At 43.5% G+C, this 262,307-nt stretch overlaps 5 protein-coding genes across 9 annotated transcripts; 2 read left to right on the top strand and 3 right to left on the bottom strand.

Annotated features, from left to right (window-relative positions):
* Positions 1-31,395: 31,395 nt before the first annotated feature.
* SIX1 (SIX homeobox 1) lies at positions 31,396-34,674 on the bottom strand. Its single transcript, XM_056492699.1, has 2 exons — positions 33,775-34,674; positions 31,396-32,752 (listed from the first exon to the last, which is right to left on the bottom strand). Exons 1-2 carry the CDS (start codon positions 34,332-34,334, stop codon positions 32,464-32,466), a joined length of 849 nt encoding a protein of 282 aa, XP_056348674.1. The 5' UTR covers positions 34,335-34,674; the 3' UTR covers positions 31,396-32,463.
* A 21,216-nt stretch (positions 34,675-55,890) lies between these two features.
* SIX4 (SIX homeobox 4) lies at positions 55,891-67,138 on the bottom strand. Of its 3 annotated transcripts, none has more exons than XR_008840552.1 (4): positions 66,072-67,128; positions 64,041-64,729; positions 60,541-61,675; positions 55,891-60,446 (listed from the first exon to the last, which is right to left on the bottom strand). XR_008840552.1 is itself a non-coding variant. In XM_056491874.1 (4 exons), the coding sequence occupies exons 1-4, from the start codon at positions 66,905-66,907 to the stop codon at positions 60,879-60,881; spliced, it is 2,226 nt and encodes a 741-aa protein (XP_056347849.1). In that variant the 5' UTR covers positions 66,908-67,138; the 3' UTR covers positions 55,891-60,878. The 3 variants fall into 3 exon arrangements, 2 of the variants coding, with proteins under 2 accessions (XP_056347849.1, XP_056347847.1); XM_056491874.1 differs by having other exon boundaries at positions 55,891-61,675; positions 66,072-66,625; positions 66,722-67,138; XM_056491872.1 differs by having other exon boundaries at positions 55,891-61,675; positions 66,072-67,130.
* Positions 67,139-68,055: 917 nt separating this feature from the next.
* MNAT1 (MNAT1 component of CDK activating kinase) lies at positions 68,056-184,082 on the top strand. The gene is made up of 8 exons (XM_056491879.1): positions 68,056-68,205; positions 102,047-102,199; positions 103,772-103,845; positions 112,120-112,223; positions 116,109-116,249; positions 121,651-121,776; positions 150,105-150,226; positions 182,916-184,082. Exons 1-8 carry the CDS (start codon positions 68,117-68,119, stop codon positions 183,034-183,036), a joined length of 930 nt encoding a protein of 309 aa, XP_056347854.1. The 5' UTR covers positions 68,056-68,116; the 3' UTR covers positions 183,037-184,082.
* Positions 184,083-184,228: 146 nt separating this feature from the next.
* TRMT5 (tRNA methyltransferase 5) lies at positions 184,229-192,632 on the bottom strand. Of its 2 annotated transcripts, none has more exons than XM_056491875.1 (5): positions 191,906-192,002; positions 189,838-190,487; positions 189,417-189,541; positions 187,321-187,975; positions 184,229-186,287 (listed from the first exon to the last, which is right to left on the bottom strand). In XM_056491875.1, the coding sequence occupies exons 1-5, from the start codon at positions 191,908-191,910 to the stop codon at positions 186,205-186,207; spliced, it is 1,518 nt and encodes a 505-aa protein (XP_056347850.1). In that variant the 5' UTR covers positions 191,911-192,002; the 3' UTR covers positions 184,229-186,204. The 2 variants fall into 2 exon arrangements, with proteins under 2 accessions (XP_056347850.1, XP_056347851.1); XM_056491876.1 differs by lacking the exon at positions 191,906-192,002 and adding an exon at positions 192,450-192,632 and having other exon boundaries at positions 185,970-186,287.
* On the top strand, positions 192,098-230,064 carry SLC38A6 (solute carrier family 38 member 6). Of its 2 annotated transcripts, XR_008840553.1 has the most exons (17): positions 192,098-192,307; positions 192,822-192,943; positions 193,647-193,720; positions 197,802-197,854; positions 200,659-200,698; positions 209,647-209,725; positions 214,154-214,236; positions 214,705-214,763; positions 219,123-219,188; positions 219,382-219,435; positions 220,980-221,059; positions 221,663-221,763; positions 223,752-223,876; positions 224,760-224,904; positions 225,025-225,119; positions 226,263-226,464; positions 227,921-230,064. XR_008840553.1 is itself a non-coding variant. In XM_056491877.1 (16 exons), exons 1-16 carry the CDS (start codon positions 192,140-192,142, stop codon positions 226,341-226,343), a joined length of 1,425 nt encoding a protein of 474 aa, XP_056347852.1. In that variant the 5' UTR covers positions 192,098-192,139; the 3' UTR covers positions 226,344-230,064. The 2 variants fall into 2 exon arrangements, 1 of the variants encoding a protein (XP_056347852.1); XM_056491877.1 differs by having other exon boundaries at positions 226,263-230,064.
* The last annotated feature ends 32,243 nt before the right edge of the window (positions 230,065-262,307 follow it).

Here is a 262,307-nt window from a genome sequence, read left to right as displayed (position 1 = left end):
TATGCTTTAATGTACAGATACAGCCAGACTAAATCACTTGAGACATCCCAAACAGCCTAAAGGATTTAGACACATCTCTTTATTTCCATTTAAAGCTGTTCCTCTTGATACCCCCTTTTTTTTCCTCCTTTTTTTTTTAGCAGTCTAATATAAAGCAAAGATGTGAGAAGCTAGGTTATAATAATCTAGAGTTAGGGGCAGAATGGAAGCATCTATTTGTCCTGAGCACCCACATCTGATTTGCACTAGTCTCAGAAGTTCAACCCTTTTGAAAACTCCACAGAAGCTGGAGTAGGTTTCAGAGTGGAGCCTCTAAGAGACAAACAGCCACTGCTGAGATCTGCATGCACACACAGGTATTGATCAGCAGAACCAGCTTCTCAGCCTTTATTCAATAACTCCATAGTAACCCCAATGGCACACTATCTGGGGCTTCTCTAGGACAAGCAGGAAGTTTTAACCCAGCATTACAGCCTCTTTTCCAAGACCTGTAGAATTCAACACAGAGCTCTACAACACGAAAGCAAGACTTGTTTTTTGGGGGTTTTTTTGGGGTTTTTTTGACCTGGAAGCCTTTTGCTGGTCTGAATCTTCTTTCAATGTCATTAATGGTTCCATTCAGGACAGAGTCATCCCATTCCTCCCCATCTCACTGACTGAAATTGCATGTGCCTCTTCAGAAGCAATTCTTGAAATGCTATCATAACATGTAGTTGTAACAGCAAGGTAACTGAGAGCTCTTCTTTGAAACTCTGTATGGGAGGGTAATTCCCCATTAAATAAATGCACAGTGAACCAGCCACACACAGGGACACACAGCTCCAGGGTCTTCCAGGCACCTCAAAGAAACACAAGAGCACACAACCATTCCTCAGGGAGCAAATCACTGTGTCTGCAGGCTGGGGGAAAAAAAGCCTTCTCATAAACATTATATTGGAAACCACTCTTCATTTCTTAAGGCAATTTGAAGGCTTTATGTGCTGTTCTTCAAAATTTCCTTGGCTTGCAACCACTTTCTCTACCACACCTTCCACTGGAGCAGGTCAGCAGCCACCTTGGGGACAGATGTCCCCAAAACTGACACGGAGGGGGTTGATCTCCAGGGTCAGTGGGAGAAGCAGTGCTCAGGTAGTGCCTCGGGGCTCCTAATCCCGCTCTGGTTACGCTGCTGCAGTAATCCAGCCCCGTCAATCAGGCTCTGCTGCCTGGAGAGCCAGCCCCACCCTCCTCCCCCTCTGTCCTCAGCAGCAAGGAGATCTAGGCAGTTTTAACCAAGATCATCTCTCTAATCAAGTTCACTGTCTGCCAAGGCGCGTCCCTGCCTATTGACCGCAGAGTGAGAGGAGACTCCTGAGGCCAGAGTTGATTTCTGTGAGTATTGTTCCCACTCAGTCCGTGATCCTTTTTATCCCCTGAGAGCCCCAAGTGCTGGAGGAGGGATGCAAACCAATTTGGTTGTTAAGCTTCACCTGCTGGAGTGTTTCCTGGCAGACTCAGGTGGCAGGTCACCTGTGGGTCAGAAGGACTTCAGGGCTCCAGTGGTGGGATGTCTTCTGCAAGGAATGCTTCTTGAAGCAGCACTAGAGCCACATTAAGAGCACAAAGCTCATGGTTTCTTGGTGGCTCCCACTATTTTTCAACTTTTTAAAGCTATTTCCCCCAGTAATATTTCAATTTATTCCTAGGTAATGCTAATAAACGTTCCTATTACAGGATTTTAGCTGTTCTTGCCATTTTCTTCAGGCTTTGCTTCTGATGGAAAATCATTGTCTCTTTGCTAAAGAGGTGAGTCACAGGAACTCTGCTAAAAATCTTCCCCACAGCAACATCCTTGGTGTGCACTGGACTTGATGGATATGGTTGTTTACAGGCATCAGGTCTTGCCTTTCACCCTTCCTTCTTCACACATTGGCTTTCAAGGGTCTCATCTCAACATTAAGTGTTTGTAGGACTGGGGCTTTAAGCAGATGAAGTATTAAAAATTAACATTTTTAGCGCAGTCACAGAGTAAAGTGAACGAGCTGCTCTGCCTGCAGCTTGTTTTTTTAGGGACAAAGTATTTGTTCTATTACTTATTGATGTTGCTAATTGCCATCTGAGGGTTTGGAGGCTGCATTACTGGATGTGGAGCCCTTCTGAGATAAATGAGCTCTGAGAAGCAAAGAATTTATAGTAGCAGCCCTGGAATTTGTGCTGCATTTTGCAGTATGTGCTGCATTTTTGCAAGGGCACCCAGTGCTCTCCAGCTCCTTGCAGAGAGAGACCTGCTGGTGCTCAGCTCTTTTATTTAGGAAGCCACAAAATGCAGTTGCCTCATTTTAAAAAGCCTGAATTTAAAAATGCTGACACAAGAACTTAGGTTTGGGTCCTGCTTGAATGCTTAAATGCTCACTTTCCTGGATAAAAAACAGCTTCTTCCCCCTCCTTCATGCCCACACATTACACACACAAAGAGAGGAGAGGGAGGAGGCTGCAATGGAGGGAGCTCTTAGTGTTCTGTCTGAAATAAATGTCCATTACGGAAATAAACATGCTCAAGGAAGAAAGAAACCATTGCATCTACATTAGCCATTGAATAGGTTATTACTTTACATGTACAGTATACAACTTTTCAAATAGCTGATATCTCTTGTATTGGAGCATGAACATTAACCTTCTACAGTTCACCTTGGTTTGCCAAGTGCAAGAATCAATTCTCCTAAGATGGATGTTCACATCTAGTTAGCTTTCTGCATTATCTCAGCTGGAGAGGTCACTAAAAATAGTTGTATGGCACTTTAAATTTTTAACAGGGAGACTTTATTATCGTTTAGATCCATCATCCCTGCTTTACCTACCACGGCTCTTCCAGCTGAAATAATGCACAGAGCTGGTAGTGGCTAAGTGTTTTCAGAGTTCATGCACTGATGAGCAGGACAGCTTGGACAATATCTGAATTGCTAGCAACAGCAAACTGAGCAAGCTGCATGGACAGTGTAACACTGGTTCAGTGAATCCACACTGCTTCAACTATTTCATCAAAAATGCCTTTTTTTTTTCTGCTCTCCTGCACTGCAGAAGCAGGACTGATCTGCCACCGTGTGCTGCCCTGGTCCTGCACAGTCACCTTCATGATCAGTGTTCCCCAGCCTCCCTGCAGTCCTGCTGCAGTCAGTGGGGTGGTTGTGGTGGTGCCAGGATGCAAAAGGGGCTGCAGGATCATTGTGTGGGACAGGGTGAGAGGAGAAAGGCTGTTCTTAGCAGTGCTGCAGCATGATTTTCATTTGATATCTCTATTGCTTTTAACAATTTCCTGTGCTTTGTTTTGAATAAGTCACCTTGCCAAGGCACTCACAGCCTTCCAGGCATTACAGCTGGCTGTTCACATGTCACCTCTGTGTGTCACTGCACACATGGGCTTGTAGGGATGCATTTTGTCTGTTCAGGTTTGTTTGTGTTGCAGGACTGACCCAGTCACTGTGAGGTTTCTGAGTTTCACCTTCCAAGTGCACACATGTGAGAGCACAGTGCCTTGGCCCAGCTGCTCACACTGGCATTGGTGATCTCATTTGCACTTACAGAATATTTAATTATACCATGAGGGAAAGGCTCAGAGAGGACACGAAATGTCTGCAAGAACAAAGCATCAGAAGACACCAAGAGTGATGGAGCAGATGATTTCTTTGTTACATTGCAAAGTAGGCATAATTAATGAATTGCTTTCATTTCTTTAATAGAATGATATAAATTATTTGTTGCATAACTATATAAACAATATTAACTTCAGTATTAATTGCTGAGATGTTCATTGTGTCATGCTGATAACTCAAGACAGAATCAAACACATCTTAAGACCAGAAGACAGGTTCTTGTTAACTTTCATGCCATTAGATCAAATCCTTCTACAATAGCATGAGAATACAACTCTCAGGGCTTTTATTACCTGGACATTAAAAACTTTGTAACAAGCTGCACAACAGGACCTAAGAGAAGACTTCTTCCACCCTAGCAATTCTGCATTGTATCCCAGAAGAGGCTGGGCTGTTGGGCATTAAGAAAATCCAGAGAGTTCCTTTCACTGCCTTGGACCTTGGGGAGATGGACTGCAGATTCCCTTCTGGAGCTAGAAGGAAACTCTCTGGTGGGTATCAAAGTGGATAAAATCATAGAATCATAGAATGGTTTGGTTTGGAAGGGGCTTAAAGCCCATCCAGTTCCAACTCCGCTGTCATGGGCAGGGACATCTTCCACTATCCCAGGTTGCTCCAAGCCCCATTCCAACCTGGCCTGAAACACTGCCAGGGATGGAACATCCACAGCCCCAGTCAAATTAAAATTATCCATTATGCAGAAGTCTAGGATTATTTTAAACTTCCAGCCTTTTCATCTTTGTGAGGGATGGAAGAAGTACACAGCTCTGGATGGTGTTATTCCTGTCTCTCATTTCTACCTCAGAGAAGTTTCAGAAACCGGTCTTAGAAAAAAGAGCTGCCTGTGTTTTCAATCTTGCAAATTTTTATTCTCAAGGAGAGTCCTTCAGTGAGTACTGTCCTTAACAAGTCATATCCAGCTGGCATCTCCTACCAAGACAGGATGAAAGCTCCAGGTTCCAAGGAAGCTGATAGACCTTAAAGTCAGGGATACACCAAATTAACAAAGCCTTTAGTGCAAGCCAGCAAATGCAGAAATCTGTGAGCTGAGGGCTATGCTGAAGTGGTGGGTCAGTCATGGCTCTGCTGTCCCACGAGGACAGAGCACACAGACATCCTGACATTGCCCAGGCTCAGGGGACAAATGTGGCCCTGCCCCAGCCCCAGCTCACACCCTAGAGTGCCCCCACCCCAGGGCACTGGGATCCCAGCAGCACTGAGCCATCAGAGCTGCCAGACCCCAACACCAACAGCATTTGGGTCAAGTCTGAAGACCTTGGAGGAGGTACTTGGATGTTCCCATGGTGGATCCTCTGCCCTGCAGTGTCTGTTCACTCATCACAAACCCTCCCTTCTCCATCTGCTCTTTGCTTCAGCATCTTTTCAACCCCTGTGGTCCCCTCCTTTCTGCTCCTTCTCCTTCCCAGCCCTCTCCCATCACCCTTGGACAGGGAGAGGTCCCCATATCTCTCTGGGGTTTGTCTAATCCCCTCTGAGTCTCACAGAAAGACCTGGCATCAACGTTGACCCCTCTGCTAACAACACACACCTTTCCACAACCCCCACCTGCCCCTGTCACACCAAACCCAGAGGTGAGCATGGCCTGGCAGCAGGAGGAGGTGCCAGAAAAGAGCAGAACACCGTGATCCTGGGAGGATCCCCAGGGTGAGGGACTTTTTGAGACAAGGATTTCCCACCCACCAATGTCCCTTTGAATTGTGGAAGCTTTTACCACTTAGACATCTCATGTCTCAGCACACCTAAACGTGGTGCCAATTGTCACAGCATTACCTGTCTGGAATCTCTGCTGTGAGCACCTTTTCTTGCATCACATCTAAGAAAAAAAGCTAGCAAAGAAAAAAGAGCATTGTTTCTCTCCTTCTGTAACACTCACCCATCTCTTAGAAGCATGTAAACCCCCTGAGATCCTGAATATTAATTCAAAGATTTTCCCATTCAATTATTAACAATGAAAGCATTGACTGTTTTCCTGATGGATGTCTTCTGGATGTAAAATTTACAAACAGATGCAAAGGTCACCACACATGAGAGGGATACAATGTTGATTAAGACATGTTATTCAGAGTTTATGGGTGTACTGGGACACTCCATGGATAGTGCATTTTTATCTTAGATGTTTAGGGCTGCAGGTGAAAGGTTTAACCAGCTGGAGAAGCACTGAAAGAAAGAGAGGATTTCAAAGGAAAGGAGACATTTTCCTGATGGGTTTGCAGTCTCTACCCTCACTCTACTGAAAGACTCCAGTTTCTGTGTCTTATCTCAGAAGAACATTTCCACTCTGAATTGCAGCAAAGCGAGCATGGGACTGCAGCTGCCATCCTCTTTCCCTGGGCACACCCAGGGTGGGTCCCAGAGGACTGTGGATGGGCACGATGGTGAGCAAGGTGTGGAGGAGCCTCTGCCTGGTGCCCAGACCCTGACAGGCACATTCAGATGTGTTTTCACCCCCCTGTCCATCCAAGTCCCCTGGGAGCCCCTCTGGGTGTGCCCAGGGAAAGAGGTTGGCACTGCCCCCCACGTCTGTGCAGCTGATTTCAGAGCCCAAAGCCAAGTGTTCATTTCCCCACTGACATGAGCAGGTCCCCTGGTGCTACTGCTCTGTAAAAATGGGTAAATTCAGGCTGAGGAGAGGAGGTGGTGCTGGGGCACACAAAAACCCGCCCCCAAGGACCATCCCTTTGCCTTTTGGGAAGGGGCAGCAGCCTGGATTAGGGCTAAACGGATTTGTGCTTGCAGGACCCTGGGTCTCTAATTGGGTTTTTTTTTTTAATTCCTGTAATCCTGGATGATTTGGAGCAGATGCTTTGAGATTACTGCCAGGGCCCAAAGGTGACTGCAGGAAAAAAACACAGTCAAGCCTGGCTGGGCAGAGCAGTGGGCTGGGGGTGCTGCTGTCATTGGGGGGCTTCTCCCCTGCTCAGAGGGGCTACAGCACCAGCAGGGTGCTGGGTTTTGGCCCTGCACCAGGATTTGGGGTTAATGCAAGTTGCTTTTGCTCTCCCAGCAGCGTGCAGGCAGAGGAGGATGGAGCTCATTTCATCAGATGGCTGATGGGAAAGACAAAACCATACGGAGTTGCCAGAGTGAGTTCATTTTTCTTGCCTGCTCCTGAGCACGTGTGAAAATCCCCTGGGTGTTGGCAGCAGCCCTCACACCTGGAAGCCCAATGTAAGGCTGTGAAGGTGTTCCAGCCAGCCATGGCTTCAGCTGATCCCAGATCCTCCTGTGCAGCCCACCAAAGGATGAGGATTCAGCTGCTGTTGAATTTATTTAACACATCAAATACTGGTGGACACAGAGTTTTTAAAAGGCAGTAAGACAAAGGGTAAATGATTTTAAACTAATGGGGAGTATGTATGAGGAAGAAATTTTTTACTAGGGTGGTGAGGTGCTGGCACAGGCTGCCCAGACCTAGTAAATGCCCCATTCCTGGAAGCATTTAAAGCCAGGTTGGAGAGGTCTCTGAGCAACCTGGTCTAGTTGAAGGTACCCCTGATCTCTGCAGAGGGATGGCTAGATGGCCTTTAAATGTCACTTCCAGCCCAAACTATTCTGTGATTCTATGAAAACCTGCCAAACACAGGCTTGGTCTTGGCTTGGCACCATCCTGCAGCTCTTCTCCAAGGCTCTGGTGGAGCTGAGTGGCTCCTGTGTGGCTTTCACTGGAGACACCAAGGGACTGCACTGACCAGAGAGCCAGCAAGAGGCAGGGACAGGACAGCAAGGAGTTTGGCTCAAGAGGTAAGTAAGGAGATGTTCAGCCTGCAGAAAAGGAGGCTCAGGCGGGACCTTCTCGTTCTCCACTGCTCCCTGACAGGAGGGGACAGCCAGGTGGGGTTGGGCTCTTCTCGTGGGTGACAAGTGACAGGACAAGAGGGATTGCCCTCCAGTTGCACTAGAGTAGGTTTAGATTTAATATTAGAAAAAATTTCTTCACTGAAAGGGTGGTCAGGCATTGGAACAGGCAGCCCAGGGCAGTGGTGGAGTCACCACCCCTGACATGTTCAAAAGGCATTGTGGATGTGGAACTTTTGAACAGAGTTTATTGAACATGCCAGTGCTGGGTTGGACTTGATGGTCTTAAGGGTCTTTCCCAACCTTAACAACTCTATGATCCTGTGAAAATGAACTTTCCTCTATACCAGCTCAGGGAATTCTGAGGATATTTTAAAAATAATAATAATAAAAAAAGTCTATAACCACCTTCTGCACAATGTAAAAATTCATTGAGGATGATGCCCAAGAACATTTGGATTTTCTTAACCCAACAGAGCTCTGCTGTTCATTCATTATATCTCCCTTCCTTTGTCTCTTCACAACTCCAGGATGAGCTGTAACCTGAATTTGATCTTTGGGAAACAGCTGCCTGACCTATACAAAATGTTGAGAGACTTGATCCAAAAGCAAACCTGTGTTTATGGGTTCCAGCAATAATTTTGCAAGTCTCTATAATGTTGCAATTTCAAGCAGCCATTCAGGCTAAAATCTTTTCCTCCATCTTAATTATTTAACAAATACCATACAAAGACATGTAATATCTGCAATATTAATAGCCTTGGCAGCAGGCTGAAAACACTTGGATTTGCACGGGGTTATTCAAGGTTTTCTATTGAAGACCAGTAGATTTCTGTTGCTCTTCTGTCACTGAACATTGCCATGCAACATTAATAGCACATAACTGATTATTCATAGGCCATTTGTGAGAAAATGATGGCTCAGAGGTGGTTGCAGTAAACAAAAGAACATCTTATAAAGCTTAAACAAAATGTGTGTGCAGGCTGCCTTGTATGAAGCAGAGATTAAGTATGATTATTAGTAAATACAAGTCTCAAGCCAGGGAAGCACTTAAACACAATCTTCTGCCCCACTGGCTTCTCAGAAAAGCCTCTCAAAAAATGCCTGGGATACTTCAGGATGCTCCCAGGCTCAGTGCTGGCCCATGGTGTGCAGGATGTGGGACTGTGATGCCAGGGCTGTCATGACCCTCTCACAAGAAGCTGCTGGATGTGCAGGTGGATGTGTCTTCTTCATGGGACAGGTATTGTCCTCCTCCATTGCCTGGAAAGGAAGGGAAGAGTTTATCTGGTAATGTTAACATTAAATGTTTGGATAGAAAAGCTTATAGCCAGGCAGTGTTATCACTGCTTGGCAGAGCCAGCTGCTTAGAGAGGCTTTGGGTCAGGCTATTTCAAGGTGCCATTGATCCCCAGCCTGCTCCCTGCAGCTATGAATCTGTGGCTGGAAAGGAGTGAGAGCTCAGAGCTGCTGAGGGTGGCAGGGAGAAAAGGGCTCCAGAGCACCCCTGCAGCAGGAAAACGTGCAGGAGTGGATGAGGATGGAAGATGTGTGTGCTGAAGGACACAGAGCTGTGCCTGTGTCCCCAGGTGCAGTGTCAGGCTCTGCTGTCCCAGTGTCAGGGCAGGGCTCCCCAGCTGGCACCAACCATCCCTGCACAGATCAGCCACACAGACACTCCCCAGCCCATCCTGAGCTGCCAAGGCCTGGAGGAGGGCTGGAGGAGCAGCTGGAACTGTTGGGATTTTTTTTATTATTTTCTTTTTCTCTAGATAGTAATATTTTTTTTTCCTAGGTAGTAATAGAATTATCATATAATGGTGATTGTTTGGGTTGAAAGGAATACAAAAGATTATTTTGTTCCAACCCCCCTGCCAGGGACACCTTCCACCAGGATGCTCCAAGCCCCCTCCAACCTGGCCTTGAACATTTCCAGGGATGGGGCAGCCACAGCTTCTGTGGGCACCCTGTGCCAGGGCCTCACCACCCTCACTGGGAAGAATTTCTTCCTAATATCCAGTCTAAGCATCTTTTAGTCCTAATTGTCTTTTAATTTAAAATTGCTCCCCCTTTTCCTGCCACTTCCTGATTGTGTAAAAAGTCATTTTCCCACTTTATTATAAGCTTACTTTAGAAGGCTCCAAGGAGGTCTCCCCTTCTCTTCTCCAGGCTGAACATTCCCAGCTCTCAGCCTATGAACAGGAGAGCTGCTCCAGCCCTCTGAGCATCTCTGTGGCCTCTCTGGACTGACCCCAACAGGTCCAAGCGTACCTGAGGCAAAGTTCTGGGTAAGATCTGAACTCCAATTCCCTCTACCTGATTAAAGCCTCTCCCTCTGACTCAGCCGCTGGCCCCAAAAAACCCACCCTTAAATTTGGGCGGTGGTTTGGACACACCCGTGCTTGCTGTGCTGTTCCACAGCCAAATTCCGGCTTTCTGAGAGCAGAGGGAGCCCTTGGCTGTCGGGACGGGGGTCCGGGGCTGCTGCGGAGCAAGAGCTCCACCGTGTGAGAGCCGGGAGCCGCCGGGGCACCGACCCTGGCTTCCACAGCCTCCCCTCACCCTTTCATTATCGTTATCAGCCTTTTGTGTTAAGTTTGAAAATGTTTTAAAAGCAAACCAACCCACCACCAGCACCACTACCCCCGCAGAGATTCTTCTGGGCTCTCACAGGAGGACACGCTGGTTGTGGCAGGAGTGGACAATATTAAATGTTAAATATTATCAGAATTGCAGCCTGCTGCACTGCACCTCCCCGGAGCCCTGTTGGCTTTGCCCCGTGTCTGTGGGACACAGCCTCCCGCTGCTTCCCCTTTCCTGATTCTGCCCAAAGGACGAGGTCATCCCTTTGTCATTTTTTTGGTTTGGCTTGTAATCTCTCCAAGGGCTGCAATGCTTTAATAATCCCACTGGAGCCTGCCTCTCGCCAAAACAGTCTGAGCACAACAAACCACAGAGCTGTGTTTTGTGCAAATACTCTTCCTCAGGGTCCCATCCCATCCTCCTGATGCACTGCTCATCTCAGTGCCCAGCCCAGACAGGGCTTGTTGGATCCCAGAAACCTGGGACTTTGAGCTTTCTGTGCTTTCTGGCACTGACCCCCTGGAGAACACTGCTTTTGACCTGAAACCTTGGAGAAGGCTTCCAAATTTGAGTGATGGAGTTAAAATCATGGGTGTGTAGTTAAATAGAAGTGTGTGATTTCATACTGTGAAGGTTTTTAAATTTGAGGGTTTTACAATGTAGTAATAGATATAGGACAAGGTGGAGGATTTCAGAGTTGTTTCTTTCAGTGTTCTTCCTTCTTCATGATTTCAGGCAGTAGTTTCTGGTTGGACTGTTAGTGCTGCACTGCAGGTCACAGGAGTTTGGCTCTTGGGTCAAAAGTATAAATAATATAGGTGTTAATTCTCTATTGGAATGTTTAAGGGACCTTGTAACTAGCTAGATTCACCTCCATTTTGCCTACTTCTAGCTGGAAGTGTTGCAGAACTGTCTGTACTTTAGATTAAACAACCAAGCCTGAACACAAGAAAATTAATTTCCTTTGTGTTTTTAATCCTGACTCTGGATGAAGACAGAAGAAACTGCAGACAAGCCACCAAGTAAGTGGTGCAGATACCACCCAGGTATCTCACCCAGGGCTGCCCCAGAGTGGTGAAGAGCTGAGTGTCACTTCCAAAAAAGCTTAGCAGGAGCTCGAGCACACCGGGGATGATATCTGTGGGATAAGGGCTGGCAAACCTCACCTTCCAGCCTGATGAATAAACCCATGGGGTTGTTCTAGAGCTGTGCAAAAAGGACCTCTGGGTTCACTCACAGGTTGTGTTTGGTGTTCCCCCCTCCCTGGGGATTCTCTCTGACTTTGCTGCCCTGTACAAAACAAACCTGCCACATCTGGATACATCAGTTCTGGATCAAAATAGGATGTCAGTCTTTCCTAGGGTTTTGGTACCTGCTGCCATTCCCATTGCTCACCACTCCTTTTCCCTCCCCACCCATCCCCTTGCTGCAGATTTTTTGCACGGAGGGAGCACACAGTGATTTCGTCAGTGATCCCCCAAGTGTTTGCTGCCCGTGCCTGCCCTTCCCTGATGAGATTTGATGCACAAAGGCAGCGGTGTGTGTCAGGGTCGGCTGACCCTTAAAGGACAAATCCCACAGCCTCCCTTCTTCCCTCTCCCCGGGGAGGGCTCTGACTGCAGCAGTTCCAGGGAAACCCTAAACCCTGTGGGATCTGAGCTCTGCGAGAGGAAGCCCAGGTCTTTTAATGCCACCTTGTGGAAACCTCGCTATCCTGCCAGCACCGCGCCCGTGTCACCTCAGGGACAGGCTGTGGGCAGCAGATTGGAGTGCAGGTGGCTGGGGAACATTTTGGGGTGAGGCTGGGTGCAGCTGATCCCATTGGGGCTCAGGTATTTCCAGAAAATCCCCTCTGGAGGGAGCAGGACCCTCCACTGCGAGGGCGGTCTCCTGGCAGTCGGTGTCACTTGTGTTGTCACCACAGCAGTGGCAAGAGGTGACAGGAGGATCCTGAGCCTTGTGTCACACCAAATGATGCACTCGGCTGTTGGGCATGTGAGTGCCTGCTCCTCCTTGTGCTCCTCCACCCTCCTGTGGCAGGAGCAGCTGCTGTCAAAGGGATGGAGAGAGCTGGAGCGAGCCTTGGACCAGCTTTAGGTGTGTAACCCCAGAACTGCAGGGCAAACTCATATCAGCTCAGCAGGAAGGTGAAAATTCCTGCCCATGCTGCCTGGAACAGAAAATCCGCCATGCTTGCACTGCTGGCCAAGCCTGAACTGGACAAGTCCTCTCCCATGAAAAAGGGTAGCCAGGTAATTCTTGTGTCTCCAGGTGTGCCCTTGGCATTTTAATACCTAGTCAGGATCAAGGTCCCTATTAAATGGACTTACAGGTGTTTTGTGTCCATTAAAAATCACCCAAAAAAGAGGATCTGTGCATGCCTCATCCACTGCAGGTGTAAGAACTCCAAATTCAACTCTCCTGGGAGAGCATCCTTGCCAGCAGGCTGCAGATTATGGATTTATTGGAGGATGCCAGAGGGAGCTCCTTCCTCATGTTGAATTCAGATAACAGCAAAGTCAAGAATTTTGCTCTACTCTTGGTTCACCAGGCTCCTGCTTCAGTGCTTCCAGCAGAAAAAGCTTTTTGGCTAATCTGACAGATAAATTAGTGCCTGAGTGACACTTCTCTGACAGACAGGCAGAGCCATTCTTGAACATCACACAGCATCAGACATCCCACAGAATACAAAACTTGCACAATCTGTGTCCTAAATATTTCTGAATATTTTCCTTTAAGCCTATATACCCTGATTTCAGCCTCTATCTGTATCTTCTGATACCAAATCCAAGCATCCTTTTGTTATTTTAATTTGGGAAGTGTGGGCAATGAACAAGTACTTTTAAAATCTGAAAATAAATAGAAAGATTATGTATCTTGGTGTGGTATTCTGTATTTAAATTTGTCTTAGCCTTATGTTGGTTCTAAACTGGCTTACAGTTTAGAAATCACAATAACTTTTAAAACAGCAAAAGATGCAAATTAAATGACTCTAAATCAGGTACCCACATCAAATACAGTCAGTGGGATTCATATCCAATTTATATTTCAGGATATTGGCATTTTCAAGGTGTTCTTGTAAACTTATATTACCACCTGGGGTATTTGAAGGAGTAAAACTGGCATGGGAGGTTGCAACAAAGTAGTGTTTGTTTTCCAGATGCACCACCACTGCTTTGGGTGGGATTCCAGGGATGCTGCTCTGCCATTTGCATGGCTGGAAAAGGGATTTATTGAGAGAATGAGGAAATATTTGTTAAATTGTGCCCTCTACCATAAAAATTCTGTTTGGATACCAGCAAGTGTGAAACCCCAGGGAAGGAGTCATAACCACTGCCAAGACAAAAACTGTGAAAACATGACCCTCTGAAAAGTCAGGTTAGAAATTCTTTCCTTGCAGCACTTTTCAGCTTGATATAAATGTTATCACTTGAACATTCCTTGGTTTGTACCATTGGGATTGCCTTTGAAAAGGCATGGCATGATCTCATGTTTCCCTTTCCTTTAAAAACCTTTAGGATTGAACCACAAGTGGTATTTTCCTGTGAAATCCAGCTCCTCTGCCCAAGAGGCCACATAGATGGGCAGCAATACAACATTCCTTCCCAGGTCTGAGGGAAATACGTCTGCATTCATAAATTTAAACATCTGGCTCCACTGCAAAGTAGGTCAGAGCTCATCTGTCAGAGGCTTTGTCAGAGATACAGGGAATTTTGTCATTCCTATGTCAGCAAAATCAGAGCAGCTGTTCCCTCCATAGGTGCCAGGAGGTGGTGGCTGTGTCCCCAGGGTGTAAAGTTCCCCTGCAGGGGAATTAAAGTGTGACTGATCCCTGCCCTGTGTGTCCTGTACAGGGGCAGATTGGTCTGTGATGCCACTTTGGTCTGCACCAGTCTGTCCCTGAGCCTTGGCAGGCCCATGGGAACAACAAAACCTGGGAGAAGGTCTGTGTTTCACCCAGTGCTGTGGCTGCTGCTGGATGTTTGCAAAATTGTCACCCCAAGGTTTAGGTGGCATCAAGTATGACCAACTCTGTGCTGACTGTCTCAGTGCTCAACCTGAGCACCATTCTGGCCTGTCCACCTTGGACAAACCTGGTAAATTGGTCCAAATCAGGTTGTAATTGACTCATTATGAAATAATAAGTCCTGTCCCTACTCACTATCATCTACCTAACTGGCTTGTGGCTGGCCTACATCCCTAGCTACCATCTTATTTATTAAAATATAATAATCATTAAAGCATATGAAAGCTACAAAAAATACAGAAATGAAAAAATTCTACAAAAAGAGCAACAAAAAGCAATAAAAAGTTACAAAAATCAACTGCTTTGGATTGCATAATTTTCTGGCCCTACTGAGAGGCCAAGAGTTCCTAAAAGTTCAAAATTTCTCTGGTGCCATTTTCCCTGCTCTCCAAGGGGAAAGCCCATAACAACAACATCCTTTGTGTTGGTGAGGTTTTGTACCTCAGTCTCTCTTGTTCACTTTCCCTGCAGCTGTGTCCTCCAGTGATGTTTTGGCTGCTCTGTATCACACTGTCACATCCACCACAAGTGCACGGGCGTTTTTCACAAATATCAGCTCAGGTTTGTACAGTTCCTTGGTGTATCCCTTATGTGTGGTTCCTGGAAAATCCTTTGCCTGCAGCCAGCAAAGGTTCTGAGTGCTGGCAGTGGGAGCTGAGAGCTCTGGGCTGAGCCCCCCAGGACTGCTGCTCACAAAACACCAGGGAAACAACCCTCACACCCCTAAAGGTGACCCCACTGCCTGGCAGCCACTTCCCTCTGGAAATAGCCAGCCAAGGAAGGGCTGAGCTCCATCCCCTTCTGCCAAAATGTCACATCCCCACCAGGTATGGCTCATCCAGATGTGCATCCCTGAGCTCGGGCAGGGCAGCAGGGTTAGCACAGGTTTGGATCCAGAGCAGAGCATGAGCCCGTGGTTTGGCCCAGGTTTGCTGCAGAGCTACAGAAAATTGGCAGGAAACAACACCCAGTCCCACCTTTCCAGAAATGGTTGTCCAGGTAAAACCAGAGCAGCAGGGTGTGAAGGATCCCAGGATCTCAACAAAGAGTTTGTGATGGAAGAAAAAATGGGGGAATGCTTAAAGGGGCAGGGAAAGCCATAGGGTGGAAGAGGCTGATAAGGACTGATTTTATTTCTCTTTATCATTATCAGAGGTCAAAAGTAAAGTGTGGAGCTGAGTCTGGGTGTAACACCATCCATCTCACCCATACCACAAACAGGACAGGCTGCCAGACCATTTCCAACACCATCACTCCTCCTTGAGACTTCATTTGAATATTTTTCCAAGGATTTTGGCACTGCCTCCATGCTCCTCCCCAGACCAGAGCCAGGCTGTGACTGCAAGAAGAGACAGAGCCTTTGGTGTTGCTTTCCCAGCCTCCACAAACATGGCTGGCATAGGGCTCCTGGAATTCCTTGGGTTTATTTCCATTTAGTGAAACACCCTGGGAGGAGAACAGCTGGCTCTGCCCTCAGCCCTGCCCTGGCTCTCTCTCTCTCTCTCTCTTTCTCTCTCCTGTGCAGGACAAAGCAGGCAGGACATGAAAAGTTAAGGATGCTTAGGGATGGAAAGCAGCTGTGGAGGAGCCTGTTTGGATCAAAGTGTCCATGGAGCCTGCATGCAGGGATGCCCTTTTAGGGGATAAACCCCACAATGATGGGCTGGAAAAGATCAGAACAAAAATCTTAGGACTTCCAGAGATGCTCCTCTGCAGGTGTGGCTGTATCTTTGCAGCCCTCAGCTGCAATGAGTGATGGAAGTTGATGCTTTCCCACCCAGGGATAAGGGAAAATTCAGCTCCCTGGAATGGACATCTGCATGAGCACATGTGTCCATGTGTCATGGAGTCAAAAGGAATGGCAGAGAAACCAGGGAATCAGACAAATGAGCCTTTTTTATCCTGAGGAAGGGTAGGGAGGGATGTCTGTGAGCACCCTGCACTGTGTGTGATTTCCTGGAAGAGGCTTTACCTGAATGCAGGATACCCAAATTTCCCCAGGTTAAAACATGAATTAAATGTTTCCCATTATCTTCTAACACTTACTTTCACCCCAAGCAGCAATCAAGCTACGTAGAATCAGCTCTGCCTATAGAATCAAAAATCCAGGAAAAAAACTCATGCATGCAGAAAGCTCAGATTTATTGCCAGGTTTTGATGCAGGAAGGACAGGACTCAGTGCCTGTGTAGTGAAAGGTTTATATTTCTTCTGCTGAATCAAATTCAGACTGGATGTGACCCTCAGGAGCCTCAGCCCTTGGGGACAGTCCCACTGGGGAGCACCCTGCCCCTGCCAGCCCTGGGATGGGGCTCCCTACCCTGTGCATGGTCCAAGGGCAGCTGCTCAAATGCAGAGCTGGCACTTGGAGTTGGTGCCCACAGCACCCAGACTCCACCTCTCACAAAGCCCTGCAGGCTTTGGCCTCAAGCTGATCAAAAATTGCCATGTTTTGGTTCCTTTCAGCCAACTGAGTGTTTTTCATTTTGATTTCCCCCCATCACCCCCCCTCACCAAAGCTAAAAGATCCTGACAGCTTGGGCCATTGTGTCAGCTGACTTTTCCTTCCAAAAATAATACTATTTTTGATGCAAGCTCCTCAGCCTGCTCTGTTTTAACTCTCTCCAGAGCCCTGTAACTCTGTGTGTGCAGGGATGCCTGTGTGTCCTCTGGCACGTTCTGCACATGCAAAGAAAGAACTTTTCCCTACCTGAACTCTCGTTCCAGTTATTGAACCTCTTTGAAGTCAAGCAATAAAAAGTCCCTGTGCCCATGTGCAGAGTTCCAGACCAGCTCTTTAATGTCTCAGATGCAAATTTCACTGTAACTGTACCAAAATGGTGGAAGGCTGCTCCAGATTATTGCATTGGTCTCATGACTGAGTTGTTCTACAAATAAAAACCTACAAATCAGAGAATGTTCTCATCCCATCCACAAGCTGGGAGCATCCTTGCCCCATGGCCATGTGGGTCTGGGCACCTCACTGTCAGAAAGGCTGTAGGATGGGAAGCCAAACACAGAGCATCATAAAAAGATAAAATACATAAAAATCTTGTGCCCTTGCACTGGAATAAATAATTTAACAAGGGAACTCAGGACGCTTCTGGCAGCAAATGCAGTGTGTGCTGTGTTTATCTGCAATTCAGCAATAAAATACCCAGAGCCACCATGGCTCTTTGATGTCAGATGTTGCAGTGCCTTTTTCACACTGCACCACTTTGCCTCCCAGTGAGACAGAAAATAAAGCAAAAGCCAGAGATCATTGTAACCCTGATGGCAGTACTGAGGGTAAAACCTCATTCCCACAAGGAATGTGCACTTAGCACCCATCTCTTTGCCCAAAAGAACCCTCCAGTCCATGCCCCAAATGGGGGGTAGTGATAGACCTCAGTCATTGATGTGTTCAGAGCCTGTAGAAGAAACATCTCCTTCCACCTGCCTAATGGGGATGTGTCTTAGTTGGAGCCCCAAAAAAGCTCCAAAATCACTTCTAGGTGAGCAGAGAGAAGATGCACAGAAACATCCATGTATGGGAGACTGGTGAGCATGAAAGAAACAGAGCCAAATTTGGGTGCATTTATCCTCAAAAGCAAAACTTTTTGGGTTTTTATAGGCAGAGGCACTGACTGGTCCAGCCTGGCTTTCAAGACACCCCAAGGCACAACCACTCTGGCAATGAGGTGATGTGGACACGTGGGTGAGGCAGCTCCCAGATCTCTGTGTGACCTTGGGTACATCACTATGGTCCCCTGGAGTTCCTTAGAGATGGGATAACTCCTTTTTCCCCCACTTCCTTCACCCTGCTGCCAGCTCTTCTGTTACAGGAGCTGCCACATTCCTGCACCAGCCACGTTCTAGACTGGAGCAAACACAGTGTCCAAGGTTCTCCCCTCCTGGACCAGGCTGTGTCTCCAGATGATGGGCTGCTCCCAGCCCAGCTACATGAGAGCCCTTGCCCAGTCCAAACACAGATCTCTGCCCAGCTACAAGCAGGAGGCACCTCGGGAAAGCAGAAAAACAAGCAGTGAGAATAAACATCCGGATGAGGGCTGAGGAGGGAAAGCAAAACACTGAGAGAAGCCAGGAATAATAAGAACCAAAAACAAATAGAAAAGAGCTAACAGGAGCAATGGATCTAAAAATAAAATGAAAGAACAGCAGCAGGGTGGAGGGTTTGGGATATTTTGGGGTCTAGCAAAGCATGTAGGGTTTGTGGGGCTCAGTTTTGCTCTGCTGGGACAGAGCCAGGCTCTCCTCTCACTGCCTTTTCTCCCAGAAGTGGGGGAGGATGGAGGGTGCAGGCTGGGACTCCCAGGAGCTGTTTGGGTGGCAGTGATGACAGCAGGCTGCTCTTCAACCCAGCCACCTTCTCCCTTGGGGGCAGAAGTGTTTGCTGCAGATGCTATCCTAGGAGCAGATGTCCCACCCAAAACCCTTCTCAGCTCCCAGCAGAAGTTCTTCATCCCTCCAACCTGCCTCTGTGCTGGCCCATGGTCTCTGTGAGGCAGGGGCCACATCTGCTCAAGGACTGGGGGGAGAAGATGTGTCTCCTGACACCCCAAATCAAGGATGTCCTTCCAGGAAGTGAATTCTGGTTATCCCAACATGGCTTTGCAAATCCTGTCAAGCCAGAGCCATACCCTTGCTCCAACATTTATAGCCAGAGGTAAAACCACTGAAAATCAAACCACTGAAAACCTATTTGTTGGTTCCCATTCCCTGAAACCCCCAGGCCCAAGTCATAAAAAATCAGTCGGGGAAAATATTTGTTGTTGTTGTTGTTGTTGTTGTTGTTTTTCCCCAAGGAATTAGCTCACAGAGGGAAGGTTGTGCAGGACAGATTCTGTGCCTGACTTTCCTAGGGGAACACAGAGCATGGGGTGCACAAACCCTCAGCAGTTTGGAGATAGGTGTGGGGCCATCAGAGGTGGCTCTAAATCTCCCCTGGGAAGCCACAGCCAGGCAGGGACTGACCTCTGCTTTCTCCAAGCTGACCACGGGGCTCCTCTGCACAAGCAACTTCTTTCACATTTCAGACATTTGTTTTTCCTTTCTGGTTGCCCCCATTATTCCAGTTCTTAGGGCTGGGAACTTGCCCCCATCTTCTTTCTCTGCTGCCAATGCTCTCCTCACCCTGGCACCTCCTTGAGGAGGCATTTCCATGGTGGGACTCAGGAGCTGCAGGGACTCTGTGAGCGTGCTGGAATAAAAGAAAACACTTTGGCCACCTCCTGGCCCCTGACTCAGAACAATTCCCCTCTCTCAAAAGCAAGATAAGCTGGGTTGAGGCACTGCTGCCACCAGACCCACCACATCTGACCTCCCCTTTCCTGTTCCTGGAAACCCAAGGGCTGCGAGTCCACCGCCACTTAATCAAAACCAATGGTGAATTTTAAAGATGAGGAAAAGTAAAACCATAAAATTAGAAGAAATCAGTCTGGATGGAAAGCCAATGAGGCCACGTGCCAGGAAAGTGAGCTGCCTGCCAGTTTGGCACAGAGTGAATGCCTGGCCTGTTGAGATGAAATGCTGGAGCTGGGCATGCTGAAGAGGCACTTAGAATCTTCAGGGGGAAAGGAGAGGCAGGGAGGAGGACAGGGATGAGGACCAGACAGAGCCTGAATGACAGAGGAGTCCCAAACACACACTTGAGCATGAGGATGGGTGTGGGGGAGGATTGAGACATGTCCCCACCAACTTGGCTGGTGTTTGTCAGCACAGCCTCATAAATGACAATGGTGCAGCTGCTGTGGACAGGCTCCTGCTGAAACCAGAGCAAGGGACAGTCCCCAACAGGAGTGTTGAGGGCACTGGGCTGTGGAGCAGCAGGAAAAGGCTCCCAGCAATCCAGGGACCACTGCATCTGGACAATGAAGAGAGGGATGCAGCCAAGAGCAGCATGTGATGCACCAGCCCTAAGAGCCAGATGTTTGAAGGGCAATGAAGGCCCCAAACCTCTTTCCCTGTGCAGGAACAAGACACCCAAATCATCACTGAGTGCTGAAATGAGGGTACAGGTTGTACCAGCAGGGCAGTAACACTCAGCCAGCCCTCTCCAGCAGCACAGGAGTGGGGAGCCCACGCATGACTCCCCTGCTCCCCACCTCTGGCAGCGTGTGCTGGCACAGGGCAGGGCTGTTTTCCAGCCTCCAGCCTCTCCCTGGCTGCTCTCCCGGCTCCCCAGGCTCAGCAAAGACCAAACCAGCCCCTCTCCCTCTCTGGGCTCCCTGAGACCCAGCACAAGCAGCCTGTGAAAGGAGCAGCCCCGGCCAACTTTCCCCGCTTTTCCTTTCCCCGTGCCATTTGTCGGGGTCCGAGGGTGGTTTCCAACGCAGCCTCTCCCATCGCGGCTCTGCTCCCGGCGGTGCCGTAAGGAAACGCCCGAGGCAGATTCCTGGCTGGATGCTGCCATGGGATGGCAGGGACTGGAGGAAATGTGCTGCTACTTTGCGTCTTTGCTGAGACAAAAAAAAATTGGATCATTTGAGTGCGACTCCAATCTTTCAAAGACGAGTCTCTTCCTCCCAGAAGTCTCATGGTTTTTGTTCTGGACAGCAAGGCTGGACCTGGTGAGCTTTTCCAGCAGGTTTCTCCTAAAATCCCCAGCACTGGCCCCTGCACATCCCAGTCTCTGGCTATACCCTGCTGCAGCTGCTCCCTGCTCAGGGATCAGGCCCTTGCAGCCCTCCTGCCCAAAACTGGGTTGCCTGTGAGGAATTAATGCATTTCGTGCACTAACCCACACAGGTAGAAGATTAAAAAGGCAAACACGGGCTCGGTGCACTGTCCCAGATCTGCTGGGTCCTCTGGGCATTGCCTGCCCAGCTGCACAGCATCCCAGCTCAGGAGCTGACAGCACGAGTGAAGGGTAAACAGAGCTTTTCCATGGAAACATTTGTTCAACAAAGAATTGCAAATTTTCATGGTGAGTATCTGGTTTCCTCCAAACTTAATTGTTGTTGTTTCTGAAAGCTACCCAGCCGGTCTGGATCTGGCTTTCGTGAGCATTTTTTTCCCCCTAATTCTTAATTTTCAGCAACTCGGATATCCCTGCTCTTTTTAATATTTGTTTTTTCTTTTATTTTGATTTTTTCTTTAGGTTTCTATCATTTTTTTTCAACATGAATGGAGACAATGGCAGCTCTTTTGAGCTTTCTGCAGGGCACAAACTCTCCCACTGAGAGGTTAATGGTAATGGTTATAGAATCACAGAAGGGTTTGGGTTGGGAGGGGGCTTAAAGGTCATCCACTTCCAAACCCTGCCATGGGCAGGGACACCTTCCACTATCCCAGGTTGCTCCAAGCCCTGTCCAACCTGGCCTTGAACATTTCCAGGAATGGGACAATCCACAGCTTCTGTGGGCAACCTGTGCCAGGGCCTCACTACCCTCACAGGAAAGAATTGCTTTCTAATATCCAATCTAAATCTCCTTTCTTTTGATGATGGGTGACCCAGGAAGGGACACTTAGGCTTTTAGGTTAAGTGCTTGAATTGGAGAGGTGGGACTGAGCAGCTGCTCTGAGCCACCTCAGCACATGGACACGGGGGAAATTCCAGGCTTTCCACAGAGCCAGCAAGAAGTGGTGAAAATTCGGGGGTAGAGCTCCTGAAGGACACATTTAAGCACAGAAGGAAGGGAAAATCCCATCCAGCTATCCAGATGGAGATAAGAGATAATTCCTGCAGGGTGCTTTGGTCCACCTGGGGTGCTGGCACAGCGGGATGTCGCTCATCTCACTCCATCCCTGTGACCCAGAGCTGCTTTTTCCGTGCTTCACTTCATTTCTGCAAGCAGCGGGGAGGCAGAGGCGCGGCGTGTCCCCGGCGTGCGGCAGCAGGGACGCGCCCGGGGAGCGGGCGGTGACAGCAGGTGGCACTGCAGCCCCAGGAACGAGCAGCGCCCGCTCCCCGTCCTGCTCCCGCATCCCTGTCCCGCTGCCCTTCCGACAGCCGCACTCTGCACACTGCCACTGCCACACTCACTGCCACACTCTGCACACTCCCACTGCCGCACTCACTGCCACACTCACTGCCACACTCACTGCCACACTCCCACTGCCACACTCCCACTGCCACACTCTGCACACTCCCACTGCCACACTCTGCACACTGCCACTGCCACACTCACTGCCACACTCCCACTGCAGCACTCCCACTGCCACACTCACTGCCACACTCTGCACACTCCCACTGCCACACTCACTGCCACACTCCCACTGCCACACTCCCACTGCCACACTCCCACTGCCACACTCCCACTGCCACACTCCCACTCCTACATCCCCATTCCCACTCCTACATCCCCACTCCTACATCCCTACTCCTACACCCCCATTCCCACTCCTACATCCCCACTCCCACTCTTACATCCCCACTCCCACTCCTTCATCCCCACTCCCACTCCTATATCCCCATTCCCACTCCTACATCCCTACTCCCACTCCTATATCCCCATTCCCACTCCTACATCCCCACTCCCACTCTTACATCCCCACTCCCACTCCTACACCCCCACTCCCACTCCTACATCCCCACTCCTGCACTCCCAGATCAGCACTCGGGCACAGAAATCTCCCTGGCATTCCACAGCTCATCCTCCAGCTGGGACCCTCCCAAACCTCATGGTTTCACCCACCACCAAGCAGTAGAATTTGGGATATTATTTCTAACCCATGCCACAGCAGGGTGCCCAAGGAAATCCTGTGCACAGGATTGGTACAGGGGTAAGAGCTGGAGCAGAGAAGCCTCATCCTCACTCTGGCAGCACTGGATTTTGGGGATGCAGGAGGCTGAACATGCCTGTTGCTTGTGCACAGGAAAAGCAGGAGGAGGGAAGCAGTCTGTGAAATCAATAAATGGATAAAGTGCAATCACAAGCCACTGCAAACCTGGGGGGTTTAGGCAAAGAACCTGATTTGCTGTAAAACCCTGAATGTGAACAGAGCATTTAAAGAAAACACAACATCCTTCCATGAACTGTACTGATTTATGCCAGTAAATTTATACCCATCTCTCCAGTTGTGCCTGCTAAGAATAAAACCAGGGATGCACCACAGCCTCTGTTCCCATCCTATAACTCCTCTGTGAGTTCAAGCTTTATTTTTAGCCTGGCTTCCTCAGGGCTCTGTCTGATCTAATTTCTCCAGGGAAATTTTTTTATGCTTGATGCCACCCTCCTGCTGGAAACCCCCATTCTCCCCAGCACTGCTGAAGGGCTTGACCTTTTCAAGCAAATTGGAAAGATAAATGGGACAAAATTGGGGGGGAAAAATTGGAAGCCAAATAGAGCAAGACCTAAAGGAGCACGATGGGGTGAGATAGACAAGTGGGATGCAGACATTGGAGCAGCCAATGCTCACTGGAGCAGCAGTGGTTCTAAGAAAGGCAGGATTACTAGGGGAGGAAGGAAAATGGGATATTTTCCTTCTTGCTGGCTTTGATTTGGCTGGTGTGTGGTTGCCAAGCTCTTGGTGACAGACTCAGGCAGTTTTCTGCGAGGGCTCAGTGCTGCTTGCTGGTGTTTGGTCCTGTGATGTTGTTTCTGGCCAGCAGTGGGTTGAGCTCATGTCTTGTAATTAGTGGGTGGGCTCGAGGAGACCACTGCGGCTTCCGATCTCTCGGGGAAAGAGAGAAAATAAGCAGGATTAAGGAATTTCAGAAAATTACAGGCATTTTCATTTCACATAAGCTTTGCCAGGAACTCCAAGCCCTGGAGAAGGACAACCACTGCAGGACATGCTACCCGTGGGCAGGACTAAAGGACTTTGTTTCTCATCAGTTCCCCAAAAACCTGTGAGTGTCGGAGAGTTTTTTTTGTGTGTGTGTGTGTACATATGCAGCCTTTCCTGGGCTGGCAATGGCCCTGGGAACACAGCAAGATTAAAGGCATAAATTCCATCTGCAAGCACAGTTTTTACACAGATTTCTCTTTTATAGCAGGATTGCTGTAACTGGAGGGACCTGAGGGATGAGGAGAGATGTCAGAGCAGGGAGAGCACTGGCTCTTATTCATTTTTAGCCAAGTCTGTCTGTCGAGGTGATAATGCCACATGTGCAGCCCAGCCCACCCTGGCTGTTGAGCTAATCCTCTCCTAGCTCACATAGTTTTTCCTGCAGCAGGGAGAAACACAAAGCCACAAATTCCCCGGGAAAATGCCAATTGTGAAGCTGCAGCAGCTGAGCAACACTGAGCTGCTTTTTACCAGGGTCTTTGCCCTTGGAGTAGGAACTTGACAAGGGGTTGTGAGCCCAACCCCCCAGCCTGTCTTATCCAACCCCCAATGGATATTTCTGCTGTACATATTCACTTAGCAGCATTTAAAACTTGTGAACAGTCAGTGTGTTATGCTAAATGCATAAAGTAAACACAAATGCTGTTTCTGGTCATCATGTAATTGTCCTGCTTCTGCTTCAGAGTGCAGGATCTGAGCATCCCACTCCCATGTGAGTGAAAGGAAGTTCCATGTCCAGCATCACCAAGCAACACCTTGCTGCCATTTTTCCCAAATAACAATTTTTTTCTTGAGAGAAAAACTGACATCCAGAGTAGGTGGGATCTAATCAATTGAGTGTCAAGGCACATGCCCCAAAACACGGCTTTTAGAACTACAATAGAGACAAAACTCCCCACTATCTACCTTATAACTGCAAACAAGGATCTAATCCTGCACATCTTGCTCCTGGGAGTGGCTTATCAGGTGAGTTGTTCTACACAGTGGCTCTATCAGGTGCATTTATCTCTCTATGTACATGTATATGTATAGGAAGTGTTTATGTGTTCTGTCTCCCACTCAGTGTAGACATTAATCATGTGTAGCTCCACCTGAAAAAACCTTAAAAGTGGCAATGGCTGCTTCCACTGTCACTCATGTGACTTTTATTTGAGGGTTTATTGCACCAGAGCTGCCAATTGCAAATCCCCGGACCCTAAAAGAACCCAAGCTGTTCTCACTAAAAACCAGCGAGGTTTGGAGAAGAGCCCATTGCTTTTTCTACCATTGCTTCAGGCAACAATTGTCATGCCGTGGGGACATCTCGTCCCTGGGATGGTGGCCTTTGCTGGCATCCCCTCCCTGCTGCACACAGGCAGCACCCACCTCCAAACCCACCAAAGCCTCTCTCTCCCTCCTCTCCTTATTCCAGCTAAATAACTGTGCGATTATTTTTCCACATGAAAGTGCCCCGGTGTTCAGGTGGACAATCTGACTCCGGCTGAGCCGCCTGGAATCCCTGTGGTTTTGATTTTCAGCAGAGAACAATCTTATCAGCGCAGATTGTACACAGAGATAGGGAGCCCTCGGGTAGGGTTGCATAAGCACAGATTGCCTCAGCCGGGATGGGGAAGGCTCTGCTCGCTGTATTTATTTGTTTTCCCCACCGCGGGTTTCAGGTTCTCCTGGTGACCATCATTTCAGCTTTCCTTCCCTGCTCATTGTTTGAGAGCCCGAGCCTTCCTCATGGATCACTGGGCAGGAGGTTCAACTTAAATCATGTTGCCTTGAGAGATTTCTTGCAAAAAAGGTTTTTTTTCCCCATTTCATTATGGTCCTTCTCTGTGCAAGGATGGGATGGGTCCCCGTTTGGGATGGATGTGATCCCCCCTCGCTCAGCACACCCGTTTTGGCCTCCTCCCCTCCTGCCAGCTCCTCTTTCAAATCTGGCAGCTGCGTGGGCACCTGGTCTCCGATTGCAGAGCAGGATATACGGTTTCCTGGAGGCCACCAGCAAATAGCTGTGGCTATGTAACCCTGGCAGGGGCGAGGGCTGAGGGCAGAGAGGCATCCTGAGCAAAGCCAAGCCCCCAAAACGTCACCTGGAGGAGCACAGGGGGTGCAGACCCAGATACTGGGGCATCCAAGGACAGCACATCCTGCAGTGCCATCCATGCTCTGCTGCCAGGACAGTCCCTCGTGTGCTGCCCAAGGGAGTGGCAGGGGCTGAATGCACCCATGAGACATCCATGCTGGGTTTCTGGGAGGTTGCTGGGGCATGGCACAAAAAAATCAACCATGCAAGTTAGGGTTTGTCCTTCAGAAAATGTTTTAGGTCTGAAGTTAACCCTGCTGCTGCTGTGGAGCCATTGTGGTGTGCACCTTGAACTCCCCTTTGCTGAGGGAACCTGTTATGTCTCAGACCTATTCACAGCTTTGGCTCCTTTTGCCTCTTTTCCTTCTGGTTTAGAGGATTTTAACAAATCCCCCTTGTACTGGTGCCTTCAGATCATGCAGCATCTCCTCTTTTTCTTATCTAGGGTAGATTAGCAAATTTGACACATCCATAAACTAGAAGGGACCCCTGTGAGGGATTCCTCCAGGCTCAAGCTTCAGCCTCTCCCCCTCCCACAGGACAGCAGTGGTGAGTGTCCCAGCCTGAGCTGTCCCAGCAGTTAAAACCATGAGATTCCCCACTCTTCACCCAACAGACCCCAAACACAGGGGATGGTTGGAATAGGGCAGAGCATCCCCATCCCAGATCCACTGAGAAGGGCACGTGGTGTAAACTAAACCCCTCTGTTTGCCCACAGGGCTGGAAGCCACCACAACTGGCAGAACTGTCCCCTGCAATGAGCATTGCTGAGCCTGGGGTTCACAGCATTCCCAGCTCCTGCTCACTTTGGTGCTGCCCCCAGCAAAGCCCTGCTGGGTGGGCAGAGGGCAGCTGCTGGCTCTGGAGACCCAAGCAGCCCCTGGCAGCATTTCTGGGTGAGTTCTGCTGTTCCTTTGTGCCAGTGCCTCTGCCCAGCCTCAGAGGGCTCCCAGGAAGGGAAGAACAGTTTATAAACTGGAGTTCTTTCTCTCTTGAGCTCTTTATCTTCATGTTTCCCTTCCAGCTCCAGGACATTAGGTGTAGGAAAATCTTAATTCCCTAAATATGTTTCTGATTTGCTCTAGGATGATGCTGCCCTTCTGTTGAATGAAGCATGCCCCAAGGCAAGCCTTGCATCCCTGTGTCAGCCAGCATCCCTAGCACTGCCACAAAATCCCTTCTGTGCCTTTATGGACAGAGATGCAGGTCCTGGGACACCCACCACCCCACACAGGGCAGTGGGAGCAGGGCTGGGAGGACACAGGCTCCCTTTGGGGCTCAGGAGAAGCACCCTGATAGTTTGCAGATGTGATTTCATTTTTCAATTGTTTCTAATTTGTGTGGGGTTTTTTGTTTGTTTTTGTTGTTGGGTTTTTTTTTTTGTTTTCAGTTCTAGAAAAGAGACAATTTCTTCAGGGAGTGTTAGCCACAAGCCTCATTTGGCATTGTTTTTTAGTCAATTGGTTTTGTCTCATATTATTAGGAATATTGTGTTACATAATGATAAGCTGTGCTGACTTATTGTGGGGACTATAAAGAGAGGCAGTGTGGGAGTGCAGAGCACCCACTGCCCTCCCCACCCCATCACCTGCCCTTGCTCTGACCTTCAGCAGGTCTGTCATCTCCCCAGGTCTCAGTTTCCCCTCCTATAGAACAGGCTGATCCATGCTCCAGCTATTATCTTAAAAGCTTTTTCATCCTGAAGTCAGAAAAAGAAGAGTCTTCCCTCTTTCTTCCATCCTGAGATGCAGGCATGAGTATTTCCCAGGACTTTTCTACCACAGCTGAAATTCATCTAAGTCTGAGCAGATACCAGAGCATCTCTATCCCTACAGAACTAAGCTGTGGGTGAGAAGCTAAGACAGGGATGAGGAGTCACTCTGCCCACAGAGGTATTTTCCAAAAGCACTGGACAAATGAAAACAGGAAACCGTAATTGAACTAAATCTGCCTCTTTAACCTCATTATTAGGATTGGGATTATATGCTTGGGAGAAAGTTCAACCTCTGTTTAAAACTTGAGGAGATGTGGATGAGCACTATAAACCACAGGGAGAGAGGGAATGCTCCTGCACTTGGTGGAAAGTCCAGCTGGAAGGAAGGGCAGGGTGGCACAGGAGGGGGGTTCAGCCTGGTGCCCTCCTTCCAGGCAGCTGCTGCTGGGTGAGCATTAAACATCTCTGGGGAGCCTGGTAATTTGCTCTCTCTGCCTGAAGATTAGAGCAAATTTTCCTTCATTTCCATATTTAAAACTGCATCCACATCCAGCTGGGAAAGATGACAATGTCTCAGGTTACTTTGTACACTGCACCAGAGCTCCTGTAGATCCGGCCTCTGCCACCTCTGCTCTCCCCACACAGCACCTGGTGCCCTGAGAAAACCTGATGGCTTCAGTGCCAACAGGAGCTGCAAAATCCATCCTTGGGCACGGACTGTGGATGTGCAATTTGTGTTCTGCTGCTGCTCATGGCATGGGCAGGTTGCAGCACCTGCCCTGAAGGCTGCCTGTACAATCCCAGCAGTGTCATCCTGCAGCAAGCTCTTGCTTGGGTGCAAAATTGCTGACAGCAAAGCACATTGGGCGGGCAGACAGAGAGATTTTCCACCTGTGCAGCATTCATGAGCTGCAGTCCAGTGAAAAGCAGCAGCAAGGGAGAAGCTCAGAGGTGAAGAGTTATCTCAGGGCATGTGCTGTTTCTTTTACAGAGTCTGCAGATCCTGAAGCACTTCAGGAATAGTTAAACAATTGTTAAATAGTACTTTATCTTCAGGCTGGATAGCAGCACAAGCAGCCACTGGCTGCCTAGTGACAGGCAGCTCCAGAAAACCACCTGCCCAGGAGAGAGAGAGTCAGAATGCCTTGGCCTCATCCTGACAGTACCACACACCTGGACTCATTCCAGCTGCTGACACTCCCAAACCCGTGTGCATAAAAAATGAAACTCCGAATTTCTGGCTGTTCAGGCCTGGTTTGTGAAGACACAGAGAACAAATGTGCCACATATTGGCTCTGGGGTCCTGGAATTGCAGCTGGGGATGTGCAAGCCTTAGGGAGCCCAGCCTGGAAATGCTGGACTTAAATCCATGGGCTGAGCGAGCATCCACTCCTCACCAGCAGCTTCTGTGGAGGATTTGCCAGCACGTGGCCCAGGACTGTGGGGGCAGGGTCTGGGGCTCTACCTGGCTCAGCCTAACCCAGGAAATTAAATGAGGAGAGAGAAGTGTTTCTCCTTGGGTGTTTGCTTTTATACACTGAATTTCCTGCTTGGGGAATCTTGGTGCACCCCACAGCCCTCCCCAGGCTGTTCCAAAGGTGGGGATGGATTGGGGAGCAGCAGGCTCCGTCTGACTCCGATGGAGGAAGAAGCGCTTACGGTAGAGGTGACCTTTCTAAATCCCTGCTTTGGACAGACATTTCCAATAAGTGCTGAAGAAAAGCCTGCCAGTTCCAGCTTTCTCAGCCTGCTCTCCATTTTCCTTCCATCCTCCCCAGGCTGAATTTAATCCGAGAAGGTTCCTTTGAGCTTTTGTGTGTTGCTGGGGGAGATGTGGGCGCACAAGGGATCGCGTTACAACTTTCATTTCCTGAAATGTTTGAGGGAACATCCAGGGTTTTATCCACACATCAGGCAAAGTTGAGGGCTCGGATTTCAGGTCTTGTCACTCAGCTGTCACCAAACAAATGAGCCTCTCAGAGCTGGAGACGGAGAGAGCTACCTGCTATTCATGACCCCGAAAGCAGGTGATCACTCATGGGAAAAGCAGGTAGAATTAATCATTCTGCTGTTCTCCGTTTCCTCCCCTTTTTTGGCTGACCTGGACACAGTGTGAAATCTGTCCTGGGGGGGTGAACGGGCATGGGGGGGTGAATTAACTCCTTCCTGCCAGTGGAAATACAAAGCAGAGCTAGGTGAGAAAGAGCCTCAGGCTGCCTCCCCAGGCTGGCTCTGCTGTGAAAAGCTTGCTGCGAGGTCAAGCTTAATCGAGGAGAGCTCAGCAACCTGCGCCTGGCTCAGCTCCAGGGCCTCCCTGCTCCTACCTGACTGCTGGCCAGGGAGTTATTTCCAGGGGGATGCCCTCAGCAGCCTCCATCCTTCCTTTCCACCTCCCGCCTGTTGTCAACTTCGTCCTTCTCCTTTTGGGGAAATGGAGAGTCGGAGGGTGGGTAGGGCTCTGAGACCGGGGGCCCTGAGACTATCCCCGGTCTGCAGGTCTGTGCTGGAAAAGGGGATTCGGCAAGGGAAGCAGCCCATGGCATCTTCCCCAACCCTTCAACAATCAACTCTGTCCCTGCCTCCACGCAGGAAGCGCCTCTGAGCTGTTTGCTTTGAAAATAACTCCTGGTTTGCCAGTCCTTGCTTGGCTTTCCCGCCGCGCAGGGCTGGAGCCCCGGGCAATATTTATCCTTCCTCTTCACCGAGCCCGTGGTTTGGGAAATAAACGGAGCTGGAGCTTATCCATCCTCGAGGCGTGGAGCGCTCAGCTGCTGACCCTAAAAACACCCTTCATTTCCCGGGGGTTCCCCTTTTCTGCCCGAGGAGACGGGAGCGCTGCTTTGTGACGGATCACGGTGGAACTGGATGAAACCCTCGGGAAGGGTGGTGGAGCTCCCTGAAAGGGGACAAGAGGGAGAGCCTGGGCCGGGGGACACGGACTGTCCCGTCCTGTCCCCTAAAGTCCCGGCGGGTCACGGAGCAGGACCCGCCTCCGGTGCCCTTCCCCAGCCGGACAGCGAGGTGGGGGTCTCTGCACACCAGCAGAGGGGGATCCCCCACCCCGCCGGGTCTTGTCCCGGCTCCTTGCGCGGCCGCAGAGGAGCGCAGGGAGCTGCCGAGCCCCCTGTGGTTTGCGCGTCCCTGCGCGGGATTTGCGCCCTCCGCCCTCGCTCCCACGGAGCCACGCGGGGCCCGGCCGGACAGGAGATCCCCACACAGCCCCGGCCATCCCCCCCGAAGGGTCGTGGGCGCAGGAATCCCGGCGGGATCTGGGCTGGCTCCCCCGAGGGGGCGGCCGGGGTATGTCCGGAGGAGGAGGGAAACCATTCCCGAATCCCGGGCCCGGCTGCCCCGCAGCCGGAGCCCAGGAGGGCGAGGGCCGGGCACGGATCCGCTGCCCCGTTGGGGCTCCGCCAGGGGCTCCGGAGCGGGGCGAGGGAGAGGAGCGCCGGCCCGCAGGGACACACGGCGCTTCGGCCGGGCAAGACCCTCCTGCAGAGGGTGACATTTCTCCATGGCCCAAGACCCCGAGCACAAACACGGCAGCGACTTAAATAAACACGCACTTAATGATGCAAAACGCTAACAGGGAAGAGCGGCACCAGCGAGGTCCCGACGGGACGGGCGGCGGAGCCGGCGCTCCCTCCGGCCAGTGCTCCGCTCCCTCGGGGCCACCGCGGGCTAAGCGGGAACTCTGTCCCCGTCCTTGTTCCCTTACTAAGTCACCGACTTCTCCCGAACCTCCTCTGCAGCCCGTGGGGAGAGGGGGGAGGTAGGCAGAGGGGCACGGGCTCGTCCCTGCAAAGAAAAGCGCAGCCTGGGTGTTCTGCCATCAGCGTTGTTTAATTTAGACTGCTTAGGTACAATAGAAAATAAACCCGAAAGCACATGCGATTTTTGGTAACAAATACTCGAGACAGGCAGCGTCATCCGCGGGCTCTCTGCAAGCCGGGGGAGGGAGGCGGCGAGCGGGCACAGACGAGAGAAGGCAACGAGGAACTGGCGGAGCAGTTTAGGAGGAAATGGCCGTCGACTTTTATTATTACTATTATTATTCTAATTTTTAGCCACATGGATGCATTTCACCACCGAAGAGGAGAAAGGTGGGGGATGCGGGTCCACGGGAGCCCACTCAGTATCTGCCTCGCACGGCCGCGGTCAGACACAGGCACTTGGTAAAACTCTAATACTGCAGCTTTTGATATTTTTTCACTCTTTTTTCCTTTTTTTTTTTTTTTTTTTTTTCCTTTTTTTTTTTTTTCTTTTTTTTTTTTTTTTTTTTTAATTTAAATTACATCGAAATCTTTTTGGTAAGGCTAAATATGAAAAATGTAAACGTAACTTTCCCTCCCTCCTCCCACTCCGGCACAGGGCTCAGTACAGCGGTTCTCTCCCTCTGTCCCCGCTCCTCGGGGACCGGGCCAGGCAGCAGCAGGGATGCTCCGGCCGACCCTGCCCCACCGCGCCCGCGGCGCTGCGATTTGTTTGGGTGGAATCGGATCCAGCAGGAGTTGGGTTTGTTTTTTGTTTCTTTTTCCCCTTTCCCCCAACCCCCCTTTTTTTTCCTTTTTTTTTTTTTTTTTTTTTTTTTGTAATTCCCGTTGGGACCAACTCGTTTGAACTCGAAGGGCTGATGAGGGTTATTGCCGCTCTCTGCGTTTGGCTACGTGGAAAAAAAAAATAATAATTAAAAATCGTGGTGATAGTGGGAGCCGCTGAGGTGTTACCGGCGCAAAAGCCGATGTGGGGTTGTGTGAAAAGAGCCGAGAGTCCCGTTAAGAATCAGCGGGTGAGCTGTAAAACCGGGTGCTGTCCTCTATGTACAACCCAGAGCCTCTGTCCCCGAGCAGAACCTCCTCTCCCGATCCTCCGGCGGCCCGCCGAGGGCCTTTAGGATCCCAGATCCACCAGGCTGGACGTGAGGGGTCCCAGCAGCGAGTCCTGGAGCTGGTGGCCTTGGAGGCTGTGAGGGGTCTGGGACGGGGTTAAGCCGCTCAGGGAATAGCCGGAGCTCCTGGCGTGGCTGAGGTTCCCCTGCAAGAGCAGGACCGAGTTCTGATCCGGGCTTTGGGGAGGAGAAAACTCTTCCTCGGAGCTGGACATGAGGGGTTTGCTTCCATCCAGAGGCGAGAGTTGGTTCGGTTTGTTGGTGGCCGCGTTGTTGTTTTCCGTGTTCTCTCTGCGGAAAGGCAAAAAAAATAAAAAATAAAAAATATAATCCCACAACGGGGATGTTAGGGCGGGCATGAGGCGGCTGGGATGGGCGTTGTGCTAATGCCCACAGTAAACCCTTCGTGTTTAATTCCAGCGTGGGAGCAGACGCTTCTCAAGGGGAAAAAAATAATCCTAATAATTTCATAACGATCGTCCCTATTTCTTTTATCCCCTCCTATAAATAAGCACACTGAACAGCTCTGTAATTTAGGTGAGGAGGGAAAATTGGAGAACGGGATTTTTTGAAGGGTGGTTTTTCTTTCTTTTTAACTAAAAATGAAAGTGCGGCCCGGGGACGAGCTGGGTGCGGGGTTTTCTCCAGCAGGCTCGGTGGGGAGGTGGCTGAAGGAGATGCCCTCCGTGGCTCTGTGTCTCCCCGGGCCGAGCGGCCGCCTCGCACCGAGGCCACCGTGTCGCCTGCCGGGGTGGCCTCGGTGCGGGGCGGCGGCGCGGCCCGGCCAGCGCTTCCCATCCCGCTCCCTCTGCTTCCCCCCGCCCCTCCATCCCGGAGCTGCATCTCTCTCCTCCGAGCTGCAGAGCGACCCTGCCCGACCCCCGGCAGCACACGACCCTGCATCCCGACCGCTTCCCGGAGTCCGGCTCCGCATCGCTCCCGGTTTGCTCGGGAAGGCAGGCAGCAAACAAAGGCGGCGGAGCGGCCTGGAAGAGGACGGTGGGGGCTCGCTGTTCCCCCAGGGCAGGTGAGAGAGAGCGGATCTTGGGTGAAAAATCCATTCCACGGAAGGGGAAAACGCAACGCGGTTCACGGGGGAAATTAAAAAAAAAAAAAAAAAAAAAAAAAAAAAAAAAAAAAGAAAGAAAGGAAAAAAAAAAAAAAGGATTTGAAGGGAGCCGTGTGTTTTCGTCGCTCCTATCCCATCTGGCTCCGGGTACTCGCCGCGCTCCCGGAGCAGCTCCCGGGGTTCCCAAAAACCCCCCGCACGGTGGAGCAGGGAGAAAAGCGGGCACCGGAGGGGTGGCACGTACCTTTCCTTCGCCTCCGCCGCTCGGTCCCGTTGCCTCCTGTTCTTGAACCAGTTGCTGACCTGGGTGGTGGTGAGACCGGTGGCTTCCGCCAACTCCCGCTTCTCCCGGGGGGACGGGTAGGGGTTGTGGGCGTACCATTCCCGCAGCACGCCCCGGGATTTCTCCTTGAAGCAGTAGCTGGTTTCCTCGCCGTCCCAGATGGTGCGGGGCAAAGGGAATTTTCGCCGGACGCGGTATTTGCCGACGGCGCCCAAGGGTCTGCCCCGCAGCTTCTCGGCTTCCACGTAGTGCGCCTTCAGCCAGAGCTGCTGCAGCTTGGGGTGGTTGTGGGGGGAGAACTGGTGGCTCTCCAGGATCTTGTAGAGCTCGCGGAAGTTGCCGCGGTGGAAGGCCACCACCGCCTTGGCCTTGAGGACGCTCTCGTTCTTGTGCAGGTGGTCGCAGGCCGGCAGCGACCAGAGGAACCGGCCCAGCCTCTCCAGGTTCCCCCCTTGCTGCAGCACCTCGCAGACGCAGGCGACCTGCTCCTGCGTGAAGCCAAACGACGGCAGCATCGACATGGCCGAGCGCGGCGGCGGCCGCAGGAGGACGAGGGGAAGGAGGAGGAGGACGAGGAGGAGGAAGAGGAGGAGGAGGTGACGGGCACCCCGCAGGAGCGCGGCGGCGGAGGGGCGCGGGGTAGGCGCCCGCCGGGCCCGGGCCCGGTGCTGATCCCGATCCCGGTGCCGGTCCCGCTGCCGGCCCCAGAGCGGGGAGGCGCTGCGGCAGCCGAGGGCGGTGTGTCGGGCGAGCGGGGATGCTCGTCGCGGTGCCGGGGGGACTTTGTCCCCGCTCCGCCGCCGCCGCGCTTAAAGCGCCCGAGCCCCCGCGCCGCGCTGATTGGGCACCCCCGGCCCGGCCCGGCCCAGCCCGGACAGCCCAGCCCAGCCCAGCCCAGCCCGGCCCGGCGGGCAGAGCCTCGGCACGGGCGGGCGGGGCCTGGCGGCGGGGACACGGCCCCGGACACGGCCCCGGCCGCGGCTGCGCGTCCCGCCGCCGCCTCTGCGCGGGTGCGGCCGCGCCGCCCGCGCCCCCGGGCGCATCTCCGCCAAAGCCGCTGCCGCCGGGCTCTTCTCTTTCTTTCTTCCATCTTTTTTTCCGCCCCAAAACTCCTGCCCCACGCCCGCCCTCTCGCCGTCCCTCTGGCGAGGCAGCTCGTATTTAATTACCTTAGAGCTGGGGATGAATAAATAATGCTTTAGAGAGGAACTGAATAAGGCGCGGGGCCCGTGCGCCCCTTGCTGCCCCTCGTTCTGCCCCGTTCGCCGCTGGAGGGGCCCGGCGGGTCGGGGCAGCCCCGTGCAGACCGCGGGCAGCAGCGCTGCACCCACCGGCGGCGCTTTAATTAGCCTAATCCTCATTTGCACACCCCCGCTCAAAAGCAATTATTTAAAAAATTAGAAAACAATTAGGCTCCCTAAGCAAAGATAATCTATTGTCAGCAGGGAGGTGAGGACAATGCGGTGAGATAAGGGCAGGGCGCGGGGGGCTGGGGGTATCTTTATGGCTCTATTTATCTTTGATTAGATAAGTTGAAGCCCTTATTTTAAGCACACTCCAGAACGCTTTGGATTCAGGAATGAGTTCGTTCCGCGGGTGCTAAGAGCCATCGCGGGGCTCTTTAAAACCTGTTTGTCCTCACTAAGACAGTCGGATTTATTTGACGTACCAAGTCGGATTTATTGGAGTTCAGTGCTCCGAGTGAAGAGGAGCCCGCTCCCGGAGCCGCGGCGCTCGGAGCCCGCAGCCTCTGCCCGCGCCACGACGTGGGAAAGGCCGATATTTTCCTAAATCCGGATTGTTGTTTTTCCCACGTACTTCGCGTCTCGGGGCTGTTTAAATTAAGCCCCTGCCACCCAGTCTGTACAGCGACTGTACTATGTCCGCTGGAGTCAGGGCGCTTCCATATCCCATGACCATGTGTCTGGTAATTTTCCCTTGCCATTTTATTTTAGTACTTATGATGCTGCAGATGAAGTCTTAAAGAGCTGCAATGTCCTCCCAGAAGGAATGTCTACTTGGAACAGATCCTTATTGACAAGGCAGCTGTGTGGGGACCGGAACGAAGCCTTAAACCCGGCTCTAAAATCAACTAATACCCTAAAGTCTGGAGCAAGTGCGCAGAATTATAAGGCATGGGCTCGCCCGCGGCCGCGTCCTGGAAGAGCAGTGCCCTGTCCAGCCTGGGGGTGGGTTCCCCCATCCCTCATTTCTATTATTAATTTTAAATTTTATTTTCTTCTTTATAATGAGGGACTCAGCTCGGGATGAACAGGGACCTGGAGGTTTTTAACTTCTGGATGAGGAGAAGAGAAACCCAACGCGGGACTGGGAAGCCCCTGGGCATTGTAACGAGAGCGGATTTTTCTTGCCCTCACAATTCTTTTTTTTTTTTTTTTTCTTCTCTCTCTCTCTCTTTTTCTTTTTTTTTTTTTTTTTTTCCTCCTGTAAAAGGCCGAGCAAAAGAAACGCCGCTCTTGCTGGGAATAAGCAAATTATCCCAATGCTGCCGGCGGAAGAGCTGACAGACACGGACGAGGGCTGAGCGGCGCTTCCTCGCGATTCTTGAGCGGGACTTTACTCTTCCGTCTCATCAAAATTCACATAAGGAGGGGACAGACCCGCCAGGGTATACCTGGGAGTTGCTGCAGGCAAGGATCGCTGAGCATCAATGTTCGTTAAGGCTCCGGGGCTGGTTTTCCTAAAAAATTGGGAACCTTTCATTTTGAATCACGGAAAGAGGCAAACACATTTCCAGAACATCCCATCCCATTTAGCCCTTGAAAAATCATAAAAGCCACAACAACAAAAAGAGAGTTTTGAGCAGCTCAAAAAATAAGAACATAAACAAGGCAGATGCAAATAAGCAAAATGCCACCGAACAACACAACGGCGCGGAGCTGCCGCCGGCTCCTCTCGGTCCTTGCGTTGCCGGAGGAGCAGGAGCAGCCCGGCAGCATCACCCTGGCAGCATCAGCCCGGCAGCATCAGCCCGATCCCCGCCCTGCCGGAGCTCCCGGGGCTGCCCCGCCGCCCGGGCCTGGCCCCTCCGCGCCCGCGGAGAACTGGCGGCCGAACGAGGGGCCCTCCGCTGCTCGCCCCCATTGCCCGGACACCCATCGGCTCTGTTTGTGCTGCAAACTAATTTATTCCCTTATTTATTCGATGTATTTATACAACGCAGGGCGGGGATGAAGATGGAGCCCACGTAACGCGCTGCGGGTTTTTCCTCGATTTCGCCAGAAAATCAAAACAAAGCAGAAAATAAAGAGTAAACCAAATACATCCCCCATCTCTTCCCGAGCTTAGAAAGAAAGCTCTTCCCCATTCAAAAGTAAAATTTAATATTTTTTTCTTTAAGTGTGAGGGTCTGGAGGAAACAAATAGCGCAACAAAATAAAACCAGCAGCGGGTTTTTGGGAGCCGCTTCTCGTCGGGATGAGAACCGGGGCTGGAGGTTGGGAGCCGGCGGGGCAGAAACACAACGCTGCCGCTCGCCGAACATTTCGAAGGCGAAATCCAAAACCGACCCATTAAGTCAATGAGGTTTGTGTTGTAGAGGCTCCTTTCCCATCCACTTGCTGTTCTGAAAAATAGATCGCATTTCGTTATCTCGAGTGAGGATCTGCAACGTGATACCGGATCCGCGCCGCCTTCCTCGCCGAATGCGAGGCGCAGGGAGACAGCCAGCTTCCCGGCTTATGCCCCAACAATAAAGGATTTGTATTTTCTTTCTCCCCCTCTCTCTCTCCCCCACCCCCCTTTTATTATTCTATTTTTTAATGAGGAAGAACAAACCCCTCTCCATATGCACCGCTCTTCTCTTGCAGCAGCCTCTGGCCCGGCTCGCCTGCAAACCGGTGCGACCTTTAATTACTTGTTAGTAAATTGCCCTGCCGACACCTGTAAAAACAAAGCCGGTGTCCGCGGGGCGGGGGCCGTGTCCCCGTGTCCCTGCCCGGGCCCCGCGGCCCGGGGGTGCCCGGCGAGGGGGTCCCCCCGCTCCCCGCGGGGTCAGGCCGGGCCGGAGGAGGGCCGGGCCGGGATGCTGGGGCAGGATAAGGATGAGGATAAGGCCTTCCCGATGTGGCCGATCCCCAGGGCACAAAGGGCTCTTTCTTCGCGCACTTACCGGGACATTTTTCAAAGGATTAGAGGTGATCACGCGTTTTTTTTTTTCTCTCCGAGGGCCGATACGTCTTTCTGTCCCTGTCCCCCCACCTCCACCCTTGTTCCCTTCTGCTTTTGCCATAGGACCCCCAGATCCCGTCCCCCCCTTCCCTCTTTGCTAATGTACCTCCTGGATGCTGATTCTTTTAAGCTATGAAGAATTTCCTTTTGGGAGGTGAAACCCTCCAGCTCCTCCTGTTCAGAGGAAAGTGCTAGTGATGGTAATACGGGGTGACACTAAATAAACAGTTAAAGCAGAGCTGGAAAGATGGAGTTAATTATCCAGTGAGCTACATTTAAACCGAGACCAGGAGGGGCTGATTTGTTTTGGCGCAGGGAACTGAGAAGGAGACGAGCCACCGAGGTCTCCTTGCTCCTCTTTGGTGGCTCTTTAACTTGTCCTTACTGTCGCCAGCCCGGGGACCGGCGTCTTTTGGCCCGGGTGGGGAACCCCCCGGCTGGGACCCCCGAACCGTGGCACGCCCGGGCTCGTGGCCGCAGCTCTGGGAATCTCTGTGCGAACCGTGCATGGGAACTGGCGATTTCAGGGCGTCCAGAGATGATTTTTTTCCATGTTTGTTTGCTTTTTTTTCCCAGAAGCTAGATAAATTCTCGTCCATGCAGCTCGCCGATGCCTGTGTTCTCAGGTAAGTCTGTATCCGAGCAGCAGCCCCGCGATGTGCCGATGTGCTTTTGTTTTTTTAAATTTTCCCTCCTGCTTCTTCTCTCTTTTCCTCCGTTTTTTTCTCTCCCCTTTTTTTTTTCCTCTCCTTTTTTTTTTTTTTTTTTTTTTTTTTTTTTTTTTTTTTTTTTTTTTTTCCCTTTGAGAAGTCTGATATTAATAATCCCCGTATGCCCCGCTTTCCGGGTCATTACGGTACTGCTGGTCTCTAATCAATCCTAATGCGATGGCAATTGGAGTCTCTGATGAATGCATCTCAGGTTTCTTGTAATGGCTCTACCACATTTTCCTGGACCTCCTTCTTTAACCTGAGATGCCAGGGGGACGTCTCCGTTCTCAGCTGCTGATTACTTCAAGATGTTTGGGCTGGTGTGGGGAGAGAGGGAGCGAGCGAGGCAGCCTGCCCCTGAATAATCTGGAACTGAATTGGATGAGCCATTTCCTAAATCAAAGGACAACGGCGGGGTTTAACTCCTTTTCTGCACGGAAGCCTGCGGGCTCGCCTTGCAGCCGGCACGGGCTCTGCTGCCTCTGCCCCGCGTGTTGGTGACCGTGACACGGCCCTCGGGTACCCGCGGTGCGCAGCTCCCCCCATCAGCTGCAGTCCCACAAGACCCCCCACACCTCCATCTCCAGCTGCTCACACCGCCCCAAAACCCCCCAGTCCTCCTGGCGGGTCTGCAGCCCCACCGCGGGGTGGTGGGATCTCCACGCCGAGGTGGAAGGAGTGATGGGATTTCCCTCCGGAAAAAGGAGGATGGGGTGGTGGGATCCCTCTCCGGAAAAGGGGAAGGGGTGATGGGATCCCCCTCCGGAAAAAGGGGGAAGGGATGGTGGGATCCCTCTGCAGAGGGGAAAAGGGATGGTGAGATCCCCCTCCGCAAAAGGGGAAGGGATGGTGAGATCCTCCTCCGGAAAAGGGGAACGGGGTGATGGGATCCCTCTGCAGAGGGGGAAAGGGATGGTGGGATCCCCCGCAGAGAGGTAAAGGCGTGGCGGGATCCCCCGCGGGCGCGCAGGGACGCGCGATATTAGCGCTGTGATTCGCTTTTTCGCGACATTGTTTTTCTTCCTTTTCCCAGCGTTAACAGCATTTGCCGTAACACGAGGCAATGTTAGCTGCAACTTCTGCCTCTTTCTTAATTTTTTTTTTTAATGAGATACTACAGCAGGAATTAGGCAGCGGCCAAACCAGGCGCGGGGCTGCCGCGGGTTCCAGCGCTGCTTCCCCGCAGCCGGCAGGATGTTCTCTCGGGATGTGGCTCCTCCGTGGGAGAAAAACACGCCCCAGCTGCCCCTCTGCAGCCACTCCTCGGCCGGCAGCGGCATATACCCCGGCACCACCCAACACGCGTGGGCTTCGTCTCTGCCCCAGTAAGATGAGGATGTGCTGAGGGCGAGGGGCAGAATAATATTTGAAACGAATAATTTAATCTCTCAGCGCTGGATCCGATGTAAAAATGAATCCCCGGCAGAAGAGCAGCGAGGGGTAAATCCAGCCCATTCCCCGAGGGGTCTGGCCCTGCGTGGGGAGGCGGCAGCACGGTCGCGGGTGGGGTGCTTGTACTGAGGGCGTGGGTGGGTCCCCGCTGCACCTCCCGGTGCCACATCTGCCAGGAATGAGTCACCCGCAGAACCGAAACAAACCGCGGGCGCCTTCTCCGTGCCGTGCGCTCCGGGAGCGGCTCCAGCCCTGCCGATCCCCACGGGGTGCCGGGGCTGGACTGGGGGTGCGGGCACCGCTGTGACACCCACCCGTGTGTCACCCCACACACGCCGCGCACACCCTCACCTGTGCCCCTCAGTGTGCCCACACCCCAAAATCCTCCCGTGGGCACTCCCCACCCGTGTGTGGGACACTCCCCCTGCCCCCAGTGCACGCTCCTCAGGTGGCACCGACACCCTGCGCGCTCCCGTGGGCACGCAGCGCTCACCTGCGGGCGGATCCCCGTGCGCGCTCACACCGAGCCCCGGGAGCGCTCCCGCAGCCCCGTGTGCGCGGACCCACCCGGGTTCCGCACCCCCCACCCGCATCTGTGACACCCACCACACTCACACGGGCCATTCCCACGCATGTCTGGGGCAGGGAGCTCAGGGGTGGCATGTGGGTGGGTCCCGTCTGTCCCTGCCTCAGGTGACGGCCAGGACGGGGGCGCTGGACACCGGGAAAACTGCAAAAAAAAACCACCAAATCCCCTTATTTAAAAAAGGAACAACAACAAAAAAGGCAGCGAGGGTGATGGTTGATTTGAATTTTTTTTTTCCTGCAATATATTATTGTAATGATTTCGTGCAAAATGCTTGGAAAAAATATATTTTGGGTCCTCTTCAGATCAAGGCAGGCACTTTGAGGTTCTCCTTCCTCTGTGCCATCCCCCAGCACAAATTCTTCTCCCCACCTGGCCAATGCATGATCCATACCGGGAGCAAGGCACTGCCCGGGGCTGCGAGGGTGGCAGCTGGACTGGGGCCAGGATTTACATCCCAGGCTCTGTTTGCCTGTGTGCTTTGCATTCAGGTCCTGAATCAAATATTTCTGCTGCTGGGGGACTGTGCCAGTTTCAGCTGGGCCAAGGGAAGAGACACCATCACCCTTCTGGATGGGTGTGTGTCCCTGTTGTGGGCCAGGGGGCACTCATGAGTGGGAACACGGGGTTGTGGGGCAGCGGGGTCCTGCTTCAGCCATCCAGAGCTGGGGGGCCCATCCTGCACCCACCATCCCGCTGGGTTTCCAAGCTGGCTGAGAGGAGGGGACCTTTCACCTCTCATTAGTGATGCCATCAGTGGCTTGGCAGAGCTGAGCTGAGGTCATGTTACATATGGCACACAGTCTGTTCAGCGCCGGCAACGCCAGCTTTGAAATTTTAGAGAGGGGAAAGGTCACCTTGCGTAAGCCGAGGTCTGGGGTCCTCGGCTCTGTCTGCGCCCTGGGTGGGTCTCCATATGCCTCTGTCGTCGCCAGCCTCACTCTGTCTGGCCCTGAGAGATGCTCAGCCCCTCTTCTCTTCCATCTCCTGAATTTGCAGGGAATATTTTCACACTGCCTTTCCTTTTCCCTGACAGAAAGCCTCTCCCAGCCCTGTTTTTTTCTCCTTTCTCTTCCCAGCACAAACCTGCCTCTAACAACTGATTATTTTTTCAAACATATAACGCAGCCTTCCAGGAGAAAATGAGTTGTCTCTGTTTATCAGCAGATCTGCCCAGACGGATAAGTTTACTCTTCTCAGACCTGGGTGTATAATTTCATAGACCTTCAAACGTGTCGCGCTTCCATGGTGATTAAAACTCGCTCTTGAATCTTGCTGGGGCATTTCAGGTTTCATGCCACTGGATCTTAGAAAAGCACATCTGTACAGCAGTATATCTTTCATCTGAAGGGCCAAAAAACAAAAAAATGAAAAGCAAACCAAATATATTTTGTAGTTGGAAAAATATGACACATTACAATAAATCAATTCCTGGTGTTATTCACTACATTGACTTTCAGTAGGATCCTGTTGGAGATTCATCTGGAATGATTCTGGAGGTGCTGACTGCAGGGAAGAAGTTACCAGGTTCCCACATATCACAACTGACAGGTGAGTTCATGCCCCTTCTCAGCCCTGCTGCAGAATCTTATTTTGCACTTTATTTTTTTAAATACATGGGGCCTGATCCTTAAACTCTTCAACTAACTTGGCTGAGAGTCTCTGGCATGCAGCTGTTGCAGGGAGATCTTCAAAAGGACATTTGCTTCTTCACAGGTCATAACTAAAAAGGCTCTAAATGAAATAGATGCTTATCTTGAGGATCCGGGAGAGGCTGGAGCTGAACCAACATGCACTGGATTCAGGATACACCTTTCTGTCTGCTCCAGTGAGGCATCCAAACAGCCAAATTAAAGGGAGCTCGGTCTGATTCCCTACAAATAGGGCTACTTGCGTGGATTTTAATTTTTACATAGGAATATTCTGCCTTTCAGAGAGGGAGTTTGGGAGCAGAGGTATGAGAAGGCTTATTTTCAGAAATGGAGATGCTGCAATCTATTTATGGCTTTTGTCATAAACTATGTTTTCCTATCATGGAGCTAAACTGTTCCCTTGGTTATTGAATGCAAATTTCCTGATTTAAATTGAGCTCATTGCAAGTGGGAACAGGACTTAGCCATCATTTTCCTCTGCTGTCTAATCACTGTAGTCTGAAGAAAAGAAACATATGTATAATGGTAGCTGAGATGCAGGAGGGGTGGAAGCTTTCTACCAATTCCCAATTGCCTTTCTACATTAGTGCTTTTGGCTATAAAAGCTGGTCAGCTTTGTAAGGCCCCAGGCAATGAAACATTTGGTGCATTGTCAGTCCACAAGTGGAGGTAATAGATACCCAGCATGGCTGGAAAAGTGCTACTCTCCATCCTGCCATTTACATACTCCAGCTGCACAGCCTCATTCCTCATCCCTTCCTTTGCCTTGCTGAAGTTTGACAGGACAGCATCTCTTCTGAGGTGGCTGCTGAAGAAGCCAAAAGTGTATTTATTTTATTAAAAAAAAAAAAGTCTGAGTCTAAAAATGGATTGTGCAAAGTTGGTCTCTCTTATCAGCAGACAAATCTGACAGGTTAATAAGGAAAAGACTGAATTTCCCCCTCCTCCCCCATTTGCCCCCCTTGCCCCATCTGCTGGTCCCCCAAGCCCAGCCTGTCACCTCAGGTCACGATGGGATCTTTGGGGCTCTATGTCGCTCACAAGAAAGGTCTTGCCATGAGAAATTACTTCACAAAGCCTTTTGATGTGCAAGTCATCAGAGGCTGCTCACCTTCTGAGATAAAGGTACCTGTGCGTGTGTGTATGAAGCTGAAGAAGAAAAGGAAGTGCTGGAATAAATTGCCTTGGGGAGGTGGGAGATTCTCTGTTTAAAAACAGGTCTAGACAAACATCTGTCAGAAAATACCGACATCTATTTGATCTTGTCTTGGAGCTGGGGGAAAGACTGACTGTACTGTCAAGTCCTATTCAGCCCTGAGAGAACACAGTCACACACATTCATTTATATATGCTCAGGTGTGTGTATAAATATATATATTTCCACATTTTCAGGGACAAATTCTTGGCCTCTGTGTTAATTTGTGCCTCTGAATATTGCAGGTTGACTACATCCAGCTTTGCTCTCTCTTTTGGCTTCATCAAATTTGGGTTTCAGTTCTATTTTAATGTCTTTTGTGCCCCAAGTGGATCAGATCACAGTATCTAATCTACTGACTGTGTTTTTCTCCCCTCCCCTTTTTCTCATGTTCAAGTGAAGTTCCTTCAATTCTGGGAGATTTCCCAAAGCACATTTGTGAATGCACATGGGATTGCTCTTCCTGAGGTAAGGTGGTGGTAGTAGAAACTTATCTTTATCATCAATTGCAATAGATGGGTGCTTGGAGAAGTTGTTAGGCTGGGCATGAGGACAGCATGAAAAATGTGGGGGTTTTTATGATTATTTTTGTACACAATCACTTTCCAAAGCATTTCTCAGCTTTAAAGGCCATGGCTGCTGCTGGCACCCCTATAATTTTTTGCCAAGCATGCAGACCTCAACAGGATCACTGAGCTGCAGGATGCAGCTTTGAGGAGTGTGTTGGCAGCTCATTTGAGTTTGTGCATGGAGGACTGGGAGATGCCAAGGGCCAGGACTTGTGATCCTTTACACAGCTTCCAATATTAATTATGGATTCTTCAATTAAAATTCGTTTTAAAGGGACTTTTATCACTGTGATGCTTCCCTAAAGATGGGGTCCTGTGCAATTCAGCATTGGAGATAGAGGAGAGTGATAGAAAACATTCCAGGGAGGTGAAAAAGGATTTTGCAGGGCTGATGTGGAGGAAACTGTGCAGAAATTCTTCTGTTGCTGCCCCCAGAGCACAATTACACCAGGCAATGCCAGTATTCCCTTGACATCCTTGTGTGTGGAAGCAGGAGGTGTTGCAGCAAGTTGAAGAAATCAAACACCACAATTTTGTAGCAGAAATTGAACTCTGAATTTCTGAAGCCAAAAGCTGGGATGAGCCAGGCTGCAAAGGCTGATCCAGGATTTTAGCCTTCATGAGGTTTCAGAGGTGACTTCTCTTGCTTATCCACCTTATCCATCCAAAAGATCTTTGTTCCTCCTGTAGCAGAATTCTTTATAACCACAATTGTGATCAATGTGTGACCAATGTGTGATCAATCACACACGTGATGTCCTGGCTGAAATCACCTGGCTGAAGTCAGTGCATTGGTGCAGCAGGTTGAACTCTGCAATGACCCATCACTACTACTGCCAAGACCACAGACAGGCAGAAACTTTTGTCCTGGGAACAGGCAGGGATAGAAAGCCCTGATAGTGCCTGAGAACAAGCAATCAGAGCTCATGAGTGTGTCCTTGGACAGGGTTTGAAGAGCAGCTGTGAGTTAAATTCACATTTTGGATGTACCTTCCTGGCAGAGCTGAGCCCTCCTGCAGGTTTGCTCAAGGACTGTGAGCAGCAGGGAGGAGAAGGTGAATTCTGAGCTCCTCGGGGGCAGAAAACCAGAGGGGCTGTTGCAGGGTGTGCTTTGACATCAGGACAAGGAGATCTTTTCAGTCCAGCCTCTGGCAGAGCTTGGCCAGGCTATGCAGCCAAGGCAGGGTGAGGGAGGGACAGTGACTGTCCCCTAAAGTCACATCCAAGAGGAAAGAGCTGTTTCAGGGGGACACATGAGCACAGGCTGGCTGTGTGCACACACGAGCTTGATGTTGGGAAAAGTCTCCAGCACACGATGCTCTGCAGCAAGGGTGATAGAAATCACACTCATTTTACAAAGAGCCCTGTGAAGTACAAAGGGCTGAGATGGGCTCTTCCCCTTCTCTTATCTCACCCTTCAGTATTTTAAACACCACTTTTCCTAAGGTCTGCCTGCAGAGGGTGGGGCAGGCAGGACACCAAAGGCAAAATTCCTGTCCAGCCAGTTGCCATTCCCAAGTGGCACATCTGCATGCACAGGAGGTATGGCTGTGTCAGATGCTCTTTTGGGGGGGAGGCAGAGGAGGAAGGGGGAGGAATCTTCCTCCAATTTTTTTGGTACATTCCTTTTGCTGGTGAACCATTATAACCATGGCTGGGGTGGTTTTTCTGATGCCTCTTGGGTTTGTTTTGCAGCCAGCACTTCTGATTCTGTCTGGCCACATATTGTATTTGGCTGGTTGTCTCTCTCACTCTGAAAATTCCTATGGGTTTTTTTGTTTAATTTTTTTTCTCTGTGGCATGTTAATATCTCACAACTGGCATCTTTATCAAGAGATTAAAGGTCTGTAAACAAGCAGCTGTTTTATGGGCAAGCTTTAACACAGGTAACAAGTATGAACCCCTTGTAAAAGAGAATTTGGGTAAAATTTCTTCTGAGTAGGTAATGCTTTTAAAATATTTTTTCCATAAAACTAAGATGTTGAAACAATTCCTGAGCTAACACTCAAGTAAACCACCATGAATTATTCAGGTAATTAAAACTTTAAAACAATTTTTGGGAAAACTAGGAGAGAGTGAAGCATTATTGACCTTGAAAAGTTTCTACAGTGATGGGAGAAAATCCATATGCTTTTGGATGGGTGGTAAAGGCAGTTCAGCTGTAGGGAAGGAAAAGAGGAGAGCCACAAATCTTTTATGCTAATAATTCGTTTCACACTCTGGTAGAAAAACTACTGGAAATGTATCCAGGGTTGTGCTGGAACTGTCTTGGCACTGTAGGATTGAGCTTTTTATTGAGGTTAGTGAAAGTATTTCAGAGCTTGGCCCTGGGAATTGGGAAGAGCTGGATGGTGGGGATCATGCAGCCAACAGACTCATGCAAGGAGCAGGGATACCTTGGCAGGGAGACCAGGACTATGTTTGTCCTACTGTGAACTTGTCTGAAAGCAGTTTTACCTTCCTTTTCATGATCTAGAGTAGATCTTTTCCCCTTCACCACCTGAGAGTTGTCATTTTCTGTTCTCCATTAAAACCTTTAGTATGATGAGTTCTGGGGAGCTTCTTTCCTGGCATGTTCCCATCCTGCATCCACCCTCTCCTGCCTGACACACAGCATGGAATGCATTGGCAGGTGCTGGGAGAGTGAAAGGGCACAAGTCAGGAGTGACAGCAGCTCTGAGGGCTGGTTTTGGCAAATTCCAGCCTGCCCAAGGGCAAGGACTCCTCAGCTCAAGGGAACAGCGTGGCCCTGGCTCTGCATGGACAGGCTGAGGCTGTGGAAGGTGCTGGGTTACAAGGACTCCTGGACAGTGAGGAAATGAAGCACAAGGAAGAGCAGTGTGGAGATGGATTAGCTAATTAATGCAAAGCTTGATTAGGAAGTTGGAGCCAGGCATGCAAGCCCTGCTCTCCTCTCCTAGTTCTAACCCCTCTCACTGTGACTGTGACACTGCAGCCCACTATAGGAAAAGGAAATATTGTTGTTTCAAACAGAGAATGGTTTATTCTACAGCAGAACAGACTCTCTCCTTGAGAGTCCACACTGAGCTCAGGGGGCTGTAGCCCACCCAGCTGGCAGCAAGGCTGCTCCTTCTGGCAGGCACAAGCCCAGGTGACTGGTGTGCCACCCTAAACCCACAGGTGACAAGGGGATGTGTGTAGAGCTGCTGTGAACACATCCAGCGGATCCAGAGATGGTCCATCACCTGCAAGCAGGTCCTTTGCTGGTGTTTGGGCCAGCTTTGGCCAGGATGGAGTCACTGGGGTGCCAGTGGGGCTGTGAGGGGCAGGATGGAGTCACTGGGGTGCCAGTGGGGCTGTGAGGGGCAGGATGGAGTCACTGGGGTGCCAGTGGGGCTGTGAGGGGCAGGATGGAGTCACTGGGGTGCCAGTGGGGCTGTGAGGGGCAGGATGGAGTCACTGGGGTGCCAGTGGGGCTGTGAGGGGCAGGATGGAGTCACTGGGGTGCCAGTGGGGCTGTGAGGGGCAGGATGGAGTCACTGGGGTACCAATGGGGCTGTGAGGGGCAGGATGGAGTCACTGGGGTGCCAGTGGGGCTGTGAGGGGCAGGATGGAGTCACTGGGGTGCCAGTGGGGCTGTGAGGGGCAGGATGGAGTCACTGGGGTGCCAGTGGGGCTGTGAGGGGCAGGATGCAGCTGGAGCAGAAGAAGAGGTGCAGAAGCCAGCGATGCTGGGGGAGAGGGGGGTACAAGCTCTGCCCTTCCCCACTGGAGCTGTGATCCTTTGTATAATCCCTTTAGCTTCGATGGCACCATGGTGATTTACAGCACTAATGCTTTGATCCAGAACATGATGGACCATGGGGCACAAATTAAAATATGAGAGATGACTGCAAAGCACAAGTTTCCATTTGTGGCCAGCTATTTTGTGAAGACGTGACTGCAGCCAGGTGTGAAGATCTTGCAGGAGATGAGGGGAAACCAAGCCAGTCCAAGGAGATTTGTTAGAATGTGAACGGGAGCACAGCAGCGTAAGTGCTATTAATAGGATTTACACAGATTAGTAAACTAATCTGTGCATTTCAGATTGGATTTCATATTATGGAAAAGAAAATTAAGCCACATACCACACAGACTTTCCAGGCAGCGATTTGTGAGTGTGATCTATTTGCTGGTGGAAGTGGCAGCTCGGAAAAGTTGTGACAGCTCTGTTGGGTGGGTCAGTGGCACCCACTGGGAGCCCAGGAGGGGGAACAGTGCTATGGGATGCAGAGCTATGGGAGACAGACAATGAAATGAGCAGTTTGTTTAAGGGATAGCTTTTAAAATGCATTGCAAGGAGGAAAAGCAGTGTCCAGCCTTGGAGTTGTCCTCCTGACTCAACTAAAATGAGAAGCTGTGGCTGCTCATCTGTGGAAATGTTCAAGGCCAGGCTGGATGGGGCTTGGAGCCACCTGGTCTGGGCTTTAATGTCCCTTACAACACAAACCATTCTGTGTTTCTGACTTTCCCTTCTCTGTACGTGGGCTGAAGAGGAGCAGAATTGGTCAAATGTTCCTGAAGTGGGGAGGCAAAGGGCCCCTCAAAGGGAAGGGCAGAGTTTTATTGCTGTGCCCTGCTCCTGGTACCAGCATGCAGAAGGTGGGCAGGACAGGGAGGTGGGAGGCATTGGCACACCTTAGAGAGAGATTGAGCAACCAGGACAATTCTGAGCAGTCATCTGTGTAAACTGAAAGTTTCATAGCATCCAACAATCCATTATATGTATTTTGTATAGATAATACCAAATAATATATTTAGATTATATAATATAAATACAATATATGTTACATATGAAAACATAATATATATGTAGATATTATACATTTAAATGTATATTTTATATAAATAAATAAATATGTTTGATCAATAGGGTCTGGCTTCAGTATTTTGACTGTGCCATTCCAGATGGGTGAACCTCAGCCTGGCTGTACCTCTTGCCACAGAGGAGGGAATTGATGTTACTGTTGTTGTACTGATGGGGAAATGTAAATCCAGATATTTAAGAACTGGACTTTTGGTTCCGAGTAGTTAAGATCAGCTAATCTTGGGATAGTTACAGTTCAAGCTGCCTCTGTGTAGGGCTTGAAAAATAAAGTATAACCCATCTTTCTTTTTGTGCTTCCTGTTTTGCAAAAATACAAGTATTTGGAACATTTAAACACTCATTATAGTCAGGACTCAAGAAAGACCACCATTAGCCTTTCAAATCTCTGTTTTAGGACTGTTTTAAGCTTTAGGAGGCAGAACAAGCTGAGCAGCCCAGTGATTTATCTTCTTGCAACACATTGCTAGGTTGCCACAAATAAAAATCCCAAAATTGATTTGGTTTGTCTGGGAGAACAAACATTTCAGATTTTTCCTGGGCCAGGGATGAGGGTGGCAGCTAATAAAAGGCACATCAAGAAGGTTTCTCTCCCTTTTCTGCCTCTTTTCCCACAGCCCTTGAAGGTTCCTCTTGTCCTTACTATGGGTGATAACTGAGCTGAAAACCATTTGTTACAGCTGGGAGCCATTTGCTTTGTGAATATTATGGATACACCAAAATGCAGTTTGTGTGCAGACTTGTATTGAGGTGTGGTGTGGAGCTGGGGTCTCCAGTAACCTGCTATGGGATGGTTTGTGCTGCCAGGAGCAGGATGCTCTGGAAATCCTGCCTGTACTACACAGGGATGTAGAATGAATTTGCTTGAATTTCTTAAAAACAGAACTGCATTTACAGTGCTGATCTTACAAAATGCATTTGTATGCTGTTTTGGGTGTTGTTTTTAGGTGAGTGAAATGTGTCTCTAACTTGAGAGTTATACTGAATTATTTTTTTAAAAATCAGCTATTAACTTTACTGATTATACTGCAACAGTCTAGAAAAATCATTCAGAAGCTTAATCTTAAATTTATAGAAATTTGGGCCCAGAGGCAGCTTTGACAAATATTCTCTTGAATTTGTAGGCTATATAATAATTTTATCTCTAAAACAGCACCTATTTTATGCCCTTGTTTATTTTCCTGATGCATCTTGCTGCACACATTGCTATCAGACCCACAGGCTTGGAGAGCATGAGGCAACAGCAGATTTGAGATAAAATGCAGATAGATAGATAGATGTGATACACCCAAATTTTTATGTATTCTGGCTTGGAGACCTTCAGTATCTCCAAATGTATTTCTGTATTTTAAAACCAGGAACTTAAGGATGAAGTTGAGCAGGAAGTTGTGGCCTTAACCCCTTTTCCTACTTCCCCTCTCTCACCATCTACTAAATATTGCAAAGCCCATAAATTGTGAAAGTTGACAAATCAGAGCATTGCTTAAGTATAAGACTTAGACTTGGGGCCAGGAGATTTCAATCCTGCATTACCTGGCGTATATCATTACTGACAGACTTGCTGGGATTCGATTTCTACCAGCTATAAAGTGGGATTCTCAAATCATGTCGTGCCAGCCTCGTTGCCTTTGATGACATGATACTCTGCTTGGAAAGGGAAGAGCCATCAGTGACACAGCTTGGCATCTGCCAGCCTTTGGTGCTGTTCCATGCCCTGATGAACTGGGGAAACACGATCTGGGCAAATCTCTGGAGGGTGGGTGGGAAATTGTTCTGAAACTGTGATTGTCTTGTGGTTCCACGTCAAAATACCATCATCTCTTGAGCAAGGGTTTCTATTCAGCACAGCTTTAGACCTGGTTTGCAGGGATATCTTGGATGTTGGAAGAGGGTGTGCTTATTAAATACAGATAAACTGATGGTTCTGCACAAGTTTCACAGTGTGGAGATGTGGATCCTGAAGCATCTTGTGCTGGAAATAGAGCTCAGGACAGGAGGCACTTCCTTCACTGGGTGTGGCTCTGGTGAAACCTAAGCAGGAGTGTTCTCTAGTTTTGGGCTCAGATACAGCTCTCCTACTGCTTTCCAGTGTTATGAGTATGTCCAAAACAGCTGCTTATTTCACATTCATTTATTATGGTTTCTGAAAAGACCCTAATAATTGAGAATAGTTAAGAGATGAACAGAAATAGGCTCTACCCTGTACTTTAATCTGAGGGTCTGGTCCTCCAGGCCACCAGCAAATGACTATTCCTGGTTTGTAACGAGCATCATTCACCTGAAACAAGACTTGCTTTTGTAACCCAAACTGATTCAAAATGTAAGTGAGAAAGATTCAGCTCTTGGTGAAGAAATCTGGGAGGAACAGGAGCACTTCTCACCATGTACTGGTGAGCAATGCTTGCTGCCATCATTGGGTAACAAATACAAACCCGCTGGTCAAGTGGTGTCATTTGCTGGAGCTGACTTTTCCAAAGGAAAAACTCTCCTGGCCTGATGCTCAGGTTAACTCTGCCTTTGATCTGCACAAGAAAAAACCCCACAATAGTTACAAGAACCTGAGGCCAGAAGGTGTTTACTGAAACCTGCTGAGTGTAGCAGGAGGTGCCAAACGTCCTCCTGGCACCTTTGGGCCAGTGAACTGTCCTGGAGCCGTGGAGGGCTGGCTGGTGCTGTGTGATCTCTGCCCTGGGACCAGGCATTCTGCAGCACTGCTGGTCAGTGCAAGGCGACCCTGCCTGGAATGTGCAGCATGTCCTGTGCTCCTGGGAGCACTTCCAGACCCTCCCTGATAAAGCCAGACCTCGAAATAGGCTGCTATCAACAGCCTGCTGCCAGGTACTGCTGTTTTTGGTAGTTCTGGGTCCCACCTCGTATCCAGAGGTCTGAGGGGAAGATGGCAAACGAGAGCAGCCCCTAAACACCTCCCTTGGAATTTATCTGGTGGGTCTTGGGGAGGTCACAAGCAAAAAAAAAAAACATGGGGAAGATGCCATAGAGGCTCAGCTGAAGCCCCTCAGTGCTCACTGACCTGGTTATTGGGCTTGCTGTGGTCTTGTACTCAGTTCTTGTCCTCGTGGGTAGATGTATAAAAGTGAGTCTTACTTTTCTGGTGTGGATTTCACTGTTTTCCTGGCAAATCTGGGGGACACCAAACCCTGTGGGTGATGTCAGAAGTAAAAACACCTCAATGTTTTGGAGCTCTGTGGAGAGCACCACTACATTAGTAGGGAGGAGAAGTGCTATAGCAGCCCTCAGAAGCTGATGTGACTCCCCACACAGGGCTGTGATGACCCAAAATCCTTCCACATGCAGGTGGTATCACTTCCCCAGGGTTTGCAGCTCTCTCACTGATACTGTTTGAGTCTGCCTCTCCTCCCAGGACAGCACTGACAGGGAGGTCAGCCCCTGCTGCCTCTGCTGCTCTTCTGCACAGGCTCTGAGCAAGGGGACAACACATTTATCAGCAGCAAGTCAGAAATCTGAACCTGTCTGTGGTGGAGTTTTGGGACTGAGCTCTAATATATGTTGCCTGCAAGAGGGAGAAGAGGCTGCACCTCTTGCACAACTTCATAGTGGACCTCAAAATAAAAATTATTTATTTTTTTAGTCTTAATCTGGTCAATGCCCACTTCCACTTGCATGCATATAACACAACAGATATATTTTTTTAATACAGACAACTCCTATTGTTGCCAAAGGCTGCTAAAACCAAGTCTGACACTATGTGAAAAGTTTTAAAGATTGTAAATGTGCTTGGGATGGTATTGAGTGTTGCCTTTTAGAACTGCCTTCTGATCCCCTGACCTGCCTTGGTTTGATTAAGCAGCAGTAAATAGCAAAATCCCCAGCATTTCCCTAGGACATGAGTAGCATCTAAACTGTCATTTATTCTCAATGTGTTCTTTTAAAAAACCACTGACTTAGGACATGCAAGAGCATGCACAGCTCAGGCTCTGGACTAACCCTTCCTCATTCCCCCGAGCATTTCTCCCCTTCAGCTCCTTGGACTTGGTGGGAGATGAGTCAAACCTTTCTCAGGTTGCCTTGATCTGGAAGTGGGTGGCTTTGGAGTCCTCCAGGGCCTGCTTGTGCATCACCCTGAGCTAATGATCCAGGCAGGAACAGTTTTTTGGAGGCTGAGTGCTTGGAGGCTCAGGGATGCTGGTCCAGGGCCAGTCTAGTTATCAACAGGGCTATTGGTCAGCACAAGAAGATGGCTGTAAACACAATAAATAAATTAAAGAAGCAAGCTCAGCTTTGTCAAGGGATGTTGCATCCATGCTGGACTGGGCTCCTGAGGAGGTGGCAAAGCAACAGGGGGAGTCAGAGACCTGGCTTTGCAACCTGCGTGTGCCACCCACCGCCTGCACAGCCCTGGGCAATTCACATCACCTCCCCTCCTCTCTCCTCCCAGCCTGCTTTTATTTCTGTGCACTGTAAGGCCCCAGGGGAGGGGCTGATTCACAGCTGCAGGCAGTGTAAGGGATACCACACCACCGAACTCTGCCTGTCAGCGTGCAGACTGGGAAGGAGAATGATGTGGTGTAATATTCTGGGAGTCCTTTCATAACCTAAGGTCTATCACAGAGCACTTTGGCTGCCACAACAAAGCTTATTGATCAGCCTCAAGTATTCCAAATTGTGTCTTTCTGCCCGAGAAGTAGCAGGATGAAGAATTAAAGCACTTATGCAGGAGAATATGGTACATGAGTTATTGAGTAACCATCAGCACTGCTGCAGGGCTGCTCTGTTCCTCTGGACTGCATGCAACTCCTGAACATTTTATCTCTTTCCTTCAGCTATTGCAGGCGTGTGCCAGCTTCTGTAGCATATAAACTAGGTGCTATTTTTATTGAATCTGGCTTTAATGCTGTAGATTTTTCACACGTGTGCTGGTTTTTTATTGTTGGTCTCATTCCTGAACTTTCTGGCACCTCTAAGTGTGAAATCGGTTATGTGCACGTTGCTTGGCAGATGAATTCCTATTTCTGGGAATAGTTTTCCTTCTAAAATGTATTTTTATATTAAAAATGTGATCTGTATCCATACACCGGCCTAAGATTCTAGCCCAGAGATTTCTGCAGCCAGAGATCACCACAACAGGGGATGCAGCCTGGAAGGAGACCTCTGCTTTCCAAGCTGTGAGTACTCATATTAAAATCTTGTTTTACTGACCCAACTTCTGTCTCCTGAAGCAGCAAAACCCCCTTCTGATCTGGCACCAGGGACAAATCAAGATGAATATAGAGGATAATAATTGCTGTCTTCCAGCATTGCCTCCCTTCCCTGCTTGTCTCCCTGCTAGATCAGGAGAAACCACCCATCTCCTATCAGCTCCATCCCAGCTACTGCCTTGGCAGCCCCCCTTCCTTGCTCCAGGGGCTCAGGGACCCTTCCAAAGGTGCTGTCCCCCTTTCTCCATCTGTGCACAGGCTGCCAGGGAAGAAGGAGCCGCGGCTGTGTGTGGTTTTCTCGCCCGGCGTGACCTGGAACACATCTGCTGAAGCCCTCCAAAGCAGCAGGAATGCGCTCCGTTAGGACATGATTCATCCTGCATACCGCATGGGTGGCTGCTCAGGGAGAATTTGGACATTTGCATACGCTGCCGAGACCTTCCGCTTCTCTCTTGCTCTCCAGCCTCTGCATTTCATCCAGAGCTGGGGGCTGCACAGCCAGAAATCCCTTCCCGGGGGATTGGCTGCAGCCGGCGCTGGTCCTGCAGCTCCTTCCCCTGTCTGCACCGGGGGGCAGGAACCAGAGAACTGCTCCCAGCCAGGGTGGAGGATGGATCCAGATCCTCAGCTCCTGCTGCAAGCAAAGCTGGGACAGAGCAATCGGAATTCGGTATCTGCAGGGCAGGAAAAGGCAGAACCAGGGCACAGGGAAGCGCCACAACAGGACTGAGTCAAGTTCCTGGGAAGGAAACAGGAATTGGGCAACGAGGCAATTGGCTCTACCTTAGGGCTGCTCCCGGGTAACTGGATTTACTTTGGCAGCTGCAGAGGGGAGATGCTCCCCGGGCTGGGAGGTGACTCCTGTGCTGTGAGGAGAGCGGGATGTGGCTGTGATGAGTGGGAAAGGTGGAGGAATGGTGAAAAACACCAAGGTAATGTCTCAGTGAGTAAGAAAATCAAGAATTTCATGTTTTTAACTGTATCTATTAAAAAAAAAAACAAACCTAATTCAAACCTCACCTTGCTTCCTATAGCCTAAACACAGTTTAAGGGGATGGAAGAGTGTTTTCCTGCTGGTGTGTGCAGGCTGTTAATTATCTTTAAGGTATAAAGAGCTGCAGTGGGGGAAAGTTTCACCTGCACAGATTAGTCTATTTGGATTTACTGTCGTTCATTTTGGCATCAAAATCATAACCAGGCAACCCTGGTGCTTGGAACACAGATCTGAAGTAATATGGTAATGTGTTTAAATCCTTTAATATCAGGGGAACATACATTTCAAGCTGTTCTCAAAAGGTTGCCAAAACCAAGTCTGACACTATGTAAAACATTTTAAAGAAAAATTTAAACAAACAGGAATTTAGCAAATAGGAGTACACCTACCCAAAAAAAAGTCCCTGACACAGAAAGCATGCCAATGTCATGGGAACCACAAGTAAATATTGGCCAGCCCTAACTAGCAGGTGGAAATAGATTTTAATAGTATCTAGCTAATTATGGTATAAATTCAGTTTGAGACACAAATAGGTTCAATATGAGGCATAAGATTTATGGTTTTTAATTCAGTATTTTAGAATTCTGACTAAACCCCCTCAAGTCAACAGAAAGTCTCATTCTTGCTCAGAGGGCTTAGATCAAATCCCTGGCAAGCACAGGCGTTCCAAGTTGCCATCACCTTTCATGATGAGTCATTAGAAGCCAAGTTTCTACTTCAGATTGCTTTTCCAACTCAAAATTCAAAGCCACCACATGACATCCAAACAGAAATATTTACACAAGATGTGTATAAATATAAAGTTTATTCAGTATAGTGTTTAGAAAAATAAGTTCACATCATCTCAGAATACAAATAAAACACTTAATTGTCCAGGCACAAACCCCTATTACAGTACAACAAACATACATACTTTAGATCTCTTTGGTTGGGTAATTAAGCACAGATATGTTTGATGATACACTCTGGGGCAGCATCACCTAACAGTGCAGTAAAGTCTTCTTGATTATTCCCTCCTCTAACGCGTACATTCCGCTTAAATTTAATATTTGTTGTAAGGCACAATAAAACCCATATTGGAGAAATAACTGGTTAGTTCTGGACAAACAGTTCATGCAGCAAAAGAACAAACATCCTCTGAATGTGAATCCTGAAAGCCAGAAGATTCACCCCCTCCTTGAGTTCAGAAATTTAAGAAGCAAGTTTTAAATTATATGAAACATACAACTAAGGTATAAAATATCCTTCAAGATAATAACTGCTAGGAGATACAGGAAGACTTCAGGCATCCTTGCTTTTAAAAATACCATTATTTTTGTTTCCAGAATTATAAAATTACTATTCCTTTTCATTATTTGACATTCTTCTCGACTGCAAGCACTGGGCAGTTCATGTCCCCAGAGCCCTGCACACATATTTCACATGATACTGGAGGGATGCACCCTCTTGTTCATCTGCCCTTGTTAAGAAAAGTGCACAGACACTGGAAATCTATGTGCATGAAAAGCTCCTGTGCACACAGGGCCAAATTCCACCCTGATTTATTTAACTGAAAATTGTTACTGAGGTGATTCTGCAGGATTTGAAGCCAGAACCTGTCCATTACTGTCATCAGTCTCAGATTGAGAGTAGTAACTACAGTTCCAGCCTCACTTCTGGGTGAAGTCACTTTCTGAATGAGTCTTCCTGAATCCACAGGTAGGGGAAAGCAGTAAATGGGAAGAGGTATATGCTTGGATAGACTGTGACTGTTTGGTTCTAGCCAAGTGTCAGCCTTGTGCTCTGGTTTGTGCTGCCACTGTGTACTGGGCCAAATCCATCCCTGACCTAACACGAGTGAAATGAAAGGACCATATTCCCAGCTGGCATCAAAGGACATTAAAGCCAATGGAAATGTGTTAATTTAGCCCAGCTGAGGATCTGGCCAATAGATATGTGTGATTTACATTGCTGAAATGTCCTTGCAGGTAAGACCACAGGGATAATGCTGCTAATAGTCCACACAGAACGTTCAATTCAATGTGTTTCTGGTTTTCTGCAAAACTCTGGGTGAAACAGAGGCAGCTTTAATCTATAGTAGTAAAGAAGAGAGGGGTTTTCAACATCATGCTTTGTAAGAATTTGCTTGAACTTTAAGCATATTTTTCAAAGCTGAGTCTGGGACTAGTAAAGCAGTAGAATTTGGCAATGTTTTCTGTAAGATTTCCAGTGGACTTAAAAGTTACAAACATATGTGAAGTCGAAAAGATCCTTTATTCTAATCCATAACAGAGAGGGAGAAAAGAGAAGGAATGTGTATGCTAGGTAGACATACCTTCCATTTAAACAACAGAATGTGATAATAAGGGCTGTCTGTGGGACTTGGACACTCAATGCCTTCTCATGTGTGGGAGACCAGCATCCAAATCCCCTAAACACCACGTAAAAATCCTTGGTTTGGAATCAGTGGAGCAATGCCTTATTTACAGCAGCCAAAGATCTGGCCCTGGACACTTTTTGGGGCTTTGAGTACTGTCTATTGAGAGCAGTGAGCATGCCTGCCTGAGGGCCACAAAATAAAGTCTTACCCTTGTAATAAAACTACTTATTCAAATTTCTATTTAAAACACACTGTACCGTGCAATGAGTCTTTACATTGTGCATATGTACCTGCAGAAAACATGAGGTTATAACTGCATTATCTGGAGGGAATGACACTTATTTTCAATGGGAGGGAGAAAGAAAGGAAGAAAGAAAGAAAGAGTAAAAGATAATAAGAAGTTACTTGATATCTGGAAGACTAGATTAGATTCATCTTACTTTGTCCCAAAACACTGCTTTTATGTACATCCTCCACTCCCACTGAAGAGTGAGAAGTCTCATATTAGAAGTACCAGACACTCCAAGAAACGTGCCACTGTAACAACATACACAGTTTTTCACATCAACTGTGCCACAAAGCCATGGAATTCAGAGCCTCAGTAACACAGTGAATGCAAAGAAGGAAAAATTAAAAATAAAGTAACAGGTACTGTTGTAACACCACAGTCTCTTCAGTTATGAGAGATGATCACACCAACAACTGCTGTGAAATATTCCCTAGCTTGCCTCCAAATATAGTCTGAGCCTCACATACCAAATGTTAATTCACCTTCAACTCCTTCGGAGCCAAGTACACATTCTCCATTAAAATGACAGCGATACAGGGTATTTCTAGTTTTCCCAATGGCTGAATGATTCCATGCAAAGCATCTACAGCTACTGCTACTGTCATCACCATCTTAGCTACATGGGTGAAGAAGAGGTGGGAAGCAGATTGCTCACGCTGGGGCCCAGCAAACAGATAAACAAGCAGAGCAGCGAGGAGAACTCTGCACTATCCAATTCCCTGCTCACGCGGAGCTCCCGGGAACGTCAGGGAAAGTCGTGCCAGGGGAACATACAGCTCCATGTCCTGCTTGTGATAATCTCTGCTTTAAAGAGCTTGCCTCAAACACCCTGTTTGCCTGGGAGCACGTGGGGACAGCCAACTGCTGATGGGCTCCTGCCTGCGGAGCGTGACCGCTCCGTACAGCCGCCAGTGCTCCCCTCCTTCTTCCCTCTCCCTGCTCTTTTCCCTGGAGACCCTGGCTCACAGTGTGGACTCCAGTGCTCACCAACAGAGCTCAGCCTCAAGGTTCCACAGAAAAGCTGGCAAAATACACAATATAGTGCAAAACTACAACGAGAATGCCGATGCCGTGCTCACGGAAAAACCTTCATTCCCCAAACGCTTTCCATGGAACCAGTTAAAACCAAGACAAACACACTGGGATATGCCACCTCAACTACTTTTCCATTTTTTTGTCCTTTACAAGTGATATTGTTTTGTCCTGAGGCGGATTCAGAGCCCACAGAAGCTTATGAAAACATTTCCCATTGCCTTCCTAAGGCTTTGGACCAGGCCCCTGATGAGGATGAACACATGCTTTAGTTACTGTATATATTCACATTATGATAAAATATAACAAAACCAAACCCACCAGGATTAACAGCATGTCATTTTTGTACATCTGAATTCTTATTATTACTTTAAAGCTTAAAGGATGTGCTTTTCCATGCTACAAAAACTCCTCAGGAGGAAAGTTTAAGATCTGTTCCACCTGCTTCTGCTGTCCTCAGGGAGAAAGGTGTGGGTACCCATCACCAGCCAGGCATGGACCACAGCTGCTGCAGCTCCCACCATCATCCCCCAGGCTGCTTTTCCTGGGGGGATATATAAAAATACACACTCAGCTGCACTCCTGGATGGGGGCCTTGCTCAACCACACAGGCTCTTTGGCCAATGGGCCTGTGTAAATGTGGGGTTCCCTTCCTCAGCCTGCACATCCAACCTTTCCTGCTCATCTGCCTGAGGCTGGAGCCAAGAGCTTCCCCTGCGGTCCCTCTGCACACCCCTCCTGTCCTGCTGACACACTGCAGAAGGACCAGGACCCACCCTTGGCTCTCTGCACTGCCAGGAAATGTCACCCACCAAGCCCTAAACACTCTTAAAACCTCTTCTTACTCGTGCAAGCAGGGGCACCCAAGTCAGTGGGTCTACTTGCAGAAGTAAGGCATCAGGATTTGGCCCTGAGGACGGATATTTGCAAATCAGTGTTTTTAGTCCTCCTGCCACTGTGCTTTAGTAACAAAGATAAGGCCACAAGGAAGAAAGGCACGTGGAATTCTGTAAAAAATACACAAAAGTGTTCAACTAATTCGCAAATTACTAACAAAACAAACAAAAAAAAAACCCTGAACACAAAGACAGAGGGGGTAGAAACAGTGACCTCCTGGGTTTGTGAGACTGGGAATTAATTTTCTAGTTTCAGTGTGGTTAACATTTTACTTTTACAGTCTATTGCTTGAAAAAAACTACAAAAAAGTAAAACCTTGTCAGAAATAACTACGCTTACTTCCTGCTCAAACAATAAAATAAATTAAACAGCCAGAAAACGTTTTCCTTTTCAATGCATTGTGTCTAAAGTGAAAGGGAACATAAACCATAAATAAAATCCATTGTACTAATTAAAAAAAAAGTCTCCTTTATAAGAACTGAAACAATATTTACATTCATACTGGATAGAAAGCTTCTGAATTGCATAATTAGAGTTTCAAACGATGCCTTTTCTGGTGCACTGACGAAATGCTAGCTGTAGCATTTAGAAACCTGTACATGATTGATGTGAGATTTTTGGTTTGAATGCAAGTCTGCTGGAAAAAAAAGCAAACATACCAGTAACAGTATTATGATTTTGTTTTGTTTCTTAACCTCAAACAACATAAAAGTAGCCGGAGAGGTATCGTCTGGAGCTCCTTAGAAATCTCTCAATGCCCATGGACTGGAAGTAAACAGAAAAAAAAATGACTGCACTTTTTCTACCATTTTGGAGTGAGATTTTTGTTTTCCATCTGAAGCTAGGAGTGTATACTTACTGTTAAGAGTATGTTGTACTATGGAGAGTCTAGTTAAATTTTCAGGGTAGTATCTGGTAGCCAAACCTGTACCCATTCCTCAGTACTTGCCCTGGCCACTTCCTTTCTCCTTTAATCTGCTTAAAAGAGAATATTGCATGCAAACCAAGCGTGGCAACCTCATTCCATTGCTGGAGATTCCTCTGTACATTGATTCAGACCACTTAAATGTTCTTCTGGTTTCTTTAAATGAAAAAAAACCCACCAAACAAAAAACCCCACAAACACCCCACTCGGTGTTTGTTAGGGACTCAACAGGAGACTTATCTATTAAAACAGAAAGCAAGAGAAAAAAGAAGTTACAAGTCTTGCATAACTTCATCCATCTGAACTGTCTGCAGTTTGGCAAGTTCTTTTTTGTCCGTTTCCAGTTCTTCACATACTGTGTCAACCATGTTACTCATAACATACTTAGATTTGGAATCCAGCATCATTAAATTGCCAGTTGACTTACTCTCAGAATTAGGTAAGAAATTCTCTTTGACATCAGGTACAGCTTGCAGAACCAACCTGTGCTCTCTGCCAAAATCCTGGTGCACTTGTGCAGGGGGCTGGCTGACACGGTCTCCACTTGTTGAAACTATTTCTCCAAGCACGGGCTGTGCTGTGGAAATGGACAACAGATCCTGACTGGTGATGAGGGGACAGTTCTGAAGGGTTGCATAGTTACTGTTGCTGATAGATATCACTGTAGAGGTACTGGTCACAGGTGAGGACATGGACTGGCTCTCTGAGATACCAGAGCTCAGTTCTGCAGCATTTAAAAGAGTTGGTGGTGTGAGGGAGAAATTATGTGAGGGTGTTACATTCACTAACGAGGAGGCCAGGGACTGGAGTCCTGCACTGGATATATTTTCAGAAGACATGTTGACGTTCAGTTGTGTGTTCTGACTGACTGGCATCAACTGAGAAAACACCAGGCTTCTTTCCAGTCCTTCTTGCTTGACAGATCCTACTGCCTGGCCCGAGTTGGGAACTGTATAAACCACTGCACTTGGAGCAAGGGGGCTGAAGAAAACCTTTCCTTGCTGCAATGTTGAAGATTCAGTCGTAAAAGTTGCTCCATCAGATGTGCTGGGGTTTACTGAAACATTACCTAGGGAAAGGGAAGCAGAAGAAAAGAAAACAGAGATTACAGCTGGCAGAGTTATGCAGTCCTGGTTTTTTTCTTTACCTTTGCAGTATACATACACACTAATATTTCACGCAACACTGAAAAGCAATTTTTGTAGCAGGTGAGAGAAAACTTGGTGCAAAGAAATCAATGCTGTTAATAGAAGTTGCTTCCAGAAAGTTTAAATAAAAAGTTTCTGCTCTATTAGATTAGGTATCTTTCAGACTCTCATTAAGGGGCAAACAGTCCCCAGCCATGTGACTAAAATGAATGTGCTTTGGCCTTCACTAGTTGCCACCACTCAATTTCCATCTAAGAATAGAAGCATGAAAAGCTATTAAAGATAGTTCAGTGACAGACTACAGCTTGTGTGTGGGAACTGGAGACACGTCACATGAAATCCACTACTGCTGGGCAGAACCTGCACAGAAAACACGAAAAACCAGTAATTTCTATTGGCCTAACTAGGTAATCCTCAAGCACTCAGCTCTATTCCCTCTCACCTTGCCTTATCATGTTTTTCTAAAATTCTAATCCTATCACATCCACCATGCTGTGAAAAGTCACCCAGCACTGCCTGCCCTTGCTAAAAGCCATGGCACTGCTCGTGTGATGTTGTAGTGAGCCAAAGCAAGAAGAGGTGGCCAGAGATGACCTGAAGTTGTTTTCACTAGATGTGCCATGTCAGCTGTCATTATGGTAATTCCTAAAATAAGAAACACTGGCTCTTGGGATGGAGTCCCACTTGGAACACCTCTCTTTCTCAAAAGCAGTTTAATTATGAGAGACTACAGTTAGACACAGCTGAATATTTTAGAACAGCACCAAAGATGAATTTCTCACATGGGGAATATCTTCGTTCCCTATTAATTTCAGTTAATCAGTGATGATTTTTGCGAAGATGTTATGCACATGGGTAAACTAGAATAATAAAGCCAAGTAACTTGAAGTTACCTGTCAGTATTATTTACTGGTTTATTTGAAATAGCCTGCAGCATGCTTCACTTGGAATAGGCAGCCAGCTATCTATCCAAGAAAACCAGAACTTTTTTCTGTATCAAAGATATGGTGGATCACTCTCCAGTGGGCAGTGTTTTTAACAATGGGGAAAATGGTCAGAGAACAGCTTATTATGAATTTTAGGACTTTCAAACACAATAGTCCTACAATACTTAAAAGGACAGAACTTCCTCTCACCTTTGCTGGGTTAGTTTATGCCTTGGAGCATGTGGATTAAGTGGCTTTAGTAATTACAGGTGGCATTCAGACTAAAGGTCCTCTCTCTTTAATCTTGGTTAAACTATGTGCCAGTAACTTTCAGTGCCTGTGAGCGTCACATTTTAGGACCTTAAAACTGTGCACCCATTTGAAATGCGGTTGCACAGCTTCAGTGTTCCTGCCTGTGCTTCAGCAAGAACAATTCACACCCTATGCACATTACATTCAAAGAAGCACACGAGCACAATTTGACTTTCATAATAGTATCCACAGCTCCTGAAACTAGAAAGAATCATTCCAGCTTAATCATTTTCATTATCAAAGACAAAGTGGCCAATGAGTACCAAAGATGTTCAACTGTGCTTTTTAACTGACCTGCTCCAAAAAAGGAATCCAGAACTAGGTTTGTGCTCCCTGGGATTCTTCCTGGCCAGCTGCAAGATTCAGACTATGGTACATTAAGACCAACTCTAAAGCAAACTTGGGGAGGAGCCTGCACACTTGGCACATGAACCTGTGATGACATATTTCCCTTGGACTGAGGGAAGTTTTATCCAAAGAACCTCACATTTTATATCTACGAGCTAGTGCTTACTTCTATTGTTTCCCTCAAGTTTAATCTTTCTTAATTATGGAACAGAAAATGTACAAGCAACTGCTTGGTCTTGTTATGTCTACAGTAATTCAAAATGTATTTTTGTGAAATGTCTTAGTTAAAAAAACAAAAAACCAAAACAACCACCACAAGAACAACAACTGTAACAATTTCCAGCTGCCATAATTTTCATTCTTATGAACCTTCTCATTAAAAGAATTCGGTGGCAAATGGGGAATATTTTGAATTACTGAAACATGTAAAATTTACAGATATTAGTGAAGACTCATATCACAGACTTCTGTGAACAGCATGAGATGAAAGGGGTGTAAATTACCAGACCTCCTTCCATGCTCTTAACAGAGGAGCTCAGCCTCATCTAACAGTCAGCCCACAAGCATAACCCACTATAAAGGGAGGCAAACAGTAATATTTGATGTTCTGTGTGTGGCCATAGCTGAGCTTCTAAAATGCTAAGTGTGCCTGATTCCAACTTTTTCCAATACCTCTTACTGCAAGAGGCAAAGCTTTTACCTTGTGAAGCTGCCACAGAAACTGGAGGCAGCTGCAGAGAAGAAAAACCAATGCTTCCGTTCAGCAGCTGGCCATTTGTTCCTGAATTGGGGATCTGGACAATGCCATACTGGTTTATTTGGACAGGAGCAGTAAAAGTAACTACGGAGCCTCCATCCTGAGAAGCAGCAGTTTCTACGCCTTCCCTTTTCACCTCTGAGCTCGGTATCAATCCTGGGAAAGTGACTGGGATGTTGCTAGGGCTGAAGGCTGCTGTGGCATTGGGGACTGAAGCCTGAAGGAGTTTGAAGTCTTTAACATCTTCTGATGATGACGATGACAGTATGTCAGTGATGGACACCCCGTTGCTCACCACGCTGGACGCGGCTTTGGGCGAGTTTAAGGTAACAGTCTGCGAAGTGCCCACGCTGAGTCCATTGAGTATGACACTGTTGGGTCCCTGAAGAAACGAGCTACCATTGAGGAAGACAGGAGAGGTACTGGCAGGCATGAGGTTCCCATTCAACAAGACACCGGACGAGCTCAAGGCTATTTTAGTGTTTCCAAGCTGCTGCATGTAGACAGGTTCCATGTGGCCGGGAAGGGTGAGGCTGGTAACGCTGTCGGAGGAGCTGGAGAGTGGATGGGGAGATAAATCCTCCCGCCCCTTACTGGATTCATCTTCTGTGCTAGGGTTGCCATCTGACTCGCTATGGGAAAAGATGGAGAGATGACATTGCATTACTACAGTGCACCAGGATCTTTGCACCAAGGGGAACTTCTTGCTTTACCATAACTATGTGAGAGTTTCCAAGAAGTTTTTTTTTTTTTTGTTTTACCTTTACAAGTCACTTTAAAAGAATATTAAAGCCAAGGGAAGAAGTTTCTTAGAATAGAACACATCAAACACTCGCCAAAGGAGAAACTTTACAGACTGGGTTATGGAGCTGTAAATAAATTCCTCCACCCCGGCGACCGAAGAGGGCTGCGTGGGCCCCTCTGCGCCGGCCCGGGGTGTCCACACGTGTGAGACCGGCCGCGGCCATTTGGCAACGAAGCGCTGGGATGTGCGGCAAGGCCGGGAAGCGCCGCCGGACCCTCCGGGCTCAGCCTGCCGGCCCGGCCCGGGGGAAGGGGGGGACCCCGGCCCGCGCCGCCCCCGGAGGCACCTCCGGCCGTGCCCGGCGGCCGGGGGGAGGGACGGAGGGATGGGGGGCGGCCTTTGTGCCTCCGCCCGGGGCTGCGCCGGGTTTTTTCGCTGACTGGTCCGCCCTCGGCTGCATTTTTCGGTCGCTCTCCCCTCCCTCCCCCCTCGCCCTTTGATGTGTCCCGCGGAGAGGGGCCGCGGCGGCACAATCGCGCCCTTGGTTGAGAAATGCCTTGGGGCCCCCTCCGCCGGCCGCTTTCCCTCCTTCTCTCCCCGCTCCCTTCCTCCCCCCTCCTCCCCGCGCTTTCTCCCCCCGTTCCCGTCCCTTCCCGGAGGAAGGCGGGGGGCGGGAGCGGGGAGGTCACCTCCACCTGCCCGGGGCGGGGGGAGCCGAGCCCGGGCCGCGGGCGGAGCGGGGCCGGGGCCGCTCTCCTCTCCCGCCCCGCGGCGCGGCCGGGAGCCCCGGGAACCGGCCCCGCTCCCCCGCTGAAACCCGAGCCCGGCCCGCTCCCGAGTCAGGTTTCAAAACAGAAGGAGCGCCGGGACCCCGCGCGTCCTCCGGCCGTCAATGATTAACTCTGTCAGGCGCGACAATTGAATAAAAACAAGGAGCTGGTGGGGGGGAAACAAACACCCCCGTGCCGTCCCCTCCCGGGAGTCCGCCCCGCGGCTCCTCCGCGCCGGGAGCTCCCCCGGGAGCGCGGGCCGGCGGGGCTGGGAAGTTTCCCCGCGCCGCCTCGCACACCCGGGCCGGGTGGGTGTGTTGGGAACGAGGGAGCGGGGAGGAGGAAGGAGGGGAGGACGAGGCGCACCGAAGGTAAGCGCCATGTTTGCAAGGGAAGAAAGAGCCGGGAGAGGGAAAGGCAGGCGGGAGAGGGGGCGGGGAGGAAAAAGTTTTCCCTCACCTTTTGGACTGGGTCTCGGAAGGGTTGCGGTCCCGCTGCCTGCGGTTCTTGAACCAGTTGCTGACCTGGGTGAGGGACAGCCCGGTGATCTTGGCCAGGTTGCGCTTCTCGGCGGGCGAGGGGTATCGATTCTGCTTGTAGAGCTCCTTCAGCGCGTTGCGGGACTTCTCCTTGAAGCAGTAGACCGTCTCCTCGCCGTCCCAGATGGTCCTGGGCAGGGGGTATTTCCTCCGCAACCTGTACTTGTCCACCGCCCCCAAGGGTCTGCCCCGAGCTCGCTCCGCCTCGGTGTAGCGAGCCTTGTACCAGAGCTCCTGCAGCAGCGGGTGGTTGGAGGAGTCGAAGTTGTGGCTCTCCAGGATGCTGTAGAGCTCGGCGTAGATGCCCTGGTGAAAAGCCACCAGCGCCCGGGCTTTCATCAGGCTCTCGTTGCCACGTAGCAGATCGCTCGGGGGCAAAGACCACAGGAACCTGGCCAGGCGGTCCAGGTTCCCACCTTGCTGCAGCGCCTCGCACACGCAGGCGACGTGGTCCGGGGAGAAAGCCAGGGGGGTCTGCGAGGAGGAGGATGAGGAGGAAGAAGAAGATGAGGAGGAGGGAGAGGAGGCAGCGTGGTGATTCCTGGCCAGGAGTTCCGTGTGGAGCAGTACCTGTTCCGCGGCTCCCTCCTCGCCGGCGGCGGCGGAGCCTGCATGCTCCATGGGGAACGGGGCAGCGGCGGGAGGGGGCGGCGGCGCGGGCCCGTCGGGGGCTTCGGAGAGCATTTCCATCACATTTTCCTCCTTGATCTCTACCGCGATCACGATGTCGTCCGTGGCGGGGGAGGCAGAAGACATGTTTCGGTTTGTTTTCCTTTTTTTTTTTTTTTTTTTCTCCTTTTCTTTTTTTTCTTATGGATTTTTTTTTTCCTTCCTCCCTCCCCCCCCCCCGCGTTCCCTTCTCCTCCTCTCCCCCCTTCCTATCTCTCTTCTCCTCCTCCTGCTCTAGCCGATCAGGTTTCCCCCGGCCCCGCAGTGACCATCCGGGATCGCTGCTGTATCCCGGCCGCGCTCCGCCGCTCCCCCCGCCGCGACTCCCGCACCCGCCGCAAGACTATGTGGCCCCGCCCACCGCTGCCCCGGCCGCGCCCGCCCATTGGCTGCGCCGTGCCGGGAGGGCGGGGCTACGGCGTCTCCATGGCAACCGTCAATCAAGCGGCCGCGCTCCTCTCTCCGTTCCCCCCCCATCTCCACCTGGAGCCCCCGGGAAGCGGCGGCCCCGTCACCTGCGGCTTTCCCTGGAAGGGGAAGGGTTAAAACGCTCCCGGTGCTGTTGTTACTGAGGCTGAGGGAGTTTTGTTGTGTCCGCTTCTGGGCCCCTCACTTCAAGAAAGTCATTGAAGTGCTGGAGCGAGTCCAGAGAAGGGTAGCGGAGCTGGGAAAGGGTCTGGAGCACAAGTCCCGTGGGGAGCGGCTGAGGGAGCTGGCGGTGTTTCTCCTGGAGAAAAGGAGACTCAGGGGTGGCTTTATCACTGTCTGCAACTCCCTGAAAGGAGGCTGTAGCCAGGTGGGGGTCGGGCTCTGCTCCCGGGCTACCAGCGACAGGGTGAGGGGACAGAGCCTTAAGCTGCGACAGTGGAGCTTTAGACTGGCAATTAAGAAAGAATTTCCCGCAGAAAGCGTGATTAAACATTGGAATGGGCTGTGCGGGGAGGCCGTGGAGTTACCATCCCTGGAGGCGTTTAAGGGTAGACTGGACGTGGCATTTAGTGCCATGGTCCGGTTGCCGCGGGGGTCGTTCCCGAAGTAATGGGTTCTGTGGTTCCTGTTGGTTATCCATGGGCAAGTGTCCGCTGTGTCCCCCTGTTGCAGCCGGAGCTCCGGGCCCCACACAGCCCAGCCCCGCTGCCGCCCGGGCTCGTTCCCGCTCGGGCGGGCGGTGTCGGTGTCGGGGCCGGGACGCGTGCGGAACGCGCGGGGCGGCGCCGGGCGGCGGCGGGGCCGTTTGGCGGCGGCACCGGAAGGCGGAAGGCGCGGCGGGAGGAGGGAGGGGAGCGGGAGGCGGCCATGGACGACCTGGGCTGCCCGCGGTGCAAGACCACCAAGTACCGCAACCCCTCCCTGAAGCTGATGGTGAACGTCTGCGGGCACACGCTGTGAGTGGCGCCGGGCCCCGGGGGCAGCGGGCGCGGTGCGGAGCCCCGGCCGCTCTGCGGGGCCTGGGGCAGGGGTCGCTCCCCCCGCCGGTCCGGGGTGCGGGCGGCACCGGCTCCGCCAGAGCCGAGCGGTGCTTGCGGGGCGGCTCCGGCCGCTGTGCCGCCCTTTCCTCCCCCGGAGGGTCCGTGTCAGCCCGGGTGGCTCCGGTCTGGGTTTGACCTGCTGCCCCCGGTGCCTTCTCCTTTCTCCGCAGGGAAGTTCCCGGGGGAAGCGGGAGGAACCCCCGGGACACGGCGTGAGTTCGGGACACGCTCCTGTCCCGCGGCGCTTCGGGGCGCGAAGCGGAAACGCAGGGAAAAACACATTTCCTATGGAGTAAACATTTCTGGTTTAAAACTGTGCTCGAGTAGTAAAGAAAAAAGGCGTTTTGATGTATTCTTTTAATGTTAATTCTGTTGAATGAAGAGTGCTTTGCTAAAGGTTTGGTGTTGGTTTAAATGTTGGAAAATCCTCTTGCGAACCTGTGCTGATGGTGGTCTTAACTCATTCGTGTTTTTTTCTTTTTCTGTTTTATTTTTTTTTCCCCAAGAACAGTGATTGTTTTTTTTCCTTTTTCTCCCAAAACTCAACCCTTAGATAGTATCCAGAGCTGGTTCTTGCTGATTTAAGTCACAAATAGCCTGAACTCATTCACTTTCAGATCTGGACACCATCCTTAGTTAATGTGGAAAGGTTGCAATGTGAATTCTTTCCAGAATTCTTTCTGGATGTGCACCACAAAAATCCAGTACTGCAGCAGCAGCCCTTTCTATATTTTTTATTCTTGTCTTGTCATTTTTCCTGTGATGTGTATATGTTTGAACTAACTGTGAATTGCATTGAAAAGGTACAGCCTAAGAGCTTTTGCTTGCCTTGGTACATTGTTTTTAGTGAACAGGATGAAGGAAGTCAACTACAAGAAAGGATTTATCTTATTGTTTTAGGAAAAAAAGTGTTAATTTTCATTCTGTTCCCTGCTCCTGTTCTCTGTGCTCCTGCAAGCACTTCTGTTGCCAGGAAGGTGTGGTGGTGTAGGAGAGGTGGCCTCAGGACTGTTCCTTTGGTGACAGCAGTGCTGGAGTCCCAAAGGCAGCAGCCCCATTTAGGCAAAGCTGTGCGGGTGTAAAGTGATGCCTCGATCTTGCATTCACCAAAGATCAAAGTGGTCCTGATGTGCTTTCAGGCTCTTCCAGAGCCGCTTCCAGCAGAGGACAGCATGTCTCAGTTTGCTCTCCTGCACTGGTTCTTAGTTGTTTTGGGCTTTTTTTTATTTTTTTTATTTTTTTATTTTTTTTTCCAGCTAAGTTTTGCTTGAGAAAATTAATGGTGTTTTCTCCTTTATTGGGTGCAGTTGCTGACACCGTGTTTGGGGTAGATGTTCTGGTCTTGCTTCTTGTTTCTGCACAAGGGCTGCCTCTGCTTCCCTCAGCTCTTGTTTGCATCTCTGTTGCAGAGTAATATCTCTGGGTTTGTTTTTGTTGTAATTAAGGACCCTCCATCTCGATGTGGTTCAAGTGTGCCACTTCTCCATTATTGTTTCCATAGAGTGTTACAAAGCCTTCCTGCTGGAAGCTGTTTCTTAGTAATGGTTAATAAATTTCCATAGTAACTCGTCTAGAAACTGGAAGCTCAGATGACCCACCTGTGAATGAAAGGAGGTAATTTACACTTGTTCTCATAAATTCACCATAATTCAGTCACAAGGAAGGAATGTTTAATTAGCTCCCAAAGTAAATGAGCTAACATAAGTTTCTGATGGAGATTTATCCTTAGGCGATCTATTTTGATATTTTGCAGTTCTTACCATTGAAAATGCTACTCCTAATTTCCAATCTAGATTTATTTGCTATAATTGAAGCATTTAAGAACTCCACTGTGAGTTTTATACACTTGTGAACTCTTTATTACTTCTCTTTTGTAGAAATGTCTGGAATATTTTGAGGGCGTTCTCTTTGGTGTTTTTCACTCTGAAGAAATCCCATTGTTTCAGTCTCCTCTTTTCAGTGATTTTTAATATTTTTTTTTTGTTATTGCTACACTTGGGGGCTATTCTTACTGGATTTTATTAGGCTTTTTCCACTTGATTTGCATTTTATTGGAAATGGACATGGTGTTCCATCTCAGTCATTAGTACAACAGCCAGAGTTAAAATTATTTTGTTTTTTTTACATATCTGCATTTTATCCAGGCAGGATGATGGATCTTGGTTTTTTTGTTTTGTTTTGTTTTGTTTTTTTTTTTTGTTTGTTTGTTTTTTTGGTGATACATTTGATTTATGTTGACCATTAGCCCTGTATTCTTTAGCACTTTAGGACCCAGCATAATCTGTGGGCAGAACAGAATTCAAGCTTGCTTTCCATGTTATGTTGTGCAGATGATTATTATTATCTTTTTGATCTGTTAAAGAACTTGTTACTTCAGGTGACTTTTGCACTTGCTTCAAGTGACTTTGGATTCTGAGACCTTCCATCCAAGCTTTTAAACTGTCTGAGATTATTCTCTGTTAACATTCTGATATTTTCCAATGTGTAGTTTGTGGACAAAATGTCTGGGAGATATTGGAAATTGTTGCTTGTGGCCATAAGAAATCCAAGTGAAGCAGAGCAAAATGTGAAGTTGCCTGCAGTAAGTTCATTGCTAAATAACTCTTCCCCTGGTTAGTTTCTGTAACAGTGGAGAATGTGAAAAGATTAGAGCCATGTGAATGGGCTTGCTACCAATTTTCTCTGACTGAAACAGTGATAGCTTATCTCTGGGTGTGGGTTTCTAATCACCTCGAGTACTTCAGTATGTTCCGCTTTTGTTTAGATTATATGACTGTCAGTTTCAGAGTGTCAAAAGTCTAGTTAAACCAAAACTATATTGCCTGTAGTTGCTGTTTTACTGCTTATATTGTTACTGTGTCATTGGAGGGAATGATGTTCCTTTGGTACCATTTGTTCCTAAGAAATTGTGTGTTGAATCTCATCTGTTCTGTTATCTGAAATGTGCAGAAGATTAAGGTTTTTTTCTCAGATTATTTTGGCATCTTCCCAGTATCTGTGGTAAACCTGACTCTGGTCTGTGTTTTCCTGTGTACTTGTTTCCTGTTCTTTGGAGGCAGGTGCTTTAGTCCTTCTTTAGGTTGTTGGAACTTAATGCAGAGAGCAGAGATGATCCAAAACTACTTTTGTCAGTTTTCAAAGGGTAAAGATTACACCTAGCAGATCTGAAAACCTGAAGTACTCCTAATGCTGTAACCCCTGGATGTAGTCCACAGGTTTATGGACTACACGTCCGTGGGTTTATGGAAGCTCATTAAGCTGTCTGCAGAAGCACATTGCCTTTATGGCGCTTTTCGTTTGAAGTGTGCCGATAAATCTGCATGGAAAATTCAGAGCCGTGGCTTTGCTGGCTCGGGAGCTTTGGAGCAGTTGCTGTAATGCATTTCCCAGTTCTAGCCTGGGCTCCTGCTCCTTCTGCTGTGCTATGAGTTACATTAGCCAGCTAATCCATCTTACTGAGATTGATGCAGAAAATGCCCCAAGTGCTTTGGCATCATCTGTTAGAGATTTTCCCTCTCATTGAATAGTGGGTTAATGCGCTCCTGCTTCAGCTGTGCTTTCTTGCATTGCAGGCATTCTGAAGGAACATTTTCATTTTACCTTCAGTGCTGCCTCCTGGTAGTTTCTTTCCTAAAGCCCTGATCTTTCCTGTTCTGTCAACTGTGCTGTTCACATAATGAAGTGACTTCCAGTGATGTGATTTGTGCTTGTGCAAAATAGCTTGAATTTTAAAATATCTCAGTCTTTACTTAGATGAGATGATTTGTCAGTAAGCTTCAGATCTTTATTTCATCTGGGTTTCAGAAACTTGTGGTTTTACCATGAGTTCATTTTATACATTTTGTGACTCTGTTTTCTCTTCTGAGAAACTATGAGAGTTGTCTTCTTATGCTGTCTGTCAGCCATCTTGTTTCCACTTTCATGTTCTTAGGTTGTTCTTGCCCTCTGATTAGAATGAAATTAGAAGAGCCATTCCTTTTATCATGGTTTATTTTCCCCCTTTTTTTTTTTTTTTTTTTTTCTTCTTAACCTTTTATATAAAAAACACACCTCAAACTATAAGAGAACTTGTTGGGCAACAGATGTCCTGTTTTTTTCTTTCTTTTTTGGCAGATGGCTGCAGTGAAGGTTCTTGCTATGAAATCCTCTGCTTTGGAGGTTTGGCTGTTCACTCTTCTCCTCTTCCTCACTTCATTAATTTAAATCTTATCTGAAGTAGATGCTATGTGTGAAGGTCCCTGTGCTGGCCTCCCATCTCTTTGCTTACTGTGACCTTGACTCTGCTAGCAGATTGGTTCTGGATTTTGGCATCAGGTAGCATTTGTCCCTCATCCTTTGCATCTCTGCCCATGTCAGTGGCTTGACCCTATGTTAGAACACTCGCAGTGGCTTTCTCCTAATGCTGCAGGTTTGGCATGGTCAGTTCTCCCATGGGCAGTGGGGCTCTGGAGTGTGCTCATGGCAGAGTGGGATCAGAGTGCTGATAAGCACAGCAGTGCTGCAGTGCAGATAAGGGATAGGCAGGTGGCTGCAAGAGGATGAAATCAGACATTTGGCTTTTTATAAACAGCTTTCAGCTTGGGATTCCACTGCTGTTTATTCCAATAGAATCTTGCCAAGCCTTACAATGGTGGGAATGGATGTTTTGGGGTTTATTTCTTAGTAGTTGGTTTTCCTTGGTTATTGCTTCTTGACCAATATCACCAAAAGTGTAACACCATATGTTTTTGGCATCAGAGTAATGTTAAATAAGCCTTTCCACTATAAATCTTCCCTGTCACTGGGAGGGAGGATGATAAATTAGCAGTTAAAAGTTGTTCTAGGATGGGACTTAGTAAGGAAATGCTTAGTTCAAGAATAATGAATGTCTTTTAAAGTTTATTTTCTTAAGTATAGCAGAGGTTCAAGGCATCAGATACTTGGCTTTAAAAAGACTTGTGCAGGGAAAAGTGTGTCTAATTATGGAACAATGCTTGATTAAAGTTCTCTAATGCATTAGTTTCTAAGGTGCACTGATGGCTTTGCTTTCTTTTAGAAGTTCACTCAGGAGTTATATTCAAAATCCGTCATGCATGCATGACAGTTTTTGGTTATTTAGACAATTTCTGAAGTCTTTTCTAAGCATGCAGATGCTGGGTGCATGCTTGCCAATGGAGTTGTAATCCACCTGGCTTCACTTGAGACCATGAATTATCTTTTACTCTGCCTGCTTGGATTTCATGGCCTGTGTTGAGTTTTAGGAGGCAGGTTAAGCATATCCCACTGATTTACTTACATAAAGAGGAGAGGAAATGCATCCACCCAAACCTGCATTAAAAGAACGTTAAGGTTGTTACTGCAAACAGGAGTAGGTAAAGAGATTTATTCTTGGCTGTAAACTTGGACCATATGGTCTTCAAGAGGAGAGACAAAAATGTTAGGTAAAAGGTAAGAGGTAGTTTAAAAGAGGTAGTTAAGTGGGACTGCTGCTTTGCCTTTGTTATCCCACTGCCTTTTATAGGGAGGAGGAAGGAAACTGGTATGTAAAGCTCTTGTTAGAAGTCAGTCCTGATGCTCCAGCTACCTGTGAGCCATCCTGGTTTATAGAGAGAGGAAATGTGAGTGTCTGCAGACCAGCAAAAGCAAAGACTCCTTTTCTTCCCCAGTGTCATGCCAGCTGTTGTGCTGTCTTGGCAAAGTGTCTTTTCCAAGACTGACATCTCTGGGAGACAAAGGCTCAGGGACCAGAGCAGCCTCCACAGAAAACTGAGGAGCTCAATTTCAGCTGCTGCCAGTTGGGTGGTTTGGGGTTTGTTTGTGTACTGCCACAGTCTTTGATGGTAGTTGATGAACTTGCTTTATTGTAAGCTTTTCTGGTCTCTTTCCTGTCTTCAGGAGACTTATGGAAAGGTGTCTGGGCTCCTTACTAAAATGTAGGGATTTTTTTCTTGTGTTCCCTGAGGGAGGTGTATTTATTTCTCATTTAATTTGTTAATAAGGCTTCAAAATGAAGGCAGTGTAAAAAAGGTTACTGTCTCTAGGCCCAGCTTTGTGTTGCTCAGGGGAGACATCAATTCACCAAGTTTTGTTGTGGGGATTCTCTAATCTGCCCTGCACCCTGTTAGGGTGTTTCCAGGGATTCATTAGGGGGGAAGTGCATCCTTGGAGAGCTCTAATTGCAGTGTTAACGGCTGCTGAGATGAAGAAATAGAGGTTTCATTCTTTGTGTGTTTATTTTAATGTCAGAAGCTTTTGGAGTTTTGTGGCTGTCAAATTCCCTGGGAGGTAGAAGTAGGAACATCCCTGGTGAATTCAGGGGAATTGGGGTCTTATGCCAGTGTGTGGGGCTGGACTTGTTGGAAAACAGTTTGGAATCTTCTTGTTTAAAGCCTTCCAAGTGAAAGGATGGCTTGGCTTCCTGCTGCATTCTTCTCTGCAGTGTGGTTCAAGAAAATGCCTTTCTTCTAGGATGGGGGGAAGCCCTGGAGACTGTGGAAAATAACATAAAACTGTATTTCAGCCAAGTGACTTTGAGTGAGGAAGCCTAAACTAGAGGTAGGCAGTGAAGATCTGTCAGACCTGTAACTTTTAATTTGAGTATATGGGAATTAGGGGGCCTTAAATATGCATCTGAATTTTATTTGGCAAGCTTTTTTTCTAAAGAAAATACCTTGAATGCAAGATATACAAGGACAATGATTCAGGGCTGTCATTTGTAAACATAAAGGTTGGCTGTGATATATATGATTTTTAGGCCAAAAAAAGTGGTGTGTGGGCTTTGGAGCACAAACAAGTATGAGTGTGCTGGTTTAGCCATGGAAGTGTGGATTCAAGATTTGTGAGCAGGCAGCAGGCACAAAGAAAAGAGCCTCCAGGCTTTGGTACTTACCAGACCCTTGCAGAAGCTGATCTAGTTTGCTAACCTGGCAGAAAATGAGCTTTTTTTGTTCAGTTAATGGTGTTTGTGCAGAACTAGCATGTTGAAGTGGCTTGTGAATGGTTAGTCAGATGTCAGAGGTGGTGCAAGGTCATCTGTAGGAGTCTGTGTCTACAAATGAGGTAGGAATAGGGTGGAAGGAAGGACCTTCCTATGACACAATATTAAATTGGCTTTTTAAACCATTTTGTGAAGCTGCATGCTTTAAAAGTTGGCTTGTCTGGGAGAGCAAGTGTTCTGTTTTGTCTCTAAGGCTTGTTTTTTTGCTGTTATTACCATATCACACCTCAGCTTAGATTCCTGGATGATAAATCCTTGCTTGTATGAAAAGTATGAATAATCTTGGTGGATTAAAGCAGATTGGGACTACATGCAGTTGAAAATCTCAACCTGAACAGGAACTTGGTGGGGTCTTGAAAATGCCTACTTTGCTTTGGGGAGATAAGTAATGAAAGCTATGTAAGTGTATTTCATTCCCAGTAATTTCTACCTGGAGAGAATTCTCCTAATTTCTTCTGTGTGACTTGGGAGATACATCAGGGAGGTTTTTACTGATTTTTGTCATATCTACTGTGAGACTAACTGATGCTTGATTGAAGTAATTGCACAATCAAAGCCTGTCTGCTTCCTCAGAAGAAGAAGCAATTTTTTTAAATGTTAAGTGGGATGTATTCCCTCTGAAAGAGAGCTTTTCCCTGACTTCCTAGGGAATAAAAATCTAGGTCATCTTTCTTCTTTGTCTTTTTGGAGTTATTCCTGGTTTTATTAATTTGGATTAGATGCTCTTTGGATCCAGTTCCATCCCATTAGTCTTTCAAAGTCTCTACAAGTTAGTCATGGGAGGTGATTAAATCATTGCTGAAATACCCAAGAGGTTATTTCCTTCTGCCATCCAGTTTTGACAGTGAATATTTGCTTTTACATTTGGCTCTGAGTCATGGTCTTGATACTTCTGATGAAGTGGTATTAATGCCTCAGTTTAATTCTTTTGTTTTAAAACTGACATATCTAGAAAATCTTCTCTTTTCTCTGTTGAGCTTTCAATTGCCATGCCTGCTTGATAATACTTCTTGTCTGCTTAGCAAAGCTCACAGAGCTCTACTCTTCATTCCCTTTAAGTACTTTTTGGAAATTTAAATTATGGTTCTTCTCCCTGTGACCTTGGCAAAAGGAAAGCTGTTGTTTATATCCTGTCTTTCCAGTCAGTAAATGGAAACATAAATTCTTTTTCCTTGGTTCTGAAAATTCAGTCTGCTTAAATCTGCAGCCTGGATTGGAGACTTTACAAGAGCATGCAGTGACAGGTCAGGGGGAATGGCTTCACACTGAAAGAGAGCAGGATTAGATTAGTTATTTGAAAAAAATTCTTCACTGTGGGGGTGGTGAGGCTCTGGCACAGGTTGCCCAGAGGAGCTGTGGCTTCTCCATCCCTGGGGAATGTTCAAGAACAGACTGGATGGAGCTCTGAGCAATCTGTTCCAGTGGAAGGTGTCTCTGCCCATGGCAGGGGATTGGAATGAGATGATCTTTAAGATTCCTTATAACCCAAACCATTCTGTGGCCCTGGAAATGGGTTTGGGTGCCCATCCTGAGGAGATTTCCAATATGCTTGGCCTCTTCTGGGTTGGGTAAATGCTCACCTTGTTAGGGGTGAATATGGTAGCACATACCTGACACAGGAGTGGTAAATCTGTGGTGGAAACAAGTGCTTCTCAAAGAGAAGGCAAACACAAGAGCTGTTTAAACAATTTTGTATTAGGCAGGTTTTTCTTTTTCTTTTAATTGCATCTACTACATTGTAATTGAAGCCAATAATTCTGTGGGTTTGTGAGGAAAAAGGACAATGGGCATGCTTCTGTGTGGTTGCGTTAGCTGTCAGATGTTAATAAGCCATATGCATAAGTTTAATATTTATGAAATTAAGCAAATAGATTCCTGAGTCATTTTAGAAAGCATGTGTGTCTTGGTAACTGTAAATTCACAGCAGAGCAGATCCAGAAGTGCCCTGTTGTACTCAGAAGTTGCATTTGTGTGCGTGCTCTTTGTGTGGGGCTTTGGTTGGTTGTTCCTCCCCCCTGGACAACTGAAGGTGAAGTTTGAAGAAAAGCCTGGTCAACATTTTGGAAGTTGAATTGAGTACTCCACTGTTCCTATCTGGTGAGGAAATAAGGAAAAGAATTCTCTGAAAATAACAGACTGTGGGACAGGCACTGTGCTGAGCTTGCATTGGGGATACTTCAGTTTCATGTTGCTGATTCCCTCTTTTAGTTTGATAATATTCAGGAAACAGTGGATGTTTCCTCACAGACCACTCTGGCTGCAATAGGACAAGTTAGGACAAGTAGTCCTAACAGTGATCTGAATTTTGTAATGACATTTACCTGGTTTCTCTTTATAAAAAAAATATTTTGCAATAATTAATTTTGATGAGACCTTAGCAGGAACTGCTGCTATATATGACAAAATAAAACTTTGTCATAGCTAAAACATTTTTGGATGCTCCGAAAATAGTAATAAATTGTTTTGAATATAATGTGTGAGGGGAAAGAATGTATAAGGAAATTCTTGCAGGTTTTTTTTGTGTGGAATGTGGGTAAGTTCAGATCAGTGAGAACAAGATGGCTCTGTCACAAAGGAACAATGAGGAAGTCATCTATCTGATAAATATTTTGGCTTTGAATTGAGAAACATGAGGTAAGGATTTTTGCTGTGCCCACACAGTCCTGCCTCAGTGGCTGGCACTGAGGTTAGATTATGTCTAAGCATTTGCAGAATCATGGGCTTAACATGAGCATGACAACTTCTTTAACATTTTAAGAAGAGGCTCTACTGAGAGTTAGGAAACAGTGGGATGGGGCAGAGTGAGAAGAAATGTATTTTGTTGGTTTCCTCTTAAGAAGGAAGAGGTGAAAGTTCCCAAGAGTGTTTTTTATTAGTTCCAAGACGTGTGGCCAGACTGCCAGTCTCTGCCAGGGTGGCAGAGGAGGATGATGTTCCTAGACAGCAAAAGCTAAGGGAGTGGTTTGGCCAATGTTGACACCTTCAGACTGCTGAGGCAGAATGGGAAGTGTTGGGTCTAACTGGGCAGGAAAGTCTGGCACTGGGATTAGATGTATGGCAAGAGCTGCCCTCTGAACCAGGGTGAATAAGGCAGATCTCTGGGCCCAGACAAGTACAGGCAGACAAATGTTTAACTTCTTTGTCTTACTTGAGGGTGTCATATGTTTATCTGTAAAAAGAAAAAAGATATCTTTCTGGGGATTAGGAGCTGAACAATCTGTAGGTGTAACTAGTGACTAGGTAATCTTTACTGTGAGTGTATGAATAGCCTTGTGTAAACAGAAGAGCCCAGATTGTTCTAGAAGTAGTGTCTGTAGGCTTTAAAAGACTGAAAAAATAGTCCTTACACACCCTGGATGGCAGCAGGGAAGACTGTCGGTGGCAATTGTATACTTTGATAAGCTTGTGACTGATGTCCTGTGAGCTAGAAATGGGAAGCTGCCTTTAAATCCCCAAGATCCCTTGTTCTAGGAAAAAAATGAAAAGTTATCTTTAGTTTTAGGGTATGGTTGTGTTCTGTAGAGGGTAAGAGGGATGTTATCAGGACTGAGGGCAATGCCCAGGGTGATGGGATGTTGCTGAAGATTGTCAGCTGAGCAGGCTTGGAAGAATTCAGGAGCAGGAGATACTTGTCTGTTGAGCTTAGTCTAGAATTGCTGATTTCTTCAAACTTTTTATTTTCTACTCTTGCAACAAAACTTTGCGAAACAAACCCTTTATTTCTATTCTGTCTGCCTGGTTTTAGGGAAAGGTAATACAGGAGGTGTGTGCAGAATTAGCTGCCTTCACATGGGCAGGATCTCAGTGACGTGTGAGTGAAACATCCCCTTGGAGATTTGTTTCTTGGGATGAAGTTAGGGAGCTCAGATTGCATGGGGGCTGTGGGGGAACCTTTGCTGCCAGATTTTGGGAGCCTTCTCTTCTGCAGGGAAGGTGTGACTGGGAAACACCTTGTGGCTCTGGGGAAGCTGAAATGCTGTAGTGGTTGAAGAGGAGTCTGACTCCCAGTCTCACTGTATGGCAGTAAAAGAAACTGCAAAGATCACAAGGGAGACTTGCTTGGGGAAAGCGACATGACTGCAGGAGAAGTTGAGAGAAGGAGTGATGAGCGTAGGAAGATGTGAAGTTCTTGGAGGATGAAGGTGTGGGAATGTCAGAGGTGAGGATAGTGAGTGTGTGTACTTGAACATTGTGGTGAGGGGCTGTAGGTGTCTAAGTGGAAATTAGCCAAGCCTGGATACAAAAGTCTTGGCCAGGAGAAGAAGGAAGGTTGCAGAAAGGCACTTGGATCCTGTGTTCCCTCACTGGGCTGGAGCAGCACCTGGGTGCTGGAGTTTTTATGGAGCCCTGGGGTGGAGCTGGCCAAGTTCCTGGTGTGCAGCATTTTACAGGGGCTCTGCCCATGGGATGCCCCTGTGGAAGTGCAGGCTCTGTGCAACTGCTCCCACCCTCCCCTGGGAGCTGGGCTTTGAGCAGAGGAAATCCCATAGAGCACTAATGCTAATCACTCTCAAATCAGGAATGTGAAATTTGGGCATGCTTCAAGCATTAATTATAGTGGCTTAATTTCCTTATCTGGTAATATGGGGATAATGCTACCTCATGGTGGTTTTGAGAAGGTCAGTTATTTAACGCTGACTGTGAATGCCAAAGAAAACTGGAGAGGGGAAGGAAAACAGTAAACGTGTCGAAGCAGGATTTGAGCAGGGCAGAATAAACAAGGTCTGAGGATAAACTGGCATTGCCTGTGTGTGTTAACTGAGTGTTGCCTATCCAAAAGGCTGAAAGAGGTGGGATCCTAACAAACTGGAAACAGCAACCCCCTCATCCTGGTGCCTGGCAGGCCATGCACATTAACTGTAAGGAAAACATGTAATGCCCAGGCCATATATTGTGCAGGTTGTTAGAGGAATAACATGACATTGAGGCCTCTACCCTGCTTAGTTGACATAAGGTAATGGATATTGAGGGGAGGAGCTGAGTAGCAGCCTGATTGCATAAGCCTTTTTCCAAAGGAAACTGGCTAGCACAATGTAGAGATATAATAAATTTATATTGTGGTGCATGACCACAAGAGGGATCAGACCGCTTGAATTTTCACTTTTGCATTTTTGATTCTGCCTTCTTTCATGTAGCCTGTGTTACATATGGACATTGTAATTGTCTGACTTGCCAATGATAATATGAGAAATTTGGTTGAGTAGTGGGCTTGGCTATAGTTTGCTTTCTGTCACAGGTCTGTTTCTTGGCTTCAGTTTCTGCAGTAAAAACAAAGCTGCATTATTGCATGACTTTGATAAATAGATTTACATTTCTGCTTGCACAAGAAGTTATCTCTTACTGTTTGCTAGGTAAAGCTTCATTTCCAATACTTTGTTTTTTTTAAAGTGAACATTCTAAAAAGTGACTGTGCCATTGAGTTCAGATAAAGTACAGAGCCTGTGTTTTATATGAGCTTGATCATTCAAACCTGATTTCTCTCTCCTGGTTCTTCTGGAGTATCAGTTGTAAAATTGGCAAACATATACAAGACAAATGCTGAGCTGAAAGTGACCATTCCTTGAATATAATTGACCACAGTCACTTCCTCTTACACCTAATTAGTCCAAGGTTTTGTTTTAAAATCCATTTGTTTCCTAGGGAGAGTAGAAAGATGCAAAGTTGCTTGAAGGAGAATTGTGCAAGCTTCTTTCTACTGTGTCCTTCCTCCACAAATATAGAAGCAGCTCTATCATTGAAAATTTAATGAAGCTTTCATCAATATAATGCTGTGCCTCTGCATTCTCTGAAATGTATTCATTTTTAATGAGCTTCTAATTCTAATTTCAGGTAACAGGAACAACTGAACATAACCATAAATCTGATTTGTTTGTGAACAGCATGTCCCATGTAATTTACAATTTCTTAAGTTGTCACTGATGACTTTTGGCTCTTTTGGTAGTTTGGTAAAAATGTTTTGTTTCAGACTTTTTCTGTTAAAATAAAAATCAGCCTCAGCAAACCAGAAGCAATGACCTTAAAACAGCAAGGTGGTTGTCTCTGTGTCATATTGGAGTATTTCCATTTTTAAAAAAAATTGTTTTATTTATTAATATTTTTATTTCTTAGCAAGCCTGGGGTTAGTTCCTTAGTTAAAAAGTACAATAATGGGAAAATATTTTGGGTATGTGGGAGAGTAGTAGCTGGTAGTACTGAACAAAATACTGTATTGGGATAATTATTACAGAAAATGGAAGTATTGTAAACCCTACTGCACTCTGGACAGTCTCAAATTGGAGATGGCTATGAAACATCCAATAATGTCACACTGCTGGAAGAAGCAACTGGGCTTGCTTGGCTTTTTCTTACTGGGAGTGAATCATAATACTGAAAAAATGGTATTTTATGCAATAACAACACCTATGAGTACATAATTACATTTTCAATTAGAATAAGAAAGCATTAACACGGAAACATTGTTTTGGTCATGTGGAAATACTTTATTGTTCTATCTGCATTATTTAATTTATGGTCCTTTTATTGTTTCTCATAATCATAATTGACATTATCCATAAATATTTAATTTGTGTTTTGGATGTTAATTGCAGAAAAGGCCACATATAATGTGATGCCACTGAGTAGAGAAACATAAAATTTAATAACCAGAACCATTCTCTACTACACATAGTATTGCCTTTGTAATGATACAAAGAGTGATGTAGAAGGAGGGGCTGGGATGATACCATTCTTGGCAACATGAAGTTTTTTGTTTCATCTATTAAGTTCCTTGAAAAGAAATCTTAGTTTAGTACCAGAGGAAGCTGCACTTGCATGGCACATGTTTGTAGCCTGGTTTCCTTTGACAGTTCTTATTTTCTTGCATTGATTTACTTGGGGCATTACACCAGCAGGATGTTTTTCTGTATATATTTTAAATCCAACTTCTAAAGCACTTTTTAGCAGCTTTGCAAATGAAAACAGTATGCTGAGCATATTATATGGATATCCTGAACTGTTTCAGGTATGTGAAGCTGCCCTACAATTTTATTCAGCCTTTAGTAAGACTTAGAGCTTGTTGACCTTGGTGTCTCTCCTCGGTGCAGACCCAGAGTGTTGGGCTGGTGTCTCCTGGGAGGTGCAGCTCTGGAGCAGTGTCCCTGGCACTGCCTGCATTGGCACAGGCTTGGGGCAGTCCCAGAGAGCACAGGCAGCCAGAATGGGGCAGGGATGGTGCCATTCCTGCCCTTGGTCAGCTCTGCCCTGCTGCCATGGGAGCCTTAGCCAGGGGAAGGAGGCTGTGGGAAATGCAGGCTGTGGTGTGCCCTGGGTTGTAATCCCTGCTCTGGAGTGTTCCCTAGTGCATGGCCCTGCAAGAACACTGCTTTTTTTACCTCTTGAATGCTTTTCTAAGTGATATTCGAGGCTTTCAGAGATCCTTCCTTACAAGATCAGATCTGGTGTGGGCAATTACATCTGTCATGTCCTGAGGTGTTTGCTGTGAATGTTTGCTGTGCTGGTCTGTTCTAGAGAATTCACTGTGGGCAGTGCCAGCTGTGTGTCAGTGATAAACACTTCCACTGTGGATGATATCCATATTTACTGAATTTATCATGGCTAATTACAAAAAAATCAATTTTCTACTTAGAATTCCCATTTCCTAGTCATTTGGAATGCAGAGCAGTACAACAGAGGAGTGAATGAAGGAACTTTAGCAATGCTGTTGTTTCAGAAGACTGGCTCACCTTATCAAGTGCTTGAGTGCCAGCATAGCCTCATTCTTGCAGGTAGTCCATAGAAATAGTGAAACTCTGCATGTGATGATTACTTTTAGGATCAAACCCCTACTATTTATTTTCACTTCTAAAAAATGTATGTTACTTTTTCTGACAGTTGTTTTTGTGTTAAATAGTTTACTTAACACAGACAAAAAGTTTATTTAAGATATGTTGATAGCACCAGACTTGGAGTTTGTCTTAATGCAGTCACTTCTCATATTTGGCTTGGACTATTTACAGGAGAAGCTGCAGGTGAATGAGATGAGGGAGAGGCGTAGGTTTGTGTCATTTCCCCCTTTAAATATGATCAGTTCAAAGGTCTTAAATAGCTGTCTCTCTTCTTCTGAGTGATACCAGACCTTTTACTTGCCAGTCTTTGGTTTGACTAGGTCAGCTTTTAACTAGGAATTGTAATAAATACACCAGTTCAACATCATTTCATGATGAGAGAGCATTTTTTGGTGCAAGTTTGGAGCAACTACATTAATAAAACTCTGTTCATTTTTCTTTCCCAATATCTGCAGAATTTTTTTAATAGATTCTTCAAGGACAATTTGAGTATTGTTACCTGGTGTCTGTTGAGGAATGTATAGATAGTGCATAAAAGCTACATTCCAAGCTTTGTTTTAGAGTTTAGCACCCAAATGTTAGAAAATTGCAAAATAAGGACTCAGGCTTGGTGTGGTTCCTCTGTATATATTATAGTGTACTATTACTGACATAGAATGGTATTTTTCATCTTGCAGGATGTGTTTTGTGCTCTAATCACAATATTTTAATCTATTACTTTTTCGACTTTTTTGGGCATCAAGCATATACAGTGAATAAGAGTATCAATAATTTCTTCCTTTTCTTTAGCATTCTTGATATAAAATTTTTTATGCCTGTGTGTTTCTCCTGTGATATTAAAGCAGTGCTGTCTCATCTTACTGATGAGAAAAATCATAATGATATTATGGGGTCTCTACATTTTTATATGTGCTAAAAGGGGAATGTAGAACTTCTTTTCCATCAACGCTTCAAATACACAGTCTGCTTCCCCAGCAAAGCCTCCTAATGTCAAGTATTAAACTTAGAGTGTGCCAATCCCATGAGTAGCTGGGCATTCCAGAAAAGGGTATTTGAATTACTTAAGGAAATTATACCTCAGCTTTTCTCTGCACTATAATCTTGGAATTTTTACAAGTGTTATTGTATCATAGAGTGCTAAGGAGTTGGAGTGGACCTTAAGGTCATTTAGTACCAAACCCCACTGCCATGTGCAGGGATGCCTTTCAGGGTCTTAAATTGTGTTATGACATTTACCTTTGCCAGGCATCTGTGGTTGTACCCTTTCCAGTGGTATTGTTATTGTTGGGCCCAAAATGTTATGGCTATCCCCACACTCTGCTTCCAGTACAAATGAGCTTTGTTACTGGCCAGGTTGGTGTAAAATACTTTTATGCTTTGGGCATGATCAGACATCACTGGTGATGCATTTTATGTATAAAGACAACAGGAAGAGAAGTGGTGTGGTTAAGAAAACAAGTAAAAATTACTAGCTGCAGGTGTGTGTTGATTTCCACTTTAGCCTCCCTGGTTAGTCCAGCTAATTAAAATCCAGGTGTTCCCTGTGTCACATGCCTGTTCTATCCTTGTGCTCCAACCCTTTTTTTGGCACTGAATGGTGAATCAGTTCAGGAAGATGGTCCCTGTTAGGGTTTTAGACTATTTACCAGCTGAATTAGCTCCCTGTACTGCTCCTGGGCATGTGTGCTGTTGCAGAGGTTGCAGGACAGATCCAAAATAGGACAAGCTATTGTAGGACTACACTTGATCTCGCACTTGTAGTATTTGATACTGGGAAAAATAAATATATAAATCTGTATGAGGTACCTGCATGTGCCTTAGTTGATAACTTCAGTCCTGTGCCAGAATAATGGTGTCCTGGTAACACTCCTACACCCTAAAGTACCTGTGTGTAAGTGTGTGTCAGCCATGCAGAAAAAGCTTTGATCTCACATGATCCCACACAATTCCCCCAATTCATACAGTGGGAATTAAGATGTTTGTTTTAGTTGACAACCTGAGCTTGCAGAGGTTCCATTTGTCTTTTGCTCAAACACGGTGTAGCTTGGATTTGGATTTTGCTTAAACAAATGACAAGGAACTGCCTCTTCGTGTTATGTAAAGTTTGCTCCTGGAAATAAAAGGATCACTTGTGGATTACTGAAAGTGTTGCAATTTGAAAAGAGCTGTGCTGGGGAGGAGACAACTTTCTTCTTGAGTGGGGGAAGAGTTTTCAGTTCTCGTTTAGATTTTTCCATGGTTCTTTCAAAACTTGTGCAGGGATTTGGTTCACAGTGGACTTGTAATGTTGTCACCACTGTGAATGAAAAGCTGCTATGAGAGATTGCTCAGAAGTATGCACAATATGGTCCTTCATAAGAATGATGGGTTTGGTTTGGACTATTTTTCTTCTGTACATAATGAAAATGAAGGTAATACAAAGCAAAATCTATTTGGATGGTTATAGGAATGGCAGTGAAGCAAGTTTGATATTTGATGTGTTGTGGCTGTTGCCACCAAGTTGCTTTTTCTCTCTTGTCTGTCTCTCTCCTTTTTTCTTTTTTAACATTGTTTATATTGGTAGTAGCCAGAAGCTCTTTCATGAATCTCAACTCGCAGTTCTCTGCAAGGAAAGGAAAAATGCTTGAATGAGCTGTAGTCTAAAAAGTAAACAGATTTGGGCAGGGAAGGTGAAGATACAGCAGGAACAAGAAACAATTTCCCCCTGAGTTAGTTGATACAGTGTCTCATGCTAAAGTAATTGCCCGGTTTCATGCATGAGTTTTCAGTGGAGCTCCAGGATGGGATGGGAAATAACACTGGAATTAGAACTTCAGAGAATAAATTTAAGTATTTGTGGCTCTTTATCTCTTTGGTTTTTTTTCACGCCCCCCTTGGAACAGAGGAGGTAGGCTGGTGTCTGAAGTGTTTGTGCAGTATCAGAGAAATCACATGTATGCAAGTCATCTTTGTCCCCAACTTTCTTGTCCCCTGACTTAGGAAGCCATCCCACAACTTCTGTCTGTGCTGGTGTGTGCAGGGGGAGAGAAGGGCAGGAAAAGTCACACTCCCATCAGCGTCATGAAAGTACTTTGTGTCCCCAGGAGTGTTAAACTTAGGGTCTTTTCAAAGCGGAATAGATGCTGTACAGGTGAGTCAGCCTTTTGTGCTGAGGGCCAGGTGCTTGACTTATTTTCAAGCTGGCATGCTAGGACATACTGGCATTCATCACATTTGTAAACACTCCTCAGAGCTGAGGAAGGCTTTTGTCTTGTAACCGGTTTTCCTTAATGCTCTGGGAGTGTCTGGCTTGACGCATTTTCCCCAGGTGGCATCAGCAGCCTGTGAAACAGAGGAAGCATTTCTGCTCTGTGACCTTTGCAGCAAAAGTGATCTTCAGGGAGGGCAACCAGGAATCAGTGTCTGCACTTTTGGTGCTGTGCCCAAATGTGTACACTTTTGACTCCAGAACAGGGAGTGAAAGGCTCCGTGTCTTGGGCCAGCCCTTGGGCAGTGCAGTTGTTGTCCTCATTTTCTGCTGCATGTGAATTTGATGGTTGACAAGTCATTCCTGCAAAGCAGGAAGAGAAACCTTTTGGTTTTAGCAGTGGAAAGATTGTTGCTAGCATTGGGAGTGGTACAGAGCAGGTTGTGTCTGTTGTGCTGAGTTTTATGTCAAGTTTAGGCTCTCGCTTTTCTGGATGAGTGATAAGGTTTCCTTTTAGTAATCTAAGTCTAAGTAGTCTAATATTAGTCTAAAACTTAATAATTAGTTTTTATAGCATTTGTTTTTGAACAGAGACTGGAGAGTATTTGTCTGTAGCAAAGAACAAGTGAAAAGTAGTTCCTGGTGGGTTTTCTACAGTATGTGGCATAAGGATGGCTCCAGTGCTGGGTCTGCTTGCAGAGATGAAGGTTGAGCCATCCTGGACCAATGCAGTATTGCTAGGGAAAGCAAAAACTCCAGTTATGTGGGATTTGTCCAGTGCATGTAATACGTGTTTTCTCAAGTGTCTGTATTCTGTTTTTTTTCTTTTCTCCTTTTTGTGTAGTGGTTCTTTTTGTTTGCTTTCAGTAGGCTATTGTCTTGAGGGGCCTGGTCTTGCAAACAGTAACGAACAGGCTTTTTATTTACTGGTGATACCTGTGAGACTGTTCAAATAACTATGTGGAGCTGAATCCAGGACCTCCTTGAAACCTACCAAATACTGAGGGTTTGTTTCTCCTTCGTCCTTCGACCTCAATTCCCAGAGGGCTGTGAAGCCAGTTCACCTCTCCCAGTAGTCACTGACTGAAGGATTAGGCCATTTTTTTCTTTCATAGTAAAAAAGGCCTGAAAATAATTCACATTTTGACATGTTATGTCTGAGAATGTACAAACTGCAAGCTGTTGTTCAGCCACACATTTTTAGCTTATCGACAATGAAGTCTTGAGTGTTAACATGCCTGTTAAATGGGTAGTTTGGGCATGTGAAAAGTGACTCGATTGTATATTGTCAAAACCAAAGAACCTCTTTTGGCCTGGCCATTTAATAGACTGTTTAGCCTTGCTTGAATCTGGTTTTGATAAAAGCTGCTGAGCGGAAATCGAATGGGTTTGTTTTTCACTGTTCACTGCTGTGTAGGTGGGGGCACGAGGCAGGTGCTGGTGACAGTTTGAACTGTCAGACTTTGTGCCCAGAGTGACAATTGGTGCCTCTCTAGCAGAACCTAAACATATATTATCTTGTTAGTGCATTCCCATCTTTATGCAATTAAACCGTATTATGTTTAAGCTGCCTCTACTGTGCACGTTCCCACAGTTTTAACAGTTTATCATTTAAAGCCTATGAGAATTTGACTGAGATTTAATTCCACCTGTACAGCCTGGGCAGCAGTGAGTGTGATTGTATCTGTGGTTTAAGTGCAGCTGCCCTGAGAAGTGAGAGTGCTCCAATCAGTATTGTCAAGGTCTTCAGCAGCCAGATAAGAGAGACTGACCAGCAGGAAATACTCTTTTGTGGGGGAGAGTCTTTGTTCCATGAGAATGCATTCAGATAAAAGGTGAAAATTGATAATCTTGGCATTCCCTTTCCTTAAAATTACTTAAGGGCTGGGCAGCAAGGAAGGTTCCTTGCATTGTTTAATAATACTGATTTCTGCAGAAACCTCAGTATTTCACACGTCTCGGCCCTGTTGCTTGGAAGTTTTGCAGATGAGTACTTGTCAGTTCTGGAAGCTATACTATATATTGCTGTTAAGATGATATTTTGGGGTGGAGGTGTTTTGTGTTTTTTTTTTTTGGTTTTTTTTTGGTTTTTTTTTTTTTTTTTTTTTTTTTTGAGTAAGCATCTGTATTTTAAAACTGTCTGAGTCATGTATTCTATTTTTTGATACAAAATGGTTTTGAAGGCTCAGCATGTTGTAACGGTCAAGATATGGCACTAAGCATAGAGAGCAATTGAAATGCTTCCTGAAAGGAGGGGAAAGAATATTATGTCCCTAGGGTCACTGAATTAATTTGCACATATATTTATTTCTAATAACCTGGGCAACATGTGTTGGCAAGCTAATTAAGGTCTGTGATGGGTCCAGGGCTGACATCCCCCTGGCCCAGTTAGCTGAGGGATGGTGTTGGTGACAGGACAGCAGGTAATGGTTGGTTCTGCTTCATCTGTACAGACAGGGCAGTTCTTTCTCTGTTGGGTTCAGTCATCTTGGGAATGTGGCCAGATCTTTCTGATTTCCATGACCAACTGTAGCATGTTTTTTCACTGGGGAATTTTGTTGAACTAGTTAACTTTGTGCATTGGATTCAGGTCGTGCTGCAGTGGGTGTCACCAAACTCGTTTTACAGGGTTTTCCAAGGAAATCACTCAGTATGGTATTTTCTACCCTGGGTAGGCTTGTAGGCTGTAAATGGCTTTTTCAGTTGAGCTGTAGTTGCTTTTCAGATACCTGAGTTGCACAATGGCACCCTGACTCTTGAACCACAGCCTGTGTCCCTAACTGGATTCTTTTGAGGCTTTAATTGTTGTGTGCAATCTTCAGTGTCTACAAGCAATCCATCTTTTCCTTATCTTTGGATCCTTTTTGTTTTATTTTTACTAGTAAATTTGGCTTATGTGTGTTGTGAGTGTTGGGAAAGTGATCACTTTCCTATAACATCCTAATGTTTCTTGGAGAAAATACTGGTAAACTGTGGAGTGCCTTACACATCTCTCCAAAATGTTGCATGTGGTTTTAGGATATGGAAGCAGCATGAATTACCCTTTAAAAGCTGAAAGTCAAGCTGAAGTTCACAGGAATCTGAGAGCTTTAGAGAAATTAACAAAAATGTGTTATAAACAGCAGGAATATAAAATAGCATCATAAAAATGATGTGAGTAGATTTTTCAGTGTGGTATCTCCTTAGAGATTAGTTTTTGGGTAGAGAGAATTAAATATTTTGCACACGTGTAGCTTGCTTTGGTCAAGAAAGTTAGAGGTGATCACTGTTACATGGACACCTCAAAATGTCAGGAATTGAAGGGTCATTGCTTTCTGAAAAACTCATCCTTTGCTTTATTTTATGTCTTCTCTGGACCTCCCAGTCGTTGGTCGTCATGGATTTTGCTAGTGGCTATTGCTTTCTGCAAGAATCTGCAGAATCAAAAAATCATGTGTAAAATAGATTGAGTTTTAAGTTTTGTTTTTTTGAATGGGGGATTGTGAAAAAATCCTTTTCATTATTGTGTACAGGCTTATGATTTGATTGAGACTAGGAGCATATAAAAAGCATAAAATTCTGTATTTCAAACTTCCTAGAGTTGTGTGCTCAGGGGTGTTCTCCCCGATTTGTTTTCATTTGGCTGCTTTAGTGGCACTAGATAATATCAAGCATTCATTGTGTGTGATTTATATGGGTAGGGAAAATACTATACAAATTTTCTCAGGCCAGGAACAATGTTCTTTACACATGGCCTTTAATACAGTTGTGAGCCTAAATAAATGCTGCTTTTGACTATGTGCACAGATCCCATATAATTATGGAGCAGTGTGGTTAATTATGAGAGAACCTGCAGCATTGTGGATTGCTCCTCAGCTGATAAAACAGATAAAACAGATCAGCTCAAATTTTGTCTGGAACTGATCATCTGAATCTTGGGCCAGATTTCCTTTTCTTTGCTTGTTTTCAGTGGCTCTTTAGTTAGAGGGAGTAGTGGGCTCTGGTGGCACAAAGCATATGGATGTAGCCGTGGATAATGGTGGGGTTTGGTTGTCTGTGTGATATTTACAACTGAAATAGTGAATGGAAATGGAGAACTCTTTTCTTTCCCATTAAAATTACACAGAGATAGGAATGAACAAAAATACTCTGCAAAATCAATAAGTTAGACCAGTCCCACAGAGGGTGGCAGGTGGGATTTGTGCTAAAACAGGCATTCAAAAATACTCTTCTAGGCTATTTCCACACATAAGAACGAGTCACAGACAAAATCCCAACAATCTCTCAATTTGCTGTACATGGGAGGAACTTCACACAATGAAGAACAGATTTGTGGATATTTATCTGACTTCAAATCGTTTGACAACAATTTGATCATGATCATCTCACCAGTGTGGGGAGGCAGCTGTGTCCTCCTCCCTCTTGTCCCAGTGTCTGCATCTGCTGCTGAGTAACTTCACTGCGGTGTTCTGCTTTGTGTGGTTTGTGGCAGAATGGGTACTGAGAGAAATACTAACAAGAACAGAATGTATTTTGTTAAAACTTTTTTGCTTTCGTCTTTTTGATCCTCCTTTCATACAAGTTGTCTCTCTTCTTGTTCCCTCTGTGCAACTGATTCTCCTCATTTGCTTTTCCCACTAACAAACACTGAAAGAATAAATATGCATCACAAATTTTCATTGTGATAATATTCTTTGAAATGTGCTGCAGCTTTGAGAGAACAGCTCTTGTTATGTCTTTGCAGTGGTGAGTAATGTTTGCTCACTTTGCCCTTTGTGTTTGATAACCTGTAAAGCTCCTCCAGCTTCACTGGAGTAGATCTGGGCTGGGTGTTTATTCCCTACCATCTGTAGGAAATGATTGAGATGCCAGCACAGCTAATGAAGGTCTGACATGTTCTCCTTATATTTAATACCTAAAAGTACTTGCATTGAATATGACCTTACAATTTAGCTTCAAAAAGTTTCCATGATATTCACCAAGTGGTTTAATGCACTAGAATAGCAGTTGCCTTTTTTTTTTTTTTTGAGCTTGAGGAAAAAAAACAACATTTTTTTGAATTATTAAATTTAAAATACAAAAAAAAAAGTTCCCTATCATGCTTTAAGTAGGTCAGGATTTCTGCCACCTTTAAGAAAGGAAATTGAAACCTGACCTGCTCAATGGCCAGGGTGGGCTGGGGCGAGGAAGTTTTGGTTTGTTTTCCCTTTTTCTTTTTCTTTATATTTTTTTTCCTCGAATAAGTCAAAATATACTTGGTTTTTTGAGATTTGTTTCACTGGCCACGTGTTGCATATTGTAGGGTATTTCAAGACATCCCTGAAATATTTGTCATGCTGTGTCCCACCAAGAATGTAATCTTAAGGTCTCCACTGTTTATGAAGCACAGTCTATATTTTATCTCATGCTGAGAAAAGATGTGATAATGGTTGTTTGGGGATTATGTGAAAATGAAGTGAGGAATGACCCTTAAAAATTGGTAGGAAGTGGGAGATTCCCAAATGAGACCAGGGAGGCAGGGAAACTGAATTGCTGCTATGGGGTTTTTCTAATGAATATCGTCTTTGCACTTATAATTGGGGAAATTAAGATTGGGGAGAGAAAGAAGCATTTAAAGAAAGTGCAATAAAAATCTGTTGGGCTACAGAAATGAAAGCTAAACCTTTAGTTTGGGGAACTTGTGTTTGTCAGTGGTGCAGTTTCAGGGAGTGCAGGCACAGAGCCTGAGAAGGTGCCTGTGATGCAGAAGATCATCAGTGGATCAGAAGTGCTGGGAAGTGATGTGATGTGCACATCCTAAATGAGACCTATTGCAGTTGGAAATGCTTTACTTGGTTTTGGGTTCATTCTTTACATCTCCTTTAACTTTCTTTAGGTCAAAAAAGAAAGTAGATTTGCCAAAACATTTCTTTTAAAAACATACTTGCCTAGGCTTGTTTCTTGAAGTATGAAGTCTCAATTTGGATGAACGATGGCAATAAAGTGTTACTGAGTTGCATCCTTTGTTTTTCTGCAACTTAATGTTCAGAATAATTTGGGTTTTGTTCTGTGAGGTATTAAAGGAGTTCATAGAGATCATTCTTCCTTCTCTGCCATCCAGCTATTCAAATTGCAGTAGTAAAGCCAACAGAGATTTAGCAAGTCATTCCAAATGGTGCTTTAGGGCAGGGAATAAATAATGTCCTAATCAATTGAAATTTCAGTAGGGAATTGTGATATGATGTGAAATTACCTACATTAGTCCAGAAAACTCATGTGATCTCAGCAGCAAAAATGCAACTGAGTCCTTAGTATCCAAAGGCTACTGGTGCTTCTGGCCTGTCTCACTGAAAAGGCAGCACCCTTGAAAAGCACTTAGTTCCCTGAGGCTCTATTAGACTGGAGAGGAGGGGAGGATGATTTTTTGAGTCATGACCACCACTTTTTGCTGCAGAAAGGATTTTTTTTTTACATGTTAGTAGAATATATCTCCATAGCAAATTGCATGTTCTATCTGAAGTAGGGACAAGCTGAGGATTCTTACTCCAGTTTCTTCTGTGTGTTGTATTGGCTATTAAGGACAAGCAGAATGGTGTGATCTTACTTTTTCTCTTTCCACAATGTAAAAAAAATTGATCCAAGTGAATCAAGTTTGGGTCTCTGGCATATATGTATTATAAGATAAATTACTTGCTTTTTGAAAGAATAATATTAATCTCTTTAATTTGGGAAGATTGCTTTAGACTGATGGCTCAGAGTGTTTACTGTTATGAGCAGAAGGAGCAGATGATTGAATACTGGAAAAAAAAAATTTGAAGGAAGACAAGCATAGCACAGTTTTAAGATGCACATAGTTTTAGCTTGTCTCTCTCTTTTTAAAATTTTCTTCCTAAGCTATTGTTCTTTCAGGGTTTCAGTCATTAGAGCACATAACCAGTACCATAGATAAGACTGGAGACGTCTTCTTTACCAAATCTGGTTACTTATTGAAGACAATGAGGTCATCAAATCCTCCTCTTGTTAACTTACATAACTTTTAAAAACTAAGTAATGTTAATTTTTTTTTACTACTTTTTGATTCCAGACTCCCACTGTTGTGACTGAAGAGAAGTACAGTTTCCAGTATGAAGTTTTACTCTATTGGTTGGACATGTTACAGTTCAGTAGCTTTTTCTGCTGTTTTTCCTGAAAAGCCAATCTTCTTAATCTTGTGGTTTTCTAGTTGCCTTTTTGTGCATTTATAGGATGATCTCATCTGTTTTGAGTGTGATTGACCAGAACCACATTGGTCATTTCTGGTTAAAGCTCCCATCCTGCTGGTGACTCTTTCAAACACCAGCAGCTCTTCTGCGGCCACCTTGGGTTCCTTGTTCTGCCTTTTCCTGACTGCACCTCATGGCAGGGGGACCACGAGGTGCTATTTAATTGGTATAGGGCTGTCATTTTCTCTACTTGATATTCTTTTAAGTGATGAGCTCCCAGTGGCTATGTGACTTGTTTCAAATGCATGAATTAATTTTTTTCAGTTGTGTTGCCTTCTGTTTCTGTTGTAGAAGGACTTGGCTGTAAAGTAATCTTGTGTACTTAGTGTAAAATATTCTGAAATAATTTGTCTTTTGGCTGTCTTATTTTTAGCAATTCTGAAAAATATTATTTACCCTCTGTCTACTACCTCATGTGTTATTGCATTGCTTGTGTTTTAACTATTCATTGACTCAGCTTTGTAGAGGTGTGTTGATCAAGCAACTTATAGGGTACCCTGAAATAATGATGGACATTTCTTGGTTCTTTTTTTCTTTCCTTAGACTTTTGGATCAAGATAAACTAGCTCCAAAAGCTTTGGAGGAGAAAAGGAGAAATTCTAATAAACACTGTTGGGTGCTGTTGATTCAGAGGCTGGGAAGTTCTTAGTTCAGGGATCTTGTTCAAACTATAACCTGCCTGTGTGGTGCACCCAATTGAAGAGTTGATCTGGCTGAAAAATGACCCAGAAAATAACTGTGTGGCTGCACAAATCCTATCCTGGCTTATGGGTGAGGACATCTGGGGAAGGACTGTGCACAGCAGTACAGGTTACAGCAGCTTCTCTGTCATTGGTGCTGACTTAACATGTAGGGGAACACTTCTGGTGTTTCCAAGCTAAATATATAAACTCAGGGTTGTTGGGACTTCTGCTGCTTCTAAGAATGGCAGATGATGTCTTAACCTTTGAGTTTTTTGTAATTAAATAAAAAGAAACAGTTGATTTTATTGTATCATAAACCAGGATTTATGCAGGAGCTCCCACTTGGTTATGGCAACTTGTTCTTTCAGTAATTTCAAACCAAGGAGGTTTAGTGGTAGGGAGGACATCACTTTGTTACACTTTGTTTTTTGATCCCTGATAGGGATTTCAGAGCTATCCAGGACATAGGTGATGCAGTAATTGCTCCACCAGGCTGTTTTTTCAGTTGTTTGTAATCGTGTGTAGGTACACCCACACTGTCTCTGTATTTGAATAGCTTGAGGAAATTGGACTGTGTACTTTTCATGCTTCAAGTCAAACACAAGTCTGTGCTCTTGGCAGGAATTTGGCTTGGTTCCTCCCAATAGCTGGGAGAGATGAGCCAACATTCATAGATCACTCAACAGTATCTTTGCAAAGATGGCTCAAGATTTTGATTTTTGAGAGACTTTTAAAGCCTCTTTTTAAAAGCCTCTGCATGTTTCCCATTGAGACCCCAACCACTGTTGTATTTTGGAAAACCTTGGTCATGTGCCTGGCTCTCTGACAGATGTGTCTTATCAATTTTTTCTTACTCTGAGATTAGACATGAAATATGGGAGTGTCTTGTGACAAGCCCTTAGTAATGTGGTCAGGATATCCCATCATGCCACAAATACCTTTAAATGTTTTTCCCCTTTTACTGTAGAGCCACATTTCCTTGTCTTGTTCCCACATGCTGTTGTTGCACTGTAAAATGCATTGAAAATACAGGACAGAAGGTAGAAGTCTTATTTCAGATCAAGTAAAAGATTTGTCATTACTATTTTGGGACCCCCAAGTGTTTATTTTTTGTTGTCTGTGTTTTAGGGTTTTTTCCATGTGATTTCTGGCTTATGTAGGTGTTTGGTGTGATGGAATAAGTGAATGCTCAGAGTACTTGGGTTAGTAAGACCTGGCAGCTCTGGGGGCAGCTCAGCCCACACCATGGTGCAGACTTTGTCACAAAGTAAGAAATGGATATGGAAGGAGAAGGGAGCAACATATCTCATGTGGAGTCTGGTGTGAGATCTCACACTTGTTAATGATAAGCATGTTTGTCTTGTGAGAGAGTGAGTGATGTTGAGCTGGTTTGTGTCTAAAGAAGTGCAATTTGGACAGACTTGGAAAATTTCGTAATTGTGACTTAAGTTTAGGTGTCCTGTGGGCAGCTGTTGATCCTGATAACTACTTAGTTTGATATTTGCTGAGAACTCTGAAAACTTGCAAAGTTCTCATTGAAGGAGAATAAAGCATAATAAAAAAGATTATTGACACAGTTGAATTATTATTTTAGTGCATGTGTTTGCCCAGTAGACCATAATGGATTTGGAGTAGTTGTTCTGGTACACTGAGTAAATTCTGGGTCGGCTTTGGTGTGCCTAGTCATTGTGAAAGCACTTATTTCTCAATGCCACACAGCTGCTCTTGAATTGTCAAGAATTGGCCTGTCAAGTACTGGCCTGTTGTTTGACCAAACTGGCAGAATGGTGCTGTAAGACATGTTTTTATGATTGTGTCCTTAATTGACTAGGCAGCACTATGTCAGTAAGAACCACTTTTATTTGAATACCCATAGAAATATTTTTCTACACTATCGAGACTTAATAACAGAAATGCTTCCCTATTTTTTTTCTCTTAGGGAAAAAAGAAGGGCTCATCTGTACTGGATAAAACTGATTTAAGTTTTAGACTGCTGCAAATTCCCTTGTCAGGTCCAAGCCCCTTGAAATGGTTTTCTAGTAGAGATGTTGAAACACAATGGATGGTGGAAATGTTTGTTTATTATTAACTGACTCAGTATGTCTTTTTTTAATTTTTTAATTTTTTTCCTTTTGAAATGCCAGTCAGTCAAGACTGTTGTTCAGCCACTACCTGATCTGCTTTATTTCTGGTGCAGCTGAGGTGAACTGGTCTGTATAGCAGAGTATATACATGAGTTAACTGTGCCTGAATGTCTCCTAAATTTTTGAGATGTCTGGGCTCATTTAACCTCCTCTTTTCTTCGATACGGAGCAGAACTTGTCTGGCAAAACAAAAATGAAACAGAAGTGGAGTGTGTACATCCTTTTCCCAAAAGATATAAATAGTCTAGAAGGAGGATTGTGTTCTCAGCAGCTTGGCAGATGACGCTGAGAATTGATATAACACAGGCAGAGCACCGGAATCTCTTTTTGCTTTTGCTTTGTTGCTTAAATGAGGGGGTTCAGATCAGCTCTCTGGAGTCCTGATGCTTTTGAGACAAAAATGAAATGTTAGCGAAGCAATCTGAGATTTTGTGTCACTGTGTGTGTGACTGGGCTGAAGAGAAGGGAGCTGCAGACAACTGCAGATAGCTTATCACCAGTGTTTAAAACCCCAAAACTCTCATCTGATTTGAGATTTTCTCATCTGAGTCTGATAGAGCTGTGGTTCCTGCCTGAAAGCTGTCCCCTATTGCCATGACAAGCTGTATTCTCTGCGTGCCACGGGGGCTGCCTGTGAGACCTGTTTATTTATTAGCTGAGGACAAGACCCATTGTGTGGGTTTTTTGGCTAACTAAGATTTTGAGAGCATTGTGAAGTTGTCTCCTCCCAAGGTAAGGACAGCAAAATCCCCATTGGTGGAACTTAACAGAATCTGGACAGGAATGTGAGAGAGAATAATTGGTATTACCTTCTCCCAGCTCCCGCTTGTATTTGGCAGTCAAGAAAGGGATGGGCCAAAAAACATAGGCAGCAGCTACTGTAAGTATTTGAATAAGGATTTATGGATTCCTGAAGCTGAGGTGTGAAAAGGAAAAGCCTGATTTTTATCCCTAGCTCCCTACTGATCTCTTAAGCTCCTTTATTCTTAGGCTCTCAGGAGTGCTTGGTGTCACTGGGGTCACACTTCTCTTTCCTCTTCTTTGCTCCCTGTCCTGTAACATGGGAAAAAATGGCTTTAGCTGGGTTCTTTTGACTTTTGGATCACAGAGGTCATGGTTGCTGCAGTCTCCAGGAAGAACCTTCTAGGCTGTGTCTATGAGTCCATCAGCCCAGAAAATAAAGCTGCAGTGGCCAACTGCAAATCGTTGATGAGCTCTTGGCTATGTAGCAGAAACCACTGGGACTTGTTAAATGTACTGAAGGTTGTGAAATAAGCAGGTTTGACAGCTGCTCTCCCCAAATTGGGCTGTTCTTGTCTCAGTTCAAGAACCACTGCTTGAGAATATCAAATGTCCAATCCAAGCTAAGCAAGAAGCCCAGGAATGTTTCTAGAAGCATCTTTGATTTTAAAAAACTAGATGTCATTCTGTAAGCTTTCTCATGTGTGTGTTTTCTGGTTTTTAATATTCCATCCCCATAAATCAAGTCATTCCACTTTTGTAAGTAAATTTCCCTCTGACATTGAAATTGAGGAACAAGTGAAAACACATAATTTTTGCTCATTCTTTCCACTCCTCTTGTTTGTGGTTCAGGTCTTGGCTATGGATTGAAGACTGGATTATTATTTTTTAATAAAAACTATTTCTTATTTCTTCTCTCTATAGTAGAGAGGATAATTTATTTTGTTACTTTAAATAACAGAAACGTCTTTGTTATAAAAGCTGAAAAAAGAGAGGCTTGGAAATTCTGAGTTTGATAACTGCTTAATTCTAACTGTTTAATGAGTGTAGGTACTAAAAATGGGCTTTGTAAAGAAGGGTAGTAACTCATTCTGTAACAGCAAAAGCCATAAAGATTTTTTTTTTAACTGAAATGATTAATGGCTGCTTATCTGAAATCTGGCAAATTTTTGTAATGCTCAGCAGAATCTAAAATTTTGAGAGAATGTCTTGTGCTCCTGCTTGTGAAAATAGCTGTTCATTTAATGTTTTGTTTGCTCCCTTGCCAGCCAAGCCAAAAAAGTGAGCAGCACCATCAAGCTGTGCTAGTGTTGTGAGCCATTTTCATCCTTCAGTGTCCCAGAGGATTGATTCCTTATCTGCCATCATCCCTGCATGAAGTGAATGTGTGCATGTGTGAGGAATGCACATTGGGCACAAATCTTGTACCCTTTGAAGACACTCTGTCCAAAACAAACACTTAGTTCCCAGTAAGTGTAATTTAGTTGATAAATATCTTAACAGCTTTCTGAGGAGGAACTTCTGTTTGTTTTCTGCAATGTACCAAAAGCATTTTTAGTAGGATCCTGAAGTCCTTGAACATGAGGCCTGTAGTGCTGTTATTGCATTGATGGTGCCAAACCATGTAGATGCTTTGTTTGCTTCCCCCAAAAATGTGATGTTCTGGACTGCTCAGAGACTGGGCTTTTTGTTTAATACCTCATGGGGATGAGAGAGAAGAACAACAGATAAAACCACTGTCCATGAAATGAAAATGAGCATTCTAATGTTTATTGGTGTCAAAGACCAGAAGACTTTATAGTTCCTTGCTGGCATTACTGATAGTTGTCCCTGTTGTATGTCCATGTATAAATCCTTGGGCATTTTCTGATTATCTTCATCCTGATTACATGTTCTCAAGACACAAACTCAAATCCAAAAGGAAATGAAATGTTTTAGTGAGTGTGTGAAGTAGAATAGATTGTAGAGGGTGTTCAACCTCAGTGTGAAAGAGGAGAAATAGCAACATCACACCCTGTTTGTTTAGATCTCATGAGAAGCTGTTGTCTTCAGACAAACTCAGTATTGCACAAATGTATGGATGTGATTTTTTTAAAATATGAACATTTGCCATTGTTAGTTTATGTGTGTAGCCTATCTGCATACATAATGCAAATGAAAAATTGCCTATTTAAGGCTCCTAATTTAAGAAAACATAGGGTCATCTTGGCCCTGATTTGAAAGTGAGTTTAACAGGTGCTTTGTTTATTTGGAGAAGGCCACATATAATGTGTTGGCCAATGAGAGATGTACAGGATGGTGTCCTGTTTCCACAGACAACTGTCCTTACAATAGGGCCAGTTGGACTTGGAAAGAAATGGTGTGGTCTGTGTGCCATGAGGAGCTCTCTAATACCAGCTGTGGTGTTGGGAGTGTCCCTCTGTGCTATGGAATGGGTTGGGTACCTTTGATGAAGTCACAGAAATTGCTACATATCTTTAATAACTAACTAAATAAATAATCCATGTGAAAAAAAGAAAAAGAGTATTTTTAAATTTTACAGTGCAAGATAATTCTTTTCAAGTCACATTTTGAAATCATTGTTTCAAGACGTGAAAGAATTCATTAAATCCTCCTTTATAACAGTCTGTCTTCCTGGTGATAATACATGCTCTGCAGTGAAGCTAAAAGGAATTCCTTGGAGCAGGGCTGGGGAAATGGCTTTTTTCCCTTCCTCAAGAATCAGATGGAAATGTGTGACCCCACATCACCATTGGTGGCAGAGTGGCTGCTGTTTGTGGGGGCAAGGATGCCAGATCTGCTCGGAAGGAAGTTTGGGATCTGTGTATATTAAATCTGTCCGGAGATGGGAGAGGAGGCAGGATATGGACTGAGTCCAGCTCTGCCCTTCACTTGTCCCAAACAGCCCCCTCTGAATTCTGAAGGAATTATCTCCAAATAAATATAAGGGTGGATGTGCATGAGTGAGTGAGAATGCGATCACCTGATGTGGGATTCCCATAGTGAGGTGTTGACTCATCTTTTTATGTATAGAAAGCTATTTTGCAGCCTTAGAAACGGTGCTTTCAGTTGGGGAAGGCATTGAAGCACTTGACTAAGGAAAAAAATCCCTCCTTGGAAAAGCACTTCAGACAAGTCCTGTGCAAACTTGAAATGTCTTTGATTTAGGGAAGGGGGGAGTGAAGTAGTTTCAGGTGCTACTGTCTGTGAATAATATCCTGCACATGGAGCCCCTGTTCTGTTGGTCCTTAGGCAATACTGTGATAAAAAAAAACAATGCAAACACCTGCACTTGGATCCACCTGCTAAGTTCTGTCGCTTTACACTTCTATTCTATAACTTAGGAAGGAGGAGGCAGGGACTTTTCTGTGCTTTGGCTGCTGTGTTGAGAGATACATAAACAGCACAAGCTGCCAGAATGAAGGAGACAGTGAAACTGTCCTTATGTCAGGCTCCTGCATGCACAGACAGGTTGGGGGAGGAAGGAGAGAACCCTTTCCCTGTCTTGCCTGTTCTCTTGCATTTACTATTGCTCCTCCTGTAGAGGGGACATAAATTGCTTTCATTATGTACATGATATTAATATCTCATTACTTTATTGAGTCCGTGTTCCAGCAACTTCTGAATTTCAGTCTTAGTGTGCTAATGAAGTTTGATCTTTCCCTACCCAGATAACTTGTATTTATAAATACACTTTGTTTTCTGACTAAAGGAATTCTGGAGCAGGCAAATGCCCAAGTAAATTCAAGGTTTGCTCTGTAACATTGACAGCTGCTGTGCGAGATGAAAGCTGAAGCTGTAATTCTCCATGTGTTAACAACAACAAAAAAATTGCCTTTTTTTTTTTTTTTTTTTTTTTTTTTAATTGTGAGATACAATTGTGTTTGTTTTGCACTTTCTAATCTTGAAAACAGAAGCTGGGTAGAACTGGTTGGCTCTTCTCATCTCTGCCTCTGTAAGGACTGGAACCAGTTTAGTTGGGGATAGGTCAGCGGTGGGAAAGTTTTGTTTAAGATCTTTCTCAACCATGTCAGTGTTGTTTCTCTTGTTTAGCTTTTGTGCTGGGTTTGTGAAGGTAAAACATGGCTTAGCCCTTAATGTACAACTGTTTTGGCTTCAATATAGCAAAGCTATAAATAGGCTCCCCTTTGCCTCCCCAGCAGTAGGAAATGACTGCAGCAGGTGTTGTCCTCTGCTAGAAATTTGTACATTATTACTACCCAAGTACTTTTTTTCTTAAAATCAGCTTTCTTGTTATGTGTTTTTCCTTTATTAAATGCCAACTGACTGGTCAGCAAGTATCTTGTTAAAATCTGAAGTCTTCATTGGGTCAAAAGAAATAAAACCAGGAAGGTATTTTTTGTTTATTTCTGTGCAGCCTCTGTGTAAAGTTTATTTTATATGCAATTTAAGAAATATTACCAGAAGGCACAGGAGAGCTGAATAAAGCTTTTGCTGACTGAAATGGTTTTGATTCTTTAAGCTTTGCTGAGGTGGAATTTAGCTCAGGTTTGTTGCAGCAGTTTCTCTGTGATAGGACTGGCAGATGCTTGGAAGCCTGCAGGCAAAATTTGTATCCGTGCTTGGACTGAATTCTCCTTGCACTGCAGCATCAAGAAAATAAACAGGATTTTTTTGTTCAGTGAGGTGGTGCTTAGAGTAAATAAGGATATTGCAGTCTGGTCCATGTGAAATGGTTTTGCTGGTATCAGCAAACAAGCTTCCCCTTGATACAGACCCCATCATTTTGTTTGGATTAATGTTTGGTCCCATAAAGAGCCAGAGTGTTTGGGCAGGGAGAATCAATGTTTGTGCTGCTGAGCCAGAGTGGAGAGCTCTGGCCTCTTGCTGCTGGTGGATGCTGCAGAAAGAGGGAAATCCAGGGGAGATGTGCTGTGCCAACAGCAGAAACGGGGGGCAGTCCTGTGTTTCAGCTCTTGTTTAACATCTGGGTGCCTTTGCACCCCTTCCTTTCTCCTACAGATGTGAGAGTTGTGTGGAGCTGCTGTTTGTGAGAGGGGCTGGGAACTGCCACGAGTGTGACACCCCCCTGAGGAAGAGTAACTTCAGGGTACAGCTCTTTGAGGATCCTGCAGTCGACAAGGAAGTGGAAATCCGGAAGAAAGTGCTGAAAATGTGAGTGTCACCATTTAAAAGAACAGAAGGTGGATGTATTTCATGGATCACAGTTTTTTAAAAAATTGACTTGTTTTAGTAGTACAAGTGGGAAACCATAAAACTTGACTCCATTTATCATGGAGGGATTTCAGAGAATCTGATTTTGTGCAACAATTGGAAGCTGAATTCTCAATTTAGCCTTGAGGGATTCCTGCTTAGCATTAGAAAATGTTGGGTGTTTCTATGTGGCCTTCTTTGGCAAGGACTTGGCTCCCAAATGGAGATGATTGGATACTGGGGGGGTGAAAGTGGCAGTAGAGCAAGAAACAGGACCTTGATTGTTTTGTTCCCTGGGGACCTGTTCTGAGAGTTGAAGGCCAGTTCCCTTCAAAATCAAAATGAGCAAAAGAGAGTTCACATTGTTTTTTGCTCCACACAGCAATTGTTAGTGGAAATGGTTCCTTACAAGCCTGGTGTTACCAGTCTGTCATGCAGATTTGAAAGCTTTTGAAATTGAGATAAATGAGGTCTAAAATTTCATCTCACTCCTTGTGGCCAGTAAACAGCATTTTATAAGGAAAATAAGTGGGCCAGTTGGTGTTTTGATAAAAGAAAATCTGATAAATATAACAACCCAGAGAGAGTTATTTGTGCGTAAATGAATTTACAGGTAAATTATAAGCTTGTCAGCCTTTATCTAAAACTTGGTACAATAGTAAATGAATCATATGATGTTGATGTGGGGAAACTGTGTCACTGAATACTAAAATGCTGATGTGGAAAGCAGTAATAATTTATAAAGTCTGGATTATAAAGTCCACTAAAGTTAACAGAAGTCAAACTGAAATAAGTCAATTGAATAAAGTTTAGTTAGAAGATATTGGAAAATGCTTGGCCCACTTGGGTTTGCCAGTTTTTAGGAGGCAGGAAAAATGCCCCCAAATTGAAATATGGCCTAAATTCTTGGGATTTTTATATTCCTGGGTATCACAGTCCACAGATCAAGCAAAATCTCAGCTTTATATTTTCTTGGGAAGAAAGTCTGCATGTTTTGATTTTCAAAAGCTGTCCATGTTCTAAGCCGGTTGTCCCTTCATCTTTTTACTTTCTCCAGCTCTGAAAAGGTGAATATGAGTGCTGGAATGGTCTATTGATATGAAATGAGATAATTGTGTAGCATTTTTGGTTTGGTGCTGACAAATGCTTTCTGTTATTGGCACAAAGCCAAACTCCCTTTTCCGATAGTTCTAGAAAAGATTTTTTTTCTGTGGGTGTTACTGTTGCCTCTGCCTTTGTTAAGAGGCTGGCTGGGAGTTACTCTATCTTGGCCTCTGTGCTCGTGTTTACCTGTAACCCTGGAAAGGGAATTGGCAAACAATAGGCAAAGATAGCACTGATTTCTTCCAGGCTGCCTCTTTTCCTTTGGAGCAGGCACTTCTGTCTCCCATTAAAGATTCTGGTCAGTTTGGGAGTCACAAAGCACACAGTAGATAAAACTAGATCAATACTTAATCAGCTTGCAGCAAAAGCCTTGTTGAATGGAAATTGCATCTTGCTGTGTTTTATAAATACTTTTCTCTTCTCTCAAAGATACAATAAAAGAGAGGAAGACTTTCCCACTCTAGATGAATATAATGATTTCTTGGAAGAAATAGAAGAAATTGGTAAGTCTTAATGCTTGCATTTTTGATGTGCTTATGAGACCATAGGCTTTCATCTTCTGACTCAGCTGCCTATAAGACTAAGTTCAGTTTCTGTGATATGATTTATCATAATACCAGTTTTTTATCTAATTTTTTTATCTACTTTTTTTCCCCTGGATTTTAATCATATTTGCTAAACTGTAGGACATGGTTAAATAAAATGTTTTATCTGCCAGAGTAAAAAAACACAGTCCAAAGAGGAAGCAAGCTGGAAAAGAAAGGCTTGCAGGGGACTGTCAATGCTGCACTGGCAAAGATTAAACAAAGAGAGGAGAAATTGAAATTTTCATTATATGCCTCCATTAGCTTTATCTACCATGACAGAAGCCATATGGTGTCTTTCATCATTTTTGCTTCTGCAAGTACAGTAGTTGAAGCTGCTTTGAAGCTGGTGACCTTACATACCACTGTGGTAGCATTTTATGTTGCTGTGCAGAAGGAGAAGGTTTAGGAACAGGCGTTGATTTCTTTCTCTTTGGATTAGCTGAAGCAGAACTTTGCCCTTTGGGGAAGGGACAATGTTATCAACAGAGTTTATTTTCTTCTTAGTTAGAGTGACTTGTGATTTATGGTGGAGTGATGGGTTTTGCTTAGGAAAACAAGGATGTGTTCAAAGGAGTGACTCCTAAATGGTTTGTTCTTGGTTTTTATGAGCTCCTGAGGCTTTTCTTTTTTTTGACCTAGAGGAAGAAGAGGTGACTTAGAGTATGCAGGAGGGGCAGTGAATGTGATTTGAAGGAAACTTTGGAGATGCCACTTTTCCTTCAGTTTTCTCAAAGGAGCCCTTGCTCTCTTTTGCACTGTGGTGTTTTGTAGAAATGTATCCAATGCACTTACTGCTGTGAGCAATGTATCATGTTTTTGTTGGCATCAGGAGGCTGAGGCTGGGAAGCCAAATCGTGTGGCTGGGAAACACCAGTCACACTCACATGGGTCCAAATATCTGGAGGAGATGATGTGGGTGTAGCTTTGTTTGTATATTTTTTGGAATGGTATGAGGGAAGGAAGGAATGAATAGAAGTAATGGCCAGAGGATCCTGGAAGAATCTATGTGCTCATGGGAGGCAAAACTGCTTTTTTCGTGTAGCATTAAATACAATTTCCCACTTAACTGCTGTTGCAGGGCTTTTCAACATCTGTAACAGGGGAGCTGAAGTTTTGCCTGAAATTGTCTGAACCTCATGAATATGTGCAGGGTGTTATGATTTTGCAGCTCTTGGGATTAGGTGGTTACATTGCAAATGGTTCCAAATCCTGTACTGGGAACTTGGTTTAGAAGCAGCAGAAATCTGGCTGGTCCTGGTAACCTTATGAAAAAAACACAATAATTGTTTTGGCCCTGCAAATGCATAGTGAAGAAGCTGGATAGAGTTTTTAGGAATTTGAATTAGTTACCTGAGAGGACACTGAAAATACTAAAAGGAATTGGAAGTCTAACTTCATCCTAGTTTGTTCATGTAGGGTGATGAGAGGAAAGAAAGGGTGCAGTCAGAAGACTCTTAATTTTCACTGTCAGTGAAAATTTATGATATCCCAACTCCAGACAGGTCCCAGAGGACAGGTTAGATTCAACAACACCACTTTAGGCAAGAGTTCAAGCCCTGTTTGCTCTCCTAGTGACAAAGCCCATTGCACAGTTGTCCCCAAGCCCATCCCTGCTGTGGCCTGGACAGTTGTCTGGTGTGACATTTTACAGTGCATGTTGTGAATGGTGTGACTGAACAGTGTGTTAAAAGTCATTGACTTTGTATGATAATTTCACACTTTACTGCTGAGAGGAGTTATTTCATTTTTGTGTGTCTCTGAATTCCCTGCTTGCTTGCTCATGTGGAAAACTGGTCTGCAAGATGGCAAAGAAAGGATGTGCAGGGCAGCTTTGCCAACATTCAGCAGGCTGGCAATAGCTGCTGGTGGTTGGGAAGGTAGGGAGCCAAGGAACTGTATTTACCCTCTCTCCCTGTGCCCCAAACATTCAGTTTTTCTGTAAGAGGATCAAAGTGCAGTTTTACTTTTTTTTTTTTTTTTTTTTTTTTTTTCTCTTTGCTGGAAGGTTTTGTTTCTGGAGTTTTTGTATGGGCTTAAATGAAGTAGTTGCTTAGCACAGACAAAATGTAAACATCCTGTATAGGTGTCTTTCATGTGACCCTGATTCTGATAGGTTTTCCAAATATTCCAGGTAGGTCAGCTCCAAAAGTAGCAATGGAATGGGACACAGCAATTGCTGACCTTATTTGAAACACATTTTTCCCCTTCATATCAGCTGTTTTATACCTGCAGACTTTTTCTGTTGGAATAGAAGAGTTGGATGGTGCAGCAGCAGTGTGTGTGTGGGGGAAGGTCAAACAAACATTGGGGAAGTCACCTTTTAAGATTTCTATTACAAAAAGCAGGTTTTTGAAGTGGTTTAGAGTGTAGCCACTGAATAATGCTTTGGGCTAAAATGTGTTAAACAAGGCTTTAAATAAAAACCACATTTTAAAGCGAGTTTTCCCTGGAAGAAAAGTCAGTTGGACAATTTGAGAACATTGTAAACACAGTTTGTTGTCATTAGCACTTGGAATAAAAATAAAGTGAGAGTTAAAACCTGCCTTTGGGAAAGATGTGGACAACATGTATCTGAGTTAACAGGTCTGTGTCCATAGGATGAGAGGAACCTGGTTAAACCTTTGAGTGTTGCTACAAGTTGCACTCTGTGGACACTGTGAATTTGGCTTGCTATTTCTACAAAGTTTTCTTCTTCCTCCAAGTATTTCTTCTTCCTCAGAGTATCTCTGTAGCCATTTTTCCAAGCCTGGTGTGGAAGCTCTGCAGAGCAGGACCCGCCTCCTCCTGGTACCTGAGTGAGGCCCCCAGGCATTACCGCAGCACAGTTGTTAGTGGTAATTGCTGCTTTTTAAAAACATTCACTGCATTCAGCTTCGCAGGAGGCTGCTGTTATTTGTGTGTTCCTGTATATCCCTGATCCTCCAGGACTTTGTGCAATAGCAGCTGCCTCGTGACTTGTCTTGCTCAGAACACTTATCTGACAAGTGATCCTTGGATAGAAAGGGTTTTGCTATCTGTCATCACTTGTGGGTTGTGCTGTTTATTGTTTTGTGGTTTGGTTTTTTCACCCTCTGTGTGTGTGTTCTCCTGGATGGTGTTGCTGGTCCTGATAGAGGCAATAACCCAACTGGAAATTAGGTAGCTTTATCAAAGATCTGTTTCAGTCATCTCATGTGAACAAAGATTTCACACTGCTCCAGCCAAAATGGTCTGTCTTAGACTGATGGGGCTGAGTGATTTCAATCATTCATTACTATGCAATTTTTCTGAAAAATTATTGACTCAATAAAAGACCACTGAGGATAAACAGAAACAATTATCAATACCTAACTAGACTTTTCTGACTTAACTATGGGTTTTCTTTTGTTTCTGATAATTATTTTATTATAATCACAGAAGTGTTGGTTAAAAGGGACTTGTTAAATTCTTTTCCCTCTTTTCTGACCCTGACCCCTCTCCTATCCCTTGTAAAAGTACAGGGGCCAGGCATCAAAAGCACCAAGGGAAGGTGCCAGGGTAGCCTGGGACATCCCAGGCAGACTGAGGATGAGGTTGTGTCTCCCCCTGTAGCACTCTGCCATTCCCAGTCTGGGATTTCATGAAGGTAATTAAGGAGTTGTTTGTAGTAGGATGGAAGGAATATTTTTTATAATGAACTAATGCTAATAATTTTTAGTCTTAGTCTAAAACAGGGAGATTTTGAGGGACTTAGTCCTGCAGTGCAGTGATATTCATACTGCTATGTCTCTGGACAAATTCTTTGCCATTTAATTAAAATTTTTGCCTCATTTTCTTTTTTATGAATAGGAAAATATTTTTCCATTTGTTGTAGAATTGTATAATGAACATTGTTGTTTTGAAAAATAGAGAAAGTCTCCTGTAGAGGCTGAATTTCAGAACTTGGGAGTTTCACCTAAATAGAATGAAATGTTTCACAAAAACACAATAGTCTTCCTGTTATAGTTAACAGATGTCTCAGGGCAAGTCATTTTATAAACCAACCAATGTGAGATGGATAAGTAGATAAATAATTGTTGCATACAAAACAGCTTCTGTTTCTTTTCCCTGAAGGGCTTCAGGCCTCTTATATCGGCTTATGCTATATTTCAACATGGACAAAAATAAGTCTGTCTTCTCTTTGAAACCTTTTCAAACCAGCCATCTGCTTTGCCACTCATATTCAGATCTACACCAATATTTTTTCAGAGTAGGTGTAGCATATGAGTTGGGATCTTTAACTCTTTCTAGTACTTCTGGTTCTAAAATATTTTTATTGTGTTTTTTTCTTCTTTCGGGGGTTTTTTTTTTTTTTTGTTTGTTTGTTTTTAGTTTTTAAGTTGAGGAGTATGTTTAAAGTAAACTTCTGGCAAAATTCAAAGCAGGCCAAATTAAAAAAGTGTGGCATAGTCCTAGCTGTGTTAAAGTTAGTTTGTTGAGTATTAGCAATTGTGTTCTTTGGTTTTATAGTTGTTGGGTTTAAGTGCCAAATAACTTGTGGAGGGGAGAAGGGACAAGAGAGGGAAATAGTATCTTAATTATTTTTTGTGCCCTAGTGCCCCATGCAAAACAGACTTGTCAGCTGTATTGTGAGGATACAATGGCAAGAATTTGTATTCTATAAATATTGATGAAAAGACGTTTGGAGCTCATGAAAAATTTATTAGAAAATATGTTGAAAGATGTTTTGGCTGGCTGGCTGGCCACTGGTAACCATGCAGTGTCAAAGAGCAGCTTGTTTTGCTGGTAGGTGTTTATTGTAGGAGGAAGATGCTGTTTTCATGCACTGAAGGGCAGCTGTTGTCACTGAAGTTGTTTTAGACAGATTTGGGGTACACTGTTACACTTTTCACCATTTTACTTTTTTTTTTACACTTTTTTACACTGTTTCGAGTCTTGCAACAAAATGTCTTAAGTGTTTCCACTCTTGTACCTCATCAGCGTCATTATTCTCTGGGGCAAATTTGTCTGACCTTTGAGGGTGCTGGAAGTTTGAATTTCTGATTTCTGATGTCCTGCACTATCCTTGAGTGACAAAGCAGAATAAGATGGACAGAGCAGAGTCAGCGTGGTGTGAGCAGAGCTGACTGCTGAGAGGTTGTAGCTGTGGTTTGGTTCCAGCCACAGCAGGAAAACAAGAGGGGATAAAAATGAGCACAGCAGTGGGCTTTAGGGTGACTGTGCAGGTGGCTACTGAAGATTTCCCAAACATTGATGCAGAAGTAGATGTTTTAGATAGAAAAGTTACTTCTTATAAAGTATCAAAATACACCCATTTTTGTAAGCAGTTCTCAATAAATGTAGGCATCTGCACATGTTTAAAACATGCCTGCTTTTCCCCAGTATGAGTTTTAAATCTTAAGCTTCTTGTTTTACAGACCAAACTGTGGCCAGTTGAACCTAATAAAGATAACTGACAAAGAAGCAGAAAACCAAACCCTGAGGGTTTCAAGCAGCAATAATTGTAAAACAGAGATCATCAGCTTATTGCTGCATTTATTTTTAGAGAAATATTCATGATGTTCAGGAGCCTAAAGGCAATTTGGCATCTCCTCATGCACCTGAAGGTGGCATCTGGGCATCCTGCTAGCATGGCTCATATGCTATTTCTTTCTTGTGTCGTCATTGAAGAGTTTAGAGAGCTGCTGTGTGGATTTAAGTTGTAGGAAGTGCTGACATTCCCATGCAGCTGCTGTCATTGCAGAGCCCTGGGCTGATTGTGTGCCAGCATTTTCACATGACACTTCTTGTCTGCCCTAATACTCAATTATTAAAGCTTCTTGTCAGTGGGCAACTGTAGGCTGGAAATTTAGTGGTCAGATTGTCATTAAAATACTAAAGATTTAGACTAAAATAATGTTTTACTAAGGAGAGGTTGTTCCAGCCAAAAAGTGTGTGTTTGTCACAATATGAAATAGGAAAAATGTTGTGCCTTTTAGAGAGGAAAAAAGACCTAAAACACTTGGGATGGGTAGCTTGCTTCCAAAAACCAAGGAGCTTTACTTTGAATGGTTTGTTTGGGTTATGGCAGTGCCTAGAGGTTCCAGCTGGGGTGAGATCACAAGACCACAGGGAGAAGTGCTGCCTGAAGCTATATTGTGAAGATACAGCAGGTGGTGTGTGGGAGAAAGGAACCTTTATTCCCCTTCTCCTGGTTCTTGCCAGTGGGAGACCTCCAGTACAGAGACCCAGTGGTCTGCCCAGGAACAATAGCAAAGTTCTAAAATTCAACTCGGGTGTTAATTCTGGAATTCTTAAAGCACAAACTCAGCCATCTTAGATCTTCCGTCTCAACTGAGGATGCTGGGGTGGGGCTGGAAGAGTTCAGCTGATTCAGGAGCCAGATTGAATTGAAATGTCATTTGTCTTCATACTGCTTATTATTTGGAAAAGGGGAAAAGTAAATACAGCTTTTTTGTTGTTGTTGCAGTTTGAAGAAATTGAGTATTTTTAATAAGAGTAAGATGGTGTGGTGGTTTGGTACTCTTGGAAAGAGAGTATTCCTATTCCCATCTGTATCCTTTTATTACTTCCCTGGTACTTTCTCTGGCACTTGCCTGACCCTTGTGTTGAGCCAGTTCAGATTACTGGAGGGTTTCTGTTGACATTGCAGAGCATCCAAGCGAGTTCTGGAATCAGAGCAGGGGAAAGAGGGAGGCCTGTGGGGAGAAGGGACATGACAGCAGGAGTGCCTCTCTTGGCAGTAGTGAGCTGGGCTTGTAGAACTGAGCTGCATCCCACAGCTCAACCATTTTGGACCTTCCTGTTTCTTCTTATCTCCATTTGTTCCTGGCATTGATTTCTTGTTATTTCCTTTACTACTCTCATCTGGTTTGTCAGTTTGGGCTCTCTTGATTTGGTTTGCCTAGAACCTTGCTAAATGCTGATTCCTGCCATGTTACCTGTGAGGATATTATATATATATATATGATCTTCCCCAAACTGAGATGTGTATCCTGATGAGTAACAACAGACTTTGTGCTGCTTCCTTCTGTTACTCTCTAGCAGCCTCACTGGTACAAATGACTTGGCAGTGGTGCCTGTGCCCAGGGTTAGCTTGGCCCTGGTTACCAAAAAGCCTGAGAAGAGAGAACTGAACCAAAACCTCCCCAGGTCCTATGCTGGGGTTTCCACTCCTTCCCTTCTGCGGGGTCTGGTGTAGCTCAATCACTGCACGGTGGTTTCTCGTGAAGGATTTATCAATGGCAGCAGAAATTTCTCTGCTGCTCCTGTAGCCACGTGACAGAGCTCTTGGAGGCTTGGAGTGCTGGCACTGTTCAGTAGCTTTAAGGCCATGGGCATGAGCCCAGCATCCACTCTGGATGGGGATCACCAAACGACTTCCCAGTGATAACGGCGTTCAGTTGGAATTCACTTGACCCACAAGTGAACCAGTGACCTAGAGGTGAAGGGCTCAGGCATTGTATCAAGTTACAAATCATCCAAACCATCTACATCTTTCAAGCTGTTGATTATAGAAACTGTTCAATTTCTTGAGATATCATCTGTGCCATGTGTAGATAATTGGGAATGTTGTGCTAAACTATGGAGCTTGCTGGCCGACCCTGCTTGCTCATAATTACATGAGATATGGTCTGTCACCACTGAGAGACATCAAAAGAATGTCAGCTGACCTATTAATCTGCAAGCATCTGCATATTCCTCATAATAAAGGTAATTGTACATTGGTGCCTTTTAAGTTATCAAGCAATGTGAATTTTTTTTGTGCACCTGAGAATTCAGTCACTGTAGTCTTTGTGCATTAGATATTTTCTGTGAAATAGAATGACTGAATTTCTAATCTTGTCTTCATATGCCTGTATTTGGTCTAATTTAATTTTACAGAAATCACTATGGTCTTAGCTATAACTGCTACTTGCAAAGGTTAGTGCATTATGAATAATATGATGGTTACTCGTGTGTATCATTACTGGTGTCACAAAATGAAATGCAAGATTCAAATTTTCATCTCCTACAGATATGTAAACCTACAGAATCTCTGCTGGCTTTCATTGAAGTGCAGTGACTTAGCAGATTGTCTCTGTCTTTATATGGCATGTTTAAATAAGTTCTGTTACTGCAATGTTTATATTTGGCTAGAAGGGATAGAGAGCATAAGAATAGTGTTTCTTTGTCATAGTCATGCATGCTGACCTAATACTTTTGCTTTCTCTCTTTATAATATTTATACAGTATTTAACTTGACCAACAATGTGGACTTGGAGAACACCAAAAAGAAAATGGAGTTGTATCAAAAGGATAACAAAGAAGTCATTCAGAAGAATAAGTTAAAACTGGTTAGTTAACTTCTCTCCCCTACAATTTCTATTCATTTGTTAAAGAATTAAAGGATTTGTGGAGTACTTTCTTAAAACAAATCAAAGCTGAAAGCACTATGCAGAGTTCTTTGTATTTAAATATTGAGGTTGATAGTTGAAATATAGTTATGCTTTATTTTGGGAAGGGCTTGAGAGGGGCAGGCAGTAGAGCCTGTGTCTAATACATCACCACGGCATGTGTGCTGGCAGTGTTGTTGGACAATATCCAGGAGAGATGAAGTTCATTCCTACACCAGGACAATCGTTCCTTTCTCATCTGAAGGAAAAAAGGAATCCAGACTCAGACGTTGTGAAGCTCCCAGGAGAGAGTTGTAAAATTGAGGCAAAGCACAGGCCTGGTTTATGCAAAATCTGAAATGAAAGATGTTGAAACAAACATTAAAACTTTTGTTCAAGAGCTGATAACAGTAACATCAGGGATATTGTATATATGATCTCTATGCAAAACACAGGGTTCTTTGAAGAATTCATTCATTAAATTATGACTCACATATCATTTTGTTCTTTAAAAATAAACCTGTATGCATTTATTCCTGTAAGAAAACTTTAATCTGTTAAATATTTTTTCAACATAAAATACACATTGTTATCAGTTCTTGAAGAAAAATGTCTGCCCAGAGTGTGACATAACAAGGGTTTGTGTTTGTAATCCAGTTGCACTAAGGACTTGCTTTCAAATCAGTAGGGGTGAAATCCTCACTCCCCTGAAGTCTGTGGCAAAACTCTGAGTGATTTCTTTAGCTCTAGGATTTCACAGGAGGAGATTGGAATCTGAAAAATGTTTGTTTGAACCTCTTCCTTTTAAAGGCAAGGAAATTTCCCTAGGGGTCCATCTCTGATCTGTTATCCTGTCTCTGACACTGTGCAATATCCTCTGCTTCAGAGCTTGAAGAGACCTGCCAAAGCTTTGGCTGCATGTCTTATTTTACAATGGAGCTGCAACCTCTGGGGTCACAGTGAGAGCAGCTCTGCCTGCAGCCCACCTTCCCTTCAAGGAAGTGGCTGTGACAGCCTGAGCAGGGCCTGTGTGATGCTGTCAAGCAGCTCTGTAATACCCTGTACCACTCAAGCCCCCAGGACTTCTGTTTGCTGTGCTCCACAGCCCTGCTGTGCTGAAGGCTGGCTGCTGGAAGCTGGGCAACCTCTGTGTGAATCCAGACTCACTGGAGAGCTGGAGACATTTCTTTCCTTTTTTTTTTTCCTTTTCTAACATTTGAAACATTAATAATTTCTTTTTCAGCAATTGAAACATAATAATAGACTTTACACAGTGGTTATTACAAAGCCTGCATGATCTTGCCCATAAATTTACCCCTCTCCTAAAAGCTGAAGGGTTGCTTTTCCTCTCCAGCTCTTAGCAAGCTGGGATGTCTTTACTCCTTGGGTGGTAAAAGGTGTCCTGCTTTCTTGGTTAAATTTCTTATGGCCAGTCATTGTCCCTACATTCCTGACTTAAATTTTTCTGTTAACTGGAACAGGTTCCTTCTGAGGGATACAGATATTTTCTGCCTCTCTTGTTGTTTTTGTTACCCTTTGCCTGCTCCAGTTTGAATTTGTGTTTGGCAAGCAGAAGGGGCCAGAATTAAATGCAGAGATCTTAATGCCTCAATTATAAATTGTTTTTTTATATACAGATATTTATATGCACTTTTATTTATAAAACCTTGCACCCTGAGTGGACTACAGCTTTTCCAGTGTTTCTCCCTTAAATATTTGCAATTCTCCACTCATGGGGTAACTTACTGCTTCCAACTTTATCACTGGATGTTTAATTTCACTTGCTGCTTTGTGCAGTCTTGAAATGGTTGTGTCTGAATTCTGTGGTGTGAATGTGCATGTTTTCTTGATTATCCTTTCCTGAATGTGGTGAAATGTGATTTTATTTTTTATTTACTTCTTGTAGGCTTGAGTTTACTCCAGGTTTCACTGCCATCATCTTTTCCTTCACATACTGGGGTTGTGTTTAGATTATCTTATTCTGGACACAACCCTTGCTGCCTATTGAATTCTTCGATTTTCCTGTAGTCTGCTCTGTTTTAGGTTTGTTTATCAGTTTACTTATTTCAGACTATAATTTTTCTGAGCTGTTTCTTCAGACTAGGTCTGTCAGCACTTCCCTAGAAGTTTTCTTCTGTTTTAGTGTGAATTCCAGGCAGTCTTTAGAGATAAATGTGGAAGAGCCTTGGAATGTCTCAGAGTACCCTAAGCTCTTCAGCTCTGTTGACTGAACCAACTAAATCCCTTAATTCTCTGACATAATCTCAGTTAGAAGTTTGGAGATTTTCTTGTTTATTTTTTTTCCTTTCTTTAAATGCAAAGACAGTACAATTCCAGGTGGTTGCTGGTTGATGACCAGCCTTTTACCAGTGTCACTGCACCAGTTACAAAATGAAAGCAGCTTCTGTTGGCTCAGTGGCAGGTGAGGAGATCTGTCAGCTCTTGCACCCAGGAGTAACTGGGCCTCACTGGGACCCACTGGCTTGATCTGTCTGGTAGAGATTTTTTTTTTGTGCATAATCTGGATTTTATTTTAGCTGTGCTTTATGATATAACTTTATGATTAGAACAAACTTTATTATGGCATTGGCCTCAATGATCACAGAATAAGCTGAGTTGGAAGGGACCCACGAGTCCAGCTCTCAGCCCTGCCCAGCACCACCCCCAAGAGTCACACCCCCTGTGCCTGAGAGCATTTTCCAAACCCTCCTTGAGCTCTGTCAGCCTTGATGCTGTGACCACAGCCCTGTGGAGCCAGTTCCAGTGCCCAAACACCCTCTGGGAGAAGAATATTTTCCTAATATCCAACCTAAACCTTCCCTGACACAACATCAGGCTGTTCCTTCAGGTCCTGTCACTGGGCACCACAGAGAGGGGATCAGTGCCTGTCCCTATGATGTTTTGCTGAAACTTCTTTCATCAATAAGTCATCCATTTAAGTTTATAAAATTTTAATTATCTTGCCATTTTTACTGCAATATATATTTTACTGCAAGAGATTTTACATCTCCCTTTGCTTTAGTATATTTGATGGAGATTTGGAAAATGTTTCCCATGTGTTTTTCCTTGTACCCTCTTGCAACCAAACTGACATTCTTTTGGTCCACCTTCTTTATAAAACTGTTTAATTCCCTTATTTTCCTCTGTCTCTGAGGAGTGTTTTTTAATTCTTTCTTGTGGTTTTTAATTCTTTCTTGTGATTTTCAAATACAGATTACCTAATGGTAGTTTGCAGGTTAAAAAAAGACTTGCCAAGAAAAAGATCTGTAACAAAAACTTATAGTTTTGTACTAGTAATTTTTCCTTTCATGTCATGTCATATGACTGCAATCCAGGTCATAGGAAAAGTTCCTTATTTTCTGAAAACGTGACTTTTCACAGTTAATGCTTAAGTGCTTGAAGTTATAGGCTTCTCTATTAAAATTCACAGATTTGTAGTTTCTCATTTACTTCTACACCACTGATAAGCACAGTGTGCCTTGGAAAGAAGATGCAGCTGATGAGTGGGATGATCAGGAACAATATTGTGGGATTATGTTTTTTTCACTCTATTTACATCATTGAGTTATAGGGTGTGTGGGAGCCCAGAGAGGCTCACTGTAGAGTGAAAGTGTTGGGAAAACCCATTCCCTAACATTTAAGATCCAGATTCCAGTGAGCAGCAAGTTAAAAATCTTAACTTCACACTGAACAATGAGGAGGTAGAATAATCATCCATAATCACCTTAAAATTCTGCTTTAAAAGGTAGAACTTGGCTGCTTTCCCCTGGCACAGCCTACCCAGGGTCTCTTGGGGGCAGTGGGGCTGTGGGGTTGCTGTGAGCTGATTCCTGGTTTCCCTTTCAGACACGGGAGCAGGAAGAGCTGGAGGAGGCTCTGGAGGTGGAGCGGCAGGAAAGCGAACAAAGGCGCCTGTTCATGCAGAAGGAGGAGCAGCTACAGCAGATGATAAAAAGGAAGAATAAACAGGCACTCCTGGATGATCTGGTGAGTAACAAACCCAGAGGCTTTGAATGCTCAGTAGCATTGACATTCATCTCCATCACTGCTAACTGCATGGAATTAACAGATCTGTCCTTGTTCCCATGTCGCATGTTTTGTGTTTCCATTCTCTCACCTGTTATTTATTTTAATGTTGTAAACCACTCTGGTTTTGGGGGCTGGATGAAGAGTGCTTCTGGGATTTGTAGACTTAATTGGAATCTACCACTGTTGGCTTGTTAAGCAGTTCTGAGCAGTGGTTGACAGTCTGGTGTGTGGAGGCAGAAAGGTCATCAGGAGGTGCTTCCAGACTCAGCCACCTCTGCAGTGGAGATGGTGGAGAGCAGGGGACAGAATCTCATGAGCTATCCACTGGTCAGCCCTTTCTCAGTCTAAATGACTGGTGGTCCCTTTGTATTTAAAAACTACTACAATAAAAAGTTTTCTTACCTTGAATGTGTCATGTTCTCCTTTTGCAACTTCTCCTGTACAAGTTGCTGCTTTTGTAGTGAATGAAGTTTTATAGACAAACAGAGGAAAACTCAGACTACTTTTGGAAATCCTTGTAATCTTGGTTCATTTACTGATTCTGCATCTGAAATGCAATAATGTGTGGGCATAGAGTAAGTAACACTAAATATGTTACTTAAACAATGTTCACATCTCAGTTTTTTTGATACAAGTGTCTGTACAGACATGCATGCACACACATTCACAGGTTTAACACCCATGAGGACAGTCTGTGTGCAACCTTAAGGGAAATCAGAAAAAAGATATATGCATGTGTTCAACTGTGTCAACGTGGTTTAAAGCTGCTTGGCATATCTAAATCATATTTTCTTTCTTATATCAGTGCATCTCACACTAATACAAAGTTAATTCCTGCCCAGTTCTTATTCAAGATATAGAAGCTTTTCTACTTTTCCTGAAAATGTTGAGTTTCCTCTTTGAGCCAGTGCAGAGGGGCACTGACATGGAGAGAGGATCTAAGTGAAATTTAAGAGTTTCAGGGCCTCTTGAAGAGATGCCTTTCCTCAAGCCAGGATTCCTGGCAACCTGTTATTGGTTTTCCTTTTGTAGATGAAAGCAGAGATGAGCAAAAAGATTCTTTAAAAAAAAGTCAAGCCTGTATCTTTACATCCAGCAATCTATTTTCACTTTAAAGGTAACTGTGTTTACAGTCCACACAGTTAGGAGTAGTGGATAAATTAATGAAAACTCCTCTATGAATTTGAGTTTAATTTCTCAGAATATGGATTTGAATTTCTGACTTTTTAAAACCCTGTTCTAAAACCCACTCCTAACTGACTAGAGACCACTGGTGATATGTGGTTGGTTGTTTAATTATTTTTTTTGTTTTAAACACAGCACTTGGTTTTACTGGAAACCTTCACCAGGTGGCTTGCAAAAAAAATAACTATAAATAACCTGTAAAACATGACTAAAATAAGTAGTTTTAACTGTGGTTGCATATGTATTGCTGTTAAAACATATCTTAATATTCTAAAACAAACATAAAGGTGATTTTTAAAGGTTGAGGGAGAAAACTGGACAGTTTCAGTTTTTGTCTCTGTTTCTGAAGGGGCATTTAAATTTGAGCCAAAACTTGTTTTGTAATATTACTAAGGTTTATAAAACCAGCATTGAAGTGTCTGTATAATGACTTACAAAGTCTCTGGAAAACCAGTGGTTGTTAAAGAAATAAACATTTCCTCTGGTCTCTGAAATTCCCCTAATGCTGTGCTGCAAATCTGAAAATGAAACTGATGATGAGTAAAACTTGAGAAATGCAGCAAATGCCAAGCATAGGCAGCAGCAGTGGGAAGAATTAACTTAAGCAATTTTATATCTATGGCTGCTGGGTCTGTGTTAAACCAAAAAGGATTAATTTCTGGCTACAGAGGTACCAGTGGTATCACTACTGACTCTGCAGGATTGTGAGAGCAGAGGAAGGTGGGAATCTGAAATTGCCTTTGGACTGATCACCTGGTGTGGTCAGCCTACAGCCCAGACCTACTGGTAGGTAGGTCTTGTTAATTTTTTTTTTTTTTTTTTTCCACGTTCACCCCTGCCACTGGGCAGCAAGAAAAAAATTAAGACACTTTTTTTGTATTGTACAAGTACAGACGTTGGCTATTTTCCTTGTCAAGAGATGAATTTTACCTTTGGTGCAGAAATCTTATGAAGCTGCAAATCTCATAGAATCATAGAAATGCTTGGGTTGGAAGGGTCCTTAGAGATAATCCAATTCCAACTCTCTGTCATGGGGAGGGAAAACTTCCACTAGAGCAGATTGCTCAGAGCCACATCCAATCTGGCCTAGAACATTCACAGCGTTGGGGCATCCACAGCTTCTGTGCCAGGGCCTCACCAGCCTCAGTAAAGAATTTATTCCAATGTTGAAACTAAACCTGCTCTCTGTCAGTTTGAAGCTATTCCACCTTGTCCTGTCACTCCAGGCTGTTGTAAATAGTCTCTCTCCATCTCTTTTGTCAGCTGCCTTTAGGTACTGGAAAGCTACAACTGAGTCACCCCAAAGCTTCTCTCTTCTAGTCTGAGCAATCCCAATGCCCTCATCCTTTCCTCATGGGAGAGGTGCTCCTTCCCTCTCCTCATCTTGGTGGTTCAGGTCATTCTATGTATTACTTGTGGTGGTTTTATATGGAGTAAAGGTCTCAGTTGTGTACAAAAGTGTTTGAGAATGCTGTACCATCTTCAAAGAGCTGATAATTTAAGTAGTCCAGAGGCACAGAAGAATGTTTGGTATTCTAAATGTTGTGCAGTGGGCCCTGGCTTCTGGCCAGCCTGGGGAGTGCAGGGGCTCACACAGAAAGGACTGGACCTGGGGCCAAGGCTCCATGAACCCACCCTTGGCTGGGAACAAGGAGGGGAAGGCCAGTGTGAAGTGCTGGAGAGGTCAGTAAGGCATTGGGGGGGACCCAGGCTCTCCAGGCCACTGGAAAAGCAGTTTGGTCCTTTTTGCCTCCCAGTACTAATTAGGTAATTTCTATGTTACCTTTGTTATAGGCCACTTCTTTTACAATAAAACCTCTCACTTTAAAAGCACAATACCCTGTTGTAATTTAGACTTGCAGTCTCAAATGCACTTTATGCCTCACTGAAAGAGCTATATGAATGTTTTATTTTGGGTTGCTGTCTACAATTCAGGTCTTTAGCATCTTCCCTTTCCTCCTCCCAGCTGATCACAGAAATGCAAATAAGAACCTGTGCCTTAGTTGTTGTATTTGTGATTCTGGACGAGATCTTAGCCTGTGAGATTTTTCTACTTTTATCTTGGGATTTTTTTAACCTTGGATAGTCTTGGATAATCCAGGCTAGGCTAAGTAAAATATTAAAGCACTTTCTTATGTGCTGTACAAACTCTGACGTGCACACAAAGGATTCTAAGATGATCTCTTAGATGTCTTGAGTATTATGGGACTTGCACTTTCCTCTTCAACAGCCCATAATTCCCAGGCATGAGCACAATGGGACTGCAGCACATGGCAGAGGAGCAGGTTTTCCCTGGACTGTGGCATAGCTTGGAGTCAGGCAGAGGCGTTAAAGACGTCATATCCACACTTTTACCAGAACCTCAAGGGTTTTGAGACAAATCTTCCAGAAATTGTTGTGTATAACCAGCTTTGTTCACAGTGTAGACAGTTTGTTTTCCCATACAGAAAATTGCTGGTATGGATAAACACAGGGTTGGAACTTCCACGTGTGTTAATAGTTAACAGAAGGGCTCTGTGCATATTCAAAAGGACAAACAATCAGGATGTGGTGCCTTGCTGGCACAGTGTGGGTTTCCCACAGTTGTGTAATCTGGTTGCTGGTCATTGTGTGAACTCTTGAGAAGTTGGTTAAAAATTGGCTTCCTTGAATCATTTTATTAGAAATGCAGCGAACGTTTAAGGAATATGAGCGACGAAATGAAGAAGAGAATGCTTTTCTCTCTTCCCTTCTCACCAAGCATCTTAAATCTGGTGATTGGAAGAATTTAGCATCCTTAACCACTGCTGACAGCTGGCTGCACATGCTGCTGCATGCTGGTTAGAGATGTACAACACTTGAAAGAAGCAGACTCTAAGCTAGTGCGTTTGTGGTCCAAATTTTCTCCCACTGGTACAGAAATCAGATGTCTCTACAATTCAGGTCTTTAGCATCTTCCCTCTCCTCCTCCCAGCTGATCACAGAAATGCAAATAAGAACCTGTGCCTTAGTTGTTTTATTTGTGATTCTGATCTTAGCATGTGAGATTTTTCTGCTTTTATCTTGCATTCTAGTGGTAAGACAAAAGGAGAGTAATAAAATATAGAGAGGAAAAAAGACTAGAGAGTGATGTGAAAAGTCATTGAACAACGTGACTGTTCTTCATGAAAGCAGCAAGGCATCTTGTGGCATTAAAAACATCCAACTTCTTACCTTGAACTAAATAATTAAAAGATCACAAAAAAATCACAATCCTGTCAATAAAATCTGTTTGGTTTTGTGAATAGCAAGTGTGGTTCATAGTTCAGTATTTGCTTGGCTCTTTGAAACAGAAGTAAATGTTATGTGTGAGGGCCTTAGGAATAAATTACTGTGCGAAAGCAGTCCAGGAAGAATCTGTCTGAACTTCTTCCCTGCTCTCAGCTTCATGGTAATTCTAGCCAGGAATTCTCAAGGATTTCTGCATGCATGTAGATAGTCACATTAGTCTCTTTGAAATTACTTGGCCAATAATTTCCTGACATTCTCAAAAATGCACTTACATATATGTATGTTAATAATCATTCTGTCTTGACAGTTTAAGTAACTCATTTGCTTAACTATTCATTTTACTACTTTATATATATATATATATATTTAAAATTTGGCTGGCTTCCCTAAAAATAAGTTGCTGAAGGAGAAAATAAATATGCTGTTGGTTGCACTTACAATAGTGCCATTGTGCAGAGCAGAGCAAGGATCATTTCCAAACGGCCTCAGGTGAAATCTAATGGGAAACAATTTCAAACTGGTCTGAGTTCATTGGTAGAAAGAATGTGTCTTAGATAAACATCTGATCCAAGTTATACTACTCAGTATTATTCCTTCTCTGATTAAGTTCTAATTTTTTTTTTATTTTAATAAATATAGTTGCATTGGCCAGTTGGAATAAGGAGCCTGTTATATTGACTTTAATGTGGATTCTATAAAAATGGTTGTTTGCAGGTTACTCTGATTTATGGGATTGCTGCAGCTTTTTCTTATTACTGAAAATGATCGTTTTCTGTAAACTGTTTCTGAGGGAGAGGATACTTGGCATTCTGCTGTTCTCCTATTGATGGCCTTGCAGTCACAGCTTGCAGTTTGGAAGAATTTGCAATATTAATTAAAATTTGTTTTAGTATAGGACTCAAATTTATTCCTCATATGTTTACAGGAGAGCTCTGATCTTCCTGCCTCTCTGCTCTTAGCTCAGCATAAGGACAGATCTACACAGATAGAAATGCAACTGGAAAAACCCAAACCTGTCAAACCAGTCACGTTTTCCACTGGCATCAAAATGGTAAGATTTGCTTATTTGTTTTGTTTAATGCCTTTCAGGAGGTCAGGGGCTTCTTCTTATGAAATTCAGAGGTAGTTTAAACTTGCGTTGCATGTTACATGAAATAGATTGTTCTCTTCTAATTGAGTTAGCAATTAGGAATTAATTTAAGAATTTCACCATCCTGCTAGTTGGAATATTGTGATGATCCACCCAGAAGGGTTATCACAAATATATGGAGCATTTTCATTGTGTAGTTGTCAAAAAACAAACTATGCCTCTCTCCCTGTGAAGTTGTGGTGTCCTTGAATTATTTTTCCAATTGTACCAATTCTTAAAGTTGAAATTTTGGAAGTTCAAGAATCATCTGCACTTTCTTCAGATTCATTTTGAGCACTGGAGTAATCTGTGAGTATGAGATTGGCATCATTTTCCAGTTTGACAATGTTAAGGAGTCTATTTTCATTATTATTTGGCTGTAGGACAAGCAACAAGTATTTTTGCAAATATGTCACTGTTAGGGTGGCAGCTGAAGATCTCTCAGCGTTCCTGTTCTGTGTCATGACATGGTACAAGTGCACACCAGCTTGTGTACATAAATGTAAAGCTGGGGGTGGGAGCACAAGTGGTCCTGACTGGTCTTTTCTGCACCTTACTGGTTTTCTGCTTTGTATTGTTTTAAATCTCTGTACTTCTTTTAGACTTTGTATTTTAGAATAAATAATGGTAAACTGAATGTCTGGAGAATAACCAACACTCTCCAGTCTCCTCAACAAACAGGAAATCAGCAAAGCAAAAATCTGGGCATCAGACTAGTTTCCTATTGGTAATCGATTTATTTTTGCTATGAATTTTTGTGCTGCTCATTATCTGTCAAAGTGTTCACAGTGTGGAACTATTTGCAGCTTATTTTTCCAAAAGCAGTGTCAGTTTTTGCAAAGCTGTGCGGATTGTTTTCTTGTTTTCCTGTGGTGTAAATTGATCTTTCTATTTCTTTTAAAATCTAACAGTCTGGGGGAGATTGACATGCTTTGTGAGATATTTTCTGGCTGTGTAGAAAAATCGGTGGACAGAAGATGCCTGTTGTTATTAAAAATACTCTGTCTGAATGCCTGTACTCATTCTTAAAAATATTCTTAAAATATATTGTCAGAATTTCTTAAAGCTGTGGCTTTTCTGTGGGAAAAGGAAGAAGATCAGCTTATGTATATGATGAGCACAGTGGAAGTATTTTCTAATTAATTTAAAATAATGAATGCAGTATGTGGTAGTGGGCATTTGAGATCTGCAGCCTGAAGTAGACTTTCATCAAGAATAGTTAAAGACTTGGATGAAGAGATTTCCAGCAGCAGAACATTTAAATCCCAATGTTTGGAATAATAGGGAATATGCCAGATAACTAATTGCTAATTCATCAGTGTTCAAAAAATGTGAATAAATAAATAATTTAATTTGTTCAATCCCAGAAAACAAAAAAATACCTCACCCTGACTGGTCTTAGTCCTAGACTGAAAAACAACAGTTTAACTGTACTTATTTCTATTAGTGTTTTTTAACAGTAAAGTTAAGGATACAAGCATTTAAAGTTGGTGACTACTATTTATGGAATATGGATTGCATCAAAAATTTTACATCAACAAAATTACAGGTTTTGTTTAGAAATATTAATGTTTCCTTATTTTCTTTACATGTGCTTGATTTATTTATTACATGACATTATAAAAAAAAGTATAAATTCTATTACACAATAATAACAATATTGATACTCTGCACAATAAATGAATTAACTGTCTAACTTTGTAATTTTTGAAGAAGCTGGTTCCACAGCCTGGGAATGTTTCTGTGGGTGTTCTGCTAGGAGGCAGCTCAGTGCTTGGAAGCAGATGTTGAATTTCTGTGGATGACGTGCAAATTGGCAGTTTACAGGGTCACTTTGACAAACTGGCCTCATTTGAATGAAATGTGTTTTAATACTGCTAAATGCAAAATGAGAAATAGAAGAGTAAATAACAGGCTCTGGGAAGAGGATTTGGAAGTTTAGCCAAGCAAGTAAACCAGTTTGACCCTCAGCCACAGCATGTGTGGGGGGCCTTGGATATGTGATTAGTCCAGCAATAAATAGGAAAGGACTTCCCCTTCTGAATGCAATTTTGGGAAGAGTTGTGGACTGCAGAGTTGTGCTGGCTGCATTTTGAGTCCAGAAATCAGAAAGAATGCAAAGAGAAGCCACAAAAGTCCATTCAGAGGCAGAATGATCTGCTCTGTGTGCTGCATATTACCTCTGGTTTAGGAGATGGTTAAGGTCTGACTCAATTCACACTAAATACTTCCTTAGCACAGAACATGCCAAATCTGAGCAGTGCAACATTGAATGTAGCAAGAACCAGGAACCTTAGTTAAACAAATACCATCTAAATAGGAACTGAATAAAACCTAAAGTTCACACAATGTTCTGCTGGTTAATTGTCCCCACTCTTAAAATTCAAAATCTCAAATTCTTGATGTTTTCAGATTAGGATTGGGGTGCATCTTGGAAAGTTACTGTAGTTATCAAATGCAAATTTGCTAGCCTTGGGTTAGTTGTGTGCAAAGCAGTTCTGCTCATTGCACATGATCTATGAAGGTGTGTTCTGGTGCCAGTGTAAGGTGAATTCCCACCTGGCCCTCACCTCAGGACATGCTTGTTTGCCAGGCTGAGTGTTTTCCTAAGAACCTGAGATGCTCGGTCCCCTGGTTTTGCGTAGGTGTCCACGTGAAGTGGGTGAAGCTTTTGTTGGGCTCTTTGCAGCTGCTTTGGCTTTGTTCCCCTCTAAACCATGGGGTTCACACCCCACACAACTCCTGCTGGTAGGGGCAGCTGTAGGGGAGTACCGAGAATTTCTTAAGAAATACAATTCTAGTTAATGCTCTGGCACAACAGTTCTGCAAATTTATTGCATTTCTGTGTAAAGCTGGGATTGTGCCCACTGTCAGAAGCTTAGCAATGCACATTTAATGAATCACTATGTATGTCCTGCTCCTGGGCTTTTATTTTTTCCTAATAGTTTGGCCACTGGCCTTTTCTGATGGTTGTTTTCCTCTAATTTTGTTTCAAAAGAAGGGAAGCCAGATAGAGCTTGCTGAGATGCTGGCTAATCCAGAGTTGGTGTTTACACAAAGTATATGAATATATACCACTTGTGACAATCCACTGGGGTTTTTTTTCAGCTTGAACATGAGTGTTTTTCCTTGGTCAGAGATGTTCTTCTGCCTGACTGCTAATCAGACATGTTTCTTGGTGTCTGAGTTAGGAGCATGTCCATTCTAGTCTCCTGGGCAGTGCTCAAGGAAGTTGGCTCATTTAAGGTGTCATTAGTGCTGTGAGTTCTCTGCTTGCAGGGGGAGGAGGGAATGAATGTCTTTCACTTGTAAGCTAAGCAAGAGCATCCCCTATAGCATGAGACAGACAATTAGCTCATGGGGACAGGGTCTCCTTCACTTTTCCTCTTGTGAAATTCCTTTCTTTTTCTCCTTTCAAGTGGAAGACATTTTCCCTCTGTAGTCTGTTCTTTAACTTTTTCAGTAAATGCTATCCTCTGTGGACAAAGCTTACATTCCAAATCAATCAGTTTGATTTACCTCTCTTGAGTAGAGGGAGACAGTGCTGCCAGGCTTTTTTCCTTATGTTCATCATATTAGGAAATATACTTTCAGCATATCTGACTATTTTAAAACAGTCTTACTAAATTCAATCTCAAATCAGGGTAAAGCTACAAAAGAAACTGTAGCAATCTTAATTGCTGCAGTAGTGCTAAAAATGAGATTTCTTGTCAGTTGTGGTACTGTCTAAAAGAGCAGAGTTGTCTGAAATGAATTATGTTTCCAGCATTTCTAGGGCTTGTCAGAAGGGGCAAAACAAGGTCTGTCAAGAGAACCATTCTTCTGTTTCTTGGTGAATGTAATGACCATTTCTAGTTGTCAGGTAGCTTTAATGTGGAGCTCATTTTAAGGTGTAAAAGAGATGCTTATATGTATTGCAGACAAATGGCAGCTTGCATATGCAACAGGTATTGTGTTATATGAATTTAGTTTCCTTCTTATGTCTCTGGTGTTTACAGATCTGTAGAAGGCTTTTTTAGGTATGGGCTTTACCTCACCATTATGGTTATAAATGAATAGAAGCCTGGATGTATTTAACTCCTGTTTAATTTGTTGAACTGGGAACACAGAACCTTTGAGTCTGTGGCCCAGCTGTGGACTCCATGTTTGTAGAAAATCTGACTGCCTTAGACTGGCTCAGCTCATGCCATCTCCAGCACATTTCAGGCTGTGTGCCTGTCCCTCTTCTGTTCCTTCCAGTTCTGTTTCTTTTCTCCCTTCCCCCAGCCTCTCAGGACACTTAGCTTCTAGTGATGGTATTCTTGGAGTAATCTCATGCAGTTAAAAACTCAATTACCTCTAATTGGATTGCCCAAAAAGGCTGGAAAACAACATAGGTGTCCCCTGGCTTGCTCCTGCTTGGGAGTTTGCCTTCTTGCCTTTTATACCCAAATACCTCAGAATTACTTTCCAATTCTTACAATCATTGTTGTTTTATTACTTAATAGCAGTGGGAATATTTATTAATAGAACTATTAGTGCAGAGTGCTGTATGTGCTTTATCATTATCAAGATGGTCCCTACACCAGTGAATTTGCAGTTTAAATAGATGTGTCAGGGAGGGAGGGCAACCAGATGCCTGGAGGGGATGTTCTCACCCAGGATTAGACAGCAGAGCAGTGGAGGAAGGAGGAATAGGATCCAGCCCTGCTGAATTTCAAACCTCGTGGCTCTTCCGCTGAGCCGGGCTCCATCTCCTGTCAACAGCACCCCTGAATGGCAGCGAGTTAAGAGTGAAATATCTGCTCCAGCTACTGCTTCCCTGTCCAAATCACAGCAGTGGTGTTAAATATAACTTTGTGGCTCTGAATATTGCCCAGATTTATTCCAGTTCTTGCAGTTTCAGGTTATTAGTAGCTGGATGCTGGGGAGTGCAGTGTGCAGCATGGAGCAGCCAGAGCTTGCTGGAGGGAGCAGTCATAGAACCAATATTTCAGAGGAATGGATTTGTGTCAGACACAGGATGTCTAAGACACTTCAGGAATGTGTGTTACCACTAAGCTGCACATAACAAGTGTTAGGGAAGAGATTTTGTGCAGTGTTACACTTGCAGTATTATTCTGATGGGAAATAACATTCTTGTTTTAGGTTATGTGGAGCTATTTCTTTTAAAACATTGACCTCATCAGCTCAGGTCAAATTAACTGTTCTTTATTATTGCCTTTTCCTGCAATATTGCTTCCTGTGCAAACAACTGCTCAGTGGCTGCTCCTGTTTTTCAGTCTGTTTCTTTTATAGCTCGTGGAGCAATTATCCAAAATCCTGTTCCAAACTCAGAAAAGTCTGTCAAAATACCTTTTTAATCAATTGTGCTCCTTCAAAGTTGCTTAGACATATGCCAGGTACTCTGAGGTAAGTGAGGTGCATGTCACACTGTGGTTTAGGCTACAGCTATTCTGCAGCTCCTGAGGGGGCCTTACTTTGCCAATTCTTGCTGCTCTGGGTTGGTTGGTTTTGGTGGAGTGTGTCTTAGTGTGTGTGGGGGACTGTGGTGTGGTTTTTTTGGGTGCTTTTAGTTTTTGCCTAAAGTTAAAAAATAAAGCAATCAAAGCTTCCTTCACTGTTAGCTCAGCTGGTCTATCTTCAGGCTGAAACTCTCAGATGGAATTGATTTATTTGAGATGAATGTCAGTTTGAGTTTAATTGGTATTTTGTTTTTAATCTTTGTTTGGCTCATACCATGCACATTTCTCTTTTACAGCTGGGTGGAATGTTTCCCTCTTTGCAACTCTTGGTAGTTTGGAATCACAGCAAAATCAGAACACTTATTTTCAAGAGTAACTAGTGTGTTTAGGCACATAGATCCTTTTAGAATAGGTGTATTTGTTTAGAGAACATGCATGTAAATGTAAAATTTCCAGTGGCACTGAGCATTCTGTGTCTCTGTGCCTGTGTGTGGTGGCTGTGTCCCAGCTCAGACACTCTGGCTTTGGTGTCAGTGCCACGGAGCAGAATCCCTTTCCAGAGGAAACCCAAATGCCCCAGTCAGGGGAGTCACAGCACTTTCCAGAGGGTTTCTGGATGGAGGTGCTCAGGGAAGCAGCTTCCCTGGAGCAGAGATTCACAGGGGAAGCTCACAGCCCTGGGACAAATGGGATTCTGCAGTTGCTACGCACCATTTCCTGATTTCTAGTCAGAGTGTACATTGCTTTAGCATTGAATTTTTGTTGTCAGTTACAGTGTCTCCTTTTAACAATGAGCATTGATTTGCTAAGAAGGACATTTCTGAAAAGAAGAGAGGAAAAAAATTGTGGCTGCTGGGTATTTACCATTTCTGACACTACGTGGAAATAGAATTCAAATATGTAAGCTGAGAGACACCAAATATACTGGATGATATAACTCAGGTTAGGACTAACATGCTGGATTTAAAAAGTGACCCTCAGTCCTGTGACCCACCTACTGCTCCCTTAAATCTCATAAGTTTGTAAATACAGTATAACTGCAACTTCAGAGTAGCTTGATGGAGAATGATTAGCAGTAGTAAATACATTTGTCATACTAAATCTCCTGCCTTCTGTTTAAATAAAGATGTTTTGTTAAGAGTCAAGCACATACATGCTGAACTGTTCTTTGAGTTTCTGAACTCTGGTTTTGAAGTGTATGCCAGATAAACTTTATTTAAGTGATCTATCATCAGAATGCTTCCTGTGCACTCCAGCCCATGGACTGAAGTCTAAAACATTAATTGGGTTCTGGCTGTACTAAGTAATTACTGTTATATCAAAGTGCATAAACATTCAGCACATGATGTTGACTTAATGAATTTTGTTCCTTATGTTGGTAAGAAACGTTTCTGGAGGGAAAAAAGCAAAGTATTTGTTATTTCCCCTCCCTTCATTTACACAGCAATGGCCTTGGAAAAGGAGACTGAATTTTGAAAGTGCAGTGCTGTGTCTCCCCATAGCTCTCTGCAGGATTTTAGTTTGGAATGCCTTAGGAAATATGCTGTAGTTGAAATTAAGCTGTTTGGTGGACAGACATAATGACAACTGCTTGACTTGATTCTTTTTTATGGTTGGGCTCTCTGATACTGCTCTGTTAAAATAATATTTGTTCATTTGCTTTATGGCTCCTTTACATGGCTAAAGCAGCATATGTTTATGTACACATATTAGTATAAATACAAATTAGACCCACAAGTTTGCACAGCTGTAATGACTGGAATTTAGTTAATGAAATAGTGCCAGCAGTGTTAATTGTACAGGAGTGAATGGCATGACCAGTGTGCTTGTTAGTTAAAGTGTCTGTGGTCAGCAGTGGAGCATATCTATGCTTTAGCTGTCGATTAGGGTTTTTTTTTTTTTTTTTTTTTTTTTTTTTTTGTGGGTTGTTTCTTTGCTGTGTTTTTTGTTTGGGTTTTCATTTTGTTTTGTTTTGTTTGTGATTTTTAGTGTCCTGTTTGATTTTTGGGGTTGCCCAAGAGCTTACTTGCATGCCTGACTCTTCCCCATCAGTTTTCAGAGGACATCTCAGTGACATGCAGCGTGTTCTGGTCCCATGAAAAGGCTCACAGGGAGAAGGCTGCTGGAAGAGTTCAGCCAGGTTGTCATTTGCTTCCTTGCTGTATGGGAGCAGGCACTGGGATGGAACAGCAGGAATGGGCTTCAGGCTCTAATGTAGGATGCCCAATTTCCATCCCAAGCAGCAGCCAGACTTGCCACTAGCTAAGATAGCACAAAGACACGTTGTAGAGTAATCTAAGGAAAATGCCAGTTAAATCAGCCTGAGATCCTCCTGTTTCTGAGTCTTCCAGCTCTGAATGTACCTTTGCTTGAGTAGGTGTTACTGTGAGCAATAAGGAGAGATCTGACTGAAAGAAAGAAGGTGGCTGAGAGGAGAGTCCAAAAAAACAGCTGGCAGGGATATAAAGAATAATAAAAAAATTCTCAATCATTGTTTGTTTTGGAAAGATCACGCTTTAAGCACATGGAAATACTTTACACATTTGAGAAGTGCTGACTTCCTACATGCCTTGTGAAGGAACAGCAAATCATTCATATAATGTAAACACATTTATAGATTGTTCCAATATAACTTTTTTCAGTGCTGCTGTTCTTTTTAACAAGATACTATTCAGTGCATACATGCTCTTTTGATGCTATACTTTGGCCAAGATTTGCAAACATCATAAACATTAAATATTAGAATTTGGGCTAAGTGGACGTTGCAAAGTTATTGAACCACACTTTTAATGCAAAAAGTTGTAAAACTGTGCTGTTTGATGCACTGTTTAAAAGTAAACACATGAGAAAGTAGTTCTGGAGTGAAGCAGAAAAAAATAGCTTGTCCAAAATTATAAGGATAAGCATTATATCTTGGTAGAGATGATGAAAATTGGGAGTGGACAGAGATTCTTTGTGAGTGTGGAATTTTAAATCAAGGGAGAAAAATAAAAATAAAAAAAAAAAAAGAGAAGCTGTAGTGCCAAAATTGCAGCAAGTACTTGTGAAATTGTATAATCATATGCTGGTTGGGGCTCTTGAGAGGTCATGGGGTCCTTCCTTCCCCTCACCATGAACAGAGCCAGGGGTACTTCATGACAGGGAGCTGTCCTAACCTGTTCTGGAAGACCACTGGAGCTGGGGGCTCTGCAGTGTCCCTGGCAGCTTCTGGTAGCACTTGCTGCCCTTGCTTTTACATTTTAGTAACTGTGCTTCCTTTACCTGATACAAGCTCATTTTCTGCCTAGGTACATGCCAAAAGTAGGCTGTTCTCTACCTCTTTGTAGGAACTTCTTATGTCCTTGAAGATGATTATGTAAAGAGGACTTCACAAAACTAAATATTTTAGAATTTATGTCTTAAAAAATAGTTCAGGCACCTTAATTGTCATTGAAAAGTAAAAACATTGATTTCTTCTGCAAATGGTTGGTAGACTGTCTCCACTCTCACAGACTGGACGTGAAATGACATTCAGCTGAGGACTTTTTAAAGAGGAAAATTATTTTAAAGAGAGCAGTAAGAACATTTAAAGAAGTGTAGTAGATCAATGAAGTATTGAAGCCATTTAGGGAGGCTATAGTACATTTGTATATGTGTGTATACATCTGTATGTGTGACCTTTCTGCCATGATCCTTTTTTTCTTAGCAGTTGTTTGCATCTATGAGAACATCACATGTTTTCTTCTAATCCTTTTTCTGTTGCTGCTGATCAAAGCAGTTCTATGTCATTCCTTCATCTTCTCTATTGTGTACCTGGAGGAGCACTGGTGACCTGGAATGGCAGAGCAGGGATAATGGCTTTGCTGATTGCTCTGAGTCAGTTGGGCAGTATCTGTTTGTCTTGCATTGAGAGACTGGCATATCTGTGCAGACTTACCTCACAGCCTGGTTTCACTCCTGGTTATTACATTTCTCCATGAACTAGAATCTGATTGTCAGTGTGGAGCGTGCTGATCTCACAGCACAGTTAAAAGATTTCCCATATGCCTGTATTTTCTTCCTTCTCTGTTCTCAGGGCCACCTTCTGACAAATTTTGGGTAAGCACAGCCTACAGCTGGCTTTTCTGAAATTCTTGCCAGACTCAGTCATACAAGGAGAGCCAAGAGGAGGATGAGGGCTGGCCATAGTGGGAGGCAGTTGCTGGAGAAATATGGCAGGGAAATCAGTAACAAGTGCTGGCAGCAGCAGTGGTGCTGTGCTGGAGCATGGAATCAGGGCTGCTGGGGATGGGGAAGCACAGGGCAGCAGAGGAGATGCATGGAAGAGGATGTGGGGACTTGGATGTTGAGGTGCTTTGGGGAGGACATGAGGGGACATGGCACCATCACTCTGAGAGGGGAGATTTGGGACAGATTTGGCAGAAAGGTGGGTGTGAGTGGGATGAGAGTTTCTAGGCAAAAGGGCTGAGTGGTTTCTGCACAAGGTTGGGAATTAGAGGGGAGCTCTGGGATGGAAGGATTTGGGGGCCTGGGGATTCTGGTACTCATCCATCATAATCAGTTCCTGTGAAAAAATCCTGTTCTCTAAGGTCAGCCAGGGTGGTGTGTGTGCACTTGTGTGGCTTCTAGTGTGACACCCACACCCACACATGTGCTAACCAGGGTTCTTGCTGTAGGCAGGGACTTGTTTCCTGCAGCATCTTCAGTTTTGTCCAAGGTACACCAGCCTTACCGATAAATTAATTACTAATATATTGATTTCTTATGAAGAAAAAGTCATCAGTGTGTTGGTTGGGGCTGTGCTGCATGTTTGTACATGCACCATGTTTTCTGTACCTTAGCTCCTGCATAAGTATACACAGCAAATAAATGAATATTTGCTACAGGGTCTCAGAGAAGTCAAATTTTGAGCTTTCAAAGGGCACATTTGTAAATCAAAAATTCATTTAAAAATTAAGATGTATTTCAAAGGAGCTCTTGGGGGCTCTAGTTTTCAATAGTCATCATTACCATCCAAGGTGCATCTGTCCCATACTGGGGTTATTGAAGAAAGAGATATTTGGATCAAAGAGACAGCATTTTATAAGGAGACTTCAAAAGTTGTTTTCCTTAAAAATGTTTGTTCAGGTGCAGAGGGTGAGAAAAAGGAATATTGTTTGAGGCAGTCAGTGTTGGACATCAAAAGGTGGAGGTCCCCATATATATGTGGTGATTGTCAGTCAGGGTGTCTCTGGAAGGGAATATTAATAGCATTGACTAGTGAGGAAACAAATTACTTTCATGAAGTACCTTGGTGTCTGAAAGTTTGGCTTACCTTCATTCCTCTTAATAGTTTGTGTTTGTTGAGGTTTTTATTTTAAGGGTAAAAAAACACGAATAATGGAGTATATTGAAGTAAAGAATTGACTAGTTCAGTTTAATGTTTTGCTTTGCCTGAGCACAGTTGCTCACAGGTAACTTCTGTATTTGGGGGAAATCCAAGGCTTGGCTGTAGCTTGTGACCCCTTACAATTCAGCAGAATGTGTGGCAAAGCAGTAAAATCCTCTGCCTCTTGCAAAGTCAGTAATAGCATGGTAATAGGCTGTGTTTAATGCAGGCTTCTTTTTTAAAATATAAAGTACTAAAGAATATTGTGACTACAGAGAAACCTGCTTTGACTCACTTAGACAAATGTGTGCTGTGGTATGGGCAGGAAATGGAAGGACAGAGAGCACATGTGGAACCATCTATCTAAATTAGCTGGATGGGGGCCAGGAGACTGGAACTTGCAACATTTGCCATGATTAGTAGAAAATGAAATGGTGGTTTTGTGTAAGAATAATGATTCTTGTATTATTCTGGGCAAGTGAGGTAGATCCTGCAGGACACATGGTGCATTTAAAGGTGGTGCATGTGGAATTGGAAGACTTGGAAAAGGTAAGTGGTTTGGAGGGAGGAACAAGTGAAGGCTGTGCACAGAAGAAAAGCAGCACATATATATTTAGGTCTGAAGCCCATTCTCCTGTTTCATCTCTTGAAAGAGAGGCATAAATAAATAGAGCATCACTCCCTTCTCCAAGGCATAGAGAGATCACAGAAATGTGATCCTCTGCAAGTCAGTCAGAGGCAGTGCTCCAGTAACCAGGAGCTGCTGGGCTGGGCTCTGGGGATGTGCTGGCAGATCTAAAGGGGTGGACATGAGCACCTGATCCTCACCATCCTGAGGCACTCTGGGGCTGGGGCTGCCTGTGTTTGGTGCCTATGCTACATGGCTGGCATAAAGCAAAATGCCATGTACATCCCAATTTGTAATGGTTCCCTGTGATAGCCCTTTGGATTCAGACAAGCAAAGTTGGAATAATTGATTAGTAAATATTTGAAGAATTTTCTGCCTTTTTGAAGGGGTGGCACTGTCTTAGCCTTGCCTGCATACCAAGCATTCCCCTTTGTGGTTACTTACAAGAAAACATGATTAGGATTTTCTTTTGTTATGGGGGAGAGAAAGAGGGCTTGGCTTGAGAGCTAATGGGAGAACATAGAGGGGATTGCAGTGGGAGTTTCATCCTTTCTTTGACTTTACTCATTTGGTTTCACTTATGCACCTTGATCTGCCACTTGGTGGGATGATGCCACATTGAATTCCTGCTTAGGTAGAATCTGAAGCGTAGACAGGGTTAGACCAAGAATTTATCACACATCAGGCACTTCTAAAATCTGTTTAGAATATGGGGCAAGCTCCCTCATCCCAATACTTAAGGTGCAGTTTATATTAAAGCTTAATATTGTCAGTTTAGTTTCATTGATAGTGTTGTGCACAGCATTTGCTTTGTGTTAATTTTCAGCCTGTTTTGTGTCTGGTTAGTTAAGTGGATTTGAAATACAAAATTAAACAGATGTGTCACTTTTAAAGTAATAGAAATATTCTTGAAGAGTACTGTATTCATTTATCTGTTTGTTGCTTTTAAGTTGTAACCAATATGAGCTGTAGGTGACAGTTATAACTTTTGCATTGTCTCACTATCATGTAATTGAAAAATCTTTGGATTTTTTTTTAAACTCCCTGATTAAAGTATTGGGAGGATCAGGGTTATTTCATTTGTTGTGAATACCAAAACATAAATGTAGCTGCACTTAAGTTTTTATTTGGTTTATATATGAAGAGGCAAAGTACATAGCAACTGCAGCTTTTCAAAATGTGAATTTCTACTGTAGGAAGAAAGCTCCCTTAGAACTGCAGATACTTTATCTTTGTTGTTAAATGCAGCACTCTACAACCATGCTGGTTTACCTTCTATTGTTTTCAGTCTATCTCTTCTCACTGCTAGCCTCAGAAATGAAGGAGTGGACTATGGTGGAGAGTTGGTCCTACAGGGGGAAGTGAATTCAGACAGTAAAAGCCACTGCTGCACGTTTGGAGAAACTTTTGCCTGCAGCTCTAGAGCTGTGAAAGTGCAGTCTGGATCAGGGAAAGGTGGGAGGAAACTGTGTTTTCTCATATCTTTTGCACAAAAGGGAAATATTTGCTGTTGTGCATTCTGTTTTGCTGGCAGGAAAGGAAGCTGGAAGGCCAAGGAATGGCCAGCTGACACTTTTAGGAAGGGGACAGAGAACCCTTACCTGCCATGGCCTGTGGGTGACAGGGAGGGATACACACAGCAGGTCTGTCATTTTGCAGTGGGAGGGATGTGTGTGTGCATTGTCAATTGTCCATGACAGCTGACAGTGGGGGGAGGGAGCTTTTGAGGAGAACTCTGAGATTTGGATCAGGGAATGTGAGCTTCAGTCAAAATGCTTCAGTTGTGGTTAATACCAAGCGACTGCAGCTAGTTGGAACATGATTTTTGGATTGGAATATCGATGCAACTTGGGTTGGGTGTTTTTTGTTATGGTTTCCCCCTTCCCTAGCAGGACACGTTTTGTTGAAGGATCAGTTGGAAAACCTGATGGAATGAGGATGATGTGAATGACAGGGTTATTACTCTGACCACTTTGGCGGACTCACTGAGTTTATAAAATCTACCCCTTTCACTACTCTTTTATGCTTTTGTATTTTCTGATTAATGGAATCTTGAATCTCTTTTTAATTATTTGCATAAGGTCACACAAAGTATTAAGCTAAGGCCATGGAGAATAACTTTGTAAATTCTTACTGCTCTGAAATTAATTAAAAACCTGCAAACTTCATCATTCATCATTTTACGATAGGAGTGTATTTCTTATGGAGACAGTCTAATATCCTGCAGCAACTTCATGGCATTAAAAAAATAATTAATGGACCCTTTTAGGGCAATGTGTGTTGCTACAATGTGGAATAATACTTCAGTGTTGTAAGTGAATGGTGTGCTAGGAAACACTAACCCCTTGTGTATAGTAACAGGAAGTATGAATATTACTTATTAATAATAATGTAAAACACCTTCACACACATGCTTTTTCCTGGGCATGTCTACCTTTTTGTAAACAACAGCGAATTTTAATTACAGAAAATTGGTGAGAAGCAAGAGGGATTTGTGTAATTAAGACGATCTGTTTATTTAAAAGTCTTCAGAAGTTGTAAGAGATGGAACTTAGCTGTATGTGAGGGATGAATGTTGTGCAATAATGCCCCTTCATTCCCCTTTCATAATAAATCTCTGCAGAGTATTCATCTGAAGGGCTGGATGCCAAAAAGAACAGGTTCGACTTGTCTGTGAGGATTTACACCACAGTGAAACGCACAACTGCTTTTGTAGAGGTCATTGTGAAGGTCACGGAGCCAGTACGCACCGCTGAATGGGAGCAGCCTGGAACAATGGTGTGAGAGGTTGGACTGCCTGAAATCACTGCTTAAAAACTCATCTGAAATGTAGCAATAAGCTGGGATCCTTAAAACACACTGCTTCAAAGCATGTAGGCTGTTTTGCAAGAAATAAACGGTCTCTTTGCAGTAGTTTGCATCTCGTACCCTCTGCTGAATGTGGCTCCATGCTCAGAAAGCAAGTGTGCCCATTTCCTGACAATTAACATTGAAATAACTGTGTGTGTCTAATGTAAACATCCTCAAACCATTAATTACTGCCTCTGTCCGGGTTAAAAAACCCCCACAATGATACTGGATTTAATTACCTGAAGTTTGGCTCACCTCTTTTTTACAAATAAGGTCTGAGTTTGGCCATACGGTCGCTATGTCTTTAAATAAAAGATGATGATCATTTCAAATGGCAACCAGCCATCAGTGGGGTTTAGTGCAGAGATTAATTAGTAAACTTTGGAATGCGCTACAGCAAATGCAGCTGATTGGCAATAGCATGTGGAGCAGCAACTGGTGGAAAGCTGGTGCTGCTGAGCAGCAGAGGTATTTCCAAGAAGATTTAAGGGTGCTGTGATGTGCTTTGCTTTAAATGGCACTGTGCTGATTGCATCAAACCACCAGTTCTCTGTTTATGCAGTCAGTAAATGCACAGATTAGAGAAATCTGGTGTGCATTTGGGAAGAAAGCAAGTTTCCTTGAATTGTTTTGATAAGATGAGGTGCACCCCATGAATAAAGTGATGCCCCTGAACATCAGTTTACAGGGATTGTGGTTTGTCTGCATTTTACAATTTTTTAATTAAGAAAAGAAATGTTAAATGCTAAGATAAGAATTATTCTAAAAAGATTGTGATTATGGACAATACAATGGTTATTGCAGTAAGCTGTTTCTTAGAATTCTGGTCCACTTTTTAAAATTATACAGATTTCTAAGTATATGTGTCTGCATGATTTCTAATTACTTGCTCTCTTTCTTTTAAAGTGTTAAATACATGATTAGAGAAATTTGGAAGTTTTTCTCTAGGTTAACTTTCTAAAGAGGATTCTGTTTGTTGTGAGTAATGGACCACATTATGTATAGTCCCTAGTGGGACTGTTTTCTCAACTTGTTTGGCCCATGGGATTGGGCCAAATAATGAATTTAAGGTGATTTATATAATAAATAATTGATTGTGAGATATTACTTGGAAGCCAGATACACTTCTTAAAATGTATCTTAATAATACTGTATTAGTCTTCTGATGCCCACCTTCATGTAGAAAGCAGTGGTCAAACATCCATTTAAATTGGTAAGAAAACCTCACACAAATACTGGTAGGTTTTTGCTTTGGAAATGCCTCAGGCATGTGGATTAGCCTGGTAAAATTCATCTGGCTGCATGTACCTTGTATATTGAGCTAAAGTCTGCCCTTGTGGGATAGGTAATGGTATCACTGAAATAGTCATATAAATTTTTGATACAAACCTGGCCGAGGTGCTTGATCTCATAAGATATGGATTACCCTGGCTTTGACCCAGAAAACCCTTAAGCATGTGCTTTGAAATGAAGCATGCAGGTATTCTTCTTGGCTTAACTCTCAGCTCTGTGACTTGGTCCTGGTTGCAGTTCAGTCCCATCCATGTTTCACGGTGGATCTGCAGACCAGCAATGGCACACATTGGTGTTTAATACCTGGGTACAACCTGCTCCACTTCCCAGCTGTTGGAGCAGTCCATGCAAGGACAAGGAGTGGAGGCTGGGGTTGTGAGGGTGCTGCTTGTTCCTCTGGAGACCTGTTTGTGCAAGCCCCTGCTTCCTAGAGCGTGGTGTTTATTGCCATAGGTAATTGCAGCGCAGCGGATGGGCTCAGTTTACGCCATCAGGTTTAGGCTTGCTTGGCTTTGTTGGACTGGACTTGTAGGCCACAATCCAGACAAAGTAATGGGAATGTGACTGCTCCTTTGGCTTTGTGAGGCTCTTTGTGTGCTTGGAGCTGCTGATAGTTTTCTAAGCTGAATCAGTGTTGCTGAATCTGGGTCTAAGTCCCAGGTAAGTGTATGATAAAATTTTCTGATGGCAAATAAATTTGTTAGCTTGACATGCCTCTAAATAATTCCCATGTGCAAATGTGCACATGATTGGGGCATTACAGGGCTGTGCAAACATTCTGTGATAGTCTTTGTTTAAAACTGTTTAGCTCATGCCTTGGATTATTTGTGTCTGGGTGTATCTGTGTGTACACACACAGAACAGAAACCTCCATGCACACAAAGAGCATCTCATTAAAAACGGCACTATTTGAGCACTGCAATCAGCTAATTACTAAGGTGTGTTTATTTTATTCAAACTACTGTGTGTATATACAGTACATGCACCCAAGTACATTGTAGAACATTATGAATAATTAAAAGCAAACTGTAGCCTTTTACAGAAGCGAAGGTAGCTACATCCAGTGAAGCAGTATCCTGGCCAGGCTGCAGGTTTGCTGTGACTCAACTGTGGTATGAATTATAGAATGCTTTTTGTAGCACTTGAGGGTTGCCTCTTAGTATTGGTTTAAATCTGAGCTAGAGAAGATTAAACAAAGTCTGACTTTCTTTTACTTGATAGCAAACAGTCACTGCAGCTCCCTACTTGTGCTAATACCCTGGAACAGACCAGTGCAGCTGCTGGGATAGCTGAGCTGGGGGTTAGGTGATTTCAGAAGGTGAGCTGCTTTAGGCTCTGGCAGGCTTTTGTTCCTTGTAGGTCTCTTGGTCAGTGCTCCCTGTCCTGGCAATAAATGTTTCAGCCAACACAGCAATGGCTGTGAACAGGAGATGTGGGAGAAAAAAGTTGATGAAGTGTCATGTTTTAACTGTGCCCTGAGATTAATGTGAAACTAAAGGAGAAAACATGGTTTTCTCAGTCAACTACCATTGATAAAAGTTTACGTCCAGAGCTAGTTATTTAGGCTGCTGGTGATTTAAAGGGTGATTTAAATTTGTTTGTTAAAGCTTTTTTTAAAGCTTGCCATCTTTTGCTGAAAATACAATTTTGCAGAGAGTTATACATCTTAGACTTCATTTTCTTTTTATTGTCAAATTTTGGACAATTGAAAACCAACCCCCAAAACCCCACCCTGAATTATTAAGCCAAATGTACCGTGAAAGCTTCTTGAACAGCTTGCCTTGGCACGCTGAAATTAATGTGGTTATAGTCCAGCCATGGTGGTGGTGGGGAAAATAACCTTCCAAACTGTCAGCACTTGGGAAAGGGAACACAAAAACCTATTATTATTCATATGTAGTGTAGAGTTTCTGATTTGCTCCCATTGACTTGAGTGATGCGGTATCAGTTACTGCGATGGCTGAAGCGCCGGGTTTGTGTTTCATGTAATGAAGTGGAGCAGCAATGCAGATGCCCAGTAGCCCAGTGTGGCTGGATGGATGGCTTCCAGGTAGATGGACACTGGGGCTGGCTGGCTTAGGAGGCAGTTTGCTGTGGTCAGCCAAAAAAATCAGCTCTTGCTGGTGAGTCTGGAAGTGTTTGTGCGCGCTGAGTCAGTCTCTTTATATACCGGGGTGATTGTAGCACTGATTAGACTGGAAAGGCTTGGCAAATCCTCCTTGTGTGGGAAGCTCGAGTGCAAAAACTTGCCTAATTTTCTTTATTTAAATCAGTATCATCCTGCTTGAGGCCTTTTGGAAAGCACATCTAAGTGAACAGTGTTTTAAGTTAACACAGTGTTCACAATAAAGGGCAGTTTCATTGGGAAAGGGTGTGCTTAGGGTTGCCTTCCACGGGCTTCTGCTGTGTTACATGTGGAAGGACTCAATTCTCCTGCATTTACACATTGTCTTTTGGGAAATATCTCCTTGAAAGATTTAATATCTTAAAATTTGCTTTATGATCAGCAATTCTTTGAACTCGCAAACAAGAAAGTGTGAATAACTTCAAATATCCATTTGAAGTCTGATTTTGAGGAATGCTTATGTTGATTTTGACCTTAGAATGTGAAGTTTGATCTCTGTCTCAAAACTGCATTTTTGTAGAGGAAATGTAAATACAGTCTGAACTTTTTTTAGATACCTTTAAAGTGTGCTCTGTCTCTTGGAGACAAGGACTTTATTCCAGAGATCCTGGATATTCAACTCATGGAAATCTATTTCACTTCATAAGGCCCCAGATTGAGGAGCTGATCTCTAATCAGCAAAGCTCACTTGCATGTGCTTTTGTTCAGGAGACAGAGATCTGTGGTGATTTAGATTTGAATACAACTTTTTTGGTAATTGTGAAGCTTCATAGACTAAAGAAGGGTGAAGGGTGGAAGCTGATTGAGATTATTTAGTGTTTTATATAAGCACATAAAGCTGTAAGTTGTCTTGTTGTGTTTGAGTTTGAAAAGCACTTTTTAACTACTTTGACATCTCGCTTTTATTCTCAAACATCTGCTTTAGATTGTTTGCCATAAAAGTGTAAGAATTAATCTTGCCCTCATTTTTGTTATTGCTACCAGAAACCAAACTATTTTTATTACTTCTCGTATAGGGATTTGGACCCTGGACTATTCTCAGAGTTTAGGAGAAAAGGAGTTTGTATTTTATTTTCTTTTCTTCCCCCCTCATGCACCCTCCCCAAACTTACAGGTAAAGTTAATTAAATTATTAAATTAAGTTTTTAAGTGCACAAAGATACTCAGCATGGCTTGTAAAACTGTCTACTAAGCTCTACTGTGCTTTATTTGGTCCAATACTAAGAGTTTTAAGGGGATTCAAATGAACAGCTTATGTTGGTTTGTTTCTCAGAGCAGCAGCTGCCCTGAGCCAGGGCAAGCATTTGCATCATCTGTGGAGAGCCTGGTACATATTTTACTGATTGGAAATAATACATGAAATTCAAGAAATCATGACCCTCCTATATGATTAGTACTTTGATTAACAAATGTTCTTAATGCTTGTTCTCGGGGCTTCCTTTTCTCTGGGATTGCAGCTTGTTTGTGTTGTTTCCCAAGCAGCAGCCAGTGGCCATGGCAGTGCAATCCCTGATCCCCTGCACGCTGCCTTTGAGCTCTGGCTTTCCCCTGTTGGATATTATTAAATGTCAGGGCACTCTGCCTGTGTGGCTTCATCCAGTACTTGTGCCAGAGCATACAGGAGTCTTGCCTTCTACAATGGAAGTGTTGTTTTTTAAGGCAAAACTGTCTGTTGTAAGCCTATAGCAGGAAATACTCGGCCAGCCTCTCTAAGTTGCTCGAAATGCAATGTTTGTGCCGCAGTTGCTTTCACAGCAGTCTCCTCTTTCAGAATCCATGGCAATGCTTGCTTTTTAAAAATTTGAATACAAGTGTTTTAGCAAGAGAGTTCAAAACAGAACCAGTGAACAAGATAAAACAGATGAGGCATCTTTTTATTTTGCAAACAGATAAATATGGTTTTTCAGGGACTGAGTGAAATTGCCATGTGATTTTATCCGTTTTTGCTGCCTGCTTCTATTTTTTCTGAGATTGTAGATTTTTCATGGCAGGAACCATTCCTTTTTCTTTATGTTAAAGATGCCTTAGATATTTCTGGTTGTGTTTCAAGGAGTTAGGAAGCTGAAGCCACTGAAACCAGGCAATGCAGCAGGCCACGGTAGTTTGTTTGTAGGAGGACTTTTTGCAGCTCTCAAAATCAGGGAAGATTTACAAATAGGATTCTTGGTCCTGTGATTTCTGTGAATCCTGTCCTAAAATTCAGGTGCCGTAGGAAGTAAGTACACACAACTTGGAAAGCTGTCATGTCTGTGGTTCAGATTTAAGCATTGTTTTGTTATACCCACTTAAAATGTAGATGGAAACTTGCATGGAAAGAAACTGAACCTCTCTGGAAGGACAAGAGTAAATTTGGTGCAGATTAAAAATGCAGTTTCTTGTGCCCCAGGGAGTTTTTTTGTTTAGTTTGAGAGAATTAATATGCATTTTCAAAACAGTACCATTAAGTGTGTGTTATGTTTGCAGTGGGTCCCCTCCTGTCCTGGAATAGTTGGTTCATGTTTACCTATGTGCCCTACATGCAAATGGAAAAAGGCTAGAAATAAACTACTTCTGCTTTAAGTAATAATTTTAAAATATGTTGCTAACAGTTTTCAGTTTTCATTTAAAATGTTGTAATAAATACAGCCCACAAATATTGTGAAGAGGTATCACGTACTGCTAATGTCTGATACTTTCTAGTTTTTTTAACTTTAGACTTCAGTTTTTCTAAATTCCTTCTTTTTATCTTTTTGCCTGTTTCTAATAATTCACTCTCCCTGTTTTTCTATTCTATTCATGCTTTTCCTTTTATCTGCCTTTATTGTCCTTTTCTTAATATTTTTTTTCTTCTGTCTCTGCTATAAAAACTTCCTTGCTTTCTCTTGCCAGACAATCATCCACCTTTAGCAGTCCCTCCTTAAAATCTTGCTATTCAAGGAATCTCACTTTATTTCTTCCCTTTATCAGGCAGACATAAGCCATACTGAATGTGATGTTCTGCATCTTTATCAGCGTTTATCTGGGTCTAGGCTGGATGCTCAGTAAAACAGGGAATATATCTCTGACTTCAATACACACACACAGAATTTCTCATCTTGCACAGTCTGAGGTCAGCTTTCTGTTTGGCTTTGTTATTTTAAGCAGTGCTTCTTTTTGAATCATCCATCAGACTATGCATTCCTCAAAAACAGTATTGTGGAGCTGTGGCTGTTTGGATGGGGGAAGCTGCTTTAGAGAATCTCAGGAAAGAGCAGATAGTGGAGTGCAGTGATGTATGATTCTTTATGAGCTGCTGTTCCTCCAGCACAGCAGCTGGTTTTTACAGTTTCCACTGTTCTCTAGGAAATCCTAGATAATTTTCTTGCATAATAGATGGATCATATCAGTGTAACATGCAGCTTTAGTTCAGCAAAGTAGGAGCACCAGTAGATTCACCTGTGCAGAGACTGAGGCAGTTGTTGCTGGTTGATGAGCAATACTTTGTGCTCTGACCTCCACTGCTGTCTGTCCCCCTCTGTGTTCATGATACACAAAGTGGCATTTGTCATTTATTTCTACTTCATGTCCCTTGAAAAATTAGGTCTTTAATGTGTGTATTTAAAACAATGTTATATTAAAGCCTTAAATCCTGTAATTAGACAGGCTGTTGTTGGTAGTTGATACTGTGCTTTGTTGATAGCCAAACTAAAATGACCAAGGCTCCAGAAGTCTGATGGTAGAGATGCAACAAAAGTTTGTTTAGTTCTGTTTAGTGCTATATTACCAACATAGCACACTAAGGGCTGGTGAAACAAACTAAACAGGACTTGGACTTCAAGTTACCTGTAATGAAACTTTCCTCTGAAAATGGGAAGAACCTGTGGCTGTACCCTGAGAAGGGCCATGCAGAGCCCTGTAAAAGCTGCTATAAGAAAAAAAAGAAAAAAAAAAAAAAAAAGAAAAGCTTATAGGAGGTTTGGAAATGTAACTGGTATTCCTAAGGTGTCCAAATGCCCCCCAGCAGCCAGCTCATGGCATGGCTATTCAGCCCAGCTGAAGGTGGCCAAAAAGTCACCAAGTGCAGGGTAGAGGTCCTGGAGACAGTGCAAAAAGGACCTGAAGCAACTGAGCCGTGTCCAGCACAGTGGTGTGCACAGAACTAATTTTTAGGGGCTGAGACAGATTTGGAAGCAAGTTTGAGAAACCAGTGCTGAAAACCAGGAGTGTGACCCATGGGCTTATTAGTGACATGAAAATGATGATGTGTTTTAATTCTTCATTCCCCAAAATAGCACTGTCTTGTGTACTGGGCTATCCTTTGAACAGTGGTGGGGATTTTGAGGAAAGCTTGGCAGATCCTGCCAGAACTCTGGGGTCTCCACTGAAAACAGGAGAGTGACTTGTAGCAGCAAACATCCAGGCTATCCCCTGAATCCTGCCTGGGCGGCAGCAGGCAGTGCTGGAGAGGACAGTCCCAAGCAGGCACTGCAATCCATGGGCATGAGGAAAGGGCACCAGGCTTTTCTGTGAACAGAGCAGGCACTAAATCCTGCTCTGGCTCTGACCCAGCAGAATTGTATTTCAGCTTGTTAGATGGATGCAGGCTTTCTTCTGGGAGATTAGAGAAATGGGGCTTTTTGGCAGCAGCTTAAAGATAAGTCTGGTCAGGTAATTACTTATGTCAGAAAGTTGTAAAGGAAAATTTTGGAGGCAAGTAGAATTAATGGTGTGATTTAACCCATAGTACTCCATGGATAATTTCCCAGGTACCTGTTTGTGTAACAAATTTTATTATCTGACTGTCTTTGTTAATAGCTTCCTCAGTGCTGTTGATCTCTTGGCTTATTTCTCTCATTCCTAAAGAAAGCACATCTTTTAAATCTGTTTTGGCATTTGAAAATCAAGTTAATTTGAAAATTAAGTTACTGAGGAGGGGAAAAAATGGTCTAAATTTAGGGAGATTGTTATTAGGCATATGAAATCATCTACCACACAGAGAAAGGGGGGTTGACAATATTGTGTCTCTGATCTTGCCATTTGTGGTCAGATTTTGGTTTTGAGATCAACAGAAAATCTTAATGTTGGTTCTGTTGCTTTCTGTCAGGTCATTTGTTCTTTCAGTTTAGCTCCTGAGATATCCTCATAATCAAGTAAATAAAGTAGATTTATTGTTGCTTTTTCAAGAGCAGAGAGAAAGAACAGTTGATATTTAAGTCTTTGAAAAAGCTTCGCTGGCATAGGAATTTTAGGCAACAAATAGATTTATACATTTTAGTTTGACATACTTTGTGTTTATTTAAAAAGGCTGTGGAAGACAGAGAGGGTAAAGGTTAAAATAATATTAACTGAGCCCTCCAAATCTATCAGTTGCATTCTACTTTTCCTGAGTATTACTGTAGTCAAAGTAGTTAATCAGAATCAGAAAGTCATATTAGCACTGGTGACATGGATTTGTCAATAGTGAATTGAGAGGGTGGAAACTGGAGAGAGAGAATAAACCCACAACAACCCAGCTTCTGGCTCACATCACATCACCAATATTTGCATTGATATCTGTAAGAAATTATGTTAACATGAAATCTTTCCAAAACTTAAATTCAGTTACAAGCTTAACAGTGAAATAGTTTCCTAAGACTGCGTATACTGAAAAATTCATGGAATTTATAGTTTTGTTTTAATGTTCACTTGAAAGCATTTGGATAACTGCACACTCAGATGATGGTGTGTTTAAAAGGGCCTTTGTTACCCTCTCTGTCCTGCCATCTACAGTGGAAGCAGTGCTGGGGATGTGTTTTAGCAGCATCATGTCCTGGCATCCCACAGCCCTTGGTTCCTCCTTGTCTCCTTTCACCAGGCTCAGGAGAGTGACCTGATGGTGGAAAGGGTTAAATAAAAATAACATTGCTGCAAACTGACTTAATGAGATGCAGCATGAATGTTGCTATTTCTGTTCTCTGACGTGTCCTGTGGAAGTGGGGTGATAGCAGAGCTGAGTAAGTTCTTAAGCAGAGAGAAATTTAAAAAGCAAAAAGATTGGCTCCAGCAACTAGTCCAGCTGCTGCTAGTACAGAAACTTGCCTTGTCTGGACAAGTTTTACTGACCCCAGTCTCTGGCTTCTGTCTCTTGCCTGGGGATGTTTTTGTGGCATAGCTGTTACTCCTCTTTCCCCTACTAGTGCATTTTTGGTGTCAATCTCCTTTCTCCTTCTCCTTGGCACATGAAAGATTTCTGGGAAGGCTGTCATTTTACTTTTTGCTGCTGAGGGAAGGAAGTAAAGGAAGGCAGTGTCATTTTGGAGACAGGGATAGGGAGAGAGGGCAGGATGGGAAGAAGTGTGAATGCTGCAACTTGGGCTGATATTTCTGTACTCAGTGCTAAAATAACCTCTGTGCTAGCAGGCAGATACTGATGTACCTGGCATCTGCCAAGAGTCCCTCCCCAAACCTGTGTGAAAGATGTACTGATACACTCTAATTTTGATATTCTAATAGCCACAATTGTTCCTGAAAGAGTGTTAATTTTGTTTAAAGTAAGCTGCCTGTTACTGCAAGGGCAGTTCTTTGTATGTAATCCATGGCTTTTCTTTTATTAATGCCATGTTGTATCACAATCTGAAACCAAAAACTGGCCACTGCTTTTGTTTCTCTTTCAGCTAAGAGTTGTCTCAAACAGCCTATCAGCCAGTCAGTTTTACTTCTAATACAAAGACATTATTCAACCCTGCTCCCAATTTAATTCTGTATGTCTCTCATCTGAACCCATACAGCACATGAATAGAATGTCAGTTGCTCACAAATCCATTGCTGTGCAGGCTTTTATATAAACAAAGTCCCAAGGATAAGCAAATGCCTTCCTTCTAATTAGCAGCATGTTTTGTGGTTCCATACATTCCAATATGTAATAGACAGCTCCAGTGCCTAAAATAATCCCAGGGAAAACACTCGTATGCTGCAGAGGTTGGGGTGGGAGGGAGAGGAGGCAGGAAAAACTGTTGTCTGTTTTCTTGGAAGTCTTTTCTGTCTTCATTTGGATGCTGTCAGCTTCTTTTACACAAACATTACAGCATCCAAGGGGAATTAGAAATACTTACCCATGACCACATCAGATTTTAGGTTTGTCAGGAGAAAGCAATGCAGAAGCAGGACCTTGGCCCCACTGGGTTTCATTTTAGTTTCAGCATGCTGATAAATGCCTCCTAATGCTGGAAAGAGGTAAGGCTGACTGTCTAGGTGGAATACAGGAAATTTAAAAGTCTTACCTCATAGATTAGAAATGGGTTTTGGATCTGTAAAAGTGCTGTGTAAGTCTGAAGTAACAGTTATTGTCTGTTGTGGTGTCTAAAGTTAGGCAGCAGCTTCCCTTTTATTCCTAGTCTGTTATGAAGTGGTTAGGGATCACTTGGGACAGAGAGGCAAAAGTGGGATGCTTCTGGTCAAATGGCTTTTAACTGAGATAATAGTGGTCAAACTGAGCCTTTTAAGTTCAACAAGGTTATTTTGTGAGTCAGCTTATCCCAAAAGCAGTGTAAATAGGAAAGGCAATGGTTTTGGTTTGCATCCCAGCCTTTTGCACCAGTCTGGGCCATACCCAGTTCTGAGACCTCACTAACCTGTGCAGGGCTAAACAATTTGAAAATCTGTGAGCTCAGGAGCCTAAAGGCCAGAGAGCCAGAGGGTAGGAACAGCAGCTGATCATGGGGCTTTTTACCCATTGCTAAGTGGAATGTAATCCACATTGCCAAAGCCCATAGCTAAAGTTGTGATTTTGGGAAACAAAAACAAATGAGCTGCCTCATACAGCTGCATAATCTCCTTGAGGTGCAGATCTGCTGGCTGCACACAAACCAGTGCAGTCACTTTGCCATGCAAAATACATCCTGATTCCTAATACTGCACCTTGGCCCATGAGGGAGGTGAGAAGGACGTAGACAGAGTCAATCTGATGAACCAGAAATGAGCTGCCAGTATTTAATGGTGAAGGTAATTAACTATTGCAACAACTTACCTAGGGGGTGTGCCTGTACCTCTGTGATCTGAAATCTGTAAGTCTAGATTGGATGCCTTTCAAAAGAAGGTATTTTGGCTGAACTGCCAGTCCTTGGGCTTCATACAGGAACACAAAATGTCCTGGCCTGTGCTGGACATGATGTCAGACCAGCTCAAGGCGGGGACAGTTTCTATAATGCAGCTCCTCTTCTGACTTTCTGCTGCTCTGCAGGCCACCACAGTGAGTTGGTGATGCAGTTCTACACAGAAGGGTCTTTCCCCATGCCCTTGGTGTGCTGACCAGTCAGCCTTCCCACCATTCATGGGCAACTCCCTTACATTCTGCTCTGTCACCTGAGAGATAATGAGCATCATGATCCCCTGGCACCTTGGGAACCCCACAAAGAGGGGAGACAAATGAAATGTTTTCATCCTGTCCTCCCAGGAGCTTCCAGAGGTAGACATGTGGGTGGGGTAGGATGGCAGTGATGAGCCCAGTCCATGTGTCAGGAGCCTTCCCATGTCCCCTGGCCAATGCTGGCAGAAATCGCTCTCATTAACAAAGTGTCAGGAAGGCACCAGCAGCAACTCTGCTGACAATGAGCAGCTGTTCTGGTGGAGTCCTCAAGGGATGGGGTGCCTGCAATCTGAGATTTTCCCTTTTTCTGAGTAATTTCCCAAAGTATTTACCATGGTTTTGATCTTTGCCCAAAACTGAAATTTCTTTTCTATGTCTGTAACAAAATTCGGATTTGGACTGGAAAAAGTGAGACTCTTCACTCACCAGATGAGGTTGTACACATGTAGAACATTGGTATGACTTTCCATTTGGTTTGGTTAGAGACAAAGATGTTGCTAAAAATTCAAATCTGAGAGTCTTATATAAGCATTAACCTCTTGTAATGGGTGTAAGAGGCCCACATAAATGTAGCTACAAAGTGTTTTAATAAACTTGATAGATTATAAATTGACAGCTTCTAGGAAAATAGAAACCCCTTTTATGTCCTAAAATATCATGAAGTGGGATTAGAGCTGAATTTTTAACCTTTCTTTTCCTACTTTTTAAAAATGTGTAGTACCTTTCTTTTAGCATTGCAGCAATAGTTCGTAGCACAGAAATAAATGTGCTGGCCATGAGAGTTGGAGTGGTGCACGGCTGACTGGAGAACTTCCTTCACATCCCCAGGACACTGTCCCCATACCAGTGTCAGCAGCAGCCTCTCCAGTCCCCCAGGCAGTGCAGAAAAAGCCTAAAACTCTCTGTTTTCGTCACACACACAGGGCTGTTTCAATGGAAAACTTGAGCCGCTGATATTTCCGCAGAGATCCACAATAACACTTCTCAAGGACTTACGTCTTCAGTTTTCTTTGCTATTTTCTGCAGCTCCCTAAACAAAAATATCTCTGCTCCAAATTCAGAAAGGTCACTATCTTCAACCACAAATTTAATTAACAGCTTTCCCCTTCTACAGACCTTTTCATTCCCCTCTTTAGTTAATTTTAACCCAGTGTCCCACATTAGGAGCCTGTATTTTCCACTTGAGGGAGTAGATGCTCGAAGGAGTGGCCCCAGGGAAGCTCAGCTCAGTAAGTGATCTCCAGTGGGAGCCAGGGTTATACACGGCATTACACCATGGAAGGCTTCCCATCTCCTGTTTCAGACAAAATGTCTACAAAAACAATACTACTACTTTGCTAAATTCCTGCATTCTGCAGATGGGAAGCTCAGTTTCTACAGGGAAAGCCAGGCTGTTTTGGGGCAGCTCACGGTGCTCTGTCTTTTTGCTGCTGCTGCTAATTTTTGTGAGCACCATAGAATACAGTAGAAAATTGAAACTGTGTGAAAGATCAACAAATCAGTGTAGAATGTCACGCAGCAACATCTGTTAACTTTGGCTCTATCTCATATCCTCCTGACCCCCTCCTTCCCAGGCACAAGTCTTCTGTTTTGTGAGAGCTCCGAGTGATAGGGACTTGGAGAGGAGGGATGTGGAAATGTCTCTCTGTTTCTCAGCAGTCTAAAGGGCTTGCAAAAGTGCCATCTGGAGTGAAGGCTTAATGTTTGCGTGTTTCTATATTTTTAGTTATGAAACAAATGGGAATTTGCTGAATGAATTAATTGTTTTGCTCTGTAAAAGTCTATCTTGAGAGCCATTATGTATGGGAGCTTACAAAGCCTGTGGAGAGAAAGGAAAGTGGCTTCCCTTTCTAATTAGGGCTTTCAGGAAATCATTGATTACAGAATCAAGTAGGGTTGCTCAGAGACATTTGTTTGATAGTACTTCAGATAAATGAAATTAGTGCCTAATAATAATTTTGCTAGTGACACTGGAAGCAGCTGTACTCTCTAATGGTAAACTTACCCTGAATAAAGCTTTGCTCCTTTCCTTCTTGTCCAAACAATTATAGCTGATGAAACATCACTTCCAATCTGTAGGTCCTTCTAAGAAAATGTGAATCATGAAGAAGTGAGTGATATAATGAACAGTATGTTCTTAATGGGAGGGTGTTTGTCTGGACCGAGTTAATGCTTGTTCTTAAATTGCATATTAAAAAGTCAAAACAAATCATTGACCCATATGTAGAAATATTTTACTCTTTTTTTTTTTTTTCCAACAGGGTCAGCATATTTCATTAGCTCCCATTCAAAAGTTAGAGGAAACTTTGTATGAATATCAGCCTCTGCAAGTGGAGACATATGGACCACAAGTTCCAGAGCCTGAAATGTTGGGAAGGCTGGGGTAAGTAAATCAGTGAATTTTAATTCCTGTTTCATGGAATTAATAGCTGGGATTGTTACCATCTTCAGACTGCCAGGGTTCTTTTTTTTCTTAGGGATCTTAACGAAATATTAGACTTCCTGCCCAACCAACATTTTGTTTGGGTGGATAAGCTGAAATTTTTGGTCCTCTTGCCTTTATAGATCTATTGAGAGCTGGACTGGATTGCATTAGTGTTTTTAAGGTTGTCCTTGGCAGTCGTAGTGAAGTAGCTGTTCATTTTCAGTTGCACGGTATTAAAAAATAAATAAATAAAAATCTGGGGCTTAATTTACCCAGCTGTAAGCCAGTAAAAATATTAAAGTTGGGCTGTTTGCCATGGAAAAGGGTAGATTTACTTGTCGGCTGCTGTCTACAGTCAAACTGTGTTTGTGAGAAATGAAGCACAGAGCTTAACTTTGTCAAAAATATAATGCAGGGTTGGTCCAGCAGCTTGGCGGCATCGTGGTGTGCAGCCCTGTTTGGAAGGGAGTTTGGGAGCCTTCTGTGCCTGGGTGAGGGGGGTTAGGAAGTCCAGAAGTGATGTGAACCCTCTCTAGAGACCTGTTTGTAGCTGAAATGCCACCTGGAAACTGCAGCTACTGGGGGAGTGTCACCCAGCTCATCATGGCCTGACCCTCAAGGTCATCAGCACTTCCAGTGCTTAGAAAACTGCATGGCTGAGCCAGTGTGCAGGCTGGCAAGGCAAGAAAGAGCTTTAAGAAATAACAGTTTACATTTGGCTGTGCAATCTGGGAAAACTGAAGCCACAAAGTACTGAACAAAGTTGAGGCAGTTTAGGGTGCAGTTCTGGAGACCACTGAAATCCAAGCAGGAATCCCATCTAGTTCACTGGCATGGGAGAAGTTGTATCTCATCCAGGAAATGACAGGGGTAGATAGACTTAGTAAGGTAAATAAGCAACCTAATGGTGCTTCAGAAAATTGAAGGCTGTCTGGAAATGAGGCTGTCTCCATTTTTACTGTTTCTGTGTCCTCCTGATGCCTGTAATTTTTATTATCTGGTATCAAGCTTCTGCGACCAAGCATTAATTAGAAGTTTAAACTCGGGCAGAGCCTGGTTCAGCCTTTGCCACCTGTTTGGATGGAGCACAGCTGTGAGGGGGGCTTGGAGGCCCCCTCAGCCTCATCACAAACAAGAAAAAGATGGCTTGTGAGGGAGCATTCCCTTTTCCTGTGCCTCATGAATGCTGGCATCCAAATCCATCAGGGACATTGTCATTTATGTCCATTGCATTTAATGGCACCGGTTCTGAGGCAGCCCAACACTTTGCAGAGCAAAACCCTTTAAACCTGTGTATTCAGAGTAGGGTTTGCTAACAGTGCCACAGTCTTTCCTTGGAGACACTTTTAAATGTGCCATTTTGCTGCTGTGAGCAGGAGCAGCCAGGCTTGTTGGGCTTGGCTCTGGAGGTGATGGAGGAGCTGAGGGGCAGCAAGGGGAGGCTCATGGCTGGCTGGGTGGGTGGGTTGGTGGTGCCCACCAGAAGAGTTCCTCTGAGTCCCCAGGCTGTTTGCCATTCCAAAACAAATACACCAGTGCTGTGGGTTCCCAGCCAGTACAGCTCTAACCCTATTCCATGGGGTGCCTGAAATACCTTAAACCGTGCAGGGCTGTTGGTTTATATATTTGTGTTTCTGTGTTTATATGAACTCATGCGCATTTCCTGTTGATGATGAATGCTTAACTAATGTGCCTCTGTCCCTGCTTTGGGGCTTTTCAGGCAGCTGCATGCAGCTGCCTGGCTGAGGCAGAGGAGCTGGGCACAATGAAAACCTCTCCAGCTAAAGATTTTTAGTTTCCTGTTCATTTGCACTAAAAAAAGGCCAGGCTGGATGGGGCTTTGAGCCACCTGGCCTAGTGGGTGGCATCCTACCCATAGCAGGGGGGTTAGAACTACATGGTCTTTAAGGTCCCTTCCAACCCAAACCATTCCATAATGCTGAATGTATTTAGCTGCTTTTATTTATTTATTTATTTTTAATTTTAGTTTCTCCTCTTTTCATTTTCTTGTTAATAACTTTGTAGCCTGGCATTTATTGCTGCTAAATAGTTCCCTCAAATGTGCAGGCTGTTATCTGAGTTTCTGGAGCCAGAACTATTGCAAAGACAATTGTCAACCTGGTGACTTTGAATCCACTTCAGGTAGCATAATTTATTGGCTTTTTTTTCATAAAATCTTTTTTTTTTTTAATCTTCAAAACACTCAGTAGAATTAGTTTTTTGAATATTCCTTAAGCTCTTACCTTCTGCAAGACTTGCTTAGGCTTCAGCATTTTTTTCTTAGTGAGTTGCAGTAATGAAGGACACAGCTGGCAGGAAGGTTTTAGCAAAGAGCAAGAAAAAGGGTGAATACTTAAGGGGTCATGTAGAACATTTGTAAGGAATCTTTTATAATTTAAAAAAAAAGGTTTTTTGGGATGACTTGTATTATTTGCTTATTAGGCTTTAAAAAAAACTTCATGAGCAAACCATAAACTTGATTTTGCATTTTTCCACTGCTCTTCTGTGTGGAGTTTGCATATTTTGCAAAAAAGGAAATTTATGTTCAAATTGTTCTTACAAATTTGTTTTCAGTTACCCCTGGGGATGTAAATTTTCTTTTTTTTCCTGAAGTACTGCAGAAAAGCATTAACATCCGTGTGCATTTTTGTTAGGGTATTGGAAATCTGAGAGTAATGAAGATTTAGAATTTTTTTTTTTTCCCCCAACACAAATGATTGGTATAATGTGTAGGGCTTTGTGTCCTTCAGCCCCCCATGAAGGTCACTTTGGTTGTTCAGACTTGAGGACCAGCTCATGCATGTCTCAGCTGTCAGATGGAAACGTGACTTGGAAAAGGGGAGAGGATGTGTGAGAGCATCTCCCAGACATGTGGTGCTGCCCTTGGAGGAAAGTGGGTCTTGGATCACTGGAACATGCCCATCCTGGGGGCAGCTTCTGCAGCTGCCTGTCCCTCCACCATGGCTAAGAACCCTGGGTCTGTGTGGCTTTGTCACTGCCCTAAATTGCTGAAATGTTCAGGGGCGTGCGTTGGGAAATGATTTCTGCACGGTGCTGAGGGCAACTTGATGTGTTTGGAGAGAGATCCCTGCCTTATCCAGGGCTCTGCTGGACTTCTGCTGTCACCATAAACTATTAGTTTGGACTGAAGTGAGAAATGTCACCTTTGGTTCAAATTGGTGCAAATCTGTTGAGTTGCCTTTTGGGGAGCAGAGGTGTGGGACTGCAAGAGAACAGAAAGGAGCACCTGGGTGCTTGGGGACTTGCTGCCAGTACTTTATTTGGAGGTTTTCTTAGATGGGCAAAAAAGGCCTGTCTTTCTTCCTACTGGTTTTTTTCTTCCTGATGTTTTAGCTGAGCATGCTGAATTTGTGTGGTTGGAGGTCTGCATTTTTCTTACTGGAAAACAAAAGAAATGAAAAATTAAACAAACTGACATGCCAAGTAGCAAAAGAATAGCCCAGGATGGGGATGGAAAGCAGTGTGTTGCTTTAAAAATGTATGTTTGATATGTAGTTTTGATTCTAAAGGAAAAACAAAACAAAAAAGCCCCTGAGGATCCAAATGATGTTTTTTTGGAGGTCCTGAAGAATTAAAGACAATCCTGGCAGTAATTGTAAGTCTGTCTAACAGGAGTGACCGCACAGCGGCCACCAAGTTTTACAGCTGTGAAGAGCCATACATAAGCTACTTAAAATCTGACTATAAATTGAAAATCTGCTTATGTGATTAGCATTTTGGGTAAAGAAATGTGAACTTCATGACTCAGGGTTTAGAAACAGTCTCTTGTAATCCAAAGTGGATCACACTCAACACAGTGCCAATCATATCCTCACCATTCTCATAAAGTTGAGGTAATTTACAAGTCAAGTTAAAAAGTTCTCTTTGCAGCAGACCTTGTAATCAAGTCAAGCCTGGGCTTCTTAAAATAAAATTGTGTTTATCTGCTTAGCTTTGGAGAGATCCAAGCTGAATATATATATGTGTATGTATATAAAAAAATCAGGTTTGATCCAAAAATCTTTTCTTTAGGGCAAAAATGTGACTTCCCTTTGATCTATCATCTATGTTTTCACATATAACCACATTGTTAGGAGCACCCTGGTTAGTGTTTTGTTTAAATAAGATGCAGAAAATGAAATTCAATACTGAACACTAATCTAATGAGGATAGGTAATATACTTTGATAAATTAAAAGTTAAATCTAAACAATGTCATTTTAAGAGTTGAGGGGGTAAGTACTGAAGCAGAGTGGGAATGCTGTGAAAATCTCTGCATACAATGAACATGTTTTAGGCCAGTGCTTTTTCTTATGAACAACTGGATTGATTCATTCCTTTTTTCCTAATGTAGGACAGCTCAGGCATTTTAAATTTCGCATTAAGATGAGGTTGGGTTTCATATCTGTTAGAGCTTTGTTAGTGTTTAATTTTTAACCTTCACTTCAAGTGGAAAATTTCTGCATATTTCTTTGTTGTACAGTGTTGTAGCGTAATTTGAAACACATGTAGAGTTCTGGCACTTAATCTAGAAATGACTCGTCTAACTTCTTTGCTGTCAGTCATTGTGATGTTTTTTTTTTAAGTGAGGCAATAGTCAGGATGGTCTCCAAATTATTCTTACAGCATAGCTGAGCTGGTCTTTGGCTGGATTAGCTTCTGCTAGAACCCTGTCAGTGTCTGTGTAGGGTTTGAGGCAGTGAAATAACTGAGAATTGATTTTGAATGGGTGACAGGACCGCTGGGCTTTAAAAGTCATAGCAGGTGATTTTTCACATCTGCTCTGTCACTGGGGTATGCAGATATTTCTTGAATCTTGGAAAAGGAGAAAAGCCACAAATGAAGGGCTGATTTGATCTGCTTTGGCCCATTGGTTTTGAACACTGAATTCATTCTGCTCCTTTTAAAGGAATCTAGTCTCTCAATAAGCTCAGTAGTCAGAGTCAAAAGATTGAGTAAGAGCAAGGGAAGCTTGTCTTGCTTTGGAGGGCACATAGAGGGCTGCACTCCTTGCAGGAATTCTCTAGGCTACCAAGGCATATGGTCTGAATTTCCCAGTCTCCTGTTGCAGGGCCGGATCCTCAGTAGAGATTTCTGCTGCAAAACATTTTGCATCGGGTACCTAATGAATGAGAATTGGCAGGTAAGGAGTGATTATTGCTTTGAAGACTCAGCTACATTTCCATACAGCCTTTTTGTTCATTTTATTGTGAATAATTGAATAAAAACCCATGAATGGCAAAACAAGTTCTGGGTGCCCTTTTTTAGAGTCATGAATATGGACAAGTGTGCTGTCTTCTTCATGGCAGGGGGAAACAAGGCAACAGAACTGCCTGTAAACCATCTTAACCTGGTTTGATATAGAAACTGTCTGGTATTGCTTTAGCATTCCACAGAAATCCTACAGCCTTCATTTTAGGATTTTGGAAGGATGCAAATTTAATATAGGGGAGGTAGATTAGCACCAATTTTTCCAGCTGAATGGAAATCAAGGAGTGCAGCCTTCAGTAAGTCTGAAATCTTACTGTTTAAGGAATCAGCTTTCTGGCAAAAAGGTCTCTGAACATTTCAAACGACACCCCATAGAATATGGTGTTTTGCATGGAGCTCTTCTGTCAAGGTCATTAGCAATTGAATATATTAAAAGTGGATGGCTTATGAAATGGAGAGTTGTGCTTCCTGCCCGCCCACCTGTGGGTATAGTGTGGGTTCTGTAACTGTAAAAGGTCTCAGGGGGGTTATAAAAGCAGAGAATATGGAAAATGTATAAAGAAACAAAGAAGGAAGCCTGCATATACCACACAATTTCATGTATGTAAAGCTGGCTATAGCTGTGTGTACCACTGAATTAACCTCAGAAGCTGGCCCTGACAGCAGAATGTCCATGGTGATTGTTTTTGTTGGCATTTGGCTTCCAAATTAACTCATCGATCTAACACGAGGCTCTGTGCTCAGAATACCGGTCTGGTAATGTTTTTTTACTTTTTCATGCAATCATGGAAAAAATATGTTTCTGCTCGAAGCAGTTGTCAAACAAGCTTCTTTCATCGACAATCAGACACAGGGCAGCTGAGTAAGGCTGTTTAGTCTAGAATAAATACTCACGAGATTACAAGGTCGCTGTAGGAAATGTAATTATACCATTTATTCCAGAATAGTCTTTCTGTAGTGTGGGCTTGCTGAATACTAAATCATACATTTATTAAAATACTTTAAATATGAAAAGGGGAAAAAAAATCAGAGCCTTAACGGAACAGAGATTTGTCTGCAAACTGTGCTATGGGAGCAAGCAGTAAATATTTAAAATGACTTCAAAAAATCAGGATGGTAGTATTTGCTTTACTATAGAGAATTTGTAGGAGGCAAACCCTGAGTTGTCACTGCAGGTGTGGAGGCAGAGCTGCTAAGTGGGCAGCTGAAAGGTGTCAGGCAGAGCTGTCTGCTGATGGATTATAATGTGTCAGGAGTCATCCAGCAATTGTGTGGGCCAAATGCCCTATTTTCTGTGCTCTTTGTGTCTCAGCAAATCAAAGCCTTGTTACTACAAGCCACTTAAAGAGACCTGATTGTCTGTGATGGTTCTTATCTGTTATTGAAAGCCCTTCTTTGCTTTCATCCTTCCCTCCATCCCCTGCATTGATATTGCTGTTGATGTCTGCTTCTCTTGTGACTTTGCATGTCCACAGGCTTTCCTCCTTAGCTGCTGTATTTTGGTAGAAGTTAACCTTCAGGACTTCTGTTGCATCTCTGAAATTATGTGGTAAATTTGAGATCAGTGGGTTTTGTGCTCAGTATTTTCCTTTCCTTTACATTTTTCCTTCCTTGCTTCTCCTGCACTCCATAGTTGCCTTTTTTGAGCCCTTCTCTGGCTCCTCAGCCAGATGGATAATTGCACTGGGAATTGTGTAGTTGCCACAAGAAAAACAATATGTTTTGCACATGCAGGAGAGATCTGTCCTGATTCTCTCTCACTTCAACAACAGCAGGGCCTCAGTATCCTCCAGTTTTTGTAGTTCTTCCTGGCACAGAGCCCCTAGATGATTTCTTTAAGCCCAGTGTTAGAGTACAGAGGTAGGAACACAGTCATGGGGAGCAAAGTCTGCCTGATGGAGAGTGGGAGCTCATGGAATCCCATTGCTGAGCTGCTCCTCTTCATCAGCATCTGAGCATGGCTCCTGCTCTGTGCTTGGCTGTCAGGAGAGATGGCACAACAAGGACTTACTCTGGGAAAGAAGAAAACTCTAAGAAAACCCCAGGGTTTTTCCATTTTCTCCTAAAAGGGTCTATTTGGATGCAATAATCCTAAACTGTTTAGTCTCAGATGTAGTTGAAGTAGAAAGGTGATGAGCATCCTAATTTAATTTGCTTTCTGAAGCATTTGTAAAAATTCATTGCAATTAAAATTCATAAAGTGTGGAAAAAGGAGAGAGAAGCTTCCTAAGCCCTTCTACACTTCTTTTTCACAGTTGTTTTTAGAAGGGGGGGGGTTACGTAAAATGAAAATATTTCGCCAGAGACAGCCAGCAAAACAGACCCATAAAGAGGAAAAATAAAGCTAGAAATGATGCAATATCTTGACACTGATAAATACAGTTGTAAAGCAGCATTCTGAATGAAAATTTTGTTCAGGTATCAAGTGGCTGAAAAGGTGAGTTAGGAGTTTCAAGTCTTCCATAGGAATCAGCATTTCTCGTTTCTGGCTCCTTCCCTTCCAGCAGTTTGTGCTTCTGCCCCCAGTGGCTGCCACACTTGGTGGAACAGCAGAGACTTTAGGGGTAGCTGAGACCAGAGCTGCTGCATGGAAGGGAGTGGTTGCATATGGGGTGGGAGCCCTAAAAGTACCTTCACTGAAGCTCTTTGGATCTTTGACATTGGAAGATGTCCAAGGCCAGGTTAAAGGTTATCATCTCAGGTGCCTTTTAAAGTTAGAGAATCATGTATGTTGGGTCAAGGGGGCAAAATACATAATATGGGTTTCCTGTCATGCATTATAGCTATTTCTGAATTTTTTTTGTTAGTGGTGCTGCTCACAGGGGGTTGAATAAAGTACCCACAATTAAAATGGTTGGCTGGAGATTATGTACACACATTTAGGAACCAATTTCATGGCTTTGGTTTTAAAGCCTGGCTGGTAGTTATTTGAAAACTGTTCTAGGTAAACAGGACATGTAGTGCCAGGCTTCCAGAAAGAATTGAGTTGTTCTCTTCTCCCTCTTCCAAACTGAAGCATTAGATTTAGGCTGTGTTTCTAATAACAAAGCAGAAGTTTAAACATAATGGGACTTCACAGCTGAACTATTGCTCAGGCCTGAAGGTAACACCACCATATTTTTGTTTCTTTAACTGGTATTAAATGTAAAAACATAAATCCTTTTCAGTGGGAGAGGAGAAGGGGAGATGGTTTTCATTTGGCATAATTTCCTGTGAGACATGGTTCTAAACAAGGCCCATATTTACACAAGACAATACAGTTTTACATGTACTGGTCTATCCAGCACGTTTTAAAATTGTTTAGCCAGCCCCGGGTATTAAATACCTTCACAATAAATGTGTTTAATAAAAGTAGATGAAGTTTGAAATAATTTTTTAATAATTTTACAGTAGAAACACCAGTTAAATCAACCCCACTGCAGTAATAAATGTCACAAAAACAATTAATTATAGTTGCTTGCCACTGCAAAATCAATTGTGTAACTGTTCTTCTAAAACTGACTTTTACATTACTAAATCCTAAACACTACACTTCTGTAACTTGTCAGAATCAGGTTTTGGTTAATAGATATTTTCAGTGATGTAATGGGAACTTCTGGCATGGAGTCAGAATATAATGGACTGTGATTAATGTTTTAATAAGCACTTTTCTTCTACTTATGATGCAGCAGTGAAATGGTTTCCTGCTTTGATAGAAAAGCAGGTGTGCATGCATACATTTTTCTTTCAGTAAGACTGAGTTTTTCAGTGCTTCTGCTTGAAAACATTTAATGTTTTTCCTTGAGTCAAACGCTGCTGATTTGGGAGTTTCAATTTGTTTGTTTTAAATCCAGCTATTGCTGATATTTGTCAGCTGAAAGTGGAGGGTGCTATGGAAACCTTTTCAGTACTTAAAGTAATTGCTTTGTAAAATAGGAAACTCATTAGTTTAAAAAATAGTTTTGATATATTGACATTTTCTTCAGTGAAAGGATTTGTTTAAAATAGTGTTGGAGTAATTCGAAAGTGTGCAAGAACAAATACAGTGTTGAAAATATTAGCAGGTTAGATTTATTATGGAGGTTGATGTAATACACTTGCTACATCATGCTTGGTTACTTTCATCCTGGAAGTGGTAGTGAAATTCTGTATTTTAAATATTTCTTCTTCTTAAAAAAATTAATAAATAAATAAAAAGTATTTTAGTCACTGCTTTTAATGACCCATCAATCCAGAATTTTTACAAGTATAGCTTTTTTTTTTTTTGCTTAGGGATCAAGTCAGCTCTTGTCCTGGTGGTGTTTCTTCTAAGATGATGCTCAGGGGTGAGCAAATTCTTCAAAATATTTAACATCCTAATGATATCTGGTGATGGTTGTGCACTTGGTCTCCACTATTCCTCTGCAGATGAATATATATACATAGAAAAATTGTATAAATATATAACCACAGGGTATGAGGACTGCCTTCTGTGGAAAACAAAGTAGTCTTCTTTCTTTCCTTCTCCCCGGTCCTTGTACACTCGATAGGAACAATGGATATACCTGTGATGAGGAGACAGAAGAGGCTGAAACCTGTAGAAAGAGGGGGTCCCATGTCTAGCTGTCATCATTCCACTAGCCTGGATTCCAGGCACCTCTGCTCTGCACTTCTGAAAGCTGGGTGAGCCTTGCTGGAGTGATGGAAAAGGTGCTGTGGTCCTGGCTCCAGTGCAGGCACTTTCCCCTCATCTCCGAAATCTCTTGACATTAATTGAGATTCAAGACAATAGTTTCTCCATCTCTTTGTTCTTTCCCCTAAACCTGGGAATTTAACTGACTCCTCTGTTCTCAGGAGCATCGACCCATGCTTTAATTTTTCCATCAGCTTTGGAAAAAAAAGCTGATATCAGCATACTTATGTTTTTAATATTTATTGAGAATTTACCAAGCAGCCTCTATGCCTTGGGTTTGTGCCAACTCTCTCTACTGGGATTGTGTCTACCTTGCATAGAGAAGGTTACTTATGGTTTCCTTTATTTGCTACTGCTGCATTTGTCTAGTTCTCCCTTAAAAAGATGCAGGAGGTGAGTGCTGGCTGCTATCTTTATTTTCTGACTCTCTTCCAGAATTCATGAGGAAATGCTGCTGAATAAAGCCAAAAAAATTCTACACCTCTTCTCCCCTTCCTGTCATTAGTAAGTTCTCTCTCTTCCCCTCTTTTCACATTTAGGCCTTGATGGATTGGGCAGACTTCTTGCTCTGTGGTCATTGATTCTACTAATTGTCAAAAACTATTCCAGAAATGAGAGAGAAGAGATTTTGCACTCTTGAGGCCATCTCAAAACTTGGAAGCATAAAGGCTCTGCTGTTCCAGACTCTCTTCGGCACACAGTTAATTTTGGAATGAAAAGTCCCACAGATATAGAATCTGCAAACAATCTGAAATATGGAAACCATATCTTGCCTTTTTATTTTTCCCCTTGTTCCATGATGTAGGTGCGTCCTGCTCTTTTTTCTTCTCAGAAGCAAAGCAAGTATTGTTGTGAAGGTGTGAGTGCAATGGGGAGTTTGCTTTCAGTCTGCTGTGACTGAGCAGTCCCTTGCCTTGAGCAGTTTGGGCCATTGGATCCTTCTTGATCTTGTGGTTTTTGTCTAAGATCAGTCACTGAAGTTATTTTTGTATTTTGCATTTATTACCTCTTTCTCTTATTTGCTCACTCAGAAATGCTCTATAAATTTTTTAGGTCTGCTGTATTTACTCAACATAGCTACACCTTGGAAAAGTTTGGACTAGCAGATGAACGTAGAAAATCGGTGTTGTCCAGTTCTACAAACATCTGAGCAATTGTGTCCTAACAGACCCTGGAGCTGACAGCAAGCATAGCTCAGTGCAGCTCCCTCCTCACCATTCTCATGAGCTCTCAGTCAACACCTCCAGACTCCTTCCCTGCCTTCTCCAAAGAGCCGTAGGAAGTTCATATGTTCCCTGGCTTGTTTTTGGCTCTTGTGTCAAAACACTATTCTGTACAATTCCCATTGATTTGTTTGGTTGCTGAGGGTGGTAGGTTTAAAAATTATTAAAAGTTCCACTCAGGTCCAGTTCTGCTCCCAGCCCTGGCAGAGGAATTTCTAGTGGCTTCAGTGGGAACAGGATTGGACCTTCCAGAAGTCCTTTAATGTTCCTGCCCTCGGGCAGCCTGGGTGGATACTTTCTTTTGCAACACAGAGCGTGAACTGTGTGTGCTCACAGGCTCTTCCATATATTTGAGGAGTGTGTTCACATGGCTCAGGGATGTTTGCAAATGGAGCAAAGGAATGCAGCTACCTGTAGGACAGAGGGTGGGCAGGGGAGCCCTGTGCTGATGCTGCAGGCTCTTCATCCCTGAGTTTGTAGATGTTTGGCTTTTCTGGGAACTGTTGGCTGCTGGTTGATTTTCCTGTATTTCGAAACAAATGCTGAAAACTTGCCTGGAGCTCTCTGCTCAGATCAGCTGCCCATATGTACTACAGCAGGTTTTACAGGCTATCTGCCCTGGGAATTGAAGAAAAAGAAAATCAATTTTTTTTTCTTTTAATGCTATTTTTATCTCCTTAGAAAAAGACTATGAATGGGGCTAGCCAATAGATGAGATGTCAGTGCTCATGTATGGGTCCGTTTTATGCCTTCCCATGCACGTGTACATTGTTTCTTTTGTTTTTCTCTTTCTCCCATTGCTGCTTTGGTTCATTATCTGAAAAATGGAAATACCTGATTTGAAATATCAGCATTAGGTTCTGAGGAAGTATTTGCCACTTCCAGTAAAGAGAACCACATAAATTGGAGTGGCTGGGTGGAGGTGATACTACAGGCTCCTGGTGTCTGCAAAGAGCAGTGCATCCTCTATTTTGGGCTGCTTTGAAGGATGTTATTTGCAAAAAATCCCAGAGTTTTTGTTGACTCATGACTTATATTTTGGTTTTATTCAGCATTTTTTTTCGTCCTTTGAGGGCTCCAGCAGCTGAAACAGCATCGTCTTACCACACGGCAGTTTCAGCTGAGCCCGGTGTTTGGAATGGCAACACTGCTAAATGTTTGTGACTTGTTTTTAGAACACCATTTCAGCTGCCAGTTTCCTTGAGAAACCAAAAACAATATGAAAAGCAAGAAATACAAATAAAGGAGAGGTTTTAAACTACTTCTGATGTAAAAAAAACCACAAAAAACAAAACAAAAAGCATGCTGAATTTAGCAGAGTTTCTTGAATAGGAAAGCGACATCTAAATAAGCATGCATGTTTCTTGATTCCTTTCACCTTTTCTCCAGCCTATATATAAACTCGTTGATTAAATTCTCTCTTAATGAGCTGTTTCCAAAAAATTTTGCTTTTCCACTGATAAAAGGTTTGGGTGCTCCCAGAAAAGTAGCTTCCATATGGTGAGGTAGATATAGGGGAAGATGAGAATTCCCCAAAACTCTGCTTTCTGACAAAGTGAAGAAACTGCAGGAGTACCATTAATTTTTCCAAGCAGAGGGTAGGATCTAGGGCACCAGGAATAACTGCTTTGAGGGGATGATCTGTGCACTCAGGAAAGTTGTCGTTTCTGCAGGAATTATTTTATTGATATATATGTTTGTGCATGCCTGTGTGTGTATGCAAATATTGTTATGGATCATTTTACATTTACAAGGTGATAACTCCTTGCTGTTATTGCTGTTATATTATTAGGTGTTCTGTAGGTCTGGCAGTGCAGTGATTTTTTTTTCAGCAAGTGCAGCTGAAGCTGTTTTGCCCCAGAAAAGAGAATGTAACACGCAGAGAACTCACTGCACAAAACCAGGGTGAATTCTGAATTCCCCTACTCGACACTACTTTGTGTCTGTACCCACATCCTTACTTCCAGAAGAAACCAGAGCTCAGGTTGTGTAAGTCAGCCACCATTATCTATGTTGTTTCCAGTATTAATTAATTTGTGCTGCTGTGTTTGTGTGACCTGTTCTTAGCTCCTGCCTGTGTGACCTTTGCTGTTAAGCCGTCTCTAGCTGGAAAAAGTCCATGTTAGTAAGTGCTACACAGATTAGTCTGATTCATTTATCCATTTCCCCAGCCCCTTCAGTTTTTTTGATAGATGTACATTCGGCAGTGTGTGACTTTTATATTTTCTTTCAAATTGTAGATGAAAGTTGTTGAGTGTCACTAGGATAAAATGAGATCCCTGCAGGGAAAATATCTCTTTGGATGATGAATCCCCATTTACACTTACTTCTTAAGATCTATCAGTGTAAATAATTTTTATTTATTTTTTTTTTTAATAGCACCTATGAAAACTAATTTGAATATGGTACTTTAAAAAAAGGAAATTACTGCCTGCATTTGTTGTAAGGCTGAAGGTGAGCTTGAGCTTTTCATTGGGGTGTGTCACTAAGAGATGTGTTAATTCTTGGAGTAAAGAAATTTGAGATCAGTATTGGTTCAATCCATAGGTCAGTGTAGAATTTTTTTCAGTGGCAATGCATTAAATGGACAGGGCACACAGTGGAAAATTTTGTATTCCAGGGGGTTGAGGGATAATAGTTCTGATGCAGAAGGATTGCTAACTCAGAAAGGTGACCCACAGGACTCCTCTGGAAATATCACTAGATTATTTTCTTTGAAAAAATTGAATGTATTTTGTACAAAGAATGAGGAGTTTGCATTGATGCAGATTTAACCTCCATAGAGAGTTACAGGATTATCCTACAAAACTCGTGGTTAAGTTTGAGAGTGGGGCTATATTTGAGATGGCTTTTTGGGCAGCCCAGGCTCATGTGTCTTCCAGCCTGTTGGAGTAGCACAGAGGTGGTCTGGGAAGAACCAGCTCTGCTTCCCCTGTGGTTTTTGCTCTTCCATGGCTCCAAGTGGTAGAACCTTTGTAGTACAAGAAGTTCTCACTCACAAAGGGCATCAGGTTAGCCTTTAGTAGATTTATGTGCCATAATATTTAAGCCTTTGAAAAGCTGCACAGTGCTGGGAGGCAGATAATGCAGTACTTGTACAGGGCTACTTCAAAGAGAGCTCCGTGGAGTGCTGGCCCTGCTGCTGAGAGATCAATACAGTCCTGTGCTCTGTGCCCTTCAATCACATCAACAGCCTGTCAGAGGTGATGCACTGCTCCACCAGCTCAATACAAACATCACCCTCACTCTGGTAGGAAAGAGATTTTATTGGACCAAACCCCCTTTCTCATCAGAGTGTCCGAGTGCCTTTGGTGTTTTACTTCAGAATAGGTCTGTGCCCCAATAGAAGTGACATTTTCTTCTGTGATGTGCTCTTATTGCTGCTCAGTGACATAAAATCTGTGGAGTGTAGGTCCAGGGAGACCTTGATGTTGTTTCTCAGTTATGCATCCAGTGAGTGCTCCCAGTCCCTGGCTGCCACCTGGGAGAGCTGCATTTCTGGTCTGGCTGCTTTTAAGAGTTGATTAGGAGGAAAGGCATTTCAGTAGAGAAGTGTTTTCATTCCTGCTTTACCCACCATGATGCTTTGTGTTCTTGTTTTAACTGGAGAACTGCATTAACTGGAGAACATTGTGTGTGTTACCCTTCTCCCCTCTGCTGCCTTTAATTACCAGGTTTATACATTGATGTACAGCAAACATTAAATTGGAGCTAATGAGAGATGGGTTTGGGCCTGAGCTATAGTGCCTATAAAATGTGATGAGATCTGGCAATTGGCTTATGATGCCAAAGAGTGGCATGACATGCAATCTAATGACATCACATTGAATGGTGTTTCACAGAGCACTAACATTTTATTGTAGCCTTAAGATAAAAAGCTTGGTTATAACACTCAATGCATAAACATGCACATACCTGTTTATGGCTGTATGTTAAAGCAGTGGCCCACACTGTTTCTTGGTACAGCAAGGAGCTTATATATCTTAATAGTATGAGAAATTAAGCAGTTCAAGAAAACAGAGCAGGAAAAAGACCTGCTTTAATTTTCTGCAGATGTTTCTGATGATTGAAGACTGTAGGAGTTTCATAATGAAATAGCAAATTGCATGAAAGAGGCTAAACTTCAGTACAAAGTTAGGCTGTATTTTAATATTCCAGGGGAGTGTATACTAGTAGAATAATCACTCACCTCTTGTCTTGCATCTTTTGACTTGACATAGCCATGGAACTTCCCTTTAAAGCACAGTAATTTCTATATAAGCTGTTTGATCTGTCAAGTAGGTGTAGGAGCTTGTGTCAGACTTGAAGAAGGGAGCAGATTCAGCTCTGACAGATGATACAAATATAGTGAAGTTAATTGACTTTGCCAGGGGAGAAAATTCTTCCTCCCAATTATGTCAAATGCCAGACAACTTTCCAGAGGTGTGGAGAGAAACATGCCTAAAGGACAATACTGACATTGCTTTTCTAGTAGGTGCTTGCTCTGCTTTATTTTTATTTTTAACTTTTTTATTGTTTAAGCTTTCAGGAATACAATAATAAAATCGGCTAGCTGAACTACCTCTTCATTTGAGGATTCTCAGACCTCATAAATCCATTGCTCCTCTGTGGCCCTCTAGGATTTTCTGCCTGGTTTTGTGAAGATAAAAACTTTCAGGAGACTCTGTGAAGCAGGGAAATCCTGGACTTCTTATTTTTCTGCCAGTGTTAGGTGTTCTGCTTCTTTGGCTTCATATTGGCATAATTTAAACTCTGTCAGAGTCAACAGGTTTCTGTCACATTCTAAGATTTTAGTATTTGGAAGGCAGAGGACAGGACTGGGCTTTTCACTTTGTTTGCTGGTCCCATGTCAGACCTATGGTTTGTCTCATATATGAACCTCTGCAGTTTTGTGTTCCAGCACCACATGATTCTTTTACAGAAATTTCCTGTCAGTGGAGAAGGAGCCAGCAAGGCTGTCATGGTAGGGGTTATTGTTTGGAGAAATAAAACTCCCCTTTTCTCCACTCTGACACCTTTTCCCCTCTCAGCCCCATTTCTGTTTTACGTTCATGAGTTTTTCCACTGCAACTTGGGATAAGTGTTCCTGCCAAGAGATGATTAAAAAAAAAAAAATAATAAAAGGGATAGATGTAGACAACTTTTTATTCTCTGTCACCTTGTTGTGAGGTTGTGATGGACAGCAGAGCACAGGTGGGCAGGTCATGCACAACCCTTCAGTATTGTTTCACAGTGAAGGTAGAATCACTTTGAGTGTTTTCTTTTGTATAACTGGCCTCCCTGTGTCTCACTGTTCAGTAACTGCTACAGCTTTGTCAAGAATATTTTGGTAAATCTGACTGTTTATATTTTATGTGGTTGGGTTTTTTGGTAGTTTATTGCTGAGTTTTGCCTCACAGAATGCTAGGAATATAACTGCAAGTTCATCTCTGGGCACGGTACAACAGTTCAGAGGTGTGTGGAACATTCCCTGCCTCAAGTGGAGGATGCCATCTTTAAAAGAAAAAGTGACATAGTTGCAATGGTAGCAAACTATCTCTCTTTTATTCCTCCTGCACTTGACTCTCTTCCTGCTAAATGTGGCAATACTGTCAAAACTTCTCATTCTTTTGGCTTCTCCCTGTCAGTAGAACTGTTCCAGACCTTTCAGTAGCCAAGAACTCCATTCTGTTTGTGGGTTCCAAATTTTTGCTCATCCTTGCATCTGGTTTTGTTGCCTTAAACCCCAGATACTTTCAGATTGACACAATATTGATCACAGTTGCATTTGGTTAGATTTGAGGTTAGTTTACATGAGTCACTGATGAAATTGCATGTGACACTTTTTTGGACATCATGAATTCATTATCTTTAAAATTATTTTTTGAGAAACTTTATTCAGCCACTAAATATACTTTTATTAAAACAAGCCCTTAGTATGCATAATTAAGAGTTGGAATCATGGTGTTTGTTTTTTCACATTTCTTGGAGTGTGCTTTCAGTTTAGCTAAACTAAACACCATTCTATTTAGGGCATAATTTTAAGAATATTTTTTGTAATTCTGGCAGCAAATGCTGTGACATTATAATTATGCCATAAGCATTCAATGTTTATCCATCATAAACTGGCTGTAATCCCAGTTCTGGAAAATAGCTTTCTTGTTGCTCTGGATTCTTCAAGTGAAGGGGCAATTTTGTCTGCAGAAATGATTTTTTAAGGAAATCCACCATTTGGGTTAGTTACATACTAAAGCAGCTCAAAAAGAGAAGTCTGTCTCTCCCTCTAAAGTCATAAATGATTTTTGAAGTTTCCTTGAAGGAAGTTCACTTTTAAGGACAAGTTGAACCAGCGGATACTGTTCAGAAACAGACTCAATTCTTGCATATATTAAAATATTGCCCTCATTTAAGTACTTAAATTTAAAAATGGGAGCTGGTTAAAGCAATACAATGTAATGTTGTTAACATACCTGTAAATCTGAGGGTTTGAAAGCAAAGCAGGATGCAGTGGGTCACCCCAGGAGTTGATACTGGGACCAGCACTCTCTTCTTTCCTGCCTGGCTGTGTAGGGAGTGCTCCCTCAGCAGGTTTGCAGGTGATGCAAAGCCCAGAGGAGCAGCTCAGGCACCAGATGCTTGTGCTGCCCTTCAGAGGGACCTCAGCAGGCTGGAGAAATGGTGTCACAGCAATCTGAGAGAAATGCAGGGAGCTGCACCTGGGCTGGGATAACCCCATGTGGCAGCACGGGCTGGGGGCAGCCTGCTGGGAAAGCAGCTCCATGGGGAAGGGACTGGAGCACCCCACAGTGCCCAGGGCCAGCAGCCTGTCCCTGTGGGCAAGAAAAGCCACCAGGCTCCTGGGCTGGGCCAGGCAGTGTCACCAGGAGGTCCAGGGAGGTGGTGATGCTTCCCCTCTGCTCAGCACTGGTGGGGGACACATCCTGAGTGCTGGGTCAAGCAGGGATTGGGGTATCTGTCATGTGAAATGAAAATGAGGGAACTTTCAATCTGAAAAGGAAAAGGCTTGGAAGGACCTTGTTGATGTGTGTAAATACCTGATGGAGGGCAGGGAGTGAAGGGACAGAGCCAGGCTCTCCTCAGTGCTTCCCAGTGAGAGGACATAAATGGAAATATATGGAATTCCATTGGAATGCATTTACTGCAAGGGAGGTCAAACACTGGGACAGGCTGTCCAGGTAGCTTGTGGAGTGTTCCTCCTTGGAGATGCTAAAACTTTGCTGGATACAGCCCTGAGCAACCTGCCTGAGCTGACCCTGGACCAGGTGGGCTCCCTATGTGCCTTCCAGCCTCAACCTTCTCAGTGTCACTGTCCTGCTCTGATTGCATGGCAAGGTGAGAGAATTTTACCAAATAATCTCAGCAACAAGATATGTAAAAGGATATTTTAAAATAGGTATTTATTTCAAATTGATGACTCCTAGAGCAGAATCCACTAGGATATGCCTTTTTTGTCTGCAGGCTGCCTTTGTCATCTTATTTCCTTTTTCCAGAGGTCTTAGTTGTTCCACCAGTTTCTAAAGTTGAGTGTTGGATTCTGAGGCTGGAGTTGCCATCAGGTGTGGGCTTGGTAGCATGAAATCAGTGGAGCTGCATTGGTGTGAGACATGATGAGTGGTACAGCAGTGTCACCCTGAGATTTCAGAGGGGATAGAGTGTTGAACTGCCTTTCTGTTCATGTATCCCCTGTCAATTGTGTGCTTTCACCACTGAGTTTAAACTCTTCAGGAAAAAAAAACTAAAACCCTGAAGTACGAAGGTACATCTGCTCATAAAAGAGGAGCAAATTGTCAGTGTCCTGCTGGTCCCACTGGAATGGTCAGGCTCCCTTTTCTGCTTCTGGAGGGGGATGGCTGGGGTGGAGGGACGTGAGCCTGACCCAGTCCAGCTCTCCTTAAAGGTGTTAAACACCTTAAAGATTAAATACCTTTCTCTAGCTCTTACTCAGGGTATGATGCTGAGCTTGGATAATGCCAACCAGATAAAAATCCAATTGTCTGTAACAAACATAGCAAATGGCATCACTTTGTTGTAGCAAAGAGCAAAGTGTTTGTCGTGCCTTTGATCTCTAAAGTGCTCTGATGTGGTGAGCTCATCTTGAGGAAGCACTAACAGGCCTTTCCTTGAATTTTGTATTTAACTCGATGTAAAAGGAAGAAGGGAAAATGGAATTGAATGTGTGCTTATTGTGGTAATTACTTTCAGTCAACAATTAGCTTACTTCTCAAAGTTCCTGCATTGGAATGGGACATTGGCAAATGATTTTATTAGTTCTCACTGAAAATTAATGTCTGTCAGCTTTTCACTGTGGGGCTCATTTTGCTCTTCAGATCAGTAAGACTGCTGGCTTCCCTTTCAAAGCTAATTTTCTTTATCAGTATATTTGCTTATGTGTCTTTAATCCTTCCAGTTACTGCTTTAGAAGATGTGGGAAGGGGAAGAATACTTTGGTCCCTGAAGGTTGCCATGAGCCAGTCACTGCTCGTATGAATGAAATATTTTCATACACCATAAAACTTTATCTCAAAGAAAGTCTTGAGAAGTTAAAATAATGGTAAATGTTCTCTAGACTAACTCTTGCAAGGGCTAAATAGCCTGGCCTTGGTCCAGGAAGGCACTTAACAATGTGCTTAACTTTAAGCGCATTGAATATTCTTCCTGGCATGAGTGAAAAATCAATGAGGCTGCTCACATGCTTAAAATAAGACATGTGCTTAAGTGTCTTTCTGGACCTCAGCCAGAGCATTGAGCCTGTGAGATGAGCTGAATTCTAACTGTGGGCAAAAGGCAGTAGTGTTTCATTTTGCTTGTCTTGTGCCTTTCTGAAGAATTCATTGATATTGTCTGTGTTTATTTTAATTGGCCTCCATTTCCCATCTAAGCCCTACCAACTCCAAGGCTCTGGGAGTAAAATAGATGTGCAACTTAGGGCTGTCAAACAGCTTGTCAGGGGTAGTACTTAGACTGTATATATTGCTCTAGAGCAGGAACTGAACTTCAGAAAAGCTGGGAAAAGATGAGGTGAAACATGATTGTTTTCTTTGGTAGCCAAGGTTTTAATATAGAGAGAAAATGAAGAGGAGAGAAGAGAAGGGCTGGTGACACGTCGCACCTTTTCAGTTAACATAGTTGCTTCTTAGGAAACATTAAAGAATGCAGACAGATGCATTAATAATCTGCTGGCAGTGGCTGTAGCCTTGGCAAGTCGGCTTTCCTACCTACTATTGATTTTTCTGACTCTCAGGCAGTAATTTGCAATGGGTGCTGTGATCCCTTACCCTCAAAATGGGCAGTGAGAGGAGTTGTCACAGCCAAAATAATTTTTACTTTCTAACCAACCCCTCCTGTTTCTTCAACAGCATCTTTTCCTGCTTAGATGACAATTTCCACTGCTGACAACTGTGAATGATAAAATACACTATATTTAAACACAAACAGCCTCCTTGGCTGGAGGTGCAAAATAACCCTCTACAATGCACTGAGCTCTGTGCTGGCACCAGCCACATTTGGGGAAGCACCCCTCAAGTGCTGTAAGTTTGGGGTTTTACTGCTTGGCAAGTGGAAAAGCAGTGCAGCCATGACATCTCAGAGAAATCTTCAAACTTACTTGTCGAAGGAAGCATGCGTGTCATTCTCCCCCTGCAGCCTTTTGTTTCTCAGTATTTGGACAGTGCTTGGCTTTTGCTTTCCCTCTCCCTGTTTACAGCTTCCTCCTAACATCACCAGGGCAGGGGCACCTCTTTATTTGATTTATACAGGATGAGAGAGAAACTCAGGGGAGTTGAAAAGAGAGTGGCCAGAATAAAGGAAAATGGAGCACAGATGTTTTTTAAAGGGTTAAATATGTCAAACTAGAAACAAGCAGTTGAATTTTGTATGCAGTTACAGAAGTATTCCTGAAAATGCACCTCCTTGAGGGAGCAGCTGCCACTCTTATCAGATCTTTTCCACTTTGAGTCTTGAGCAGTTTTGAATGAGTTTGTTTGTAGATTTTCTTTCAGTTGCAGAAGTGTGTTTGCAGAAATGCATAGCACTCCAGGCTGGTTTCAAGTTTGCTTGAAGGTAATTCACAGTGTTTATTTTTATTGTGTATTTGTGCTAGTGCCCATTTATTTCTTTAAACAGTGAATTTCTTTTTAATTAAGTAAAAGCTTAATAGAATCACCTGTCACATACAGAATTTCATCTGAATTGAGTAAGATGTGATAAGAAGGTTCAGGTTTAGAAGGTGTATTCACGTTCTAGGATAGCTTAAATGGTGAAATAATGTGCACTAGGGATATCAGAGCCAGAATTAGAACTGGAAGAGTGGATGGAAAATGGGATATTAGAACTGTTTCGCTTTCAACTGTTTTCCCCTTAGCTTGTCTAAAATCAAGCTCAAGTAGTTCTGTGAATGTATGTCTGCAGGTGTCCTCAATGTGACAGAGCCTTCTGCCACCTAGTGTTACTGGGAGCTCTCCTCAGCAGGAGAATTTATTAAATGTCATTTTTATTAGCAATCCTCACTAATTTCTGGGCACTTTCTGTAAATGTTTAAAAAGGTACTTCCTGCACCAGTTTCAGAATCAGTTCAGTCAGTAGGCACAACTTCTTTGGAGACAGATTTTGGGGATGCAGTTTGCAAATTCAGTCGAGTTGTTAACAAATAATCCATGGAGAATTTCAGCAGTTTTGGATGCCACTGCTCTGTAAGAACTCTCTTGGTATTTTCTCTCCCAAGTGAAACTAAGGGGTTCTGCCTAACTCAACACACTCCTGTTTGATATCTCTGCTCTACTGTTTCAGGATATTGGGTTAGACTGAAAGCAACAGAAAATTAAAATTAATTCAACAGAAATCATATAAAGAATGATTCTATTTAGACACTTAACTCATTGTCTTTTTAGAAGAGTAAAATGAAGTTCTATCATCACTGCATTTTTACCCTCTAGAAATTCTACCAGGGCACAATAGAGAAGGACAATAAAATCCAGAGAATTTCACCCAGATTTCACAATAGAATTGTTAAGCTGTTAAAACAGAAAAATAGTCTTAATGATGCTTTATATTTAAGCCAAGTAATAATAACTTCTACCATATGCTGACAGATAGGAGGAAATGCCTAGGATTGAAGGAGTAGTTTTTTCCCCTTCGTTCCCCTGTAAAAATTATTTTCAGGAGAACAGGGCAACTTTTCCCTCCTCCCCCAGCTGTGACTGTCCTGTGCCAGAGTGGGGCTGTGCAGCTCCTTTGCAGTTGGGTTTGAGAGCTCAGCCCAAAGCTGCACCTGGGGCAGATGCTTTTGATGCTTTACCCATCCGTGGTGTTGAGGAGAAGCCTTGCTCCAGCCCCTGCCCTCTTTGCTCCCTCCCACCTCTTCCAGACCTCCCTGAGGAGCACACACCAGCCTGGCTGTAAACCTGATCCTCAGCATCAGCCTGAAATGCTGACCTGACCAGCTGCAGCCAGAACCTGAGGCTCATGCATTAGAGCACAAGTCAGCTGCAAGAGAAAGCAACCTGGTTTTCACCTTCTTTTGACCTGAACAATCTCATCTTCAAATACTGTCATTCAAACTGCAATATTTGCTGTCAACAATTACACTGTTCACATTCTGCCCAAAGAAAATAACTTTGGATTCTTATTATCTGAAATGAATAACCGAGAGTTCGTAGTTTTTCATTTGAGATAATTATTAGGTTTGGCAGCTTACTTATCTGATCAGTATCAGCAGCTAAAACCCCTTTAGAAATTCTTGTGCTATTTTGTTTGAGTCATATTAAACTGGGATTGCCATATGATGTGAATTCATTGCTGCTCAGTTAGAACAGAGGATGCTGTGTCACAGTGAAAACAGAACTGACTTTCTGACTGGGGAAACTGTATTTCAAAGCTGAGGTTATAATCACTTTTTCTGTGTTCATATGATTTTTTCTATTGTCAGTGATTTGGGGGCAAAGCCTGTTGCTGTGCCTGATGTATGAATCACCCAGGGGCTCTTTTCTTCCCTGCTGGGACTAAAGCAAGTCCTTAAATGCAAGGAAAACTTTAAAAGCATTCTGCCACTTCATTTTCCAGCCTTGGGCCTGCAGTCAAGGTCCTTACCAGCACTCCTGGAGCTAAAACACCCTCCTGCCTGCTTGGAGCCATACTGGACTCTGCAGTTGTGTCCTGAGCTAGTGGGTGGCATCCCTGTGTCCATGGCAGGGAGTTGGAACTGGATGATCTTTAATGTCACTTCCATCCCAAATCATTCTATAGTTCTGTGATACAATCATGACTGTCCCCGTTTGTTGCCTCAGAACTGTGTCAAGCAAAATGTGCTAAAAAGAGAGAAAAAAAAGTGTCTGCATCTCCATCCTCCTTCTGTAGGTGTTCCTGACTGAGTGCCCTGTTCAGAAAGGGCTCCCTTTGCCTGCAGATGCATAACTTACATGGAAGCTGGTGCTAGAGGAATCTCTTTCATGTAGCTCTCCCAAAGCCCCAGTTCATCAATATGGATCTCTGGCTGTGCACTGGGGGATTCATGGTGCTCAGTGGGGAGTGTGGAACATGGAAAAAAGGCGGAGTGGGAGGAACAGGAGGGAATTTTTATCCTAAAAGAAGAGTTTGTGTGTCCAAAAGAACAGTCTCTTAGAATATAAGCTTTGTTCTCCCTTCTTGCCTGCAGAAGGGATGCTGTATTCCAGGGAAGCATTCCTCCAGCCCTAAGTCACAGTGGTGTCTTTAAAACTGAACTTGTCCTATCCTTACCTAAAAAAAGATAAGCCTGTGAAAACAGTCTTGAGTTAGGTAGAAAGTTACAGAGCAGTGGTTAATTTCCTCAGAGTTTTAATAAATATTTAAATATATTCATGTTCTTCTTGTGCCCTTTGTCCTAAACACAATGTGTGGGAGGAAGAGTGGAGTTGGAGGACAGAGGAAAAAATGAAGAATTTGGAGATCAGTCTGTGCCAAAGCATTTCCACAACACGTTAGAAAGCAAGCTGCTTTGCAATTACAGAAATGGTGGCTTAGTGGTTGCTTTAGCCATTGAAAAGGAAAAAAATAAAATCCAATATCACAGCTGAGAAAAGGCCCTTGTGTTCAATGACGTTCTTCCCAGGGTCAAGTATGAGCAGAGCCTGATTTAGTCACAGCCTAAAAGTAGCTGCAGCTCTGCAGTTGGAGTGTGACCCACGCCAGTCCTGCAGAGCAGAGCTGTGTCACACTGCAGTGTCCTTGTCACAGCTCGGGGCTCCTCAGCTTCACTGGCAGCTGCTGGAGCCCTTGGCTGGGGGTGATTGATTTACTGCATCTGGAAGTGCAGCCCTGGAAACCCGAGCGAGGCAGAGCCCTGAGCACGGCGCTGAGGCGGGTGTTGAGAGGACAGACAGCTGGCAGGTGACCTCAGGAAGGTGACAAATGGGGGAGCAGGTGCCCCCGCTCGTCCCAGCCCCTCTGCAGTTACGGAAGTCGCTGGCGCTGAAGGAAGGCTTCCTGCGAGCAAGGCTTCCCAAAATAAACTCACCTCTCGTTACAGCTGAGTGCACGGGGTAAGGAATCCAAGCAGCTCTTCGGGAAGGAGTTGAAACAGAAATCCTTGCAGTTTAAAGGGAAAAAAATTAATCCAAACAGGAGCATCTGTGCATATTTTGGAGCTGGCAGGAATGTGTGGTGCGGAGATTCGTGGTGAGCAACAAGGAGCAAACTGTTTGCACAGCACAGCCAGTGTGGCTCTTCTCTGACATGTGGAGCCATCCAAACAACCAAATCTTGTTCTGGGAGGGAAGTGAGATGTGAGGAAGCCCCCAACAACTGAAGAAAGAGAAGTCAGCATAGAATTTGTGTAAAATATCCTTTATAGAGCTGAAACATGTACCAAAAATAACTTGTATAGCCTCTAGTTTCCTTTGCATGTAAAGGATTTGTGTATTTTGCAGGTTCTGCTTTCCATTTCCTGTTTTTATTTTAAAATAGGCAGCTGTGTGCTAAAATGAGGAAAACTTCCAGATAATCCTTGTCTTGAAGCCACCCTGCAACAGCACAGAAACCCAAAACCCATGTTGCCTTAGAGCTGCTGAGGAAATGCCTCCTTTATTTAAGGGCTCCTTAGTGGGGTTGTGATGTACTTTAACAGCTTCAGGGCTGCTTGTTTTTCTTTTCAACTAAAAAAAAAACCCAACAAAACAAGATGACCTCTGTCATCACTTTAACTTTTGAAACTGTGTTGAAGATTTCCCACATTAGCTCAGAATCACCGAGTGCTCCAAAGACAGCACTGGCTGCTCTCTTGCACTGGCATTCACATTTTCTAAGGCTGGAACTGTTATACCTTGTCTGAAGTGATGCTGCCTGATCAAATCTTAAGAGAAGCTGATTAAATGTAGCATTTGATTATTATCAAATGATTATATTTGATTATTATCACACTGTCAAATATGAGCTCATATGAGGGGCAAAATGTTTCTCAAACATGCACTGGATTTACATGTGGGAATTCTTATTGAATGTGAATCTCTAGCTTGGATAACTCCTCAGTGAAAAGAGGAGGTTTATTTAACTTGTTAACATTTGTAACATCTCCAGGTGTAATTGGATTTACAGTTCCTTTTGAAGATGGGAATAGGTCAGTTTGCACAATTTCAAAGTAGTTTTTATATCTACAGTTTAAAGTTGACAGTCTCAGAGTCTGTAGTCCATTGTACTTGGAGTTTATAAACTTTTCTTATCAAGGTGGTGCCTTCTTGGGTAGGGCCCTGCAGAGGGACTGGAATTGTCCAAACCTCATTTTTTTGGCAGTGCCTGCAGGTCCTGTCCCAGGGCTGCATCCAGCCTGCAGCAGAGGAAATGTGCAAAATTCATATCAGGGCAGAGGAGTACAAAGCTTCCTTTATTCTATAAAACCTTTTTCATTGTTAGTTTCCTGTCTTTACACTTTAAAACATCCACTTCTTTTAAAATTATATCAGTTTCTGGGAGGCGGAAGGCATTTCTCCCTTTCCTTTGATCTCAATTTCTCTGTAGCTTTTCATCTTACCTCAAGGCAACAGCACTGGCTTCTCAGTTACCCCAAAAGCAAATGTTTATGTGTTAAATAAATGCAAGTACCTGAGTCTGGTCTCACATCTATTTAAAAACCAGGGCAGCAGTAGAATTGCAGTGCTGGGAAAGTGCTGGAGAACCAGGTGCTCTCTAAAACTTTGCTTCCTTTAAAATTCTTTTTTTGCTAGTAGAAGAGCTGGGATTTTTTATGAGGAGCACTGGAGGTCAAAAGGAAATTTCCCTCCATTCCCCTCCCCAATGTATTAGCTTTTCAGTGGAAATGTTTGGTCTCTGGACTCTGGATTTCATCACCAAAAGAGGAAGTTTTTAGGGAAAGTAGTATGGGAAAATCTGATTCTGTTTTCTTCCCCCACTAAGGAGGGCTTCTGTGACTTTGGGTCTTTGCATTTATAGGTTTTTTTTCTCCAAGGTTCGTGACTACACTCACCAGTTCACAGGTAATCTGTAATAAACTCTCTGAAATGGGTCATTAGATAAATCTTACAGGTCATGTATGGGTTTCACCATTAACAGAGGAAACAGTTTATGTGAAACATCAAATAAAAGTGCTGTAGTTTTTATGTTAAACCCTTGGAAATTCCTTTATTGGTCACTGCAGCAGCTGACTGGGAGGGAGCACTGAGCCCCAGGGTGCTGCTGGGTCACTGTTGCAGCAGGACACTGGTGGCTTTGGGTTTCCAGGACCCAAAATGTTTGCCCTTTATATAAAGGACATTGTAAGGGAGAAGAGAATGGGGGAAAAGGGGGAAATAATTCATCACTAATTTCTGCCTTTGGAGTCAGAACTGGCTTTAGCAGTGACAGCTGTTTCATAGCTATCACATTTTGAGGCTTTTTTTGCCTCTTTCAGTGTCTGGTAGCAGAACTCTATCCTGGTCCATCTTAGCTGAGGTGTGCTGTGGTAGACCTGTTTTGTTTTAATTTTAAAGTACTTTGTTTCACCACACACAGTTTACACACATTCCTGCCCTGAGAAAACTCTGACAGTGTTTGAAACAAATTGCTATTTAGAAAAAGCAGATGGAAGAGGTTAAAAAGAATCACTAGGAGTCCTATATTTCTTCTCTTGATTTGCTGGGTTGGGGCATTTCCTGTCTTTTCTACTGGGAAAGTTTATTTCTGGTAGAACAGAGTTCTTCACTCAGAAAACCTGAAGTGTAGAATAAAAGTTTTAGGAGCTTAAACTCTCAATTATGTTTTTTTCTTAATCCTTAACTCTAACAAAAAGAGACAGAAGGCTTCTGCTTTTGCAGCATTTATTGCAAGGTGAAGACACTAAATTTCCTTGCTGGAAATCAGAATTGTGATGAGTAAGCAATGGTTCTGTGGCAGGTTCCTGGGGCATGGGTGAGTGAAATGGGCTGAGCAAGTTTGTGGCATGGAGAAGGGTCTGGCATTCATCTGACACCTCAGAGAGCAATTTCTGCTCACTAAGCCCTTAGAAAGCAACACAGGCTATTAATAATAACAAAAGAACCTGCCTTACTAAGCTGAGTGTGCAGAGCAGTGCTGCCTGCAGGTGGGATTGCTGGGGCTGCAGGGCAGTGTCTGTGCTGGGTCACTTGTCTTTGGCAGGATTTTTTAGCATCCAAAACTCTGTTGTGCTATTTAGAGTGACTTTTCCTTGTACCCCTGCACTATGGGCTGTGTTCAGTCCATAAGGTGCCATAATCTGGGTGAAGATGTGTTCTTTATCTCTCTGCTATATTTGGACTTCTTCATGCTTAGCCCTGTTTTGACATCCACACTGATTGCTGAATTGTATGCAGGGTAGCATTGAAAAAAAACCCAAACAAATAACAGAACTCCTTCAGTGATTGCACCTGTTAAAGAGGTTTTCTCCCATTTTGTGTGTGTGGTGTGGAGGGTGGAAGAGAGGAGTGGCTGGTGGCAGGTGGCAGCTCTCAGGGCTGGCAGTGTGACCTGGGCAAGGAGGGATTGGTTGGCTCCTGAGGAGCCCTTGCTGAGCTCATGGCTGCAGTAAACTTGAATTCTGTGTCAGAACAGGCTCTGTTGGCTGGGGTTCAGCAGGATCTCTGATACCAGTCATAGCTGGTGGGTTTAACATCTAAATACAGTCGTACTGCCCAAATAGTGTCTGTTAACATGGATGAAAGTCTGTTTGGTTTTGGTTTTTTCTAATTTGAGGATCAGGCCTGTAGCTACTCCCTGGAATGATGAATTGCTATTCTGGATTTGAGTACCAGCTTTGTGCCTTGTGCTTTGCCCTGCCTTAGTCATCATATTAGTCTGAGAGAGGGAGAACCACACCATATTTGAATAACACCCACTTGAAGGCCTGTTCCCAAATGCATTTCCTGGGGCTATTGAATGGAGAACAGCAATGAACTCGGCTCATTTTATAAACAAATTCTGTTTGGCTGCACAGACCCACTGTGGTAGAGCTGACTGGTTCAAAGGAAAACAGAGCTGAGCAGAGGAGCTCAGTTTGTACCTGCTCAGGGGCTGGAGAGGAACCCAGGCCACACATTCCTCAGCAGAACCAGACCAGACACAGCCCAGCTCCTTCGTGCCTCTCTCCTCTGACAAGACCCAGTCTCTGCAGCTCACCCTGGGTAGCACAGCAACAGTTCATCCTAGGGATTGGTAAATCCAATGAAAATGCTGTCTCCATAAAGGCTCAGGAATGCAGCAGCCTATGCTACTGCCTTGCTAATGCTTCACACAGTTTTCCAGACTGGAGTATTTTGCTTGCTTTATGCAACCACTATTTATTATTTAAATGATGAATCTGGAAAATTTCCCAGATCTAATGTCTGCCCCATTACTTTCTGTCTTGGATACTGTGGATAATCAGATGAGCAGTAGATCTACTCTGTGGAATAGAATTGAATTATTTCCTTTTTTTCCTCTGTCAAACAACTTTTTTCTTTTTTTCACTTTAGTAAAATACCTGATAGGTAAAAAAAAAATCTTTGCCAAATACACAGTTATTCCAAAAGTATCTCTAAGTGGTGCATCTGCAGAACCCCCCCTGGGAGTGTATTTATGTTGGGCAGCAGGGAAGATGGTGTGAAATAATCCCTAGCATTGGTACTTTCAGCTGGATGAGTGAAGGGACATACTATGGGGTGGTTTGGGTTTGTTGGTTGTATGTTTAGTTCTTTTTGTTTGTTTAGGTGGGGGTTTTTAGCTTTGTTTGGTTTTTGGTTGGTGTTTATTTTAGCCAGGTTTGATTGTGCTGTTTCTCCAGTTTCTCTGATTGTTTCTGACATCTTTCCCAAATTTCTCTGGAACAAGACCACCCTGCTGAGCAGTAAGGGGATGTTTGCCAGTGGCCCTGGGTGTTGCTGTGCTGCTGAGCTGCTGCTGGGTCCTCTGGCTCTCAGCAGGAGCAGTGCCAGGGGAACTGGGGCTCCTGGGCCATGCTGGGAGGCACAGGGGATCACATCTGCTGCCAGGTGAGCCCATGTAGCTCTCCTGTCCCAGCCTCTCCTGGTGAAGTGATTGTGACACAGCCTTGGGAAAAGAGAAAACATGAAGAAAACCCTCCCAGGAACAACCACTTGATTCTGAACCTCCACACCAAGGCTGTGAATTACACCTCTTCCCTTGAAAACAGGAGGGGTTTTTTTGGTGTTTTTTTCCTCCCACCCCCTCCATGGTGATGAGAAGCTGAAGGTCAGGAATGAGCCCCCCAAGGCTCGTGAAGAACAAAATACGACGTGTTTTAACTGACGTGAAAGGTTCACGGGGAAGATCAACATGCAAAGGCTGCAGCCCAGGAAAGGGGGCTTGTTTGGGCAGAGCCTGAAGCAGAGCATAGGCATTGCTGGGAATGGGAAGTGTGAAATGGTGGGCCAGGGAACACACAGCCCTTTAGCCCTGCTCAGAAATAATAGTGCAGGCTTTATTTAACTTCAGAGTTTAGTCTGCCCTCAGTAAAAACAAGTTACATTAAAAAACTGTGCACCAGAAAAAGCAAACCTCTTTTTCCTGGTTTCTGCTTATAAGATTTACAGGTACTTAAAATAAACCTATGAAAAACAGACCCAGTGTGCTGGAATTTGCTAACTAGTGAGAGCAATTACCTCCAGGTCCCAAGACCTAACGGAGCTCGGCCTTTTGGAAATAAAACTTGGCAAGCACTTCTTCCTGCTGCTGTTGTAAAGGTGTACATGAAAAGATGTGCTGACCTCTGCCAGAAACCCCAGGAATCCAGTTCAGAGAGATTCTCCTGTGGAGGGGATGGCTGGAATCAGGCAGCACAGATGGGGACCGGCGTGGAAAAGCCGGCAAAACCATTCGCTTCTCATTGTGTGGCTTCAGCGTGGCAGATTCTTTGCAATTGCCTGGTGTACCACAGTAATTAAATGGGTCAAGAGCAGAAGTTCAGATACTTAACAAGAAAATAAAGACCTCACTTGACAGCCAGCAGCGGGCTGTGCTCGTTTCACAGGAGTAAGGAGAATTAGGGCAGGTTGTGCAGTAAAAGTCGATGGGGGACTTTTTGGCAATGGTTTTGTATTGCTTCAGAGATCACCTCCCAAACAAGTGCTGCAGTGGCTGGAAGTCAGGTTATGAAACTAGTGCTCCAATTTCAGATGTCTCAGAAAAAGGGAGACAATAGACTGTTTTTGTCCTTTCAGTGATATATAAGAAAGAGAAGATAAGAAAAGTAATGAGAAAGACACAATCAACCTTTTAAAATAATGAAATGTAAAATAATCCTGTTTTCACTGGACTGTTTCATGCATGAGGGGAAAATGAAGTTGTGCAATGAAATAAATATGATAGAAGTGAAAACCAAGATGGGAACTGATTTTTATAAGACTCTCTGTTTTGGAGGGTAGAGGTAGTTTCACACCAGCGTTTTGAAGGAAATTATTTGTTGTTGTCAGTGCCCATCATTCCTGGCTGGGGAAAGGAGCTCCTGTTTCCCACAGCAGTTTTAAAAGTCCTTTGGGAAGGATGAGATCTTCCTCTTAAAATACTAAGGGACAAGTAACAAGAATGTTAAAAAAAAAAATTAAAACCCATAAAATGTCTGCTGCCACAAATCAGGAGCTCTCTGCAGACCACCTCCCTTTGCAAATTAAGAGATGGGACCATCTTTGTTGTTGTGTTTGTAGATTCTTTTGGACTGAGCACTATTAAAAGGGTTTATTTATTATTATTTTGTGCTCTCCTGCCTGTCTGTGCTGATGGGAGCCAGTATCTGGCACAAGAGGTAAATTCAGTCTCAGCTTCAGCATCTCACCAAGAATCCCTCAGAAACATTGCTCATGTCTGTGCATTGTTATTAGGTGCAAGAAATACAGTTTTTAAAACTGTAATTAATTATTTCTCAGTAATCTCTTTTTCTATGCTTTTATGGCATCAGTGGGTATGACTGTTTATTACATCTTACCTATAAAATCTGACCTGTTTTATATACTCTTTATGGAAACAGTGTACAGTCATAAATTAAAAGATGCAACTGTTTTGGATATTTTACTGGTGGTCCTGTATTTTCCTGCCAAAAGTGCAGCTGGTTTAGGTTTCTCAGGATAACATTATAAAAGGCTGTGTGCATTTTGCAAGTTTATGCTTGGATTGCCAAGCCAGAGGTGGAATGACTCAACCTTCCCAGGAGCAACATGTACCAAGTGAGGAATCAAAACAGCGGCTCAAGCACAGCCCCTGTGGAAAGCTCTTTGTGTTTGTGGGGCTGTGTCTGGTGGTCAGGATTGAAGATGGTTCTCATGCTGGTCCTGCAGGGCTGTGGATCTGGCTGTTTGATGGGGTTTGGGTGTAAAACTCATGGAGAATCTGTCTTGTACCTGTCTCATGGGGTGCCAGAGCTGTGGGGTTCCAGTGTGGGATGAAGCCATCCTTTACCAGGAGCTCTCAGCGTGTGTGGCTGGGGTGGAGCCCTTGGAGGGAGCCAAGAGTGGCAGTGCCAGCACAGGCAGCGTGTTTGTGTTTCCATGTCAACTCCTGCTTCCATGTCAACTCCTATTTCCATGTCAGCTCAACACTCTGGAAGGTTTGGGTTGAATTAGATGGCTCTGCAATGGGTGATGATGCCTAATTAATGGGGAAGTTTAGAACCTTCTTTAGCCAAAATGATGGCCCCACAGATCTGATTCCCAGGGTCAGTGGGCTCCAGGCACAGGTCACAAGCAAAGCAAGCTCAGCCCTGGCACAGACAGCTTGGGGGAGTGCCTGGCATCAAGTGGCAGAGGTGAAACCCTCCTGTTCCTGTGGGAGTGCAGGAAAGCTCCTGGTGGTGTCCTTGTCTTGGCAGGACCTGTGGGAGTGGGGAGATAACCATCCCCAGGGTGATCACAGAGGACACAAACCCCTGGGTGCCCTGAACCCTGTGCCACCAGAGCGCTGGTTGGGGCAGCTGGCTGAAGGTGCATCATTGTTTGAACTCATGGAAGTTTTATCCTGATGTGTCCAGTGGGCAGTGGGCACCTCCATCTCCTTGTTTCTCCTAAAGAGTAGCCTGAAGCTCGCTGCCCTGTGAACATGTGTTCATGCCCTGTGTTGGATGTGTTTCCCTGCTCTGAATCTGCTGCTCTTTGCTGCAGGTACCTCACCCACGTGCGAGCTGCCTCTCCGCAGGACCTGGCTGGGGGCTACGCGTCCTCGCTGGCCTGTCACCGCGCCCTGCAGGACGCCTTCAGCGGGCTCTTCTGGCACCCCAGCTAGCCAGGGAGCCCCAGCTGTGACCAAGGGACACCCAGCAGGGCGAGGGGCCAGCCCAGCCAGCAGAGGTGGGGCGGGATCGCTGCCATCCGGGCTGCACTCACTGCTCTGTGCACCCCTCTGGTGCAAAACCAGCTGCCTTCAAGTGTTAAAGGGAAAAAACAAACCCCGTCTGCACCAGAGCTTTGTGAAATGGTAGAAACATTCTTGTGGAGGGGGAAACTCGTTAGTCATGTGGCACTTTGCTGAGGGAGGCTGAAGCAATAAGCCACATCTAATGGAAGATGTGAATAACTCAGCTGTGTACGTTTGAGGCTTAAAGAAATACACTTGTAAATTTTTTTTAAAATAAAGCCAGACTTTAATAAAGTTTGTGGTTTTACTCTTATTGCAGGGTTTTATTTGCACAAGTATTTAAATGCCATTTTGATTATAACATTTAGTGTCAATATTCAAGCCTACATTTTCTTCCCATAAAACTAGTTTCCCCAGTTTAGACAAGTGGTTTTTCCTCCTGCCAGCTGGATGAGATGAGAAACTCTAGAATTATGCTGACACAACACTTGTGTGGGATCCTTCCTCCATGTGTCACTTGGTTCTTACCTTTGCTTGGAAAACAAATCTTTAGCTCAAAGTCTTTCAGCTGAGGTGCTCCAGAAGCAATCTAAGAAATCTCGATACAAGGTCAAGTCACTGAAGAAGTCAGAATTGTGGGGTTCCCTTTTGTTTGTTTTGCTTTTCTGTGTTTGCTTTTTTCCTGTTTATCTCCATTTGCAACTTTTCTGTCATAAATGCAGAGCTTCTTTATGTGGGAACCTCCCTTTGGTCTCAGGGATGATCCCTACACCTGATGTGATCCTTTTTGTATTCCTTGCCTGTTCCTTGTAATGGAACGTTGACCAACTGCAGGACATGGGAAGCTGCTCAGGACAGCCACCCTGGGCCATGTTTTAGAGGCCCCCTGCTCATAGCTGTTGAATCCTGCTCTGAGGAGTGCACTAGATGGATGTATTTTTTGTATTCTGTAATAAAGAGAAGAATGAGATCTATTCCAGACTTGGTGTTTTCTTTTATAGGAAACGGGGGGAGATGGCAAAATTTCCATTGCTCTTTGAAATCCCCGTGGTTGTGCCCAGAACTGGGCACTGCTGACAAGGAATGTTATGGAAGAGATGAGAATGTAAGGAAGAGATCAGATCCTTCCCTCTTCTCCTCATTCCCAGGCTCACCTAGACTGGCAAAGATGCACCTCGCCAATGATCTCTTTGTATTCACTTTGTAAAGCCCCAGTCATGCCCTAATGAATGCACAAGTGCATATGTATATTATAGTTATAATTTCAACACACTCATTTACTTGTATGTAGCTTGGCTATTATTTATCATTTATTGCACACAGAATTGGCCACTGCACAGAAAGCTGGAAAACCCTGGTTATGAATATAGTGAAGTATCTGCTAGACTGGATCTAAACTGAAGTTATGCTGCAGGAAGAGCACTGCCATTCAGTCCTTAACTTTTACCAGTTCAAATCCTCCCTTCCCTAGGATGCTTTAGTGAAAATCAGAGTTATGTATTTTACAGGCCTGGCCCAGAAATGGTGATCAAAGCCTGGTTTCTGTTGGTGCAGTGGTGCCAAGCCCTAAATGGAGCTATGAAGCAATGTGAAGTCACAGGGTCTGTGACAGGCAGTGATCCCAGGGTGGCTGCACCATTCCAGGGTGGTGGAGGGCCTCACTGCTCCAGCAGTGTTTGTGGGGGCTTCAGAGAGCAGGAGCTGCCTTCAGGTGTTTGTGGCAAGGCAGAGGGAGCAGCTGGAGAGCAGCAGAGGTGTCAGCAAACGGGACAGGCAGCAGGGCAGGATCCCACAGCAGTGCCTGGCAGCACAGCACTCCCAGGCTGGAGCTGCAGGGATGCTCAAGCAGGAGTGCTGGGGCTCAGTACAGGCCAGGGAGGAATCAGGACACCCAGGGGAGTCAGGATGGCTCCCTGGGGGTTGATAAACCTGACCCTGCAGGAACCAGGCTGCGAGGGCTCCCTCCAAACACCGGCTGTGCAGCCAAGGGAAGGAAAGGCCGTGACACGGAGCCACGAGCAAAACAAATCCATGGCCCTTGGTGGTGTTTGGGTGAGAACCAAAAATGCAGCAGGCTGCAGGCTCAGGGCTGGAGCCACAGCAGCAGGGCCAGGAGGGTGACAGACATCTGGTTGCTGGGCGTGAGCTCGGAGCTTGGGCTGAGGGAAAATATCTGAAACTGAGAGGGCGAGCCGAGTTCTCTGGCCAAATAAACTATTTGTGGTTGACATTGCCCAACAATAGTTTGGATGGGTAAGAAAAGGAAATCAAAGGCAGAGGCTTCTCAAATCCCTGCAGAATATGAGCAGCCAGCCAGAAAGATCATCCAGGGACTGCAGCAGGGGAGCAGGCAGAGGTGGGGAGAGCTGGGAGGGCCGAGGCACAAAAGCCATGGGAGGACACAGTTTCAGGAGGACAGAACTGTTTTTCAGGTGCTGGTTTCAGCCTGGAACTGCAGTGCAAGCATGAACTTCATCTGTAAATGTGCAAAAGACATTAGAGTCTTTCTGGCTCTAACCGTGGGCAAACACAAAGTTAGGAGTCAACTAATCCCTAACTAAATCTTGGTGTTAAAAAGCACTTTTTACTCAAAACCTCAGGATATTTGGCTCTTCGGCCCTTTTGGTAACTCAGGTTAAGCTTTTGAAAGGTTACCTTGCTTACCCAAGAGCTGTTTGTGTATCTGCTAACCATAATCCAATATTCTGAAACCAAAACATCTGTCAGGCAGAATCCAGGGCAGGGGTTATATAAGTACCCTTGCTAGACCCAACAAGACATAAAAATCTGTTCTCCCTACAACCTGCACATTATCAAAATGCTACAGGAGAAAACTAACCCAGGCCCTGCCACTGAGTTAGCCCAGGGCATGAAACAACAGAGAGCAGGGAAGTACCAAAACACATTGGTTATAAAACAATAAAGTTTTAATTTTTTATAGTAACAACAATTTCAATTAATCCCACAAGGAGAAGGAAAGGTGACTGCAGGAAGCAAGGCTCCCAAAGGAAACTCGATGGGAACATAGGTCTGCTCCTTAAAACTCAAGGGGTAAAACAGAGACACCCCAAATTCCCTTGACACAAACTAAGGTAGTCACCACAGCTCTGGTCTGCAACTCAGGACCTTCTCTTCTGAAGGATCTTGGCTGGTACACAGACGTTTCGAGGCTGGTTTGGCTGGAAAAGGTTAGAAAAAGTAAGTTATTTAATGCACAGTAAACAGACTGACCTAACCACAAGCTCTGGAAGAGAGAACTCTGTTAAAGGATTTTACAGGAAGAGATGAGAGTTAAAATCAGAATTAACAGTCACAAATGAAAACTCTTAGAGCAATAATGGGGGGTCTTGAATGCCAAAAAAGACTTTCAAAAAACCTGTAAGAGCTACATTTTGACCTACATTTCAGTGCTACCCGATAACAGCATAAAAATAAGTTTCATGGCATTAATGCTTTATAAAAACCTCCTTTCCTCCAGTTCATGTAACTGCACACTGAGAGCCTCCCTCTGCTCCCTTTGACATGTAGAGCAAAGCCCAAGATCATTGAAACCAACCAGTTTCTAGAAGTACTTTAAGAACAAAGGAACAATTATAAACAACAAAAAAACCCCACAAAACAACCAAATTCAGCACTGAAGATCTCTAAGGGTATCAGTGTCTCAAACTGAATCAGGTACAGAAGCTGATTCTGCTGCTGTGGTGACTCCAGACCTACTGAGTCTGTGTGAGCACAAGGAGAAGGTCAGAGCTGGGAGCAGTCCCTTGGTTGTGCACTGATCTGGGCAAAAACACAGCTCCAGTTCTGAAGGGCTGAGCTAACAGAGATGTGTGCTTGGCATTAGATCACAGAGCCACTGAATATCCTGCACTGGAAGGGCCCACAAGGATCACTGAGTCCCCATCCTCCCCCAGTGCACGACCTGAGGCATAAAGGTCTGGTTTATGGCCTGTGGGGTGATCCTGTCCAGTCCACCATTTTTCCGGGGAGGCTCATGCTGGGATCAGAGGAGCAGGCTGCTGTTACCAAAGCAAAGGAGCCCTGCAGCTGCTGCACACGTGCAGGCACTGGGTCCTGCCTGCCACCTCGGGCTCAGTGCCACACCCACACCCCTGTCACATGGCTGCAGTGGCCCAGGGCTGAGCAGGTGGGACCAGCCCGAGCCAGCACAAGGTGCAGCCTCAAATCCCACATGGGAGGTTTGCTCCTTACCTTCATCAGGGCAGGGCCTCTTGTAGAGCACATCTGCTGGGATCTGGAAACTGAGGCACAGCATCTCCTTGTTGGGCGCCACGTTCCTGACCTGGAACGTGGAGCAGCGCCCAGCCAAGGAGGTTCCCAGCGCAGCTTCCGCTCGCTCCTGAATGTCCCTGGCTGGGTTGCTGTGTTTGGAGAAGCCATAGCAGTGCACAGTGGGAAGGGCAGCAGGGCTGCAGGGCTCCCCAACCAAGAGATGCCTGAAAACATCCAAGAACTCCAGAGCCAGAGCTGGCAAATTCATGACTATGTGGAAACTGGTTTTCTGCTCCTCCTTCAGGAGCGGGAGCTCTCTGCTGAGCTCCTCCCTCACCGGCCCCTGCAGGAAGGCCCTGCCGTCCATGTTGAATGCCTTGACCCTGGTGTCCACTTTGTTGAGCTTGCAGTTGTGCAGCAGCCAGCTGTAGGACTCGGGGTTCAGGTCGTTGGCCAACACTCTGCACTTCCTCTTGGCTGCTGGGATGGTGAAAGGCCCGACCCCAGCGAAGACGTCGAAGAGAACATCGCCAGCCTTGAGCAGCTCCACGATGCGGCCGTGCTCCGTGGACAGGCGCGGGTTCCAGTACACTTTGGAAAAGTCCAGTTCATAGGAAATGTTATTTTCTTTGACCTGCAAGTCCAAAACATTTGCTTAAGCCTCTGTATTCAAATGCCAGGAGGATTTAAGTATTATCACTAATTCAGAAAATTAAAAACCAAGGTGCCTTATCAAAAGGTAATGTGTACATCAGTATTGTCCCACTGGTAGCACACATGAATCTTAAACAGATCAACTAAGCAATCAAATAAACAGATCTTAAATCAACAGTCAACTCATCAGAAACAGCCATGTCCCCAGTGTCAATCCCCATGGCTGGCTATGTGCAGGTCTCAATCACCAGGTGGAAATAAAGCAGAAACTTAAAATGACCCTAAAAAAACCTGAGGGTTTTCAAGAGCTTTGTGGCTGGCTGACAACTCCTTTATTGAAAGCAGACCTTGGAAGGATACCTCAAGCCCTCCTTTGTGGAGTGCACACAGTAAATAAGTGTCTGAGAATGATAGGCCCAAGAACAGGAACCGTCAGCCAAATTCAAGGCCACTGGGAGCCAGTTCTGCAGCTTGAAAAATACTGTATTTCATCTCCCAAGGTGACAGAGTCTGGAAACTGATCCAAACCCGAGCTTTGGGATGACCACTATCTTAAGAACAGACCTGAAAAGGAACAGTATTTACTCAGATGAGAACGGGATGCAAGTTAATACTCTCTTTGAACCAGCATGTGTCTGATTCCAAAGTACAGTAACTGGGGATCCAGATCCCACATTGCTTGCTTTGCCAGCAAGAAACACCCTGAAGTGTCTCTGCACTGCTTGATGCACCTCCATGGTGTGCCAGATGCCTGGTGACACCCTCTGCATAAAATTCCATTGTCACTGCTGCCTTGACAATCCAACAGCCTTCCCTCTGCATGAACAGGATGTTCCACCAAGCTAGTCGACCTTGTTTTTTGGTAATCTCATGTTTTCTCCTTTGAAAGTATAAAGCTGCTAACAGATAAGAGAAAATATTTTTGTGGAAGCAGTGGCCAAGTTTCCAGCTACAGACAAGAAGAATATGTGAAGAACACTTGGTAGTTACACAGTGATTACACCTGATAAATGTCAGAGCAGAGGAGACAGGAGGTTTGTCTTGCTGCTGACAGGAAAAAGGCAAAGGCACATGTTGCCTAAGTTGCAAAGTTGGTGGGATTAAAATTTCTGTACCAGCCATTGTATAAGGCTTGGTGAAATTAGGAAACTGGATTTTCTTAGATCAAAAGCACATCATTAAATCTAGGCTGTGAACTTGGAAGAATACATGCCTTCCTGTTCCCTATGGCTGAGTTTGCCCTTGACAGAGCAGGACAAAGGAATGCAGAAGGAAATCCAACCCTCAGGCTCAGACAGGTGTCAGGAAGGGCACTGTGCAAAGGAACGGCCTCAGCAGCATCCTTGCAACACATCTCTCCAGAAGATGCCTTTGGGTTTTAGCACATTAAATTTAAAATATCGGGGGGGGAAGGCCTGTACCTTGGTCACCAGGTTGTTCTCTCCAGCAAGCACTTCCATCTCAAAATTCCTGTATGTGCTGTCAATAATATTGGTTTTATTCACTACACACGTGATTCCTGGATTCTTGTCCATTATAACCTGGCCTGAAAGAGAGGGTGAGAGATAATTATGGTTAAGGGACCTTTTAATGTTCAACAACAGCCACAGCAAACCTGCTGTTTACAGCTAAATTAACAAAAGTAAGTGTGTGTTGGAGCAACCTCCCTCTCATGACTCAGGGCTGCACTGTGACCTTTCCAAGGCACAGACTTCACCCTGGCCCAGGGCTCAGTGCAGTGACAGCACCTCACTGTGAGAGAACTGTGCCTCTCAGTACAGTAACTTTTAAACAATACCCAAATGCCACCAACACCTTCCTGAGAGGAGCTGTTTCACCTACCAATCAAGTGTCTGTAGGGCAGCTGGTGATCCCTGAGATTCAAATGAGCAATGTGGCCAACACGGCTGAATCCAGAGGTGACCTCCTGTCCTTCGGGAAGGACGGCTCGCAGGATCTCCTCCGACTTGAAATTCTCGTAGGTCAGCTCCAGGTGGTACTTGGACACCTCAGGATGGACACTGAGCTGCTTCAGGACCTGCTGCTCTGACTCTCCCAATGAGAATTCTGGTACTTTATAAGGATCCAGGATAACAAATCTGCTGTCCTCATCCTCTGGGTCCTCCACCACCCGCTTGAGGCCGGGACGCTGCAGTACTGATTGTTTTAGGGACTTCAGCACATTGTGCACAATTTCCTTCTTGACTTTAAGAGCTGGAACAACCACTGTCCTTTTGAAAGCCTCTCTGTCGAGCAGTGTCATCCCACGCACTCCAGGATGTGGCAAATACAGTTCTGGATTAGTTTTATCCTCCACGGTTTCGGGCATTGTGAAGAAAGTATTTTTTTTTACTACTACAATGAGCCCAGGTATTCTGCCAGAATGTTGTGCTAATAGCATCCAAACTGCTGGAAATGATGTATTTGATGCAGCTGTCCTAAAATGATTAGTTTTCAGTAGTCTGGCACAGTATCCCAATCTCCACAAAGTCCTAGAAGAGGAATTATTCATTTTATAGACATTATGTAATCATTCCATTTAAAAGGCTGCAAATCACATGGATTTGCTGTTCTCTTAAACCAGAATTTCCATCTGTACCAAACAATCCACAATAGTTTAGTAAAGCTCTTTATTATGAAATATATGCTGCAAATTTCTGTTATTTTGCAAATGTACTTTTAGACTCAAACGTTAACTCACTTCAAGCAGTGAGATAATCCCCTCCTGCCAAAAAACAATGACCTCTCTTTGTTCTAATAAATGTGATATTAATCTCAGTAAGCCAAATGGAAAGATTTCTACTGTCTTTATCCTGCTCCTGTTGGATCCCTCCTGTGTCTGGTAAAATTCATTACCAAGCAGTGGTTGCTAGAAAACAGTTATTAGCAACAGTGGTCATGATCACTCTGATGATTTGAGCCTCCCATGCCCCAGTGTAAGGGGTTCCATGCTCTGTAAGATCTTTGCTCCATGAGCTGCATGCCAGAAAGGTCATTAATTCAATGCAATGTCCCCCATAAGTTCAGAGCAGCATCAGTAGTGCCTTGGCACTGGCTGCTCCAAGGCAGGAACCAACGCTTTAGGTGGGGCTGGAGGCTGACATTTCTCCTGACTTTTTTAAAGGCTTGTTTTGAGAGAGAGGCTCTGCAAGGAAATTGTTCTCAGCCCTGCCCCTCTCCAGGGTAACAACAGGCTGTGTGCTCTCTCCTTCACAAACCTGCAGTGCCCAAACCCTGCCAAAGCTGCTCCTGCTCCCATCAAATCCCGGCTCCTCGCCGGGACTCCTCACATCTCCCACAGCTCTAAGCCAGGGTTCTGGCAGAGCACAGCTCCTTCAGACACACTGCATTCCTCACGTCTGCTGCACAGGAAAAATCCCTCCTCCAGAGGCCTGAGCACCCCCGTGCTTTCCCTGGGGCATTGTCCTGGGGGTGGGAACGGGGGGTTCTCAGAATGAGAGAATCGGATGGGCTGGAGGAGACTTCAGTGATCACGGAGTGGAGCTGTGACCGAGCACCAGCACCAGGGCACGGGTGCCCCGCCCAGTCGTTCCTCAAACACCTCCAGGACAGGGACTCCACCACTTTGCTGGACACCGTTCCAATTCTGATTGGAACGTCTGATCACCCTTTCTGTGAAGAAATTCTTCCTAATGTCCAAACTACGTCTCCCCTGGCGCAGCTTGGGGCCATGTCCTGTCATCCTGTCGCTTCTCGGGATTAAACCCACAAGATGAAGCCGCCCGCACCGCTGGATCTGGCTGGGGGTCACTGCCGCCACCTTCCTAAGGCGCCTATGGAGAGACACCATCCTGTCCCTCCCCACAGGATCCCCGTTTATCCCGTTTATCCCGCTCCCCCCGCAGGGAATCCTCTCCCCCCGCTCAGCCCCCCCCGCCCCCGCCCTCACCTCATGCCGGGCCCCGCGCGCCGGGCGCGCGCGTCATCGCCGCTGCGCCGGGGTGGGCGGAGCCGACGCGGTGACCACGCCCACAGAGCCTCGCCCCTCTGTCCCCTCAGCGGGGCGGGAAAGGGGCGCAACGGCCCCGCCCCTTAGTGGCGGTCACGCCCCAAAATTAACCACGCCCCCGTCGGCCCCGCCCCCGGCGCTCCCCTCAGAGGCGCTCGGCGGGCGCGGGGGGCGATGGCGGCGGCGCCGCCCCGGGGGTCCGAGCGGGTCCGGCCTCTGCCCGCCCGCGGCTGGTACCTCTCTACCCGCGAGCGGCGGGAGGAGGACGACGACGACGACGACGACGACGACGACGAGGAGAACGGGGAGACCGCCCCGTTGCTGCCGCCGCCGCCGGGCAGCGTGCGTGTGAGGGGCAGCGGGGAGGGAGTGCCCTGAGGGGGCTGCGCTGAGGGTGCTGAGGGAAGCGCGGGGAGCGCGGGTTGAGAGGACGGGGCTGTGCGGGGCGGCTCGGGGGTGACAGCACCGGGGAGAGGGTGCTCACCTGGAGGGGCAGGATGCGATGGTCCCATCGCTGCTCCTGATCCTTTCGATTCCCTGCTTGCTGAGCGCCTGGAAGTGCGGCCATGTGCCCTCGCCCCTGTGGCGAGCAGGCAGGGAGAGCCCGCTCCGAGCCGTGGATCTTGCTGTGCTCGTTTTGCGCTCCGCTTTGCTGGGCTCAGAGGCTGTGGGCGTCTTGTGATGCTTGCGGGGCGGCATCGCGTGTGCGCAAGGATTTGCGTCGGTTTGGAATGAGAAGTGAGGTTTTCAATTGAAGAAGGAAAAGTTGACTGTTGCCCCCTCCTTCGAATGTCATTTTAGGAAAGATCAAAACACCTCTTCTAATTGTACTTTATTTTTTTTGTCCTTTTCACAGACTTCTTCAAGTCGTGGTTCTTCCTTTGCTTTCTCAGTGTTTAACTTAATGAATGCAATCATGGGCAGTGGGATACTTGGCTTATCCTATGCCATGGCCAACACAGGGATCATGGGGTTTAGGTAAGTTTTCAGTTTATGCATATACTAATTTTTAAACTCGTCTTGCAGGTTTAAAGTGAACAGAACTTGATTACTGAGAATCCTGTGCAGATCTAAGGAAGAAATAAATAGCTTGTGCCTTTCAGAACTGTTGATTAAGATCTTCCCCTTTTTGATTTAGTCATTCAGATCTAGCCTAACATAAGTCCTACCCAGACATTGCATTAAATTGCCACAGGGTGGCAATTTCTTGGCCATTACTCCTGATAGATTGACATTTTCCTTTCAAAACTCTGATCTCCTTTAGTTCCAGGAATGGGCCTTATGGAATGGGATGGATATGTGGCTGAAAACTGTGAATCAACTTCTGCTTTTGTTTGCACTTCTGCTTGTTGCAAATTCTAACTGTGGGTAATGGGGCCAAAGTCACCGGAATTGTCACTTTGACCATTTCCTAAGCATTGGTTGCACTTCACTGGAGGATGTGTGTTTGTAAACATGTGCACACACAAACTCCCATGGTTATGACCAGTCTGTAATCCATACACCAGGGCAACTTGGCAAGTATTGGGAAGATCAGAGACCACGTGAACCATAGTCAGCAGATACAAGCCATAAAATGAGGAAATCTTGTAGCTTAGTTCTTGCAAGAGTAGCATTCTTAAATCTCCACAGTGCATTGTTCTGTAAAAGCGCTTAATTGTGAATATTTTGTGGTTTCTAGTATCTTGCTGCTGATTGTTGCCAGCCTTGCTTCTTACTCTGTGTTTCTTCTGCTCAGTATGTGCACTCAGACTGGTAAGTGAAAAGGATTTATCTAACAGTGAGCTCTGAAATATTTCATCAATTTTATCACAGAGACATGACCTACTATAAAGATTGCAGTTAACAGTGCTGTCTGACTGATTAACCTTGAAATATTTAACGTTTTTAACAATTAATATCTGCCATGTAAGAACATGATTTTGAGTCTTTTTATGAAATGCCAATGCCAAGCTGACTGGCTTCTAAATTTTAGTTTTAGTTTTTTTTTTCTAAATGCCTCTCTTATCTTTCCAGAGAGATCCTGTATTTCTGCAGTAAAATTATTTTGGTGCTGTCTGAACCTCATTACTTCTGTGTGTGCTTTAGCTTTCAGTGAATGCTTCAGAGCAATAAAATAGAAGCCTTTCATTCATTCTCCTAGGAGCAGTACATGTATTTTTGTCCATGATTTGAAATGGATACCTTTCAGGTTTTCCAATCATATTGGATTATTCTTGTGGTGTTTATAAATGCAGCTTATAGAGCATTTTTGATGCTGAATGAGAAGTCATGTTGCAGTCCTTGGAAACTGCTCTGCTTTGAGACACTTCAAATAGTGCATTCTAATACCTGCAGTCAAATCTGATCATGTTTTAATTCCTGCATCTTTTAATTGCTACTGAAACAACTGAGTCCTTCCTTGACTTCTCCTACACAAAGATCATGCTACAGCAGGAAGTCTCTCTGCTTATTGTTTCCCTCTCATCTGTTTTCCTCTCTTTTCAAAGGTGGTGGGAGAAAGCTTCTGCTTCTTTCCTCCTTGGCTTTGTTTTCTTGAGCTGCCTTTGGTCTCTCAGATGATTGCTTCCTGATTCCTAGATCTGCTGCTCCTGTCCCCACCTGTTGAGTGATCATCTTCATACATTCTTAAAAAAAAACCCCTCAGAGGTAGGGTTACTTTTATGGTTGGTATTTTTGGCTGCTTGATGATTTGGGATTAAGTCTTTGGTAATTTTTTCTCCTTTTGGAGTGCTGCTTGTTAGAAAGGAATCAGAACCTGAAACACATAGCTAGAGAGGTACATGAGAAGCAAAAAAAAAAAAAAAAAAAAAAGAAGGGAGACTTGAGGTAATTTTAATGGCCTTTTTAACCTCTTACTTCAGGCTGAAAATTCTGTATTTTATGGGCATTAAGTGGTATTAAGCTGTTGTCTAGTAAAAAAGTAATTAGAGATTCTTGCAAAAGAATTTTGATGAGGGAGGGAACTAAGGATTTAAGTCTGTTGAAGTAAGAAGAGTTTGGATGTTCTAAACTCAGAGGCCTGATATGCAAGAAGGGTTTAACTCCTCAGTTCTTGTCCAAAGGCAACAGTCCACCCCAGAAAAGCATTTTTGAAATGCATACAGCTGAAGTGTCAGGATGAAGAATTTCTCCTGTCTGAAACTAGTAATTAGTTATCACCTAATGCTGGCAGGTAGGACTTGCACCAGAACTATGTTTGGATAAGTTTGCTGGATTTATGATTTTTTAAAATAAGATTTGAGATTATATTTCCTATAATTCCCATCAGCTATTGAAGTAATTAAATGTTAGGTAGTGTTCCAAGTTTTCCCTTGGAACACTGTCTTTGAAAAGTGGGAAATACAACCTGTTGTACCTTGACAAAGTAAAATCTCTGCCCATGTTTGATTTCAAAATAGGTAATTAAATTTTTTCTTTAAAAAATCTATATTAGTTTATCAACAGTGCTACAGTATTAAACTTCAGCCATGGGAAAAAATTGGAAGGAAATTTTAGTATTTTTGTATTAAGAATGAGCTAGAAGAATTTAAAGGGTGGTGAAGAGAAACTGTTGAAAGTATTTGTAAATTATTATTTAGGAAAGAGATGATCTCTAAAACACCTTCTGAAAAGAAAGCACAATAAAATTCCATTTTAAAATGTTTAAAATTCCATTTTAAACAGGCCAGGATTTATTAAGCACAGGCATTTTAGCTGCAGTTAGAAAATAAAGAAGTGTCCTCAGTTATGCTAGTCTGGACTTTGACAAAATCAAGTGATTTGTGTAGGCCAAAGGGCTTAGCAAAAAAAATATTCCATGTGTCAAGTGTTGAGTTGAGATTAGTTTAGTCAGTGTTTGTCCTGGTGGTAATTCAGTATGACCTGTGTTGTTTTGGGCTGATAAAGGCTAAGCTTACTCTGTAAAGCAGAGGAATTGGGAATTTAAGTGGGATGCACTTTGAAGTTTTGTGGCTGCTTTTTTCTTTTTGTTTTAGGAGTTAGTCACAAATATTGCTGATATATACTTGGCCCTTTACATTTAAAGGGATAATTTCCATGGAGTGTTAATAATGATAAAATACTAAGCTAATCAGGCAGAACTTATTTATCTTTCTATAAATTGCACTAAATATTTTGTTCCATGTATTCTTGAAATTACAAAAGTGATGTGATCAAGTAATAGGGCTTCCCAGTTTCACAGAAACAGTTACTACAGAAAATAAGACTTCATGTTGCTCTTTTGGAATTGTGAGAAAATTTTGTTCTCTTTTCTGATAGCTCCTCGTACATATGTGCTGTATATTTATTACTATGTGGTAAAAACAACTTGCTCTTAAATATGTTTATTATTTTACTGATTTTTTTAATGGCAATGAAGATGGCTACCTAAAATGCTTTTTTTTTTTTTTTTTTTTTTTTCCTCATGATCAGCTACTTTATAAACAGAAATTAGGAAAAACACAGGGTAAAATCTAGTGAGACATATTTGTTTAATTATATCTGTTAGAGATAGTCCAGGTTTATGCTGAGCACTGACTCTGGCTCATTTAATTTTGTTATTTCATTTATATTATCGTAGTATGCTGGTGCCTGTAGTAGAGCAGAATGGGAAACATTACCCTTGAGAAAATAATATGGGAAAATTTAGGAAGTTTTGTTGGGTTTGTTTTTTGCTTTTGTTTTTGTTTTGTTCTTTCACTCTCTGGAGCACTAATCTGATGGATTGCAGAACTTCAATAAAATAAAACCACCTAAGCTTGGGCAAGTCTGAGGCTCCAGTCCTGTCATCTGATCTCTGTGAGGTGCCTGTGTCCCCCCTGTCTTGTGTCATTTCCTTCAGAGAATGGGGCTTCACTCAGGCGTGAAAAGCTCAGCTTGCAAAGCTGGGCCCTCAATTAAAATGTGACAGGAGCAGGAACAGTGTTGCACCAAACACAACCAAGGAGGAGAAACCAAGTGTCCTGACAACAGGATAATGTGGGTTTGAGATTAATTTTACCCTCCGAGGCATTCACAGCTGTTTCATTATATCCCAAGAAAGTGAGTGGTGTTTCTCAGAAAACATTCATCCTTTTGATACTGTTTGAGTTTCTAATAACAAATAACAAAATACAGAGTTACAATGAAAGGCTTTAATAATATGAGTTCTTTCTGAGAAAGGATTGTTTTGGATTACGAGCAATAATAGAAGTGAGCTTCAGCTAAAACCCAGCAAAATTATACAGGAAACCACAGACTGTTTTAATGTAATTATGTGAGTCCAGTGCAGGTAAGGGCAGGATTTTTGTTTTGCTTTGGGTTTTCTTTTAGGTATTTTTAATTATAGATTTCAACCAAAGAAGATGTTTGCCTTCAGCTCTCTTGAAAATAGATAGGGCCTTGTTCTTAAAAGCTGGAAAGATAGTGGTGTTTATATTTGTAGGAAGATGAAAATATATCCTCTGTTGTCATCTAATTTAAAAAACCTTCTGTTTTAGTAAATAAAATACGGAGATATCTTATATCTAATTGCTAATGCTAATTTCATAATTCTTCACCCACATGGAAAATCTCTGGGAGAAGGTAATTTGCCATTAATGTACTACTATTATATTTTAAGTATTGCAAGTGCAAATACTAAATTGAGTTTCTGAAGAGTCTCTGAATATTTGAGCTGTATTTTGTAGCAGGAGTACAGGTGTATATAAAAGCTATTTTGTAAGTTAAAAAATACTATGAAATATTTTTTTAATTCTGAATTTTATTAATTTAATAAGGGGAAAAAGGGGCTTTCAAGAAAAACAGAAAAATAGAGCTTTCAAGCTTTTCAAGTTAGAGATATTTTAGCTCTTTTCTTTTTTCTTCTTACTAATAGCTGTCACTTCTTATGAAGACCTTGGCCTGTTTGCATTTGGATCAACTGGAAGGGTGAGTTTCATTTTTACCTCTGCTTTTTTCCTTGATCTCGTGCTTCTCATGTGCAACTGTTCTTTGCATAGTAAAGAGACATAAATGAAATAAGTAGTGTATTACTGACACTGTAGTGTGCTCAAGCTTTTCACTTGGTTTCAGTTTGTGTGTCTGCTCTGTGGAAGCCAAACTTTCAGTTAAATTTACACTCCTTAAATGCAGGATTTTGTGCTGCTTTCCTGTCAGTGTTCACTTTTAGTTGTCTGTACAAATCTGCTCACTGACGTTGTCAGGTTGGCTCAAGGTTCAGATTTGATACAGTCTTACCTCTGTTGTAAAAGTGTTAAGAGGCAGGTAAGTGATGGATTTGCTGTGGGTGTTTTAGCATTTAATAGGGATCTAAGATAAAGGATGGCTTTTCATGGGTTTTCCACAATAGGGACAACTAAGAGTACATGTAATATATGTATTTGTTTCCTTTTGTTTGATAAGCTGTTCACATGAATGTTTCTTACTTGTTCTATCTCATGGTTACCAAAAACCCAAAAAACCAAGTGAACCAACAAAAGCAACCAAACAAAACCACTATCAAACTTAACCATTTCTGATATAAGAGCAATCAAAATGTTAGCTATTATTTTTCTGTAGTGTGTTCTGAGTATTTTTCCTAATAGTGACATTATTCAGTAACAGTGGATGTACAGGAAATACTGCCTGTGAATACTGCACATTTAAATTATGAATTCTGTGCTCTGAGTTCCAGTTACACCTTACTGAAAACAGGTTTTTACCACACACAAGTGTGATTTAAATACTTTACTGAAAAAATGCAAATTTTTAAACATTATTTTGGCTTAACAGGCTAGAGATTGCTTTCTTGTATTTAAATGTCAGAGAATTAAACCTGAGCTATCAGGTGTTTGTAAGGCTTCCATTAGCATTAATAAGCACATGAGTGTGGTCTGAGGATCAATATTTATTGATCAAATTAAGAAGTGATCAACCTCAAGAGATAATAAACCTTGATAATAGCAAGGTATATGACATAGTTATTTTTTACAGGAGCTGTTCTACAGACATTAACCATGAACCATTAAGTGAAAAAGTCATAGAAATGTAGAGCTTAAGAAGAAACTAAAATGTGACTTTTTCTGCCTTTACCCTGAAGCAGCACTGAACATACATAAACCATTTTTGGCAGATGCTTGTCTAATCTATTATTTAAAAGCTTAAGTGAAGGAGATTTCACACCTTCAAATCATAGTCAACATGTGCCTTTTTTTAAAATTCTTCTTAATATGCTGCTTCATAATTTGCAGTTTAAGTAATCCATGTTGAAAATTATCTGGCCTTTTATTTTCAGTGTGCATGGAGAGCACTGGAATATTTCCATGTGTTGGGAAGCTATTCTTTTGATAAAATAATCAAAGTTCACCAAGATTTCCTGGTGAATTGATGTTTTCTGGAACAGTTGTGTTTGTCACTTGAAGCATCTTTGATATTTATACACTTTTCTCAAAACTCACATGCAAGTCAGGCTTTGCTGCTTTTGATTGTGTTATCTCAGACTGTTTTCTCTTTGCAATCCAGTAACTCTTATGTATTTGAGGTCTCCTTCCTGAATATCTTGCTTTTAGCTGATCTTGTTGATTTTTAGGTTTTTCTACTTCACCACAACCATTTTGAATTCTTACCTGTCCCTGAATACTTTTCACTTCAGTCAAGCACAGGTGCCCTTTTTTTTTTTCTTTTTTTTTTTCTTTTTTTATTCTGCAGCAGTACTTACTTGAACTGGCAGCTTAGTTTGAGTAAACTACTGGTAAACTACTCTTGAAGTAGAGCAATTACTCACCTGCTGATTTCCTTTCAAATGTATTTTTCTGAGATTTGTAAGAATGGAAATATTCTGCTGTTGGAAAACTGCTGATTCTTCCTTTCCAAAGGTGTGAACTAGTTGTTTCCATCTGTGGCAAATTCCAAGATATAATTATTTTTCTTCTTTTCCTTGGTGAGTTTTTAACTGACTGAATTAATTTAAAATCTGACATTATTTTTTTCAAAAAACCAAAATTGTGCTTCTTATTATTACTGTAGCTTAATTTTTTTCCAAGTTGACTTAATGGCAGCACTCATTTAGCAAATGTCCTATATCAAGAAAAGCAGTGGATAGAAAGAAAACTGAAGCTGATGATCATGGTATTTTAGAGCTAAATTCAAAAGAAAACATTGGAAAAACTTTATAGCCACTTTTAGGTTTTTTTTTTTATTGGAAATTAATTTTTTTTTTATTCAGACAAGTATTTTAATAATCTTTGATCATTTTTGCTTCCATATAAGTCTAGTATGAATAATCACAAGTGCTAAGGAAAAGTCTATCTGTTTTACAAGTTTAAAAAAACAATGACATTCCTGACAGTCTAAGGAAGTACACTTGAGCTTGTACAAATCTCTGCTGTCTTTTCAGAGATAAATGATAATTTTTATTTGTCTTCACCTGATATCAGTTAGAATGCATTTATGTTTTCAGTGATTTAAAAACCTTTTCTTCTGCACAACAGGCTTCACAGTATAATTACAATTGCTTTGTCTCAGAATGAAAACGTGGTATTTTCAGGAATAATTTTTGTTTCCGTATTCATTTGAAATTGTGCTGGTTTCCATGTGTTAAACTCCTCACTAAGGAGAAGATTCCCATCCTTTCAGGACTAGTTATCACTGCTACATCTGGTGTGTTTAAGATAATACACATGTGGTTTATGCCTGCTATAGACATATGATTTTAATTATCCTTACCCTTTCTAAAGAAATCAATTTTTTTATAGGTCCTTGTTGCAACTACAATAATTATCCAGAATATTGGAGGTAAGAGACTTCATATGCTCAATATTAACTGTGTGATTGGCTTCAAAGCTCCACGAGCACCAAAGGCAACAATTAAAGTGTTTTTAAGAAACTGCATAAAAGGACAGAAAACTTAAGGGAAAGGCTTTTGTCTTAGTGCTAAGCAGAAGGGCTGTAGAAGGGCTGTGGGATAGATGGGGGAATTCTGGGGGGTGGATTCCCTGCCTGTTGCTGCATCCCAGGAAGTGGAGCACATTCATTAGAGCTGCACTGACATGAGGAAGGGGCTCAGGAAGCAGCATCTCCTCTCTGCTGATCTGTACATTTGTATCTGGTAGCTGCATTTTATCAGATCATGTGTTTTGGGTTTCACTGTTGGAACCTGCTTTTAGTGATTCATGCAGCAAGTGGATGTTTCATGTGTTCTGCATTAATAGGAGCTTTGTTTTCTTTAGCTCAATAATTTGTTTCCTGAGGGACTTGTTTATCTTGCTGACTTACATCACGTGGGCTGTCCACTTCCACTGTTCGTGTTTTGTCTTCCTTGGTACATGGCATAATAAAATAACACTCCCTGGTTTTGTACTTGAACTCTTACTCAGGTTTGCTCACATACTTGACAGTTGCTAAGTATTTAGAAATTATTTGTCTGAAATTATTTGTCTGAAAGTAGACAGAACAATTTGTAATCTAATACAACAATTTTAATTTTTCTTTTTTTGTAAATATTTTGGATGCCTTCTTTTAAGTGAGGGAATTATCTGAACGATCCTTCCTCTGTTCCCTACCATCAAGCAGATACCCATGTTCACATACATCAACAGAAGGAAACAGCATTCCAGTGCTGTTCTTTCCTTTAAGATTACCTGTCAAGTCCAGATAATTCAATGACTGCTGGTTTTTGTGTAAACACCTAGAACTAGACAAAGTAACTGTCTTTCATGATAAACTTGGAATATTTTCATAAACTAGAAGTTCCAATATAATAAAAGCTGCTCAAATGAAATGACTATAAAAATCCAAGCATTAATCTTAGGCAGGAGTGACCATAGCAATTCCAAGATTAAGGACTATTTATTCATACAGGTTTTAGAGGATGTTCTGTAGCAATGAAAAATCTTTTAATTTCCCGTTTGAATGCACCTCTAAATAAACAGAACAAGAGAAGGAGGGATACACAGAGCAGGTTCCGGAGATTCTGAGATCTTGTACAAGACTCTGTTGTCAAAGGAAATATAACTCTCATTTCTTCCTCATCACAGTTCATAACCTCCTCTGTACCATTCTTAATAAAATTCAGCTCAGTAACTCTAGAGCCCCAAACCAGTGCATGCTGGATGCTGCAGTCCAAGTTCCCTGTGTCAGGAGCCAGCTCTGAAGGTGACTGTACTGCAGGCTGACAGGCTCCTAAAAATATATAAGATTTTAAGAGTTAACTTCTCACACAGCCTTGCCTCTTAAAGAACTGCATGGAAAGAAAAGAATTCTACTTGTCTTTCTGGTCCTTCTGCAGATTTTACATGGGAAAACTATGGAGTGTAGTTTGTCCTGAATGGGATTCATGCTGGGACTAAGTGTAAAACCTGGGCTCTGCCTGTTGTGCTGGTTTACAGTGTTCCTCTCTTTCTGTTTTTCTGTCTGGCTGAAGGAACCAGGAATAAGGTGCCTGTTGGGCAGACATCCAGACACTGTCAACATCTTTGATTTCAGAGGAAGGCTAAAAATAAAATTGTTTTGTGTTACCTCTTCCATCATCAGACCTGGGTGTGTTGCATCATATGGTATCTTATTTCAGAAGTGATTAGAGAGCATGAGATAATGAGAGATGACTTGTGATTAAGCAACTTTACCAGGATTATTGTCACTATCTACATCTAGTCTGGGCTTTTTTTTAAAGTTTGCTCTGATCCCTTCTAAAAATAGTCAAAATGCAGAAGAGATTTACATTAATTTGTGGTGGAGAGAGCATCTTAGTAATAATTTTAATAGTTATGCTTTCCAATTTGTCATCTTTGTGTTCTTTTAAAAGAAAGCTTAATGTGCAAATTTGAATTTGACATTCTAATTGCATACACTTAGGGATTTGTATAGATAGGGGAATCGATTTTTTTCTATTAACAGGATACCCAAGGGGAAAAAAAAAACATTTTTGTACAGCTGCAGGAAGGTACTGATTGGTCAAATTAAGGTTCAAGTTTTCAAGTACATTGTTTGGAATTTTTACATGCATCTCTGACATGAGTATTCAGCTTTTCCTGCAGATTTTTAATTGTCCCTTGGAAGACATTTAATTAATCCACATAATACAAATACCAAAATCCATTAAAGTACTAAGATTAACTAAGGATGCAGCAGGATACTGAGTTAACTTTTCAATATCCAAATGTAAATTAGAGTCCTTTTAATACCATAACTCAAAAGACTTTGTAGACTATGTAGAGCTTAGAGTCACTAAACTTGGAGAACATTTGCCTTGCTCTCCTTATAATGAATATGTTCTTGTAATGTAGGTATTTGTTAATGAGGGAAAACAAAAGCTTGAATGGGGTGGCCAGTGCTACTAATTCTTACATTCAATTTCTCATGTTTTTTTACCCTATCCAGCAGCCCTTTAATGTAAAAGACCAGTGCTTAGTTTCACATGAACTGCCTGTTTCTGAAAGGGTTGATTGGCACATGTGGGTGCAAAGAGCACAGGAGAAAGGGAACTGTCAAATTGCACTTCCCAGGCTGTTCAAGTTTGTTCATCTGCTCCTCCTAACCCTTTCATATCACACACATCTTTCTCTTGAGTGATCTTCCCAAAGTCCATTTCTCACTGCTCTAAAGAGATTCTGTGTCAGGTGTCCTGAAAGAAGGGAGAGAGCCCTTGAGGAATTTCAGGAGGCACACACGGAGAGAGAGGCTGCTGTCGGAAATGCCGAGTTCTACAGCTCTGCTGCTCTTCGTGTCATCCTTCCCAGGAGCAGCTGGAGTTGGATGGATTCCCTGCTATTGTTTAATAGTGTTGTGCTTCTAGGAAGTGATGGATGAGGCACAGTGGGCCAAAGCCATGGCTGGGAATCACACAGCCCTTCCCTCTTCCCTGACAGGGAAGCTTTGTGAGGTTCCTAGGCGCTTTCTGAAGCTGGGAAGGGGGACAGCAATTTCTCCTTCTAGAACTGTCCTTTCTGTGGATGTGACTGAAAAGGAGGACAGTCCACAGCTGTGTACCCAAGCAGGACTCCTAAAGCCTGTGCAATAAAGTTAGAGAAGGGCTGATTTTTAGCAAGGCTGGTGGAAAAATGGAGACAAACACAATAAAGTATTGCACAAGAGCAGCTCTCAGCCTGTTGCCAACACTAACAAATCCCAGCACTGAGGTCTAGCAGGAAGCATGTGGAGTTTTCCAGCGTGCTTCCCAGGGCTGGAGCTGCCATCAGCTGAAGGTCACTGTTGCCTGAGATGTGGCTGTGATGCACATAAACATCAGTCCAAGCTGCTGAGAACAGGAATTTAATAATTTAAAATTTATTAGCAGTGCTGCAGTAGAACCTGCAGTACCACTGTGTAGCTTAGGTGGTCTCTGTGAGGTTTTTTGCAATATTTATTTTTCCAGTTTCTTCAGATAATCTCCCTTGGCTTGTACTCAGGTTGCCATTGCAGAACTTTCCAGACAGCTATTAAGTTTGCAAAGACTCATTTTCTCATATAAATATAGTTTAATTCAGTGTAATTTCTGTAACTGGTGCTTTTTGATTTTTTTGTTTCAATATTCTGGATACAATGTGTCCTCAAAGGTACACAATTTGCTTCTTTGTAAGAATCAGTAGTGAGGGAAAAAAGCTGCTTCTGTATCCCTGGAGTGATTTTTATCCTCGGCAGTGACTGGAAGCAACAGGATTCATTCCAATGGGTGATGCTGCTCTGTAGATTTTATGGCCTGTTAATACAGTCAAGGTGACAGACAATACACAGAGACCCTGCTGTGAGTGTAAGACACCCTAAATTCGTATTTACAGTCGTGTGCTTCCCGGAATCAATGGAGAGGCGTAGCGCTGTGCAAAGCAGATGTTTCAAAAAGCCGCTATTTAAAGAAGCAGCACCACCCTCTGCTGGCCTGGCCCGGCCCCGCACACCCTGGGCCGCCTTCCCGGGAGAGGTGCCGGCAGCCCGGGAGCCTCCAGCTTCTCCTGCTATGTTCCACATGCCCTCCTCTCTGTTCTGCTGAGGTGAACAGTGAAATATTTAACTTACCTCCCTCCCATGTAAATATATATGTATGTATATACATATACGTGTGCTTTCTGTGAGTGCCTGCTTACAGGTGCTGTGCAAAACCTCCCCTCTTTTATCAAGCTAATTGAGCATTTTTTAATTGCAAATTATTTTCTTTCATGTTTTTCTCTTTTTTTTCTTTTTCCCTCCCCTACCCCCCCCACCCCCAAGTTCGTCCATTCTGCAGTTTTTGCAAAATTTGTTTCAAACTGAAATAAAGGAAATATTTTTTCATACTGAGGGGGTGGATGGGAATTAACCTTTGTGGAACCAGCGAGAACAATATTTCAGAAACTTTGAAAATTAATGAATGGTGGAAATTTTGGAGGAATAAAATAAAATACAGCTTTTCACATGCTGAGACCTGCATCCTTATTACCTTAAGAAATTACTGAGCTTCCTTTAAGTATGGGAAACCTAATTCTGTTTTCAAACAAACTCAAATGTTTGTTTTCACAGCGTGGTTTACTTTTGACCTGAAAGCCTAATTATCCTGACTGATTCAAAGTGAGGATTTCCAGTGCAGAGCTGCCTTAATTAAGGGCAGGTTTGTCAGCTCCTGTACTAATTTAACAATTGATGACCCATGCTCCTGTGTTTTTGTATTGCAGTGAGTGGAAGGTTTTTGGAAGGTTTGATATTGTAAAGAATATTAAGCTTGCTTCAAATAATAGAAAAAAAATAAATGTAAGAAATACATTTCTTCACTGTACTACAGAATGGAATATGTGATGAGCTATGTTGGAAACTTTTCTATTCTTTCAGCATAAATGTAAACTTATAACTAATGAACCTTTAGCAAAATAAATCTGCTTGCTGTGTGTTCTGTGTACAATAGGAAGGATTTTTTTGGTTTTTTAAGCTTGCCATAAGTAATTTCCAGACTAATTCAGGTAAAAGCTAAAGATAGAAGGAAAAGGAAGCAGGGGAGCAGAAAGGACAAACAAAGAAATTGATAACCTGTTTCAGTTCTTGGAATTTCTCCTTATGAACAAAGATTACATCTTCTGTCACACTCTCCATTCTACATCTGTATTTAAAACCAGATAAATTATCCCAACATTCTTTAGCTAAGCTTCCACTAATAGGAAATATTAAAACCAGTACTTGCCCTCTCTTCTCCTGTGGGAAGTTTGTAGGGGAGCTTGTTTCCATCTTTGCACAGTGCTTAAAAATGCAGGACATCTTTATAGGGCTCTGTATGATCATCTGCTGTGGCAGATGAGGAAAAGTTAAGCAAAAGAGTCAGTCCCTTCAATGAAATGATTTGAAGGGATTTATCACCACAAGTTCTATGTTTACTTCTAAGTTGATTGTACATTCTCCAATATCCTTGCTGTGGACTTCAGCACTTGGTCTCTTTTTGGGGAGAATAATAGAAAAAGCTGCACTTTTTTCTGTTAACCAAACAGCCACCCATGTATTTTAAGTTTGGGCTACTTCTGAAGAGGTATTTTGAGGACTAATTAACAACCTTTTCTCTAGCAACTGTTTTTTTCAGATAGGAGCACATATGCTTGATGTTAAGCAATATTGGTAGCACAGCACAGACATTCTGAATAATGTATGCATGCTGTGTGTATTTATAAAGAGTCACAGCTGCCACTGCAGGCTGTAGTAATGGAAGTGTAAAGCAATTACTTTATTTTATATTTTAGTAAACTTCTTGGGTTTTTTTCTGTCAAAGAGCTAATACCAAGTTTTCAGATCATGGCAAAGTGATAGGCATTTTAAGAGAAATATTTCTTGCTACTTTCATCACAGTGTATTCTACAGAATAATAAACTAATAATATAATTACGATTTCTGGTGAGTTCTGATGTGTTGAGAAGTTTAGAGCTGTTTTCCATCAAGTAGATCTTGGTGCATACTGAAAATTACCTAAAATTAACATGATACATGCAAATTCAGAACCTGAAAATTAGGAAGTGACAATGTGAAGGTTGCTCACTTAGTTCTAGTTCAGCCTTTGTGGCATCCCCGTATTGCTGCAGCCTCAGACTTAGCCACTGCACGTGGTTTGTTCTGCAGAAAACCTGTGTGGAATAGGTGTTCTGTGTCAGTATTTCAGAGTGGGCTGAATCAGAGCACGAGGGTGTGCTTTTTGTTGTGTTCACTGGTGTCACAGCTGGGTCTCGTGGCTGTGTAATCTCTTCCTTCCGTTGCACATTAAGGCTGCCAAGGAGAGCTGATGTTTCATTTGTCCAACACAACCTGACGTGGCTCCGGCCGGGGGGGTGTCAGGGAAGTGAGGTACAAATTGTTATTTGGAGCAAAGGATACCTGACTTTGCCACATTCTAGCTCCCGACTCCTCAAATAGAAAAAGACTGTCACATTGTTTTAGTTTTCCTTGTTTTAGTTTCATCTTTAAAAAAACAAACCAACCATGTTCTTTGCTCGCTCTGTAGTGTGTTGCAGAGTTACACAGTGGTTCGTGTCTTCATGCCAAGTAAAGCTACAAGGAGTTGTTTCTCCTGAAGAGAATTAAAACTGTGTTTGCAAATAAACTAAAAGCAGAATTTGGCTTTTTAAACTGCATTAAAGTATGGGCATCCTGCTCAGATTCATGCACAAGATTTAGGTCTTGTTTAAGCATCAAGATATAAATAAGATTATTTAATATTAATTATTCATCTTGTAGAACAAACAAGAGGATATAAAAAATCCTACTATGTGAGATTGTTTCCCATATGCCCAGAGAAAGGAAGAAAGATGCATACAAATGTTCAGCATGCACAAGTTTCTTGTGCAGGACTGGCTCCCTCCTTAGGAGTGGAATTCAGTGAAATAGGACTCCTCTTAAAAACAAAGAATGAGCAACAAAGGATAAGTGATCAAGTGATTAGCCAGAGGCTAATAGGAATGCAAGGGCAGAGTGACAGATTGCATATTGAAGGAAATCTGATCTGGAAATTAATTTGAAAGTTTACAGTGGAGACTGCAAAAGAACTAGTTTTGAAATCTTTCTAAAGGACAAAATATATGAAAATTCTGACCTGCTTTTGTATAAAGTATTGTATCATACAGGAGAGAAGGCTAATGGATAAATAAGGTTGAATTGCATTTTAGAGGAATTTTCTTTTCCCTCCTCCCCCAGTTAGTTTTTTTAAAAAATGAAAATGAAATATACAGCTGCCTGCAACTTACCATGAAAAATTGGGTTAATTTACTTACAAATTCTAGTGACTTAGAAATATGCATGCTGTAATTCTCTCTGGTTGAATCTACATTCTGTTACAGGAGAGTAAATCAGCACAGCAGATAAATACCTCAGCACATACAATCAACAGCTACATGTCACTAACTATACATAAATACTGGAGAAAAACAGAGCTTTTAATTATGGGGAAGTGCATATTATTATTTAGTGACTTACCAAATGGTTTTAATTTAACCTTGTGGTAGGTAGATGTCACTTTGTATTAATGGAATTCTCTTTTTTTATAGAGACCACCTTACCCTTTCTTCAAAATTTAGCAGCAACTGCTGTAGGACAGCAGTGCCTGAGTCCACACATCTTTTCTTTTAAGATTCAAAAAATTCCTTAAATAAAAAAACTCCCACAAACTTCTTCAAATATCAGCTTATGAAAGGTTGCTGGTTTGCCTTTTCAAAGTGTATGTTTTAATTTTAATTTTAAAGCATGAATAAATACACCATGGTAAAATTCTAAAGAATTACTAAATACAGAACAATAAAATTTGAGTACAGCAGATGAGTTTTTTGTCAGGGATTGAATATAACTAAGCTTTTACTGACACATTACTAAAATTACTTGCTGCTGCTGGATGGAAATTAGTTTCACATAGGCTTTGATGCTCGTTGAAGCTGTTTGTAAAGGTTGATTTTTTGAGTAATTCTCTACTGGTTACATAAAAAGCAACATGAACAGTATGTGAAGGTATCAGACCTTCATATTGGTATAAATTAGGATTTAAAAACCCTCTCATTCATTCCTTTAATCACAGTATTTAGTGAAGGAGAAAAGTGAAGGAGCTTTTGGATTGCTTTCTGCTGAATAGAATTAAAACCACTTCATTTCAAGTCAGTACTCCTGTAAGAGTAGCTAAGAATTTCTGTTATGCTTCACAGTTCCTGTACAATTCTGCACTTGATATTATTGTTGGGATCTTGTTGGTGATGGATTTATCATGCAAAGCAGGGATCTGTCACTGATAATCCTCTTAGCTCTGAGGACCAAACCTTGCAGTATATAAAAACCCTTTCAACTCCTATACTTCTGTTTGAATTTCTGTCTTATTTAGTACAACAGTGATTGAACATCTATGAAAACTGACTATTTAAAAAACCCTGAGAGAAACCAATATTGTTTGCTGTCATTATGAATAATGTCTCATAAAGAGGAAGGAGGAGTGCTGCAGCCTTATAGTCTGTCTCTAGCCTGTAGGTCTGTATTCCCAGGTAGGAGGGCAGGCCTATATATTATATTATTTTGCCTTTTAGTCCATTGGATTATGTTTTCCTTCTTTCAAGACTCAGATTGTAAGAGTCTCTTTGGAGGCATTAGCTGACATCAGTGCAATACTTGCAGCTATTTTTAAAGGAAGTATATGAGAAAATAAATTCTGGTTCTGGTGCCACGGTGTCTCACACAGAGCTGAGATGTTCCAGGCGTAACCCCGCCGGTCCAGCCGTGCTGGCTGAGATGCTGCTGTTCCCCTGCTAAATCTGTCCTGCTTCTGTTTGCAGCCATGTCATCCTATCTGTTAATTGTGAAGTCTGAACTTCCTGGGGCTGTTGCGGGGCTTGTGAGCGGAGCCGAGAGTGGGTAAGGACAAATCGTGCATTCTGTGTTTGTCTTGAAGAAAAAAGGGGTTCAGCAGTGCTGAAAGAGATGGGTACTGGCACTCCTCTGATCTCACATGTGAAAATAAATAGTCATTTACATAAGTTGTTGGAATATGAAATATATTTGGCAAGTGCAAGACTTTTGCAGCACACACACATGGAGCATGATTCTTTCCTCATTTCCCGTCCTACGACCTTAAAGTCAATGGCAAAACTCCATCTACAGGAATCTCCTTTCTGCAATAATTTAAAAGGGGAAGCAGGAAGGTACTAGGAGGGAGAGGAGAGGAAACATTTCCACTGCTGTCATGTTATCACTTCACATAATTCAAAATCACAGTACAAAAAATGGCAGGCATTTATATTGAAATACTTTGTTGTCTTGCTCTAGTAATTGGACTTGTCTTGGGAAAAATGCCAGGTTTCCAGACTTGGTTTATAATTCCTAAACTTGGTTTCCAGTAAAGAATTTATTTTTCGCAGTTGAGCTGTAAAGCTGTTTGTAAAGCTGTTTGTAAGGAGTGTGTCTCTCGCTTTTCCATCAAAAATATCCTGAGAAATATAAGGCAAACACTGCAGCTTCAGTCCTGAAATCTTGTTTGTGTTGTTCCAGTGCTGCTGTCTTTCGTGACAGTGTATCTTGGAGTGTGTTACTGCTGTTTTTCCAAACTGCTATTTTCAGATGTTTCGAGCTCAAATCTTGCTCTGGATTGAAATGTGGTAAAATTGTCTCAAGGCTGAGTGATGCTTGTATTATTCCTGGATGTTTTGGGTGAATTTTAAGTGGGAAATCAGTTTGTTAAAAGGTACTTTAATTGATTTTCTATTTTATCACTTACAACTTCTGGGTTTTATAAAGAGTTTGAAAAATTAATTGTGGCTGTAATCTTGCTTTCTGTCTTTCTGCCCTCCTGGCCCTCACAGTTTTAGTAAGTTTTTTTTGTCAGTTTTCTCTTTTTTTCTAAACAATTACATTTTATGTATATATGTTATTTTTAGTCTGCTAATGTATCTATTCCAGCTGTGGTAGTCATCAGCTTTTCATTTGGGTGCTATAACCTTCTCCTTCAAGCTCATACTTCAACCTCACTCTCCATACACTGTGGTGTTGAGCTGCTGCTGTATCTGCTGCATCTATTCCAATCTTTCCAGCCCCAAATTTAGCATCTAACATCTCTTACTACTGGTTTTAATTTTATGTCAGCTCCATTTATGCAAAGTGACTTTTCTTTCAGCAAAGGTATACTTTGAAACAAGCAGCTTAAGAAAACTCCTTGTAGGTAGAACCTGGAGGTACCCTGTGCTGCTCAGAGGGTTGTTCTGTCTGAAAAAGGCACTGTGAAAACTTCTTCATCAAGGTGCCTGTGGGATAATGCTCCCAACAGCTTTGTCTGTCCAGGTCTACCTCAGATCTCCTGCATGTGAGCACTCAGGTTACAGTGTTGAACTGTTTATTACAAATCACTGAGCTGTTGTAATCCTCAGTGATCTGTCAGCTCTGCCAACACCCTTCCTTAGCTAAAATTACAGTTGGAGATGGGAATGAAGTTCAGCTTTGCATTTAGAAAGAGCTGAGATTGTCCACAGGAATTCTAACCACAGCTCCAGTGCTTAGGTGATTGGCAGCCTGGTCTCATCCAGTTTCTGTAAATTGGGGATCTTGCATCAATCAATGTTTATTTAACACAGTTTCCCTTCTCTAGTGTTTGTCCAAGCAAATTGTTCAAGTGCAGTGGTCAAGCAGTATTCCAGGAACATGCACAATTGCGTGCCCACATCTACATTTAATTTCTTTTGCCATTATCATAACCTTTTGTTTCTGTGTATTTTTTTGCAAATGTTAAGTGTACATTTTTACTAGCAGACATTTTAAATTGTAGGAAATTGTTCAACAAAAATAGGTAATCAAATACCAAGCCTAAAAAGCAACTTATTTATGCAAAGGGCATAAATATTGAATAGTTTGATTCTACTTCTTTACCTGGACCACTTGTTTCCAGATGGGATTGCACAGCTGTTCTCTTTTTGTTAGGTCATTATAGCATCTGATACACTTACATTTGGTGCAGAATTTATCTTAACTGTAGTTAGGATGTATCAAAAGTGTCAGTGAAACTATCTGTGAAAGTATTTTATATGCATAAACCCTCCTGAGCTGTACATTTGGGAAAGCTATTTAAAGAACATTCGGTGCATTAAATTATTTTTATAGATCGAGGTTAGCAGGTGTGCCTGTGTTTGAAAGGCCCAGAGCCAGTCTAACACATCCTAATGTCTTTTCAAAAAACAAAACCATACAATATGAACACTTATTAATATTGAGTGGAGATGTTTCTGTCTGCATAACAAGAATTCCACATAGTTTTGATGACATGAACATAGTTTCAAATGAGGATTGTGTTAAAAAGTTGTAATTTGTGAGCCCTCTGTTAACATTTAATGACCCTGTCAGAGGATGTGATTGATGCAATTAAGTTGTCTTGCTTGTGTGTTGTATAATTGATATGAACTGAGAGTAAGATCCTAATTTAGAACATATGAATATCTTGTTCTGTTGAATTCAGGAATGAAATTAAAGCGATTTATAAATGTCTGCTTTTAGTTAAAATATGGGGGAGGGAGGAGAAACATCTGCATGCCAAAGCTTTTTCAGCAGAGTCAAGGATTTATAAGCTGTATTTCATATTTTGAATGCTTTTATCATATAGGATTAAATTTACAGATCAGATTGATTTTAAAGGCACTATCAAAACATTTATTCTGCCTTTGGAAAATAAGTGCATTTTTACAACAGTACTTTGGGGAGATAATGGACACATTTTCCAATAACCAGTCCACTAAGCAGTTTTTTGAGGTCTTTTTAGGTATAAGAATTGATATTTCACAATGAAGCAGTGTACAAAATTACTTTTTCTCCTTCATTTCCTCACTGCTGTTTTCCCCTCTGTTCCCTCCCTCACCCAGAAACGTTTTTTCATTTACCATAAAGTAACCAAAATAATTTTCTGTCTGTTCTGCTGAGCTTGTGAACCTCGGTGGCAGCTGTGGGTTTGCTGCATGTTTAGAATCAGGAGATTTAAACAGAGATCCCACATCTACACATAGTGAATGATCCTTATGTTCTCTGCCATGGTGCTATTTCTCATAATCTGAACATCCACCAGACAGGAAAGAAAAAGTTTAAAAATATATGAATGCTAAATAATAACAACATGAAGAGTAAATGCTGCAGCAAGAGACTGATCTTGGCAAAGTTGCTTCTTCAGTGTAGCAGTAGCAGACATAGCTAATAATAAACTTTTTGAAGATGATTTTGACTTATTTTTAATATAGACATTGTCACCTAATGGTTGCTTTGGGTTTGATACAGTGAAGATGCCCTCAACCTTGAAATTTCTCTGTTCACTTATATTACGTCTTCTTTTCAAACAAGTGACACAAGTGGCTGTCCATGATGTATAGCAGTACTTATTAAACCTATATATATGATAATTCTTCTTTAACACAGGTGTTATGGTACTTCCCTCATGATAACTTGAGGTGCTGCCTGTTTATTAGGTGCTAACCATATCCTGGACTAAATAAACTGGAAGGTCAAAAGTCAAGGTGTTTATAGGTGGTAAAGTTGGAGGCTGATGTGCAAGATGTTTATCAGTGCAGGATATGGTTATTGCCAAGTCGGGGCAGCCACCCTCAAGATGTTTCTGTTACTTAACAACTTATCCATCTGTGCTTTCCTCACTTCAGAGAGATGGGATTTTGATGCTTCAGATAGATTTTAAATGTGTGAGGACTTCATGTGCCTCTACAATCCTTTTTTAATATGTGTGGTTTTATGTCTAAACATTCTACCAGATTTCATCAGCATAATTTTTATCCCTTCTGGCCTTTACATATTTCATGGATGTATGCAAGGAAGGGAAGCTCAGCAGTGAGTGGGAATTGATGTTGCTGTTTCTTCTGGTGTGTAAATATGCAGTTCATTGTAACACAGTTTCAGACACACACTGTGCTATGTAGGTACTTCAGCAGGAAATCTGTAGAGTATGAAATACCCTTCCCTCTGACCATTGCTGTGAATCAAGGCAGGGATTTGCATATTGTGCTGATGAGGAATATTAATTGGCACACATCAGACCCCTGATCCATGCAGACACTTACTTGCCTGTGGAACATTGCTTGCAGTCTTGGTTTCTTGCAGAATTATGCTCTCCTCCATCATTATCTGGGAGCTCTGTTTTATGTCAGTGTAAAAACTAGGAGTACAAATCCATGTAAACTGCATGTGAGACAGGAAATTATTTTTTTCTTGTCCTAGTGGTTGCTTTGTCTAAGATCATAATTCTAAACTAAACATATTTTTAGGAGTCCTGAGCTTTGTATCAATCCTAAATCAATTTTCCAACAGGTCTTGGTACCTCGATGGGAGACTGCTGCTGCTGCTTACTTCAGTCTGCATTGTTTTTCCTCTTGCCCTTCTTCCTAAAATTGGTGAGTAATTAAAGGAGAGAAGCGAATATTATTCTACTTTAGTAGCAATTACAGTTGAAGACTTTAAAACCTTAATGGGTTATTTATTTATTTAAACTGGCAGGGGGCTGCTGGTGGTGGTGATTACTTAAGTTGTTGTAGTGTTCTGCCTTCCAGCCCTGCCTAGTTAACCTATTACTTGGGTTGCAGTAGTATTTTGTCTGCAATACTAAAATAAAATCTTTACAGCAGAACATTAAAGAGCTGCATTTACTTACAGCATGCCATTAGTGGTAAGCCAGTTCTAATTCTGCCCTACAAAACTACATAAATGATCTGTGACAGGCAGTTGGAATGTTGTTATTCTGAGTCCTAAGCCCCAGATACCAAGCACTGTAATAGAAAACATGCCTAAAATGTAAAGCTTTAGCTGTACATTAGGATCACTTTCCTTATAAATTCTCTTTTATTTTTACTGTTATTTTACAGGCTTTCTTGGCTACACAAGTAGTTTATCATTTTTCTTTACGGTGTACTTTACTCTTGTGGTAAGTTAAAAATCTCTACACAGCTTATCTTTTTTTTTTTTTTCCCTTATTGTTTGAATGTTTTCATAAGCCTGTTTTGAAATTAATTATCTACCCCTCCCCCTTAATTTTTTTATTTGTAATTTAGAATTTTCTTCAAGTTCAGTATATGCTAGACAGATTTGGACAGATAACATTTGTTTTGCTGAGGCTGGGAAATGTGCATGAACTTCCAAGCATGTGAAAAGAGTTAAAATAAATATAATTTGTATTTTGGGCTGGTAAATATAACAATTCTTTCCTTCTTTTTTTTTCCTTTTTTTTTTTTTTTTTTTTTTTGTTTGTTTGTTTGTTTGTTTTTTGGTTTGGTTTGGGGTTTTTTTGTTTGTTTTTTGTTTGTTTTTTTTTTGCTGATGGTGCAGCAAAGGGAGCTGGCACATATACTTTTGCTTCCCTACTTACAGAGAAATGGGATTCTGTTTTCTTAACTTCTAACTATTACTTACTGCAACTAGTGCAGCAGAAAATTTAATATACTCCAAAATAAATTAAATTTACATGTATAATGGAGTGACAGAGTTCAGAAAAAGGCAAAGAAAACTAGAACTTCATTAAGGCAGTTTACAAGATTCATTAATATGTCAATGACCTTATTCTCCTTTCCAGCTGAAAGGAAAAGTTCTTTTCTCTGAGCCATATGGGGGTTTTTGACCCTGATGTTCACCCTCTCAAGGCCCCTGTGAGGTAGATGTTTCCAAATATCAAAAGTGAGACCTGCTAGGCAGATCTAAGAGAGAAAATGTGCCTTTAAGTTGCACTTTTTTTCTTTTTACAGGGAAAAAGTGTGTTAATGCACATGTGTAATATGTGGTACAACTGAGCAACTCTCACTTTGTCATCTATTTGAATCTTATTTGGGAGCCTGGCAAAAATGTTCCCCCTCTGCCCTGTTATTCTGGCTTGCATTGACTTGCATTTAATACCTGTTTTACAAAGGGATAAACAGAGTTGAAGGCAAGTTGAACAAACATGCCATCCAGGAGACCAAGGCAATCCATTAGGAACTAAACCATGTGATAAAACCAAACTTCAAAGCTGTCAAAACATCTCCCTAGGGTATCCCTGGAGAGCTGCAGTGTTTGTAGGACCTTGGGAAGTATTCTCCTTAAGCTGAACATTGAGAAGCAGCCATAGCCTCTCCAGAGTTAATGGAAATTCATTTGTAATATTTATAAATTACCTTAACTTTTGACCTCTCTCCTAAAATTTATCTTTAAAAGAAAAAAAGGAAAAGGAAAAAAAAAGGTAAGAAAAAGCATTAACCATCATGCTGACATAGGCCTTTGGCTGAAGGAAGTTGCAAGGGTTTTAAAACCAGTTCAACTCCTGGATTTTAAAGGGAATGTGTATGGATCTCTGAGGAAAGCTTTTGTAATGGGTGAATACATTTGAAAACAACTTCAGTCCCTGAAAAAGCAAACGTGTAAGCAAGAGTTGTATGCTGGCATGCCAAGCTGGGATGAGTTAAACTAGATTTTAATTTGTGATTCTCTATCAAAAGCGTGAGTAAAAAGTGCTAATGAAGGAGTACAAACTGCTGGATTTTTAATGAAATGGTTAAGTTTGTGTGCTTTCTCTTTCTTGTTAAATGGCAAAGCAGCAGCCACACTAAATCTAACTGAGGTCAAAATTTTTAAAAGCCGTTACAGATATTTCCAGAAAACCAATACTCTTGACAGAATATTCCCTCTGACTTGTTCAGGCCCTCAAAGTCAAAGGCATTAAATGTGGTTTAGTTTTCATATCTAATTGCTTTGAAGTGGGTGATATGTGCTGTTGAAATGGTGTTTTAGTTTGCACACTGTTAATTTCTGTGTGGCAGATATGTTTTAATTTGTTCCAGAAGAGAACTGTGTTAGTCATATGGAAGTGATATAATTATATTTTGCATATACAGTAATTCTGTGCCTTTTCAAGTGCACACCATCTGTTCAGCTTTTTGCCAGCAAGCCACAATTTTACTGCAGCCTGCAGAAAAGAGACGTCTTGGTCAGTCTGGTCAGGGAGTGCACTGAGCAAAGGGCTGCAGACTTCTTTGTTCTGGGTCTCAAATGCCCTCTCTGTGCCTCAGTATCTCTTCCTTTAAAGCCAAAAAACTGGTTCTAGGCTTTACTTGAAAAATATTGCAAACACTGAGATGAGTTGATCTAGCAGAGAAACAAGTATGTGTAAGTATTAATTCAAAGCCAGATACTATGAGGTCCTGAGCACTTTTGTTGCTCAGTTGTTGAATACTTCCCTGGCTTGAATCCTCAGGGAAAATAAATTGTGATAGTTAAATTTTTCTGTTATTGTCTCCCCTCTTGCTGTATTAAATATTGGTGAGGCATAAAGACAGACTTGTATTTTTTTTGTGTGTGTGGAGGCAGCATTATTGGTGGCTTGTTCAGCAAAGGTGTTAATGATTGCTGATGGTGTTTGTCTAAATCTCTTGTTTATGTTCCCAGAACAAAACATGTTGCAGATTGGGAACCTGCCATATGCAATGAATGATGTTATGCACAGAGAGCCCCTTCCCTGTGTGCTGTCAGTACTGCTGGAATAAAGGGATTCCTGTTTTCCCTCTGCAGGATACAAAAAATCACAGAGAATGTTAGAACCTTTTGAGCCTCTAACTTTATTCTTTAGCAGTGTTTTTGGTGTGGGCTTAAAATACCCCTTTTCCACTAGAATCTCTCTTGATTTTTCTTTTTTTTTTTTTTTTTTTTTTTTTTTTTTTTCACTTAAAACCAAACGTATGTTATACTCAAAAGAATGTTTATATGAAATAGGCTTAAAGTTCTAGAGGAGGGTTGTGGTGCCTGCATGACTGCTCAGCTAACTGGGCTGTGCTGCCAGCCCAAAAATCCTTTCCTGTTGGGGAAACTCATTCAACTACAATTGGAAACCTGAACACATTTGAATAATTAAGCAGGTGGGCAAATATAAATACAGATTTTTAAAATGCACCTAGTACATTTTATTCTGTCTTCTTTTATTTCTACTTCAGTCTGTTCTTAATCTGTATTAGATTTATTTTAGAAAAATGTTCTCCAGCCTTTTAGGTTTGGCTTGTCTGGTCTTCCCTCTGCAATGTTTATATATATCTTTGCTCTTTAGCTTGCAGGAAATCTTCTCCTCACCACTGCCAGGCACATTTTACTTTCCCCAAGCCTTGCCCTTCAGCTCCATTCCCCTTTCCAGTGCCTGTTCCAGCTTTAGACTGGAGTGGGGGAGTTCCCACAAAGCTGACTACTTTACAGCCTTCAAAGCCTTTCCTTGTCTGGGTGCCTTTAAATACAACCCAGGCCCAAATTATATTTTAGTGTTTGGTGTTTGCAGGCTGCTGTTGAGCAGGCTCCCACCTAGTTCCATACCTTGAGTGAGTTGATCTTGTGCAGCTTAAAATGTCTTACTGCCACAATGCACCCAGCCTGCTGTGTACCCACAGTTTTCCTTCCCCACATTTTGGCCAGAGGTAACATTTGTTTGCCTCTCCTGGCACTGGTGACAAGAGGGAGCATCTAATCCTCTGGGAAGTACCACTTGGCAGCAGGCAAAGCACAGTTCTCAGAGCCAGGAGAAGAGCTCCCTTGCATGTTATTCTTCTCGTGAATCTGAGTCTTCAATTAAGTTTTTAATTATTTGCTCTAGGCTTCAAAAGAATTATAACCTCTAAAGCCAGGCAACTACAATAGGAAATTAATTAGGGTGAGGAGAGCAATGCAACTATCATTTTAAACTGGGCTCCTGAAAGAGGAGGTAACATTTCTTATTTTAATTTCCCTTTGATTTTCAGCCCTGTTACTTGGCAGTCCCTAAACCAGCAGGGTGTAGCTGAAGGCCCAATGACATTCTGGGACAATAATTGCATTTATTGTTTTTCCTTTGCTTTCTAGTCCAAACCATATGTTTCTGCCTTTTAAGATTAGCCCTAGGCTCTGCTCTATCTCTGTTGAGGGCTGGTGTGCTCCGGGCGCGAGCCTGGGATCGCCGAGGCAGCAGCAATTCCGGCCGGGAGGCCCTTGGTGTGGAGCCCAGGGAGGGTGGCTGGGGAGTGCTGCTTGTATTTCAGCTCATGTCAGAGCCATTGCACTGCCCCAGATCCATGGGCCATAAGGCTGCCAGCTGTGCAGGGTGAGCAGCTGGATGGAATGGCACTGACAGGCTTTTCTGTCAAGTCTCTTTCTGGTGGCCTGTCTGCCAGGCAGGCCTGGTAATTTACTGGGGGTGTAGCTCCCTGCTGTGTGTTCCAGCAGGCTGATACTTCAGCTATGTGTATCTAAATTGAAAACTGATTTTTAGGATATCATTCATACATGAAATATGCTGTCTCTGCAGGTTATGATTAAAAAATGGTCGATCCCTTGTCCTCTACCTCTGACTGGTGCCATAGAGACTTTACAGGTAAAGTGCATGCTGGTTTGAAGTTCTAATTTTACTAGTAAACTGTAATGCCTTTTTTACATTAACACTTTCAGAATGGCTTGCAATTTAAATTCCTTCTTTTATTAATCATCACAGAATCTGAAAAGTTTCATGTCTGTGGTTTGGGCTTATTCTTTCATTATGCCTTTTTTTTTGCATTTATATTTTACAGGTTTCAAATTCTACTGGGGATTGTAAACCAAAGCTCTTTCATCTTTCAAAAGAGGTAATCTCTATTAACAATACACAAACTTAAAGGGGTATGGTGGTTTTTAAAAAATTGGGGTTTAAACCTTACCCAGGGTCAGCTGTCCTTGTGTAAAACTCATTATGGGCTGCTGAAATATTTTCTGTACCTACTGCCAAGTGTTATCCAGTCTCAATTTTTTTTTTTTTTTGTATGAAGGCTGACTGTCCAAGTTAGCATTTATGAAAATATTTTGGAAATATGACCAAAGAAGAAAGTATAACAGATGAAGCAGTGGTCATCATGCATTCAGATCAGGCCAACTTAACATGCCCTCATCTGGAAGTTGGTGCTACTTGGCTGTGTGCTTTTAGTTCCTGGCAGGGCAGAGCAGGTTTCCTGACACTGCTTGGACCTAACCTCAATTTTTCCTTACCTGAAGCTGATCCTTCAGGCCTGATGCAATCTTGTGCATCTCATTGGGTGCCAGCTCTGGTATTTTAATTAACATGGCATTTAAATCCTGTGACCACCCATCAAGGCTTGCAGGAGAGGAAGTGTCATGTAGAACCCTGGTCTGTGGGGTGAAGAGGAAGGGGAAAAGGTAAATCTGGGATAGTCCTGTAGTGGGATTTAGGAGAGGTGTGGCTGCATTTTTCTGAAAAAATAAAAATCCACCCTACCCTCCCAAGAAAAAGGGAAAAAAAAAGAAAAAAAACCCCAAAAAACGTTTGGGCAATGCAAACATCAGACAAATTTACCTGGAGATAAAAGAAGAAATGGTGCTTTGACCAGAAACATCTAGTGTGAAATGCTGGCTTTTTGGGCTTTGAAGACTCTTGGGACTCATCTCTACTTCTTTTTTTAAATTAGCTTTATCAATAGGTGGCATATCTTTACCGGTATGGGCCTGATTATTTCACCACAAATATGTTTGTTATATTCAGCTTATTCTACTTGGCAATTGCAGTAACCTGTACTAGATGATTCATTTCTTTTATTACAGATTTTTTGAATAATACACCACTAATTGTGTGGTTGCATCTTTAATTAAATAACTGTCTTAAAACTTCAGATGCCAAAGCATGTTATATTTCCTGTTAATATTTGCTGTTATATTTTGTGCTTTATCCAAATTTTTCTGAAGGAGTAATAAAATAGTGAGGTCAGGATGAAGGAATCAGTAATTTGACAGATAGCCATGGATATCAGAATTTGGAAAACTTCTTAGAGAATTTCACAAATGATACACTGGCTCTGGGACACATCCTGCTCTTTCTACATAAGTACTTGGCTTCAGTATAGTCAAAAAAGAATCTTCCAGTTTTTGGCTTATAGGCAGCATGACTTCTGATGATGAAACTGAGCTATGTCCCCTTGAACTTACATGAGTTGAAAAGGTTGAGTTTTTGTGGACTGATTTAGAGACACTGTTTCTGTCTTGTGGAGATTTATCTCAAAGCATTCATCTGGAAATATTTCCACTGACTTCCAACACTTGAACTGAATTCTGAGTTCATACAGATATTTTTCCAATCAGCAGTATAGCAAACAACTTACAAGATGTTTTCTTTCTATTTCAGAGTGCTTATGCAATACCCACTATGGCCTTCTCTTTTCTGTGCCATACCTCAGTCTTGCCAATCTATTGTGAGCTCCAAAGGTAATGCATGAACACATGCAATATTAAAATTATAACCTTTTTTGTAATACTTTCCCTAAATTAATCCCAAGTAATTTTTATTTTTAAGTCAGTTTGTCTGTACTGGCTTTTTCTCTCTAAGAGAAGAGAAAAGTAGCAAATATTCCATCATCAATGTCAGGATATTGTCCTGCCCTGGACAATCAGGTAAAAAAAGTCATTTAATAGTAAATTTTTATGGCTGTAGCTGAATTTGCATTCAGTTATGGCCATATCTGATCCAGTGAGGGTTTTTGACATAGATTCTGTTCCTGGCTCTGAATAGGTATCAACCTGTGTAAATCCCAATTTTCATTTAAAAGAGGCACTGTGATGTCTAAATTCCATACAAGATGGGGACAGTGTTAATTATCTTCTTGACAAGTGCCCTTTCAATTACCAGACTAAAAATACTTTTAAACCCCCTAAATATCAGTGACAGCACAGACCTCAGCAAATACTCAGTGGCCTTAAATTAGGCCAATACTTCCTTATGAAAGACAAGTTATTGTATAGATTGTGCTGTGTTTAATCATCCTTAATACAGATAAAACAATACTGACTTCCTTTTCTTTTTCATTTTAGTCCATCCAAAAGGAGAATGCAGAATGTAACTGTCACAGGAATTGGTCTGAGTTTCCTAATTTACTTTATGTCAGCTCTCTTTGGGTACCTGACATTTTATGGTAAGTGTATTCTTCAAGTATTCCTTAGAACAAAGGTTAATGATAAATGATAAATGTCTTCTGCCTGGAATGCTTCAGGCATTAGTACACTTGAACCCTCAGATTTTAAAAATTCAAAAGGATAGGCTTTGAGCTGGGTTTTCCAGCACATGCTTCTGGTCTTGCAAGCAGCTCCTGAGCCAGAAATGTGTCTGTTTGATATATGAATTGAACCAAGAAGTGCACATTTCTTTGAAATGTTGTTGACCTTTGATGAAGTAACTGTACCTTTTTGTTAGCAATCAGAAGAGTGAGTGTGGTATCACAACTGCCATATCAAATTCTACAGGCATTTTCATTTGTGGAGTTTAGGTGACAGTGTGCTACAGTACCAGTTTAATTACTCTACATTTGGACATCTAAATACTTCTGGGTACAAATTTTTAGTAGAGTTTTAACATAGGTGACTTCTCTTTGGCATTCTTGTACTTCCCAAATGCACAGAAAGATTTCAGACACCTTATCTACACAGTGGCTTTTTTTAAAGGTCCATCACAGCCCTGGCAGAAGTAGTTGAGTGTCTGTTTCATACAGCAATGATAACACAACTAGTTTATTGAATTTCCTCTACTTGCTGATTTTGCTGTAGTTTCATACCAATGCTGTCACATAAATGCATCACAGTCATCCATGAGGATCCTTCTGATGTCTTCTGCAAACTCTTATTATGAGATGATCACATGCTAACCTTCATTGATTGGAATGATTAAAAATTCTCACAGGAGGCTGTAAGACAGTAAGATGAAAGGTCTGGTTAGGATTTTCTCACCTTTCAAGTGTTGTATAATTCTTGATCCTGGTGATGAGATGGTGTCTGACAAAGCACCAACAGTATTGGCTTTCAGCATCTAATAATTCCAGATTTTTAGGGACTTCTGTACCTTTTACACATCTGTGTCTGAGAATATTCCCTAGATATCCAGAAACCCTAGAAAAATTATATGGGGAGTTTTGAAAGCCCTAATACCCTAGTGGCCACTATTGTTGTTTCCTGACTGTCTCCATGAGGTTTGTTGGAGAATATAAATTTAAGTGCAACTCAGAGAGGTTCAGTAGGCAGTGCAGGGTAATCATCTGATGAAATTTTAATAAGGAGGGGACAAAATAAAAGAGGAAAAAAATAAAAAGTCCTGGAAGCCATACCAGTTCCTGTTACCTTTACTGCCATGATTTCTTTGGGACCAGACCCTTTCTTGATTGTAGTCTTTCAGTCTGTTTCACTGGGAATGCTTTTGGTTTTCTGCAGGCTTGATTTCTTTCAGTAACTCTAAGACTCAGGAGCTTGAAATGCTGGAATCAAGAGTGGATGCCTGTAAGAGAGTTGCTTTGTTTGTTTGGTTTGGTTTTTTCCCCTTGCAAGCTTCTTCTCCTTTTCACTTTTTGCTTGTCTTGTTTAATTAACTTACTTCTTTAAACAGAGAAAGTCTGTTCCCTGTTCCTAAAACACCAGTCTGAGAAAATGTAAAACATTTTATTTTAAATTGGAAACAAAAAAAGAGTTCCCTCTTTGAAACGAGGCATGTTTCATCTCTCTGTGGTTCAGATGGTTTCTTCTGTTTTCTGTGAATTTGAAACTTCACAGGGTGGCCAGACTTTGAAAATTTCAATCCATTCTGAAGTCTAAAAAAACAGAGTTAAGATTTAAAAAAAAAAAAAAAAAATCATCATAGCAGACCACTCTCAGTGCTCTGACTCTTGCTGTTCAATTTTCTCATTTTTTGTAATGCTCTCTCCTTCACAGTTGTGTCTTTTCTTCAGGCATCTTTGCTTCAGCAGAAGATCTCCCTGGCCTTGCCTCCTGAATTTTTTCATTTCCCTGAAGATTTTGCATCCTAGTGTATCTGCATCCCTCAAGCAGATGGATCAATTTGAATGTCACCTTAATATGCCTTGCTAATTACCTTAGCTCTCTAGTGATTAACAAATTAATTAATTTGGCTTGTTTTCAGACAAAGTGGACTCTGAACTGCTACAAGGTTACTCCAGGTACCTGCCCCACGATACCATCATGATGACTGTGAGAGCAGCCATTCTGTTTGCTGTGCTCCTGACAGTCCCCCTAATCCATTTCCCAGTGAGTATTCCTGAGAGCTCTGGAGCTGGCAGTGAGCACTGGTCACTAATGTTTTGCAGACTGCAATTCTTGAGTCACATCTAGTCTTGTGTATCTTATTCACTTGTCAAGTGATTGATCAAAGACCACATATTTGCATATGTTCCATGAAAGCTCCAAAATAACAACTAACCACTAAGCTAATTTGTGCTCTTGAGACAGATTTCAGATTAAAACTAGCCCACAGCATTGTTTTTAATTTAGAGAATTCAGAACTTCTAAAGTTTATTTAGTTTGATTTTTTTCTCTTAAATTGAGTTTTGCTGACTTGGTTTTTCCTTTCTACATGCACACACCCACACACAAACACACTTATACTTGAAACTCAATTTCATTGTAAATTAAAACCACATATAGACCTATTTCACCAAATAAACCCAAAAAACAACCTAGTCTAGCTTATCAGTATTGTGGTAGAATTGAAAATTCATCCATTTAAGACCAAAAACAATTGTGCAGGCAAAACTCTGTGTATGGAAGCACTGTATAGATTGTATATCAGTTGGCAACATGCTGACATTTGCTACCAGGCATTTTCAAAGAGACAAAGCACTATCCCCCAGGCCTTCTTTTATCCCTCCAAAAAAGGGAAGGGCCAGTAATTTCTTCAGACTAATGTGATAAATCTTACTTTAATACAATAATAAATTACATTCTACACTACAGAGAGACAAAGCATTAAACTATTACTACGCTTCTGGCATTTTGATTTTTAAAATGTTCTTTCACATCTGGAATGATGTAATTCTTAAGGTTATGAAATGGAGATAAAATCAAAAAATATGTGTGTGTGTGTATGTATGTATGTATTTACCCACACAATGTTTGTCTCTGTTTCGTGTAGGCAAGGAAAGCTGTGTTGATGGTATTTTTCTCTCATCTTCCTGGGTCGTGGATTTGCCATATCCTTGTCACCTTAACACTGAATGCAGTTGTTGTTCTGTTTGCAATGTATGTGCCAGACATTAAAAATGTATTTGGAGTAGTTGGTAAGTTCTTGTGGTGGTTGGTTTTCTTTGTTTTTATTTTAACTTCAAGAAATTCTGTATATGATTCTGCAATGTACTTCAGTCTTTTCTAAACAAAATCTTACTTTCTGTTTTTTAAAGGCTCAACCACATCAACATGTTTGCTTTTTGTATATCCTGGACTGTTTTATCTTAAACTTAACAGAGAGGACTTTATATCACCACAGAAACTTGGGGTATGTTTTCTGTTTTTTCATCTGCACTAATAATATTTAAACAGGCTCATTTAAAATGCATTTTAATACACAGTGGAGCACACAATCCGAGGGGCAAAGCTCTTGTTTTCATTGCAGCTCACAAAATCTCTGAACATTTTCTTTCATCCTTCCTGGTAGCTCTGGTCTTTCTGAAACTCCTTCTTCACCAGAGGTTTTTGGCAAGCAGTGTGTCCATACTGGACCATTGATCTGAGTATCTGTTTTCCCTATAGTTTTCAGATGTTGACTTTTAATCCAGTTTCTGCTCAGTTTTTGCCTGTTACTCTGTCTGGGCAGTTGGGACAAAGCTAAACTGCATTTAAGTGAAACAGTTTTTCTGTTTGTTTTCTATAAAAGACTTTGCAAAAACATCTTTTTTTTTTTTTTTTTTTTTTTTGTTCTCTTCCTTTTTGTTGTTTTTGTTTTTTTCTCCTCTTTGTGGTTTCTCTTTTGTTGTAGTAGGTTAAGTTCTGGGTTGGAATTTGTGCAGGAGCCTGCTTTTTGCACTCTGTCTGTCTTCATTTTAACTACTGCTCAGCAGAGCAACTTCATGGCAATGGCCAAAATGCTTACAAACTGTTTATACATAGTCTTTCTGCCATTCTTATGATTCATGGGGCTGCTCTTGTATTGACAAAACAGGGAATATGAAGGAAAATATAATAATGGTGCCCTCTGATCATCTAAAGTCATGACTAGTTCCAGTAGTTTTGGGGGCTTGTTATAAATCAGCAAGCTGCAGTCTTTTGAACCATGGTTTTATTATCATCTGGCTATTCAAAATAGTAAAATATCCATTGTGATTTTAATTTTATTTTGAGTAAAATACAAATCAGTTTCTCAATTTGTTTAGAGTTGCAAAGGGCAGATTATTTTTTGTGCAGCTGGATAGTGTGAGCAGGGAAACCAGACTGCTCCAGGAGTTCCCAGTGAAACTATGCCAGGCTTGGTTTAGTTTCCCACTAAACAGATACTTCATGTTTGAAGACTGATTAATTTGAAACATTACAGATTATTTTAAAAGACACTATTTCTACCTGTTGTTGTGGATTTTCATAAGCCTTGGACATGTAAAATGCTTCTTTTAGCAAAACATTAATTTTTGCTTTTCTTTCTTCACAGGCATGTGCCTTGGTTATTTTTGGCATTTGTGTTGGCCTTCTCAGTTTGGTTTTAATAATTTTTAATTGGGTTGATCAATAACAGCCTATTGACACTGAATGAACTGAGCTTCAGGACAGCAAGAACCAGAGAGGTGCCAACACTGCTGCAGTGAGTGCTGGACTTCCTAAAGGAGCACTGACCAAAGCTGCCAACAGAAGAAGTAATGCTCTTTTCAGCTCCATTACTGATGGTCCTTCTTTAATCTTGAGTCACTCTGAGTTACTGGACAATTTGTCTTTGCCATTCTGAAATGTGAGTTTTTGATGATGTAATAATAACAGGTAAAAGGTCTCAAGAATTTCTGCAATGCAAAAGTGGTTTAGGGCACATGGTGAACAAAACAGAATCTTGAAATAACTTACCCTTTCAAGACAACATTACATCTGTCTTCTTGTGCATAACATGATATATGCACATAGGATATTGCACATTGTCCTAATCCTTGAAAGACTTCTATTGCTTGACTAATTTCCAAAATTTCAGCCAATTCACATTAAGAACTTGTTAATTCCAAGTGTTTACCCTAAGTTATCCCAAGATGGATCCAGAGACCAACTGCCTTAGCTCAGTTTAATGGGCATGTCATGATAATATTTGTTAATTGTTTTTTAAAATAGAGTTTTTTCTGTGTCAGCACACTTGAATCATCCTGATACAATTTTTAAATTAGCAGGCTTTGCCCATCAAGCATAATAGCTTTTAGTAGCATTTCGTTTTGGTGTTTTCATTTTGCAGTTAATAATGGACATTTTTCAATTAATACCTACTTTTGAGTAGTACTCAAAGTACCTCAGTATTCCTCCAAGTGAAAGGCTGTTCTCTTTTTCCCTCTTACTACCACTTTTACGAATGTTTCAGGTTTGAACTAAAGTGTTTCTGTATTTTATGTTCTTTTGTGTGCCAGAGAAAATTTGGGGTTGAAAGATGAAAATCTGTCTCTGTTGAAAACAAAGGGAAACTTTCCTTTCATGGAACCCTAATTTTACCTCAGATATCTTTGAACTTCCACACAGTCTTTTATAATTCCTTATTTTTGAGCCCTCTGAATGTGAATGCAATTTTCAACATTTTTGTTGGAAATGGTGTTGGGTACCCACAAGAAAAGTTCCTCATTTTAGTAGATTGAAAGCAGTGGCTGAGACCATGGTGAGGTTTTCAGCATTTGCTTCAATCAGGTGGGATCTGATGGCCCTGAAGTGGCCTTTTCTCTTCAGAGATTTCATGCCCTAAGGAAGCAAAGGTTGATTGAATATGCTTGATCTTCTCCTGTCTAATGGGGAGGAGCAGTAAATAGAGTTGGAATCACCTTTCTCTATTCCTGAGCTGACTAGGATTTCTCATGCCAGCAGATCACTTGTCTCTCTCAGGGTCCAGAAGTTACTTTTCATTTTTGATGGATGGCCTGAAGGCATCCAGGTGCTGCAGGTTAGTACTGCTTCAGAAATCCTTTTGGCTCACAGGTATCCTTCTACCTAGGAGTTTAATTTAGAGATAGACACATGTGGTGAAGCCAGGGAACTAACTCAGAAATTTTGGTAGGATCCCAAAGAAAATGATCCCTGGAAAAGACTGCAGTTATTTTTGTAAAGTTTCTAGCAGAGGTTTCTTGATTCCAGGTGAGCCCTGTAATAGTTTGGCAGTGCCAGAAACAGCACATCCATTCTTGGCCAGGAGTTCCCAGCTCCTCCTGTGGCACTGGCAGTGGCTCCTGGCAGCATGTCTATCCAGCAGAAAACCAAGGTAAACACAGGATGTGACATTATCTGCCTGAAAAGTGAACTTGCCTTTATTTTTCCAGTTTAAACTCCTGCTAACCAGGTGTAGCTGCTGTTCCTGCCTGTGGCTGCCCTCTGACTGGCTTTGTTACACTGCAGAGATTCAGATGCTCATGGAATCTCTGGCACTGCTGTAGAAAACTAAATATATGCCATGTAAAAGTGTACCCTGAGTCAGCACTGACAACTGTATATCAGGAAGTGATTTGCTGTCTGACTGAACCAAAACTTTTTTGGAAAACAGGAGACCTTACATTGATGAGAATTAACTCAGGAATTTTGTCAGACACTAGAATTTTGGAAGAGTATTTATTAGAAATTATATGGAAATAGTTTCTCATTTGTTTTCTGCTCTTGTAGCATACTGTTGAGTAGTACTGGTAGGTCATTACTGGAGTCACTTTTATTTTAAACTCTAACCAATAATGCTTAAGGTCTGAATACTTAGAATATCTGTGAGGGGACAGAAAGTTGGCAAAGCTTTGCTAAGCTTTTGTCTTCCCTCCTCTCCCTGAAAAAGCTGAGTCTTACCATGCACTGTAATACTTTGTTGCCCTCAGGCAGTTTGGTTTGCCTGCATCATCTTGAACATGTGACTGAGAAAATACCTGAAACACAGTGTTAATTTTACAGTGGATTCCTGTAGTGCTGCAGAAATCACTACAGTATTGTTTTTAATCCTTGGGTATTATCCTAACTAGCCTGGCTATTGACTGACTGTCCTGATAGGTAGGCTTTGGAATGATGAATTCCAGTGTATGAAGTTAATACTTGATGAGGATGAGTAGAAACAATTCACAGCTCTGCTGAGTTCTATTATTACATTTTGGCTGTGGTGCAGAAAGGAGAGCTCAGGGGTTTACAGAATGCCTGTTACCTTTCATCTGAAAAAGAACTAAAAATGCTGCTACCTTTGAGTTTCTGTAGTTCATAACTTAAAATATGGAGAGAGGGGCAGAAAAAGAATTTCTGTTCCCAAATTTAGAAGGTATGAGTGTTGTCCACAATGAAAAACCAGAGTAATTTATCCTCATCTCCCATGGCTGTGCTGTGCACTGTGTCTCTCAAGGTTTTTTCTACAATTGTGCACTTCCCATGAAGTTTTTGAGCAGAAGAGACCTCCAGTCTGGAACTCTTAGTTGACTTAAATGCTGACAAATATTTTCTTCATTATTCTTGCATACAGATATTTTTTCTTCCAAATTTCAAGATTTATGAATTTCAGTGATTTTACTTTATTGCCTGTCATCAGCATTTTCCAACCTTCTTCACTGAGGACTTGACAAGAATGGATGAAGGGACTCACAGCATTTCTGAACTCACTTGGAAAGGTTCCCTTTCCCCAGTTGAGCAGGAAGAACAATGTGAGAGATGAAAATTAATTGGTTGCCTTTGATTTATTTTCTCTTTTTCTCCTATTTCCATTCCTTGTCCATTTGGAGGCTGCTCAAGTTTCAGTGGACTGTGGTAAGCTGGGTGTGAAGAGTGGTTTTTGTAACCAGCATGGCAGGAAGGAGACTGCCAAACAACAGTGCTCAAAACTAGGGTTATTGTAGAACTCCTTTCCTATTTAGATTTAATTTAACACTTTACCTGAAATCGTTGTTTTCCAGTTGATTTTTATGTTGAAACCATTCATTGTAGCTGCTCTCCATACAAAGAAACCTTTGGACATGTTTACTCTTACTGCCAGTGGGAGAGAATTTTCAGTATTATAAAAGTGCTGGGTAATTTCTGCAGTTTGTGGTGGTGGTCTTGGTGCTTGTGTGCTCCAGTAGTGTTCATCCAGCTATGCTTCATGTGGAAATGGAATTCCCAAAAGAAATTAATGATCTGAATGTAAAAATTGCCCATCTCATGTCAAACCTGTGTATTGGACAACAGATTTTTTGTTTTGAGTTCTCCTTGTCTCAGGGTCACTGTGGAGCAGCCAGGACATGTTTCAAAAAATGACCAGCAAAAAATAAAGAACAGTTTACATTCGACACAGTTGTGTGTGATCCCCACTCTGTTTTGCAGGTGATGTTTTGCAGCACATCCTGAAATATTCCCAACTGCCCCTCCCGGGCCTCTTTGGATTGTGCTCTCCAAAACACCAGGATGCAAAAAAGGAGAACTGCAGTTACTGTCCTCCCAGGTATTGGTTCATGGACAGCCAACCTGCCTCTTCTGTGTTTTTCAAGTCCCCCATAAACACAAGCCAGCAGGGTTTATCTCAGAGGCTGTGGCTGCACAGCTCCATGCCAGCACTGCCTCTGGGATGTGAGGAAACGGTGAGCAGCTGGCCTGGTGGTGCATAATAGTGTGAAAAACTGCTTATGGAGACCCTTTGGGAAGGACCTTCTTGTTCAGCAAGGTGAGGGTCAGTCATGGGGAACAGACCATTTCCTTAGAGGGTGGCAGAAGAGGAGCAATGGCTGGCCAGGAGGGGCTCTGAAGCATGGATGTGTTTTTTGGCTGTAAGTCACAGTGCTCTCCAATAGCTGTGTCCTGTGAGTGCAGCTCCAAGCACTTTGCAAGGTTCAAGGGAGTCCTGGGTATAAGGAGACATGGAAAAAAACCCCTCATTTTTGTGCTGCTGGCTTGATTCCAGAGCTGTAAGAAAGTTCACACACATGGACATGAGTATCAGCAGCTCTGTTTACTTAACGGTGTTTGTTTCAAGTGGAACTGGCACCAAAGAGCACAAATCCCAGCATTTTCAATGCAGTGTGGAATTGTGTCCTGTGCTGCACTGGCTGTTTGTTGCTGAGTGTGTCCTGTCTGTGCTCAGCATTTCTACCCCCAGATCCCTGCTCACACGTCAGGGCTTTGTGCTGCAGCCACAGGACGCCAGGCAGCTCCCGGCACCTGGTTTGGGTTTAGAGCTCGTTTGCACATGATGTCACACTTGCATTGTCAGCCCAGCCAAGGTCAGGACAGTTCATCTTGGGAAGGTTTGCACTGAGCCTTTACATGGCTGCCATTAATGCCTTCCCTACCTGATTGACATTTCAGATTTCAGGCATGATTTAATTGAAGTCACTGGGTATCTCTGATGAACGGGGAGGTTGGTGTGGAGGCTGATCAGCCCCGGGTGCAGGACTACTTCACTGGAGACTGGGTGGAAATTCCTGCTCCATGCCTCATGTAGCAAATCACAGATGTGGCCAAGGAGAGTTAACGAGCCCTGGAGGCTCAGGGCTGTTCCAGTCTGTTGCCTTTCAGGAACCCATCTCACCAATCCACAGACTAAAGTGAGACAGGGTTCCTGGGAGCCCCTTCTCTCTGCCCTCCCAGGTAGCTCCATTTGATAGTGGGATTTACATGCAGGGATGGAGAAAAGATTTGGGATGCGGTTTTGACAGCACAGAACCTGTTGGGCTGGAGTTGAGGGCCTTGAAAATCTCAGGCCTTATTCTCACCTCCAGTCAAACTGGCTGTTTCACTGTGCTTTGGGCTGAAAGTGGGGCTTTAGTGTAGCATTTCCTAAGCTAGGTTTGTGCAGCTCATGGCTGTGAATCTCCTGTAGGAAGGGGTTAAAGAGCCTCTGTTTTATAGCTTCCTACAGGTCTGGCACTGGGATGGTTTCTGGGACTCACTTTTAATGTTTTGCTTCCCAATTTGATTAACAACTTCCATCCTTGTCAAAAGGAAAGATGGCAAATGGGGTTTATTCACTTCTCAGTTCACACTGTTGCAATCCACTTCTCTTTCTCCAAATACAATAATCAATATTTGATCCTTTGAGCCAAAGCAGTAAGCAGAATCATCTGCATGTTGATGGGTGCAGAGACGGCCTGGGCAGAAGCTGTGCCAAGGGGGTCCCTGCTGACCCATGTGTGAATGGCACTGGGGCAAACTTCTGGAATAACACCAACCTTGTCTTGGCCTGGATGTCCAAAGATGTCTGTCTTGCCATTCCTGAATCTGACAGTTTAGTTTGGTGGGTCACAAGCCAAGGAATGACATTTCCCAGGGCATGCAAAGCCTCAGGCTGAAACTGCATGGAAACCATGGACAGATTTCTTTTTTCTTCCACCCAGAAATACTGAAAGTCGATATTCCACCTTCTTGCAGCCCCTGAAGCCATTCCTGCAGGGCCTGTGCCTGGTGTTTGCCATGGCTTATCCAAACAAGGCCGTTCCCTTTGAGCAGAGGTGTCGCCGCACATTCTCCAGTGTGCTGCAAAGGGGAAACATTTGGCTTTAGCACTTCCCTGCCACCCCATGCTCCTGCTGCAGGGGTGGAATACAAACACCAGGGTTTTAGGGGTCCCAGGGGAGGCCAAGCAAAATTCCTTGCTTTGAAATGAACATTAATGCTGAGAAATTAAGTTGTAATGCTGAGAATAAAGAAACGCCACGTACATTCATGTTTTGATAGCTCAGCATTATCCATTAGGCTCCAGCATCTGGAATTCAGGAGACTGTGGAACAATCTACTGAATGGTGATTTTGAGTGTTTTGTGGATTTTATGCACATTTTAGCCCCGGTTTTGACTTGCATGATTTGTCTCTCCTGGCTTCAAGGAGAGTTGAATCAGTCTTTTGAAGGTGTTTTCTTAAGGGACTTTTCCACTGTGAAATCGTAGTAGAGCAGCCTTAGCTATATAAATCAATTTGGAAATGACTTATAAAGAGCTTAATTTGCCTTCTATTAAAATTCCTTGTCATGTCTCCACTCCTCCCAGCTTGCTGTTAAATGACCTCTTGGGAAACTGAGGATTGAAATCCCTTTCTGTGCCACAGAGGGAATGTGCTTGACTGAGAAAGCTGAAAAAGCAGGGTCCAGTGGATGTTACCTGGGAAAATACATGAGGTTTTGTTCAGAAATTTGGTGAATTTAAAAGCTCTTTGTTGTCCTGTTCCAACCCAGGAGCTTAGAGTGATGATAAAAGGCATGAGCAGGTGAGGGTCAGTCCCCTTTCCTGGTGGCATCCTGTAGCTCAGAAAGTGTTTAGGAGCCCAAATGCCAGGGGCTTTCAGTGAATTCCTGGAATCTTTAGGATCCAGGCCCTAAAGAGGGGCATTTGGCCAGAGTGGGCTCTGATACAACCAAGCTGGTGCTGGAGCAGCCACAGAACTGCTTTAGGTTGCTGCAGCTGCAAGGAGGCCAAGGCTAAAGATCAGCAAGGCACAAAAATTCCCCAGCCCTTCCATTCCCCAGAGGAGGAGGAAGGTGGCTGAGAGGGGAGGAGAGGAGGGAGCAAGGTGAGGAAGGAATTGCTGAGTTGTCTCTTGAAATTGTGGTGTTTTGCCAATGTGAAAGCAAAGTGTCCATTCAAAAGCATGTGGCAGCATCTCTGCTGTCAGGGGGTCTGTGGGACACCAGCCCCTCTGCTCTGTCACCCTCTGAATTGGCTGCCTGTGCCTCCCTGTGATCCTCGCCTGGTTTGCTCTCACCCCCCACGGTGATCCTATTGTGGTGACCCATCCTGGAGCCTTGTTCTCCTCCTTCAAGGAAACCAGAGGAGAGCCTGAGGTCACAGCCTGTCACTCAGCCCCTTCTGAGCTGGCCATGAACACACTCTCCTGTCCCCAAGGATCTGAAAAAGCCACAGGAGGTGGCTCAGTGGGTGGGAGACGCTCTGAGCACCAGCATGGCCCCTCCCAGGCTGCATCTCTGAAATTACATTAACACTGCTGGGATTATTAAACCACTGTCACTTCTCTGGGGACCAGACAAAACTGGCCATCACAACCCTCTGTGATGGGCACATTGCATGGGCAGAGCAGCCACAGGGCTTTTGATGCATCCCAGCAGCTCCAGCTGGTTTGGTCTCTACTGAGCTTCACTGAGACAAAAAAACTTTGGCAAGCAGCTGCGGGAGCTGCCTCCCCCCCAGCCTTGGTGTGGGAACATGAAGGGACGGCTCTCTAAGAGGAGATCTTGGAGCAAAGCAAAACTTGCTTCCAACTTCCTTTTCCATGTGGTGGCTATTTGTTACTGCCAACAGTGACAGGCAAAACTGAGCTTCACCTGAGGATGTTGCAGCAAGTTTTTGACCTTTCCCACTCAGGCTGATGTGGTTAAAGGCTTATCTTTTCTGGTTTAATTGACACCACAGAGACACCCAGGTTGCTGGAAGGATTTGTAAAACGAGCCTGGAAAGCAGCAAGTGTCATTGTCAGGAGCTGCTGAGCAAGCAGAGTTTAACAGGGTGGCACAACTGTTTCTCCTTCTATTCTCTGCAAAACAAGGTGGAATCAGAAGGAGCGAAGAGAGCCATGTGCTGAACCTGCATATCTATTTTTACTCCCCTGTTCCATAATGTTCCAAGAATAATTTTTTTAGTGCACAGCAGGGTAGGAAAAAACTCGTGCTGATGGCATCTCTGCTATCCCCATTGTGCTGGGAGGAAAGAAGCAGCTGCTTTGCTGACCTGTCACTTCCATGAACCCGCATTCCAGGTACTGAGGCCATTTGCTCATCGGGGTTTGTTTGACGAAATGGCCACCGGGGTTTATATTTAGATCCTGCCTCTCCTGCCAAGTTCTCTTAAATTCTTGTGAAGTTGAATGAAGTTGGAGAGGGTGGGAGAGGGTCAGCTTGAAAAATAGAGCTGCTAATCTGCTGGTGCCTCTGGGAGAGCCTGTGGGATGCCCCATCACCCCTGGGGCTTTGAGCATCCGTGGGCATCCCGCTGGGAGGGGGAAGCAGCTGGTGCCCCCACGCCAGCCTGGGGCTCTGGGCTGCTCCACAGAGGCTGTGGCCACTGCTGGGGTGCCAGGGGATTGAGTGATGGGGGAAGGTTGGGAGGAATATTTATAGCTTGTCTCGGTGCTGGGCCTGGGGTGATCACCATCCCAAGGATGTGAAGGGCACAAATGTTCAGGGCAGCTCCCCAAGGACAGCAGGATGCAGGGATCAGGAGCACAGATGTCCCCACGGTGAGGGCAAGGGCTCTGCAGTGCCATCTCTTGCTGGGGAGAGCCCCCAGCCCCTCCATCATTTAAAGCAGAGCAGGAGAAAACACCCAGGACTGGGAGGACAGCTCGTTCCCAGGGATGCCCAGTGGGTGACCCCAGGCCACACCAAAGCCATCCCTTGGCCTGGACTGGGCTCTTGGAGCTCTCTGCTCCTGGCTGGCACTTTGGTGACACACTCTTCTTTATCCAAGCTGTTCTTGAGGATTGCACTCTTTCCCTTGGATTGTGCTTCATTGGTTATGCTGGACAAACTCACCAAAACAAAGGTTTTGAGGCAGGAAAACATTGCACTATCCCCCAGCACCATCATGGTGGGAAAAGCCCAGAGCAGCCCCAGCCCTGCAGCACGGCCTCATCTGCCCTGGGCATCTGCTCCCTTCCCCTGGAGATTTTGGGAAGTGACCAACAGTGACTGGATTTAATGTTAGTTCTTGTGTCTGCCTGTCTCCATAATATATTTTTTTTCTGTCTGACAATATTCAGAATAATTTTAACCTTTCCTTGGATAGAATAGATTATCTCCTTCAGAATTAAAATGTCTGCTTGATGCAGTTTTGGATTTTTTTGGTCAGTTTTCACTTATGATCACTTGTCAGTTCCAAAATCTGACTCCAGAGTCCCAGACTAAGCAGGAGAACTGTACCACATCACAAATTTTCACCCCTTCAGTAGGAATGAAAAGAATTAGCCATGCCTGATTATTGTATAGAGACTGACTGCTATTAGGTTGCACTAGTAACCAGAATTTAATCTTTTAAAACAAAAAATCCTTTTACTTCTCGTGATTGTAGAGTGGACCTGGGACATACAAGAGCACAGCCAAGGTGCACTCAGTATATTATGAAAAACCTCATGGTGCTTAACTGGCTCAGCAACAGAGCTTGGAGCTGGCTCAGGGGGTTGGTGCTTGGATTTGGGAAGGTCTTTCAGCTCCATTTTCATATGAGATGTGAATGATGAGGCAGTGAGGGCACAAGAGGGAGGTGCCCTCAGCCCATCGTGCAGGGAATTACAGCAGGTCCTTGTGTAGAGAAGGGAGCACAGTCCTGGGCAGGGCTCAGCACCCAGCTTTGTGTGTGTGTGTGTCCTCTGACAGAGGAAAGGTACTAAGGCTGCTTCCCCATGGTGCTGCCAGGAGATTTGGGAGGTTTAGGGGAGATGACCACCAGATGAACTCCCCAGGGGCTGGTTCTGCAGCACATGTGCCCTCAGCAGCCGCCTGCCAGAGAGGTTTTGTTCCTTGAACTTGACTCTGCTGCATGGGGATTATTTGACTCTCCAGAGATCCATGCCTTGTTTGCTTTGTGTTTTGGCCAGCTCTGCTGGCAACTCTTCTTTCCTCCCAGGGGTGGGGGTACAGGAGACATTTGGCTGACAAAATTCCCTGTCTGTCCCTGTGTGCCAGGCACCTGTCTGCCCAAAGATCCCCCTGGTGTTCGTGCATCCGGAGCCACGGCTTTGTTCTTTGGGGATGTCTGCCTTTGATTTCAGCTCAAATTCCTCCCTTCCTCCTCCTCCTCAGGCTGCCAGGCTCAGCAGGACTGGCCAGGTCTGGGAGCCCTGGGCAGATATTTCTGAGCTGTCAAAATCCACACCTTGAGTTTGGCCATGGTCAGTCTCCATCCAGGAAAGGGTAGGTTTCCACACCTTGCTTTTCTCCAGCCTGCTGGTAGCCCAGTCTTTTCATAAACTCTGGTATTGTCAAAAATGTGGGTAAAATGTTATTTTTCTCTATTTTTTCTTTCTTTTTTTTTTTTTTTTTTTTTTTTTTTTTTCCCTTAAAACCTCGTCACTTGGTCAGCTTCCTGTGCTGTTTTCATAGTTATTTGTCTGTGCACTTTTCCTGTTGGTCCAAACTGAGCAGTAACAGACCTCTGCAAGACCTGCTTGGTGGTGGGGAGAGTCCTCTGCCATTCTGCTTGCACCTGAGGATTCAGGGAAATGTTACCCAGAAAATGTTACCTTTCTGAAAGGTTTGGCTTCTTGTGAAGGTTTGCATCAAAACATTTCAAACTCAGGAACAAAAATTTATCAAATATCCCAGATATCCACAGAAATCTGTGGGAAATGATGGAAATTTATCTTGAACCAGTGCATTATCAGTCAGATATTGCTCCTGCAATGCCAAGAGTTGCTGGTACTGTTGCTGGAACTGGGTGGGCCAGGGTGTCCTTGATATATATGTGTGCTTTGCTCAAAATTCCTTACTTGTTTGCACTGGTGTCTGTGCCATAAATTATTTTAAAGGATTCCCAGTGAATTTCATAGAAATTGCCACTTCATTAGTTAAAATATGACTACATAATGAGCTCTCATAAGGTTGCCTCAGGTAAAACCACTGCTGCAGTTTGTCTGTCTAAGCTAATGACTCTGCAAGAAACACCTCAGTTTGCATTTCACTTTTAGCAATTTTTTTTCTATCAGCCAATGTTGTGAGGCCAAGAGCACCAATTGCATAAGTGTCTGCTCACAGCACGAGTGAGTCCTGCTGGGAAATGGGATTTCAAGAATGACTTTGAGGCACATTTCAGTCTTTGCTAAGCATGACTAAAGCTGTTCTCTGACCATTCCACCCTGATGTGGCTCAAGAGCACAGCTCATATCACAGGGTGGTTTGAGTTGGAAGAGGCATTAAAGCTCATCTCAATCCAACCCCCTGCCATGGGCAGGGACACCTTCCACTAAACCAGGTTGCTCCAAGCCCCATCCAAACTGGCCTGGAACACTCCCAGAGATGGGGCAGCCACAGCTTCTCTGGGCAACATGTACCAGTGTCTCACCACTCTCACAGTCAAGAATTTCTTCCCAATATATATTTTTGGTCTCACTTCTTTTGTTTCAAAGCCATTCCCCCTTGTCCTGTCACTATCTGTTTATGAAGAACTTGCTCTCCCATATCATCTCAGCTTGGCCAGTTCTAGCCCTTGGCCTGCCATGGGATGTTTGGCACTGAAACCCTTGGAAACCCCCACACCTACACCTTTGTACATCCAGGATGGAGTATGGCTGTGCCTTTATATTCTCATGGATAACAGGAATGAGAGTTGGAGTCCCCCTCATAGGGTCCCTTTGCAGGAAGGAGGGCTGTAGCTCTAGGAGTGCTGGGAAGTGCCCCCTTCTTCAGGGTCCTCCTGCATAGAGGGTGGGGAAATTCCACCACTGAGAAACACTGCAAATGCTTCTGAATGCTGCCAGTGCTTTGGTGGGGTGGCTCTGCTGCTACTTCAATGGAACCATTAGCTTTGGCTTAAAAATGCACATCCCTACCTCTGTATCTCCTGGTTCAAACATCACTCTCTGAACTGTTCGCCCAGAAAAAATCTGGTTTGTTCCTTGATGCTCTTGCCTCACCCAGCTGTGAGCAGCAGCACATCCCACAGATCCTTCTGGGGCAAAAGGCTGAGATTTTCTTTTTATTCCAGGTCAGGCAGGTTTGCTGTGTTACCTTGACAAGAGACTAGCTCTCCTGGAATCGCTGAATTTGCTAATACATGAGGCCTTTGTACATAGGTGGTGTGGTGAGGTTGGTGCCCTCTGACTGGCTTGTTCAGTGCAATAAAAATATATTGGGTTCTTAAGATGTTGACCAATGGGTTTGGGAAACAGATGATTGATTCCCACAGCTGAGAAACAGGGATTGTAATATGTTTTGCCAGAGGAGACCAGTTTGACGGATGAGTTCATTTAAGGATTATGCTATAGATAGAGCTGTTGACAGAATGAATTTGTTTTTATTTTTCATCAGTAGGTATAACATAAAGCAGAACTAATTGAAAGTAGTTTCCTTGTGGCATCTGGTTGTGTTCCTTGCTTTAAGTCTTTCACACACTGTAAAATTACACCAAGGGCTTTTCTTCACTTCCATCCGCTTTCCAAGTTTTCCATCACTGTTGTGCGTGGGTTCCCAGTGTGTCAGACACGTTGGGAAGTTGCAGACTGCACAAGAAATGGAGCTGGGCCATCATTCATTATTGCACCAATGTTCTGGTGCGCATCACAAATCCACACTGGGGTGTTCTCGCCTTAGGGCTGATGGCAAAGCTGAAACCTGAACGCCCTGGCAGACATTTCTGATGGTGTTTTAAACCGTGACCTGTGCTAAATATGATTTCTATGTGGAGTGATCTTGTTCTGAGTAAGGCCCAAACCTGGAAGGTGATTATGTTTACCCAAGGAGGTGTTCTGAAGTTGAAGGAAGGTGTTGACTTGAGTTCTGGAAACAGCTTTTCCAATCAGCCAGAGAGAACAAATCGCAGAGTTTCTTCAGGGATTTGGCTGGCTGCGTTCATTGCTCTCTTGGTTGGGCTGTTATCGCCTGCTGGCTCGGGCTGGCTGATGGGAGCAGGGGCTCAGCTCCCCGAGTGCTTCCTTTGGCTGTTTGTGGTTATGTCTGTGCTGAGATCATGCAGACTGTCAGGGTGAAAAAACTGGGCTTTGTGGTTCAAACCCGTCCTTCAGATTTGATCTGTGGGTTTCAGCTTGGTTTTTTTATTCCTCTCTTTCTTTTCCAGTTGTGGTCAAATAAGAGTTTTCCAGAACTGACTCATGCAGGGCCAAAGAACAGGAATGCAGCGAGCACAGCAGTGCCTGCCAAACCAGCAGACTCACCATCACAAGGGAGAAAGCACCCCCAGGTCTCTGCCACCCAGGCCAACACCTGAGGAGAAGAGCCCATGTGATTTCAGGATTACATTGCAGGCTAAATCCTAGCCTCCACTTGGCCTCAGACCTGAACTTTAAGCCCCAGCCAAAACATAATCTGAATCTGAGCACTGGCTATTGGTCTGTCTCATCTCCTGCTCCTCATATGTGCAGTCATTCAACAGAAGCTGAAATGTGTTTCCTCTGCCAAGAGCTGTTGGTTTCCAAACAACTACATCAGCGTGGTGAGTGATGGAGTTTCCATCAACTGCTGTAGGCCAAATGCAGTCATCTGAATTCAGGTCTTGGCAGGTATAGAAACTTGGAGTTGTCAATGATTTTAATATGAAATGGTAATTAATTACAGTTTCTCATCCTGTGCTTTAGTTCTGTGAAAGCTCTTGGAACTGCAGATGAATGGGAGCTATTTTATCTCTTAGCTAGTGAGACTTTCTGTTCTTTAACTGACCTTTGAAATAATTTAGTCTGGGCCTGAATCTGGGTTAAATATAGCTGGTTATTTTCACTCTGAGTATGTAGCACATGAAAGAACCTAGGTATCCTTTGAATGTGTTTTGACAAGTGCCCTGTCTGTGTGCAGGTATGTATTTATAAACATTTGTGCTGCTTGCACTAAAATGACACTTCCAAAAGCAAGTACTTTCTCTCCTGTAGCAAAACATTTGCCAAAATCATAGTGTTAGGCTTCAAAAAACGGGCAGTTCAAAGAGAGTAAGACACTTGGAGAGAAGTGAGCAAGGAAGGGATGTGGACTGAGCCCTCAGTAGTTTAAAATGTGAATATGGAGCTGTTATCCACTCTATCCCATTAAACCAGGACTAGATGGTGCCTAAAGCACTTGCCTGACAAAGCAAATTTAAAGGCAGCAAAAGGAACTATCATAGAATGGTAGATACATCCTGGGTTGACTCAATGATCTTGAGGGTCTCTTCCAACCCAGTGACTCCATGTGAATTTCACATACCCACATTCTTCCTTCCTGCCTTTCCCCTTCCAGTCATCACTTCTCATCTCATGTTTGATACAGGAACAAGGTCCCATCTTTACTTGTTTGAGGATAATGCCCTGAGCTGCACCCTCCCTGAGGAGCTGGCTCTGGTTCATCATTACCCTGCTGTTTTTGTAGCCGTTTACACCCAGATTCCTATTCATTTGCAACGTGCACGTGTCTCAAGTGTAAATGAGTGTCTGGAGTAGACCAGCATCATGTCTGCTCTACTTCCTACTGCCTGCTCTTCTCCAGACTGAAAGATTTGGCAGGCACTGCTCCATGGGACTTCCACTGCTCTTACCTTTTCCCTTGCCATCAGGGTGGGACCGTGCAAAAAGATCAGCTCCAAGTCCAAGCAAGCGTGTCTTTGGCAATGGGAGTGAAGATGGGAGCATCACATGAATTCTTTGGGAGGGAAAAGGTTAAAATGACCCATTCTCAGAGGGTAAAGCAACCTCTGGCCCTCTGTCCTGGCATCTGTGATCTGAGTAATCAAATTCCCTTCTGCTGTAGCTGCTGCCACTTTCTGGGGGTGGAAAGCCCTGCTAGCTAAGGCCTTCCAGTGCCACTTGGCAGCTGTGGTAATTTACAGCAGAAAAGATTCTTCTGCAATCTGTCAAGGCACAGTCTCCAGCTTCATTTGAAACACTTCTGCTCCTCCAGATGATTTACTGCTCAAGCACAAGGTGGTCATTTTATCTCTCTTCTCTTCCCCCTTGGCCCATGACAGCCTGGATCCCACGCACAGACTGGATCCCCCTTCCAGGGTGTTGTGGAATGAGGGAGATAAAAGCTGCTCTGTTTTTCATGAGCCCTCCTGAGCAGTTCTGCTGGGAGGTGACCACGTAGCTGATGGCCGTGTCCATTCTGCTGGCAGCTCCAGCATTTTACACCGTGTCTGAGTCTCAGCAGGCTCCCCACGCCTGCTAATGGCTTTGCAGCCCAGCCAATCAATTGGTTATTTATGGCAGGCACGTCTCAAAACTGTCGGGTCAAGTTTTCCTACCCTGATGTATTTTGTTCAGAGGAACACATAAATCCTCTCCTGCCATTTGCAGCTTAAACCTCCTGAGTGTGAAGCCAGCGGGTTAAAGTTTCCAGCAATAGTAGCAAACTGTATTTTAAAGGGTTGTTCTCCTGACTCTTAGGGGGCTTGGCCGCTTTGTGTGAGTCATGAATCAGTTCACACTGCAAGATTTATAGGCATTAAACTCTCTCTTTGGTGTCCTTTAGCTCTGGAGTTTGAAGTCATAAGCAAGGAAATTGAGACTTCTCCTCTGTTCCAGTGCTTTTGTGTTTAAGGTGCTCTTCTGAAAGGCCATGATGACATCTTCATTAGCTGCCCTAAACTGAGATACAGAATTCCTGCACTATCAGAGTCTGGTGCTGCTGCACCAAAATTCAAGAGCTCATGAATGGAAGGATGAAGGATTGTGTAAAGTGAACTCTGGATTTCGTTATCAAGCCTCTAAAAACCATAACGCTCCCGTTACTCACAGCTGTGTAAATCTTGGTGCCAGAGCAATACGAGTCAAACACAACCAGAAGATTTCCCAGTCTTCAAGACCTTCCAGTTGCAAAGACTCCCAATTTTGAAGGTTTAAATACCAACCACTGAAGCACAACTATCTATAGCAACAACTACTGTGCATGAAGGGCATCTCAGAAAGCATGAGGTAATTCCTGGGCACACTGTTTACAAGTGGATGAGACAGGATCACAGTCAACTTTCTGTTCAGCCTACACTGGTATCTTTTTAATACATTTGCATGTTCAGAAATGAAAAAATTGGCTACTGTAAAATGAAGTGAGGGAAAGTGAAGTGAAGTGAGTGAAGGCATGAACACTGTGCTACATTTTAGGGGTTTGGAAAATAATTTGCTTACAAAAGGAAACGAACTGTTAATGACACAAGGAGGTTTTGTCTGATCTCATGGCAGAAAATAATTTTCCCTGTCAGGATGTAAGCAGCCTTGGAACTGGTAGAATACTGCAAACATACCTTCAGATTTCGACATTTCTACAGTTTGGAAAATATTATGTGACAAATCAAAGCTCCTCATTTGGCCTTGCCCACAACACTTAAATCTAATTCAACAAACTTGGACTGATCCACAAAATTTCATGTGATAAAACAAGGGGTTCCTCTATCTATCTGTGGCTGGGATCCTGTGCAAGACAGTATGGGACTCATCTTCCTTTCCTCAGAGCTTTCAGAATGTTGCTGCTGAACACTGAGGAGTGTTGTAAAAGGACAAACATGAACATGAATCCAACCTAGAATGGAGGAGGAAGAGCCCTGACTTTTCTGAGCTAGCTTAAAACACACTGAATTTGTGTCGACTGCTGGTAGCCACATGGTGGTCCTACATATGTTCATTTAGGTCCATGTCTGAGAATGAAGAAGACCTATGTACTTTTTGGCATTAGTAATGACTTCTGCCAACAAGAAGAACAATTTCTACCCAAGATGACTCCATATTTGCAAGGTTTTGTGGCATTTCTCTGTTTACAAATGGAGACCACTTAAGCTCAGCAAATTTTTAATGCGTGGGCATTTGTGAGCACAAACAGAAACTAATAAGAAGATATAAACACCAAAGTGTTAACCCTTGAGTGACCTCTGAAACAGCTGCATGGGGAATGTGGGGCTTAAAAAGCCCTCCTTTTGTGGCACTTCAGTGGGCAATTTGAGGAGCATTTTCAAAGAAGAACAGGCCCTTGTTAGAGGGTGGCAATGCACAATGAATGCACACATTTGAAAGTCCTTGGTGAAAGCCAAGGCAGGCACCTGGAGGGGCTGTGGAAGATGCCTTGGCTGTGCTGGGGTGTTCTCAGCCCCACGGCTGCACGGGAACTGCGCTGTGTGTGGTGGAAGTTTTTAAAACCATTTTCATCAACATGATTAAATACTTATTACATGAGTCAGCCATACGGGCTTCATTAAAGCACTGAACTCAGAGGAGCCTCCTCATCTGTTTATGAAATCCATCTGGAATCACGGATGGCTCAGGAGAAGGAGGATGAATGCAGCTCAGTGTGACAGAAGCCCGTTCCCCTCCCAGGAGCCTGCCTGCACCAGCACACACTGCACTCCTCGCCCCACACTCAGGGAAAAGGGCTTTTATTTTTCTTTCTGCACATTCCTGGGCAAAGAACCAAGGCCTGCCATGACTTTGACAGTGAGACTTTAAATATACCCTGTCGGGATGTGACACAGGCACCTTTTTCTGGTGGCAGGATATAACACAGCTTTAAAGAAAAAAAAAATGGGTGCAAGCTTTTGCACTGGAGGCAAGTATACCTTGAAAGGAATGGCTTAATGAACTTTAACCAGCCTTCCAAGATCTTTATTAGTTGCCCCTTTATCAAATTAAATTCACACTGTGCTAGGCAGGTTAAGTACTGCAAGTTGATGTCATGTGCTAAGTGCCAAAGTAGGCTTTAATTGGCTGTTTAAATGAGAAAAGGAGTCCTGCTGTGCAGCACATGCATGTACACACACGAGCTCAGCTCACACTAAACAAAGTACCAGATTTTTCTTGAACCAGCTGGAAAGGTTTTGCTCCATGTCACCTTGAGCCTCTTGTCTACCAGGACAAATAAGTGAAGGAAACATTGCATAAAATTCCCTAAGCTCAGTCCCCTGGGTTACAAGTGACACAGGGTGTCTTGTCCATGTGGATGTGCTTCAAGGCAAGCTGGATGAGATGCTCCCTCCAGAAATGTTGTTCCCATGGAATTACTCAGAATTGGCTCTTTCTGAGCAGCACTCCTGAGGAATGCCTGCTGATTAACCTGGCACGGTTCTAATAAAGATTTTTTGTATTGGTCACAGCTTGGTTTCATCGATCATGAATTAGTCACAGATGTCAACAAGAGTAGCCAGAAGAGTAAAGGCCAGATGGAGACGAGCAGGTCACCTGTCCTGCAGGAGGATTTTCATCTTAAAAACACTTTGCAGCAGCAGCAGTGGTGACTGCAGAGTTTAGATTACAGAAAATGGGGGGTCCTTTACCTTCCCAGTGGGAACCTCTGGCCTCCCAGGAGGAGCAGTTAGTCACACATGGAGAAATCCTGCTGGCACTGCTTGCGTGGGATGGTCCAAGGCAGCACTTGCATGACTAACAGCTCTACCCCTTTGTGAGAGCGATGAAAAATGAAGTGGTGGTGGCGTTTCGTACTCCTGCGGCCCAGACGGAGCAAGGGTGAAAGTGCTGCTGGAACTTGCTAAATTTGAACAGTTGTTTTCTGTTAACACATGGCCTTAAAAATGTGATTTGAGAAGCTTGTTAGAGAGTTAGTGTTAACATCCAGTCCCAGTGCAATTGGGCCCAGCTGGGTGACAAGCCTCCGGAGCATCCTGCTTTCCCCATCCAGCTGTACCCTCCTGTCCTGCTCATCAGCCTTTGCTTGATCTGCCATGGGGGCAAGCTCCAGTGCTGCCTGGGAACAGCCTCCCTGCCCATCCTGACCCACGGGGTGAGCAGCTGAACCCTCAGCTTGCTCTCCACAAGATCTGGGACTGGGGAGCAATGGCCCTTGAGCACTGGTGGCTGCTGTTTTCTGCTCTCTGGGCAGTAATGCTGCTGGAGCCTGTGGGGCTTTGCAGCAGCATCACAAACCACAAATCTCTTTCTCCCCCTCTTTTGTTAAGCATGCAAAAAGCAATTTTCCACTGATAGAAAGCCTTGCAGTAGGCCCTGCTCCCTTCCTCTGCCTCCTCTCCTTCCCCTGCCTTCCCTTCCAGCCCTTCTCTGGTTTCCTCCCAGCCCCTCTCATGTCCCCATCCCTGAGTTTACCTTCTCCCTCTCTCCTTCCTACTGCTTTCCACATTAAGCTGGACACTTTGGGGAACTCCTGCCTCCTCTCTGCAGCTTGCAGCTGATTTTATCTGCCCCCCAGGGATGGTTTTCATAGGGCAGCAGCCACTGCAGAGGTGCAGAGGCTTCCGGCACTCACACTGACCTGCATTCCAACATTAAAGATAATGGATACAATGGAAAATCAATGGAGAATATGTAACTTTATCCCATTCATAGCTTCATATTGCATTACACCATGGCCTTTAGATACATAAAAGTGATATATGGCTGAACTTGGCAGCAGAAAAGAACACAGGAAACAAATATCTTCGGTAAGAATAGCAGTCTAGGTATAACTTATACAGCAAATAGGCATGAATATCTTCTGGCTTTCATGAAATTTTGCTTTGTAATTATTTTCCAGTAATATGCCAGAGTGTAAAAAATAAATCAAGGCTTTGTGCATATTACAGATTTCCCCTGAGTGAGATAAGAGAGAGAAAGAAAATGACTGCTTGACTTTCCAACCTCAGCCATATGCCAAACCTGTCAGAAATACTGCTTTTTTTACATTATATCAGTGGAGGAAATTATAGCTGCTGTTATCTGCCCTTTGGTCAGGAGCACATTCTGCACCTTGGCTAATGTGCCTTTGTGGTGCAGCCACCTGCACTTTTTCGGGAGTTCATCTAATTATGGGCTAGATGAGTCAGGCTGCATTTCCTATGGGCTGTCTACAAACATAGGAAGTTATTAATACTGATTAGCTGAAAAAGTCCAGGTCTTCTCCACGACGTTTCCTGGCTAATATTAGACACACCTTCTGTGCTTGAAGCTGTGATGGCTGATAAGAACCAGTAGTGCGGCCACCAAGGTTTTATGGCCGTGGGTGCAGCGTGGGACAGACTGTCCCAAGAGGGCTTTTTTCTTACACCTTTCAATGCATTCAAGCAGACAGGCTGGAATGAGGATAGGAAACTAAAAGCAGAGGGTACAGCCCTGAATAAAGTGATGTGCAAGCCTCTTAGGAAATGATGAGGGAGTGGCACGATGCTGCCTTGCCTTGGTGCCTGGCAGCAGAAGAAAGTTATTGGGAAATTTTCCTTTCACTAGAAAGAAATATGTCCCCAAAGGAGAGCAGAAAGTTCCTAGGAGATGTTGTTGTAAGACTTGAGCTCCTTGTTTTGGAAGAAGATTAAAAGAAACTTGACTGTTTAGTGAGAATTAAGCAGCTGTAGCCAAGCTCTAACAACAGGCACGACAGAGACCTGCTGGGACAGAGGTCCCTGCACAACCCCTGGGTAACCAGGGTTTGGAGACACAGAGAAGGCCATGTGGCACACAGTAAAGAGATGCTGCAAGGTCTATTTTCAGGTCTTCCATCAAGCTGCAAATCCCTGCTGTTTGCTGAGCCTTCTTTCAGCCTGGGCCTGGCTCCTCTGTGCAACCCACCAGGGCCAAGGGCTGGTGGTGGAGTCTCAGCTTCACAGTGGGCTTGTGGGGCTCCCCAGGACTCCCACACTGACCTAAGCCATGCTCCTTGTCATCATTCCATGTGAAGAGGTGGAAAAGGGGATGTGCTATGGCCCAGTGGGTTCAGGGACAGGAGTTTGGTGATGATGGGAAGCTCAGCTAGTGCCTGTCCCTGCCTGAGCAGTGGCTGTGGCTCAGGGACAGAGGCAGCAAAGGGGTGGAAATCATGAGGTAGCACAGCTGGCCCCACTGTTGGCAATAGGAACTTCACTGGTGTCACGTGGAAGATTTTCAGATGATAAACCAGAAGGCAGAAAATGGGACAGATGGGTAGTTATGGAGATTTATCCAAGTCGTGCAAAGGGGAATACGGAACGCAGCCAGAAAATTCTTGAGATGTAAGTGATTATACCTTAGAAAGTAGGTAAAATAAGAATGTCCCAGCAACCAGGACTGGGAGCCAGAAGAACAGAAATTAAATGCTTTAAACATTCACAAAACAAATCTTGTATCACAGATGTCTTAATGTTTTATCTCTTGATTTATTTCACTTTTGCAAGCCACAGAAAAATGGTACGTGATCGTTTTTCCTTTTCAGTTCCCACTACTGAGCTTACAAAGCTTGCCAAGAGTGGAGAACTTCACAGAAATCAAGAAGAAAAAGCTTCCTGGCTGGCTGGATTTTCCATTGCTTTCTCAGCTGTACCACAGTGACTCCTCTAATTTATTCTGCAACCAGAAGGGACAATTGGGCACAGCATGGGCACATGGGATGGGAAAGAGTGGCTGGCACATGGCACCACAGCTGCTCTGGAATCTGAGAAAAATTGATTTTAGGTGGAAGGACTGTGTTCTCCTTGCTCCCTGGGTAAAGGGGGAATGTGTTTGCTGAGGATCACGGCATTGCATGGGCATAATGGTGAAAGGGGGAGAAGCAGGCTGCATACCTTTCAGCTCAGGGTCCCTTGGGTTTATATTCTTAGTCAGAGTACATCATACAACAGGAAATTATGCTTCCTTTCTCCCTCACTCTCCTGGGTTTGATTTCAGCTCCTCCTGTGTGGCACAGCTAGTACAGGTAAAGTTATTTTACAGTATAAAGTCGGCCTCTCCAAGTAATTAAACTAATGTTTATAACATTATCCCCTGTAAAAGGGATAAGTGTTATCCCCCTTTTACAGATGTAGAAATCAAGACAATTTGGCCATGGTGTTGAAAAGAAATTATGTTGAGCTCGTGGCATTGAATTCATGTAACCCATCCCACTCCTTGACTGTGGATCAGAGTTCATAGAGTCATGCTCTATAAATACCTGCCAGCAAGTATATGTGAAATATAAAAAGCCTACCCTTCCCTCAAACTTTGATTCGGTCTAAATGTATCCTTGTCATACCTGGTTTTACTATATTTGGTCTAAAAGCCCATAGATAGAGTCACACACAGAAACTGTAGGGAGAAGATTGCCAGAAATAGAGCTTCTGCTGTTGGAGGCTGCTGCCCAGTCCTAACCTGTGCTTTTCATGTCTCAGTTGCAGATGAGATGGAAAATCTGAGCTGCTTTGGCCAGAAGCTTATCCTGGACTCAGATTCTCATTTTTCCCCCCTGCCAAACAGTATGTACAATTACTGCACTACTTTGCAATACAGAAAAGCAAGATTCAGGAGTTGGGCTTTGCTGATCCTTGTGGATCCCTTCCAACTCAGGGTATCCTATGGTTCTGTGAGGATACTCCCATGTTTGATTGATGGGACTGGGATGGATCTGATTTATAAAGTAAAATGACATGTATAGAAGCAGGCAAAAAAAATAGGGGGGAAAAATCAGTGAGAAGCAAGTTTCAGGGAATCACTAAAAAACAGAAGGCAGAATTTCTTCCTTATTGAATAGTTTTTGCCCAGGAAAATTCTAGTCCTAAAGCAAATCCAGAAACTGGTATGAGTTTGTGACATATGACTCGTATCTTGAGAGTTTACAGCAGATTGCAACAGACTGAGATGACATTTAGGCAGCTGAAGCCACATCCACTAAGTTATGTTTCACAGGGAAAAATACTCTGCCTGGTGGGAATGTTGTGCTGTGGGGTGGCAGAATGCATTATTATTATTAGAGATGGCAAGGATCTATGTGGCCTTTGTGCTTGAAATAAGAAATTTGCAGTTTGCAGCTTATGGGCTGGGCACTCCTTTGTTTGCTCCCTTTTGTATCGCCTGGGTTTCTGTGTGTGCATATTTCTGCTAAATGCAAAAATAGAGCCTCTTTTATTACAACATTTCACAGAATTTTTCCAGCTTAAATGAGCCAGTTTCCAAATCAAAAGGATAAACCCTGATGAAAAGTTGGCTTCTAAATGTGAGATTGTTCATTGTCCACATTCCTTTGGCCTTTAAAGGAATAAAAAAGTATTTCTATAATGAAGAGAACTCGTATTTTAAGGGGGTTGTAACCATTCTCTAGCAAATGGTAAAAATTGTGTCAAATTGAGGAGGGTGGCTTTTTTCCACCACTTTTCCACCACTTCTGGTTGCTTTATTCTTGCAGAATGCAAAGACGCCCAGTGAGTAGGATGGAAATGCTCAGGGATGAAAAATAGCTTTGATTTCCAAACTTCTGCTCCTCTTTGAGGAGCTGCCAGGTCTTGTGTTAGTGGTGACTTTGTGAATGTGAGAGGCATCTTGCTGATCTGGAGGCAGAGCCATTGCTCACACACTGATGGCTCATGGGCTCAGCCAGGTCCCAGCTCCAGCCCTGCCTGCCCAGGTGACAGCACCTCTGCAGCTGTGAACACTGATTCCTCCCAGTTTGACACAGATTTTGTAAAATGAACCTAGGAAAACTCTTTAAGGGGTCTTAATTTGAAAGTACCCATCTGCTTCTGCACTGATTTTATATATATTTTTGATTATTTGTAATAGTCATCTGTGGCAGGTACAGGGAGAATCCCAATATCCTGCAATGTAATACAGGGCCATTCATTCCCAAAATGAAAAGAGCAAACTCAGCAAGGTAAGCAGTGCTTGGATGGTGCCTCAAAGGAAAAGACATGAAAGATTTTCGAGTGAGGTGTTCCATGGAAAAAAATTACTTAAACAGAAAATCCTTAACTCTGCATGAAGAGAGGCTGAAGTCCAGCCTCTTTACCTTTACAATACCTGCTTGGCCTTATTGTGGCCTTGCAGTACCTGAAGGGGCCCTACAAGAGAGCTGGAGATGGACAAGGGCATGGAGTGGCAGGGAAGGGGGAATGGCTTCAAACTGACAGAGGATTGGATTGGATATTGGGAAGGAATTCTTGACTATGAGGGAAGTCAAGCACTGGGAAAAGTTTCCCAGAGAAGCTGTGGAGCTTTTTCAGCCCCTTTCCTGCAGTGTTCAAGGCCAGGCTGGAAGGGATTTGGAGAACCTGGTCTAGTGGAAGGTGTCCCTGCCTTCCACTTTGGCTCAAGGATTTCTGGAGCTGGGATGGAGGATGAGAGCCTGCCCTGTGCACTCAGTTCCCAGCCCAGACTGCACCCACCTCTTCCAACAGCACTCCTGCTGTCAGCACTGACCAGCAGAAGGTGAGTGAAGTTATTGTTTAGTTATTTAGTCTAAAAATAGATTGTTGTAACCTGCAAAAGGCTAAAAATATAATCTAAAAAAAGACACTGATGTCTTTTCTTATATTCCTCCAGTTACATAGTGCTGGATGATGAAGATGATGACACAGCAAATTAATTCCTGATTCTGCAGGTGCTTCTGAGGAGCTGAAAAATTGCTTGGCTAAGGTGACAGAAGGGTCAGAAAGGACAGTGAAGTCAGCCTTCTTGATGCAGGAGCTAGAAAATTTGGCTAAACCAAGACATTTGTAGCACTTTTCTTTGCCCATCATTAACTCAGAGAAATTTGAATAAGGGAGTTCAATCGGTTTTTTTTTCTCAAATAATGCAAAATTGCACTGGGATGGGAAGGCTTCTCAAAGGTCTTTCTGCTTAGCTCAACATTGCAGTCTAAAAGGCTGACTGGGAAGGATGGACTCACATGGACTTGTAAGTATTTGATGCTGCTGTAAGATTTACTGCCAGATTGAGGAGAAGAGAAAAAAAAAACAACTGAATTATCTAGAACTTGTACAAGTCCTTGATAAATAGTTGGGCACCAGCCACTAACCTAAGCTGTTCTGGGAAGAGTCAAAATCTGAAGTGAAGGAAAAGGAAATGCCCTACTTGAAAGGATAGAGAAGCAGAGGAAATTGACTTGAACCATTGTTTAAGCCCCATAAAACAAGAAAAATTGAACTGGCATACAAATGAGGAAAAAGAGCTCTCTTACAACCTTTCACTTTGCAATTTAAGAAAGAAAAATTAATCCTGGCTACAGAAAAATCCTTTAACCACACAAAATAATCTGGAATAGAATTTCAGAAGTACCCAGTACAAGCTTCTCCCCTAACAAGTACTAGAGGAGGTGGCACAAAGCTGAAAAATCAGATCATGGAGAAAAGTGCATCATAGTTGAGATCTGCACAGAGGTTCAGGGAATGTGGGCTTTTGTGGAGCAAGTATGGATTCCCACTTATCTCCTGAGCATTGCTGATAAACAGCAGGATATTACAGAACAAGTAAAACATGGCTTTCAGAGATGTGTGTGTGGAGGGGCAAAGGGCTGCAGAGAAAGCAAATTCTCTAAATTGCCCTTGGAGTAGTGCCAGCACAGGGTAGTACCTCTAAATAGGGGAAATAACAGTGTAGGACAATTTCTGAAAAGGGACCAGAGTCTCTTTTTCAGATCTCATAGAGGTACAGGTGTTAAAACTGATCCAGGTACTGGCAGAAACAGGCTCATTAAGCAATCACTCCCCTGACTAGGAACTGAAGAAGAGGCTTTATGTACTACTGAGAAAATGGATTAACTAAGCATAATTAAACCTGAAGTCACAGAGAGATTTGGGTTGGAAGAGACCTTAAAGGTCAGCTAGTTCCTACCCCCTGCCATGGGCAGGGACACCTTGGACAAAGGTCAGTCAAGCCCTGACCTTCATCCAATTCATACCATGAAACAGGATGACAGCTCCAGTGAATGCTGGAAAATTAAATTCAATCATTTCAAATGCTGGATGTTGCTTGTATAGAGATGATGTTAAGTGGATTCAGGTGGGCTTTTCTTACTGGATCTGGAAAAATAGTGGTGGATACAAAAGGCAGGAAGATAAAAGCCCTGCCCTTAGAGCAAGAAAAGGCTTATACTTATTTAAGAGATGGCTTTCAGCTTGAAAATTCCCCATCCACTTATAAAGAGGGTCTGGTGGTATGTGCCATTTGTCCAGTGTGTTGAATCTACCTGAAATCCTGATGCATCCAAAGTCTCTGAAGGAGAACTCATAAACTTTTTAAAAGTGGTTTGTGATAAGAAATGTGAGGAGCCCTGAAAAAAAAAATTAAATTTACCTTTCACATATTGTGTGGGAAAACAACAGGGATGGAAAAGAGTTATTCAAGTTAAGGAATAGCCACAGCATGGAAACAACTTGGTATAAATTGCTCAGGAATAAAATTAAATTGGAAACTGGAAGGAATTCTGTTCTGGGTATGTTTTTATAGGAGAAGTGAGAAAGGGTTTATGAAAGAGACAGCAGATTCCAAAGAAAGGATAAATATTCCTCAGGGACTCTCAAAAGGCAGATGTAACAACAACAAGCAGGAAGATTAAAATCCCCCCAGGAGGTTTGTGCAAGAGAGAGCTCAGACTGAGCTCGTGGTATGAAAACATCATGACACAAAGTAGAGGCTCCTGATTATGGCCATGCCATTTGTAACCTGTCCACAGTCCTTTTCTCTGCTTGGTGTGGAGCCAGCAAGAGGCAGGAGAAGATGGGATGCTGCTGCCCTGGAAAACAGCCTCCCAAAGGGTGTGTTTGGTCTCAGGTTAGTGGTGGCCTCACTGCTCTCTTCCTCCTACGGTGATACAGCTCTTTTATTTAGTGGCAGCCAAAAAGAAAAAAGAAACAGAGCAGAGCACAGGGCAAATAATTACAAACTGAATTAAGAGTCTAGAAGGATATGGAGACATTCCCAGGACATTTCTATTTCCTATGATAAAGAGGCTGATGCTATTTGATAGAGAGGAGTGGGCAAGAACAGCGAGGGATAAAGCAAACACGAGGCACATCCTGAAGAAGAACAAAGAACAAAAGGTTTGGGGCAGCATGGGGGCGAGCAAAGCAGCAGCCTCCTGCTGTTTGATCCCATCACATCCTGGCACACAGGGATCAGTTTGCATTTCCTAAAAATAAACAGAATGGCAGTGAAGTGGCATCTGACCACAGCTCAGCATATGTATCCTCCTCGTGGAAACAGCCTGAAACCATCCGGATCCAGGGAGCTGACAAGACACCCACGTGTGCACATACAGCAGTTACAGCTCTCCACACATTTGTTATAACAAATCACACACTACAGAATTGTCTGTACTGCAGCAAAAGCAAAACCATTTGTTTTCAACTCCTCTCCAAATAACCTAAAAATCCATCACCTCTTGCCTGCACCCTTGCATCACAAGAAGGGTGCTAAAATAAAAGTTTCTTTCATGGTACAACAGGTTCCTGGTGGTAAAGCAGGAACATGAATTTCAGATATGCCAAACAGCCTGGAAATCCTTAGTTTCAGTATTCCTGCTCTCTCTTTCTTTGAACAGTCATTTCTTTTGATCCTTTTCTGTACCTCTTTATTGCAATTCAGCTTTTGATATCAGTGGACAACTTCTGTGTAAAAAGTGAATTTTGAAGTAGTCTCAGAATGTGCTGAATTTCTTTACCCTAAAATTCACAGGGGGTAATTCATGTCCTCAGTCCATGCTGAGTCTAAGAAAATCTTCTGCATTCTGAATGACAACTCACAGAAAGTATTTTTCTAACCCCCCACCCAGAAGCTTGGCCCTGAACATGTGAAGGAAGCCTTTAGATTCTTGGTAAATTTGGGATCAGCCTATACTGAGTCTTAGCCAATATGTTTTCTGGGTGTGGGAAGGATTGTAATTGTTTCTTGGGATAAACCCCAAGCACTGCACAGGCTATGTTAAGAAATTTATGCATTGATCACAGACTTGTATCTGATTTTAGAAACCAATAAAGCATGTAGCATGAACCATAACCTTATTTCATGGCTTATTCCTGAATGTCAAAGCACAGAATGGTGTCATATCTTTTTTTATTTGTTCTCAAAAATTAGATTTTACTGATAATCCAAGATATAAATGACTGCTTCTCCTTAGAAGCCACTCACAGGATTCATACATTTTGAGAATTGCACTTAAAGAGCTGTTAAATAGCTTTAAACCTTAATGCAGGCACAATAATCCTCAAGTCAGTGGCCTGGAGAAGAATTCTCACACATTTCACAAGAGTTTGTCACTAGCTAACTAAAATTCCAGAATACCTTAAAACATCAGAGGGCAGTTGTTCAGAAGGGGTGGATCCCAATGGCTGCCTGGCCAGCCTGAGGAAAGAATGTGTGTTTTGGGTTGTTTTTAAATGTTTTCAAGGTTTAGCTGACAAATGCTCTTCTCATCTGCAAGGAAGTTCTCCACTTTTTTTAAAGCTGACATGGAGAAAGCTGCTAAAATGAATGGAGTTAAGCTTTAAAATGACATCAGATTTTTCCTCCTGTTTCAAAGCAACTCTAAACTGATAACTGTGGATTAAAATGTGGATTTTTTTATTCAGTGTCCCAGAGCTGCAGCTCAGATGGGAGCAGTGACAGATGCAGGATTCCCATGGCTTTTCCTGGGTCAGTGCCTAAGGGCTCAGACCACCTGCACAGCACCTGCAGGCAAGTTATTCAAGGTAATTATTAGCTGAAGACCTCCCCTTGCTGTCTCCTCCCTCATTCATATCAAATGCTGAGCTGTCACAGAGCACTCACCATGAATGTGAAGGTCTCTTTTTTTCCCCAGAGCTGTACTGGAGGATTTACCCTGTTTCCAAGATGGACAAAAGTCTTAGGAATACCACCAGCAACTACAAATGAAGGATCTCAGGTAACACCGAAGTGCTGATATTTTGAATTGATTTCTATTTTGTCCTGCAGGACAAGCCCCAGTTTTGGTCTATTCCCATCTGTGACACCATTCACACTCTTGGGACATTAAGACATTAAAACTGAGGCAGGGGAGGAAAATACTTACAGCAAAGATGGGGCACTGGAGGCCACTGGATCCTGGTGCAGGGAAATGTGGCAGAACATGCTCCTGTGTCTCACAGGTTGAATCCATCTCTCTCTCTGCTGCAGAAGGAACAACCAGCTCAGAGGGTTGTGTACAGCAGCAGTGCCTGGCAGGGTGCTACACTCCCATGAAAGGATGGGCTTTCTCTTGTTGGAGGTTGAAATCCTGTGTCCTTCCCTGGCACATTTTCCTCCATTTGAGCCCTCTCTCAGTCTCTGGCCTGGAGGGCTCTCATGGTGCCTCAGGATTTTAGCTTTTATATTTTTCAAATCCTGTATTGCATTAGTGTATAACTCCAAACTCCATATAGAGTATTAGTTACTTGTCTTCACGTTTTGATCAGATAAAACAATCCCTCTAGGCCTGAAATCCAAGGACACCCTACTGCAAAATGTACAAACAAAACTTGAATTTGGAGGGGGGGAGCAAACTGGTGTTATATGACTTCATTACCTGGAGCTGTAATTGGGGGATTAACCCCTGATATGTAAATGGACCAAACTTATAATTGTCTGAAAAACTTGTGACCATCATCCAGCTTAGGTGTAGCCTCTGGAAGGCTTCTGACTATCCAAGGCAGTTTGAAGGTCATTAATAAATACCTACTTTATTCTCTTAACCTTGTCTAACCTCTGTTCCAGGTAGGCACTTCTGTGTCAGGGAAAGTGTTAATCCTGACACAGGCACCATATGCTAAAGCTGAGCTCAGGGCATCCTCATCTGAACCAGCCAGAGTTTTTTTGCAGTGGCACCATATAATGATTTTTCTTTTTTTTTCAAGAAAAAAAATGTTTAGAAACACACCCGAGCCACAGATTTCAGATCAGGATGCATATTTTTTTTTAAAATACCCTTAAGTTGGGAAGTGCTTGCCCTAGAGCAACTTTTGGACTGTCTCCAGCCTTCTAAAATAGCCCTGCCCAAAATCCAGGCTCTGAACTACACCCTTCAGTCTCATGCCTTTCATTAGCAAAAGTGGAAATAGAAATAAAATCTCATTTTATCTGAGATTTTTGCTTCAGAACACTTTTAACTTTTTTTTGTTAATAATTCATATCTTTCTTAATAATTCATATCTGCTAGAAAAATGTGTGTTTTGACCTCTTTGCCCTCTCAACCAGCAGTTTTCCAAGCCTTGTCAGTCAGGGGTTAAGGAAGGGGGTGCTGAGAGAAACTGCCACTCATTAACTGTAACAGCCAAAATCCTTGAAATTGCTATTGAACTTGGAACCTTGTGTGCTATTGTTCTTTGCTCCTCTGCTGGAGTCTTGCATGATGGTGGTTTGGATGGAAACATTTTTGGGCAGGTCCTTGGAAAAACAATGGGGAAAAAAGCCCTTTTAAACCACCCTGTGAAAGCCAGCAATGGCAACACTGACCAGAACTCACAGATTTAATTTTGTGCATCTGGAATTGAAGGGAAACTTTCTCCCAGGTTGATGGCAAAAGTCCACCTGTCAGTCAGGGCTCAGGGACCAAACTCTTTCCAGGCATAAGGACTAACTAATGTTGCAGTACACCTTTCCAGGTGACAGGATTAAACATAAATTTTGGGAAATGTTGCTGTTTTCAGCCTACCAGTCAACTGCTGCTTAGCATTGTGAAAACATCACTTATTACAAGGTGTCTTGAGACATCTCTCAAAGTGTCAAAAGTGTCTTGAGATACTTCTCCACCATTTTTTTCTGTAGTGAGCACAGTAGATTTGGGAAAATGCTGCAGAACTCAGCCTGAACCTGTAATTGCTCTGAAGAGGGCACAGAGTGAGAAAGAAAAGAGAAAATGAGTCAAAACTGTGTTTTCCCTGGTTCTTGGCCACTGGCAAGCAGTAGTGGTTTGCTTGTGTATTTTTTCATAGGCTGCAGGGAGTGGGGCAGACTATGAAATGGCTTTGCCACATTATTTCAGCTTTGCTAAGGTATACAGCCAGTGATCCCTGAGAAGAACTCCACTCTCTTTGTCTTTGTGGAATATTTTTTGAGCAAAGAGGAGACTTTTGGACTTGGCCCAATATTTTTCTTCTGGGCAATTACAGTTTTCTGGCCTTTCCAAAATAGAATACCATATCCATGTGTGTACTAGTGCCACACAAACCTTAAGATGATCACCAGATTCATGTGAATCCAAGCACATGAGCTGCCCTCTGGCTTACATAGGCTCATTTTCCATTGGCACAGAGTCTCAGGAACCAAGCAGGATGTACCTGCCAAGAGTGGTTTGTGCTGCTGAAAACACTTATTTTCAGCATTTTGGCTGAGGGCAACCTCAGAATGCTCCTGTTGGGACCCTTGAAGGTTGCTGTGCTCCAGAGAAGTTATCCCAGCCCTGTTTCCTATGGAGCACACTCCAGTCTCCAGCAGAAATGCATTCCCAGGCATGGATAGATGGAAATGCCTTCCCTCCCTCTTCTATCAGCCACTGCAGCAGGCACAGCTCAGCTACAGAGAACTCTGGAGTGTCAACTGACCCCAGATGAACCTTGTCATAAAATAATAACAATAAAAACAATACTGGAATATGAATCCTGTAAATCACTGACCTCTTCTGAGAGTGAACTGATCTCTTTTAACGTTTTAAAGATTCATTTAGCACTGTCTTTATGGCAGGCTTGTATGTCATCATGGCATGGCCAGGTCTTCAGCTGAAATAAATCCCAGAGCCTCCACTAAAACTGTCATTTCACTTTTGATTTACAGTCTCCTGAGTGAGACAGTCCCTGTGCTATTTCTATTCAGATAAGGAACTTGAGAAAGTAGTTATCAGAGCATATAACACTCTAATTATTCTGGCTATGGAGACAGATTAGAAAGCAGATCTTTGGAAGCCTCTTGAATTGTACTGATGCTCTTTGAATTGTAAATATCTTCTGACTTGCAACTGTGATTGCACTTGCAAATTTATCTGGCCCTTAATGTTATTTCAGCATGCCTGAATAGCTGATTTTATTTGCTTGCTTTGTGATTAAAACTAATGGGAGCAGACCACAACTTCATGCTGTGTTTCCATATAGCAGAGTAATTACAGAACAGGCTTTGAAAATACATCTGCAATGCAGGTATTTCTCAGTCAGGTTTTTACTAGGGGGATATGGCCACTTTTTTGCATGTATACTGACTTTCCATGTGTTTAGAGCAATCAGAGAGTTTGATTGTCCCTTAAAGCATGGCCACAACACCTGTCAAATACCACTTCTGTTCCTGGAGATTAAGGAGTAATTTATTTCTTGCCATTTGCTAACTTATTCTTAGCTTGATATCCCTGTCTTGTATTTGATACAGACATATCTGTAGCTGACAAATTCAATTTCATGATAAACCTGACAAGAGCATTTTTGACACAGCACAGCTCTGGCTTGGTCGTGTGCCTGGACATGAGAAGAGCATTAGGAGGGGGCAAGGCAGCAAACTGAGAATGAACCAAAAACCTGCAGCCAGAGATTTCTTAGAGCCTGACCTAGAGAGAATAACAGAAAGGGCCAGAGAATGTGGGTAAGCAGCTGATTGCAATAGGACCAGGTGTTGTCCCCACATGTTATTTGATTCCTGCTCTGTTCAGAGAAATTACATTTGGTTAATAAAGATGATTTGGGTTCATAAAGAGGTTTTGAAAATAACTCAAGTGGGTTTCTTCTCCTATTGGAAACAGCCAGTAAGATCCCCAAAAACTGTTGAACTGCTGGGAGACAGCACTGCAAGGACCACTCAGGGCTTCAGCAGCACACAATGACTTCACCTGTGTTCTCTTGGACCTCTTGGGGACGAGCAGCATGGCTGAGGGGAGGCTGAGGAAAACCAGGCACTTCCCTGTGTGTGCAGCCCCTGCCTGGAGCATCAGAGAGCAGCAGATAGGATGGGAGGGGAGCCAAGGGGCTGCTGAGCCTGCTGGGGTGTTACACAGCCCCTCGAGCCAGATGTGCCTGGCCAGCATCACCCAGGACATGTGTCCCACCACCAAACCAGGGGGATGTAAATCCCTGCACAGACTGGACAGCAAGCTGTCTGAACACATGGAAAGGGAGCATCAGCCCCTGCTCTGGGGTTGTTGATGATGGCTAGAAATGCTCATTTTAGAAAATGAGGTAAGTGTAATGTTACTAGAAAGTGGAAAGCTTCCAAGCCTGATCCTGCCTCATGCCTCTGCTGCTCTTCAGCTTGAGACCAGACCTTCAGGTCAAGCTTTACCCTGCAGCAAATATTTACTGTGATGTTGTGGTCCCTCGCAGGAAAGGAGGGTTTGTGATGGAAATGATGATGGAGTACGAAGTGCCATGTGTTTCATGAGCAGCACAGCTACAACAGCAACCCCCACACCAGTAAATAGGAAAAAGGTCCTCTCTGTCCAGATGGGGAGGCAGGAGATATAACCCTACTGTACGTAACACCAGAGACTTTCCAAATCCTACTCCAAAGCTTTTAATCCCTTCAGCCTTAAACGGTTCAAAATTACATCATCATTTCCTCCATTTCAGACAGAGCTTTGCCCCTTCTGCTTCTTAGCTGCAGTGCAGCTTAGTGGGACTCATACTTCTTCATCTTAAATGGAAAAATGTATGTCAAGGCAAAACAAAGCACAGTTTCTAGATCTCCACAGGGGGCGAGGGGGGTGTCCCATAAATCTGTGTGTGATTAAAGGCAGCTGCAGATTGACATGGACAGTTTGAGCTTGTCAGTCCCTTGATGGATGGCTGTTGGAGCAAGCCAGCAGTGGCAAGCTCAAGACAATGAATTTCCTGCACTTCCTAATCTCATTGCTGAGGACTGGAAAATAGATGCCTAATCAGCCCTCTATTGGTAAGGGCCCTAACCCAAACCCCAACACAAGCACTGCAAGTTTTCAGCCTGGCCATTTATTCTCAACTCTTTCAATCTCTTGTTTCAATAGCAGCAAATGTGGAGAAGTACAATGAATTCCTTTCTGGTAACCTGAGAATATTGGCTAATGGAAAAAACAAAAAGTCCTCTGCAACTATATTAAATTTTCAGGGATTTTTCCCTCCTGCCCCCAACTGGCTGATGTTAACATTTTTTCCAGTGTCCTTGAGATTGCAGCAAACATCTTGCAGGGAAAAGAAAAACCAAACAGCTTGAACCACATCCTCAGCTGGCACAAACTGATGCAGCTCTCCTTTTTACACCAGCTGAGAAGCCAGGGTACTGCTGCTTTTATATCAGATTCACAACAGAGTTACCATCATAAAAGTAAGACACTGAGATGAGTTTTGCTCCAAGTGACATCATAAATTTGTGGGGAGCAGGAAATGTCTTGGCAGAGCTGAATGGGGTGCTGTGCACAAAGCCCATTTGGCACCAGCAGCTAAACCCAGGATCTGTGGGGATGCATCCAAGGACACAGTCTTGCATTTTGCCTCCTGATTTTATGAACATCAGGCTAATCTTTGTGTTTAGAAATGGAAGTAGGAAAAAATAATGATGAAAACACACATCCAATATTACGGTTGAAATTCTGGTTATCTAGCATGTCTCACTATAAAGATTGAGAGATTTAAGAAGAATGGAATGGAATGGAATGGAATGGAATGGAATGGAATAGAATAGAATAGAATAGAATAGAATAGAATAGAATAGAATAGAATAGAATAGAATAGAATAGAATAGAATAGAATAGAATAGAATAGAATAGAATAGAATAGAATTAATATTTCAGTTGGAATGTACCTACAATGCTCCTCTGGTCCAACTATGTGAGCACTTCAGCATTGACCAGTGCATGAAGGACAAATGTCCAAATGCCTCCTAAACACTGACAGATTTGGGGCACCAACCACCCCTCTAGGAAGTCTGTTCCAGTGTCTGATCATCCCCTTGGTAAAGAAATGCTTCCTAATGTCCAGTCTAAACCTCTCCTTGTGCAGCTTTGGACAATTCCCATGTGTCCTGTCACTGGGTACCAGGGAGATGAATCAACATTTGTCATAGAAAGAATCATAGAATGGTTTGGGTTGGTGATATTGGTAGTGTCCAACAGCATCTAAAAGGAGAAGGAGGCACCTAATCTGAGGTGTGAATTTAGGGAACTTTATTGCTGGGCACTAGGGATCCTACATAGTTGCAGGGTGTGAAGTTTATGAACAGAAATTTGGGGATTTCAAGTTCGGATTTAGATACAACTCCCACATCTCTCAAAGGTGCTGTAAATACTCATATTTTGTCTGGGAGAAGAGATATTTGGAGAACTGCAAGTCTGGGGCTTAAAATGTGCAGAGATCCCAAGTTACCAGGGTTGTACTGATGTCAGTAATAGCTAAAACAAAAGGCCCTTTTAAAGTGAAGAGGACTTTGGTCCTCTTTCTGCTCCAGGAGACCTTTTGGAAAAGCTGACTCCAGAATTCAGTATCTGCTAACTGAAGACCTCACAGTTTGCATCTGAGGGACTGAAAATTACTACATGGAATTTGGAAGCTATGTTTTCAGAGGTGAATTTGAAAGACAAAACAAAGGTAAGGAACCTACAAAACTGCTGTTTTGTATAAACTGACTTTTTGAGCAGTCTCTCTCTCTTTTCTGTATTTTAACAGAACCACAATACATATTCCAAATGGCTGGAGTATAAAAGAAAATTGGCAAAAATATCAGGCTTGGCAGCATCTTGTTTCAGGACTTTGAAAATGAGATTAATGAGGAAGAAGATGTTGAAAAAGGGGGCCAGGGAAGATGGGGATTGATGCTATTGCAGCACAGACATCCTTGTACCACTTATCAGGATTTCCTGCTTTTAATTTCTTTTTGCATTACTCACCTGGGAAGGAGAAAACCTTTAAGTTCATGCACTTCATTGGAACACACTGGTCTCAAAGAGATATGTTTGCTATTTTCATGTGGGAATGGTTACTGCTTGGCATCTATTCTAAATTCAAAATGCATTGGGTTAAACTCATCTGTGTTGTAGCCTTCTCAAATTGCAGGATTTCCAGTCAGGATGCATTTGGCCCACGATGCTCTGCCTGTTCTGGCTTCAGTACATTATGAGATTGTTAGTTCCATATCCCTGAAGGATTATATTCTTCCTTGGGCACAGAGCCACTCAGGTCTCTGTGTTTCACTAAACCAGACTACAAAGAATAGGTGCAAACCCTGCACAGGAACTCCACTCATCCTGTCAATACCATTTCAAGCTGCCCTTGGAAATAACTTACTTATTTAGTGATGGGCTTGGTGTGCTCTTCCCAGTC

The sequence above is a fragment of the Oenanthe melanoleuca genome, chromosome 5 (genome assembly GCF_029582105.1).
Source record: "Oenanthe melanoleuca isolate GR-GAL-2019-014 chromosome 5, OMel1.0, whole genome shotgun sequence".
Taxonomy (NCBI): domain Eukaryota; kingdom Metazoa; phylum Chordata; class Aves; order Passeriformes; family Muscicapidae; genus Oenanthe; species Oenanthe melanoleuca.
The sequence above is the reverse complement of the archived record's forward strand: the minus strand, read 5'-3'. Positions and strand labels throughout refer to the sequence as shown.

Coding starts and splice junctions, on each gene's coding strand:
- MNAT1 (XM_056491879.1), top strand. CDS start 68,117: ATGGACGACCTGGGCTGCCCGCGGTGCAAGACCACCAAGTACCGCAAC. Junction 68,206..102,046: donor AACGTCTGCGGGCACACGCT/GTGAGTGGCGCC, acceptor TTTCTCCTACAG/ATGTGAGAGTTGTGTGGAGC. Junction 102,200..103,771: donor CGGAAGAAAGTGCTGAAAAT/GTGAGTGTCACC, acceptor CTTCTCTCAAAG/ATACAATAAAAGAGAGGAAG.
- SIX4 (XM_056491872.1), bottom strand. CDS start 66,907: ATGTCTTCTGCCTCCCCCGCCACGGACGACATCGTGATCGCGGTAGAG. Junction 64,730..66,071: donor TCCGAGACCCAGTCCAAAAG/GTGAGGGAAAAC, acceptor CTTTTCCCATAG/CGAGTCAGATGGCAACCCTA. Junction 61,676..64,040: donor TTCTGTGGCAGCTTCACAAG/GTAAAAGCTTTG, acceptor CCCTTTCCCTAG/GTAATGTTTCAGTAAACCCC.
- SLC38A6 (XM_056491877.1), top strand. CDS start 192,140: ATGGCGGCGGCGCCGCCCCGGGGGTCCGAGCGGGTCCGGCCTCTGCCC. Junction 197,855..200,658: donor CATTTGGATCAACTGGAAGG/GTGAGTTTCATT, acceptor ATTTTTTTATAG/GTCCTTGTTGCAACTACAAT. Junction 221,764..223,751: donor TGGGTACCTGACATTTTATG/GTAAGTGTATTC, acceptor GCTTGTTTTCAG/ACAAAGTGGACTCTGAACTG.
- TRMT5 (XM_056491875.1), bottom strand. Junction 187,976..189,416: donor AGAACAACCTGGTGACCAAG/GTACAGGCCTTC, acceptor TTGGACTTGCAG/GTCAAAGAAAATAACATTTC. Junction 186,288..187,320: donor GAGGCCCTGCCCTGATGAAG/GTAAGGAGCAAA, acceptor AACCTTTTCCAG/CCAAACCAGCCTCGAAACGT.
- SIX1 (XM_056492699.1), bottom strand. CDS start 34,334: ATGTCGATGCTGCCGTCGTTTGGCTTCACGCAGGAGCAGGTCGCCTGC. Junction 32,753..33,774: donor GCGGCGGAGGCGAAGGAAAG/GTACGTGCCACC, acceptor GCCTTTCCGCAG/AGAGAACACGGAAAACAACA.